At 36.7% G+C, this 287,563-nt stretch overlaps 16 protein-coding genes, 4 long non-coding RNA genes and 1 other non-coding gene across 41 annotated transcripts in view; 9 read left to right on the forward strand and 12 right to left on the reverse strand.

Annotated features, from left to right (window-relative positions):
* Positions 1 to 20,458: 20,458 nt before the first annotated feature.
* On the reverse strand, positions 20,459 to 21,759 carry ora2 (olfactory receptor class A related 2). Its single transcript, XM_028003923.1, has one exon. The coding sequence runs from the start codon at positions 21,693 to 21,695 to the stop codon at positions 20,688 to 20,690; it is 1,008 nt and encodes a 335-aa protein (XP_027859724.1). The 5' UTR covers positions 21,696 to 21,759; the 3' UTR covers positions 20,459 to 20,687.
* Positions 21,760 to 25,596: 3,837 nt separating this feature from the next.
* ora1 (olfactory receptor class A related 1) lies at positions 25,597 to 26,745 on the forward strand. Its single transcript, XM_028003702.1, has one exon. The coding sequence runs from the start codon at positions 25,597 to 25,599 to the stop codon at positions 26,536 to 26,538; it is 942 nt and encodes a 313-aa protein (XP_027859503.1). The 3' UTR covers positions 26,539 to 26,745.
* Positions 26,746 to 27,456: 711 nt separating this feature from the next.
* phtf1 (putative homeodomain transcription factor 1) lies at positions 27,457 to 38,100 on the forward strand. Of its 3 annotated transcripts, none has more exons than XM_028003820.1 (17): positions 27,457 to 27,738; positions 27,840 to 27,991; positions 29,655 to 29,711; positions 29,805 to 29,874; positions 29,999 to 30,157; positions 31,498 to 31,678; positions 31,980 to 32,100; positions 32,530 to 32,718; positions 33,514 to 33,759; positions 33,951 to 34,079; positions 34,560 to 34,829; positions 35,908 to 36,039; positions 36,124 to 36,210; positions 36,357 to 36,512; positions 36,603 to 36,698; positions 37,057 to 37,182; positions 37,390 to 38,100. In XM_028003820.1, the coding sequence occupies exons 2-17, from the start codon at positions 27,956 to 27,958 to the stop codon at positions 37,408 to 37,410; spliced, it is 2,076 nt and encodes a 691-aa protein (XP_027859621.1). In that variant the 5' UTR covers positions 27,457 to 27,738; positions 27,840 to 27,955; the 3' UTR covers positions 37,411 to 38,100. The 3 variants fall into 3 exon arrangements, with proteins under 3 accessions (XP_027859621.1, XP_027859620.1, XP_027859623.1); XM_028003819.1 differs by having other exon boundaries at positions 27,898 to 27,991; XM_028003822.1 differs by having other exon boundaries at positions 27,898 to 27,991; positions 31,612 to 31,678.
* Positions 38,101 to 38,812: 712 nt separating this feature from the next.
* On the forward strand, positions 38,813 to 51,945 carry pfkfb2b (6-phosphofructo-2-kinase/fructose-2,6-biphosphatase 2b). 4 transcript variants are annotated; one of them, XM_028003301.1, is made up of 17 exons: positions 38,813 to 39,013; positions 39,340 to 39,507; positions 40,017 to 40,142; positions 41,058 to 41,154; positions 43,062 to 43,128; positions 43,244 to 43,318; positions 45,341 to 45,397; positions 45,529 to 45,653; positions 45,804 to 46,011; positions 46,447 to 46,593; positions 46,933 to 47,037; positions 47,147 to 47,276; positions 47,366 to 47,428; positions 47,514 to 47,578; positions 48,567 to 48,734; positions 49,448 to 49,470; positions 51,312 to 51,945. In XM_028003301.1, exons 2-17 carry the CDS (start codon positions 39,420 to 39,422, stop codon positions 51,379 to 51,381), a joined length of 1,614 nt encoding a protein of 537 aa, XP_027859102.1. In that variant the 5' UTR covers positions 38,813 to 39,013; positions 39,340 to 39,419; the 3' UTR covers positions 51,382 to 51,945. The 4 variants fall into 4 exon arrangements, with proteins under 4 accessions (XP_027859102.1, XP_027859104.1, XP_027859103.1 ...); XM_028003303.1 differs by lacking the exon at positions 48,567 to 48,734; XM_028003302.1 differs by lacking the exon at positions 49,448 to 49,470 and having other exon boundaries at positions 38,814 to 39,013.
* A 1,715-nt stretch (positions 51,946 to 53,660) lies between these two features.
* yod1 (YOD1 deubiquitinase) lies at positions 53,661 to 58,303 on the forward strand. Its single transcript, XM_028002720.1, has 3 exons — positions 53,661 to 53,745; positions 54,924 to 55,136; positions 55,709 to 58,303. The coding sequence occupies exons 2-3, from the start codon at positions 54,929 to 54,931 to the stop codon at positions 56,401 to 56,403; spliced, it is 903 nt and encodes a 300-aa protein (XP_027858521.1). The 5' UTR covers positions 53,661 to 53,745; positions 54,924 to 54,928; the 3' UTR covers positions 56,404 to 58,303.
* Positions 58,304 to 59,614: 1,311 nt separating this feature from the next.
* Positions 59,615 to 64,982, forward strand: LOC114135426 (specifically androgen-regulated gene protein). Its single transcript, XM_028002717.1, has 4 exons — positions 59,615 to 59,731; positions 62,198 to 62,333; positions 62,526 to 62,721; positions 62,832 to 64,982. Exons 2-4 carry the CDS (start codon positions 62,229 to 62,231, stop codon positions 63,926 to 63,928), a joined length of 1,398 nt encoding a protein of 465 aa, XP_027858518.1. The 5' UTR covers positions 59,615 to 59,731; positions 62,198 to 62,228; the 3' UTR covers positions 63,929 to 64,982.
* Positions 64,983 to 65,212: 230 nt separating this feature from the next.
* kif17 (kinesin family member 17) lies at positions 65,213 to 73,731 on the reverse strand. 4 transcript variants are annotated; one of them, XM_028002712.1, is made up of 15 exons: positions 73,018 to 73,731; positions 72,566 to 72,810; positions 72,280 to 72,426; positions 71,988 to 72,089; positions 70,782 to 70,971; positions 70,140 to 70,574; positions 69,431 to 69,510; positions 69,166 to 69,331; positions 68,951 to 69,042; positions 68,700 to 68,815; positions 67,905 to 68,133; positions 67,459 to 67,717; positions 67,281 to 67,342; positions 67,075 to 67,195; positions 65,213 to 66,103 (listed from the first exon to the last, which is right to left on the reverse strand). In XM_028002712.1, the coding sequence occupies exons 2-15, from the start codon at positions 72,794 to 72,796 to the stop codon at positions 65,943 to 65,945; spliced, it is 2,391 nt and encodes a 796-aa protein (XP_027858513.1). In that variant the 5' UTR covers positions 72,797 to 72,810; positions 73,018 to 73,731; the 3' UTR covers positions 65,213 to 65,942. The 4 variants fall into 4 exon arrangements, with proteins under 4 accessions (XP_027858513.1, XP_027858512.1, XP_027858514.1 ...); XM_028002711.1 differs by having other exon boundaries at positions 73,010 to 73,731; XM_028002713.1 differs by having other exon boundaries at positions 65,213 to 66,100; positions 72,566 to 73,731.
* Positions 73,732 to 73,968: 237 nt separating this feature from the next.
* sh2d5 (SH2 domain containing 5) lies at positions 73,969 to 81,459 on the reverse strand. Of its 2 annotated transcripts, none has more exons than XM_028002719.1 (10): positions 81,100 to 81,459; positions 80,660 to 80,715; positions 80,510 to 80,590; positions 80,367 to 80,441; positions 80,018 to 80,164; positions 77,110 to 77,310; positions 76,646 to 76,829; positions 76,239 to 76,344; positions 75,991 to 76,150; positions 73,969 to 74,848 (listed from the first exon to the last, which is right to left on the reverse strand). In XM_028002719.1, exons 2-10 carry the CDS (start codon positions 80,708 to 80,710, stop codon positions 74,657 to 74,659), a joined length of 1,197 nt encoding a protein of 398 aa, XP_027858520.1. In that variant the 5' UTR covers positions 80,711 to 80,715; positions 81,100 to 81,459; the 3' UTR covers positions 73,969 to 74,656. The 2 variants fall into 2 exon arrangements, with proteins under 2 accessions (XP_027858520.1, XP_027858519.1); XM_028002718.1 differs by having other exon boundaries at positions 80,660 to 80,738; positions 81,100 to 81,453.
* A 1,667-nt stretch (positions 81,460 to 83,126) lies between these two features.
* On the reverse strand, positions 83,127 to 91,928 carry hp1bp3 (heterochromatin protein 1, binding protein 3). 2 transcript variants are annotated; one of them, XM_028002714.1, is made up of 13 exons: positions 91,796 to 91,928; positions 91,302 to 91,382; positions 90,807 to 90,966; positions 89,565 to 89,633; positions 89,294 to 89,450; positions 89,065 to 89,208; positions 88,292 to 88,351; positions 87,390 to 87,529; positions 86,549 to 86,639; positions 86,208 to 86,367; positions 84,894 to 85,005; positions 84,659 to 84,808; positions 83,127 to 84,577 (listed from the first exon to the last, which is right to left on the reverse strand). In XM_028002714.1, exons 2-13 carry the CDS (start codon positions 91,366 to 91,368, stop codon positions 83,992 to 83,994), a joined length of 1,896 nt encoding a protein of 631 aa, XP_027858515.1. In that variant the 5' UTR covers positions 91,369 to 91,382; positions 91,796 to 91,928; the 3' UTR covers positions 83,127 to 83,991. The 2 variants fall into 2 exon arrangements, with proteins under 2 accessions (XP_027858515.1, XP_027858516.1); XM_028002715.1 differs by lacking the exon at positions 89,565 to 89,633.
* A 1,820-nt stretch (positions 91,929 to 93,748) lies between these two features.
* Positions 93,749 to 150,371, reverse strand: eif4g3a (eukaryotic translation initiation factor 4 gamma, 3a). Of its 7 annotated transcripts, none has more exons than XM_028002703.1 (35): positions 149,776 to 150,371; positions 137,174 to 137,243; positions 133,231 to 133,398; positions 129,572 to 129,664; positions 125,637 to 125,669; positions 120,187 to 120,207; positions 118,100 to 118,279; positions 117,470 to 117,581; positions 117,165 to 117,325; positions 116,046 to 116,171; positions 114,917 to 115,070; positions 113,323 to 114,054; positions 112,524 to 112,612; positions 110,480 to 110,762; positions 110,237 to 110,361; positions 108,365 to 108,484; positions 107,589 to 107,744; positions 107,282 to 107,479; positions 107,018 to 107,164; positions 106,708 to 106,944; positions 105,231 to 105,335; positions 103,551 to 103,689; positions 103,132 to 103,238; positions 101,103 to 101,193; positions 99,935 to 100,052; positions 99,621 to 99,853; positions 99,328 to 99,440; positions 98,940 to 99,112; positions 97,782 to 97,907; positions 97,583 to 97,664; positions 97,233 to 97,331; positions 96,910 to 97,056; positions 96,354 to 96,435; positions 96,095 to 96,241; positions 93,749 to 94,752 (listed from the first exon to the last, which is right to left on the reverse strand). In XM_028002703.1, the coding sequence occupies exons 1-35, from the start codon at positions 149,928 to 149,930 to the stop codon at positions 94,571 to 94,573; spliced, it is 5,304 nt and encodes a 1,767-aa protein (XP_027858504.1). In that variant the 5' UTR covers positions 149,931 to 150,371; the 3' UTR covers positions 93,749 to 94,570. The 7 variants fall into 7 exon arrangements, with proteins under 7 accessions (XP_027858504.1, XP_027858503.1, XP_027858510.1 ...); XM_028002702.1 differs by having other exon boundaries at positions 116,046 to 116,180; XM_028002709.1 differs by having other exon boundaries at positions 99,633 to 99,853; positions 149,776 to 150,370.
* Positions 150,372 to 151,753: 1,382 nt separating this feature from the next.
* ece1 (endothelin converting enzyme 1) lies at positions 151,754 to 172,915 on the reverse strand. 3 transcript variants are annotated; one of them, XM_028003094.1, is made up of 19 exons: positions 172,780 to 172,915; positions 164,169 to 164,255; positions 162,634 to 162,772; positions 161,339 to 161,551; positions 160,368 to 160,492; positions 160,107 to 160,253; positions 159,670 to 159,735; positions 159,265 to 159,453; positions 159,002 to 159,144; positions 158,744 to 158,858; positions 156,882 to 156,992; positions 156,693 to 156,791; positions 156,468 to 156,545; positions 156,252 to 156,355; positions 155,830 to 155,940; positions 155,370 to 155,437; positions 155,065 to 155,255; positions 154,438 to 154,533; positions 151,754 to 152,625 (listed from the first exon to the last, which is right to left on the reverse strand). In XM_028003094.1, the coding sequence occupies exons 2-19, from the start codon at positions 164,253 to 164,255 to the stop codon at positions 152,449 to 152,451; spliced, it is 2,259 nt and encodes a 752-aa protein (XP_027858895.1). In that variant the 5' UTR covers positions 172,780 to 172,915; the 3' UTR covers positions 151,754 to 152,448. The 3 variants fall into 3 exon arrangements, with proteins under 3 accessions (XP_027858895.1, XP_027858894.1, XP_027858893.1); XM_028003093.1 differs by lacking the exon at positions 172,780 to 172,915 and adding an exon at positions 169,325 to 169,451 and having other exon boundaries at positions 161,339 to 161,527; XM_028003092.1 differs by lacking the exon at positions 172,780 to 172,915 and adding an exon at positions 169,325 to 169,450.
* A 3,473-nt stretch (positions 172,916 to 176,388) lies between these two features.
* Positions 176,389 to 194,730, forward strand: alpl (alkaline phosphatase, biomineralization associated). 2 transcript variants are annotated; one of them, XM_028003288.1, is made up of 12 exons: positions 176,389 to 176,552; positions 182,031 to 182,196; positions 185,637 to 185,753; positions 186,819 to 186,934; positions 187,800 to 187,974; positions 188,781 to 188,956; positions 189,163 to 189,303; positions 189,420 to 189,489; positions 189,620 to 189,754; positions 190,448 to 190,639; positions 190,741 to 190,860; positions 192,639 to 194,730. In XM_028003288.1, the coding sequence occupies exons 2-12, from the start codon at positions 182,124 to 182,126 to the stop codon at positions 192,902 to 192,904; spliced, it is 1,581 nt and encodes a 526-aa protein (XP_027859089.1). In that variant the 5' UTR covers positions 176,389 to 176,552; positions 182,031 to 182,123; the 3' UTR covers positions 192,905 to 194,730. The 2 variants fall into 2 exon arrangements, with proteins under 2 accessions (XP_027859089.1, XP_027859088.1); XM_028003287.1 differs by lacking the exon at positions 176,389 to 176,552 and adding an exon at positions 177,310 to 177,400 and having other exon boundaries at positions 192,639 to 192,904.
* Positions 182,616 to 186,928, reverse strand: LOC114135743 (uncharacterized). Its single transcript, XR_003593645.1, has 2 exons — positions 186,806 to 186,928; positions 182,616 to 182,811 (listed from the first exon to the last, which is right to left on the reverse strand). It is a non-coding gene; the product is annotated as an uncharacterized LOC114135743 (long non-coding RNA).
* Positions 194,731 to 199,352: 4,622 nt separating the features above from the next.
* LOC114135057 (uncharacterized) lies at positions 199,353 to 201,887 on the forward strand. Of its 2 annotated transcripts, XR_003593531.1 has the most exons (3): positions 199,353 to 201,367; positions 201,470 to 201,717; positions 201,787 to 201,887. It is a non-coding gene; the product is annotated as an uncharacterized LOC114135057 (long non-coding RNA). The 2 variants fall into 2 exon arrangements; XR_003593530.1 differs by having other exon boundaries at positions 201,470 to 201,887.
* A 10,295-nt stretch (positions 201,888 to 212,182) lies between these two features.
* On the reverse strand, positions 212,183 to 212,254 carry trnap-agg (transfer RNA proline (anticodon AGG)). The gene has a single exon. It is a non-coding gene; the product is annotated as a tRNA-Pro (tRNA).
* A 974-nt stretch (positions 212,255 to 213,228) lies between these two features.
* Positions 213,229 to 215,688, reverse strand: LOC114134988 (guanylin-like). The gene is made up of 3 exons (XM_028001891.1): positions 215,546 to 215,688; positions 215,096 to 215,282; positions 213,229 to 213,917 (listed from the first exon to the last, which is right to left on the reverse strand). The coding sequence occupies exons 1-3, from the start codon at positions 215,627 to 215,629 to the stop codon at positions 213,847 to 213,849; spliced, it is 342 nt and encodes a 113-aa protein (XP_027857692.1). The 5' UTR covers positions 215,630 to 215,688; the 3' UTR covers positions 213,229 to 213,846.
* Positions 215,689 to 223,409: 7,721 nt separating this feature from the next.
* LOC114135033 (guanylin) lies at positions 223,410 to 224,545 on the reverse strand. Its single transcript, XM_028001941.1, has 3 exons — positions 224,373 to 224,545; positions 224,000 to 224,192; positions 223,410 to 223,874 (listed from the first exon to the last, which is right to left on the reverse strand). The coding sequence occupies exons 1-3, from the start codon at positions 224,445 to 224,447 to the stop codon at positions 223,816 to 223,818; spliced, it is 327 nt and encodes a 108-aa protein (XP_027857742.1). The 5' UTR covers positions 224,448 to 224,545; the 3' UTR covers positions 223,410 to 223,815.
* Positions 224,546 to 238,042: 13,497 nt separating this feature from the next.
* LOC114136031 (uncharacterized) lies at positions 238,043 to 245,819 on the reverse strand. The gene is made up of 3 exons (XR_003593724.1): positions 245,473 to 245,819; positions 242,988 to 242,994; positions 238,043 to 238,081 (listed from the first exon to the last, which is right to left on the reverse strand). It is a non-coding gene; the product is annotated as an uncharacterized LOC114136031 (long non-coding RNA).
* Positions 245,820 to 247,815: 1,996 nt separating this feature from the next.
* Positions 247,816 to 259,066, forward strand: nmur3 (neuromedin U receptor 3). The gene is made up of 3 exons (XM_028001869.1): positions 247,816 to 247,980; positions 249,079 to 250,000; positions 254,887 to 259,066. The coding sequence occupies exons 2-3, from the start codon at positions 249,160 to 249,162 to the stop codon at positions 255,315 to 255,317; spliced, it is 1,272 nt and encodes a 423-aa protein (XP_027857670.1). The 5' UTR covers positions 247,816 to 247,980; positions 249,079 to 249,159; the 3' UTR covers positions 255,318 to 259,066.
* Positions 259,067 to 259,637: 571 nt separating this feature from the next.
* On the reverse strand, positions 259,638 to 273,978 carry lactbl1b (lactamase, beta-like 1b). Its single transcript, XM_028001886.1, has 6 exons — positions 272,838 to 273,978; positions 270,280 to 270,386; positions 268,475 to 268,632; positions 263,490 to 263,737; positions 262,809 to 262,914; positions 259,638 to 262,425 (listed from the first exon to the last, which is right to left on the reverse strand). The coding sequence occupies exons 1-6, from the start codon at positions 272,941 to 272,943 to the stop codon at positions 261,447 to 261,449; spliced, it is 1,704 nt and encodes a 567-aa protein (XP_027857687.1). The 5' UTR covers positions 272,944 to 273,978; the 3' UTR covers positions 259,638 to 261,446.
* Positions 273,979 to 276,838: 2,860 nt separating this feature from the next.
* The window catches only part of LOC114135058 (uncharacterized), a 21,623-nt gene continuing 10,898 nt past the window's right edge, over positions 276,839 to 287,563 (forward strand). Inside the window, exons 1-2 of the long non-coding RNA XR_003593532.1 lie at positions 276,839 to 277,002; positions 278,059 to 278,139. This is a non-coding gene — a long non-coding RNA (uncharacterized LOC114135058). The remainder of the gene's footprint in view (positions 277,003 to 278,058; positions 278,140 to 287,563) is intronic.

The raw sequence follows: 287,563 nt of genomic DNA on the forward strand, positions 1-287,563 counted from the left end.
GTGATGAGTATGTGGAAATTTCCCTCTTGTCTACTGTTAAGAGCAATCTGTGATGCAAGGCATGGAAAACTTTGAAATAGCAAAACACTTCAAATAAAAACTCTCTTGGGAAACTAAAAATGGGGCCTTTCACCAATGTAATTACACAAAACATATGGCAGAAATCAACCCAAAAATTGTTCATCAGAAGTAAAATCAGAGAAGTCCAAGGACTCTGGAAGATCTACAGAGACTGTGCAAAGAGTAGTGTGCAAATATTTCTATCTCAGTATGCTCTTAATTGTGAAATGTTTTACAAGACTAAGTGCTGTCATACTGAGAAAAGGGGATTGTACAAAATATATTACCTTCAGGGGTGCCAAAAACTGTCACACACGATTTTCTTTCTTTCAAAACAATTGCTTCTTAATATAGAATTTATTCCCAAATGATTCATTCAGATTAAAAATTAACTTTTCTAAGGTTTATTAAAATATGATGAATGTGTTTTAAGACTTTTTGCAAATCTTTCCCCAAGGATGCCCATATACAGTATGTGATAGTGTTGCATAAAATGAGCCCAGTAGTTTTCATATGTCCTTTTCAGCAACGTGGACAGTTTCATTCATCTTCCCTCACTCTGCTTCTAAAATTGCCAGTCCAACGAAATCCCAAAAGTTTTGATGAGCATATACAGTATATATACAGACATACAATATCTATCTCCACAGAGTTCTGATGTGACACATTTACTCACAGACTTTCTGTGGATGTAGGAAGGCACACACCTGAGGCCAAATCTATATTTCCTCTTTGTTGAAAATAATTACCCCTCTGACAGATCTGTCCGGCCCTCATATCTCACCGTCATTCCTGCAGTTTCTTATGTGGTTGGACGTTTGAATTATGTGGTGCAATGTGTGTATTTTGAGCGGTGAGACCAGCTTGTGTTTGCTGTCACACAGAGTCACTCCCGGGGAGATGATGACCGATGTACCAATCTCCGCTGAAGGTCCTAATAAACGCAGGGCTGCATCTGCCCCGAGGACGCTCTGCAATATCAACCATGTGATCAGCAGGTCAGCTGGGATTTGTATCCGAGACTTTTGTCTGATGAATGAATCATTTCCTCTCATCTGTCTCTCAAAACACATTGTATCCAAAGGCTGGATTGCGCAGCACATCAAACACAGACAGGAATATGCAGAGAGGGGAAAAACATAGACACAGCACTGTCATGAATAAATGAAAATCTTCTTGAGGGAGGAAAATGCTGAGGGGAAGAAAATGGATTTATGTGGATGTCTGGATTTTGTTTTTTTCTTTTTGTATATATTATTATTTTCTGGAACTGAGCCCAAGCCTGCAGATATTGTTGCAAGTAGAATGACAATTTAACTTCGTAACTTTATTTCCTCTTTGTCTCTCCCTCTGTGCTTCTGTTACTGTCTCACTTTTCACCAAATCTATTTTGATCGGGACCTTGAAGAAATTGCTTCCCTTTCTTTTCAAGCTGAGTGACTTTATGTTTGCCTGTGTGACAAAAGCTTCAGGGAAACCATTGTTTGTATTTGGATACATTTAAAGCATTTCTGTTTGTCTGCAACTTCTTCAGAGGCAACTTTATATTAGAAAAGTTCCCCTTGGATGCTTTCCACTCTATGTGATATAATTCCAATGTCTTACTTGTCCTCTTTTCAACAAAGCCAGCGCACCGTGATGTGGATGCATGACACTGTTGATTTATTAAATTAAATACTCATATCAAAATAGAAGGAACTTGACAAAACCATTAGCATGCACGCTGCTTTCAAAAGTTAATCTATTATTATTTAATTATTAATAGTGACGTTTTACAGATGGTTTGCACATAAACAGGGTTAGTAAACACAGAGCATTGCAAAAGTATTCAAACAACTTCAACTTTTCTTAGTTCTATTCAGGGTTGATACAAGGGTGAACCATTTAGGTTGAAGAATATTCATGTGTTTGAGCGGCTCAGTCAAAGTCTAGACCTAAGTCTAATTGAGAAGCTGTTTCAATAAAATTGTTATTAATTGCAGACAATGTAATTGAGCTATTTTGGACTCTTCAGGCTCTACATTTGCTAAAAGGCTTGCAGCTGTAATTGTTGTAACAGGTGGTTGTAAAATGTTTTATTGGGTGTGGTTGACCATAAATAAGTGAAACACTTCAACTTTCTATATTTAAAAACAAAATTCAAATCCTTGCATCTTTATTTACTCACTTCACACTGTGTATAAAATTGTAATAAAATGCATTAAAGTTTGTGCATTAATACAGCACTGTGACAGACATTAAAATTCTGTAGTTAATATAACTGTAGAACATTTTTTTTATTTAAGTGTAGCATCTTCTGTCAGCCTTGAATGTTGTAGGGATGAAGGAGTGAAAAATAGAAACTGAACAGAGTTCTGGCATTAAATGTTTCCTAGGAATTGTGAAAATGGAAATTGCAAATGCATCCTTTGAAGCAAATCTGGTTCAAAATAGCAGGAATGTTGCAGTGAGTCATGAACGTACGCATCAACCCCATAAATTAACATAGGATTACATGTATTAATCACAGGATTTCAAGCTTTGACTGCCTGTATGAATCCCCATTTATATTCCGCCACCTGAATGATGATCAACCCCTAATGCTGTGTTTTATCCACAATAAGTTCCAGGAGTTGAATAATCTCTGGTTTTCTCTGCAAAGTCTCACAAGCATATCATCAAAGACTGAGCCGCAGAGCAGTCTGCAGAATTCAAATTTCTGATGAAGTTGTGTCAGAGGCTAAAGAGAGTTTTGAGATTGTCAAAATTATTGGCCTTGATGAGGAAAATGGTTACAGAAGCTCCAGACTGTCTCGGTGACAAGCAGACACAGCTCTGGGTCATGCACAGTTGTAATTCCCAGAAAGGTCAGCCAAAATGACTCCTGACTGCATCAAGCCTGGCCCTGCTCTTTCTACTCCGTCGCCAGAGCTATAATCTGTCTGATATGTCTTTCTAGCGCCGCTTGTGTCATCACTCACACTGCTTTCAGGCTCACTAATGCCACCTCTGACAACAGGGGAGCAAAAAGGGCAATCAGTCCGCATTCCTCACATGTGGTGTTTCTCTGGCTGCGCTGTCTCCATCTTAAAGCTAGAATCTTGTGTTCTCTTGTAGCGGCAGGGAAATCAATGAAAATGGATCTCAGGTGAAATCTGTGTCGCCTTCTTTTTTTTTTTTTGTCTTTTATCACCAGGATTTATTACGGCTTTAACCTCACAATGCTGAAGCAACTCGACCAACCCAAGTCGTAAATTGGCTTGTCAAATGGGATAGCATTACAGAGATGAATGGAAAATGCCAGGGAGCACATTAAATTAAGAATGATGGGAATTATATTACCATTTAAATGAGACAGTCATGGTCCAGGGGGATTACAACTTTTGAGTGTTTATGGTGTGGAATGATGCACTATGAGGAAATCAGAAATGAATTTGAATGTGTTTTTACAGTGGTTCTTCACACAACAGCAGTTTACGTCTAAACAGAAGTCTCAAAAAACAGATCACTAATCGTTACTGTACGGCACGCTAATCTATATGAGAAACATGGAGAACAGGAGTCAAACAAATATGTTTCTTTTCTGATTCAGATCAGATTCTCTGCTTCTTTTGTAAAAACAAAATGAAAAAAAATTTTTCTATGAGAGTTTTTCTCTGAAATCATGGCTCCCCATTCCTCTGCTTGCAGCAGCCCACAAGCAATTACAGAAAAACATGTCCGGAGGGGAAAGAGGAGGAAAATGAAAGTGGCAAACATAGGGAATGACCTTTGCAGACTCCAAGCATGATAAATGTCAAAGGTTTGCTGTTTTTAATTTGTCAGAGTTTCCAGAGAAGCCTGACCTATGCCTAGTTTCAGCCATGTCGTTCCCATCTCAACAGTCGCTGAAGCGGCACCTCAAACCCCATTACTAACCGCTTTTTGCTGAGGCTGGTGCTGTCAAAGCTGCAAATTAGCCCATTTGCAACCTTTCATCATGCACGGTAGCAAGGAAAAGTGTGTTTTGCTCTGGGAGGGCCAACATCGAACAATGCAGTGTATTGCGACAGTGACACGTTGCAGACAGACCAGGGAATCAACACAGAAATATGCCAGGTGTCACTTTTGTGCAACTCTGCAGTACATCATGCTTTCTTAGCAGATGTTGACCTATCTGTGGATCATTGTGTGAAGCTGAAAAAGAGAAGAACAACATTCCTATGAAATATTTGCTGCCTTTAGATTTCATTGCACTTTTTCTTCAGTGCGGAATTTAATGTTCCCTGGAAAAATAACATAAAGATGACAAAAAAAGATTTGTCTTCAGTAGAATCTGTATACAACCCACTAGCTCACATCACCTAGACAGAAGACTGAGCTCAGATTACCTGGGGGATTTATGAAAATCTACAAAAAGCTGCAAGGACGGGACACAAAAGGCATGCAAGCTTCTCTGGTCAGATGAGAGCAGTTATGAAAACTGACACACTGTTGAAGTTATTTTATGTTCATGGCCAAACTATGGTAGTTAATGAGTTATTATGGGATAGCTGACCAAACGTCTGTCTTAGGTTTAGCAGGCCACTCTAAAAATATGCAGTTATGATTATGATTTCAAACCCATTTCCTTTTCATGATCAGTAGTAAATACAATGTATGCCACTTACCACAACAACTAATATGTTTAACCTTTTAATTCTACTTGCTAAATACAGGGGGGAAAGGCTTGAATATTGCAAGTAAGGCTTAAAAAGGAATCTGAGTATTAAAGTTAATTCCTCATGACAGTTAATTATGAAGAATTATAGATAGACAACATCATAAAATGTCTTTTTCCTGCTTCAGGGTTCTTGTAAAAATGTTCAGTGTAATAGGTAACACAAACTGCTGCGGATGAACATTTTGCTTTGCATTGCAGTCTTTTCTAAGACTGCTATTCTGTGAGGTATTCGGCTGACAGTGTGAGCCTGCAGAGAGAAATCAAGAGATTTACAATGAATCATCAGATATCCCTTTACCAAGCTTAACGAGATCCACTCAGTCAGTCCATGTGTGGAGAAAAACTGACCCAGCAAGTCACCTGGAGCACAACTCCCTCTGGTGAAGCATGGTGGTGGACACATCATGCTCTGGCAATGTGCTTCTTTAACAGGAATTGAGAAGCTTGTCTGGGTTGATAGGAAGATGGATGAAGTTAAACGCACAGCAATTTAGAAAGAAAAAACAGAAGACTTGAGACTGTAGTGGGGATTTGTTTTTCAACAGGGCAATACTGAATGATTGGGCTCAAAACATATCAATTAGAAGGATTCAGTCAAACAATCAAGAATTCTTAGTGAAACAATCAGCAATTCTTGGTGAAACCAGAGAATAGCTCTTCAAGCTCTCAATCCAATCTGACTGAACTGTTTGGAAAAATTATTGAATAAAAAATTCTGTTTCTACATGTGCAAAGTTAGTAGACATGCTCCGAAACCCATTGCTGAAAGACTTACATACTGACTCGAGGGTTTGCATACCTCTGCATATTTATATTTCCTATAGTGACAGTTTGAAAGCCCTAATAAACTACAAGTGACTAATTTATTTACATGTGCTGATTAGATGAGTTTTGAGCATTCAGAAAGGGGCGTTGATTTTATTCATGGACTTTTTATATTTACTTGTCAGGGCTCCTTGAAAAGAAAGAGATTAAAAAATAATCAAACACTGAAAAACATCTGTAAATGAAATTCCCTCAACACCTTTTCTGCTAGAAAAGCAATTTACAGATAATTTGCTTCGATGACAATTTTTTTCTTATGTATAACTGAAAGTTGTCATCCCAAAACGCTTTTTCAAAAAGTAATTTGAAAGAAGCTGTGCGAAAATCTCTTAACACCTTTAAATAGTAAAATATTCATATGTTCAACGTTTCCCAGTTTTAAACACAGTCCATAACCTATTTTAAATAAGCAGCAAACCTAGTAATACCAACACTGAGTCTTGCTGTTTGTTCATTCTACATCTATCAGCATGGTACTAATTCATCAGTTCCTGGATACCTCAATCAGTATTCAAACTATAGGTACCTTGGTGATACATAAGTCTCCAAAACAAGAGCTTAAAATAAACAGCATTTACATTATAATGACACTTTTACATGGCTCATAAGCTGTTCTAATTTCTGCAGTGAAACAAATGCTTTAAAATAAAGCTGTTTACAAAAAGGGAAGGAGATGATGCAACACTAATTCAAGAGAGTATCTGCCAAGTCTAAGAAGGTAGAGTTACTCAAACTGAAACTTTACAAAAATATATATTGGACAAATAAAATTAGACTGATCAATTTATATCTAGAATAAAAACCAATAACAGACTGAATGTTTGTTCTGCAAATCTACACAGATCTATTCTTACCTATTCAGTTCTTTTCCAAAGCAACAAACCTCATTCTATTTATTTGGATTTCATTTTGTAGCTTACTACAAAGTAGAGTAAGAGGTATTTTATTCATTTGGGGTTTTGCTTTGATTTCAACTGAGGGTTTGTCCATTTTAGCAAAAGGAATATTTTCATTAAGTCTTCAAAGGGATGGTCAGAGGATCAATTTGAATTGTTTATATTGAAACCGAATCTGTGTATGTAATTGGTTTGCACTGACTGTGTATTTCTGGTTATCCGAATCAGGGGTTAAGGACCACAACTGAAAGGTTAAAATCAATTGAAGTAATGTTTTCATGTTTTTACAAAAAATAGAAGCATGAAAACATTAAGAACCCCTCTAAATATGCATAGAAACACATTTTAATAGTTCACACACCAGATAAATGCATGTGCTCTAATATGGCACTCAGTGGAAACTGTCTTGGCACTACTGCAGAAGCTGACATCTACAGCCTGCCATATTTTCACTCTTGGGGTTCAGCCAATCAGTGGAGAGAAAAATAAATGCAGATCCTGAATTGGCTGCTTTGCAGAAGTAGGTCAATAGCGTATGAAGTATTAAACTTTTTCATCTACCCAAGCTGCATTTTCTTCAGAATATTTTAGACATACTCCATGAACAAAATTAGGGAATAGGAGAATTATACACTTATAACTTGGAATCCTGTTCCAAAGAAAAATCCACGAATAGGTAAAACTGGAAACACTGGCGGCAAACTGAGTGACTGAAATAAATGAACTTTTCAATGACTCTATATTTGAATTAAAAAGTGTTTGAATGAGTAAATTATTATTATTTTTTTTTTTTTTTTTGCAAAACCAGTACCTTTTTATTTCTTAAGTTAATCCTTATATAAACCTGAATAAAGTTATATAATTGCAGATCCTTTTAGAAAACTTTTCTTTTCCTGCTAGGATTAAATGACTGCCTATCTGAAAAGAAGCAAAGTACTTGCCCCCTCTTAGTGTCCTTTGTGCTTGCCATAGAGCACTGGATCAATCAAAGGCTGTTAATCATTAAAAGACTCACAAATCGATCCAACATTAGACCTCATTTTCCTCAATAATGCATTTTTCAATTTCTGCCTCTGCCTTTTCTCTTTCAGTAAAGACTTTTATTGTATTTTCAGATAAAACTGCACGGCAGACTTTGTGTATGCTTTGAATACTTCTCAAATACGCTTTTAATAGAGAGAGAGAGCTTAAAAAGTGCAGCCAACTGAGAGGGCATTTGCCATTCAAAGCATGATTGACGAGAGGCAGCAATCACACAAGCTGGACACTGCTTAGGACATCTGAATACAAGAAGTAAAAGCATGAAAACATTGTGACCCAGCAGTTATTTTTAGTGTTGGTGAAAAAGCACAAAGACTTCATGTCTCTGAAGAAGCAGAGCTCCTTAGCATGCAACTTTGCAGTTCATTGACCTTCATCATGTAACTTCTCTCATCTCCTGAGGGGCTTACATGCTGCTGGTTTGGACATTTTCCAAGGTCAGGGAGAGGGTCTCGGTTCTGTTGGGGGCAGTGATGAGGTCGGAAGTCCAATGTCCTCTGCTGTTGATGAGGGTAACTTTAAAAACCACAGGGAAGACGGAAGGTGGAGAAGTTCAGCTGTGAAATGTTCCCACATCATCCATATTAATTGGCTACATGTCAGTGTTTTATATGTGGAGAAAGATGAGAAGATCTTATTTTCATCTTGTTCCTTTGCTGGAGTACTTTGAAAAAGTAGTCACATCTTTTTAGAATCACCAACTTTAAAGGAATTTATTGGGATTTTATGTGACAGACTGACACAAAGTATTGCTTAATTGTGAAGGAAATGTAAGATGATACTTTTTTATCATATTAAAAATGGAAAGTGTGCTGTCCATTTATGTTTAGGCTGCATTTTTTTTCCAAGAACAGTTTTTTCAGTGCAGTTTCAGCCACAAGTTTTCTGATATGTATATTTACTTTGCATATCCAGAGAAAGATTGATTAATCTCATTGTAATTGCATGCAGAATCTTGGTTAACATCACATCTACACCATGTTCCAAATTATTATGCAAGTGATATTTTCTCAGATTTTCTTAAATGGTCAATGCAAATGATGGTCAGTATAATTTTCAAGTCATGAACTATTACAGTATAAATCAAATTTTACTGAACATAGCTCACCATGAGAACAGTATTTTTTCAAAAATAAAAAGCTCAAAATGCACTGTTCCAAATTATTATGCACTGCAGATTTTCTAAACATTTTATGGATTATAAAGAACTGCAAACGGTCGTTCTTTGAATGTGCAGCATCACATGTACTAAAATCAAAAGCTAATTTAATCAAAAGCGTCTTAACAGACCAAGTTACATGTTAACATAGGACCTTCTTTGATGTCACCTGCACAATTCTTGCATCCTTTGAATTTGTGAGTTTGTGGATAGTATTTGTTTGAATTTCTTTACAAGATGTCAGAATACTTTCTCAGAGCTGCTGTTTTGATATGAACTGCAATCCACCCTCAGATCTTCTGCTTGAGGAAACTCCAAAGGTTCTCAATAGGGTTGAGGTCAGAGGTCAGAGGAGGATGGTGACCACACCATGAGTTTCTCCTCTTTCATGCCCATAGCAGCCAATGACACAGTGGTATTCCTTGCAGCATGAGATGGTGCATTGTCATGCATGAAGATGATTTTGCTATGGAAGGTACTGCTATTCTTTTCAGTCAGAAGGTCCATATACTTTGCTGAGGTAATTTTCACACCTTTGGGGACTCTGAGGGGGCCGACCAATGATTCTCTCCCCATGATTTTGGCCCAAAGCATGACTCCACCACCTCCTTGCTGACGTTACAGCCATGTTGGGATGTGGTGGCCGTCCACCGCCAATCCACTACTGCGTCCATCTGGACCATCCAGGGTTGCACAGCAGTCATCAGTGAACAAGTCTGTTTGAAAATTAATCTTCATGTACGGCTGGGCCCACTGCGGCCGTTTCTGCTTGTGCGCTCTGGTTAGGGGCCCAATAGTAGGTTCATGCACCGGAAGCCTCTGGAGGATCCTCCACCTTGAGGTTCCAGAAGCACCAGCAGCTTCAAATAACTGTTTGCTGCTTTGTAAGGGCATTTTAACAGCTGCTCTCTTAATTCGATGAATTTGTCTAACAGAAATCTTCCTCATTATGCCTTTATCTGTACAAACCCATCTTTGTTCTGAATCAGACACAAATCTCTTCACAGTACAATAACGCTTCAGTTTTTGTTAAATATCTAATGTTTTCATATCTTGTCATCCAGCACTACACTATCTGATGATTTTCGTCAGCAGAGATCCTTTCTCTTTCCCATATTGCTTGAAACCTGTGGCCTGCTTAATAATGTGGAACATCCTTCTTAAGGAGATTTCCTTTAATTGAGCTCACCAGACAAACTAATCAACCCAGCTCTCTGAAATTAATTATAGTGATACAAAGGGCCCTGTCACACAATACCATCTATAAATTTAATAGCACAACAAAAAATGTAATCTTTATGACTCTTGAATCCAATTTGCATAATAATTTGGAACACGGTGTAAATGTCTCAATTTTACCTTGCCATTTTTTCAATCAAATTTGGGTGTGGACTTTGACTGGGCCATTTCAACTTGTGTGAATACTTTGATTAAAACCATGCCATCATAGTTCTGTTGTATATTGAGTTTTGCACCAGTTTCAAATCTTTAGCAGTTGTTAACTAAATTACATTTTATTTATCTTATTCCACTTTGCATAATTTCTGAATGAAATCTTTTCCCCCTAAAGAATTCGATTTTAGAATTTGCAACAAATTTGTATGTTTTTGTGTTAAGAGAGAGAAGATAAAGCCTAAACCTTTTTCAGAAAGAAACATTTTAAGCCTAGGTCTTTAGAGAAGACAGATGTTAGCAATTTCCAAACCAATTCAACCATCTACTTTGCACACACACTGATCGGAACAGCAGTTTCCTGAAGACAGAACCTGAGAGTCTCTCCAGATGACCCATCTCCACATCCACGCAATCAAAGCATTCAACTCCTACTTTAATAAACTTCTAAGCTCATTATTGCATGGTCCTTACTAGTGAAATGTGTATTATCAACAGGAACCAGTAACTGCCAACTGCAATACAACCATTTCAGAACTCTATTTGACTAAAACTGGTTTTATGCTTTTATACTCATACTTTATTTGAGAAATAATAGATGGCATGTTTTCTTCCATATGGGTCCTTGCATAAAATATTTTTAAAATTAAAGAGAAATTGAAGTTAAGGTTGAAATACCCTAAAAAATTCAACAGGTGGCACTCTGTCCTAAATGTACAAAAATGTTCAGATGTGCACAGCCCGATTTGTTTTCGGATCAGTTTCACGTCAACAAAAAAGTGAAAATTCAGCTTGCTGAACTTTTTCTGAACCATTACCCCAAACTCTGTGAGACAGCTTTTACTTTCTGAGGAAGTATTTGGAAATTTAAACTTGTTAAACTCTTACTAGTAAAAAATAAAAAATAAAGAAATTCAACACAGATGGTGTTAGTGTTCCATTCATGTCTTCTGTAATTACACTGACGGTAGATGTCTGATCCGTAGAGGATCCATAAGATCTATTATGAAGCTTTATCTGGGAGGAGTGACACTGCTTTTCATGAAAACTCTCAGAGAGACTCAATATTTCATAGAGCATTGGAGTAAAGCTCAATATAACAACATCTTTTATCTCTAAACAATTTGTCATCTTCTATACATCGAATTTACTTTAAGGGGTTTGTTTATTTATTTCCTAAAAGTATACGCCTTAAATTACTGTTTTTGGTGTGTTTTGTTTTCCAAAGAGACATTTTGTTCTTGCCATTTCCTCCACACATTATAATTCACTTTCCGCACCTGCGTAAAGGGTGTTAGTGCAAAGATGTGTGCAGCCGTTTTGTTAGCACATGCCCAATGTTGTATAACTTTACAAGCTCTGTTACTTTGAGGCACAGATTGCAATCTGCAGCAGTTTAATAGAGCAGTCGTAAACGTCTCCCTACAGCTTTAGCTTAAGAGTTATCCCAGTTCACTCCCCTGTTTAGAAGAATGAATAGATTTAATTCTGTTTAAAAATTATCCTGTACTTCAGCCTTAAACGAAGAACTACATTTATGAGTTAGTTGGCAAGACAAACAGAGCTCACTGCAGAGATTACTGATCCCTGAAACAGCCCACTCCAGAATCCCAACAATCGACTAAACAACTACCCACGCTACAGGAGAGAGTTGCTCTTTGAGTAATAGCCTAACAAACCCCCCAAAGGCAGAATTAAGGAGGTGGGCATGACGTTCACAAGCACTTCAGCACACGGTTACTTGCAGAGATGCCGAGCTCTGCAGGGCTTGCTGAATCTTGTCTGAATTCCACAGCAAACTTAAGGAAGGAGTTCATGGAAAATTCCACCTTTGTGGCATTTAGGGGGCAAGATGATCGAGATAAAGGGCAAGATCCTTCCTGTTGCAGGGTAAATGTAACACAAAAAATAGGTTTATTTTTGATTTATGGTTATGTTTGTTTTTACAGTTTCAAAATCTGAGTTACAGAACAACCAAGGGGAAATATATGCTATTATCTGGAAAAATGCATTAATCAAACTGTATTTTTCTGCTGTTCTCATCAAATTGTATGACAAAAATTACATTATGCATGTCTCAACTCTAAATTTGACCCCATCAACTGTAACAACATACTACAGGTTCCTCTAACATGAGAAACGGACAGGGTCTTGTAAAGCGGAAACCTAATCCTACCTGAAGTGTAAAAAATGGTTTTACGATTCATTTAATGAGGCTCCAATATCCCACAGATTTAAAGCAAAAGTCCAGACAAAACAGTCCAGCTGAGAAAAGGGATTATGATGTTTTTTTTACCATTTAGAGTAGAAAAGCAGGCCATAATATTAAACATGTTTAATGTGTCCGAAGTCTTTACATAAACTTGAGAACAACCATTAGCATCAGATTTTGTCAGATGCTAAAAGTTAGTTTGTAAAAGTGTCTTATTTTTTCCTAAAACACATTTACAATTGTACTAATGTAAATTATCTTATTATCCAGTATTATATTTATGAGAAGCATTCTGTAAAATATGGAGTTAGAATTGCTAAAAAATCACAACAAATATAGGAAGATGTTTTTACTAAGGCTATTATAGAGCTGCGTACATGTCTCCTTGAACAAATACCGTACTGTTTCTAGCGAGTGTTGCCATCAGTCTTAAAGATGTAGTTCAGATATAATGAAGGGGTGTTAAAAATAGGTTATGTAAACCTTATCTACAAGGAAAGCTTTGCAAGTCTGATCAGGACTTCTACCACGTCATACCAACACCAGATTCAGAAGTATTTATAAGCCTTTAAACAGACTTAACGTTTGCAGCAGATGCTTATTTTCATTTAAGTCTATATTATTTCATTTTTTGTGAGTTGAAGTCGTTTCTCATACCAATCAGTATGAATTCAATCTTTAAAAGTGCTTAATCACAGTGTGACTCAAAACTCAAATCCAATATGGCTGCCATTTTCTTAAGATGTAGCAAAAGCGACAGAAATAAACTGTTTGTTCATCCTTCCGAGTTTATTTGTCAATCTGTTTATGAAATAAGTTTACAAACCTTTTCCTCTCATGTTTGAAGTAGGAGTGGGCATTTATCTTATTGTATATTATTTACAGTGATAATTTTTTATGGTAATAAAAATTTGATTAATCAACGTCATCATAAACTCCAGTTAATAATGTTTATAAAAAATAGTGCTTGCATTATAGTTTTGAGTTTGGAATATTTTAATATATCAGATATCCAGTGCTTTAGTTCCACACAAACATTTAACTGGAAAACTAATCTCTGTTTCATCAAACTGAAGACGTTTCAAGAGGTGTTGTTGCAGATTAAATGTGAACTGGTGAGAATGTCCTAAAAGAATCCCACTTTCAAACTCAGCTATTCCTTTCTGCAAATCTTTCTGATAAATGGCCCAAATTTCTTTGGAAAGCATTTGTAGTAATGCTTTAATTTTTCCGTTCTGGTGGATTGAAATGAAGCCACTCCTGTTTATTTTCCTGTTGCCATAGTGCATCATTGTTTTAGAGCCCCAGGCTTTATCATCTCACTCTCTCATACACTCTGTAAGGTTAAACTTAATGTTTGTTGAGCCACTGTTCTAGAACACAGCTCCAATCTACAGAATACAATTATGTTTCAGAATTATGACAACAAACATGAAAAAGAAAAATGCAATATACATATGAGTTTTATATGAGTAAAATGTGTTTTGTTTGTTTTTTTTAATTTGTATTTTTCTCATTTACCTGTGGGAATTAGATTGTTTGTGTCAACACTACTTATTTGAAGTTTGAGAGTTTTGTGCTCAAACTCTGGCTCTACGACTGAACATCACAACAGCATCACTTACTTTGCATTACATAAAAACCAAACACATTGCTGAAAAAACTATTCTGTCCTCTAACACATTTCTTCAGCTTTTGCTGTCTTTGTTGTATCATTCCAGTAAAATGAGTAATTATAAAATACAGTTTTCATCTATTAAGGAATCAAATTACGCAAACACACCTAGCTCTACATAGGTAAGAAGTGATGACCTCCTAAACTTGTTAAAGGTTTGTGCCTCTTTCGCAGCAACAATTTCAAACAAGCATTTAAGATAACATATAATCACAGACTTTTGCAATGAAGAATTTTCAATCCAGTCTTTCTTGCGCAATTAAATAATTTAATCCACAGCAGAGAGTTTTTAAGCATAAATTGACTGTTCAAGGTCGCACTATGCTCAAGAGATCTTAAGTATAAGCCATTCAAAAATCTTCATTTTTTTTCTTCATTTACTTCCCAAAAGGATCATCAAGAATGTTTTTTAGCAAATGTGAGACAAGCCTTTGTGTTTACTTTTTTTTTTTGTCAGCAGTGTTGAAGCTATTTCTGTCTGCTCTCATCCTAACTGTTGAATATCAACCAAAGTGATGCCTCCAGTGGTTTAAATGGTTTTCTGGATGCCTTAATGACCTCCTGGATGAATCTTTGATGCATAGTTGAGGTAATTTTTGTTGACAGGCTACACCTGGGAAGGTTAATTTCCATATTTTCCCCATTTGTGGATAATGGCTCTCACTGTTATTCTCTGGGGACCCAAAACCAAAGAAATGGCTTTGTAATTCTTTCCAGACTGACAGATGCAATTGCTTTGTTTCTAATCTGCTTTTGAATTTCTTTAGATTGGGACATTTTGAATTGATTTTTGAGATCTTGCAGCCTATTCTTCATGTTGTCAGGCAGATTCTTTGTAAGTGATTTATTGATTACAGCAGAAATCAGGTCTTGATATGGGTAGTGAAAGTAGACTCAAATTTTCAAAAAGATGTGGGCAATCATGGTTAATTCAAACTATTTCTTTACAATGGTTGGTTCAACTTTCCCTTAATTTAAAAAAATCCTAATTTTAAAACAGCTTTTGTTTTTTGCCTCATATTGTAATGTGGTTGACTATACAAAATGTAAAATGTATCAAAAAGCAAAAGTAAGACATCCGTAGGATGGCAAATATTTTTCAGAGCACTGCAGTCGATGTATGTAGAGGCACAAATGGTACATTGTTGACAAAGATTAGAGTTCTGTATGTCTCATTTACTGTGTTTGTGTAAAGTAATACTGCCGCATTTCCTGAATGACTCAACAAAATGTTCAAAATTTCAAACTGTGATTGTTTCACAATCCTTCATTGAGTTTGGTTCACCTTAAAAAAAAAAAAGTGCTCTGAGCAATCATTTTGTCTCCCGCCTTTAAAAAACAATAATTTAAATAGATTCAAATCTGGATTTATGCCTTCTCATAGCTTTTAACATGACTCAGAGTCCCCCAGGGACCCAGGACTGGCTTATCAACATATTAATCCCCTCAAACTGATGTTTGGTTGAAGCCTGTTTTTGGTCTGACACACACTTTTTTCTCTCTTTTGCTTTCAAATATTGCCTTGATCTCAGAGAGATTACCTGTGTGAAGATGAAACAAAAATACTTGGAAAAAAATCACGTGCACATTTTGAGAGAATATTGACGTAGCAACCACTGATGCTTTAGTTCAAGTCGGGGCTTGTCTTTGCTTTCATTTCCGCCACTTCAAGCTGTCTCCCTCCACATTGCTGGTGAAAGAGTTTAAATATTCAGTTATTCTTCAGAAGTTCCAAACATCTCTGTGCTTGTTTTCCCTGTTTTTACTCAACATTTTCTTGCTATTATCTTTTCTTTATAAGAAGCAGTTTTAGGGAAGCAGAGCATGTGTTCTCTGAGTGGGGGGCCAGTCACCATCATTCCACTCTCACCAAGTCTTGCGAATACTGTATGACTATACTGATAGTTTCCTGATAGTTTTATTGCTTCACTCTTCCTGCTTCCATGGAAAATTCAAGAGTTTTACATTATCATTTTTACATGCATGGAATAAATGGTTTACTTTTTACATTTTTTGCTAAATAGAATTAGATTTTGTCATGTCACAACCACAAACTTCAAAGTATTTTATATTTCAAGAATGTATGTATTTGAACAACACAAAATAGTTCATAATTGTGATGTGGAAATAAAATAATACATGGTTTACACTTTTTTACAAAGAAAAATCAATAAGGTGCAACATGTATTTGTATTAGGACCTCTTTATTTGGTTACTCCGAAATAAAATCTAACTCCATGCTTCCAAAAGTCACTCTTTTTTAAATCACACATCCACTAGCTATGTGTGATTTAATCTTCTCTTTCTTGAAACTCGGAAAGGTTTGTTAAAGAACATTATTGAAAAAACAGCATCTTAAAGACATTATGAATACAAAGCAGACGGATTAAAAATAAAACTGTGAAAACGTTTAATGCAGGTTTAGATTATAAAACAGTATCCCAAGCTTTGAATATCCCACTGAACTCAGTTTGATCCATTACCTGAAATTTTAAATAGTATTACACATCAGCAAACCTACTAAGACATAGTCATTATACTAAAGTAATTTGTTATGATGATATGCACTGACGCAGAGACTGTGGCTAATTGCTCCCTTGGACTAATTTCACTTCTCACCTTTACAGTTTTACTTAAAAAATGAATTAAAAATTAAGATGCTGCACTTTTAGCTTCAGCTGATCACAGTTTTTATCTGTTAGATTAGAGTTCTACAAGTGGCTCTTTGGCTCATTTAATGTATTCAATAACAAAAATACCACCCTGTTTTTGTTTGTTTCAGTCTGTTGTTTTGTACCCACATAAAAAAAAAACACCCCCACTTTGGTAAATTTGTACCAGAACTGCCAGGTAGTAAAATCTGCAGACGGAACAAAAGTGGTTTTTTGGACTCCACAAATGTGGTTTTCATGAGGGGTTTCAAGTAAATGTCATATGAGGGACAAAGCAAATGCATGGAAAACAGTTAAGATGAAACCAAAATGTAACTTTTTAGTCAACATACAAAATTCTGTTGTTGGTGAAAAAGTAAAACTTCACATAATTTTGAACACTGTGAAACATGGTGGTGGCAGCATCAAGCTGTGTGGATGCCTGGCTTAAGAAGAGGTGAGAAAGCTAGTCAGAATTGAGGGTGAAATGGATGAAGCTAAATACAGTGTGATCCTGGAAAATGAGGCACCAAAAGAAGTTTAAAGGATATGAATACCATACTGTAATCTAACATAGTCAATTTTGAGCTCTAAAAAATCAGGATTTAGAAAGTGTGTTTAATTTTGATACAGATCTACAGTTCAAAATTTTAATTAATGACTTTAGGGTTGACTGTGACAGACAGATTTTATTTCTGAAAATACCAAGGCAAGCTGTTTCTCACTGTCCTTTATGCTTAATTAATAGTCTGCTGACTCTTGCTACTTTACTGTAGGTAATGCTTAAAGATGAGAGCACTATCAATCATCTGCTTAATCCTACAAGCTGGCCATATTTCATTGATTTAATACAAATTTGACTTACTTCTTACCATACTGTATTGCTGAAGTTAGAACTAGTCAATGCCTTAATGTGCAGATTCAAGTATCTTATTATTGTTTTCTTTTAAATAGTTCTTTGGCTTTGTATTTTGCTCCAGAACAGGCGTCCTTGCTTGCATGCAGAGTAACATTCCTGGCAAGTTGTAACATGACTGTGAGTCTGAGGAAATCAGTTAAACCAGGTGGATGCAAGAGAAAAACTCACAGATAGTCATCTCTGGATCATATATATTTTTCAAAAAAGGAATCGAAATTGTAAATATTTGCTGGCAGCTATTGGGTCAGACTTTAGAGCACATTACTCTGAGGTATTTTAGCTGTTGTTTGCATATTTAAAGAACAGATGCGAGTTCTACTTTGTAATTCTTCATTTCTCTATCAGTTCTGCAGTCAAAGATCATTTCATTGTGTTGATTTATATACCAGTACAAAGTACTTTCTGTCTGTGGCTTCTCTTTGACAAATAAATCCTGTAAACAACAAGCCTAAAGAAAAATCCCATAAATGGAAACAACAGAGACATTATCAGTGAACTCAAAAAAAACTTATTACAGCAAGTCTCTCATTTGCACCAAACCAAATGTAGCTTAGGATGTGTTAATTAGTGAAACAGGAATAAGCTTCAACTGTTTTAGTTATTTAAACATCATCAGAGGCATATATTAGATTTTTACTTTTTTTGAGATCCAATTAACTAAAACTTGACATAGAAATAAAGGAATAGAAATTACTCTGCTTATTCTAAAAACATTGATTTCTGAATGTTTTTGTTTCGTCTTGCTTGTTTGGTGCTATTGCAGTGTTTTGCTCCTGTTTGCACCTTGTAAATTAATTTATCATCAACTTTGTCAAACTGGTAAAGAAAGTTTTTTCTGCGGGGGAGGAGATGTTTCTGAGTTAACATTCAATTGCAGCAGGGTGTGGATTTGCTCCCAGGCAAAAAAAAAGGGGGGGTTGGTTCAACCCTTCTTCTGCTTTGCTATTGGTGGACAGAGGGACAAAAAGATTTGTATCTGGTGCAGGTAAACAGATTCACGTCAGGCGCGGCACATCAGCAGTCCTGGGGTATCAGCTGGCAGGATTTTGAGATTTTTGTGTAACAAGACACTCCGGACAGTTCTGACAGCTTTTTTGCACAGGTTTGTATCTGTATATTTTGCAAATAGGATGCACCTGTAGGTTTTCAGTTTTGCTAAAATCCATTCATTTTCTAATTTTTCTGTATGCAGGAGGTTTTGCTTGGAAGGTAGCAAATTCTGTTTTCTATCCAACATTAAGATAGAATGGAAAAAAATAGACAATCTACAGTGAGAAATGGAAGGCTAGTAGGAGGTTGCATTTGTGCTTGTGTGATCATGTTAAACTGCCTTCAGCATTCTCCAGGCTCAAAAGACTTCAGAAAAACAGAAAGCCGTGACAACAGGTCTTGTCTTGTGCGGGGAGAGGCCTTCCTGACGCGCCCTTCACACACAGACTGAGACACTTGAACATACACCCTGATGGAACCTGTTCTTGTGTCTTTGTTCTCTGTTTTAATGATTTGACTTTTTTTTCTCCTTACAGGAAAGCCCTGAAAGGACAGATCGGCATCCAGTAATCCAACTGCAGGGTCCCGAATCTATCCATGTATTCTATCCTTCATTCCACCGGAGTCTGTCTTAAAGTGCCAATCAGATTTCAGTGGTTTGAAGAGTAAAACACATGAGATTTCTCATCTGGAGAAAGAGCTTTGAGAGCAAATATGATAGGTTTTAACATTTGAAACTTTTAAATTAAAAGTAAATGTTACTCTTTGATGTGACCTTTAAATGTTCTTCATTGCTGATGTCATCTTGTTGGTAAATGCAACAGTTCTGCACAAGCACTGCAAGAGTTTCTCCTCTCTCTCCTCACCTGCAGATTAAAAGTGTTACACCGATTTCACTTTAGAGTTACTTCAGGATAACAGAGAGCAGGCAGAACCATTGAATGTCTCTGGGCTGTCAGTGACGGAGGTTGTTATGTCCTTTATTCTCTTATCTCGCAGTATTATGACTCCAAATTTCTTTCACTGCCACATCAACTGGGAACTCTCCATACCTTATAACAAAATGAATAATAAAATGAAATAAAATTTTGTGACTCTTCTTCATCTTTTGCAACATTTTACAGCTTACATATGATTCAGACAGACATTTTCAGGAATAAATGGAATAATTCATTATTGTGAAATGAACATTTTGGAATGTATTGTTCCAGCACTCCTTTCTGCCAGACAGGACACATAATAAAAAGAAAAAAAAAAAAAAAGAATGAACATTTTATTTTATGACTGAGCTACGAAGAATGTACTTTTGGAGTCAGGTTTTCAACCAAATCTGAGTGTGGCAATTAACCTGCCTGATTATCACGGAACATTTCCCACATTCTATTCAAATGCTTAATAATGGCTAAATGGGGACTTGGAAGTCATTTGACAGCAACATGAAATATAATTTGTACTGCTGGTACATGAGAAATAAACCAGGAAAATTAACACACTTTTAGATCAGGGGAGATGTAGCTGCCACTATTTTCTTTCATATAGAGGGACACATAATGTCAAATACAGTGCTAGAAAATTTGTAAAAATTATAGGAAAAAGTTCCAATTATCTGCTCTTATTTTTTATAGGTATGTGCTTGAATAAAATTAACATTTTTGTTTAATTATATAAACAATCGATAAATTTTCCCCATATTTTAAATAAAAATTATTTCACTGACAATATATTGGCTCCAATAAAACAAAAAGTAGATATTCATATTTTTTTTTGACAACACCATTCTAATGGTTGTTTTAAAGTTGAGAAATCAGTGTCTGGATTTTGCATTATAGTTTTCATGCATGCTGGCATTAGTCTTTCACTTTACTGCTGGGGTAGGGTGATGATCTAATCAGTATCAAATGATGGTTGTCAAACATTTAAAAATCATAATTTTGGATAAAAAAGATTGCTGTGATCATTTTTTTTTTTTGTTATTTTACAGAGATGCAACTTGCTTAATAACTCCTTAAAAAAAACTCCAAAAATTCAACTCTAGAATGTTCTAACAGAGATAAAGTAATTCTTGTCAGAAAGTGTGATTTCAACAGAATAACCTACACATGACCCAGATATTAGAAAAGCTCAGTTTCATCTCAGCTTCGGTTTCACCTCCAGCCATGTGTGCAATCGACCGTCCCAGATTGCCCTCATATAGAATGAAGGTGAGCTGTTTTTCCCAGCAAAGGCTTTTCCTGTGCTATACACCTCAGCCTGCTGTTCACCTTCCTGTTAGACACGATGATAACCAGAGGGCTCAGCGCTGCGTACAGCGAGGCGAAGAACACACGCAGGTCAGAGATCAGCGAGGAGCTCATCGTGTGCCTCAGAGTGAGTGTGTACACCCAAAGACAGTTATCGACCCCATAAAGGACAACATAAATTGTCACGAGCACGACTACGACTTTAGCAGCCCGCTGCTTGGAACCGCAGGTACCTGAACCAGCATGGCCAGCGCCACGGAGCCCCTTAAGGTGTTGGCTGTGTTTGTAGAGGAGAACAAGAATGATAAGGCTGGTTAGAGTCATGAGGGCCATAGGCACCACATCTCTACTCACTTGTATTGCCCCATAAACCTTTTTGAGGATATCTGATGGGAAATTCACATAACAGAATTCCACATTGACAGCGCTTGTTGCCACAGCAGTCACATTCTTGGAGCTCACAGAGAACAATATGGCCCCTGCACTCAGGCTAGCATGGAGGACCCAGAGGAAGACGAACACAATGGGTAAACTTTGGGCCACTAAGATGCGGAGAGAGGCCCATTTTGATCCAGGAGGGGCAATACTCAAACATTGATACGCACTAAGGAGAAAGGTAAGCCAGATAGAGAGGGCCCTGGAAGTTCGGTAGATGAAGATCACACCTTTGCAGCCAATGTCTCCAAAGACATTGGCCAGGTGGAAGGACGCCAGTGTCTCCATCAGACAGCGTACAAGCACCACCACCAGGTTAGTGCAGGACAGATGCAGGACAATGGCGTCTGCTGCATGGAGACAGCTCTCTTGAAGGATAAGAAGGAGGAAGGCAACAATGACCGCCATGTTCCCAGGAACTCCAACAACGGTGAGCGACAGAAAGAGCATCCCGCGGATATCCTCATTAGATGGCATTCCTGCAGAGAGAAAAAACAATAAATAAAGATAGAAAATCATTCAATGATATTTGACAAAATGTTGAATGTTTAAAGTTATTCAAGCTGGTCTCAAAAAAAAACCTTTGGTGGAAGTTAAAATCCCACCTGATGGCAGGTAAGGAAGGCTGAGAGCTCTGAAGCTGAACTTGTGCCTGACAGACGGTGATCCCGTCATGAAGTCAGTAGACTTTTTCTTTCTTTATACCTGGAGACAGGTAGCAGCTGTTGGTTCTGCTTTGCATGGTCCATTGACTTCTCTTCCCTCAGCCTCCAATTACTTGAGATCAATCCACATGACTGATTCTGTCCTCTCACTGGGTTTAGACAGACCAGATTAACATGAAGAAGCCACTGATTGTTCTCATTTATATGGTACAAAACACTTAGAGCTGACAGCAAGATGGTAGCAAGAGGAAGAACATATTAGAGCAATGTTTTAGTGTAAAAAATGATCAGATAATTTATCAATGTCTATGTTTCACCAAGTGGAAATGATTTTGTTACATATTATTATGTCTTATTTTTCATTTTTCCAATTAGTTTCTAAATACTTTTTTATAAACACGATCTGCTTTAATAATTCATTAGTTTAGATTCCTTCAATCATTTTTAAATGAATTACAGGTTACATTAAAGGTTCAGTTACCTTTGAATACCACAGTGCCCCCCAGTGGAGAGATATAAAACATGTCACATCCAGCATTGTCTTAACTTAATGTTAAGACGATGCTTAACATTAAATTATTTGTTTTTGTTTTTTGTTGTTTTTTTGTTGTTTTTTTACCATAACAACATATCTTAAAATCCAACTTATTGCTGTGGTATATATCCAAAGGCAATAAATCTTTACAATTGTGGATGGACACGTCAATGCAAGTAGGTGACATAATTTACCTGCAGGTCCCTCTGCAGGGAATTGGAAATTAGTCTTTAGGTGATTTCTCTTGGTTGTGGCCAAAACAGAAATAAAAAGGGACTTCCTTGAAAATGCCTCAAAATACCCCTGTTGAATGTTAAATGTTTTCTATTGGACTTCCCCTTTTAAATTTATATTCTGACATAAATAAAGTGGCACAAGTAAAAAAAAGAGTAGCCTTTTTATAGCACCCTTTTTACAACCTTACTTGAGTAAGAATAATGTTGAAGTTGTGCTACTACTACATGAATGCTATCTTTGGATTAACTTGCTCACTTCTTTGGTGTTCAGATTAGCTTTTAGTGGGTTGAAATGCTACATTGGTTTTGCTAATAATCATCTATTTTGGCAAAATAAAGAAATCTATTTAGACATTTTATGTTTGTGAAATTTAACACATTTGAATATGACTGAATCCCACTCATTTATTTTGCTAGTGTTTTAAAAAATAAAACACACTAGAAAACACTAATTTAAATGAGTGTCTAAGAGGTTCTATGGAACATATTCTTACATAAACAAGATGAAATAATGTGCCATTGTCCCCTTCAACTCAAACTAAGTATAAGAGCAAAAGATTCCTTTTCACAAGATGTTGCACTGATATAGAAAATCGATCACAAGTGTAGCAAATTTATATCCCATTGCACATTTATAATCACCAGCTGTTTTATTCTAGATATGACTTTTATAATTAATATAAAAATGTTACATTGTTATAGATTTAATTATTATTAAATGTATTTTTGATATAATAATTATGATGGCAACTAGAGAATAATTACTTGCCAGGAGGAAAGGGCCTCAATAACATCCCTCAGGGAAATTCAACAGGACGTGTTGTATTCCCCTGAGGAGAACAAGCTTCAACATGCCTTTCTAATTAACTCACTGAACATGTAAACATGTGAAAAAGAACACTAAGGAAAAGACTTTCTCTAATGATGATTTTTTCCATAGAAGACTCCCGTGAGAAAAACAACTGTCCTAAAAAACAGTTAGCATTCAAAGCGACGGTTCCAGCTGATGGACCCTGAACTCTCTGTGCATTTAGAGGAAAATATGCGGCTCACATGCTATTCTCCACTTTCACTGAAAGAATCCCTTAGGTACATTTCAAACTGTGGAGGCTTGCATTTTAAATTAATACTGACCAGATTTGCTTCTGCCCCTAATTACTGCAAACAGGTATTGTTACATACCTGCAGTTAATTGTCCTGCTCCTCTGTGTCTCTTTAATATGCTCTCTAGACATAAAGTCAGAAAAGACCACACAACAAAGCACCATATGTCCTTTTGTAAAAACTAATGGTTGTACACAAAAATTACACACTGTTTCGTTCCCTTGTTGGTTAACTGTGTTTTCCTTCTCTCTCTGGTTTTATGGAAAGTGAAAAGCAAATTTCGTAGAACCAAAACAAAACTGGAGGCATGAAAAACAGTTGAACTTGTCATATGGTTACATAAAGCAGCACAGCTAAGTTGTTATAATGAAAAAGAAGCATTTCTTTTAGCAAGGATGAATCTTAAGGTGATTCAAATATTTTACACATAATTTTATTTTACATAAATACATTATTATGAAAATGTATTTATTTATAAAGGAACTCTTTATTAAAACACACACACATCTCTATATGTACTATTTATAACTATTTACTTATTGTTCTGATTTGTTGTGTCCACTACAAGATGATTTTGTTCAATGTAATGTCAGACAAAGTTTATGACAGTCACAGAATACCCTAAATGTTGAACATATTGAGTGATGATTAGCACTCAATATATTCAATATATTTTTACTCAAGTAAAAGTAAAAAAGTAGCTATTTAGTAAAAATGCTACTTAAGTACTGAGTACCAGATCATAACAACTGATTTAATGTTTTACAATAATGCCATCAGACAGGAAAAATAAACAACTACATGAAGTTATGTGCAAATTCTGGTCATTTAAAACTGAAACTAAAAGAAGAAAAATAAAATAAATGACATAATTACAAAATAACAAATATTAAAGCAGAAAAAACATGTTTCCAAATCAATTTCTCCATATGAAACTGAGGAAGCTATTGCTTACAGTAGTGTACACATTAACAATGTGTAGTGTTTAGTGTATCTAATTAATCTCCAAATGTCTTAACAGGCTCAGCAAATGGAAAATAACATTTAAACAGCCAAGCTTATATTAAAACAAGACGTCTCCCTTTAACATAAACTATTGGTTTGTATCTGTCTCATGTATTTTTGGTTAAAATATTCTTGTTCATTATTCAGCAAAGTTACTGGCACTGGGTGGAGAAATTTATGAGGATTATCATAACAATAATATTCACTAGCAAAAATACTCAAGTAAAAGTATAAAATATGGGCAGGTTAAAACTACTCAGAAAAGTACAACTTTTCCAGATAAGTTGCTCAAATAAATGTAACTGAGTAAAGGTAAGTACCACCCACCTTTTCTCATACCGAGGGTGAGATAAAATACCAACGCTTTAACTTATTTGATGGCTACCTCTAAAAATAAATCTTATTTATTTTATTCCTGACACATAAAATAGTTTTAACAATATCCTCCTCAGAAATGTGTTCATTAAGAAATCATAGTAACAGGGAGATCAGGGAAATCACTCTGTAAGCATCCCAGTTTATACTAGCCGCTACTGTATTATAATAAGTCAAGTGTTTTGTTTGTGACTCTATTCCTCTGAGACAATGTGAGTCTAAGTTAGCTTATTGCATTAAATTGCCAAACTGTGAGCTCAATCTTGGCCAGCAGTCTTGAGGGACCTTGAGGATTATAAATTGTCTCTCACAGGCTATTTGGCAGCCTGTTTACTAAAATACTTTTGCTTTTTATCCGTAGCTTCAAGCGAGAGTAAGGTCTATCAGATTTGGATTATTAAGGTTTGTTTCACATGATTTAACTAAGATTTATGTGGTTTGCATCAGATGTTTTTGTCATGCCTACTGTTTAAACCTTGTCTCATGCAGGTATTGGTGGTATGGATCTCTGTGTGACTATCAAAGGGGTCTCCTTCCTCTTGCAAACAGGCCTGGGCATATTGGGGAACGCTGTTGTGCTTCTGGCGTACGCCAGCATAATCTGTACTGAACCAAAGCTCCTTCCTGTGGACATGATCCTTTGCCACCTTGCCTTTGCCAACCTGATGCTACTGCTGACTCGTTGTGTGCCACAGACCATGACTGTGTTTGGGTTGAAGGATCTTCTGAATGACCCTGGTTGTAAGGTGGTGATCTATGCCTATCGCATTGGACGGGCCTTGTCTGTGTGCATCACCTGCATGCTCAGCGTATTTCAGGCCATGACAATAGCCCCTGCAGGGCCCAAATTGTCCAAGTTGAAACCTATGCTTCCCTCTCTAGTCCTTCCGACCTTTGCAGCATTGTGGCTCCTTAATATGGCCATTTGCATTGCAGCTCCATTTTTCTCCATGGCTCCACGTAACGGCACCATCCCTGCATTCACCCTCAACCTCGGCTTCTGTCATGTGGACTTCAGAGACAATATGTCCTATGTTATTAACGGAGTGGCTGTCTCTGGGAGGGATTTTGCATTTGTAGCCCTGATGTTGGGCTCCAGCGGGTACATCCTCCTGCTTCTGCACCGCCACAGCGAACAGGTGAAAGGGATCCGTCGCTCTCATGGCAGCAGGTCAGAAACTAGAGCGGCTAAAATTGTGGTGACCCTGGTGGTTCTCTACGTTGTGTTCTTTGGCATTGATAATGTGATCTGGATCTACATGTTGACGGTATCAAAGGTTTCACCAGTAGTGGCTGACATGAGGGTGTTCTTCTCCTCCTGCTATGCCTCCCTCAGCCCCTACTTTATCATTTCATCCAACAAGAAGGTCAAGAGGAAGATTGTGTGTGTAGCAGAGCACGACCAACCGTTAGTGGACACTCAGGAGTCGAATGAGAAATGACTCTGTCTCTGCCTTGACAGCCTGCCATCTAGGATGCATTGCAGCAAACCTATAAAACCTGTTTATCTTTTAGCATTTTTACCAAGATAATTATTTAGTACTTCACTGGTCCTTCAGATTTCTAAAATACTGTAATGGATTAGGTTAGTTTGAGTAGAAGAATACAGCATTTTTACAACAACAAAATCAAGATGAGATTGTAATTTTAAATGTAAAAATTGTTTGTACATGCATGTAACGTATTGTGGACTAACTTGTTAATTATAAAGTTCTAATAATTAAAAGAATCTCTCCCCAAAGGATTTGCTGCACATTGTCTTTGGTTTTTAAATTTTTGGTTACCAAAAGCAATTATGTCTTAATTTAGAATAGTAGTAAAAGTAATAGTAATTAATAGAAGTTGTAGTAGTAATCCACATGCTACTTAAATTTGCTTCGCGCGTTTTTGTGAGCCACAGTCATCATCGTTAGTTTCTTAACTGAAATATCAGCAGATTTATTATTCCTACAAAAACGTTAAATATGGAATATTGTCCTGCTAATATGTTACATTAAATGTATTAATGACAGCAAATATTCAATATACCTATAACAATACGTTTTCTTATCTAACGGTTCACTGAATAACACTAAACACTTTTTTTTTCGTCACGCTCTAATTGGCTGAAATTTTGAGCGCCGCTTCGTTACTTTTATCCCGTGTTTGTCTTCTCAGGCAGCAGTTTACGATGATCCGTTTGGAAAAAATTAAAAGCAATGCTTTCATGCTTGCTTGAAAATGTCGCATTTTTTGTAAAACGAAGAATTACTAGTGTTTTGGGGGTTTTTTTTGGATTTGCATATCTGCTTTTAGATTTTAAAATCCCAAACAGGATGTCAGGTTCCTCCTGACAGACAATACTGAGGGGAAAATAACTATTCAAGTATCAACACAATAAACCCCGGAAAAGGGAAGAGGAAGAATTATCTGAAAGTACAGAATAGTTGAAATAATGTCGAGGAAAATGCTTTTAAACAGTGTGAGGATTTAAAGCGAACATTAATGAGTCGTTATTAGTATTGACATGTTTCAGCTGAAGTAAATCACACAGTATGGGCGGCAAAGTCTGACAACAAAATGCTGGAACGATCCTAAAATCCGTTTGTTATGGTTTCTGAAGATTTCTTTCCAGTTTGTTCATCAACCAACTTTAATTTTAGGTAAGTTTCATTAAAAAAAAAAACAATTCTACTGCTTACTGAATGAATAAAACATATACGAGCTTTTTAACAAAGCGATTCTCTTTCACTTGCTTTTATAGTTCTGCAGTTTGTCAGCCTGTTTGACTTTGTTTAAATCTAATCTGAACCTCTGCCCAGTCTCTCCTCCTCGGTCCAGTAAAATGACATGATCTGAGGGTACTGTTTCCAGTCTCTGATGACAATGGCCAGAATAGCCTGGTATCAAGAGAAGGTAAGAACGTCATCTATCTTTAAACAATGTTAAGATTTTATACTGAGATGGACAGTATTTTTAGTACCTGAAAATAACGTTTTGTTAGTGATTGTGTTTGTAAATTAATCCAGAAGTTGTTTGATTTCCTGCTTTTGACAAAGTAATAAAAAGCATCACTCTTAAATGTTTCATATCATTAAATACATTTAATCATCAGACAAAGATAACTTGTTTAAATGCATAACGCAGTTTTTAAATGATGGTTGCATGTATGAAGGGGAAAAGCTAACCAAACCAATCTGGCCTTATGAGAAAAAATAATCACTCCCTAATCTAATAACCAGTTCCACCAGGTTTCCAAGTCTGAACTTTGTCTAGGCCACTCTAAACCTTTATTTTATTTTATTTTATTCTTTTTGGAGACAAACTGGTTTGTTCTGAATCAAGTGCTTGATCCTAAGATTACAGACTGTTGAATTGTCTTTTTTCTTCAGGATTTGCTCAGTAAAAGCAGAGAAGCAGCTTTAATTCCATTAACAAAATGTTTGTAAACTGCTAAAAAAAATTTTTTTTGAAAATTTGTATTTGTTTTACTACTTTTGTCTTGTATATCCACAGAATATTTCCCTAAATGTCTTGGCAATAATAATGTTTTTAGCTAATGTCAGACAGGCTTTTATGTTCTTTTTCATCACCATTTTTTCATTTTCGCTGTGTATTTGTCTCACAGATTCCATATTACCCAGTCTATTTTTTTTATCCCTTAATTATAAACACCGAACTTAACTGAGATAAGTGAGTTCTGCAGTGATTTAAATGATGTTCTTTGTTTTGCTGTGACCTCTTTGTAATTTATAAATGGGCTCTTGGACAAATTTTGGTTGGCTGGCCATTCCTTGGAAGATTCAGTCAGTTCCATATTTTGTCGATATATTATAACGATTCTCACTAGTTGGAATTTGTTTTTTGTATTAAATTTAATACTCATTTGAGAAATACATTTTGTATTTAATCAGGTTTTCTGGGTCTGATATTGTACAGCTATTGTTTCATTTTTGCTTCAGTTTATGTATTGAAATAACAAAATCTATTACTATTCCCAACACCATAGTTGATTAATATTGCAAATTTATAACTAGCTGTTTGTTTTTTGTTTTTAAATTTTCAGAAAGGTTAGTGTTTGTGATATAGCTAGTTGTGGTGGTATTCTGTTTTACATTGCCACCTGTCAATCATGTACAAAAACAACTGCAAACATGCATAGAAAGTTGCAATGCCTGTATGGAGAAAGGAGAGGCAGGCAGCTCCTTTTGAATTTATGAAAGTCTGGAAAGAGAATGAATTAGCTTCTGCTTAATGTGGCTTGTTTTAACATGTTGTGGAAACAAACAAGAACACAGAAGGGTGTTTAATGTTGCCAGACTTGAACTTTTAATCTGTCGGAGTTTAACTCATACCTTCAAATGCCCATGTATATTATTTAGACTAAGAGATTTATATATTTTAAAGATGTTCTAAGCCCAACAATAAGCACAGTAGTAACAGTAAATAAGAGATTTTTTGCTTTAACTGATCAAACATTTTGCTTTTCTTTAACATCTGTTAGTGTAAATTAAATAAACAGGTCTTATGTGTTGTGTTGAAAACAAAATAATGAAAACAGTGCTATTTCTGGTTACAGATCGGGGCCTATGACCAGCAAGTCTGGGAAAAATCCCTGGAGAAAGCAGATTTAGGCGTAAGATGTTTTTTTTTATTGTTGTTTTAAAGTTGTAGGTGTTTTCATGTCTTGTTTCCACTAAAATAATTACTCTGGTTCTATTTACTGAAGGGTTTAGAGAGAAAACCAAAGAAGACCGGTTACATCAAATCTGACCTCATTGATGTTGACTTAGTAAGAGGTGAGAGGAATCATTACTTAACATATTTTATGTAAAGTAGCGTGTGATTCTAAATGACACATTAACTACCTGATGTGAATAGCATGTACTTTCAATAATGTTGCTGGTTATTTTGTCGCCACAGGATCAACTTTCAGTAAAGCCAAACCGGAGAATCAATGGACGGCGCTGACTCGAAAAGGTCTGGTCAGAGTTCTGCTGTTCCCTTTCTTCTTCCAATGGTGGATCCAGGTGACCTCCAGGTCCATCTCCTCATGCATCCTCGTGTTATATTTTCTGCAAGGTAATCTTCCTCTTAATGTATAGGTCTGGCTGCAACTAAAAATTATTTTAACAATTGATTATTCCGATGATTAACTGATCAATCAGATTTAAAAATCAGCTAATTTTTTACCACTTAAGCCTTTTTTTTTTTTTTTTTTTACCCCTCCAGGGGTTGTTTTTTTTTGTGGGCTCTAGTGTCCCTTATATCACAGTGGGCTGACAGGAAACGGGGAAGGAGAGGGGGAAGACATGCGGCAAATGTCGTCGGGTCCGGGAGTCGAACCCGCGACGGCCGCGTCGAGGACTCAAGGCCTCCAAATGCGGGTCGCGCTAACCCCTACGCCACCACGGCACACCCCCCACTTAAGCCTTTTTATACAAAAAATGCAAATATTCCAGTTCTTTTTTTCAAATAAGAAAATAAATATAACATTTCTTAAAATGCAATAACAGACCATTCCTTCATTTCTCTGAATGTTTTTGACATTTCATGCTTCACATGATTTCAATTGATGGCTGATTGACAGGCTTTTACTGAACTGCAATCATCTGAATCAGGTGTGTTAAAGCAGAGAAACATCTAAAACATGCGGGGCAGTCTGCCTTGAGGAGCAGTGTTGGGCAACATTGTTTTAGTGTACACTTGATCATTTATAGCAAAGAATGCACCTGCAGTTTAAAAGATATATATTTCAAACATCAGCATGTGAAAAGCAGTTTTTTCTACTTGACTTAACATCATTTTTTTGGATATACTGATTAATGATTGGCTAGCGAAAGGGTGATAACAGATTTTCTTTTTCAGACACATAAATTATTATCAACAAAACAGCAGGACAGTTATCAGAATAAATTGACATACAGAATGTATGAGGTTACGTACTCCAGTTAATCAATTATTAAATTAGTTGATGATCATTCCAGTAATCAATTAATCCGATTAATTGTTTCAGCCCTATACATGTCACTGTAATTCTACTAAGCATGTGCCCCTGGACAAAGGTAACATCATCTCCACTGTAAAAGACTTTAGCCTTTGTAGTCCTGCTATGTGTAATTTTAATGGGCTATTTAGACTTTTTTGGAACCAATTATGTTGGGATTGATGTGAAAACATTGTGTTTAGGTGGCTCCATTCTGTTGAAATTTCTATTTGTTGTGCAGTGACACTACATTTTAATCAAGCCTTCACTTACTGGATTCATGTTTGTTTAAATTCATTTATGCACTACTGTGCCCTGTTTCCCTCCACAGTTGAGCGGCACAGATGAGAGCTCATTAGCACACATGAATTCTGTTATAATGCCTCCCCTAAGAGAGCGCTTTGTTTGTTGTTGCCAAACGTTTTGCTCCCCTCAGTGGCAGCGGTGCTGCTGTACCTGGAGGTCCCCCGGGCCAGTGCCAGCGAGGTGTTCGGGCCCATGTGTCTCATGCTGCTGCTGGGCACCGTTCACTGCCAGATTGTTTCAACAGAGTCCAGCCGGTGGCCCTCAGGCAGTCCAGCTGCTAGCAGCAGCACCAGCCCTACACGCAGGAGGAGGTGGTTTATCTTTGCTCTTTATATCCTAACAGACTCACAGCACTTGGCTCATATGTAAACTCTCACATAAAGTACACAAAGCCAGAGGGCTTTTGTTGTTTCCTAAGTGTGCTACACAATATTTGAATTTTATTGTTCATTTTGCTAACTGCTCACATACTTGTTTTGTCTTAATTAGATAAAAAAAAGAAAAAACTATATATTGTTGTTTTCTTTGTTGTGTTTAACGGTTTAAGAAATATTTAATATCCCTCCTTCTTTTTCTTCCAAAAGACTTATTATTAAATTCTGTCTCCTTCAGGCCAAGGAAGGGCAAAGGGTTGAAAAAATCAGAAGAAAAGACTGACAGCGAGAACGCAGAGCAGCAGGGGCCCTGGCAGTTTGAAGATAGCCAGCGATTATACAAGACCATGGAGAGCCGGGTACAGTCACTCATCTCTGTCAGTATTTTTAGAGTCAGGGTGAACAGTGGTAAATGGAAGAGTAAAAGCCCTATTCTGAGCATCACGGGCAATTTGAAAACCTCTTCAAAATGCTTTCTGTGGAAATGTTCTTATACTTTCCTTAAATTTGGCCTGTATAGTAGAGCTATCAAAATGCTAATAAAAATCTACATCCTATCGCAGATAAAATATCACCCTTTAATTTTATTATAAAATTATACTGAGAACAATTATGTCAGTGGCAATGAAGTAAATAAAGCTGCAATACCCTTCTTGTGTACCTGTGTACATCCGTTAAAGTTGCATTTGTAACTATTATAACACAATGTTCTTTTATGAAAACATTAACATTACATCAAACACAAGCACATATAAATCTTTTATACCTGTCTTTATGTTCTCTTTCAGTGCAAAAGTCAATCAGGATTTGGAGCATCTGATGAGCTCTCTAGTGACGAAGGGGAAAGCGAGCAACCAGTGGAGGTAATTCGATCGTTACATCATCGCAAGGCACACCCAAAATCGTCATCTCCGTCAGTGTCTCCTGTTAGGAAGAGGAACATAAAGTTCAGCCCCAAGCCCACAGCCGATCCTCAGGTAAAACTCGTTGTTTGAATGAATTTAAATGGAAATGTAAAGCGGACCTATTATGCAAAATTCACATTTTGCTTCTTTATATATTTTTGTTTGAGTCTCAACTACTTCTAAAAATAGGCCAAATGCATATAAAAATCCTAAAGTGTTTTTTTTAATCAATGTTAATGTGTTTTTTTGGTGTCTGGAAAATGAGCTGTTTCAAAAAAATCTCCTACTTGTCCTACGGTACAATTCCATAAGCATTTTACCGTCTAGCAACTCCATCCATGCCCAACCTTCGTTACCTAGCAACCCAAGCAGAGCTTCAGCACTTTTAGTCAAGGAGTTTTACCGCCGTATGCGCTGAACAATGGTTGCTTAACATGCAGGTATTTTGTTGTTGATTTACCATAATGAAATGACCTGCTGCGTTTTTGTTGATTGTGCAGCAGACTCTTTATCTGCTTTTTAAAATTGTACGTTGTATAATTGCACATCTGTTTGCAGTGTAAACGTTGCGTTGGGGGGCATGGCCATCAGCAGCTTATTTGGATTTAAAGTGACGAGAACCTAAAAAAGCTCATTCTGAAAGGAGCTCAAAATGGGCAGAGCTGACCAGACTAAAATATATTTATCTATGAATGATTTTGTTTAAAAATGTAACAAGCATGTTTTGTGTAGCCCATTGACCCATCCTAACCTGTTCATGGTAGCATAATGAGTCATTTTTAAATTTCTCACTCTCTGTTTTAACTTATTTCATGAAATATTGCAGTTTTGTTTGTTAATCAATGCAACTTGCACTGTTTTGTCTAGGATCAGGAGGAGAGTGAGGGACCCACCGAAATAAAGCCTCATAAGATCGATCGACTCAGGCTGGGCTCTCGTCCCGCTTCTGACACGGACGACACGATGTGGGAGGAGTTTCTGCAAGGCCCTGACTCCGCCTCCACGGGGAGCAGCGACTGTGAGGGGAACGGGAGGTTCCAGGCTGGGATGAACCGTCCACAAAGCACAACATCAGGCAGTGATGATGAAGGTTTACAGCAAGGATTGACCAGTGTAAATATAAATCTGTCTTACAATATTTATCTTTTTGTCTTTTTTATATCTCATTATGTTGCAGCTACTCTTAGCTGTCTTGCTATTTATTCTATTTTGTTACAACAAACTGTATACTTATTTTTTAAAATCTCATTGCAACTTTAATCACTGTGTTTTCACACGTTTCATCTCTTGGTATTGTTCATCAGAGCCAGCTAAACTGGCTTCAAGCATGCCACCCATCCAAAGACCGTGTTAGCGCCATAATATGGGAGCAGGGTGAGTGCAAGAAAGCAGACATGTCGGTCCTGGAGATCAGCGGGATCATTCTCACACGGGTAAGTGTGTCCTGTCTCGAACATTTATTACTTTCCTTTTTGATTAAGGAAAGTAATAGTTTAAATTAAAATCAATTGATAATTTGTAAGTTTAACAAAAGTGAGTAGAACACAGCAATATTTAAGTCAAAAATTTAAATTCATGCTAAATTGAAATATGACTCTAAATAAAAGTGAATGATTCCATAAAAAAAAGTAGCCGGACGAAGAAGAAATGGTTATAATTTGTTGTTCTCATATTACAGTTTTTTGTCATTTACAAACTAAATGAATGTGCGGGACATTTTACAACTGTCATAAATATTTAAATTAAGTATTTCAGGTCCCAGTACTAAACCTTATGGTACTCCACATTCAAAGTCCTTGCGCTCCAATTAAACTTTACAAACTATCTTTTGTTTATCAAATAACTGCTCTGCTCAAACATTTATGAAGAATGCTTATTCTGTATTTGGTGTGTAACTTTGTGTTTGTCACCAGGTAAAGATGGTGGAACAGGGCATGGGCTACCTTGTGCTCAGTGGTCTCATGACGGCCACTCTGGCGCTGCTGCCCTTCGCCTTCCGCCTGGCTCAGCGTTTGGACATGTCCGGCCTCAGCTCACTGTCCCTAAAGCAACTAGTCGAAATCGCATTGGGCATGTGGGATTACCGAGCTTACGCCTTTTTCTTCATCACAACAGTTCTCAGAGTCTGCCTCATAGGGCTCTTCTTCTTCATGATGTGTGTGGCTGAGAGAACCTACAAACAGGTGAGTGATCAATTCAACCTGTTTGCAGAAATATGTACATGACCTTACAAACTGTTTCTCAATGGGACATTATGATATTATGTCACAAAGAGAAATTATTCCTCCTTACAAAAGCCTTTTATTACCACTATTGTATACAAAGCATCAGTTAATAATACTTTATTAATTTCTTTGTTACTATATGATTTATAACTCCATTTTTTTTCTTATTCTGTATATTTGTCCTTACTATGTAGAACCTATAGATCCATTCAGTAAATCAGAATATTAGGAAAAATGTCTATTTCAGTAACAGTTAACTAAGTGAAGCACATTATACAGATAAATTATCCCTTTAACACTACTGTGTTAAAGGCTTTATTTCTGTTAATTATGATGAAATTATGCTTACAGTGAAGGAAGACATAACAATTAAGATTAAAATGTTACATCAAACTAACAAAAAGGTTTTAATAAAGAAATGTGGGCTTAACAAAAAGGACATTTATTAAAGGTTGTTTTCTTCAAAAGGCACTTTTAATCTGACAAACGAGTATTGTCAGACCTCATATTCAAATTTATTGAATATATCTTTTCCCCAAATAAGGAACAATAAAGAATTTTCTATTTTAAAAACTGATCATCATATGTTCTGCCAGTGACAAACTGTAATTAAGGTGAGCTTGAGTGATCTTTCTGAAATCTGGACAGCAGCTTTTGAAAAAAAAAACAATGCATTTTTTGATTAAGGGAATTTTAAATCATTTTGGATACAGTTGTTAAGTGTTAAACTTTCTCTCATTTATTTGTATTTGCTGAATGTGAGTGAAGTGGCTGAAAATGTCCAAATAAAGGCCCGTAGAAGTCCTACACAGTCAGTCAATAACATTTATTTTATCTGTAGATGAATTCCTTTTTGTTGCATAAGTGGTAAACTTGAGAATTTTGCAAAATACTGTGGATACAAATACTTATAACTTTCACAAATGAGAAATAATTGTAAGTCTTGAATTAAACAGTTAGTCATTTTTTCACATCTACATTATTATTTGTGATTATTAATGACTTTTTATGGTGTATCTCAACATTTCCCCAACAGAGACTCTTATTTGCCAAGTACTTCAGCCATCTCACCTCAGCTCGAAAGGCCAAGAAGTCCGAGATCCCTCACTTCAGGCTGAAGAAAGTGCAAAACATCAAGATGTGGCTGGCGCTGCGCTCTTTCCTCAGGGTAAGTGTCCTCCTTTATCACCCAGCTAAAACATTGCCTTGCACTTTGTAAACAAACTGTCTCTGATCCGCTTGTTGGTTGCAGAGACGAGGACCGCAGCGCTCTGTAGATGTCATTGTCTCCACAATCTTCCTCTTAGCACTTTCCATTTCATTCATCATTTGTGCTCAGGTCAGTGTGAGAGACCCGAGAAGACCCGGCGTGTTTGGATAACATTGATTTTATTCCAATGTCTTTGCATATTGTCTGATTTATGTTAAACAAATGAGCTCAAATGTTTTATTGGAAATTCCAACATTATCTCTTCTCCTCTTCAGCTTCTAAACAGTCACAAAACGTTCCTGGAGTCTTTAATTAATTGGGAGCTGGTGGTGTGGTGCTTCTCCCTCATCCCCTTCCTGCTGCGGCTCGCCACGCTGGGCTCAGAGACCAACTCCAAATACAGCAACTCCTCAGTGCTGCTCACTGAGCAGGTGGCGCCCTCTGGCTGCAGAATCCTTTATACCACCAGTTAAATCATATGTAGAATCAAATGATAAATTATGCTTCTTTTTTGATTGCAGATTAATTTGTATTTGAAGATGGAGAAAAAGCCTAATAAGAAAGAACAGCTCAGTATAGTGAACAACGTCTTAAAACTGGCCACAAAGCTGATGAAGGTAAGAACTGAATTTTTATTTACAGTAGCTAAAGTTTGCTTTGTGCCCTTGTTTGAGCAAAAGCTCCTGTCCAGATTAAAGTTTATACTTGTTAACCTTTGCACGTTTTATTCTTTTTTTCAACCAAAAATTTGAATGTCTTTAACCAGGATTTCTCTGTGATAGAAAAATATACAGATGAAATGGTGAACTGGATGGACAAGGATTTATGGTGTTCAGTTTTTCATATATATAAAAAAAATCTTAAGTGTGTTGTGCATTTGTTTTTAGTCCTCTTTAATTTAACATATCTAAAGGAAATCATCTAATTGCCATAAATTGCTAAATAAGTTCTTGTAATTCTTCATTCCTTCTTTAGGAGCTGGACACCCCCTTCAGGCTGCTGGGTCTGACCATGAACCCTCTGATCTACAACATCACAAAGGTCATCATATTGTCTGCTGTTTCTGCAGTCGTCAGTGATCTGCTGGGCTTCAATATCAGAGTAAGTTGAGTTACAATGAGGAATTAAGAATCCTCAATATCTTCTTGGAACAATAAACTACAAACAAGAAATTTAACTTTTAGCAAAGTGTTTTTTATCAGAGGAGTTCTTTACATGCAAATATTCCAGTTTTTATTCTGTCCCAAGAGCTACTTTTGTTACAATAATTTTTCTTGAATGAATCTTTGTTTTTTTCTTTTCCTCCAGCTGTGGAAAATCAAGCCCTAATGTGAAGAGGACAAGCCACTAACAGTCAGACACTGGAGTCCAGAAACACTCTCCGTCTCCTGCAGACGCCTTCTCTAATGCAAAACGTGCTCAAACCTACTGACAGCGTTCAGTGCTGACTGTGCCTTCCACATGAACCGTCGGCCATTCAGAAGCCAGAGATGCTCCGACAATCACTCATGCAACATTTACTAGCTGCTCAGCTGAGGTGGCTTTAAAACTTTCCATCAGCTCTGCCATTATGGAAGCACCTAACCTTTGACCTTCAAATGTCCCTCTGGAAGTGGTTTAATGTAGCAGCAAGCTGACGTTTGAGATCATTTCCGGCTTCTGAGGCACTCAAATTTATATCTTAGTCTTTTACAGATGTGTAGTCTAACATGGTGTGTAAATGCAGATATTATCATGTAAATAGTTGTTTGTTTGTTTGTTTTTTATTAATCTTTTCTTAGGACAAGGAAAATCAAATACTTCTGCTGTCTCAAGCCAAGATATCACATATGAACTGACTTTTCATAGTGTATTTAACAGCTCTTTACCATAGCTGTGCTTTATTTATTTGGGTTTCTGTTTTAAGCTCTTGGACTTCTTATCTGTAAATCTCTGACCCCTGTTTTCCACTTTTTATCAAGAACCACTGTAAAAAATAAATAAATAAAAAAGCAATAAATAAAATCACATAGTCTTTGATAATGGAGAATAAATTGTTTTCCACCGAGCCATGTTTCTATCAGTTATGAATAGTGCAAATTGTTAAACAATCACAAGGGAAATTAATGTAGCATAAAATATTAAATCAAGTGATTTATTTCAAGTGTTTTTGTTTATTGCAAATATTATGGATTGCTGCCTAACTCGAAATTTAATGTAGGAGAAAAAATTTAAATTTTACATATGAACAAATAAAATATATATACTTTAATAGATATTTTACAGTTCTTCCTTCCACTAAACTTCCCATTAAGCTCTGTACAGCCAGCTTCTTTATCTATGGCTTTCTTTCAGCTTATACTCCTTGTGAAAGGTTAAAGGCTTAATTGGGACTTTTTATCTGTAAATAGCAGATAAATGTCATGTAAATTTCATGTTTTTTCAACGGGAGAAAAAGATCATTTCACAAAGAAATTAAGCAAATTTTAAAAGTTGGTATTCACTTTTATTTTAAAAAAAATATTACTATAAGTAATATTTTGTATAAATATTTGAAGTTAGCCTTCTCATTTGTCTTATCTTTTTAGATCCCTTTTAGTTTGCTTTTGTTCGTTTGTTTTTTTAATGATTTTCAAATGGTGAAATGCTGCTGTACAGTGTAGAGTGTATGGCGCTGCCATAGAACTGCTTCTATTCTCAGCTTTACGGTAGAGTGAGAGAGAAAAAAAAAATCTGAATCTGACGTGGAGACGCACCTCCAGCTCGGACAGACGCCAGCGCGCTGTGGACGCGCCTCAACAGGAAGGACGGGCCAACCGACCAGACTGGCTCCTCCGACCGCAGTGTCCGGTTCGGACTGTCGGTCCTGCTGATCCGGGGATTTATTCGCATTTAAATCCTGCAGAGGCGGTGCTATAGTTTAAAAGGATCCTCGGATTTGCAAAGCGATCAGGTAAATGTATCCATGCATTGTATGTTATGCTGAAGGAAATGCGACTTGTGCAGATAATGTCAAACAAATGTCCACATTTTTGGTCATTAGAGGTCGCGTCGCATGATTTTGATAAAATATTTTTGTAATCGAATAGATGATGTAGCGGCAGTGTGTCCGGTCCTCTACATCCAAATGAGCAATCGATGTTGCCAGGGATACATAAAGTCATAACCTTCAGATACTGATAGATATGTTTAATTTTGGCGCAGGTTTTTTTCTGGAATTTGCATGGAAACAATTCTTTAAATGTTGCCTGTTCTATCTTTTTTCATTCCCTCATATAGAGATCAGTTTGGACAACGTCCCCCTGAGAATGTGCAGATATATTTTTTTTCATTTAGATAAAAACTGATTAAATTTCGACATGTCCTGCACCCAAAGAGACAATGGAGCTTCCACAAACTCCACAGAAGACAAAAGAACAGACCCGAGATGCAAGGAGAAGAAATGTTGTAAGTGAACTCCCTGTTGGTTTTCTACAATTAGATTTGAGTAAGGTTCATTTGTAACATGAGCTCCTGCCTTGTCCACTCCACTCCGGTTCCAATTTACAAATGCTTTTTTTAATCACATCTTTTGTACTGAAGGTTATTTGTTTAAGGTTCCAAATTACACATAGGTTAGTAAGCGACTGTTGGCCAAGATGACCAAAAGGTCAATTCTGACTGGCAATTTAAAAAAAACTTTGTGTGACACTTTCTTTCCATTATTCTTAAGAAAATTGCTTTTCATTCCCAGGATGTTTCCACTGCTCATTTCGTCTTTGAACTGAGACCACAAAGGATATTTGTGTCCAAAGAGACAATTATTTTTGTCCAGTCTACAGATGATGGCCTAGTTATTATGTTTGCAACAAAATACCCAATTTGATATATTCTATAACATGTTGGGTATCAGGAGGCAGTCATATGACTTGATCTCATCTATGCTGGTCATTGATTTTTTGGGATCTGTCTTACAGCATGGGCTTCTTATATGACAAACTCTCCAACAGTGATCGTGATGATCGGCCTGCCTGCAAGAGGAAAGACCTACATGTCAAAGAAACTCACACGTTATCTCAACTGGATTGGAGTTCCAACCAAAGGTGAAGCTTGAGGAGCGACATTTTATTCTTAGGAAGTCCAGCATATTGACTTGCATATTAGACATCAATGAAACATTTCTATGCACTATTCTCTATTTTAAAATAAATAAAATACATATCTTACATCCTGAGTTTGCCTACAATGTAACACAGTTATAATAAACCCTTAGAAAAACGTACAGGATGAAAAGGATAATAAAAAAATATTACCATAAGTAATATTTTGTATAAATGTTTTGCTTCTAAGAAGACAGACTTTCTTAAAGCTTTTAAAATGATCTGGTGCATTTTAGGCTTTTTTGAAGATTCTTTCAAACATTTCCTGTAGATGTTGGCTGCTCTTTTATGCATTTTCTATACCATGCCATTCAAATTATTGAAACACACTAAACAACATCACGTCCTACTCACATTTTAGAAGCCAAAGTCCAAAGGAAAGATTTTTTTAGCGCTTTAAAACTTTGTTAGACTTAACACTCAACACAGCTTAAAAGACTTGAAGAACTACTGGATTTTTTCAAAACGAAACATTAAGAAATCATGGAAGATTCTGGACATTTCATAGAAATGCATTAAAATGTTATACTTGAAATGAACAAACATGGATCAACAAATAGTTGGCAATATCTTCATCTGGATTCAATTTTGAATATTTATTTCAGATTCTTAATAGTATTTAAATTCAAAACAAGATAGGAATAAGATGATAAATGCATTTAAAACAAAGCATGAAATATATTTGTTTTAACTATTTCATCCACATAATGTATGTGTATTGACAATTCAAGATACTGCTATATATGCTAGAACATTGAGTAGGGACTAACATTTTGGATAAAATCAGTGGGTATTTGTTTATTTTTTTCTAGAATGACAGTGTGTGTATTATATTGATGAAGTGTTTTTATTTCACAGTGTTTAACTTGGGTGTGTATCGCAGAGAGGCAGTCAGAGCCTATAAATCTTATGATTTCTTCCGCCACGACAACGAGGAGGCCATGAAAATAAGAAAGTAAGTTTCATTTTGTGACCAAATAGGAGTTATCTTCGGGTGTCTTTACGAAGAGTGTTCATTTTCTGTGTGATATCAAGAGAAGCTGTAGTATCACTGTTATCTGCGTGTTTCATTTCCTCCATTCTGCACCCTTCAGCTGCATCAGTGACTAAGCTGTTTTGTTGGCCAGCAGTCAAAGTTCGGCCACAGTCAGCCAAATTTTTTGTGCTAATCTAAACTGATACTCACACACATCTACAAAGAGGCATAAAACACACTATGACCACCAGAATTTTGTATGAGTCAACACTGTCAACTCCAAATCTGCTCTGAGTTCCCCAAAAGGCTTAACCAGAAGCAAGAAGGCTCTTCTTCTCTCATGATTTTGTCCTGTTAAAGTAATTGAAATGGAATTTGTAATGCATGGCTACCATGAAAAAGTGTCCCAGTGCTGAATTGTGACCTAGATGTCAAACAAGCTGCTGCTGTCACTCTGCGACACAAGCTCTCCATTGTGCTGCACAGCAATCCGGTTATCAATATTACTCAGGTTGAGTCATTTTGTTGTCAGAGGAGACGACTGAAAGGGATTCTAGTTGTAGTTTTTACATTTTGTAACAATAGTCTGTTATTTGGATTTAGAGAAGTGGAGAGAGGATGCATGGGCATTTTAAGAATCCTTTGTAGAAACTACTGAGTGAAGTCTGGACCTGAAGGCGGGTGAGGAATGAATTCATTTCTTTGTGCATTTTTGCCAGATGAATCTTTCTGCCTTCAGTTTTGTTTGATGTGCTGCAGCTAGTCTGTTTCACAGGCTGAGTACTGGAAATCAGCATACCCCTTTACATTCCAGAAAAATATACAGAGGTACTATTTGAAATCATAAGTATAAAAAGCAGTATGAGACTTTTTTCATCAGTTTGGCTATCTGCGTTTTCCAGATTATTGTTGGTGTTTTTGATTGTGTGACTCTTTTCCTTTGCATCATTCTGCTGCAGATTGATTTTTTTTTTCAGAACGTATCTTGTCTCAGAAAAGTCTTCTTATTGTTTTTTTTTTTATCTAGTCTAGCCATTCTGTTTTTGAGGCTTGCCATAGAGTTGGAAATTGACATGTTTATCTTCTGGAAAACACTTCTCATTTGGCAGACAGAGACATCACTTTACCATGAGAAATATCTTCTCACCATTGAGCTCCACTGTCTTCTGTAGATGTTCGAGCCTCTCCAGTGCATTCTTTCGTCTTTACCACAAAATATAACGAACTGCTGATTTGGCTGCTCTTAATGTTCCCACCATTTCCCTGAAGCAGTTGTTTTGTTTTGCAGCCTAAGATTGGCCAGTTTTCCTTGTAGAGATAAGAGCTTTAGCCACATTCAGATTCAAGTCACAAGTTTCCAAATGCAAATTCCACATGTGGGATCAACAGGCTACCTTATGCTTGCTTTACTCATACAGCTGAGGATGCTTTTGTCCTCAAAACATAGTTTGAAATAGCTCTACATATCACAAAACGGTAATTCTTAAACCCTCCCACCAACAAGAATGTGACTGTGCCTGAGATAAAGTTGAGAGTTTGCAGCCTGTGCATACATTCCCTAAATACCTTTAACTTCAGTTATCAAAAAGAAATAATTCTCCATTGAAAATATACAGAGTTTTTTTTTTTGTATGCCTGAATTTAATTGGGGTAGTGTATTCTTTAGCAGACAACTTTTAGCAATCCATCTAAATTCTGTCCCATAAAAATGTATTGATTGAATCTAACTGAATGTAGCTGAATATAACTGGAGTTAATTTTGATTTTAAACATTATACTCCACACAGAATTATAGCATTTAATCTTTTTTTTTACTGTCATACTTTTATAATGTAATTTTTATGATCGTTTTTGGAATTGTGATTGCATTCTCCTCCTGTCCACAGGCAGTGTGCTCTGGTGGCTCTGCAGGACGTGAGGGTCTACCTAACAGAGGAGGGGGGTCAGATTGCAGTAAGTTTCCATCTATTTTCAATGTCTTTTAATTGCAAAACATTAACCTATCTGGCAAAGTTGTGATGCTACAGTGTCCTCCAAATGTTTATCTCTGTTTTCTGCCTGTTGCCAGGTTTTTGATGCAACAAACACAACGAGGGATCGGCGAGATCTTATTCAGGCTTTCGTGAAAGAGAATGGCTTCAAGGTGAAACTGTATTTTATTTTATTTATTCATGCCGGTTGAATGTGCAGCCTGAAGCTTTTACAAATGAAAGCTATCCTTGAATTTCTGTGGTTGAACAGCTATAACAGGATGCATACTGTGAACTGGCCTTCTATTCCTAAGATTCGTAGAGGATGAGTGCATGTTATTGGATAATACATAGGTTCTAACAAGCAGAGAAGGGGGATCAGAGAAAAATGCTTAGAACTAGATGTTGTGACTCTAATTTTTGTAATTTTACAAAGACTATAGCAGGTTTCACTAAGGATTTTTTCAATCTGCATTTAAAACTGATCTGAGCTGGGTTTTGCGGGTGCTGAAGCTCAGTAAAATACAGCATGCTCCATATCATAAATGTATTAATAATCCTTTATTCATATGGGGAAATTCTCCTGAGACTCATTGAATCATTTTCAAGAGAAACCCATTACATACGTCACAAAAAATAACATGGAAACAATAATACAATCTACATCTTTAAAATGATTAAAACCATAAAGATAGCTTATATTTGGTTGCGTGTCTGAGTATTTAATGTCTAATTTAATAGAAACTTTCAAACTGTTTCTAATTTCTGTTTTAACATATTACAGTAATACATCTTAGCATGTTTCATCACAACTTTTTACTTGATGTAAAATGATAAGCAACAGGACAGCAACAGATATTGGAAATTATTATTATTCATCACCAGTTTTAATTAGGTTTTAACTTGTCTGTGTTTTTGTTTTGTTTTCCTTTTGAGTGGAAATGTGTTTTGTTGCACAAAATTATTTTTTTGACACGTTGTTTATTCAGTGCAGCACATTTAGTACATTTTCAATTTGTATTTTTATTGAAAGCATTAAAATCCATCAATGATTGGAACTTTAGGTGTTTCTAGTTTTCGACGAGTGAACATTTTGGTATTTTTCCTCATGTCTTAGGTGCCACCATGTTACGTGTTGTTGTGGCATTGAGAGACCAAGGGATTATTCTTGTCCCAAACGTCTTAAATCGTAACATAAAACTGATGGGGTGACCATCCAACATGACCTCCCTTTCTGCAAACCTTTTTGCTTCATAGCTGTTTAATTTCTCTCTCATCCCTTAAAGCTTTCTCCATTCTGTGCTGATTTGATGAAGTCCTTTCCCAAGTTAGCTAAATGAACTGAAAGTACTCAGGTGTCTAAGGGTAGTATTCCTCGAAGATCTATCTCCTCCGATTCTGCTGACATTCTGTTTGACTGCGCCTGTTTTCCACAAACTGCGGTACAGAACTAGGTCAGCTCTGCTAGAGGCAGCAGTAAGACAGTACTCACTGGCAGCAAGTGAAAGAAATCAGAGTGAAGATGTACTGAAAAAACAACATATCTTAATCAGGATATCCCCATTAATTTCAGAAGTGTCTGATGTATATGTCTCTGTAGACGGCAAGAGAAACTGTTCAGCACTTAGGATTCAAGAAAGAGAACATTTTTTTAAGCATCTTTAGAATCACTTACATGTGAAATACATCTGAACAGAAATAAAAACCGAGTTTATTTCTCTTGTCTCTCTGAGCATAACAGGGCAACCAAATGTAAGGCGTACACAAATCTAATAAAACTTTAAGTTTTTATGCACCTGGCCAACAATAATCAATGCTTAGAAATAACTTCTTATTTTAATTGCTTTTAATGCAACTCATGCATTTTCTGTCATCCCAAAGTTGATTTGGGATACTGAATAAAGTTGAATACAAAACACAATTCTTCAAGCAGCATTGCTCTGACTTGTTTAGTAAAAACTGTATCGTATGTATCTCTATTTTCAAAGTGAAGTATCAAATTATCTCAATTTGATCCAGTTCCTATTAAGGATCTATCAATCATTCTCTCAGAAATAGCACAAATTGACAATTGAATAAAACATTTCAACATATCTATAACATTTTCCTTAAGGAAAACTGTATGACGTAGTCAAATGTGAATTTCACAAATGATCAGTGTAAACTGACCAAGCAGTCGGCTCTTTTTCCAACAGGTGTTCTTTGTGGAGTCAGTGTGTGATGACCCAGATGTCATTGCTGCTAATATTCTGGTATGAACTTATGTCACCCGTCTGTAAAGGTTTGACTTCTGATCTTTATCACGGCCTTGATCTGGTAATGTTCATAGTAATAGATGCACTGCTTGTTAAAGATATTTAAACAGGTCCCATGTCTTTTGCAGGAAGTTAAAGTCTCCAGTCCAGATTACCCTGAGAAGCACAGAGAGAGGGTAATGGAGGATTTCCTGAAACGGATTGAGTGCTACAAGGTCACCTATCAACCGTTAGATCCTGATGACTATGACAAGTAAGAATTTGTCAAATACTTTATACAGTAAACAATCTCTTCACTGTATCTGTAAGAAAAAAGTAATGTTGACGTTGTAGGAAGCTGTGATTCAGAAATTAAACACCAGATGGCGGTGTTTACCAGACATTTCCTCCAATGCCCCTGCAGGGACCTCTCTTTTATCAAGGTTATAAATGTGGGCCAGCGTTTTCTGGTGAACCGAGTGCAGGATTACATCCAAAGCAAGATAGTCTATTACCTCATGAACATCCATGTCCACTCACACTCCATTTACCTGTGTCGACACGGAGAGAGCAACCACAATGTGGAAGGACGGATCGGAGGAGACGCTGAGCTTTCTCCAAGAGGAAAAAAGGTATAGCAGCCTGTTGTTTCCTTCACCACTTCTTATACGCTGCAAAGCCAGTCTTAAGATGAGAAAAGTCTATACCTTACTGTTGTAGGACATGCACAAACACATATTACATCTTTCTATCTTCACATGAACTATGCGTTCTTTCCATTCATTTTTCATTTATTTCTATGGCCTAACCTAATCCTTACCCTGCACCTAATCATTGCTAGTACATGTCTAACTCAAAAACCTAACCTAAACTCAATTCACACCTTAGTCCTTAGCCTAACAAATAACACAAAAACAGCATTTATTCTTATTGGACCTAAGAACTGCTAAAATACACACAACTCTTTTTTTATTATTTAATTCTTCTAATTTTCTGTTTTCCCATGACAAAAGAGCATTACCAAGTAAAATAATCAAACTCAACTACACCTGTTCCTCATTTCCCAGTTTGCCCACGCCCTGAGAGATTTTATTGAAGAATATGAGCTCTCGGATTTGAAGGTGTGGACGAGCCAGCTGAGGAGGACCATCCAGACAGCAGAGGAACTCAGTGTGCCATATGAGCAGTGGAAAATCCTCAATGAGATTGATGCTGTCAGTACCAAAGAACCCAATTCACCTCATTATGCGCTTAGTAAACTTGTTAGCTTCATGAAGCCTTATGGTTTAGAAGGACATAATATCTCACACAAGCCAAAATCAAAGAAGCGTCTTATTGAGTGCATCAGAACCATATGTGATTGATATAAACATCACCCATATGTTTGATTCTCAGCCCTGTTTAGGGATAAAAATGGCTTGCTGGGATAGTCTTTATATAGATGGAATTCCATTTCTTTATTTCTGTTTTTTTTTTTTTTTCAGAATTGTTTGATACATTTTACTGCCAAATATATCAACTGCATCAACATTTATTTTATTATTGTTCCCAAGGGTGTGTGTGAGGAGATGACTTATCAAATGATCCAGGAGACCTTTCCAGAGGAGTTTGCTCTGAGAGACCAGGATAAATACCATTACCGCTACCCAGGAGGAGAGGTGACCATCAGGACCACTTTTTATTCCTGGAAATAATTAACTTTCTTATAGTTAGCTGTATTGTTGGTGTAGCAACTGTTATATCCTCTTGTCTCTTCCTCTCCATCAGTCCTACCAAGATCTTGTACAGCGCCTTGAGCCAGTTATCATGGAGTTAGAGAGACAGGGAAATGTCCTGGTTATCTGCCACCAGGCGGTGATGCGCTGTCTCTTGGCTTACTTCCTGGACAAGAGTGCAGGTCAAACAAACACATAGACACACTAAAATGTGTAGCCAATCTCACAAGAAGATGCTGATATATGATATACTTTGTTCTATATTCCACAGATGATCTCCCTTACATGAAATGTCCACTCCACACAGTGCTTAAGCTAACTCCAGTTGCATATGGTAAGTTATACCAGTAACTATGACTGTCTAATTAAAAAGCAGCATTCACAAGCATCCAGTGCATTCAAACTTTTCTTTCTTGTAGGTTGTAAAGTGGAGATGTTTTATCTGAATGTGGAGGCGGTAAACACACACCGAGACCGGCCACTTGTAAGTCTGAGTTTCAAAAACTACAATTGATATCCATTTGCTAATTTTAGTGCTACTGTGTTGAGTTAATGCATTAAATGTGACATATTTTTATCGATTTGATTGATTGAAATTGTCAGCATCTGATTTAAATGCTACCAAAGTGTTGTTTGTTGTGTCTGTTAGTTCAACACATTGGCGCCGCAGCTGCACTGGATCCCTTCATGTGAGGCTTTGCTGATGCCTTTCTGTACAGCCCAGTTTTGTTCTGCCTCTTCTATCTTTAACTTTAATTAATCAGCTTGGCTTGAGCTCTGAACCTAACACTTTTAAATAAGGTTTACTTTTACTCATATTTTAGCTCCCTGGAAGCTGTGGCTGATAATGCAAACTGCTTGGCTGACTTCATTATTACCATTAAATATGACTGCATCTTGATTCAATTATTGTGTGTATCTGAAAAAAGAGTGTGAGGCACAATTAGGCCAGAATTTCCAACTTTAAATGCAGTGCCATACAAAAGTATTCATAGCATTGACCTTCTTGAGATTTTATCAATATTCTTTAATTTGGTAGAGAACAAAAGGCAGCGCATTATGTAAAATTGAAAGAAAATAATGTCTTTTTTATTGAAAGTATGATGTGCACACTATATTTTTCAGCTTTTAGACTTATTTTATTGTCGTTGCACAAAGACACGACAGTGAAATTGGCAACAAAATGTAATTGTTTTTATTTGTAATAAATGTATTCTCCTCATCCTTCCACTTCAGACATGTATATTTCAGATGTGACAAAATGTGACACTTCTGCAAGAGACTCTAGTTTTTCTATTATGATACATACTTTCCGATGCAGGTTTTTTTCTTGTCAGTCAGAGCTCCACTGTATCTGTCCATTAATGTGGGCAGGTATTTAGAATGGCTGTGTCCATTCAGGTGGTTCCCCCGTCTCATCTGTCCCCCGATCTTTTTTCTTTAACACTTGCGGTATTTCATCTTCTGACCAGGGTAAGGTTCCGAGGGACTCTGCTCTCATACATCGCCGGAATAGTTACACTCCCTTGTCCAGTTACGACCAGGTGAAGCGCCCCAGGCTCTACAGCGCCGGAAATCAGCCGTGGCTACCGCTCGCCCCTACCCCTTCGGCTCTGATGCCAGAGAGACTGCAAAGCCAAGTTAGTGGCAGAGTTACAGGCTCACCCTCTAAGTCTGTCACTGTCACCTGTAATCAGTCACGTTCCACCACAGTTATAACCCTGTGTTAAGCATTCTCTTGACTCAATTCTGGGCTTTCTTGATGATGATTCAGTGTGTGTAAGCTGCAAATGACTTACATAAATTTCACCACTGCGTTTGTATTTCTTTCTCCGGGCATGTTTTGCATCTAGAAAAATCTGCTTTCTCCTTTTACTGATCATCCCGCATGATCCGTACCTCAACAAAACATTGTCCCCAGCTTGAATATGCAGAATAGCATGTCACTTCTTTGCTTTGTTGTTAAGTTTTTCTGTTAACAAATGACACACAAACATTAGGAGTATTTTGTACAATCACTACCTTCAAATAATCGAATATGACATAAATGTTTTGCAAAAGTTAGGAGAAAAAAATTATTCAATTATTTATTTTTTTATTGTCATACCACCTTGCTTGTTTGTGGTACAAAATTTGGACTCAGGTCCCAGATTAAGAAATATACTACACAAAAATAAATAAATAAATAAATAAATAATGAAGTAATTTGTGTGATATTCCTAACATTTCAAGCATATTCATACATGGAAGTGTTGTTCATTCACTGGCCTTGCATTATGGTACAGAGCTTCTGCCCTTCTCCCCATTTCTATCTGTGTTCTCTCTCTCCGCTTTTTCCAAACTTGTGTTACAGACTCGGACAGGAAGCAGTTGTTTGTGAGTATTTGAGACTTAATATCAGTAGCCAACCGTTTACTTTCTTTACCACCCTTCAATTCATTGTCTAATGACCCATATGTGTAAATATGTGTAATAATTAAGATTACTTATGGTCTCGTTTTATTTTGATGGTTTTCTGTTGATCTGGTTTCTGTTATTTTCCATTACTGTTGCACAGTGAAAGTTACTGTCAGGTTTTTTATTGCCTCAGCAACATTATCTAAAGTACACTATCATATATTGATTAATTGATACTCTTACATAAGGCTAATTCACAAATTATTATCTGTGAGACTTAATGTTGGTTCTTGAGATTTCTTAATGTAGTAAAATATTGACAAAAAATATTTACTGACTGGATGCATACTGTGTATCATAGAAATCAATAGCTGCTTCGGTAAAGTTCAAGAAGTTCACATGGACATCAGTGGTTTTATGTTTAGAATTTAAAAGCTGGTTAGAACAATGTTTTTTTGCCAACGTAGAATGATTATATGGCTATGACATCATTTATTTTAAGAGACTAGAATTGGAAGCATAAGAAAACTTTCTGTTTTGCCATCAGTAAGCTTGTGGGTTTATTCTGACTGCATTATGATCTTTCTTCTTTACACCAGTGGTGACCAAAATTGGTTTGTTCCTGGTATAGACTCTGGCATAATTCACAAATTTTCAACAGATAGGGTTGGGGATTGTCTTATTTATTGTAAAATCAGTTTTGATGACTGTAATCATTACCATGTTTGAGAAACTCTTTGTTCAAGTTTTAACCACCTTACTCAACCTGCCCGTCTCAGATGAATGGAACTGGTTGATGATGTTGAAGAAAAACCTAGAAACTGTCGAAGTCAAACCTGTCATTATCTGCCAGCACCAGATTTTTTTTCAGGGGTTTTAAGAAGGTGCCAAGCAAGAAAAAATGAGCTGGCCACATGACAAGCCAAATGCCTTCTGGAGAAAAGTTTTATAATTAGATGAGACAGCAATCAATAAAAGTTATGCTTTCAAACCTAGAACTCTGTTCCAAATGTCAAGCATGATGGCAGTAGAATCATAAAAGTTTGTTTTGACCTTATATTGCAAATTATTGTAATAATTAAAAAAAGGGATTATCAACTAATTAACTTCACCTCAAATCAACAGATGGATGGTTGAAAGTTGGACTCAACTGGGTGTTTCAGTTGGACACATCAAAAATGGGTTTGGAATGGAACAAGCAAGTTAATATCAAACTTATGAACCCTACAGAGAGTTTGTGAACTATGTTTAGAAATCTGTGCCAGGGATCCAACCACTTCAAATTAGTTCTATCAATATTGACAAGAACAATGCTCAAATAGCCAGACAGAATGATTCCACCAGCTGGTTTATGGCCATGAAAAAAACACGGTTTCCCTTCAGACATTAGTGGGGGCATAAATGTATGTGCCTTTTTGACCACATATGGATTTGAAAAAGTTTGTAGTGGATATAAGCTTGTTCATTAATTTCTTTAAAATCTTTAACGTTATTAATTTAGCAATATTTCCGTTCTGGAAAAAAGAAAGATTCAGGATATTCATTAAAATCTCAGCCTAACATGAGTGTGTGTAAACAGCTGCCCAGAACTGTCTTAATGTTGTACAAGACTATAGGATTACAGAGACCATAATTACATTAATTATTAATTCATTCATTTATGTTGTATTTGTTAAAGAAACATTGTTACTTTCTAAATAATTATCAGCATTTCCAATTCTACTGGGACTCTGGAGAGATTGTCAGTTATTTCAAACTACATTTTATATTCTAAGAAAATTATTTATAAATATTGGTTACATCTCTTTTTTTTTGCCAAGGACTCCCTGTGTGAAGGAATCGACTTTGACAGCAGCGAAGAAACTAGTGGCTGTGTCCGCTTCTGAGTGAAGGTTGGATCCGCATCCTCTTTTCTTCACAGCTTCTCTGGTCTTTATGAGTCAAAACAGTGGAGGGCTTTGTTCCTTTTAATTTTTTACCACATTCTAGATAATATCAAGATTACAGGGAACAGAAAGATTCCCGCTTGAGATATGAACACGTGAGCGCAAAATAACACGTTGCTGTTTATCTCAAGCACTCTGTCTTTATGCATGTTAAGACTGAAAACCCTTATCACTAATATACAGTAGTGTATGTGCACCAAATGAAAATAGTCAACCAAAACATGCTGTACTTGACAGCTTTGGTGCCATTTTCTGTGTAAATACTGCAATGCCTTAGTAAATGTCAACTATATTGCTAGAAATAAGTGTCTCCATATAACACCGAATGTTATAAATAAGTTGTTTTCACAACAGGACAATGTAGGTGGCATAGAAATATTTTTGCAATGAAACCCTATGTATATGCTGCACAAGCATTCTGTAGTAGGGATTCTTATTGAATGGACATCATCAATTACATCTGTCCTGGAGAGAATGTAGTCAAATAAATAAAGGAATTTTTATGTGTTTCTGTCTTTTTTAGCTTTTTAATTTTTCTCAAATGTTCGAAAAAAATTAATACTGATCCGGTGATCAGTATGATCAGCATGCAGCCCAATACACATCAAATTGTGATACATCGTTCTCTGACACATTTCTAACAGAACTAGTATTCATTTTGTAAACAGTTTGAGCGAGAGTAGCTTGTCGCATCACCGAGCCATACTTGCCAATGATCTTGTTGCCAACTTTGAGGACAAAATGTTTCCTTCCTGCTTAATATTTTCCACCCACAAACAGCTGCAATGATTAAGAAGGAATCAATACCATTTTCACCACTTATTTGTCTTAATGCCTGAATACTGTATTTATCTGTCAGAAATCAAATTTGAGACCCATATCTGTGATGCCATTGGGAATTGTAGCAGATAAAAAAATTGAGCCTAAAAATTGACATGTTTGCCATTTGTGTTCATGATATATTGCTGATTCATATTTTAAAAAACAGAAAAACATTTAGAATTTTACAAGAGACTGTTTTTATTATTACCTTTATAATCAAAGGTAGAATACCTAAAAATTGTACGCAAGTAACCACTAAAGGTAAACTTAACTTGACTTAAGTACTGCGTAACTCATGACATCTGATTTAATATTTTACAATATGTCATCAGACACATTATAAAATGTGTCCAATGACATCTGGTATTGTAAAGATTAAAATGAAAAACAAACCATAAAATAAAATTATACAAATAACACAATTACAAAATAATTAATTAAGGCAAAAGAAGCATTTCCAAATGATTATTTTTCAATAAAAAAAAGTTATTGTAATTCTGACAGTAGGTAATGCATATATATGTAAGACATTATGTAGTGCTTGGAATATCTTTTTGACCTACAGATGTCTCAACAAGCTCTGTAGATAGAAAATAACATTAGAACAGCAAAGCTTTTGTACAGGCAAGCAGTCTCTGTGTCTCATGTATTTTTGGTAAAAATAAATAAATATATATATATATATACTTTTATTCTTCATTCCATAAAGTTATTTGCACTGGATATTCAGAAATTTTATTCAAGTAAGATTGGTGATACCTTATAAATATAATTAGAATTTTTCCAAAACATTATTCAAACAAATTTTCCTCCAATTTGCAATAACCAGAAATGTGTTCTATGTTGAGCTCCGTGCTCAGTCAAGTCTTTTTATAAGGGATAAACATAGTGGTTTTCTGAAATGAAATCCCCACTCAGGGAGTGTATTTTTAAATATGTGCACATAATTTTTTTTAACTAGTCATAAATTGTTGTTTTTTAAATAAAAACAATTCCAAATATTTTGAATTTAGTTCCCAAACTCAAAAAACACGACATTTTGCATATCTAGTGTTAATATCAAGTCGAAAATATGTAAATAAATAAATATATATATTCTGGATACCCTTAAAGCGTGAAAGAAACCTATAAAAAATTGTCTGTATTTTTTCCTCACAGTATGACATGAAGTTAGACTAAACATGTCCTATTTTAAGAACCAGAAATTGTAATGTCAAAATTACTTAATTTTGAGAATTGTTTTTCTTTTACTACAAATTTTGAGGTTCCCGTAGACAAGACTACTAATCTTTAAACAATATAGCACATAAACATGAATACAAACTTTGAAAGCAATAACACCCAAAAATAAAAAGCAAAAACTGTATAGTTGTGAAGAAAAAAGAAAAGTGCTGGTTTAATTGTTTTCACTTAGAGCGCAGCTGACGTCACTTCCTTTCGCTTTACGTGTTTTGTCTAAGGCAGGCAGGGTAGAAGTCAACGTCAGGTAAGAAAACAACAACAGACTTTGCTGTTTCTGAAAGTTTAACGTACCGTGTAACATTTCAGAGTTGCCAAATGGTTGGTGTATTAGTCAGGTAAACGATATGGAAAGCTTACACTCGAATTGTTTTGTGAGCGTAGATAGGTTGACGGCTAACTTAGCCTGCTAATGTTAGCAACACAATTAACGTCATGGTTAGCCAGGGTAAACATCTCTCAGACGGGTGTTTCTTTCATTTATCTCCTCAAACTGTGTGAACACATTGTCGTTAAAATCTGTATTTTACAAGTTTATGGTATAAAAATCTAACTTTGGCGGTTTGGTGCTGTATTATTAGATTAGCCTGCTGTATTTAGGATCGTGATAATGAATGAAGTCGTTAACTGGAACAAAGAAGCCAAAACAAAGCAGTGGAGCAGTCGCGTGTTTACTCTCCTACTGGTCAGCAGTTCTGTTGTCATTCTAGACCTATGCTGCTTTGTTTAAAAAGTTAAATCACGGGTTACAGTGGGTTAGCCGTGTCCTGGTTATGATTGCTTCCTGCTGAGTACACGTTATATCATGGCTGAATTATAACAGGATCCATTGGAGGTAATTCAGAGAATAAAGGCTCAGGATTTCTCCTATCAGTTAAATCTAAAAAATCCCTGTTAATAATTATAAAATGGACTTTAGTTCAACACAATCAGCATGACTTCACTGGAAGGGAGGGACTCCCAGAGCTTTGCCCGGACTGTTCTAAATGTTAGTAATAAACTCAGAAATAAAATGTTAATTGTGTTAAATGTCAAGACATCTGTATTTCTTTTTACAAGCATTTTATTTTGGGTTAAAATGAATGATCTATCTCACACTGTTTCAGTATTATGCAATAATAAAGACAGAAGAAGTAGAAAAAAAACTTACTTGGAAAAAAACTTGGATTTGTTAAACAAACTGTAACAAATCCACCAGATTAGATGCTGGACCTGAATAAATAGAAAAAATCTCTCAAAGACAACTATAATAGCCCAACATGTTGATCACACTAGTCTTGTGGATATTCAGTTTAATTGTAAAATTAATTAAATTCATGCTTTTCTTCTTATTTGTGGCTGTGGATGAGTATATCCATAGGTTTTGAGAGATATTTAACACAAAGATTTGTGTTAAATATCTTTGACATTGCATACTTTTTGCAGGCGAGATGTTGCGGCTTCGCTGTAAGACCAAAAACGGGAGCCACATAATGCAAGGTTTGACTCACCAGTCCTGCGTCCAGGAGCTGAAGAGCAAAGTGGAGGAGTTAACAGGGATCCCATGCAATGTGCAGAAAATAATGGTTGGTTACCCGCCATCCAGCCTTGATCTCCGAAATTTAGATGCCCATTTAAAAGATTATCCCATCAAATCAGGTATGTTTCACGCGGGAAAAATATACGGATGACATGCTGTCATTAAATCAAATATTTTAATGCTTTTAAAATACTAACACTGATTCAAAGAGGGTAATTTATAAGAATCAGGAATATGCAGCAATGTAATGACATCTATATCTATATATATGTGTCTTTTATACTCTAAACGTATTAGATAGAATTAGTTTGACAAGCGTGTTTTCCAGCTTCTTTTCCTTCTTTTAATTACGAGAATAAAGTAATACTACTACCAAAAGATAGTTGTAGTAGTATGAGAATAAAGAAATACAAGCCGCTTTTTGAAAAATATTGTCTGAGATTTGTAATTTTTTATTCATTTTTTTAGAAAAGAAAGCGAGAAAAAAAATCAGTTAAAATCAGAAATAGAATCTTGAATGAAAAATATGAGATTTTAATTTTTAGGACTAGATCTAATAGAATAGCAATATTACTTTATTACGAGCTAATGTTGGATACCTTTATCCAATATAATCTTTCTTTGTTCCTTTTCAATCAGTTTGGTAAAAAAAAAAAAATCAAGCGTTGGGTTATTGTATCATTCTATACAGGAGACACACTCATTGTTGAGGAGGAGAAGAACAAGTTGAAACCTCAGGATCATCCCATAGTGAAAGCGCCCCACTTGGAACTCTCTCCTGTGCTGGCACGTCGAGTCGTCCCAGCAGACAACTCCTGCCTCTTTACTAGTGTGAATTATGTAGTCGAAGGAGGTGTGTATGACCCCGCTTGTGCCCCCGAAATGCGCAGCCTTATAGCTCAGATAGTGTCAAGTGACCCTACAGCTTACTGTGAGGCAGTCCTGGGAAAAACCAACGAGGAGTACTGCGCATGGATAAAACGTGACGACACCTGGGGGGGAGCCATTGAGGTGTCCATCCTGTCCAAGTTTTACCAGTGTGAGATCTGCGTGGTGGACACCCAGACAGTTCGGGTAGATAGATTCGGAGAGGATGCTGGATACCACAAACGCGTGCTGCTTATCTACGACGGCATCCACTATGACCCTCTGCAAAAAGAGGTTCCCCATTCCGAGACCCCACCTCAGACTATCTTCTCTACCACTGATGACATCATTTTGGCCCAAGCCCTTGAACTGGCGGACGAGGCCCGCCGCAAGCGTCAATTCACTGATGTTAACCACTTTGCATTGCGCTGCATGGTGTGCCAGACGGGCCTGGTGGGACAAAAGGAGGCCCGTGAGCATGCCAAGGAGACAGGCCACACCAATTTTGGTGAAGTGTGAAAGCTGTATTATCTTCTCTTCCTTTCACAGATACGACCACCTCCAACTCCTGTGCCCTCATGTCTGGCAAAGTCTGTTGGCCTGCTTGTGTTATCCTCTACCTCACATTATCCTTTGACATATTTGGAGAATCCTCAGACACTGTGTTAAGCCTCTAATTGGTTCAGTATTACCTTCTAACTGCTGAAAGCTCTTAAGGTCAAAAATGCTACTGTAGTACTCTGTTACTAATCCATCTTGTGGGTCGGTAATGGGTCGTTTCAGATATTTTCAGTGGAGTGAAGTTATATATGCAAACAATTCTTAGGATTTGTTTTGGTCTGCTGAGATCACTCATCTCATTGATGGAACCAATGTGGCTTATGCTTCAAGTTGAAAATGCACCAAATTGCCGCTACTTAAACCGCAACTGACCAAACTTACTTTGTACATGTCTCTGCAAAGGGTTGAGAACAACGACAAAGAATTATTTGTACAGAGACGTGATCTGATTCACTGTTGTCTTAAACACAGCACAGCAAGTATGACTGTTATCCATGTTGGTTCTATAGTATTGTTTTTCTGTTTGCAGACAGATGTCAGAATTTAATTGGTCAGATTATTTGTCTAGCTTCAGATATCTAGATGTTGAGCACAAGTAATGTGTTTTATTGCTAAGATAGAGTCATACATCTGCAAATGTGCTGTTTATGACATCTGTCTGAATTTATGGAGCAGTTGACATTAAGATTTAATAAACACGTTTTAAATGAAAATATTATACAGCAAAGTGTGTCCAAATTAGCTCAAGTACGTCCTTTTTGTTATTGGCGTGAAGATTGCCATTGACCAGTGATCTTGTTTTGTTTAAAATAACAAAGGTGCTGTAAACTCATTTTACAAAATGTGTAGCTCATGATTTATTTGATTGGTTTAACAGGTTCACAGGAGTTTGTAATTCTGGCTTAAATATCATGCTGTGAAAGTTTTTTGTATTTTTGAACTGCTGCACATTTAAGAGGAAAAAAAAAACAAATGTATTAAAAGTGTGTAGTTTAACAGTGTGAGAGGTGTGGTCTAGAAATCTTAACTATAAGGTGTGTATGAGATCAGCTTTACTCAGTAATGTTTTCTTCTTTTTTGCTAATTAACCTTAACTGTTTACTTTCTGATCTAATATTTAAGGGATTTTTGTTGTTCCAATTATGATTTCATTCACTATTAGGTTTAACCCTTTAACTTCTAACGCAACATAAAACTGTACCTGCTTCTGTGTTGATGAGACACTTAAGGTCTTAGTATTTGGTGCATGTTGACTTACGTTTGCCGCTCTTCTACTGTACATTTTGCACAACTGGAGCATGTTCTCACATTTTATGATTAAGTCAGGCATCATTGCTTTGCATGAAATTACACTAATTTAATAACCAGGTCAGAGAAAGTTTATTTGGAGGTAATTTAGTTTTTTGTTTCTTCAGACAGTTCTCTTGTTGCCCAACATTGCGTTCAACCAGTATTTCTTTTTTACACTTTTGTTATGACAATATTGGTACTGAGTTGTTGCCAAAATGGTAAGTTTGACTGTGGAAGGATTGATTTAATTTAATTTAACTTTTTAAACATCAGTGTGGTGGTGGTGATGAGTTGGGTATGATGAAATATAACACAAACTAGAGTTGTATTTTTTATGTGTGTTGTGCATCATTTACATTTTGTAGTTTGTTTAGCAATGATTCTGGGTTAATGAGCATGCATAAGGTAATTAACTTTATGCAAGCTCATTAATGTCTTGTTTGTATTCACCAGGTTTTCATGACTAACAACAACAATGAATGTGGCACACAAAGCACTATGGAATAACTGGGTTTACTTGATTTATTTTTTTTTCCAGTGTTGTCACAAATAAAAGTTATAGCCAAGAGCGTTGTCTTGAGTTTTATTGTATAAACAAACAATTCACGGTCACAGTTGTGGTTTAGGATGCATTAGTCTTGCAGTAGGGCTCCACAGTGACGCCGTTGGTATCATTGTAGCAGTAAGAAGGTCCAGGATTCAACTCCCAGTCTCTGACCTTTTTTCATTAAGGCTGCATGTACTTCCTGTGCATGTGTGTGTGTTCTCTCTGGGTACGCCGGTTCCTTCCACAAAAATGACTGTTAGGTTAATTCTCCAAATTGCCATAAGGAGTGTGTGTCTCAGTCAAGAAGAGATTTCTAGTAAAGATTTTCGGTGAGATTTACAAGGCATAGATTGCAGCTAGTGTCAATTTCTTTAAGAGCCATAATACAGATGTATCCAGGTCATGACTTGCAGCTATTTTATCAAGCCACTCCTCAATCAGCCAGTATCTGTTTTAATAACCATTGCATCATTGTATTTGATTGGCCATAAAATTTGGCTGGGTGAATCCTCATGGAGAAATATTGGGTGACTCAGCAGAGTCACAAATTGATCTGTATTAAAACTTTTCTGTTGGTCAAAGGAGAAACGCTATTAATTGCTTTAGCTGCATGGTCACCCATATTACCAGAAATAAAAATAAGGAATATTTCACTTACTGTAATGAATCTACACATATGTTGTTTTGGTTTTAATGTTTTAATTAAGCTATTTTGGAAGAAAAAAAATTAAAACCTTTTAATATTGTGTTCTCTGATAGCTGTATATTTTTAAAAAAAATATAACCCATATTTTCTCACAATAAGGAAGGTGTTTGTCACTGCCTGTTTTAAGTCATAGTGAGATTACACCACGTTATTTTAAGCTACCCTCACTTAATAGGATTCAGGTTTTATTCAATCGCTGTTTGACCAACTGCAGCAGTTACCACTGCTAGAGATTAAGATCAAGAGGTGCAATCACTTTTTCAACCCAAACAAATTGATCTGTTTTCTATCCCACATATAATAAAGGAATAATAGTTATTTTTCTTAAACTTTAAATGATTTTTGCAAATTATTGATTTGCAAATCTTTTTGAGAACGTCGTATAACATTTTAGTACCTCTACAAACCGATGACAGGGGAAAAATCGACTCATGGGAGGGAAGAGCGGCTGACATTAAATCACACTATTTAAAGCACTTTAATATAATTAGTTTATTGTCAAATAAACTCTATAAAAACCTAGACTCGAACCTGCTGACCCTGAAACAAAACAGACAATTGTTTATAAAATGACGCCGACAGCCTTGCGTGCCTCGAGGATAGTGCTGCCATCTGATTGGCTGAGAGCTTAGAGCTCAAAGTCCATGCAGGTGTTTTCAGATCCTCGCGCTTACCTCGCGCACAATTGAATGCGGGCCGGAGGATGACTGTCCTACTTGTGGGCTGCGCGAGGACTCAGACAGGTAGGCATCATTATCACTTAATGCTAAACATCACTGTATTAGCTGGCTATTGTCATACATCCATGTGTATAGGTAAATAATTCAGTTCATTAATATATTTAATTATCTTCATGAAATAAACTACATGTTTCAAACCACTTTCAGCGACTTCTACTTAGAATATTTTACTCTGTTGACAGTTCAAGTGACAATCAGGTCACTACCTCGGTTTTAGCTATATCAAAGTTTTACATTGTTGGGTTCTTAATGATCAGTGGATGTTCTAATGAATATTGTAGCACACATTATGAAAGAGTGCAAAAATGGACTTAGGCCCTAATTAAAACTTAGATGCAGATTTATTGCTGTCCTGGGAAAACCAAAAAGGTTGATGTTGCTTATTACATAACTCCCTTGAGGCAGTTAAATTTATTGCTGTATATAGAACATTATGGTGGTAGCCATATTCTTGTTCTGTGAGTAATAAAAGTATCTGTGTTGAGATAAAGGCTTGGTGAATTACATTTTTACAATGCAGATGAATTAAACAAACAGAAAAGTTATAACTCTATGGTAATAATTTAGAAAAAAATGTGACTTCCCAAAATGAAATTTAGTAAGTTGTTTTGGGGTATTTGCCACAGGTTATGTCAAACTAAACCTTATCAACATATCAACAACTATGTATTGTTCAGAATTATACATTGAACTATTTCTACAGTACTACAGATAAGCCCCAGTACCTACTTATGTGGCAATAGGGCCTCGGAAGTTTTACAGACTTGGATTGACATACCAAAACTTGCACAGTGAACACAAGTGCTTTTGTGCCTTCGATGTTTTTGTGGGTCTGTCCTGCTGCCCTTGCCTCAGGTGCTGAAATGCATCCCAAGGTTTGTTGGTGAGTGTTGCCAGGTTCATACTGAAGGGTCTTTTACACTAAATCTGCAGCACTATCTGGGAAATAGCAACATTAACGCACATCTTTAGCTTAAAATGGCATTGCTCTCGTAAAAATGTAACACATCTTAGCAGTAGTAATGCCTACCATTTACACTAAAAAGGATTAAGATAATAACATGTGTAAACTGAATATAGAATAGCTCTCTGTAGTCCATTACTGTCACCCTCCACTTCCTCTGAAACTGATCCAGTAAAGTAAGATTAGGAGTGCCATGTGTGCTGTAATCCAAGTCACATGCGCTGGGCAGGACAGGAGCTATCTATCAAACACTAAGGTATGATAGCCTGGTATTCTTTGAAATTGGGGTTTTATAGCTGGAAAATTTCTGTGCATGTGAGTCACTCCAGTGTTGCAGAAAATATTTCCTCTTGAGGAAATAGAGACAACTTTCAGTGAAACTGGTAAAGGAAATACATTTAAACAGTCTAAGACTAAACGAGTTGTGGGCAGACTGACAATATGTAATGTTAAAGCATAAACCCAAGATTATATTTTGGATACAACTTTAGTTAATCTTGCAGATTATGGTTATTATCATAAAGAGTCAGAGTCCTTTACAAGTTAAAGTAAGTTATCAGACAATAATAAAATAACACCAACTACAAGAGTAATTTAAAATGGGTCACATGCATCACTTTACTTTATGATCTCCCTGATGTGTCATTTTACATTTTAAAACTTTTATGTAATCAAAAAATAAGACTATGCCTAACCTTTAGTTATTCAACTCTAAAAGTCAGTCCAGCATAATCAAGCTGATTTTAAGATCCAAGATTGCTGCTCTGCACGTACTGTTTAAAAAATAATTCACATGATTGTCATATTTATTACCAGGTTTAGTTCAGTCACTCATAAAGACTTTCTGTTTATGAGTCAATTATTCACAGTTTCAGGATATGATATTGATTTGTTTTATGCTATTATTATTTTTAGAGCAAAGCAGATGATGAATCAATGATGAATTAAGGCAAACCAATATTTACAATGAGTGCATATTTCCCTTTGTTTTCTTGAAAAGATTTTTAAATTAATCATTAATATAGCAGCGGTTGTGCAACTAAACAATGCTTACACAATTTTTCAGGTCAGCAGATAAGAAAGGGTAGATCGGTCTTAGAGGAAGACAAGAATAAGAAGTCTGCAGTAATGAACATGAGTAACATCTTATAAATGGCCCCACAGTGGTTTTATGTCGACCACACAGTAGGGTTCAATTTCAGATACGCACAGCAGCAAACCTGAATTATTTTCCACACAACATCTATATCTTACAAGGATGAAAGCTGTAAACAGTATGCAGTTTTAATGTACAGTTTTAATTTGTTGACTATTACAGAAGAAAAAAAATCTATGTCACAGATATTTACATTAGATATGACTTGGACTGTTATTGCATGTCTTTAACAAACAATGACAGATTACAAGCAATTTTAAGTAGCTGTCTCTCTGATAGTAAATCTTATTTGCATGAATACATTTTGTCGTTGCCTTGTTCACTTTCTTGATTTAAACTCTTTCTACAGATGAAAACAACATTGTGTGCCACTGACTAAAATGCCCAAAAGCGATACCTGGCCTGGCGGCACTGAATCAGCAACAATGAATGGCATGGAAAGTGCTGGTAGCTGCGACAGCGTTGTCAGCGCAAACTCTGGCTTTGTACGTTTTGCCTCCAAAACCTAAAAATCTTTGTGCTCATTTTTCAAAGCAGCTAGAAATATTAAGACCATAATGCTACATAATGTCTTTGGGTTTTTTTAGTGTTTGTTGTTTTGTATTTGAGGTTTATTATCTTTAGGTCATCATTCATGTTTATATTATGTTTGCTTCATGAGTTCATTTGTGTTTCAGAGTGAAGATAGTCTAGAGCATCTTTCTGCAGAAGAGAAGGCCTGTTTAATGTTTTTGGAGGAGACTATTGAGTCTTTGGATAATGAAGACGATAGTGGACTCTCTCATGATGAACCTGAACAACTTCCCGCCTCTGGAAACATTTCAGCCAAACTGGCTGACCTGTCTCTTTCTCTGGCCAAAAGCAATGTCAACAGTGAGTTCATTTTTTAGAGCATGTCAGATTATGATTCAGTTTTGACTGAGTCCTCTAACAAAGGAAAGCTTGTATTTTGGGTGTAAAACCTGCACTTGTTTGCGTTTCAGGCTCACATAAACCAAGTAACCAACCCATCAAGAAAAATGTTGACACCAAACACATGCAGAGCTACCTTGTTCCAACACCTCTTGTTGTGGCGAGCGGTTCTCAGTGTTCTGTTCCCAGTACCAAATCACTCACTCCTGTAGACAAATCAGCATCTCCTAAGTCTCAGTTCAGATCCAAGCACAACAAACCAGCCCCCAGTCACAACGAGAAACGTACTGCTCCCCCAGTACCTTCAGAGGTTAATGTGATACCGTCTTCCACAAAACCCAGAGAAAACTCAGCCAAGCCAACTGAAGGCCCTTTAACAAGAGGACCTCTATCTTATGATGCACTAGTTCATTTGCGGAGAAATGCCTCCCAGAGGAAGACACCTTTATGTCCAACAGTTGATCACACTATAGACTTGGACAGACAGTGTCCAACACCACTGGAAGGTTCAAAATTGGGAAATGTCACAAAACCTGATAAATCCCTCTCAGACATGAACAAGCCCAAGGCATTACCTCCTGTTGTGCCCCCAAAACCTAAAAAAATACCTGCCAACATATATCCAAAAATTCAAAATGAATCCATGACAGCAGAACTTTCAGAAAGTGTCAAACAAGCAACAAATCCTGAGGTAGTGAGACTGGAAGCTTTGCAGAAGCTCGGCCTCCTGAAAGGACACAAGCATGAGGATGGAGCAAAACCTCTCTCTAAAAAACCTGCAAGAGATCCATCAGACCCAACAAGAAACCCATCGTTCTGTTCCTCTCAAGAGAAAACAGAACCCAAGAACAGGCCTCTGAAGAACAGTGCTAGCGTCCATCAGCCATCCAAGGAAGAACAACAGCCTGTTTTATTATTACATGTTCAGTCTCAATCCAGTGGGTTGAAGACAGAAGGTTTAGAGCACTCCGCTAAACAAGACAACTACAAAAACAAGGGAAAGTACCCACAGCACAAATTGTATGGCAAGTCAATGAAAACCACCACCACATCTCAGTCTTCATCCGACACCCCTGTAGACTCAGTGGGTTACACTGCGATGATGGTGCCTGGAGTGGGATCAGATCGAAAAGAGGCTCTCCGAAAACTTGGTCTGCTAAAGAGTTAAACCTTGCATATAGCTTAAGTGTGTCTAACTGAAAGGATTTATGAGTGTTTGAGTATTACATGGGAACTTTGAGCATTCCAACTCTTTACAACGTAAGACTCATTTGTAAAGAGAACACTTCTTTAAGTTCCAAAAATCATTCAAAATATGCCTTGCACATTTCAAACCCATTCTTTTCTGTATATTTTTCTCAAGATAATGTTATCTAAATCAAAAATAAGTATGTATTGTAATATTCAGCTTGATACAGCAAAAAATGAGGCAACCAAAAACTAAATCAGCCTAATTGTGAATAAGGAGCATTGCCCTAACTGACAATTGTTGATTGTTCACTTTTCACAGATGTGCCTGAAGAAGAGTTGTTGCAGCTTTTATTTGTTTTTGGGATTTTGTGAAGTATGATTTTGCAGTTGTTCATTAATTAACTGCAAAATGAATCCCAAATACTTGATTACCAAGCTATGTTTTTCCGCATGTTTGAGTTACATCGTCTAAGAGAAAGCTGAATTGTTCATGTTTGAATTGGACTGTTAAAAACCAATAAATATATGTAAATGTTTTAATCCTCTGTGTTTTCCACAAATGCTTATGAAAATAAAAATTTGCACAGAATGTACCGCATCTTGAAAGCCTTGTTTATTGTGCTCATTTCAGAATTACATGTTACATCCAACCAGACCACAGAAACAGCAGAGCACATTTTGAGTTTTGCAGTGCAGCTGCAGAGCTGTTAACAAGGAGACTGTTTGGCCTTGTAATTTGATCAACTTACAATAACCTGCAGGCTTTTTGACCTATTTTTCTTTTTTTTTCTGAAACTGAAGAATTCTGTTCTGTACTTTCATTACAGAACATCAGCTAAACTACTCATCTTACAGGCCACTCAGCCACTCACACAGCCTGCTCAGCTGTTCTTCTGTTATCCGATTATCTTGTGGACAACCCCCATGTGCTGCTGAAGATAATCTGTTTTCTCTGTTTTCCTGATACCCCTCACATGGAACTCTTCTGACTCAACAGCTTATGTATTAGCATTGAATAAAGTTGTAATAGTGGCTTGGTGTCTCCGTCTTTTATGTCTGAACAAAAGTTAGGCATCAAATTTTAAAACCGACACAGCTTTAGAGATATGAAGCAATAGATTAAAAAAAAACTAGGACTTTCCTTTTAAAAAAAGCCAAATCTGAGCTCAACACATTTCAGGAAAGACTAAGTTTATCAGTATGGAAAAAGAAGTGGGAATAAAGTGCATCTGCTGCAATGTTAACGCAAGTGATAACAAAATACCCTGACTGGCCACTTTATTAGGTATGAATATGGAAATCCATCAATACCACACTGACAACTCAATGTATTTAGACAAACAGAGCACCAGAATGAGAAAAGAAGAGGATTACAGTGACCAAGAGTTGTGTGGACAAAAATGTCTAGTAGCCTTCCTATCAGCTTGAACCAGTCTGCCCATTTCTCCTCCGACCTCTGATAGGAATAGGAATTCAAATATAACAATTATTATAATCAAAGTATGCTGAATAATATCTCTGAACATTTAACCCTGAAGGAGATGAGCAGACACTGGTGGTGTGTGTCAAAATGGACTAAGCATGCTATAAAAATACAGTAAATCACTATGTAGCATAAATCCAGTTTAATCACAGTAATTCTGAGTGTGCATTTGCTGAGAGAAAGCAAAGGAGAGATATCTATATCAATGTATCTATACTACGGCTCAAAGCTATTTCTTAATAGTTTTTGTCTGAACTAAATGGCACAAGTTACACTGTTAAACAAAAATACAGCCAATTAAATACTAAAGCAACTTAAGTGAGCAAATCAAACTTTTAAGTAATGGGAGGGGGGAATCTGGGATTGTAGTCTTACAATTCCAGATAAAAGATGCAAAAAAGTAGGTTGCTAGCAATAAATATTTTATTTTATCCCAGTATACAAACTCTTTCGAGTCAAAATCAAATGTTTATGAGGTCAGCTACCTGTTTGAAACGCCAAAGTCCCTTTATGTCTCTTCACTATGAATGTGAGACTTGCTTTTTCTGCGCTTCGCCTTCCCATTGGGCACCGAAACTTCCAGAGACTCTAGGCGAAAGGGCCGTGGCAGGACAGGGTCTGACCTGGGAGAGGGGTTCATGTTGGAACCGTTCACAGAATGGTAGCCTGCTGCACCAGTGGAAGAGAATAAGTGAAAGAAAAGGAGAAAAATGGAAGGAAAAAACAAAAGGAAGTAAAATGGGTAATAGTTATCTCTTGCCCCTTTTTCACATTACAATGTACTGTATGTGTTCACTGTAAAGGTAACAATAAATGTAATTTATACTTGATTTTCTAAATAAGCTGACATGGTTTAAGTAATGTTGTAGCTTCATTACAATGTTCCAAAAAAAATTAACACTGAGCTGTTAAATCATGGACAAACAAAACAAAGTAGCACTCTGCTTAAAAGTGACCTATTATGCTTCCTTGAACTAGTTAGGATCATACAAAATATGTTCAAAAAAGTTTTTTTACATAAAATCATTTTTAGATAATGAGATTTTGTTCTGCTCCATTCTGCCAATTTGGAGCTCTATTCAGAAAGAGACGGCCTTACAGCCTCTTGTCACTTTAAATCCAAATAAGTGCCACGCCTCCCAACTCAAGTTTACACTCACACAAAAATGGCTGCAAACAGAAGCACGATTGTAATAATAATAATTACAAATGTTTGTTCTATTTGATGCCTATTGTTCTTTCTATTGAAGTGTTTTTATTATTTTATTGTTGTACCTTTTATTTGAGTTTTGAGAAAGGCTCCTATAAATAAAATGTATCGTTATTATTAAAACCAGCTGACCAAAAATGCTGGTGCTCAGCTTGGGTTGCTAGATAACAGGGCTGAGATTGTCTGGGGTTGCTAGGTAACTGCACAATGTCCATGGAATGTGACTCAACAATCAGGAACTTTTTTGATTTTCCAGATGCCACAAAACATTAACTTGTAGCCAAAAAATGGCTGAGTAGATTTTTTAAGCATGTGGGCTGTTTTTGGTAGCAGTTGAGACCCAACTAGAAGTATAAAACCATGCTAAATATGGATTTAGCATAATCGGTTCCTTTTGCATTATTAATGTCTGAACTGATGATTGACTCACCATGTCCTTTAACAGCATCACCGCTCAGCAGCTGACTGGCTCTTTTTGACTTAAAGTAGTTGCTGGCAATACTCTCACTGCCTTTGCGATCCAGCAATTCCTTGTACCGGTCTTCTTCAACCTGTAAATATAAACATATGCTTGTGTTTTAAAGTTTAATTAACAGTGTGTATTTGATGTCAAAGACGATCTATAAATTCACACACCATAAGTGACTCGGCATGATCAGAACCTGAATCTCTGCGGGATGAAGGATTTGGAGTCACTGCTACAAAAAGCAGAACAAGCAGAAAAAGAAATCTTCAAAAAACGATGGCGTTCCACCTGGGATTTAGTTTAAAAGTGTTTAAAAGTTTCACCATGCCACTGCATCATATTCCTTACCTGAAGGCAGAGTTGTTTTCTGCACCATCACATCTGGCAACTTCCAGGTGGAACTGTCATCATCCCAAACAGCTTCTTTCCTCATGCGGTCCAGGTTGCTGTAGTTGCAGTCTCGGCGTACCAGTGGCACCATGCGCTCCAGCAGGCTGTTCAGCAGCTGGCCTTCCCTCTCAAGCCGGCGAATGTTTGCCAGATAATCGTTCCTCTCCAGTTCAAACTCCGCCTGGAGGTCACGGATCTCCAGTTTGGCTGCTTTCAACTGTTACAACAAAATAATTTAATCTTGGCTTAGTTATCCAGTATAAATAACATGTAAACTGTGGTATGTATAATTTAATTTTGGACACAATAATAAAACATTAAAAGCTCAATCAGCTCCAGGCTTGATTCCTTTTAAATTTCACAGAAGTTCTTCAAGTTCTGCCCCTGAAGCCACTGCCACCCACCTTGCCCTGGACTCTGGACAGTATTTGGCTTTTGGCATGAACTTCTTCCTGGATTGAATTGTACACATTCAATAACACACTGTCACTCTCCTCACTGTCTTCTGACAGTGCGCTGATGAGCTGGGCCTTTCTCTGATCTGCGAACTTCTTCCTCTGCCGATGTCTCTGCTGTAACTCATTGTTCCTGGCCTGCTCCCCTCCTATTACTTCCTGTTCTAGTATCTGTAGTCTTGAGAGATAAAGGAAGAAATAAATCATCAGAACAACAGTATATTTAGTACCTAGCAAAAGTATTAACACCCTTAACCCCATTATTAATATAAGAACCGCAACAATCAAAGTATTAATTTGGAATGCTATGTAATGAATCAACACATGCATATTAGTGAAGTGAAAAAAGGATACGTGGTTTTAAAGATTTTTAGTTTTTGAACACACACACACCTTTTTGAGTGTAGTTAACGACTAAACTGAGCATTCCCCCCACATATCTGCTCTGTCTTTTCGTGTTACAAACTGCAAATGGGATGTCTTCTTGTTTCAAAAATTATCTTTTTCTTAACTTTTCTTCAATAAAGCCCAGATTTTTCTATTGATGTTCTCTAACAAACTTCCAATACCTTCACATAACAGCTCTATTCATATTACACACAGCTGAAATTTGCAGCACTAATTTACATAGCAAGTGGAGGTCTCCTAAAGGCAAGTAGTTGAACCAGATTAATTATCAATATAGAACACACAAAATTTTGTAAATAAAGTACACAATATAAAATTTGAGATAAGCCCTCGTACCTTTCCAGTACATGTTTCTGGTCCAGAGGCTCATTTGATTTGGTATCATCTGAGTACGTGAGCTCATTTCCAGCTGGATCTTTTTGAGTGCTGACTGCAGCACAAGACGCATCAGGCTGCCTCAGCAACATGATGACACACAGAAAAGAAACTGGATTTATTGTTATGTGGGGAGGGGGAGGGGGTCTTTATCCCTTTCGGAATTACATCTGGGCTTTTTATCATTCACAGTCACATTAGAATGACCATACCTTTCCCAGTGAAGTGGTTGTAGAGAGACTGATTTGATCAGTGTTGGGTGTGCTCTCTTTCTCTTCATCTTGAGCTTTACAGCTGGAGCTCACTTATGTTGAAAAAGATTTAAATTTAAATGTAGCAGAGGCTTAGTAAGTCACAAAAGAGGAACATCATCATCCTCCTGTACAGATATATTGTAAAAGGAAAGTGTAAGAAATGTTCCCTTTACCTTTCATAGGGTCAGAGCTCCCCCTGCTGGTTTTGGCATTCTCCAGATTAGACAGCTTTGATTCATATGAGCGCTGCAGAGCAATAATGTTTGCCTGCAGCTTTGCTTTGGACTCCTTCTCTGCATTGTACTCGGCCTGCAATTTTGCCAGCTTTTCTTCGTACTCCTGTGGAGACAGTAGAAGAAGAACCATCAATCAACTGGTTGTTGTGTAACAGCTGCTTTAATGTGCAATGATATATCTGTGTGGGAATCGTCTGTTTGCCTCTTTAATCTTTTCCTTTGCTTCATCAGCATTGGGTGGCAACTGTGAAAGAGCATCTGCAGGCTGATCAGACAGAAGAGCTGTAGAAAAATTTAAAGGAAAAAGGTAATTAAAAACAGACTTTCTCCTACAATTTTCCTTTGTATTACTTTTTATTATTATTCAATTTTAAAAACATGCATACAAAGTATTGAAAAACTGTATAACTTCTTACAGATATATATATTTTTTTGTTCTCTTTTACACATAAACGTTTCAGGTCCTTAAACACATTTTGATAGCAAACAAAAACAAATCGTTTTTTTCTGTCACCGTATGGTGGTGGTAGTGTGATGTATGGAGTGGTATAGTCAAAGTCTGGATTAAATCCAGACTATCTTATCTTAAAGACAAGATATAATTGTCTTTAAGCAAGACAATTATATTCAAAAACCCTTCTAGTGGGCTGAAATAAAACAATTTTGCAAGGAAGAGTGAGCCAAATTTCCCCAAAATTTCGTCAAGTTACAACAAATAATTGACAGCAGTGATTTGAAGTTGTCAACTGCTTTTTTCTGTAAGAGGTTAACTTGTCATTTATATATTTAGGTTAATTTTGCTTGATATAAAAATGTAACGATCTGAAACATTTAATTGTAAAAGAAGACAAAAAAACTTTACAAGGCACGGCAGCTCTGTAATCAGGTTTTATACTAAAGGTCAGAGATACCTAGCTGGCCTGAGACGAGGGTCCGCAACTTCTTGATCTCCTCCTGATACTCTCGCAGCAGAGCATCCTTGGGGTCTTCGTTGATTCGAGGTCTGTTCTGGATGCTCTTGGCCCGGTTTGCATAGCGCAGAGTACTCAGACTCTCCTCATAGTTGTTATCAGCAGGTGAGAGGCAGGCGATCATCAATGTCCGTGTGTTTCCTCCCAGAGAGTCCTGCAGCAGTCTGGTCAACTTGGAGTCCCGGTAGGGGATGTACTTGGAGCGGCCGACCACCAGGGCAGAGATGACATTGCCCAGAGCCGAGAGGGAGAGATTGATCTTTGTGGCCTCACGGAGTCGCTCTCCAGTGGCACCAGTTTTAGACTGACGCTCACTTCCTGCCAGGTCTACAAGGTTAAGTTTGCCTGCTCGTATATGATCTTGACCGGCTGGATCTGAATATTTGGTTAATAAAAAAAAAGAAAGAAAAATCCAGAAAAAATTATCTGTCTTCAAACAAAATAAAATCAACTAGTGAAGCAACTTTAAAATCATGCCACAGCATAGAAATATAAATGTTTAAGAACAGCAAAGTAAGATCAAAATAACACAAATGAGATAGGGCTTAGTCAAAGTCTTTGTATAAATGATTGCATATTTACCAGTGTTACAGATCTCCAAACGGATGGTGAAAATAGAGTGGGAACGGGAGGAGTCTTTATTCATCAGCGTGCAAGCCACTGCCCGGTTCTTCCAGCCTTGCTCCATGATTCTTTCACATTCCCCTACGCTGTGCACCGTGAGCATGGTGAGGTCCGGCACATACACCCCACGCTCCGGGTGCTCTTTCAGCTAGCCATTCAAACAGCGTAATAAAAACACACACTTAATACAACTCCATTATCCTCTTAAAACACCTTGACCTCTCCAAAATACTTCAGTTCATGTTACTATGGCAACATGAGCAGTAAGTGTTGTGCATAGATATCAAGACACAAATAAGCAAATTGGTTATAATTATAAGTACATATAAGTGAATTACAATATCACCAGAATTTTATTTCAGGGATTGTTTTAAAAATTAGATGATTATGGCTTAATAATATGTCAGATTATGGCTTACAAATCCAGTAAAAAATAAAAATATATTTTAATAAAGAAATTTGGGCCTATTGAAAAGTATCCTTATATATTTGGTCCAGGGGATTTTTTTTAATGAATTGTTACGTAGGTGTTTTTCATAGCATGGCGGTCATCAACAAATGAAATGGAATAAGAAATAAATCTAATTTTAAAAAATATTAAATTGACTTTACTTTATAAAGAGCACTTTGCACCACTACACAACAGTTCAATCCCTAGTTAGCTGCAGGTAAGATGTTTTTATAATATTGCAATTGGTTCAGGAAATGCTAATATGAGGAACAGATGATGTGTGTAAGATTTAACTTTAACTAGCTTTGCTTCACAATCACATACATTGTATCCATACAATGCATACATTGTGCAAAAATGCACAATGAATGCATTTTAAGCGCATTTTTTCCTTCCACTCAACTTTCCAATAACATATGTGAATATCGATCTTTTAAAACAACCAGCTTCTACAGCAATGGCATTTTTACCCTGGTGTAATTGACAGTCTGCTGGACAATGTCAAGTCAGCAATCTTCCCCATGACAGTATAGCCATAATAACATGATCACAATTTAGATCACACTTTAGTTGTAGAAATGTCTCTTTTCTTCTTATTGATCTGATACAACATTTTTTGAGAAACTCGATTTTTATTGTGTGTAAACAATAACCATCACAACAGGAATAAATGTTTGAAATATATGCACAAATTTGTTACAACAAAGACTAACCTCATGTTTCTGTTTGGTGTTACTTCCCAAAAGGTCTCTTACTTCCTCATTGTAAATCTCCAGGTACGAGGCCCTCACAAGGAATTTTGTGTTTTCAGCACACTGTCTTGCACACAAATAGTAAGCACAGTTACTCTTCCTAAGCAAACACAGCTTAGGCAAGTCTGGACAATAACTATAACTAAGTGTGCTCGATACATGCCCAATGCCCCTGTTTGTTGTTTTAGGAAAGACTAAAAAAAATAATTAAATCTGAGACATAGCTACAAAAAAAAGGAGTTCTCAGCCATACCTGAATGCTCTCAAAAATGTGCTCAAAAGCTCGTGGTATTACACCTTTCTGAGTTGCAGGTTCAGACACCCCCTGCATGGTGAAAGATTTTCCACTTCCAGTTTGCCCGTAGGCAAAAATTGTGCCATTGTATCCCTCAGTAACACCCTGCATAAATACATCTGTGTTAAAGGATCACACCACAGTTGCGACTTTGATGCAATCATGAGGTAAGGTGACTGAGAGTATCAAGTAACAAGCATGTGACCTACTGTTATTCATTATTCATTTATTTATAGCTGCTTACCTCAATCAAAGGATAGGCAATCTCGTTGTACAGCTGCTCAGTAGTTTGATTAATGTAGTAGGTCCCGTCAAAAGTGAACTGTTTGGGTGGCTCATCCTGTGCCCCTGGCTTTTCAATGAAGCACTGGCACCGGTGGACATCCATGGACAGAACCATCTTACAGCAGAGAGTCTTCTCCCTGTCATCCAGCGGCCTGCACCTCGCCACCACCTTAACTGACTCTGAACCCATAGCTTAACATCCACCTCACAGCAGGTGACAATGGGGTTAGAAACGGTTATTGCTAACCGAAGAGAGGAAAAGCTTAGGTCTTATGAAAACCTAGATACTTAATAAAAGTCAGAAGCAACAAGACTCAACGACTGACTGCTAGAAGAATTATATTAACAATTTTCTTCCCGACATAGAGGTTAGCAAATACAGAAGACAGAAATATTTATGCACCTGCTGACCTCGTCAGAAACAGCGTTGGATCCCCTGCTTCTACGTCTCGGGTCTTCCTCTCTTGGTAGCGTTCTAACGTTACCAAGCAACCTTAAAGGCCCAATCCGAGTCAAAACGGCCGAAACGGGCGGCCATCTTGGAAAGGAAGAAAAAGATAGGATACTGTTGCATCCTAAAAGTATTTTATTTAAATTATTACTATTTTTTTTCATTTATGAATAAAACACTCTATTCATTTATTTAATATATATTTATTTGCCCAGTTGTTTTTGTTCAGCCGCAGAAGCATTACAGAATCTGAGCTGCGTGCTACGTCACTGATTGGTTGGGTAGCGGAAGTACTGTCAGTTGGTCAGTTGTAACATTGTAGCTCTGAAAAAGAAGAAGCTTTGTAACGGTTTTCTGTCAGTCTGTGCCCGGCTTCTGAGGAGAACAATATCAAAAGAAAATGCACACAGCGTGGGGCAAATAAAGTTGCCGAAACTGAAGAAGGACTCCTGTCTGTTTCGTGAGTGCAACAATACAAACTTGTAAGTTCCGAGTATTTTTTTAACTTCAATAAGCCTAACAATACTTTAAAATTCATTTTATAACTTTTATATATATATATATATATATATATAAATATAAGAAATCTTAGACTTTAAATCTTAGCTCACAAATGAGCATTAGTGAAAAACTTAGATCTTTTGAAACTTTAGCTTAATCTGAAGTATTTATACACACTGAAACAAGAAATCAAAATGACTATTCTTTTGTAATTTGCTTCTCTGAGAAAAAAAAACAACTTCTTTATGGCATCAAAAAATTAAGCTGTCTTGTGTTACTGTTGTAAATGTAACCTGGTGCTTTTTTGTCAAACATTAAAAAAGAAAATGCAAGGTTGAATTATAATCCAATGTTGAGTAAAATGTTGCATTTAATTCATGTAATTCAAGGCATAAATCATAGGACACATATTTTACTGAGATGTGGACTAAAACGAGAGTCCATTATTTATTGTAAAATGGAGATAAAAAAATGTATTCTGACTGGTCATAAAAATAACTAATCAGAAATTATGGACTAGAAATCTTCCACCATCACAGACAATCTTGATGTGCGCTAAACTTTGTTACATTAAACTGCACATAATATGATGGACTGAAAATAAAGTGCAACATCATATACAATCTCTTAAACACAGAGTAATATGTAGACAAGATAAGGACAATCGGAGTAAAACATGGTTATTTACTTAGGTAACATCTTTAGAAGATTTTAGGGGAAGAGAGGGGAGTGCGGGGGGTAAGGAAAAAGTAAGACCCAGCAATAAAATCCACACTTAAAGGGGGTATATTTAAAACATTTAAACGTCAAATGCCTTACAGGCTTGTAAAAATACTTTAAAATTTTACTTTACATAAAAGCTGCAAGCACTCAACATTATCTCTGACAAATAAGCTGCCCTGATGGAATCTGGCGCATACAAAAGCATAGACATGTACCAACACTGATAATAGGAGCACTGTGTTTTAGAGAGTGAAACATACCCAATATACCATGTGAAAATGCTAAAAATAAAAAATGTGCAAAAGAAAGAGATTCTCATATTTTGACTCATCTCATCTTGGCAGCTAATTTCTCAGGGTTTATTGCCTTTCACTTTTAGTGTGAACTTTTAACTCTGGCTTTGGTTGAGTTTTTGTATGGTTTTGCAGCTTGTTGTGTGTTGGTATTTTCTTCCCACTCATAACAGTGGTTCACACGTGCACAGCACAGTTGACAAGGCAGCTCATCCGGGGTCACAGAGTAGTATTCAATGAGTTCACCAAGGGAATGAAATTCTCTCCTGCATTTCTGCCACAAGAAAAATCACAATTAAAATTAGACAGTATAGTTTTTAATATTTATTTTAAACATTTGACAACTTTTTGCATGAAAAGGGAAATTCATATTTTCCTTTTTATGCTAAAAGCTTGCAACATTGCACACAGGGAACCAAATTTCTAGTGTGTGTGTTTGTGTGTGAATATATATATATACATATATATATATATGTATATATATATAAATTGCAGTTCTCAGATGAAGAACTACACATTAAATTTTAGAGGTTATTCTTTTAAAAGTTGAGGCCTACATATAGCAAACAAACTTTAAGACTTCTGGATTTTTAAAACTGAAATATTTGGGAAATAATGGATGGCATCGTGGTTAATGAACACTAAACAGCATTACAACATAAACTTTTAAGCACAGTGGGTGGGTCATGGAGTTGGTGTTTTTTTGCTAACATTACTGGGCGCCTTGCAGTGATTTATTGACCATAGTCTCTGTATCCTAGAGTAATCTAAAGTCAAATTTGTGGCCAGCTGCTTGGCAGCTAAAACTGGGTCATGCAACAAGACAGTGATATGAAGCACAGCGGCAAATGTACAACTAAAGTTTTTAAAAAAGGAACGAAATCAAGAAGTTGCTATGGGTTATTGTTGAGACTCGGCAGAACTGAAATCCTGTTCCAGAACTGTAAGGAAATTGTGCCAAAACATACCAGTAAACCCCCAATAACAATTAAAATTTAACTACAACAGAAAATCCAAAGGGATAATGGGATAATGTCTTCTTCAAAGAGTTATTATAGGTGTGAGCAGGCAGGCAGGATCCTTTAGCACTCTACAGAGCAGCAGATCTGAAGATGCCTCTCAGCGTTGCTGAATTACAGTCTCCAAATACAAAGTTGCTCATACTTGTAGACTGTCTTCTTCATTTTATGAGCCATCTTTCAATGCTCCAGAGCAGTGCCATAACAGAACTACCTTTTTTTTATCAGCTTGTGCAGCTTTTTTCAATCAATAGCAAAACTCTATAAGGCATAAAATCCTTTTTCATGGCACTGTACCTATTATGGAATTGTATAAATTTATCAATAGTTTAGCACTGCATAACTGTGTACTTTTTACTGGCAAACAAGTGTAGTGACCATGTGTTATGATGATTACCTCCAACATGAACTTCCCTTTACGAGTGTTTTCTATAAGGTGGGTTTTCAGGCCGGAGGGGAAGCGAACGATAAGGGAACCACTTTTAGGTTTTTTGGGATGAGGGCACAGAAGGTATGATCCCATGACATCATCTGCCAGGAGGGAGTAGCTGCTGTCGCTGCAGAGAAGAAAAGAAAACACTGATGCATTACCAACATAAAGGAATCTGGGAAAGCAAGATACTTAAAGAACTTTGATATACTTACTTTGCAAGACCAGCCCAACTCCACACAGCCTGAGCCAATGCTTCCTCTGTTTCGGCTAAACTTGGAGCCCGGGATCTCCTCACTGGCACATTGTCTTGACCCTTTTCTGTTTCAAATTTAAGAAAATGTGTAATCAATTTAAATTTTCCTTTTATCCCAAGGGAGGGAAAAGAAAGACACTCCATGGTAATTGTTAGTGTTGGAAGGCAGTCAGTGTGTGTCTATTCTTAACAGTAACATTTGTGAACGTAAACCAAACCGTGACAAACTCTGAAGAAATGTTTAACCATGTGTGAGCTCATCATCCACACCAAAACAGTGAGCAACAGCCCTGCACATAACACCAAACAGTCTGCTTTACCTAATTTCTTTGACTCTTGATAGCGCGCTGTGAACTCTTGGCCCACCTTGTGACACACTTAGTTGCTCGTGAACGCTGCGCTGTTTGAGTGGTGTGAAAGTGAAGGAGCGGTAAGCTCCAGAATGTAGTCCTTTGGCGCGGATTACTTTCTTCCGCGTCAGTGAGGGAGAGGAAGAGGAAAAAACATCATCTTGGCTGTCAGGAAGGTCATTGGACGACTTCTTAGATTTCTAAATTAAAAACAAACAAACAAAAGTAATCTAGTGCATGTGGATAAAATTGGAGACACCTAAACCAGGATGTAATTTGTTGTTTTAACCTTGTGGGTTGTATAAAACCAAGCTTTATTTAATTAAAAGTAAATAGAATTTCAAGCAAATTTAGATCTTTTTAAATAATGTGTCAAACAATGCACAAATCTATCAAAAGATATCAAATTCTCAAACAATCGTTTCAGAAATTAATTAAATGTTTAGTAGATGGGAAGATGAAAGAGTTGAGGTTCCAAACCTTTGTGCTTAACCGCAGTCCTCGAAAAGGAGCTCTTCTAAAGGAAACTAGGGCACTGACGCTAAGAGGGAAGCCGTGGTTGAGCAGCGAGGGATTACGCTGCGGCAATGACCCACTGGAGCTTTCTTGCGCCTCTTCTGGATGTTTCTCCAAATAAAACAATTGGAAACATCGGCAGAGTAGCAAATTCAAGAACTGAGCCTGTGAGAAATAAGGGAGAGAGAAAATTTTTTTAAAAATTGGTTCTCCAGCTCATAACTTGTAAATAGATTTCAACATTATTTTGCAGAATTTCTAAACTCCTGAAATTAACCTGGAGGGAGGATGGGGAGAAAGTAGTTTTATGTAAAGCTATGAACAGGACTTTTGATGCATCTGAAGAAAGTGCAAGAAGCTAATTCTAGTTAGCAGACAGTGCATGAGTTTAATTTGCACTCCAATTTTGTTCTGTCAGCAATATCATTGAAGGTAATGATAAACTCATGAGTTGGTCTGATACAGTTTCAGGAGCCAAATGTAGCAATGTGATTTCATATAATGAAATGTGATTTCATATAATGCAGAAAGCAACTGCACAGCACAAAATTATATTAATCACCTGGTTCTTCGATAAATCACTTTATATTACCACAATAAAGCTATTAACATATCTTGATATACTGCCATGCTAATATCTAAACAATTTCTGATCGTTTTTCTGAGGTTAACAGAATACTTTTTCAGTGTTTTGATGCTAAACCGATCTTAAAAAGATATTTATTTTAGTCAAACCAATTTATGTACACATTTTTGCAAGAGGAGTGCACGATCTTTCATATAAACTGGAAGAAACTAACAGACTACAAAATAATACAGCAACTTTTTCCATAATGCCCAGTGCTGCTGGGTTTTTTTTTTTGGTTTCAAACTGAAGCAAAGCTTCCAAAGACAGGCAGAAATGGTCTTGGAACTTTATTTTTAAGATTCTTGTCTTAGTATGTAGAAGATGCTTGTTTTCACTCTGGAATAAAAGTACTGATTGTAATTCTAATATATTGACTTTCCCATCCTTAAACCAATTTGTTACTAATATGGCAGAACATTCAGGGTCATTAACCATTTAGATCAGTGGTCCCCAAACTACGGCCCGCGGGCCAGATGCGGCCCGCCTCCACATTTGGTCCGGCCCCCTGAACAATACCAGAGTATTTTCATATATGTGCATTTTTATTTGATAAGTTGGACTTTTGCAATAAAATAAATGTTCCTTAGTAATGAACTTTATTTATTATTAACTACTAGTTAGTAACTATTTTATACATGCATATAATTGACCCTAACCCTTTTTTTATGTGGAGAACCCAGTGTTATTTGGTTATTATTTATTTCATAAATAGTGTTATTTCCTGACTTTTGTTCTCTGAAGAATCCAGAAAAGGTTATTTGATTGTGCTTTCTGAAAAACAATACATTTTTATGTTTAGCACTCTTACAATCGTCACACTTTTTCTGTTACAAACTGACCCCGGGTCCCCATCAGAGAAGGGACAAGTTATGTGGCCCTCACAGGAGAAAGTTTGGGGACCCCTGATTTAGATGATGTCTTGAGATGTTATTTTTTTCATGATTTCATTCATTTTGTGAAGTGCACATGATGCCGACACTCAGGTGCATCACATTTGGCATGGTTCAACTCAGTCTTTCAAACTTTCCTCTTTTTCAAATACTTAAATTTTAGATTCATTATACCACAGGAAATGTCTTCAAATTTGTAAACTCTTACCTGGCTCTTTATAAAAAAAATTTTATTACTGGCTTCTTCCTCTGATTGATGTTTTAGTCAGTGTTGCTACCCAACTTATGTGACTGCGGCACTTTCACTAAAACGCAGACATTTCTATAATAGAGAACCCATCTCCTCTCTAAATGATATGATGGTTAGACATCATACCATTGGATAAAACCATTGTTTATACTTCAATAAAACTGAACGGATTAACGTAAATCATCTGGAATTTGCACAAAAGGATGAACCAGACTTTGTGGAGATCCACAGTTGTCTTCCTGATATATTGTCTAATTTCTCTATGATCTCACACCAGGACAAATTGTGTCTTAAGATACATCCAAAGGTGTTGCTCCAATTTACTCAAAATGGAGCAAAGCTTCTGAATTCCAGAAGCTTACAAAGCCATAATCAAGCACAAGGCTTTCCCAGAATGTTTTGCAGCATAGTAAGCTAACTGTATATAAACTCTCAAATAGTTTTGGTAATTCTAGCTGACCTAAAATGCTATAATTAAGGCTAGTTATGTTAAAAAAGGAAGGAAAAAAGGCTGTGTATGTTTTCATACAGTGTGTATAAATATCTTGTTTGAACTGTTGTCCATTTTTTCTAAATGTCAAATTTTGCACGTTTTTTAAGATCCTTCTCATTTTGAAATAAAATCTTTTCTTTTTTCATAAACAAACGTCTTTCAGATGTAGCCTTTTTAGTTAAAATAACTCATCCTCAGATGTTTCGCCTTCAGAGTAACATAATGTTCTTTCCAAAATTACAGGTTATGCCTCTGCGTAATCATTCTCTATGTAAAAGAACATTATCATAGGTTATCATATGACATGCACATTGTTAGTCTACATGCTCCGTCTCATGTTAGTCACAGAACCTGATTTTTCCCCCCCAAATTACTTGAGTGTCCTGTTGGGATCAAATACATTTGTTTGCGATTTCTAGTTTTCTTTGTTTGTTATTCAAAATGCTAGTGTATGCAGTAAAGTAGTTTAAATTTCTATATTATGTATAATGTTCTAGACAAATGGAGTTTAAATGTGATCATTTCTGTTATAAAAGCACATTTACACAGTTTTTTAGTCAGAAAATTAACAGAGCAACATTTTATTATCCCACTTTGAAGAGATTCCTTACCGCTCGGGCATGTCTTGCCTTAAAGACATGGCAGTAAAGTTGGCCGTAGGTGCTGCCTGGGTTATGGGAGACGAAGGCAAACTGGCCATCAATTGGGCGGGCAGTGGACAGAGAGACTCTTCGCAAAGCATGAGCCATTAGGAGGGTCTTTGGACCAGGAAGACATCAAAGAGTCAGACAAACAGAAACATAAACGCCATTTGTTTGAAATCACGTTTGAAACAATGCAGGTTGTGATAGTTATGCAATAAAATCAAGTCAAGACTTATTTAAAAAATGAGATGTGATTGAAAGAAGTTGAAGCAGGTTGTTATACTGGATGTTTTTAACAACAAAAAAATACACTTACCATTTCATCCTCATCATAGATTTTCACCCCTTTGAGTGAGAACTTCAAGGTTACCGGCCTGATTTTCTTGCAAGCCTGGTTGTCAACAAACTGCGTTAGATTTCTTTTTACAACTATGATTGAAATATCAGCAACGGACTCACCTTTAAGTACTTCAGCTGTGTGTGCAGCTGCTTTATTTGATCATCTAAGCAGCAGTCATCCACAAGAAACGACCCAACATACTTTCCCAGACAAAAGACAAGTTTAAGAAAACCTATATACTTCAATATACAGGTGATGAGTGTTCATACCTCTGCTGATCGTGTCACTGTGCCATCGTCTGTAGTTTGTGTCTCTCCCATGCTGCCTGTTTTATCCAGCAACAAAAACCTCACATAGAAAAACAGTTCAAAAGGATGTTAAATGCTTATCACGTTACAATCCGGATTTTGTCCCGTTTGGAGGTTCGTTTGAATTAGAGCGAAGGATTACTGCGCTCACTTCGCTTTCTTTTGCACAATTTTAATCACTGCAGAATGTTGTTGTTTTTTTCCTCTTTCATTTATGTTTTGTTTGTTATTACTGTACAAGTCCATCTCAAAATGTCCAGGAAAAACACAAGAATGCGGCGTGTAAACTTGAGCAATTTCCGTTCAGTTTACTGAAAGGTCTCGACTTGAATTTCAGCCCGCTGGGTCTCGAAAAAAAAAAAAGAAAAGAAAAGAAACAACTTAAAATCACAGATACTTACCTTTCTGAGTCGGAACCTCAATGCCAATCTTCGTCTTCTATGTACCTGGTTGTGACAGCAGACACACCGAGGTCCGCTTCACCTTTACCTGCTGCTCCGCGGCTCAGGTGCGCAGTCAGTCCGAGGCGTGTCTGTGTGAAGGGAGGTGAAAATGAACCTTTTTTTTCTCTCTCAAGATGTGGAAGACGGCGGAAGACAACAGCCCGAGTCAAACCCCCCGCCCTCCAGCTGTTTCTTCCCAGAAATTCTTTCCCAGGCAGCTCCTCACACATTCCTGCTTCTTGCTCAATACGAAACTCAGGAGTTCAATGAAAACATTCAAGCAAGTCCTCCTCAAAAGTTTTGCCCTGATGGGTTTTGGCTAAATTACCTAAAGCTCAAAACAAACCAAACACCGAATACTACCAGCAAAGCAAATGAACAATGAACAAAGATCTTCATGTTGTTGTAGTATGAGACTTATATTGTTTTTTTGTTTTTTACGTTGACATTAGCCTGAATTCTAAAGAACAGGAGCGCACCCAAGTGGCAACAGTCGCCTCTTGATATAGAGTCATAATGTTCTGGTTTCTGTATATTTGTGGCATTTCAGGTGCATCTCTAAAAAATTAAATTATCATCGAAACGATAACCATTTCTGCAGTTATTTTAAGAAGCATAATCATAGACAGACATATTTCAAGTATTTATTTTAGTATAATACATTATTATGACTCACAGTCAGGATCTCAGCTTCTGAGATACATGCCTCTGTCTTCAATCACCTCATTTACACATGCTGTTAAATACAGACAATGCCGACTGGAAATATTTTTTACGCCATTGATTTGGTGTAGTGTCACTCATCTTCCTCTTTGCTTTTTAAAACTTCGCGGCAGACAGATACTCTGGTTTTGGACTTAATGAAACGCAGTGGACCACAGCCAGGACTTTGCTGCCCAATAATCATTAACTGTGGAAACCTGGACCCCGCCTCTCCAGTTTTCCTCGTTTTAATAATGAAATGCAAATTTGACCCTTATCTGAAAATAGGACTTTGAACCACTGTTTAACAGTTGAGTCATTGTCTCCTTAGTCTAGGTAAGATGCTTTTGACAATGGTTCAGGAGTGGCTTGACAAGAAACTGCGACAGATGTAGCAGATGTAACTATTAAATGGGTTTGTCCCCAATCATCTTAATAGTCATCTGTTACATCATTTTCTTCAGCAGTTTTCCTTCCATGAATATGTTTGGGTGCAGCTAAGAGGTTCCTTTAGCTGATGAATGAATATATCTATATAAATGAGCTTTCTTTTTCAAATTAAAGATAATCTGAAAATGGTACACCAAGATCCAATTTCTGATACAAACCAATTTATTTTATAATTACTTCAGAACAAGAATGATGCCAGAATGGGTTCCTCAATTTTTTTCTCTTGACTTTTCCCTTCAGGGTTCACTACTCCATGTTTGTGGTTTGCATATTTGATTTGGCTTAGGTTTTTATTGTCAGATTCCCTTCCTGACACAATCCTCTACATTTATTCAAACCTGAAGTGATTCCAGGCACAAGGAATTGCTTGAACTGCTAGTTTGCCTGTGAAAACGGTTTTGATTATGTGCAAGTCAATCAATACACAGTACTTAAGTCAGAAAACCTTAGACTGTTTTACTCATTTAAAATGATTAATAAAAAAACTAGTTCGCCTTGAACTAAATTTGGATACTGGAGATTTTGAAATAGTTTATGATTGAATGAATAATGACATTTCTTTCTACTGCTAAAAGAAAGAAATGTCTTTAGAATAATGTGCTAAAGTTACATTATTCAAATGTGGCTTATTGCACTTAAGGGCAATATTACATTGAATGCAAGGTTCGAGTAAAAAAAAAAAATAGAAAGGGAAAAAAGAGATTCAGCAAAACTCATGGAAAATAACAGTTAAAATCTGAAAATGTGGGTGACAAATATGGAGACAGATTGTCTTTTCTGCTCAAAGATACCCAGAGAGCAAATCAGATCAGCTTACAAAAAACCCAAACAGATTACAAATATAGCCATTTTATTAATGACTTGGAAAAAAAAAGCATAACACAGGGAATACATGCATGCAGGGTATGTGTGAGCTGGTATCCTCCATTTCTTACAATGCAAATTTATTATAATTTGGAACTAAATAACAGCTGTGAAGCTATTAAAACCACTGTATATGCTTGATTACATACAGACATGTTATTTCATTTGTGATTTCAATATTAAGTGTTTTTTCCCCTCATTTAAAATCAACAGGGCAGCTGGTTGAACATGAAACGTTCCCAAAAGTATAAAGATTACGAATATGGATAAGATTTCAGACTCCAATCCTGTACTGGCCACACTGTACAGGATTGGAGTTTTAAGACACTGGACAACAGTCTAAATTTCTCTCTTTTATAGAGCAGCAACACTGACAGTCTAAGGTCTTTAACCTCTTAATAACAATAATAATAAAAATAAATCTGACACTTCCGCCTTAGAAAGAACACTGAACTCTCTTTTGTTGGGATTAGGAATGTGAGCCACCAGCACTGAGTGGATGAACACATACAAACAGAAGTCAAGACATGGTACTAGTTACAGTATGGTGAATTTTGCTATGCTTTCCCAAACTGGCAGCTTTAACGGCAAGACTAACCAAGCTGTTCTACACATCATGAAAAAAAATGAAAAAAGTACTTCAACACACCCTCAATGCACAGCTAACGCAACTGTTAAGATAATGTTCTTACTCTACAGTAAAAAACAAAACAAAATGAACGTTAAAACTACAGCCCTCTAAAACAGAGAAAACAATGGTAAAAATAGAGAGAGCATTGAAACAAAGATGCAGACTGTTCAGCACAGCCCAGTTTCTGGAAGGCGCTCATGGGTTCAGTATCTTCCTCTCTTGGACTTTCGAGCTGACTGTTTGCTGCTTTTCGGGTTTTTTTGGAGGTCCGCTTTCTTGGGAGGCGGAGGTTGTGCCTTTTTTTTGGGCCCACCTCTGGCTGCCTGCTTTTTGGGCGTGGGCTCCTTGGGCGTGGGGGGGGACGACTCTTGAACTTTGGGTCGCTTTGATCCGCTTTTCGTCGTCTCCTTTAGAACTTTCGGCTCCTCAGGGAAGGACTCCTCGGTTTTTATCCGCCTGGAACCACTTTTTGTCGTCGCCTTTTCAACTTTGGGCTCGTCCGGGGACGACTCTCTGGATGGGGGTTTCCTGGAGCCTTTTTTGCTTAGCTTTTTAACAGCTGGTGTTTTAGACTTTCTTGAAGGAGCCCCTTTCTTCACAGGTGTTGCTTTAGGTGTTGATACAGTTTCCTTTTTCGGTGGGTTCCTTCCCGATCTCACAGCTTTCTTGACAGGCGACTTCTTTGCAAGTGCTCGACCTTTACCTCCAGCCTTCGACTTACTGACGCTGCGGGGTTTCTTGGCTGGCGGAGGGCGCCGAGCCTTAGGTGGAGGCCTCTTGTTAGGTTTCCTAAGAGTGATTTCAAGAGTTAGATGCTGCAACAAAAAAGTGTAAGCTTACTATGAAAAAATAAAAAAAGTTTATAGTTACCTCTTACGAACTGGAGCCTCATCTTCTGACTCTTCTTCCTCAGATTCCTCTTCCTCCTCATCTTCTTCATCTGAAGAATCTGTAAACCGCTTCCGCTTGACTGTTTTTGTTGGAACATCTTTAAACTTGTCTGGATACAGGGTTGTAGGGCTATGACAATAACAAAAAGAAAAATCTATGCCTCAGTACATGTTAATATATTTAATTATTTTATATTTTTTAAATTGTGGTTTACCTTGGATAAAACGGAAACGAGAGCTGATAAGTCCCTGTGAAACCGTGACCAGTTATCTGCTCCATCCAGCCCAGAACTTTACACTTGGTCAGAGTCCTTCTCAAATTGGCCACTGAAGAAGAGAGTTCCCATTTTAATAACATATGTCTGTTTAGGTTGTTTAAAAATGTATTTTAAAGGTGACTTATAATTATACTTCCAAGAACAAGTTTTGTATAGCCCATAGAACGAGCCAGACATGTTTATAAATTTTTTTTTGTACAAAATAATTCTTAGATAATTAGATTTTAGTGTCGTCAGTTTTGCCTATTTTGAGCTCCTTTCAGAATGAGCCGTTTCAGGGCCTCTTGTCACTTTATGTCTAAATAAGCTGCTGCTGGCCACACCACTATACTCACTGTTTACACTTGCATGCAAAAATGGCTGCAAACAGTCGTGCAATTATACAACCATACATCTTTGATAAGCAGAAGTAGAGTCTTCTGCTCAACCAACAAAATTGCAGCAAGTGATTTCGGAATGGCAAGTCAACAAACAAAGCACTCGACTTTTTTAGCGCATACAGAAATAAAACCAGCTGACCGAACGTTGCTAAGTAATGGGCAGTGCTTTGCTCAGGTTGCTTGGCAACAGGCTGTACATTGCCTGTTAATTAGTAATATTGCATTCCAAAGGTTTCTGAAACCGCTAATTTTTCAGACACCATAAAACAAAAAACAGCTGGGTGTTTTTTTTTTTAAACACTTTGTTTTCAGAAGCAGTCGAAACCCAAATGGAAGTACAAAATTGTGCAAAATGTGAATTTTACATAATAGGTTGCCTTTAAGTTCCAAGCAAAACTGGAATTAAGTTTATTGTCCACTAAAGCAAGAGTTTGTGTGACACAATGTAATTATATAAAAAAAGAAAACGAAAACAAGTGAAGACTTATAAGTCTCACAATGCTCACTTTAAAATGGATTTCTTCAGATTAAAACTGGCTCTGCATGTTTTGAGGCTGATCAGTCATCCAGCACCTGTACACATGCCTGATCATGCTGAGACTTTATGAAAGGTTTAAGTAATAAGGTTTCTGAAGCAGTGGTCTTCCTGGAATGCACGAGGAAATCTCTTTGGTTGGTGTAATGCGTTTGACTGATGTTGAACCTTTATTGGAGATGCATGTTTGGTTTAAGTTCACCCTCATTTTGCAGGGATATACTCTAAGAAGCCTTTAGGTTTAGTATCCACACTAACAGTGAAAATATTTAAGCATATAATCCTTTTTAAGTTAGGCCAGCTGAGGACTGTGAACATGGACAGATAGGAACTTACCCAACAAGTTCTCCTTGACGTCCTTGTTGGAGTCTACGAGATATTTGCGCAGGGATGTAGTGCTGCAGGTTTTGGGCTCATTCATAGCTGTGATCGCAACCGTGATAGCATCTTCCAACGTGCTGCCTTTCAGCTGAGACTCTTTGGCAGCTCGCTTCAGCTGGGAAGGAAACAATACAGGAGACATGAACAAATGTAACTTTGACAACATTTGCATAATAGAACAGCAACAGTAAAAAAAGAAGTATATGAAAAATAATCAGTCAATCATGTTCTTTAATAAATGGCTTCATTTGGAAAATGCTAACATGGTGAGATTAGAGGAGTATTTGAAGATTTACCTGAAAGGTTCCTCTCGCTCCTGTCCCTGTGATTTGCTCCAGGTGTCCTTTCTCTACCGCCCTTACCAGGGCTGTCTTCAGTACATCAGGCCTTAGATAAAAACAAGGCTATCAACTCAACTCATCTAATCAAAGGACAATTCTTATAGTAGATTCTCATCTCCCCAATTATTCCTTTAGCTGCAATGGTGTGATTCATGAGGATTTGGTTCATCGAGAGTTCGATATATTGAATCAATTATAGGAACAGCCTGATTTACGCAATGCGCGACAATATTTAGGTCTTTTGTGGGCAAAGACGGAAAAATAGCAGAGTAATAATGTTACCCTACAACAAGTAAGACATGTTTATGTTTCAAAGATATTCAGGAGTTTTGGAGCTATGATGCACTGATGTTGACAGCCAAAATGAATATTGATGTTATGGCCATTAACCGATATTTCCAAATATTGCCTAAATTTCAACACATTGGGAAAAAAACAAACTCCAGACTAACATGACTAATCTAGGACCCTCCAAAAACAAGTCAAAAAGATGGAAATAAATATAACTTGTTAATTTTGGTACAGTTTTATTTAATTGGACAAATTAAATAAATTTAAAAAAAGACCAACATCTGCTGATACCGATGTTGATGTCAATATAGTGTGTATCCCTAAACTAAAGTTTGCAGGACAGTGTCTGCACGATCAGAGTTGGAGATCCCTGTAAGAACCATTTACCAATCTTAATTTTCTTTTAAAAGGAGATTTGTAATAATTATAACATGTGGCTTATACTGGACAATGTAGAAAACAAAGGTTAGGGAGAGCTGAGCACCCCGAGGGATCCCTGTCACACCTGTTTTCAATGTTGAGGCTGGGGAAGTGCTGCTCCAGATACTTCTTGATAAGATTGTAAGAGGCCTCTTTGGGCTCACAGAGCCGAGTGATGATGAGAGGAAGGGCGTCTCCCAGAGGCTCCTGCTTCGGAACGCCTTTCTAGAAATGTTGTGAGATGGAGCAGAATTAGATCTGAGCGCAGGTCAGTGCAAGACGAGACCATACACTATGTGCTGACAATCAATCGATTTTGAGTAACTAAGATACACTAATATTTTCTTCCCTCTTGACAAATTAAAAATGTTTCACAAATCGTGTTTTAAAAACTCTGCAATCAATACCCAGCTATGACCAGCCAACATTTTGTTGACTAATTAATATTACATGTGATCAGCATAACTACAGGATGTAAGGCTTAAAGAAATTATTGGTAAACCACAACTGTATAACAGTAACTGGATAATACTATACAAAAGACATATCACATTGTGGGACAATATGTCAACAGTTTTAATATTATGAGATCTCATGCCATAAAATTGAGATGTGACCGTTGATGCAAAACAAACAAAAAAACAGCCATTTTCAGTAACTGGCCCTTTAATCTTTAAATGTATTTTTTCAAATCAGGAAAGCACCACAAGAGTTACTAAGTCAAACCAACATTCTGCTGTAATACTTAAAGCTTCTTGTTATCTGCTGCCACATTGAAGTTCTAAGGTTAGCTAGAGGCTTTACTTGGACCAGAGTGTGGGTACTTTTCATTCTCCAACAGCTAAATATAAACATGAGCAAACCTGACTTTAATGTGGACCCAATATAGGCAAAAAAATTGTTTGAGAACTTGTGAGACAGCACACAGTTATTCCAGGAAACAGTCCAGCTTAAAAAGGTTGTAAGGACGTTTCTACGGCAACACACCTTAGATTGGGGAAGCGCTTTTCCAATGGCGAAGGTTCCTGAAAGGCCTTTACCCTTCAGCTGGGAGACGGGAAAAACACAAATGAGGATTTATTTATAATCCTGTGACAGTTAGCCCAAGGTCGACCACAATAAAATTAAAAATGAACATTTGCAACAAATTAGAGGCTTAATCTTCTAGATAAGTGAAGACTGTAAGGATGGACAGAAAGTGTACATATAATTGTACTGAACATCAACAAAAGAGAAAGCCAAAGATAAAAGAGAAAGTCTAAAAAACAAACATCTCACGCCACTCCATTTTTGTTTACATTTCATAAAGTTGAGATCAGCATCTTCTTCAAATGTTTTTATTTTGTTTTCTTTAATAGTTCTTGGTGCAGTGTAAAAAACATCTATAGCATAAGCTTTTCCAGACTTTATTTTTATGCTACTTTTTGAGATCTTTTAACCCATTTCCTCATAAAATCTATTGCAGTGCTTTGATTTTACAGATCTGGCAGATATTAAGACTGAAATGTGACAAGTGAAACTAAAGGTTTACTCATGATTTGCTATAGAGGGTACTTGGGGGAGTTACCTTTTTCACACAGGGACAGGTAGGTTTGGATAGCTCTGTCCCTTAGCAAATTAAATAATATAAAAATAAATTTTTTTACTGAAGTTATTTTTGTCCGACATCAAATTAGTTTGATAAAAAAAAATTACACCAATCTACGAAAGGGCACAACCCTTTTCAAAAGTGTTGTAGGAGAAGTTTAAAAACGTTTTACCTGTTTGATGGTGCCCTTTTCCAAGTGTTTCTTCATTGATTTCTTGATTAGAGTCTTCTTCTTGTGAAACTCCATACCTGGGTATTTTTTCAACATATATTTCATGACGGACTGGAAGGACATCCCAGACCTCTCATTGGAGGACTGCAAGGGAAACAAAAAGTATTCAAAGAAACAAATGTTGCCAAAAGACGACCAAGACCAAGATGAGCTCAGAGTTGGTACACACCCCTATTGCTTCGACAAGGACGTTTTCCACTTTGTTCTGCGTGCCTGCAAAGTTGGACACGGGGATTTTTTTGTGTGTGGTGACGCTAGCCCATGCAGGAATTGTCCGTTTCACCTTCTTGGATTTGGATTTCTTATGCTTGACGCCATCTTTCATCCTGCCACCAGAAGGAGCAACACAAGTTCAGTGAAGGGGGATGGGTCAGTGCGGTTCAAGCGATATTTCACTGTGATCGTTACCACCCTTATCCTTATCTTTATCACATCCTCACCTTAGAAGGAGAACATAGCAGTGTGTTGAGCACTGTCCAGCCGCGCAGTCCTGGCATTTCACATTATGTCTGTTTGTCACCGGCAAGAGAGACAAAATTAAGTTTCAGAACATCGGTCTCAATGACCACAACGGTAATTTGAGCTGAAATGCCACCAATCCAAGAGCTGACAGATGCAAAATTACTTATTGAAGTCTGGGAGAAGAGGAGGAGGAAGAGGGTAAAGTTTACAAAAAGAGTTAATCAAATATTACCCAAGTGCCTTCATCTAAGAGTTTATGAACAAAACATAATTGCAGCTAATATTTCCAAGAGTTAATTGTTGTCAAGTTTCCATAAAATTTGGGCTTTACTTTTTTAAATGGCTAGTGTGGGTGTAAAGAGTTAAAGATTAATATGTTTGAAATATTACCACTGAATAGTACAGTTGCAAGTAATTACTGCAAAATCTTATTGTAAAGCTAACACTATCCTCTGTGCACTAAAGTTAAGTTCATTGTAACCGTTTTATCATTTTATAACCCTTTCTTTGTTTTTAGTGAGACAATTTGCCCAGAGACAATGGATGGAAAACAGCCAGTTGGCTAATTCTGATGCATTTACAGCAAAGTTAATGGATATTGTCCCTGCCAAATAAATAAATATCTTTAAAAACAGGAATGCCCTAATTGATAATAAGGCTTAGTTTCAGCACATCAGCTTGTTTTTCAAAGTTCCCCTTAGTGGTTTTTGTTGTTCCAATTAAAAATAATTTAAACTTTACAATAATGCAGACAGTCAAGCATATGGGCTGAGACCGCAGACCTGCCAACTTGTAAAACGCAGAATAATCTGTTCTGCATGAAAAAATAAAATAAAAAAAACCAAGAGAGAAAAATCACAAGGACGCAGATTGATGCTGCTCCAAAAATAAACTTTTGTTGCATTGAACTGTGCAGTGACAAACCCTAGTGGGCAGACACTTCCTGTCCAAAGAAAACAAACCAAAGACAGAGGACATTGTCTTCTCCTCCTGGACTCCTCCAAGACTGTGAGCACATCCGTCAGTTTGACTAATCTAGTGCAGGGAAATGGTTGTGGATGTGACAGGACTTCACATCTTTTACGAAGGGGACACTGCAACCACGTGAGCAGTCAGCTGTCATCCAGCAGAGGTAAGGATAATTTAAAAAGATAAAAGTGCTATCAAAGTGAAATATCGCAGGGTTTTCACTTGCAACCCGGGTCTAGGTCGTAACTCACTCTTTCCCGTCTCCAGGTTCCTCCTTTGTCTCCAGGGGTCCGTCTTCTGCCTTCTCCTCGGTCTCTCCATCGCCAGATGCCTCCCCCTCTGCTGGGGCAGCTGAAGATGCAGCCTGCTCTTTATCAGCAGGGGGCGACTCTCCAGATGACGCCTCTTGTTCTTTGAAGTCAAAAAACAAACAGAACGATGAAGTGACAGCGAATATATATTTTTTTGCAGTAATATAAATGAACTGAAATGTATATATCCAGATGTTGAACTAAAACTTAAAAAAAAAGGAGTTATTCTATCTGATGAAATACTGTTAATGTGAATGTTATAAACTGTAAAGAAAAGTGTAAATAGTGAATAATAGCACCATGTTGAAGTTAAGATCAATCCTAAAACAGAGTAGTGTGGGCCGAGCTCTTAGTGAGATATTCGTGGGTGGTGCTGCTCAGGGGTCCACGGATAGGGGAGGGGAGGAGACGAGGGATGTCCGACCCCGGCCTCACCTTTCTCTGCAGCCGCAGAGGGAGCCTTCTCCTGGGTTGGAGTTGCGGCTGCTCGGCGAATCGGCATCACAGACGATTATTCTGAACGAAAAGGAGAAGCCATATGCATGAGCATGAACATTTGTTTATGTGCGTGCTTCCAACGAGCCAAACCCACTTCATTCATTTCCTCCACCTGAAACTGGAGGTGCAATTCGCCTCTCGCGAAAAGCACGACCCCCTTCAAAACCCGCGTCAACAACCCCTCACACCCGCCAGCTTTACACAAACCCATCCCGTCCGCTCCAAACAATGAGCTGCAAAAATTTTTTTTTTCGCCACATTCGCCATTTTGTCCGTGGGGTTGGGAGCACAGTAATGGCGTCGCACAAGGCACATAAAATTCATTTCAGTTGCACGGAGCAAAAACTCCACAAGCAGCGGCTTTTCCGAGCATGAAATCGATGCAAATTAATGTTCAGCAAAAAATGTATTGCAACACAAAGCAAGCTTACCTTTCACTGCGCTGCTGACAAGTGAAATAGCTTCAGGTGAGATTTCTGCAGGATCCTTTATTTCGAATTCTCCGTTAACGAGCCCCGCCCCACTCGGACCGCTGATGACGTGCGGTGTCACGCTGCACGTCAGAAGATTCAAATCATAACAACAAAAAAAGTGCTTTTATGGCTGAAATAAAAAAATTAAACTACCGTTTTTTCCCCAATAATCAAGTACAGCCGGAAATATGGTTTTAATATGACAGTTTAGCTGCAGAACAAAAAACATAATCAGAGTATTTCCCCCACATTTTAAGTGTTTTGATGTGGTTTTTGTCTTGGCTTTTGTCAAGGTCTTTGAACGTGTCTTATCTGGTGACTAGACCACTTGTTCAGAAGATTGGTGCCCAACACAAGCAATATACTAGCGATGCTTGAGATTTTTACAGCAACAGTTTTTGGCAATCATTTTTTATTTCCCTTTGGGGGTGAATATAGTGCTTTTTGAATTTGAATTGAAGATGACAAATATGGATTATTCCATCCCTTATTCAGTTGGAGTCATTAATAGGTCAGCGTCAAATGACCTAAAACAAATAAAGTCCACTGAAATTTTTTACAAGTTCCAGACTGAAAGCAGTCGTTATCAAAAAAACAAACATGTTTTTAAAATCCAAACACCCAGTCATCTCGGTGTGAATAGAGCCCCCTAGTGGTCTGTCACAACATCAAATTTTTTTTGGACAATAAAATTAAGAAGTCATTCTTTTCTAACTTATTTCCCAGGAAGACTCTCTTGGTAACCATCTTTATCATTATCATATCAGATTTGTTTGTAGAGCTAAAAGTGAAAGAAAAATGCCTTGAATAAAATATCCAAGGTAGTATAATAGATCTCATTTCTGTCGCTTGTATCTGGAATCTCGCATGATCCTTATTTCACCATACTCACACGTAATAATTGCAACATAGGACCATTAAACTGAGAGCTTTCATGTAAAAACATGTAGAACAAGACATAATTTTCTGTTGGAGACCAAGTGAAACCGAGCGTTCTCAAAATGTCAAAATGTTTGATTGTCAACCTAAAAACACTAAAAGGTGCAGTAGGTAATTTTTATTAAAAAATATGTTTTTTTCACATATTTGTTAGAACTCTCCCTATGTCCTCCAGTAGAAAACAACACAGATAATCTGTGGAAAATAATTGAACTCCCCTGCCGCCTCATTGTGGTCCTACTGCCATTTGTAGCAATTCACTGCTCCCGGTATGAAACGACCAATCAGAGCCAAAAGGAGGGTCATATTCTACTGTCAGGACATAGTGACAGTTTTAAAAATGAGTATCTGTATTTTCAATTCTGAAGCTTTCAACTGATTCTTTCCGTAACGAAACATGAAAGTAAATATGTACATAAAGGCATATTTCTGAAGAAAAACCTGATGGTCAAGTGAGACAAGCATAAACCTATTAAATCTTTAAAATATCATGATTTTATAGACACAGCTCCTGATAATTATCCATATTATCTTATTAAATTAAAATGTGTTAGGACTTCCCTAAACCCAAAGTTGCTACTTTAACTGATGGTATTGAAGTAGGAGGTTGAAAACAAGAACATGCTCATTGTTAATATTCTGGATTCAGTGTGAACTTGCACTTAAAAATTGTCGCTTAAAATTTGCTAATAAGCTGTCAAGAACCTCCTTAGCTGTTCTGTTGTTTAATGGTGTACAGTAAATATGTATATAGCAGCATATTTATGAAATTAAAGCCCATTTTGTGACGTAAAAGCCACTATCTCAAAAAATGTAATAATTGCAAAACATCTGACTGAGTGGAGATCAAATTAGGATTTTCACTGCTGCTCTGTTCTCCATCCAAACCTGAACGCACCACACACCCCGCAGTCATCAGAAGCGACCTCTGTAAGCCACACCTCCCACAACAATGAGTCACAAGAATCAAAACCTTTTAAATACATTTTTTGTCTTTAATGTATTTACAAGCTTTACTCTGCTCTGTAGGTCGGAAGAAGTATTACAAGCATCTTGTTTTCAGCGACCCTGGCCTTTAGCTTTTGAATGCTGAACTTTTGTTCTTTATCACTTTGTTCATCTGCGTAACTTGATAAGTTCTGATTTGCATCAGTTCCTAGACGCATATTTTCCCTCTCTTGAGGTGTTCATAACGCAGAGTGAGCCAAGGCAGAAGAAAATAACTCCCTGGTAATGACAAGATGACCTTTGACCAACAGAGTTATGAGTTCTTGTCTATTCACTCCTTTCTTTCATTTCTGCTTCCCCTTCATCCTAAAATAAAGATGCTTTTTACCCTGTTCTCAAGCAGAGTGAAATCCAGGGAGGATATTTATCTCACAATTATTTTGTTATTATAAGTAATTATATTGTTATTTCTGTTGTCGCGTTCTTGTTGTGAGCATCTGCAAATGTTAAATAATTTTTGTATTTGCAGTCCTTAAAAAAATAATAAATTAAGGAGTCCAGAACCTATTTATCTTTAAGTCTCTTCTTAAAAAGTAACAAAAAAGTAAGTTAAAATTTAAAACAAAAATATTTTCTATGTATGATACAGTATTTAGTGCTTCCATCGTTGGAATCCAAACTGAAGATGGCGGTAGGCTTCAGGACTGTACCGCAGGGGGAGGGAAAACAAAACAAAAACAAAGTTCCAGCCGTAAACACGTCGCCCTGTCCGTGCAGCCACTTGAAAAATTTGTTCTGCTGTTAAGGATGCCGTTCCACTACGCCGTGTCCCGGGAGTCGCCCTTGTCAATTATCCTCCGACTCCTCCTCGGCTTCCCGCAGCCAGGTGAAGAACGCCGTGACGGACTTGAGGGCCACGCCCTTCCCGTCCTGCTCAGCAGGGTCTTTGCTCGACTCCCACTTGTAGAAAGCGTCCTCTGAGATGACGTCCTCATCATACAGACAGTCGAAGAACATCCGGAGAAGGTCTGCAAGAGAGCAGAAACGCTGAACCTCAATTCCCTCCCACATCTTCCCTCCATATCTATGATCAACACATGCTTTACAAAAACATTTTAGGCAAAAGATTTTTTGTCTTTACGTGAAAGCTGCAGTATGAAACTTTTATAAACAATATGCTTTTGACATATTAGCTAAAACTGTCACTATGTTGTGACAGTATAATTTGATTCAATCAAAAAAATAATAATAATAATTGAGCTCCTCTGCATCCGTCCTGTTGTCCTACTGCCATCTGCAAAAATACATCTGCAGTCAGAAACAACCAATCAAAGAAGGAGTAGGTCAGTAATCCTCGTGTTCACGTTGCTTACACTTCCTTCTTGCTCTCTGCTAATCTACAGCTAGTTCCCGACATCAGAGTTCATCATGAATGCTCAGGGTAGTTACCATGGCTACCGATTATGGTGGATAAACACCTTCCCTTTAACAGTAAATTGTTTCTCTGTTATTGACACAGCTACGGTGCATACACAAGTGATTGAGACCCTCCCCTCCTGGATCTGATTGATTGTTTCTGACATTGTGGTGTATTTCTGCGGGTGGCTGTAGGACCACAAGGAAAAGGTAGAGCTCAATTTCTTCAATTTGCGATAGTTTTAACAAATATGTAAAAATAAATGCGCATAAAAGTTACATACTGCAGCTTGCTACAGAAACATATCAACCAGGTTGAGCCTGCTTTCCTTTCATTAAAGACTATAACACTGAGGATGTTTTGTTTGCGTTCCTGCTATTCTAAATATTAAGGGATATCACGCATTTTTCATGCCCAAATTTAATACTTTTCACACACAATGTCAAAGATTTTTGTGGTTTTCATAAAATTCTGGATAACAAAACATTTGCCTATTTTGGGTTTGTGAGTTGCATGTTTGAAACCTCAACCAACAACACACACTTAATCTGAATTAATTACTAACTGATTAAATTCTCTGTGAGTAGCTAAAAAAAAAATCTAAACAATCAATAAAATGAGCAAAAACCAAAGCTGTGAAAAGATGTCAGTTAGAGATAAATCTGTCAATGCATTAAACCCTATTTATCTGTCTAAAAAAGATGTTGATATTTTACGAGGTGGTATTTTAAACATAAACAAATTTTTATACTTTCAAGTCTGTACGAACCCTATTTTGTGCTTTTTGATTTGATAAGGTAAAAGGTAAATAATTGTAAAGCCTAATACTGAAAACTTTGTAGTTAACAGCATTTTTTTTTATAATATCTATAACACCTCTGTTCAGTACTAATCACCCTCTTATGTTTTAAGGATTAAAACCATGGCAATATTTGCTTTGTTTGAGCACTTACTTGGAGGCTGATCGAGGGAAACGATCAGCGCCTGAAGTGCATAAAGTGCTTGCAGCTGTCGCTCAGTGTCTGAGTTAAGGTACTTGAGTAAAACAGGCAACCTCTTCTGGATGATGGCCGTGTCCACACGACAGTTAGGGTTCTCATCTGTGGGCGAAGTGCAAGAGGCAGGGTTGGTGCATGGAAGGCTGCTCTGCTTGGATTTTGCCGCTGCGTACATGCAGACATTAACGAAGCGTCTCTTCGTTAAAGTGCTTACCTTTCACTGCTGCTTTACACACGGCCGTCATCAAAGCCCTCAGGAAGGGAGATGAGCTCGCCTGGGACTCATCCAGGTTTGCCTGGAGAGAAAAACTAAATCAGCTCAGATAGCTCATGCCACCAACGAAAAAAAATCTAGTTGGAAAGAAAGTTTTTTTAAAAGCACACACGTGTGGACATTCGGCTGGCTGACTACGCTGCCAACTCCATGTTAAACTTTAATGGAAGCATTAGCGTTAGCAGTGCTCTTCAGACTACAAAAAAAGCACTTAAAGGGGATTAAATAACTGAAGTGCATGAGACAGAGTACGGCTGATAGAATACCACAGCTCTTCTTTAAGTACTTCATAGAAATACAAAGGCAATATTGACTTGGCTCCTCCTCCTTTTAACCAACTGACATCATAAACTGATTTTTGGTCAATATGATTTTGATATATTGGAAATAGTTCAATATAAACGGTAATCAGTCAAGTATGAGATTGTATATGTTGTGAATTGGTGTGATATAAATAAACCCAACTGGTCTTCTGGGTGATTTTAAAGTGGCGTACCTCTACCCAGTCGAAGATCTGCTCGTCGCTCGCCATGTCCTCCAGGAGGAGCTTCTCTAGCTGCCGACGCAGCTCCTCAGGAGACAAGATCCTTTTGGTCTGCACCTCCTCAGGACTCGAACCTTCAGACTGAAGGAACTGGAGTTTCTGTTTGGAACAAAGTAAAAATAAAAAGGAGAGGAGAGGGGAGTGACAAGGATGAGACGGATAGAAGAACATCTGAGTGAATGGAAACGGTAAAAGACTTAAACCGGTAAAATAATAATAATAAAAAATGTTTTTTCAGATGAGGGATCTACAGCTCCTTTTTTTCCCTTCCAAACCTGTTGTGAGATGAAAGCCTGGACATCCTCGCCTTCTGGTAGCAGGTCGGTCCAGTTCAGGCCCGATTCCCTCCATAATGATCCCACATTCCTATGGCTCTGTCAAAACAAAACACAACAACATCCATTTTTTCTGTCTGGACTGTCTTGTTTACCTCACTTAGCCAAAAATGGATAGTAATTCAATATAGTAGAATTGTAGTAAATCAAACTAAATGCTATGAATAAAAGTTCATACAAGGTAAAAACTTGATGGTTTATTGTAGAAAATTGTTCACTATTTTGTTATAACTAAACATGCTACAAAAATGAGTGTCAGGTGACATAAAAAAAAACCTTGTGCTGCGTACCATTTGTTTGCATAGTATGTGCAGTATTTCAGATATTAAGATCCCAGCTCTTCCAACAGGAAGCAAAGGTTTGCTTAATTCACTGTAAACAAACAGAAAGGAGTCATGAAGGTTATGTAAAAAGGTGGAACACAGAAAAAATACGCACTTTCTTTCTGGATAAACATGTGAAACATTCATGCAGGATCGGCTGGACCACCTGAAGAGCTCTCTCATAGAGAAGCATCCGTCCTTCAGCAAAGGGCTGAGCAGCTCAGCCAGGTACAGCCATATGTGGGGAATGTCGATGGCCATGTCGTCGGCCAGCTCCAACGTGTCTGCAAACCTGAGGAACCACAAACAGCAGCAAAGCTTAGAAATAGAAGGTTCAAAATGAAGTTAAGATGGTGAAATACACGCTTTACAGAGAACATCTGAAGGTCTGAAGTTTTTCTTTTAATTATTTGTGTAACTACTTGCGGAGAAGACAAGTAGTTACACTTGTCTTCACCGACAAGCCATTTCGATTAGTTTGGTAATTGCCATTACTAAACTAATCTCCATTAGTTTCTACCAAAAATGGTTACTAATCTTCTTGGGGTTTAATTTATAAAATATTGAAATGGTCATAAAAAATATGGGATAATTTTAACATAAACTCAATGTGTACAAAATTAGTGAAACCTTTTTTCAAAAAGCATATGAATCTGAATTAAAAGAAAAATCAGGATATCAGTGCTCTTAAAAGGAAGTGTGGAATTTAAATCTCTGATGTTTTTATGCATCTTATTTCATTCATGAACTTTTTTGTAGACAACAGATTTTAGTGCATGCCACAAGTTTAAAAAAATTAACCATTCTTTTTCTTAATCTTTTCACAATCATGTATAACTTTATACATGAGTTGATGAAGAAAAATATATTCAGTGCAATAATTAAGCTAAAACTGTACAAAACATAGATACATTTTGCACTTAATATGAAAACACCTTTGTCTATAAATACATTCTACTCAAAACTCAAATGGCTTCACTCAGCTCAAATTCACTAATGGGATGCCATTGTTGTTGCATTTAAGAAAATAAGATGTTAATTTTTTTATTTAAAAAGGAATAAAACAATTTTTTGTTTATGTGCATCTTTTAATGTATTTCTAATACCCTTTAAAAAGGCTTAAGTTGTTAAATAACATTTTTTTTGAATGTGACTTTTTTTTTTTTACCCGATTAATCATCATAATAATCAATTACTAAAATAATCATTAGTTGCAGCCCTAATATGTACAAAAATATATTTTTCCTAATTTACAGAAACAGTTCTGGTGCAAACTTCTGCTGGCTTCCCTCTAAAGCCTGAGGCCGGCAGCAGGTGGACTGACCCTCGGTATAGCTGTGCTTTGGGCAGCATTCCCTGCTGCACCAGCTGGAAGAGGAGCTGGCCCATGTGGTCCCGTGTGATCTTACTGCGCTCCAGGGTCGACTCCACCCCGACGCGCACAAAGATGTGCAACTGAGAGCCCAAGTCCAGCTCGTCCACACACTGGACAGCCTCCTGCAGGAAAACGAGATATCATCATCAAAACAAAATCAGCAGGACAAACAGGACAACTGGAACTGGAGCAGATTACACTGGAATGAACTCTGAGAGTCACAAAACTGTTCTAATGATTGCTGGTCAGGACTGACCCTGAAGGCATACTGGGCTTTGAAGGAAACGTTGCAGGAAAACACTCCATTTAACTAGCAGTGTGTTGAATTCAGAGCTACCTTGTAATCGTTTATGTGCAGAAACTCGTCAATAATGGACTTTGACTTTCGTTCGATCTCCTCCTCTGACCGGGCAGGTCTGTCTGGCTTCTGAACCACTGGCTCAGGTTTCACTGGAATAAGAGCGACATATAGATCAATGCTGGGTCAGAGCTGATAAAAGCCACATAGAAACGCACCGGCCACATCTTATTCTAGCAAAACAGAGTCTGTTAGTGAGTCATCTTGTTCAATCTGTAACTACACAACGACAAAACAACAATCTGTCGATTTTAATCATGTTAGAAACACACCAGTGTTCTCACCAGGTTCCCTGACTTTGCTGCGCTCCGGCTCAGTTTTGTCCTCAGCGACGCTCGGCCTCCGGGGTTCTGCTCCCTCCCGCTCTCTTTGCAGCTCCTCCGGGTTTTGAGTCTCCAGCAGCTCTTTGGAGCTACCGCCCCTGACGAACGGGCCAGGCCGCGACGACGACGGGGCCGAGATCAGCGGCTTTTCGCTGCGTTCTCTGGCTGCATTGTTCCGACTGCTGCGAGGTGGAGAAGAAAAGGTCAACAAAGCGGAGGAAAACCAGTAGCTATAACCAGTAGCTCTGGGAAGGTAACCCTACCTTCCCAGAGTTCTTCTGGATTCATAGTCGGGGTTCTGTGGAGGCGTGGTGGAGGGCTGAGGTAAAGGTGTGGACTGCAGTGCAGAGAAACGGTTCAGGCCGGCGGTCCGAGATAGTTCTGATGGTTTAGGAATGAAAGAGAACAATGACAAAGAACACAATAAAATTGTTTTTTTCATCTATTTGTCAAGAAAGGCAGGATTTGTAATCATTTTTCCATAGTAAAATTCAAGCAATTTTCAAACATGTTCCAGAAAAGTTTTCAAACTTTTCCAGCACCACATTTGGGAGATTAAAACAACATAAATGAACAGTTTTAATTCACTATTATATAATATAATTTATTACTGTTAATAATGTTTAGTGAAAGTGTTCTACATTATAAAACTGAGACAAAGTAACTAAAACATAACAAAATGTTATGTTTTGTAATCTCTCTCACACACACCTTATACACCCGACTGGTCAAATAAAACACATATTTAACAGAAAAAGTCCCCTAATTTCAATCATGTTGTTTACCATACAAAGCATAAAACAATCATTGACCCATTAGGAATAATAAATAATTACATTGAAAAAATCCAAACAAATTGTGTTTCTGCTCAAATTAAATGCTCAAACACAATATACAAAGAAAGTTATAAAAAACCTGATTGTATCTAACCTAAAACAAGAACTGTTTAGCCTGGTTTAACTTCACGCAGTGAGAAAAATGTGTCTTTTGATTGAATGAATGAAAATATCTGCTTTCAACTATAATAAGATTTTCCAAATTTAGTCTTTTAATAAACTTTTAATATAAAACTGTGCAGTTTAGAAATCAAGCACTTTCGAGAACTTTATACAGAAATCAAGCATTTCCCAAACAACAAACAAACACCTAATTCTAATTCTAGCATTTTTAAGGATTTCTAGCATTTGTACAATCCCTGTAAATTGAAAATGCATTTAAATTTTTCTTAAAATATTAAAACTGATTTTTAAAACGTTGAGGAAAAGGTTAGATATTAAGAATTTTTCTAGTTCCAGCTAATGTGAAAATAATCATGTTAACCTTGACCACTGGGTCTTATTTGAACTTCATTTCACAATTGAATCAACTTATGATTCATGTTTAGGTCAATGTTTTAAATCTTGTTCGTTCGTAAGTTGGTTCCCCTCTTACCAGAGTCGCTGGCTTTGGCCCCTCCACTGCTGCCCTTCACCCACGTGACTTGAGCCCGAGGGCCCAGCTGGATCTTCTCATCCATCTGAGGCTGCAAATGCAGTTTTTGTTACATTAAACTGGGAAAACCTCAACAGATTAAAAAAAAAAAAACAACGCAATGAGAATGTTCAGCCAGTGATCTAATGGTTTATAAATGAAAATAGCTGAAAACTAACCAAAAGTCCCCAGAGACAGCATTTAAAAGCAGAAGTAAAAATAATAATTAAATGTCCCCATAAACCTATGGAAAACTTGGGAGGTCAAGAGAGGTGTTAATTAGTCCATAAATCCTGGAAATGAAATCAAGAAGTAGTTACAGTCTATGGTAAAAAAAAATTTTTTGTTTTTTGCTTTTGGTCAATCAGTACCCAATCCATCCAGCAGGGGAGGCAACTAAATGCACTGCAGAAGCTAAACCACAATAATGCAGACCAGATGAGGGCAGGCAGCCTTTAAAGAACAGTTCTGTTCCACAAGACCCATCCTGTCGGTATGGAAACGGTAAATAACATTCTACCAAAAAAAAATAAATCCAGCCGTGAGTGGCCGTGGAGGACAAACGCTTAATGAAGGTGAGAGACGTGTCGCGACATGACAAACTAAAGTACAGTGCTGAAACAGTTCATCACACTGCAACAAAACATTGGCTTGTTACCGAGCAGTTGCATACTTTCTTTGTGAATTAGTTTCTCATTTCATAACATTGAATTTAAAAATTAACTTATGCAGAGTTAAGGCATTACAAGAAAATCTTCTATTGACTCTAGTGTCTAATTTGCAACAACTTTGCAAAGTTTTCCTTTTACTTCAATTTAAGAGTAAAAAAAAAAAATAAAAATCACTCAAAAAATAATGAAGCATTATCGCTTCTATTACAGAGAGAGGATATAAGCTGGAAAGATGATTCTGTGGCTGCATAAATTATTCCAGTTTTATGTTTTTATATTATAAAAATCTTGCATGGATTATTCAGGTATAACATTATTGCATCTTCTTGTCAGAACCAGAATCAACATCTTCAATAATCTGAACTGCCGTAGCTTTTTGTGGAAGCACACACCTCAGCTTCACTTCCTCTACTGTCACCTTCCTAAAAAAATGGCTAAAGTCATTTTTTACCAAAAGTGATTTATGCAAACCTCTTTATTGCCAAAAGATGAGTCGACTCTTGTCAAACTTGCTCAAAGTCTTTTGCTCGTCCATTTTCCCTGCTTGTAACACAGCAACTTTGAGGACAAAAAAACAAATCGCCACCTGGATTTAACTTAGCGGGCCTCCGATTGGATAATTACTGCAGGGCAATTATCTTTTAGCTGGCAACAAGTTATTTAACTCCAACTGATCCAATGAGTCACTTCATGTTTTTTCATGGTCATGGAAAGATGTTGGTCTGTTTAGGGCCAAATGAGGAGATTGAACACTTTGGGTAAAGAACTGTCCAATGCACTAGATTCGGTCTGAACAGCTGTAATTGACAAGTTGTCCCAAAAGATATTTTGATAAACGGCAATAATGTCATTTTGACAAATAATACATTGATAAAGGCATAATAGTGCAAGTTTCACCTTTAAAAGACCAAGTAACTTTAATTTTGTAAAGAGCACTTAACACTGGAACCAAAAACAATAAATAAAGTAGGAAATATTCCATTATAAATACAAAATATCAGAATGGAAACATTAATGATCAGAATGGAAATTATTAAGCTTATTTAAGTTTATCATTCGATTAATTGATTAACTGTTTATTAAAACAGATTGCTTTGACTGCAGATTGCTTTGAAAACAATCAGATGAGTGTCCAAATTAGTACCAGATATGGAAATGGCACAGATTGGATTTTTTGGGGGGTGAAAAGATCAGAATCTGGCCATTCAGATTGCCATGTAAAAGCTGAATATGGGTAGCATTTGGGCACAAAAAGAGGATTTAGGTCGAATTCACCGGCTGTGTGAACGCAGCCTATGAGCATCAGGCGAATGGCTCACCTTGGAGATCTTTGGGATCTTATTGGGGTCGATGGTCCTGCTGTTCTTTGTCATGGGCACAGTGCTCCAGGTTTCCTCTTTGCGGGATTCCCTCTGCTCTCGTGGATCTACGTCACCAAATAAACGCGCCACCAACAAGAAGAGAAAATAGAATTTTATCATGAATTCAATGATGCTGTGAAATTGTACCTTTTATACAAAGGACATTTGAGACGTTTTCCACAATGTCTGTCGCATATGATGAAATATTATAAGTCAGGTGACAGATGGAAGGCAGTGAGGGGGGCTTCCTGTCTGCTGCTGGGCACAATGGGATTTCTGCAGGCTGTACGGACAGGAAGTGTGCCTGTATGCCCGCAGAGTTCCCGAGCCGATGTGCGACTCTAAGCTTTAAAGAGGATTCTGACTACAGGACTGACCCGGCCGTCTCTTGCTGTCTTTGGAGAGCAGCTGCTGGTGAACCTTTCGCTGCTCTTCCTGCTCTTCAATCTTGGCCTCCTTGTGGATCTGCTCGATGGTCTTTGGGCCCGAGTCGGCTCTCCTCGACACCCAGTTGTGCTGTAGAGGAAACAGCACGACATTTGACAACACATGATAAACAGCAGCTCAACATCAATGCCATGATTTAATACTCTAGAGCTGAAACAATTAATCGGATTAATCGTGACAAATCGACTACTGAAATAATCTTCAACTAATTTAGTAATCGATTAAATGTTAACTGGCGTATGCTCACAAAAAAAGGCAATTTTGCGTCTAAGCATATTCTAGCCAGAAGTCAAGTTTCATGATTTTAGCTTCACCTGGTTCAAATTCCATGAAAAAAAAAAAAAATCCCATTAGGAACCTTTTGCATCAAATTATTCATCAGTTAATTGAAAAGATAAAATAAAATCAACATTTGAATCCTATGCTGTATTGATGTAAAGTCAAGGAGAAAGGACTGAGCTTTTCACATCATAATATTAGTATTTCTTTAGCTGCAGATGCCTCCTTTGCTATAACTGATCTAGCAAACACTAATGGAATTCTTTGTTATTGCATGTTAGGCAAGAAAAAATGTATTTTCGTATTAAATTAATTGTTTATTTGCGTCTTCTAGTGCATTTCTAATATTGTATAAAAAACGTTAAGTGCTTAAATGACAAATCTAATGATTCATCAATTACTTGTCAGAATAATCAGTAGATTAATCGATTAGTAAAATAATCATTAGTTGCATCCCTGATTAAAACCTGTTCAATGGCTGCCCAAAGTAGTAATCTTACTTTCTTAAATCATTCAACTGTTCATTGTCCACAAATCAATCTAAAAAGTTGAAGAGTTGTTAGTAAAAGGCTCAAGAGCCATATATTTAAAAACAAATTAAAATCCATGTGTTAAAACAAGCAGCAGTCGCTGACTAACCAACCTGTTATTGTTGTTGAATTGATAGGTATGAAAAAGTAAGTGTTAAAGCCCCTTAAAATAAGAGGATACAAATATATATCCTCTTTAATTTTTTATAAATCAATTCTGGCTGATAAAGCCATTTTTCTAGTTATTCTTAATTAATGAAAATATTTCTTATTTTAATCAGTCAAAAATTTTGAATAGAAAACTGCCTAAATTAGCTCTGAGGACATAAACTGAAGAGTTGATAGGTTTTCCTCCTTAAGGTTTTCCTCCTTGTTCCTTCACATAAATTAGTTCATTACAGTCCATTTGCTTGCTTGTTTAATTTAACTGGGCCATGATTTAAGGTTTCTTCTCCTGATTTTTTAAAAACAGTTACTCCATTAAACCACATAACTGGTTTAATCATCCCGATGTTGTTCATCTTAAACATGACAGTAGACTGGATAAAAACCCATCATTATTTTTAGAATACGATTGGGAGACTAATCAGTCTTTCTCGTAAAAGAGTTGAAATTTGACTCCAAGGCTGATGGCATACAATAGGTTCAGCACAACACGACCTGAACAGCCAAGTTTGACATTCCAATAAGTGAGAAAAAAATAAAAACAGATACAATGAAACAAACCTCTGTGGAAAAGAGCGCACAATGAAATCTTAAACGTATGAAACTAAAAATAAAGTACCAGAATGACACACTTACCAATCTTAGGTCTATAACATCCTGGAGCATAAACCGTATCCTAGATGATGTCTTTCGCTCCTTGACAATTTTTTCCATTTGGTTGAAATACTGATCCATGCGAGGCTGCAGAGGAAAAAACAGTGTTTGGATGGTTTGAAATGAGCTTCTGTTTCATTAGGAAGACGATAAAATCTTCTATGGATGCAATCCCAGGTACTGGATCTGGGTACCGACTGGGAGATTTCTGAAGAATCAGGATTATGAATTCCTGATACCCGCTCTTCTCCAGTGAGAGAGATAGACGCATTTTGCACTGCCCTTTTTTTTATAAACCCTTGATTATTTTTGCCATGGATCCCAAAACTGATTTACATTGGTGACTGAGTGGTAAAACATATGTATGACATTTATTTCATTAAATTTTACAAAGGACCTGAACAGGACTCACTACCTCCTACCAGTATCTGAACAGAAAGTTCTGAACAGATCATCGTCAGCTCCTCCAAGAGCCATTAGCAAACACCTGGTGGAGCTTATCATACAAACTACTTCTCAGTTCTACACTCCAAAGTACAGATGCAAATAAAATAATGTAGGAGCATTGTTGTGGTGACGTGTTGAAGAGGGCGTGTCAGAAAGAGTAGGAGCTTCTTAAAGAGACAGAAGAAGACAGAGGCCCAATTTCAAAGCATCTAATGGTGAAGTCACATTTCTTATAAGTTATCGGTGGTATGTAAATAAATATATAACATTTTTATAACAGCTGAAGTTAACAGTTACTTGATTGTGCTATAAACTGGCACTAAGTGCCTAGAAAATACATAATACTACCCTTTAAAGTACTGACTAGTGTTTAAAAAACCCTCATCACTCCAAGATACAGAAGAATAGCTGTATAAATTCAACAGGCATGACAGAAAAATATTGGCACCATTTAATGACATTTGTCTAATTCATTTTTCTGTAAACTCGAAACACTTTTCAGAAGGAACACTGATGCAGCAAAGCAGATCTAAGTCACATTTAGTTTCCATGCTGTTGAGAAGATAAACCACATCCCAATGTAAATGGCACCCAAGCACTGCTAGATCAAATCCTACCACAGACCTCACTTTTACGTCTTTAGAACCTTAGGAGTCTAACATTCAAACTGCAATAAAAACACCAATGGCACATCACGTCAAAAAGATTATAGGTGGCAAAATGCAGTCTAGCTGTTAAAGAGTAAACTAATCCCAAATAAAAAGCTAACCTGACACAGAGAACAGTGTGTATTTTTGCTCTGTGTCCAACAGAGACGCCAGGCACGTTTATGGGAACACGAGGTGCTTTTTTCCAGTTGCCTTAGAACATTTTGGGGCAATTAAGTCTGTTAAACTGAGCTACTAACCTCCACACTAACTTTATAGTATTGCACCGACAAGTGGTATCAGTTGAACGGTTTGCTCAAAGCTAGAGCAATCAAGTATATTTCTTTAAACCTCCTGCTGCTCACCTTGGCCTTTTCAAAGTCCAGGTCCTTCCCAATGGTGGTAAGCAGCCTGCACAGGCACTCTAAAGACTCCTCGTCATGGTTCTTCAGTAGCTTGACCACGCAGTCATGCATGATTGCTTCGGTCAGCATCTTGAGCTTGAAGAGCTCGCCGATGAACTTGATGTTGCCAATGGAGCGCCGCCTGGCCTTGTCTTTGGCTTCCTCCAGCTCCTCCTGAAGCCGCTCGCGCTCTGTCGCCTGACGCCAAGAAGGACAAACATCAGCTCCAGTAGCTGGAAGCAGAATAGAAAATGCTAATGAGAAGACAAACCGATGCAGCAGAGTCCAGCTCTTTCTGCTTCCTCTCGAACACCACGTCGTCTGCCTTGTCTTTCTCAAACTCCTTCTGGCAGCGATTTAGCAGCAGTTTGCGAAAGTTTACAGTGGAGTTGGGTTTGTCCGTCATCTGCACTTTGAGCTGCATAGAAACAACAGATAAAAGTCGGATAAGGGAAACCATTTGACTAAGATGCAGTACTCTCTATTCTATTTTTTTGTTGTCCACCTATGCTAGTTGATTAAACGCATTGCTTACCGTAGCTAAGCACCGACACATTTGTCCATAAGCCACAGAGAAGCTGGGCTCATCAATGGCCTTCTCAAAAACCAGGTCGATGACCCCTTTGAGCCTCTCCTCGGTATCGATGGTCAGATCGGTGACCTGCTTCATCAGCTGGTTGAATTTTTGTGGCGTCAGCTTGTTCAGGATGCTTCGTACCTTCCTGAAGAGCTCCTGCAGCAAAAAGAAAACAAAAATACCCGTAAGGGAAGATTGAGTTCAGACATTAATGTAGCTTAGTGTTGAGCATTTCCTTTGTGTTTGAGTTGTTTTGTTTTCCTGCCTGTGTTTTCTGCATCTCTGGATCCTCTGGAAGGCCCTCCCTCTTCATGCCGGGCTTCCAGGCGTTCTCCGACTTCTTCAGCTGAACATCATCGTTGACGGGCACGTTGACGATAATCTTCCTGGGTGGAGGCCGGCGTGTGCCCATGTTCATCAGCTGTGGTTGCAGAAAACACAGGGGCAGGACATTTATTGTACCGTTTATCGAGAAAGATTTGTTCTAAGAATTGTGATTTATTGTAATCTATTGTTACGATAGATTACAGTTACTATTCAAAAAATTGACTAAAATTTTGTTTCTTATTTTCTCCCGTTTTTTTTCCACAAGAGCAACAATAAATATCAATAAATTCAAAAATATGATTAAATGAAGCCTGTAAGTGAAGTTTAGTGATTTAAATCACACTTCTTTAAGTAAAGAAGCTTGAACATTTTTCAAGAACAACATTTATCCAGTCATCTAAAAAATTTGCAATAAATAGCTTTTTTATGGTCACTTTTATCATTATTACAATAGTACTACAAAATACTGTAATAAAATTCTATTTCTACAAAGGCGGTCAGTTTTCCTCTTGGTTTGTAGGTGAAAATTCTTTGTATAAAAGTAGAAATCCACATTTTTCTTAAGATTTTATTACCTTTATTTTTTCTTCATAGCAAATTTATATCACTCAAATATATTTACCTTCTATAGTTGCTGAAAGAACATGTTTTTCTCACCCGGAGTGTGTGTGATTTTATGAATGGCTATCGTCTGGATTTGTGTGTGTGACTCACAGCCGCTCCTCGTCCTCCGGTCATCTGCCTCCCAAAATCGGCAAAAGCAGGTGTGAAATCGGGACCCCTGGAAATCACCCTGGAGTCCACTGCCCGAGATGGCAACTTGTTTTGGTTCATCTGCGTGACACAAAGCATACACACCGTTACGCATGTGTGCACACGCCAGGCTGAGATAAACAGCAGGGGGCACAGTGATCTTCTAACAAATCTGGCAACAGGGCAGAAGGGGCTCAGCATGCCCTGTAAGAGAGAGAGTGTGTGTGAATTTCCTCCTCAGTAATCCTCTATAGTTGACCTGCTATTAATGATGGGAAGACCAAAGCATCAGGGTTTGATTTATGATCAGCATTTTCTAAACTGATATTAAAATATGCTTGGCGTGTTCGGAGAGACAATCAGTACTTTGGAACCAGATGTGGTGGAAGTGAAGAGGAGGAAAAAAAAAAAGAAGAGTGGAGTGTGTGGGGGAAAACAAATCAGACTTTTTGTCGTTCAGCTGTCCATGACTTCCTCTCTGAGCTTTTCCAGAAAAACTCGTCTCTCTCTCCCTGTGAGAAAAACGAAACTTTGGGACAGCACCAATCAACTGTTCACCGTTCTGTTTGAACAAAGTGGGGGAGGGGCAAGTAATCCTAACGCTGCCAAGAGTGACATAATAGCAATGTGATTTTAATCAAAACAGCATTTCAGCGGGCCATATGCTCCACCCATACAAAGACGTGGATCTGAGCAGCAAACCAAGCTACTTCAACTTTGATCAAGACGTTCTGACAAACTAAAACCACGTCCATGTTGTTGTACTGAATAGATTAGATTAATTTAATACATCACCCAAAGTGGAATCCGCACCACAGATTATGCTCATAATTAATTTGTTTATTCTTTATTGCTTCATCTTTAGACACATTTACGGCAAAGTCCCAGCACAAGCCTTCATAAGTGATCTTTTCTCCAACTAATAACCTATAATTCAGATTAAACAATCATTTTAGACACATTAAAATGGATGAAGCTTCATAATAAAAGACTTGATTACTTTATTATTAATGTAGCTGATGGATAATAATTATCTACAGGAGATCCAGCTACATCATGAATTTCTCACGAACATGAACAATTTTACTTAGCAAAGAGCTTCATACAAAACGGAAAACTGCAGCAGAAATTACTGATTATGTCAAACCCATTGGAAATCAAGCTGCAGGAAGTCTGACAGTTCTTTGTGTAAATAATGCGAGTGAAAATTTGTGGATGTTTCAACAGAATATGTTAAGTTTCATTTCAATAGCACCAAAATAACCTCATACGCAACTGAAACTAATGGTGATGTATTGGTTTCTCTTCCATATGAATGAATCAGAATCAATAAAAAGAGAAACTTGTTATCAAAATAAATTACAGACTGATATATCTGAAGTATTTATTTCTGTTATGTTTGACAAATTAGGGCTTACAATAATGTAAACCAACATTTTAATTTCTCAGAGAAATTGAGAAACCACCAACAAAAAACATATTTATTAAAACATTTGCTTGGCCTTCGAGGCCTTTATTCAACGGCAATTTGAACAAATTTGGAAAGATGGAGGAGCGAGAAACAATTACTAACTAATCCACATGGCATCAAAAGAAAAAGGGATTTTCAATACAAATACTACGAGTTACCAGTTATTGACACCTTCTGTTAACAATTAGCCAAAGTGGATGATTGCCAAAGAAGCTGGCTGTATCCAGCAATAGTAATGGAAAGTTGAGTGGAGGAAAAGCTCAATAGGGAACATGCATGACCTCTTAAGAGGACTGTTTAGTAAGATGTGTCGAACTAAATATGTTCTTTTTAAAAGAATGATCATATCTGCGTCACCTTACCTTGTCTAGCACCACATCGCTGATTGGTGGGAGCCCCTCGGGTTTCTGTATGCACTGAGGCATGAACTGGAAGCCCAACAGGAAGTCTCTACCATACTGTCGCTTCCCACTCGGATCAGCGAGGTCTGGAAGCGGGATTGAAACAGAAAAAAACTCAACAGGCAAGTCAAACAGTGTCTTTGCTGAATACTGTCGCATAAAAATAAGAATTTGTAGAAAATCTTGTCTGCTGAGACTTCTTACCTTCCACATCTTGAGGAGTCCCCGTGGAGTTCTCCTTGTCTCCAGGGGTGGCGCCACCATCGCTGCTCTCTGTCTCGGAGGTGTGGCCTGCTCCGTTTCTCAAGGGTTCAGACTCCGCCTCGCCGTTCTCCTCAGAAACGCTGGACTTTTCGTCAGCATCGGGGCTGCTAGTGGGAGCGACGGCTGAGGGGAAGACTGATGGCAGGGGCCCAGGGCTGCAGCTGAGGGGGGCCAATTGAAGGGCCTGGTCTCCAGCAGGCGAGCCGACAAATTTGGGCTCCTCCTGAGTGGACACCAGATTCAGTCTTCAGATGCAGGTTTTCTCGAACTGCAGAAAAGATGCTGCTTTTCTGCAGTTTCCTTAACATCTTATAAGAGCATAAAATGTGAAAAACTAAACACTAAATTAGGGCTGGGTGATAAATCTATCTTATTGATTAATCAAATTTTTGGTTTTTGGAGATTTAATTTTTGGAAAACCTGGACAATGCTCTACTTCATAGTGATGTCTGCTTTCTCAAGGCCGCCATCTTGTTTGACAAGCATGTTTTACCGCTTCTATCTATTTGGACTTTGGATTCAGATCAAATCTAAGGCCAGATATAAGGGTCAGGTTGAGATTTTTTATTACAAGAATACAGTCAAAATAGTCTAAATAATGCGACCATAAAGATGTAATATTAAAAGAACAAAAGTAGTAATTCTATGAGAAGAAAATGAGAACTGTTGAGTATTTTGTGAAGTGGTACTTTGCTCTAAGTTTTACAAGTAATACTTAGAAAAATTTAATCTTTTAACACATTAATAGCATGAAATTATCATCAGTAGCAGGACATTGAAACGATTCTGTTTGCAGGACAATCCATTTTGCAAAAAAAGAACCACATGAACTGAGTTAGCCACATCTGATCTATCAAAGCATTTTTTCCTCTTTTCTAATTTTATGATGTTTTTTCTGGTAGATTTCCATTTTTTCCTGCCAATACTATGTCTATGTTCTTGACAGTCAAGTAAAAGATTCAGCCTGACCCCGAAACTCTGTTGTACAACTCACAGAGGGAAATATTGAAATAAAAGCCACTTTTAGAGGGATTTTTAAAAAAAATCATTTGTGAATTTTGTTTTTTAGGAAAAAAATAGAAAAATTGGAAATCTGCACTTTCATGACAATTTTTTTTTCCAATTCATATCGCCCAGCCCCATGTTAAATCTGTTTCACATGAATGAAAAAATAATGACTTTTCAACAAAACAGCTGGATGATAACCACCCACATAAAAATCCAAGCAAAATAGACAGAAACCTGTAGAGCCAATTTGGGTTTTTTGTTATGCCAAAACTAGTTTGACGTATTTATTTGTTAATTTTAAGTTGTCAAAAAAATGAATGATAACCGCATGCTGTATGCCTTCTGCTAAGATTTGCTGTCACACTGAGGAGGAAAGACCTTTGTCGGCTAACAAAACACTCCTCAAGTCTCAAGGATTTTCTAACTTCTAAAAAAACTTCAATCAACCTCCAAATGAACCAGAATCGCCTCCACATGCTTCTTTTTGCGTAGTCATTTGTATCACTTAGACAAAACTCTGAAACAGGCGGTAAACTGAACCAACTTATAATCTAAGCCAGTGAGATGTCTTTCAATTTGGAGCTTTTTGACTTGAAATAAACTCTTTACAGAACTTCTCCTAAAGCCTGAAATAAGCATCTTGAGGCTATTTGTTTCTGTTTGATGATGTGACAACAAGACTTTGGGGCAACACCCTTAAAAAAAGCACAAATAGCTTAGAGAGGCTAACAAGATGGTTAAAGATGGCTGAAGTCGCCTTGCCGTATTTCTTTTGGACTATAACGACCGAATGTCGTTTCTGTCTGCCTCCCTTCTCCACATGTGGAAATATTTTTCTCTTGAGTTTTTGCCCACATTGTTTCTTTTCTTTCCCCCTTACCCACTCTGTCCCACTACATTGACACTTTCAACTACAAGAAAACCAAATACCAACATTTTGTTTAGTCACCAATTGTTTTGTTTCCAACAAACAGACCTCATCGTCCTTGTGAGGTGCATCTCCAGCACAGAACATTTCATTTGGTTTTCTCCAGGTCTTTGGTATAGCAGAAGAAGTCTGATTAACTGCAAGAAAACAGACAAGTGTTAATGTGCAATCAGAAAACGGATGTAAAGTAAATGCAAACATTTCATAGTGTGTAACAATGGTTTGGTCACATTTATTTCTGGTGAAAAGTTTCAATATCAGACAAAGATAACCCATGTTAACTTAAAAAGACATTTAAATTACCTAATTTATTAAGAAAAAAAGGTAATCAGAAACAACTTCCACATATATGAAAAATTTACTTCAACCACCTCGAGTCACAAAATGCAATTAAGATGTCAGCCTGTGACTCAAACTTTGCCTGACAGAAAAGTCTTGTGAGAAAAAAACTAAAATAAAAAACTAAATAGAACATACAACATTAAATAGTTCTTGCAGGACAAAATTTAAGAACTATGATTAATGTATTTAAGGCCAACTGATTTTGTAAAAAAAAATATTTTAAGACATTTTCAAGCCTTCATTTTAGATACATTCATTTAAACCATTCTAAGGTGGCGGAGAAACCTTATATTTGTTTGTTGTTCGTTTGAAAAGCAATATAAATAAAGTGTCCAAAAAACAAACAAAAATCTATCTGATTATTTAAAACGTCAAAAATAGAACAAAATAGCAACAACACAATAAATCTATGTACTTGAAGTGTGCCCAACTTATACAAACCAAAACCTCCAAAGTTGAACAAAAGAACATTAGAGTCTTGCTAGTTGAAAGTGAATCCTGTCACCTGTTGTAGGGCTCCTCCTGATCAGCGCCTGTTGCTGGGAATCCATTTTGCTCTCGCTTTGCGCCTCCATTCCTGTTCTGGAGATGAGGTCCTTTACGTCGAGGGTTTTGCTCGGCTCATCTGCCTCTGCTGTGGCCTGCACAAGAGGCGGGAGGCCGGGGGGGAGCATGACTGGCAGGGCTGGGAGGGGGCTGGAGGTAAGGGTGACAGGCACCACGGCGACAGGTGATAGAGGGGAGAGCGCAGCAGCAATTGGCACCTCTGGCCTCATGTCAGTGGGCGCGCTTACAGAGGAGGAGGCATCTCTGTAAGCGGGAGCAGAAGCCGGTGGGACAAGGGGGACTTCGAGAGCCACAGCGTCGAGCTCACTCCCTGAGTCGGCGAGGCCATTCAAAGCCTTGGGGGCAGCTGACGGAGAAGCATCAAAAGTCTGCGGCAGTTCTGGAAGAGTTTTGTCCATGTTGGGCATGTGAGGTGCTACCATGGGTGATTTGCTCTCTCCACCAGAGGAGGCAGCTGAAGCAGCAGGCTCCCTGGCTGAGGGACCAGCGCTGGCTGCTGTAGGTGGCGGAGTGGCTGTGGCTGCGGCGTGGAAGGGAAGCTCTGGCTCAACGGAGGCAGAGGGCTCAGACACAGAAACATCGGCCTCCAGTCTCTCTATAGGGGCTTCAGGCTGCAGGAGTGCAGGAGAGGAAGACGTCTGGACGACTGGCTCCAGTTTTGGCAAATCCACTGATAAGAAGAAGAGAAAGAAATAAATGATACAGAAGGATACTAAACAGTGATAATATTAAAGTAAATGTTGAACATGTTTTGTACACATTTCCCACAGTAAACTTCAAGCATTTTTCAAGCATTTTCAAGGTAAGTTTTCAAAAATTTTCCAGCACCACACTTTGGAGATAAAACAATACAAATGACAACACTTTCAATTTACTACTGTGATCATTTAATCAATTAATGATGTTTTGTGACTAATAAAATATTACTGAATATTATTTTATTTGAAAATTTTCTCTCACACACCCTATAGAACAAAATACTAATTTAGCAAAATAAAAAAAAAATCCCTCCATTTCAATAACTAATGTATAACATTTAAGACAACCTTCATTTCAATTAATAAGTCATTGAGTCATTAGAAATAATAAACATGCATTACATCAGACAAATTGGTTTGTGTAAAGGTACCTGAACTTCCTGTACAAATTAAATGCTTAAATCACTTGACTTCCTACATGGAGTTTTTTCTCCTAAAGATTTATTACAAAACTGTGCAGATGGATTAGCAAGCAATTTCAAAAACTATGTACAGAAATCAAGCACTTTCCAAACCCTGAAAACATATTTTGAAATTTAAGTATTTTCAAGAATTTCAAGCACTGATCAAACCCTGCTTGAGAAAACAAGAGGAGATGTTTTTAAAATGTCTCCAGTTAAGGTGTTCCAGCTGAAACAAGAAGAAATATTTTGTACATGTCTGAATGTTCATTGTTCGGACCAAAAGTATCATTTTTGTGTTTGAAGTAAAAATTGAAAGAACATTTGAACTTATTAAAGCCTGGGATGTAGGAAGGAGGTTTTTTGGGCAGACCTGGCCCTGGTTTGGTGTCTGAAGCCCCGGTCGTTAGCGGCGGCTGCTGCATCTGCTGCGGCTCAAGCGCCAGGCCTCCGGGATGAGTCTGTTGCTGCTGAGGGGGCGGGGGCTGTGACTGCTGCTGCTCCGGAGTCTGGCTGCTGCTCGGGTGCTGTGATTTGAGGGAGAAAATGCGAAGATAATGAGGGTGCAGCCATAAAGTCCATCAACACAGAAAACCAGAAAATACAGGCATTGAAATGTAGGCAAGTAAACGTACAAATACACAAGACCACAAGTGGGAAAAAAGGAGACAGCGGTAGAAGAGAAACATGATGGGGAGGATGATTGTGGGAGGACTGTAAAGAGAAGGATGAAAGCTCAGGACAATGAAAATATGGAGAACAGGAAAGACACTGTTAAGATCCCCAGGAACACACAAAGAGAAAAAAGTCACTAACATTCCTCTTCAGAATCTAGACGAGAAATTCAATTTGAAATCAGTTTGTCTCATTTGTCTGAGGATTGTTCGCACAATCCAAGTTACTCTAAGCAGCAAGTCAAACTAATTACAGTTTCTTTCTGCAAGGATAGAAACATGCTGACTCAGGAAAGACAGGGCTATATGAGAGGATTCTGCAGGAGTTTACAGACTGATGCAATCGCCTGTAGAAGGCAGGAAAAACAACCAGCAATGGAAAGAAAGCAGGTGGAAAACAGAGAGAGATGTTTTAAACATAACAAGGCCTTGATCCTCTTACTACACGTCTTAATGTTCTAAAGTGCCTTGTGAAATTATTCTATTTGGGGATCAATACACATACGCACCTCCTTTTTCAGATTATTTGTTGGGAAAATTGTTAAATATTATTAATTTTCCTTCCTGTTTGCAATGATGCATCTCTTAGTGTTGCTCCATCACATAAGACGACATTGAAAACATTCAGATTTGTATTTACTACCCAACATATCTGCAAAATTTAAGGTGTAATAAACCACTGAGTTTTTACTAATAAAGTAACGATTCTTGGAATTATTGTAATAAATTACTAAGAAAGAACATTCGTTTGTTCCTAAAAATTAACTCATGGCTCTTCTCATAATGCGGATGTATCGTAGGTCTCCCAGAGTCTTAAAAGAGCCATACCTGTGGTGGTGTTGGGGTGGAGGGTGGGGGACCGACAGGGGGCGTTGAGTTCCTGCTCCCTGAGCCCCCTGCCAAGATCTCTGCTGTGATATCCTTACCGCCCTGATTCGGGTCGCGGATACAGATCTGTGAGGACAATGGCAGAAAAAAAGAAACAGGGACCTCACTAAAGTCTTAAAGTCTGAGGCCAAGCAGAAGGCAGACACAGTGAATGAGCCTCACCTAACAACCTTAATCGATTATTAAAATAACTGATGAATCATGATTAATTGATTTTACCAATCCATTAATCAATGAATCATGATTAATCAACTATAAAAATAATTAACAACTACATTAGCAATCAATTAACCATTAACTGGATTATACAGACTCAAAAAAAATGACAATTTTCGGAAAGAGTAACACACTCAATGTAGTAATTAAACAAAAAAAATACATTTGCATTTAAGATTAAAATCTTCCTTATCTGTGGATTTGTTCTACCAAAAACTCCTTTCACGGGTTTAGCTTCACCTGGTTCAACTTCTGTCCTAATAAGTACCTTTTGCTATCCAGTTGATCAAAAAAATAATCACCAGATCAGCCCTACACTGTACTGATGTTAAGTCAAGCAGAAAAGGCTGAGCTTTTCACATATTAAAGTTAGCTACCAATGACCGAGTGTTCAGTAAAGGAATGCTGGATATTGCATGTTAAGTTTGAAAATGTTTTTATTTGAAAAAGGAACTGTATTAGCTGTTTGCATTTTTTGTGTATTTCTAGCTTTGCATAAAAAAAGAATAAAACATTTCCAGAATGTGCCAATGTTTCTTTATCCAATTAATCATCAGAATAATTGATTATTAGAATAAATGTTAGTTGCAGCACTAAGGCTGTGTTCACACTGCAGCCTGAAGTGACCCAATTCAGATTTTTTGTCAAATCGGATTTTTTACCGTGGCCATTCACACTTCCAAAAAATATGCAACCTGAATGTATTTTCCATGGTCACGGGCAAACATCCTGAAAACTGCTGATATTTCTGTTACCAAGTGAATTGGTGACTTAATGTGTACAAATGTCAAATACAAGAACTAGCAAAGAACATAAATCAGAAAAAACTACTAAGATGCTTACTGTTTTCTTCTCACGCCTGGCTGGTTGAGGTTGCTGTTGTGTAGGCACTATGATCGAGGGTGAGTGGGGGAACAGAGTCTGGCCAGGGTAGAAGGTTGGGCCCGCTGTAGGAACTGGAGCAGGGACAGAGGGTGAAACCGGAGGGTGGTACCTGAGGGGATCTGAACCAGATTACAAGAAAAGAAAAGAACATTTTTTAGTAAAAGCAGGGTTCTGGTTCCAGACTAAAGAGATGATGTGGATTTATGCTAATGAGTGTTTTTGATTTGAGATTGCATGTGCTTAATGACAGATGAAAGACTCACGATATGGGTTGGAGTACTCCCCTGGTCCTGGACCGGGGTAGAAGGTGCCAGAACCAGGCGGCTGCACTGAATACTGCTGTGGCGGTCCCACATATTGTGTACTGGGCCGATACTGGAGGGAGACAAGAGAAAGTGAGTGAAAATAACACACACACAAAATGTTTTCTTAATATTTTTAAATTAGGTTAAAAAAAACCCCAACAAAAAACATGACAGATACTGACATTAATAAGCTTGCGACTATGTTTGTGTTCAGCTTACACATCAAAAGATATGTAGTTTATATCTTAATGATTTTTATTGATCATTAAAATTGATCAATAAATTTAATGCACTGATAAAATTTATGATTTTGCATGGTTTAATTTTCATTTATGTAGATATTAACATTGGGCTTTCACATTCAGTAAATATGATTAAAACTGAAAGATGTAAAATTAATTTCAGCTGCACAAAGTATTAATGAATCAATCTGAATAAAAATTTTAATTACTTTCGTTAAGTTTACAAAAGTAAAAGCAACATAAATAATGCTGAGCAGCCTAGCAAGAACTGTTGAAAACAATCTCCCTGATTCACTTTTAAGCCAAACTAAACAGGAAAACTAGTTTTTGAAGGTTTGCATTTCACCTGTGGGATGTAGTACTGTGGAGCCTGTGGGGAAGGAAAAGGCATTGGGGCCATCGTCATCATGATGGGCTGATTGGTGGGGTAGACAGCCGCCGTGGGAGCCTGCGAACCCGGACGAATGGAGGGTGAGTTTGTCGGCATCGAGGCCCTCGCAGTCTGCATCTGAGTCCTTTGAAAAAACTGAGGGTAATATAAGAAAGACAGAAAAAAACAAGACATGTCAGTTACTGACTTTTTTTTTTTAAGGTGTCCAGATGTTTTCTCCAATGGGAGCCTTTGTTTTAGTCAGCTTAAAAATGTCTCTTGGATTTTCAGCATTAAAATCAGTTATTATGTTGAATGAAATGCAGAATAATACTTAGAAACATGCATGCTGGCATTAATCTTTGAGCTCCTAAATAAAAATACTGAATATGTCTTATTGGTAAATAATTGTTTTCAGAAACTTGAGATCAAAAAATATTCTATAAAGCAAGAGACCCAAAAACAACCAATAAAAATTTTAAACCAAAGATAAGAAAAGAAAATCCACATATTGTTACTGAAAAGTTGAAGTGCCCATGGTAACAGTTTTATCAGCACAATCAAATAAATGAAAAGTACATAGTTTCAAAATGGCTACCAGTCAAAAAGGGTAGGACAAATACAGATATTTCATTCCAATGGAACGTTTTTTTTTACTCAAACCAAATCAAACATACAATGCGCACTTTTGACAACATGCACCTGGTGACCCTGGCGGGCCACCAGGCTTTACTTGCGCCCCCACCAGGCTAAGCATTGTTTATTTATTTAGGGTTTTTTATGTAGCCTTTTTTAAAGACGTCATAATTGGTGTTTAGGTATTGTTAATGTCTTCCAGTAACACATAATTACCTAGTGATATTTTCAAATTTCCTGTCAACTTTAAACATTTTTATCTCAAAAACATGTTGAGCCATTAGATGACTGCTCTAGCATCCCTACCACTGGGGTTAGCGAGTTTTCTGAAGGTAACTCTGTGCACTAATTATGTAATTGGTTAAATATATTCTGAATTTCAGTTATAAATATATGTATGTATATATATTTTAATCAATAAATCAACATCTATGCCAAAAATGATATTTTCTATGCAAACCACAAGTACCCATTTCTGTGCACAGGCATTGCCACCAAAATTACATTTTTAGAAATCTTCAAAACTTTCTTTGCCATATATCAGTTTGCCTCAGACGTGCTAAAACAGAAATGACTGCAAATGCAGTAACAGTGACTTCTGTAAAGCATGTCACAATGAAGTGCTTAAAATCAGGTAATTCTGTGAGAAAACAACAAAGAAAAAAAAAATACAAAGAAGGCCGCTAGGCCAAACCTGGAATATTCGACCGCAGTCACAATATCCCACAAGTGTAGGACACAGGGATAAAACAAGGCTGTAAAACTGTCTAAAAATACACAAGAGTGAAATCACCTTTCACATAATATATTAGCCTGAGTGGTTCTATTGTAAATAGTTGTGGGGGAAATGTGGAAAATGAACAGGAAACTGTTCATTAACAGTCACCTAAAGACATTCTCAGTGAAATTCTCTGGAAAACTTTTGGTTAGGCAACAAATAGTGAAAAGACAAAAACAACTTTATAACACTGGCTGAAAACAAAAAGGGAAACTAAAATAGATCTTTATGCAACACAGAAACCACTTAAACTTGCTCAATACAACACAATTCAGAAACGTCACTGAAAATATTTTGACAGGAAGAAACAAAAACAAATAAAACGCTTACAAAGGGAATATGCCGCATCTCTCATATTAGGCATGCAATTTATTTCACTGTGCAAGCTCATTAAAGATGAGTAATGAATGGAGCCAATTTGACAAACTTAAAAGTGTCAAAAGAGTCCTCTAGTGGCACTCTAAAGGACATTAGAGAATAAAACGATAATTACAAGCCTCCACACTCTGTGTTTACTGCGGTAAAGATGGAGGAGGGGTAGGGGAGGTGCACAGGATTAAACGTTAGGAGGGACAGGATCATTTCAGGATGATCCTCTTCATGCCATGCATCTCTGCAGAGACTCGACACAGAGGGATGTTAGTGTTACCTGGATGGGCCTGAATCCTCCCTTGGGGTTTGAAAGCAGTAAAGAAAGAGAAGCCAGTGGGAGGATAAACTGGTGAGATTTAAACATCCACACACAAACAGAAAGCTGAGCATCTTCTTCCACTTGACACACAAATTCATCATCATTCATTAGCCATTTTAACTAGCATTCAATGACAGAGAAAATCTGAGGTTTAGCTACCCTACGGCACAACAGTGCCGGTTTGACAACCCTAACTTTCTCACAAAATCATATTAAACCATGGAGATTGTCACAGGTGAGAAATTCTCCTTACTCAACATATAAAGATTCAACAGTGGTGACTCACCTTTGGCCTAGTATAGACTAAAAAACTTCTGCACCGCCAGACTACCTCATCTATACATATTGCCTCACTTTCATCGTATTCATGCAGCATCAATTCACAACAAGTCATCTTAAAAACGCAACATCCGGTTTGATTCAACAGTCTTTACCCGTAAGCTGTTTTATAGATGGAAAGTGTTTGTTTCAACCAAACTGTTGAGTCTGTTTTTTTTTATTTCCCAGACTGCCATAAAAATTAATTTGTCCTGATTTGATCATTAAAGGAGTGTGGTACTCATTAATCTTTGAGCAAAAGTCTTAACTCTGAACTTGTAACTTGATAGACATTGATGTTGAGCTTGCAGTGTTTCAATATCTTCTATAAAAGCAGGAAACTTTGTCCTTTTAGCATTCCTCTTTAATTTATTTCCAATTGACATGGAAGCATTAGTGGACTTCAATTTCCCCATTTTAAATTAAAAACAAATTAAATATAACAGATTTAAGCAACCACCCGTTAGGTCAGCCTCTTAAAAAAAGACAATGAAAAAGAGCAAAAAAGATTTGATTCTAAGGTTCTACTCTTACAGCTAGCTAAATTCTCAGAGTGCTTGCTGTGAACTCTTTCATGATGTAACCTGTTCAGAACATGTTTACTGCTGAACCACAGACCCATTTAGGACTCAACCCCACCTTGCCGCCAAAAAACGCTTTTCCCAGTTTGTGCATGACTTATTTATTTGGGGCATGCACAAGTGTAAACCTGTTCAAGTTCATTTCTGGTTCACGATTGCAAATAGAATGACAAAGTTAAAATTTAACAACCTGTTGGTGTAGTTTGTGCTTAAGCTTGGTGTTAGAGGTCAAAGTTAGAGGTGAGGGTAGCATTCAGGGCATGAAAGTCAATCTATGAACAATTATGGGAAAGTGTTGGGGCTTGAGAATAGCAGAGCCTAAGAATGCCAACCGCAGATGAATACATCTCCACAAATGAATAAATCTTCATGTATTTACACAAGAGATGCACCGATGAGCACATTGTGGGTAAATATCAATATCCAATATATTGTCATTAAGGGCGGCAACCATTACACACATCTCTAATAATTCATCAGCATCGGCTGATGTCAGTCATTTTTTAACACTTAGGTCCAATAAGTAAAACTGGGCCAATCAACAGCAGATATTTATTTCCATCCTGTTGCCATTTGTGTTATGGGACTGATACCAATATGTTAAATAAAAAACATATCGGTTTTTATTTTGTTTTTGCCCCCTCTCTTTGAAAAGCCACTTAGCGTTTCAGAGGTACTTTTCTTTTTTGAAATCACATTCTCATCTTTTCTTAAACTGACATTTTTTAACCCTAGCCAGCTGCAAACTTTACTCCAACAATGACTTATAGCCAGTCTGCAGCACATTTGCTGACTCAACTAAACTTCTTCTGTTGATATCAACTCTCAAAGGCTTACATGCGCCTCCACAAGTCTAACACTTTAATAGTTGAGACAGAGTGCAAAACTCCATATCATTATTTATTCCTCACCTATTGCTAAAAACATCCACCTGATAATGTCTACTCGACTCTGCAAAGCTTCATTTAGACAGACATTGGTCTGGTGTCTAATGGCATGTTCCAGCACAGGAAGGTTGCAGCTGAGTTGAGCAAAGATGTTGTTTAAATAAAACTGTGTGCTGCATGTCAATAAGGTGCAAGTCTGTTAGTGCATGTGAGCAACAAAATGTTTTAGCCAGCCTTAGTGGTATATCAGCCATCTCTTGAGTAACATGTTTCCTAAGTGATTGGAAATCATAGCAAACACTTGCTATTATGGCCTGTGGTGTTGCTAGTTCAAATAAAGATACTGAAAGCAAAACCAACAAAGAAGAACCTTTTATAGAAGAAATACTAATAATAAAACGACTTACTGAAAACAGAAGTTGTTTGTTTTTGTGGTGAAATAACGTCTGACTTAGATCTTCTTCCTCAAAGAAACCGACACAGACGTCATGCTTCAAATCCATAAAAGTTCAAACAGAGTATTTTGGCCAAATCAATTTTCTCATATTAAAGCTTCCTTTTCTGTGCATCGAGAGTGTTTCAGGAGAACAATAGCTGTTTTCTCTGTGAGTATAAAGAGCGACTGTTCGGCTTCATCTGCTTTCCAATTCCACTTCCGTGGTGGCACAAGAAATCTCAGAGCCAGTTTGTGACAGCCAGAGCATGCACTCCAGTGTGTGTACACACACACACTATCGCCAACGAACACACCCGTTACGCTTTGACACCATACTATTAATAGTCTACTTAAAATGTGTCCAAAGGGAAACATCCAGAAGGTGAGGATGTTACAGAGTGAGTTATACGGCGGCCGTTCGTTCAGAGCACAATGAATGAACGCATCAGTCTCATGGCAAGCTGCTGTGTGAATCAACACACACAAAGCCAACTCAAAGCCACATGAAATAAATGTCAACACCAAGACAGGTTTAAGACTCTTTCCATCCTCTAGGTAACACACAAACATCGTAAACACTGACCTGTCAGACACAAACATCAATTTGCCCTTCAAAATCCACAGATGTTTGTTCTGCATGCGCCAGCTGTCCAGTTTCTGACTTCCTAAAGTGTCGGTCAGGAAAACAGACCTGCACTCTATCATTCATAAATATACTCCAAAATACTTCCTACCTGACCAGCAGTGACTTCATATTATCACAAATAAAAAATAATTGTCAATATTTTTTATTTGTGTTTATTTGTGTTTTTATGTATTTTTTTTTTTTTTTAATTCTTCTAAAAGTAGTGAGATGTGATTATGTAATTTGCCATTGTTTGTCTAATTTTTTTTTCTTATTTGTAGCTTTAAAGAAATCAAATGGCCAAAAGACCAATAAACAGCAGTCTTAATGTTTACATACTGATAAAATCAAAGTCTCATGAAGATTGCACCAGATTTTCTCAATGCAAGCACTGAACTAACATAGTTCTCATGTCTATGTTCATGTGTGGTGTCAGATTATTGTTAAAACAGATTTAACAGAATCTTACAGCATTATGTCTGAATTTTATTAAAGTTAAGAACATTTTACAGGTTCACACTTTAAATTAATCTGCTTCTGAATTTAGTGAACTGACAAAATTACGCTTGAGAGAACAGAGTGAGTCAGCTGTTCACTGTATGTAAAGTCGCCAAACATGGAGAAACAGCATTCAGCTTCCAGATTTCTATGCACCACAAATCTGGACCAAACTTCCAGAAAACTGCAAAACAGCTGAAACACTGAGTTCCTTTAAATCTAGAATAAAAACTCAGCTGTTTAGAGTTGCTTTTGAAACCTAATCATGAAACATTAATCAATAATCTGATGTGCAAAGTGTAATGTTGTTGACTGTGTGTTCTATGACTTTGTATTTATGTGTTTTTATGATGTAAAGAACTTTGAAATGCTTTATTGCTGAAAGGCGCTATATAAATAAAATTTAATTGATTGATAAATTCATAATTGCCAGAAATGTTATTTTAGGTCTTTTGAAGATTTATTTGAACAATAAATTTTTAAGAGTAGAATACTTATACAATATATTTCATTAAAAAGGTGCATATATAATGAAAATTAACTATACACAAACTCCCACACTAGTATTTGGTTCCTGTATCCATCAATGACTGGTGCGATTCTATCTGGCTGTTTGACTAGATAGGCTAATGTGGTTTCCTTTGCTGGAACAGACCGTTAACTAGATGCCATGCATTCTTAGTGGTTTGGGTTGAGGTTGAAGCGCTACAACAACCACACATCATGATTCTACCACCACTGTGCTTAACAGTTGGTAACATTTTCTTTGGCTTGAAAGTCTGTACTTGAATTTTCCAAACATCCATCTCATCTTCACAAATTTGAGGTCAAGACAGTCTCAATTCATGACAACATTAATCTGTGACACTGGGGTTCTAAAAGATCTAGTTAAAGTCAGGCTTAAGCTTTTTTAGGTTATTGGGTTGTTCCTAAACATCCTGAGAAATTTTCTCTCACCTTAACGTGACCATTTGGTTCTTTTATATCTTTGCAATGTAGAGACTTTTCTCATAAGTACTACTTAATTTATACTAGTGTAAGACTCGTGGGTGTCATAACTCCAATTTTCACTCTTACACTAGGGCTTTAATGAATCAATTTCAAATTTTGTATAAAAAGGCTCAACTAAAAAAAATTTGCAGAATGTGCCAATGTTTTTATCCGATTAATCATCAGAATAATCGACAGAGCAATCAATAACTAGAAACCATTAGTAGCTCCCTAGTTTATTCTGCTAATTCTGGAATTCACAGCTGTTAAAGTTTTCACACCGTCAAACATTCCAACAAGGGAGCACACATTTCAGGCATCTGCATGAAATAATATAATTTTAAATCAGGTGTAATCTCTGCCAAGATATTCCTCTAATGAGGTCGACCGCAGACATAACTAGAACAGCTACTGCACAGAAATCAGGCATCAGAATTTGCACATAACTTTGGATATTAAAGTTGAAATCAGCAGTTTTTACATAACCCATAAAAGTCTTTTTAGTACCAAACACCTGAGCATGTATAGAAACAAAATTTTGAGTATAAATCAGTCCAGTAATTTGGCAACAGGCTTCTGGAAAACAATTACATCTAAAATTGATCACCATCTTGAATAATTCCTTAAGGGATCCAAGCAGAACACTACACTGAAATCCCAAAATGGTAACTCATTGCAGTACTACTTAGTCCTAAGAGCACAAAACCCAAATCAATATAAAGTTAATGTAATGAGGAGCATAAATATAAAAATGAAAAGCAATTAATTTCAACAAGTGTACAGCAACTTATTTAAGGGAGTTCAAGCCAGATACAGATTGACATGATTATATGCAGAGAACTAAAGTCAGTCTAGATGTCAAAAAAAAACACACCACCACCCAAACAGTCATAGGTCACTGGAACACCCTTTTATAGTGTTCCAAGGTACTTAAAATGTTTTAAATCTGTATTTTTTAAGCACAAGCAGACCCTCCACAAAAAGCTCTTTTGCCATCAGGGACCAACACACTGCTTTGATGATGATGATGCAAAAGAGGGATGCAGGAGGGGCGTCCAGCAGGGGTAAATTACCTGATGGTGGGTTGGTCGAGGGCCCGTAGCAAACTGGTGGGGGAGGGAGGAGAGGTCCAGCAAGGAGAGTGAAGCAGTGATGGCAAAGCGGGGAGAATAGAGAGCAGAAGAGAGACACAGATACAGTTTAGGATGAGCGATGGAGGCAGAGGCTTGAAAATACAATAAAAATACCACAGAGCAAAGCTTTAAAGACACATGGCACAAAATATATGACACGACTTCAGTAATACAAAGTCTACTGAATGCATTGGTATAGGTTCAGGAGATATAATAATATGTAAACAAAACATCAAGGTTTTAAATTGTAATGATGCTTACAGAAAATTTCAATCAGACAATTAAAAACACGTATGCCTTGATCATTTTAATTTAATGATCATTGTATAGTCCAATAATAATAATACATGTAAAGTTATTTAAAATTTTGATGAGAAGATCTGTAGAAGAAGAGTGAATAAAAAACAAAAATCAGTGAGCGTGTTTCATGTATGCAGGAGGAAGATTTTAAAATCAGTTTGTTTTAAATATTTAACAACAGTTCTGATCCCACATAATTTTGGACACGGATGTATTTCAAGACTCAACTCAAAATTACATCTTAAATATTGAGAGAAAATATTAATTTAATATTGATATTTGAAATGAAAAGTGAAAAAACAATTTTCTTAAACACTACAAAGGGGTGTAAAGAAAAAGTTTTTTTTTTAAGTAGACTTGGGTTATTTATGTAGCTGTACTACCTGTTTTGTTTGTAACTTTGTAACACCAACAGACATGCTAATCTCATGCGTCATGTGTCAGAAAGTGCGACATCAAATTGTTATATAAAGGAGTGGTGGGTAGCGCCAGGGATACAGAATAATATAGCATAATTCAACCGTCACCTTGTTGTCCAATACAACAATAACAGCATTAATTACAACATTCATATACGTCTCATTTGCTCACGCTTCACTATCTCATCGGTTGTTGTGATGCTTTCAACATCTACTGCTATGATGATTTCATAGCAGTAGATGTTCACATCTGACACAGAAGATGAAGTCCAAGTTGCTAAAGTTTTCAGACTTGAAATATCACAGCCAACAAAAGTCACATTCCAAATAGTCCTTCTGCATTGCTGATATTGTTCACATTGATAAAAGATATATTTGGAATATACAGTGAACCCTCGTTTTTCGCGGGGGTTGCGTTCCGGAAAGAACCTGTGATAGGCGAAATCAGTTACCTTTATTTTTTACAATTATTATACAGCATAATTAAATACTCTACATTGAAACCAAAGAACAAAACCTGTTTTCAGGCCTAAGCATTTTTTTAACAACTAGAACGCTTTCTTACAAATAATCATTGTAATCATCAATACGAAGTACAGTAGGAGAAATTGTGACTCGCGTATTTCACTGTTCCTCTGACTGTGACGCTGCGGCCTGACTCCGCTCTCTAGTGGCTTTTTCTTCTGAAGCCTGTGGTGCAGGTGTGGTTTGTCGAGAGAAGAACATAGTTATCGGTAGTTGTTGTTGTCGCTCTTTTTTCTTCTGGGCAAAAATATTTGCCAAAATTTGCCAAGCTGTATATTTAAATACCGTAACGTTATTGGCACACAGGTAGAGAAGAAGCGCGGAGACTGTTTAGCCAATCAGAATGCAGAACACAATGCACTGTGAAAAAAAAACTGCACAAAAAACTCCCCGAAGCAGCGAGGCTGTGAAAGGTGAACCACGTTATAGCGAGGGTTCACTGTATTGTGCAGCGCTAGGTGAGGCTCCTCTGGGGCCAAGTCTGGACTCTCAGCATTTTTAAACATACTGTTTTTGTTTAAACAAGGAAAAGCGTTTGGAGGAATTCTCCTCCTTTGGTGCTGCCATTCAGCTGGCAGCAGCAGGTCAGGTATGATGTTCACTCTGCAACTAGTGACACCAGATAAAACCCAGCACTGCCTCTGGGATTTCATTTAAAGGAGCTTAAACGAAGGACGGTGCATGAAACACATATCTAGCACTTTTGAGAAAGTCCATCCATCCATCCATCTTCTTCCGCTTATCCGAGGTCGGGTCGCGGGGGTAGCAGCTTCAGAAGGGAGGCCCAGACTTCCCTCTCCCCAGCCACTTCTTCCAGCTCCTCCGGGGGAATCCCGAGGCGTTCCCAGGCCAGCCGAGAGACATAGTCCCTCCAGCGTGTCCTGGGTCTTCCCCGGGGCCTCCTCCCGGTGGGACGTGCCCGGAACACCTCACCAGGGAGGCGTCCAGGAGGCATCCTGACCAGATGCCCAAGCCACCTCAACTGGCTCCTCTCGATGTGAAGGAGCAGCGGCTCTACTCTGAGTCCCTCCCGGATGACTGAGCTTCTCACCCTATCTCTAAGGGAGAGCCCAGCCACCCTACGGAGAAAACCCATTTCGGCCGCTTGTATCCGCGATCTCGTTCTTTCGGTCATGACCCAAAGCTCATGACCATAGATGAGGGTGGGAACGTAGATCGACCGGTAAATCGAGAGCTTCGCTTTTTGGCTCAGCTCTCTCTTCACCACGACGGACCGGTACAGCGCCCGCTTGACAGCAGACGCTGCGCCAATCCGCCTGTCGATCTCCCGCTCCCTTCTTCCCCCATTCGTGAACAAGATCCCGAGATACTTAAACTCCTCCACTTGGGGCAGGACACCCCCCCTGACCCGGAGAAGGCACTCTACCCTTTTCCGGCTCAAGACCATGGCCTCGGATTTGGAGGCACTGATCCCCATCCCGGCCGCTTCACACTCGGCTGCGAACCGATCCAGCGAGAGCTGCAGATCACGATCTGATGAAGCCAAAAGGACCACATCGTCTGCGAAAAGCAGAGATGAGATCCTGAGGCCACCAAATCGGATCCCCTCAACACCTTGGCTGCGCCTAGAAATTCTGTCCATGAAAGTGATGAACAGAATCGGTGACAAAGGGCAGCCCTGGCGGAGTCCAACTCTCACCGGAAACGAGCCCGACTTACTGCCGGCAATGCGGACCAGACTCTGACACCGGTCATACAGGGACCTGACAGCCCGTATCAAAGGGCCCGGTACCCCATACTCCCGGAGAACCCCCCACAGGGCTCCCCGAGGGACACGGTCGAACGCCTTCTCCAAGTCCACAAAACACATGTAGACTGGTTGGGCGAACTCCCATGCACCCTCCAGGACCCTGCTGAGGGTGTAGAGCTGGTCCAGTGTTCCACGACCAGGACGAAAACCACACTGCTCTTCCTGAATCCGAGGTTCGACTATCCGACGGACCCTCCTCTCCAGTGCCTGTCTAAAGTTGGTATACAGTGAAATTGGCCCATTCCTAGCTTACATTACATTACACACTAGAAACGCTCATGAAAAAAAGAGAAAAAACAAAATGGCCTTGGAAAATGACAGTGGCCAAAAACTAAATCTGAGGGAAATGTGTCTCGTAGTAGAAATGTATCTTAAGTACACTGATCCTAATTTAAATCAAGCTGTCAAAAATGAATCTAAAAAAAACAAAAACTGCCATAATCCAAACACTGACAGTACACAAATAGTTTAATCCATTTAATTTAGAATTGATGTTTTAATATGCACAGCAGAGACTGCTGTGTGTGCTACAGAAAGGAGTTATATAGTGGTTAACATGAAAGATAAAAAATGACACCAGCATAAACTCATTTCCTGTGTGTCATCAGCGATAAGAACACCCACAGGGAGCTCATTAGGAAACAATACAGTCTCATTGAATTATTATAACTGTGTTAAGTACCTTGGCAGTTCGATCAGACAACAAAGAATCTCCTAGTGGCTTCTAGACTCAAGTTGTTTTTTTTTCTCCCCCCCCCATTCCCTCCATTCACAGATGCCCGACTTCAAATAGAATCATAATAGAGCTTAAAGTGTCTGAGGTGAGTCAGCTGGAAGTGTGGAAGCAGAGAGAAACTCACCGGGCGACTCTGTGGCTGTGCATTCATTGGCTGTGTTTGGGGAGAATACACTAAAGGAGTGGAGCCGGCGTTTTGCCCAGTGTTGTATGGTGACTGTCAAAAGAAGAAAGCAGGCGCAAACAGGTGAGAATTCGATACAGACTAGAAAACGTAGAGCAAATCAATCATGACATTTCACACCATACAGGAAGTAAATACTAGAATAATACAACCACTGGCAGTGGAGGTTTGTGGGGAAAAGTGGTTTTCAGTTGAAGCTTAAGTACTCGGCGAAGATAATTGGTACCCTGAAGGACTCCCAATCCTGTGTTGCTTTATACTCAATCTAATGCGGCACAGGATGGCTTAGGCAGATCTGCCATCCTTTAAGCTGCTGTCGCTGTGCTTATGATAATTGTAGTTTGTTCTGGCTGACTCGACTATTTATAGAACGCTGGTGAGAGACATCAGCTGCTTTGGGGTGAGGCAGTGGGTCAGTAGACTATGACAGTAAAGAGGAACAACTGGATTCCTCATAAGTCGAGTCACTCGCTTCCAGAGACGCTGAGTCACGGTGTCCGGATTTATGCAAAGCAGGAGCTGCAGAGTTAACGCAGGTGCCAGCAGTGCAACAACGTCACTGTCTGACAGTGTTTATGTCTTTGGGATTCATGAACTGACCTTTTATGTTGGTAGTTTTACCCCAGCGGAGGTAATGCATGTCTCACTAGAGGGAAGAGCAGTGAGTATTTTATCTAATAACCCACACATTCATGCTCTGTCACTCTTAATTTAGTTAAGGCTCTGTCACTCTTAATTTAGTTACGGCCCAATCTTGTCTCTGTTATGCATCCACTGATCTCGCCACAGCTACACAGAAAGAAACTCCAGGCAAATTCATACAAAAAACAACATTCAAAAGGAAAATTAGTCAGAAAAAACACAGGGGTTTTGACAATAACTATGAAACCAATACTGTACACACACGCGCACACACACACACACATACAAGAGCATCTCAACAAATAAGATTATCAAAAAGTAATTTACTCTCAATACTTCTGTCTAAAAAGTGAAACTCATACCATACACAGAGATATAAGTATAAATGTATATGCCGTTTGAATATGTCAAACAACTCTTCTGTCAACTGTAACATGCAGCAACATAAGACATATCTCAAGTTTTTTTAAAAATATTGAATAACTGTTTGCTTTGTGGTGGATGTGTTTGACTTTTTCACTTGATTTATTTTATTTCTTATTTTTAAATTATATGGATTACCGTTTGTCAGGAAATAAAGATTTCTAATAGAGCACAAACGTTTGTTAATTCAAATGATTATGCCTTACAGATAATGACAAATCTAAACATGGAGAATTTTAAAACAGAAATGTTGACCTACTCAAAAGCAATATATCCTCTTGTCTTACTTTATATAATGTTAAGCATGTCACAGAAGCAATCAACTCTGTGGAGTGTTAAAGAAGCCCAGATGTGGCTTAATGGCTGATTCAGCTATCTGCATTGTTGGCTCTGGTTCGCCATCTTCCTCTTGATAACACCCTGAAGAGTCTTTATGGTGTTTGGGTTGGCCAGGTCCAGCACAGGGATCATTAAACCAAGTAATGCAACATTCGGCTTCGTCAGCAGGTGCCAAGTACTGCTGGAAACAAAACCAGCATCTTTATAGAGCTTGTCAGCAGAAGTAAAGGAAATGCTCTGAAACTTCTTGGTAGACGACTGTGCAGACTTTGGATTTGATAAAAACACAGAAGGCTAACAGCAGCAGATGGCACGGCTCCCTAAATCATCACAGACTGTGGAAATGGCACACTGGACCTCAAGCAACTTAGATCTTTTTCCAAGTTGGACTGAGTGATATGGTTGGGAAAAATATCACAATATAAGGGTTTTAAATTGGTTGATATTGATAATTAGTGATTAATTTTTGTTTTAAATAAATGAAATACTGTCAAACTGGTGATGCGATATTTTCCATTTTATCCTTGGTTTCCTCTCGAGACATTATACTAATTTTCTCCCTTCACTCTACGCCCCTGTTATTGACTTTTAAGCAGCTATGAGGCACGGTGGAAAAACCTGAAACAGCTGCTGTGTAAGTTACTCAGGTTGTTAGTCGATGCCACCAACTTTGTTTAGCTTGTTGAGAGAAGTTGAGCATCTAAAGCTAGTTGTCCAGCCCTATTGGGTACAGACCACTGAACAATCGGGTTCTATAGAAATAATCTTTTGTGCCTTACCTTCCTTATGAAGGGTCTCAATGACTGTCAACTGTCAATTCAGCACTTTTCCCCATGGTAGCATAAACCATAACATGGTATGAAATCTTTATATAAAACTAATCTTTATTGGTCTTATGTAATAATCTAATTTTCTTACACTGAATTTGGTCTATCATTTTGTATAAGCCATAGTTAGCAAAAATAAACACTTGTAATATATCAGAGTTTGTGTAGTTAATCTTGATTTTATGACGTTGAGATTTTCAGAATTGCAGTTCTCTCCAACATTGTTAGTTATTGTGTGCGAACATAAAAGTGTTTCTAACTAGCTTCAGAGTTCACTTATTAAATGTGATTTAAGCTTGCTTATTACAAAGAAATCTGACTAGATTGTGGCTCAGCTTTTCCGATTTAAGATAAACATTAAATTTTACTTCCACTGGAAATATTGGTATTTAAAATATATAACTTTCTTTTGAAATGCTATTTTCTGAATCATTTAGAATCTTGAAAGTCCTGTTGGGTGATGTCAAATTTGGGTGACGATATCACACAAATTTAAGCCAATAGTAACAGTTGTGCTTCTCTCTCAATCAGATTTCTCAGTTCAGGCATGTGCCAAAATATTTGCAATATGTGAAAGTCATTAGAGTTGAGAAGGCTGAACATGCAGTCATGTTCAGCACAGCAGAGCATGTCTGAGTGGGGCTTTATGATTTTATACTACGACATTAAATCAGTGCACTCATGCACATGATTCTAAACTGGAAAAGAAAAACAGTGAGAAAGACAAAAGAACAGAAAAACAAATGTGAAAAAAATATTTAAGGCAAAAAAATTTATTATTCACATATTCCCTGAAATATCTAAGTAGCATTTAAAATATTTAAATTTTTTTCATCTTGCAATTTGAAATTTTCTGAGCCAGAATACAATACAACCTAAGAGTTTTCAGGATTCCAGCACATTTGTTCTCCAGACTCAAATCTTGCAAATGGAAACAATCAAGCTTGTTTTAGTGTACGATTAATTGCTTTATTGCTTATTGCAACAAACTTATCCTTGGTTTGTTATTAAGGATTTCTAAAAATATTTTTTTTTCTACAAGTTTATGAAATAATTCCAGTGATCAAAACTCAAATATGCAATATCCAAAGTTCACATATTAGGATTTGATATTCGCTATATTGCAAAATGACTTTGGCAGTAGGAATTAGGAATACATTTTTCCATACTAATCTTTTTAGCTATACCTATCCTTAAATGACAAATTCAATCTTTTCCAGACAACTGGGAACCCTATGTTAAATAACAATGCTAACAACTGATCCTCCAACCCCTAACATCCAAAGTCACAGACAGACAAAAAGGACGAATGAAGAGACTGACAGAAAGATGGAGAGAGGATGACGGCGGCCGCAGTAACAAACTCACCCCTCCGCCTGTCTCCCAGCCCTTAGGGTAGCGATATGGGGAAGCTGTGGGTACTGATACCTGAGAGAGCGCTGGGGAGTGGGCATGACCAGGCGGGGTTCCCGCCAAGTTAGGGTGTCCCTTTGTGATGTCGTGAGCTGCGTAAGCGGGGCCAGCGTGCCTGGGTACCTGTGCGGCATAAAAGCAGAGTGGTTAGCCGCCTTCGCAAAATGAGATGTGACGGAGGTATGCAGAGCAGGAACAGCAGTGGCGGGACTCGACAGGTGATTAGTCCTCCCCTCCTGCTGAGGAGTGTAAATTAAGCACTCAAGGTGAAGTATTGCTCCTAGTGTGTGTGCGGAGGTGAAGACCTGCAGTCGATGAAGCTGCTGTGGTCTGACGAAAGACTGGCACAGTGGGCTGCACAAGACCACAGCCCAGACTGTGCAGTGAGAGGACACAGACCTCAGATGGTTGAATAATTACATTACAACCCTACTCATCTGTAACAGATTGATAACACCTGGTGCAATAAATGCACTGTAGTCATGCAAAGTAAGCCCAGTAATAGTAATAGAGTTGCACAGAGTGTAAACGTAGCATGAGAAACTGACTGAACAGAGTAAGTAGTGATCTGAATACTGTTTCAAGAATAATAAACATGACATTTTTTTCTTTAGGACTTAAAGAAAATTTTTAGGGTTTGATAGTAGTGAAGAATGCTCAAAGTAAAATAACTCAAATTAACTACCTTTTCCCTTGTAACTATTATATCAAAAAAGCACCAGACACTACATCTTTAACAATCAAGTTTGTCTGCTCAGTGATCAAGTCTTTAAATACTTCTGAAAGTTAATTTGAAACATGGCTCCTTGTGTTTGATCGCTTATCCCACTCAGAAAAAAGCGGAAAGTGAGTAATGAGGTTAAAAAGGAAGTTATTTTAAACAGTTTATGTCAGCAGCTCACTTGTCTGTCTATGAGAGGGAAATATAAAATGATTCAATTTTATATTTCATTTTTAAGTTTAAAATGAAACAGCACTGCTTCAAACAATGCCAGAGATCAAAATTTGTTATGAACAGATGTGTTACTATTATGAAAACAAAATTAGACAATATAGAACAGATTCATCAAAAATGTGACTTACTATCTGAATCTTTGAAAATATAGCATAAACTATCGCCTTATTTCATATCCATGCTCTCCATTTGTCTGATTTGTGGCTGATTTCTAGGTACAGCAGTTGAAGTGACATAATGCATCTACAGTAGAGATCCCTGCAGCATCTCTACAGCATGGCCCACTTCCCTCAAATGACCTAGGATAAAAACACTCGCTGCTGTTGCCAGGGGAGGGGCCTGCTCTACTTCAGGCCAGAAGCTGATTCTAAGGACATACAGTTGAGAGTGATCGGATGGGGGAGGGGCAGTAAGCAGCTATATGGTGGTTGTACATGAAAAGAGAGAGAGAAAGGGGGAGCAACAACAGTGACCAAGTAATCCCCACCTCCACCCTGCACAACTACCATCCCATGTCATCAGCACTGGTTATTTCAACCAGTGTCATCATTCTAACACTTTGCAACAACAGGGAAAGAAAAAGCTATTCTTCAGAAGTAGAACATCTTGTAAAACCTTATCTTTTATACTACTGTTGTGTTATAAGAGATAAATCTGAATGATGAATAGGCTTTCTTTCTGGCAAACAGAGGCGTTCCTGTACGGTTTGCTTAATGTTCCTCCCACATCTCAGAAATGTCCTAAGGACAGCTTTTCATGTCAGAAAGTGCTTCTACATTACATCATTTAGCTCATAACTACTGCATTTAAATACATGAGAAGCATCAAGTGGTAACAATTTAGTAGTCTTTCTTACAACTTTCATTTTTATGCTTAGCGAAAAAACACCAGTCAGTTTCGTTTCATGAGCAAAAGCAAATATAAGGAAAGTGAAACTAACATTCCCATCACCTTAGATTGCAGTCGAGGCCTATCTAAAACAAGATACATAATATATAATCATTTTCTTTCAAAGAGATTAAAGCAAATATTTTGATTTCAGGATATACCACCATGTTCTTAAAAAAGAACAAATTATCAGAGTGTGAGTAATGCGAGACGTTATTCTAAAGCGTCAGAATTATCTCTACACAGTGTGCTTACAGCATGTAAGACGGCTTGAACATCCAGTGTGTGCTTGACATACCAGGTTACTGAACATTACTATTCAGCAGTATGAATGCTCACATTGTTACCGTCGTGCCTCTTGATGTGAATGACCTTTTAGTTTCCAACTGACAGACATATATCAAAGTCTATGTAGCTTTCAACCAAATTTAATCGCTGCCCTCCAGATGAAACATGTGAGGACTAATAAAAGCATTAGCTACAGGGTAGATGGTCTTTCCTTCTTGGAATTCTTTTGTGCGTCGTACTTTTCTAAATGTTTCCATACACCAAGTTTTAGTGTGAAAACTGCACACTCTTATGCATGAGACCCCTGATCACCAAAAAATAAATTTTGTGGAAAAATTTGGCGTGCAGCTTGGTGATTCAAAGTGGGTCAAAAAAGAAAAAAATAAATTATATATATATGTATATATATATACATATATACATCTCAGTCCAGAAATGTGCAGTCCTTGGCATAGCCAAGATACTGTGCAGGACCCTCAAGCTCCCAGGCCTCTGGTAGAGGACCCGAGCTCCGAGGATAAGAACCACCCGCGGTGGGTGAGAAGGGAATTCTTTTATATAAAAGAAAGACTTATGATATAAAGAATAAGTTCTTGCAGAATACATTTATTACTCATTATTTATCTGAATATTTTTCAGATGTTTCAGTTAATTCTTGGAATTGGGGTTTACAGCTGATAAAAAATGTTTCTGTAAAAATAGGAATATTGCATAAGACTAATAAAAACAATGTCTTTCACAAAAGGGTTATATTATGGCCAACACAATCATGGGGAAGAATGCTGACTTGGCAGATATCCAGAAGACAGTGCCAAGTCTTCTGTCCTCCACGTTGAAGGCAAGCCACATCACCAGATAAATTGGTGGATCACAGAATTTCATATCAATGGCATGTTGAGGAAGAGGAAAAAGTGAGGTGGTAGAAAAAAAAAGATACAAAACCAACTGGATTAACGGCAGCCTTGAGAAGTTTGCGAAGCAAGGGCCACAAGAGTTTGAGGGAGAATCACAAGACAAAGACAGTGGCTCAAGAGACACAGAGCAATCAAAGCTAGGATTTAAAAGCTTTGTTCTTGTAAAAAAATTCTCACTTTCCCTATTTGACTCGCTGGACAGTTTGCTGTCCTGCTGTCAGTGAACGTCACCAGATTTTAGCTTTCAGTTGAACCAAGACCTATCTATTTCCACAATTGGAATGAACTCTCACACGTATCTGTAGAAAGATTTTCACAGGAAACAAACTCTGGATTTGCATAATTCCCATTTTGAAAATCCCTTTATTGAAGACCCAATTTTCAAAATGAAAAGAAATGAATGTTTGTACATTATTAAAAACTGTGTGCAATAATACCCAAGTGTTTTTTTTATTGAACTTCTGAAATGAATCACTTTTGCACTGAAATTCTCATCAATTGTGAAGCACCTGTAAACTTAGTTACCGTAAATGGACGTCCTTACTTAGAAAAAAAATCTTCATGTCTGCTTTTATTTTATATATGTTTTAAGAATATATGTTGTACAAACATACTTAGTCATTTTAAACAAATATCCATCAATTTCAATAAATATAAGGGGTAAGTATGATTGATGTCTTATCTGTTCTATGCCGTCACTGAATGAATTTATCCCCGACACATTTGCCGCTCACTGAACCAGGAAAGGCCTGGCAGAGTTATTGTACCACAATGGGGCATTCCTGGTTAGATAAAGGAAAATCAAAACAAAAAAAAACAAAACAAAAACAAAACCCAGAGTAAAGAGACTCACGCTGTAGACAGCGACTCCAGGCTGTGTGGAGAAGAGCCGTTCGTCCAGTGAAGACTGAACACGAGGAATTCTGGGGAGTGTGCGTTAAAGAAAATTCAAGAAATCTGAGAACTGAAACATGTGTTCCATTAGAAAAAATTTGGACAGCTTTGCAGATAAAAGCCAAAAAAAACACTGTTAACTGTACATGCAGCAAACTGAACCACATGGGTGGAATTTAACTAGTCTATAAAGTGATGCACAGGAGATCTAAGGACTTCAGATAAGTTCAGCTTTTATCAAACAGTGACAGAACTCTGCAAAAAAAAAGAGAATTTGATTTGACTGCATTTGCTTCAACCTTTAGAGGAATTCACAGTGAAGGCCTTTCCCTAAACCCCAGTGGCTTGCGTAGTTAATGTGATGGATCCCCAGAGCACCCCACCCAAAATGCCCAATCTCCCAGAGTACACTATGTACCTTCATCATTTTTTGAAAGAGTTAAAAGGAAAATCTGACATGGATTTCTGGGCTACTTCACACTGGGTGACTGCCAAAGCAGAGGATTAGACAACACAGGAAGAGCACAATCTGTATGCATTCTCCTCTCCCACTGCTTGTAGAATAATAATGATTGCTTATTGATTCCTCAACCACTCATCAAAAAACACACATCTATAATGCTTTTGGCTTTATTAAGGCCCAAGGAACTTTCTTTACAGCTTCTGGAACATGTAATAACGAGACTCTAAGGGGAGACATCAAATGTTAGGACGGACGGACAAAAGAGGGGAATGTGTAATATTCAAACAGCAGAGGGAAGCCCTCCGATTAGTAACCTGCTCAGGCAGCCGTCTGTGACAGGCCGCCTCACACACCACTGATCACATGGTTTAAGGGAAACAGAACGTCTGGCTCTCTTCCTTTCACCCAAAACACGCCTCCTTCTGCTCCAAGCTCCCTTTCTTCACTCCCCTCCTGCCTGGAGGGGCCCGTCATCTTTGCTGGACCCCTGCCAGCACCCCTACCCACAGCCCAGCGATACAACAGGGATGGAGGAAGATAAAGAAAGTGAAGAATCAGTCTTAGAAAAAAAAAAACATTGCCGGTTCAAAACGCGGAGGCACAGCAGGAAACAAGATCTTTTTCCACTGCTGGGGAAAATTTTGAAAAACAATACGTGCCCCTGCTGCCTCCACTTTACACATGCATATAGACACACGGATATTTGTAGCAATTAGCGGCTGACGTTCTCCATCATACGACAGTTTAGGTGGGAGGAAGCACAACATGTTGTGTAAAGACACAATATTCTCCCTGAACTGAACTCTAGAGGGGGAAATATAATCCTGAAAGCCTGATTCCTTAATGATTCATACAGCCTGCATCATCCAAGAAATGCAGCACTGCAAGTAATGAAAAATGACTATTTATGACTCAGTTAGAAAAATAAGTCATGATAAAGGAAACACTGTCAAACATTGCAGTTTCAGCACCCTCAACATGTGGGTTTTATTTGTATTTGACAGCGTAAACATATGACAGAGCTTTAAACTACTGTCTGAAAAATCAATCAATAAAAAGTTTCTTAACTGTTCCATTAATAAAAAATGTAAATCAGAAAAGGAATAACATGAACAATCGGCTTTATTAGGGAAGGGCATTTATTGTATGGTTTATCATTTATCATGATACATTTCTTATAATAATTGTGATTTAACATCATGATAATTTCAATTAATGATTTTAAGCCCCTTTCTCTCCCCCCCAAAAAAACCTATCTGCAGCAATGTTTGTTTTGCTGTTTTCTCAAGAGTTTTTTTTAAATATTTTTATTGAGAGCATCCCTAAATTATTACAGTAACTGCAATTACTATGTGTAGATAGTGATACAAATCACTCTTCTTTATGTGACTGGTGCCCTAAAGCAGCACAGTACAGTATTAATATTTGTGGAGCTGGGATTGCTGTCCCATGCGGTCACAGTCATTGTCACAATAGTACCAGAAGATATCACGATAGAACCATGTCTAAGTCTCCCATTCTTAAGCACTATACTACCACTGGTTGGCAGCAAAAGCTGTGACAACTGGCCATAAACCGTAGAGCTGAAGGTGAACCCAGGTTAAACCTGTCCTGAACAGGTGCACCTCCACCTGCGAACCAGGCGCTGACACAGGCAGGAAAAGCAGATGCAAAAACTATCAGAGGAGGTGAAGAAATCCAGGAGAAAAAAAAAACAAAAAAATAAAAACAGGACTTTCTTCCAGTAGCAGCCAAATGGCTGGAAGCCAGCATGCAGATTTCTATTTTCTCCGAAGGAAAAACCACCTGCAGTCATGCAAAATGCAACACGTTTTCATACACTGAGCTCTAAATCTCCAACATATGACATTCTGGGGAAATTGTATTCTGCAGAAGAGTATCTAAGAAGAAAGAGGCAGATTTTACTAAAAAAAAATAGTTGTTTTTTTTTGCACCCATTCAGAGAACTGCACAGCTTTCTCATCTGTAGCAGAGTTCTTTCATTAAAAACAACTCTGGATTCCTATTTCCTACAGTTTCAGAACAAACAGACCAAAACTAAGATAAAATCCCCCTTCACCACCACAGAACGAAGACTTTTTGCCATCAGTATAAATATTTATTGTGCAATATGTGCAATTATGGGCTCTTGAAGGATAAAGCGGTATCATAACACAAGATCAAATGTCTTGCGGTGAAACATCATCTCAATCAGGCCCTTCTTGAGGCTGGCCGAGTAACCAGAAAGATGCAGATGCTTCATAGATAAATGCAGCACATGTAAGTCAAAACCAATCTGAATGAGAGATAAATAACTGGGTTTGAGTCTGTTTAGGTTCTGCAGGGAGTAAAAAGACAAGCATAATGTTAAAATGCTCTAGTGCTGCTAAAACAATCTGCAACTGATCAAAATTACAAAAAAGATTACTGACTGACATTTTGAGACATGGATGTCAAAAATAAATTAACTTTTGTGGTTATAAGGTATTGAGGAAACAATACCTCATCACCTTTCAGAGCATTAAAACTCACATTAAGAATTGCCTTACTGGTACACTGACTGGCCAAAAGGAAAACAAAACTATATTTAGTTACGATGCATCCCAGAGATTTTTAATCCAAATAGAACCAAGTCTTATAGGTAGTTGTACTTTGGCTTTTGAACAGGCACATGGAAATGTGTTTTTTTCCCCACAACTTTCAGATAGGAGAGCCCTGCAGCTGCTGCTAGAGGCCAACGGTGACTCAATCAAATTTAGCCGGACACCTGCACACATGGTCTGGTTTGTCTCTTAATTGGTTACCAGCAGGTCAGATTTAATGAACTACTAGCAGGACTTGATTACATTCCAAAAAGACATAAAAAAAAATAAGAAGAAGTTTATGCTTCCATCGATAGCATAAATGTAGCAAAACTTCACAATAAAAGCCTTATCCAAGTGCAAAAATCTTAGAAATTTAAATAGCTTGAGGCCAATGAAAACCAGCCAGAATATGTTTGTGAGAAAGTGGTAAAAATTACTACCACTTACAACTGTTACTAATTGTAATACTGATGTTATTGAAGAACCTTAATAATTTGTTATTCACAATAAACATGATAAAAATAAAACTTTCACACTGTTACATAAGCATTAGGAAGACATGTTAAATTTTACAAGTGTTATTGTTCTGTTTGAAATTAACATGAAATTGTTTTCATGTTAAGACACAGAAGTGAAACATAATTCTAAAATGTTGACTGTGGTAAATATAAGTTGGAAAAAGCTCTTTGCTCCAAATCAGGGTGCCTGTGCAACTTCAAAATGTCTTAAAATCATTATGTAAAAATAAGGCCTTAAAATGTCTTAGATTAATCTTAAAAATCAGTTGGCCTTCAATCACAGGTCTTAAATTTTGTCTTGACAAGGCTATTTAATCTAGTACATTCTATCTTTTTTTCTCGCGTGATTTTTTTTTCAGGCAAAATTTGAGTCACAGGAAGACATATTCATTGTATCCTGTCACTCAAGACAGTTGAGGCTACCAGTAACTCACTGCTAACATACCCTTGCTAACTAGTTTTTTTTCATCTATCATGGGTAACTGCCAATTCATCACCAGTAGGCTGGGCGACGTTTGTACATTTCTGTAAGAACATAGGCCTTATATTCCATTCATAATGGATCTTGGAAAATATTTTAAAAGTCTTTTGAATTTGTGAAACCTGCAGAAACTCTGAAAGTGCTACATTAGGTTTTTCTTTTCTTTAAAAGCTATGCTTTTGTGTAGAAAAATTGTGAAAGTCAACTGACCATCAGGGAATAATATTTTAATGCTTCGTGAGAGCCCAAAGTGGTGAGATAATTATTAACATAATTAGTTTCACTTTTAGTTTCAAGCTTGCAGCATCATGAGGTGAGTGAATATTCAAAACTGCAGGCAAAATATCGAAGCATTGTTGTGATACTTGAGGAACAACTACACACGTGTATACATCGTGTATAGGCAAAAAAATAAATAAAAAGATCCAGTGGCTGCCTGGTGTGTCTTGGGAAAAAGTTATGTCAACTGCATAATAAGGTGATGCTTGAGAATTACAATGTCATTATGTCTTTCTATGCCACTGAACAAAAAGTGAATATGAAGTATTGTGACGAATGTAGGGCTGAAAGGATTCCTCGAATGATTCGAGTACCTCGAATACGGTTTTGGAGCGAACCGTAAGAAAGAAAGAAAGAAAGAGAAAGAGAGAGAAGGAAATCTGATTCCTCGAATAATCGTAAAAATATTCTATAGAGTACTCGATTACTAAGATATTCTTTTACAACAGCCCTAGATGAATGTATAAAACATTCTGCAACCGAGGGCTTCGAGTGATGAAACTCAAAGTTTTACTATCTGTGACTCCAAAGATCCCATAATCATGCTAACAAATAGCCTGAGGATAACTTTTACATAGTTTACACACCAAATTTGAGGGTTGACAAACTAATGTGCATTCATTTTTCCTTTTAAAAATCATAAAGTAGCTTCAACCACTCCTCCATGTCCCCTTGCCTCACAGTGACACATAAGCCTTGGTTAGGAGAGTAAAGCTGCTGTAGCTCATGCTTCATCATTAGCTTACTGTAAAGCCACTTAAGTGCTGAGTATGTGGGAGAGGGAGAAAGGCAAAGAGATGAGGAAATATAGCCTTACAGACAGCAGGGGTGTGATCAGGAGGATGATACTGCGTGATAAACTGTAATCTGCCATTGCTGAATAAATAAATAATTTAGGGGTGTAAAGTTAACAGCCTAGTAACTAAATAAATCATACATGGGGACCAGGAAAATAAAGCAAAAAAGGTTCAGAGTAAGAGGTGAGATATGTCTGCCAACTTGGCTTATCCATCCATACATCACATAAATTAAGGGGTGCTATCTACACTGTCATAACTTATCAACACATATGCAGCTTCTTATTTAGAGAGGGGGCTGAAAGAATTGTTACGTCTCATAACTATGGTCCAAGTATCGCACAAAACCTTTCGGAAAATAGAGTATTATGTTGAATGAGCAGATGTACCTGGAACTTCAAGTGCTGCAAGGAGCTTTAAGTGGAGGTACAGGAAGTGAGTGGAGACAGCCCAGATGGTGCAGATACAAACATTTCTTTTCCCTGCAGGCTCACTGGCCACTTACAGTAACACACACACACACACACACACACAGTGTGTATTTGTGTGAAGCAAAACTCACAAAGCTCTCACTGCCTGTCTGCTGTTGCTGAGACTGCTCTTTCACTACAGTATGAACAATGGATGGATGAACGGTGGCTCAACACAAGCAGACCAGATCTTAATGGTTCTAGATGGCTGCAACACAAACTATAAGCAATCTTTTAGAAAAGTTAGGGGAAAAGTTAAGCAGAAATTCAGTACAAAACAAATACATGCTTCCTCAAAGACTTATGAGAACTACAGTATATGAATTCAAACCATGATGAACTCAAGAAAGTCAAAAAACATTAAAAGGAAATGCAACAACAAATTAACAAATGGTTAGTACATCAGAAGAGGGCTGAATCAATTAATCATATTAATATGATTAATTGATTATCTAAATAATTGTCAACTAATTTAATAATCATTTAATTGTTAATTGATGTATTCAAGCTCGAAAAAAGACAATTTAATGAAAACAAGATATATTCAGAACAGCTATTAAGATAAAACTGTGCAAAAATATATACATTTAGCTGTGAATATGTTTTAGCCAAAACTTCTCAAGTGACATAGCTTTAGTTCCACTTGGTTCAGATTTACTAAAGGAATGCTGTGGTATTGAATTTTAAATGTTTATTTTCTTAATTTTAAAATAAGGAACTGAAACATTTGTTTATTTGCATCTTTTAATGTATTTTTAATATTGCATTAAAAATGGTTAAATGAAGATTCTGTAGAATATGCCATTTTTTATTCAAATAGTCACAATAATCAATTAATTGATAACTGACACAATCATACTTTCGTTTATTACATGAATGTTTGTTTATTTTGGTGGAGAAACAATAGGTAAAGCTTTGGTAATGGATTTAGCACTACATGGGAAAATACATTCCAACTTTTAATTGGATTATAAAAGAATAATAGTAATAAATAGCTAAGTGTTATTTCCCTGTGAGTATAAAACTGTTGACGATGTGGTATGTAAGAATTATTAGCTCATTGCTTTCTGAGGAAAAGTGAACTATACAACTACTGATGAGACAAGCAGGGCAAACACAAAAGAAGGAGCAACTTCCCTCTTTTGGGCAACAGTAACAGCAGCATGATGCGGAGGTTCGATTTCTTCTACTCTTCGGATAAAGTGACATCCTTTGTCCATAAAACCTGAATATCTCACTGAGTGACATACATGACCAAACTGGGAGAGCAAGAAGCTGGAGCCTCTAAGCTGGGCCAGGAAACGTCTGAAAAGAGATTTTTCAAAGATTTTATGGATGAAATGTGTGCGACTCTTGATGGATGGGCTTGCAGCTGGATCAGTCACAGGCACAGAACTCCACTTCAAGTCATATGCGAGCAAAGTGGAGGTGTGGTACAGTACTGCTGTGAGCTGGTATTATTAAAGATGAGCTAATTGGACCTTTTTTGGGTTGAAGATGGGCTCAGAATCAAATCCCAAACCTACTGCCAGTTTGTAGAAGCCACTTTCTTCACGCAGTTGGTTAGGAAGAAGTCTGCATCTTTCAAAAAGACAATGATTTTTATGCAGGATCAATGCTCCGTCACATGTATCCAAGTACTCCTCCACTAGCCAGTAAAACCATTACATATTAAAAAGGTATGACATGTCCACCTTCCTCACCGGGCCTGAATCCAATTGAGAACTGGTGAAAAAAACAACCCACCTCTCTGAACCATGTCTGGGAAACTGTCGTTGCTGCTGCTTAAAGAGTCAACTGTCAACAAATCAAGAAACTGGTCATTGGAATGCTAATTACTGTTAATGGAAAGATGGGTGGCTATACTGGTTAATGATTATTTTTAATGTCAAAAATGCTTATTTGAACATTTTGGAGTTGTTTATAGTTCTCATTTAAACAGATGAAAATATGAAAAGTCAGAGTGGAAAATGTGTTTTTCATTTAGTTGCATAATAATTCTGCACAATAGCGGCTCAATAATTGTGCACATAAAAACATTCTCGTATGAAAGCCAAAACCTCACTTTTACCTTCTTAAACATTTGTGTTTGAGATTTATTAACATTTTGGATTAACTGGGTGAATTGTAGCAGGTGATTACTAAAAATAATCCTCCAACATAAGACTTGCCTAATAGTTGTACACACAGTGTTATTATGGTGTATAAAGGAAGTTTATACTTCCTTTATAGTTTATTACACCCAAGTCAACGCTTTGTAAGCCACTTTCCTTCAAGCTTGTTGGAGGATGTTTCTACCAATTTTGCACATCTAAAACGGACATTTTTGGACGTCTTCTTCACTTGGATTGGGTGGAGACAATCAGTGAATAACAACCACTGATTCACGTGAATTTATTTCTTGAACATATTTCAACTTTGGTCCAAGCTCATAATTTTCACTACTTTGTTTTTTCTCTTCCCCTCTGTCACAATAAACCACGTTTAGTTCTATTCTTGATTTTCTTGAGGACCAGATTTAGGAAACACTCCTCTAGGCTACATCACTGCTTTAATAGTATAATTTTTTTTTCAGATTTTCATTTCAGGATCAGTATTCTTCTACACAGATTGAAAATTGTGGTGGTAATACAGCAATAAATAAACAAATTGATGGGGTGTGACTACATTAGCAAGGCACTGCACATCCTGTTCTGGTCAGCAGGGGTGTACAACAAATCTCTACTGACTATTCTTGACAGGAAAGGTTCAGAATGAAGACGTCAAGAGTTATTGTTCTATCACATTCACAAACCTGAATTTACTCAAGTTGTATATCTTTGTACTACAGGAAGAAATCTCCCTGATAAAAAGATGCACATTCAACAGAGAGACGCTCTCTTGCAGTGTCTTAAGAATATGGGAAAAGATTTCACAGTAGAACTAGGGAGATTCTAACCTAGCTGCCTTAATTTAAAAATCACAATCTAACCTTGTCTAACTTCTTTAAGGATATTTACTACAAAGCTTTCTGCAACAACAACAAAAAAATAATTATTCTAAATATTGTGTAAAAGAAAGAGCTGTCGGTATGCAGGTTGTCTTCATCAGCCCACTCCCTCCCTGGAAAGAACAGCCCTGCATGCTGGCTCATCTCAACTCAGCAGTTCATTTATAACAGCCCACAGTGAGTATGCTCATGAGAATATTTTGTTGTGCAGACTGCATACACCTGTCCCGAAATGCAGGAATACACCGCTGTACGAGCAACCAGCTGGTTATAAACACAGCAAAGCTGCACAACTGCAATGGTAGGATTACAGTTCACTGATTGTTACTGGAAAAGGTCCATTTGTGCAAACACCTGGTCTATGCTCCAACCATAAATATAAGGAACTTTGCAAACTTGCAAAGCAGAAAGTGACAAAAAGGCAGAAACCATTTTGAAGACAGATGAACCCACTGGACCACGAATGTAAAAACTGAGGAGATGCCAGAGGAAAAGACCAGGGGCAATTGGGGGGAAAAGCCTGCAGTTTTCTCAGCTGGGACAGCAGAGGGGTGAGGTAAACTATGGGGGGTTGGAAAAAAATGAGGGGGGGGCCTCGACAAGCTGGGTGACCTGGGCTTTTGTTGGCAGATGGTGGGAAGCACCACCTTGGCCTCTCACTTCGAATGCTAAGCAGCAGCGCTTTTGTCTGGCAGGCGCAGCAGCAGACGCATGCGCCGGGTGTTTCTCGGACAACCAGGAACAGGCAAGAGCTGTGTGTCCACACACACATGCCACGCAGCACTGCCGTGCCTCTGTAAATCTCCACGCATCTCAGGACTCCACAAACACACACATTCTCCAAGCAGCAATTCCCATATGCCAAGAGCCCCCCTGACCAGATGCAGAGCAGCACGCTCCCACACTCCTGACCTCAGAGCCCGAGGCGGAGCAAGAGGTCAGACGAGCAGCAACTCTCCGAGGGACACGTTCCTCGAAATGCAAAACTTTTATTTGGTCCAGTACTGAGACAAGGCTAATAACACAGAGAACACACACCTATAAAACTTCTCAGCAGAAATGTATTCATTTTAATAGCAATTATATTCATTTGCTGTTCATTCAATCACTTTTTATGATTTATGGTGTCATGCAGTATTACAACTCAAAACTAAGAACCAATCAATAGTATCAAATGCATAGCCTAAAACTACCACCTATACCAATTTCTAAATCTGCAATGCTGACAATGCTATAAATTTTTTTAATAATGTATTTACTGATTGTTTGGCTTTTGTCCATGACCCTTAAAAGTTGCATGTAGTCAAGTACAATTTAGGGGTGTCCCGATCTGATACCGATTTCAGAAATCAAATAGTTTAAATGACTTAAGATCATTATTTTAGGTAGGTACGGGCAAATGGATCAGGTGTTCTGATAGCTAATGTTGTTGACTATTGTTCTATGTTTGAATAATATCATCTGACCAAGCCTTCTCTAACAATCCACATTACAAAATAAGTAACAAAACTATATATGATTCGTGCTGATATCGTATCATTATTGGTAAGTGAACAAGTTGTATGGGGACATTCAAAGTACAAAAACCCCGCCGGGTCGGGCCAAACTGCCGAAATCAGTTCTCATTGCCGCAGTTGCACGATGAAAATTGCATAATTTTCTTCTCAGCCTCGTGTCGTCTGCCCCTTTCTGTCACAACCATTTTGGTGAATGTTTTTCCCCTCCTTTGCATGCGAAACTAACACGTGCCTGGTCAGGTTTTCGGGGGTGTGTTTGCTTATGTGGAAAACAGCACCAACAACTCAACTTCAAGAAGCCTTAGTTTCAGCCACAGAGCTGGATGGATAGTTTTAAGGAACAACTGTATTAGGCTGAGGAAGGACGTACTGATGGACCAAAACACTACATTTTAAGAACCTCCCTGGTTCTCGTCTGATGCTGTGGGAGTGAATGTCCCAACAATGTCTTCTTTTCTTTTTTTGGGCTTACAGTAAAATGGGAAATAAAATGAGATGGTGCAATTCATCAATTATTTCCTCCTCTGAAGGAACTTGTGAACTCGTAATGGTTGTTACTGTCAGTCTTGACTGATGTGTTGACTATACTCTTGTAAGTCTCAAATATGGAAAAACACCATAGGAACTCGGCTCGGTGTGTCTTGTGGACTTTGAAGGTGTGTTTGAAAACAAATGTCCCGAAAGCACGTGAAATCAGATTTATGGTTCAACTTCGGTCTGACTATGCAAGGCCCCTAAATAAGGGGTGTCCAGCCGTTGTACTGCTCCAATACAGCTGATTCAAGTGGTCCAACTTCCTCAGCATGTACTCCAGAGGCCTGCTAATGAACCATCATTTGATTCAGAAGTGATAAACTAAAACATGCAGGATACCAGTCCTTGAGAACTGACTTTTGATGGCACAGCCCTAAATAATTTCACTTACACATAATACACAATGAGAATCTGCTTATCAAATTGATTAAATATGCATTACACTTCTAGAAATTTGGAGTCCTATTTACATTTATTAAATGGTCCTAAACACCATGATTCCAACTCTGCTCTTTACAGCTAGATTAGTGGCTATAAAACCCATGTCGACCTAAAGCTAGAGGTGAAGCAATCAGGCTTTTAATAAAACAGTTATATTCATAGCATACTCAGCAGCTCTGCCTTGATATCTTTAACGCACAACTGAAAGTAGGTTAGGACAATTTAACAGTCATTTCAAACACCTTGAGTGAAAACAAAGACAAGATACAGCAGTTTTGTTCACTCGGATAACCTTCAGGCAGCTCCAAAACATTACATAATTGTATATTGAACTATCAGCACCTGTGGGCTTTGCCCTGGGACCTGCTATACCCTGCTACTCACTGCCCTTGGAGAAATAAGAAACTGGGTGGCTGTGATTGTGGGTGGCAGGGAATCAGGTCGAGATATCACAAGCTGTTAGATCACAAATACACATGGTTTTGCCAGTAGCAAGCAGAAATACACATATACCTAATCCTCTCTTACTCACAGAAACACTACTGATACCACGCTATGAATAAAACAGGAGGTGACGACAACGGTGACTTCACTCAACCAAAAGCAGGCTTAGGTAATGTTAGGCCACCACTGAGCTAACTGAAAGGTAACTGTAGTAGGAAGACAATTTTATACCAATAAAAGCTAAGCACCCAAGAACATACCGCAAGTGTTTTTTCTCTCAAGTTCTCAACTGGTAGTCCTTAACAATCAGTTCAGAGTGACGAGAAGTAGATCTGTGGTTTTGTATGACCGCTTTCAAGAGCCACTTCATCACCCATTCAAGAGCTCCTCTGGATTTAACATATCTAAACAATTCCTAAAGTGCAGGCCTAGTGCTAGCCGGTATTAGCTCAATTACACACACACACACGCACACACACACAAAAAAAAAACTCAAGTCAAGGCGCTCAAATGGATGGAGCCCGTCGACTATGCGATGTAGCATCCTCTGACCTGGGAACTGGCCAAACACAGGGTCTGCCAATGCTTCATCTTTGGCCGCATTGGCGCTTTAATGCGGCTGAAACATATTGCTAGTTTATGATGAGCATTAAACAAAGCCGGTAACCGGTGCGAGCAACCTGTGCTGGAGCTTTACTATATTCCATTATGCGCATTACTAAAAAATAAAATAAAAACCGAGGTTACAACTCGGAGATTGACATATCTAGACACATAAATAAGAAAATACACAAAACAGCGTCAACTACTTAAAATCAACTTGATATTTGTTAGCTAGAACTACCGGCTTGATTAGCTAACATTAGCACACTTAGCAGGCTAATTGTACCCTCCCCTCCCAGCTGCCTCCAACTGAAACCATCATCCCACATCCAACCACTACAATCTTCCAATAATCAAATCCCCTTGTCAGATGTTGTCAGAGAATAGAGTAAGATATATACATATATGATCCAGTTTGTGTTACCCATGTGAAAGGATACGAAGATGGTGGTACAGCGCCCGGCTGAGGAGCTGTTTGGGCTCCCGATAGAGCGGAGGTCAGGGTAGTCCGCAGTTGGCTCGACGGAGAGGGGCCACTTCCAGGTCCGCTAACTGCGACAGCGGTCTTATTGACCACTTTCGGTGGCAAACTCATCGCAAAAAAAGGAAAAAAAAAATCAAAAACAATACACTAATAAATACTGATGCAAACAAAGCTTAGCTTGCATTCATAAAGCAAGCGCAGCTGATCTTGAAGCAGGCCCCAAATCCCTTTAACGAACTGGGATAACGAAGCTCGAATAGCAACACAAACGTCTTTTTTCATGGAAAGTCGCTGTTCGGATCAGCGGTGCTATTCATGGGGACGGTTGGGAGGTTTAGCCTCCCTCGTCCGTCCGGAACCGCTGCGGATCCGGCTCGGTTCGTTTCTTAAAAATGAAACAATCGCCGCGGTCTTCTTCCTCCCTCGGCGATTTACCTTTTCTTCTCGGCAATTATGTTTTCTATCATTTTTTTTCTCACAGAGATGGGAGACTTCGCCAACATGGCGTTGCGGCCGCTTTCAGCAGTCCGGGCAGGACAGATGATTCGGCAATTCTCGGCCAGTTACGGAGTCGCTCGGCTAATCAACTAACCTTCAATCAAACACATCGCCTCATGTTCGCCTCACATCGCCTCAAAACCTGCTTGTTTTATATTAATGCTGTTATTGCCCATTGTTTGTAATTAGCATATTAAATACTTCATATAATTAGATTTTAATGTAGGATTTAAAAGCGTCAGTAAAACAAAAATTACAATATCGTGTGACCACAATTATATGCACCATGTTATATACTTCTTGTAATTTCTAAGTTTATATGAATCATAAATACATAAACAATATATAAATAGATAGATGAATAAATAAATAGCCACAAGCTACTGAAATAATATGCCGTTTGTCAGTTACAATTTAACATGAACGTGTTGACAGCGCCATCTACCGTTCAAATTCAAGACTTGCGTATACAAAATAAGAATAGTTCCTACTGAAGATAAACTATAGGTTTATCTCGGTAAATTAAAATGTCATCTAAATGATTTGGGAAATTTGAATTTAAACACAAAACCTGTTTATATTTGAAAAATAATTACCGTTTTTATTTCATTTAGTGTAGTTTATTATGGTTTCAAGTCAATGAAACCCAAGTTCAGTTACACAGATAATTATATTGCATAAAGTGAAAAGGAGAATTTTTAATACAAAAATGTTGACCGAGGTCAAGTTTTTTGTGTGAATTACTCCATCAGTTTAGCAGTTTGCTAAGTCTGCTAACTAGCCCAGGTTGCATTAACTGCAGTCTTTGTCTCATCTTCGTCTTGACAGAAACTCATAGATATAGATAATGTATGTGGTGTGGTTAAGAATTTGCTGGTCAACCAAATCCAGAGAGATTTTGGTCATTGCCTCTTCTTCACTCACTTGAATCTTCACTCAGGTTCAACCTGGATTTTCTTCACAGTTTTTGGGCTCTGGTTATTTTATACTTATACATCTTTTTTCTACCAAACCTTTTCCTTCCCACAATTTCTATTAGCATGCTTGCTTTGGTACAGCACAGTGAACAGTCAGCTTCCTTAGGAATTATATCTTACCCAACTTGTGGAGGATGTCATTGGCCTATCTACCAAATCAGAAGTCTCTCCCATAGTTATGTTGGCTATACCACAATATTCCTACTGAAAAGCCTATTAAAATCAAATTATCAGTCTTATAAATATCTTTATTTTCTGGTCATTTTGAAATGACCAGTGTTTGAAATAATAGATTTCAAATACTTGAAATCTATTATTTCTTGTAATGAATCAATGTTATGAATGAATGAATGAATGTTGCTGTTTGAATTAAAATACTGAAGTGAATTAACTTTTCAATGATATTCTCATTTGCTGAGGAGAAGCTGTAGGTAAATGACACATGAAATTAGAGACAGGTTATTTTGGCACAAATATTTTTTTCAAGATTGATTTTACTATACAAAATAATTTGTGACAAACCTTTACAAAAAAGACAATGCATGTTACATCATAGCTTAAAAATTGCTCATGTTCTAAAAAACAGTTTTATAATGTTTTTTGAAATATTGCAACGGCTCAATGACAAAGCAGTAGAATAAAAACAATCATACAACTTTTAAGTAAATTATATTGTTATAAATCTTGCATGTTGTTGCTTTTAAAAAAATAATATATAAAAACTATAAATAAACCAGAGCAGATCCTAGCATAGTTTAAGATAGTATACACACGAAAAGAAAGAAACATCACTTTGTTTCTTTGTCACTTGTGGAACAAGCAGTTTGCATAATCTGAACAATCCCTACTGTTTTTTATAACTATGTAATGGGATTCTTGTGTAGAAAAGAGATTTATAGCTACATTTAAGCTGAGGAAAGCTGTGTTCTACACTAATAGTTCTTGTGGTGAAGCAGCAAACATTGCTGTCTTCCACATGAAGCAGGCACATGTTGTCCAGATAAGGATCCTGACAAGCATTAAGTGGGACGGCGTTAAGGGTTTTAGTGGTTCTTGTATTTTCATCCAAAGGGACTTCAGTATTGTTGGTATTGTGGAATTTTCTCTGTACCCACTTCACCATTTGTTGAAAGACAGTGCTAGGCAGCGAGGTGTCACCAAAGCTCACACTTATGTTTTGGGTTCATTGGAGCATCTGCTTTGCAGCCAAAGTGCTTTGAGAATTCCCGTGAGTTGGAGATGGTACCGATGACTCGAAATCTTGATGGGCTGTGGGGATCGGTGATAACACCCTCATGTGAGCTCTCAGGTGTCCTAACAGCACACCATACCTAAAAGCCAAAAAAGAAAGAAATATTTTTTTGTTGTTTTTCTCATCTTTCCAATTCATGGCAAGCCTCTGGGATCACAGCTGTTTTCTATATCTTTAATGGATTTTTTAAAATATCTCTAAGATAAACACCTTATTTGAGGCATTTTTGGGGTAAGTGATTAAAATTTTATTACCAAGATACTTGTATGTTTATTTTGTAGTGTCTTAACTACAAATCTCTTCCATGTGTTCCTTTAGTTCTTTGCCAGCAATGTGAATCTATGAGCTCCAACCAGTGAAAGGAGAACCATTTTATACAAAATGTTTATGTCTGAGTGCCTGTGTTTATACATCATTGGGCTAAAGAAATACTAGTTGGTAGCATAACAAGTTAAAATGAGCCAATGAAGCTGGAGCTTAAAGTTAGCTTAAAAGTGTTGATCTCCACCACACATATCCTTAAATCAGAATCATCCTCTTAGAAAGGTGTGTGTTGGAGTCTGCTTGACCACTTTTAAATTTATTTCTAAACTAACTTAGCTCTATGTGAAAAAGTAATTTCCCTCTAAACCTAACAACTTCCAATGTTGCCTTTGGCAACAATAATTGCCAGTAAGTGTTTGCAATAACTGACATCACAGAAGAAATTCTGTCCCACTCATTTCAGCTTAATTGTTTTGGGGTCTTCTTGATCTTTTTGGAGTGGCCAAGTCTAGACTTTAACTTATTTTTTTTTGTTGTTGTTGGAGGACTTGATGCCCAGACATTCTCATTCAAGTTTTTCAGCAAGAGAGGAGAATTCATAGTTTGATCAATTACACCAAGTTGTATGGGTCCTTAAAAAGCAACCACAGACTATCACACAACCATCAAAATATGTGACTGCTAGTATGTTTTCTGAAATGTGTAAATTTTATGTTCAACACTGGCATTAAGTGATTAAATAATGCAGAGCTTTAAGTGTTGGTTTTGTGCTTTTGTGACCTTCTGAATGAGTTGCTGATGTGTACTTTAAGTAATTTTAGCAAGCAGCCACTCCTGGGAAGGTTCACCACTGTGGATAATGTTTCTCACTGTAGTTTCTGGAGTGCCAGACTTTCCCGACTAAAAAGTCTGGCACTCCAGACTGGCACTCTAGCTTTCTCAGTTGTGGGCTAACTTTGTTAGCTAACAAAGTAGCTAACAAAGTTAGCAAACAAACTTTGTTAGCTAACAAAGTTAACTAACTTTGTTAGCTAACAAAGTTAGTTAACTTTGTTTTGAATATACTCTTTAATTTCTTTAAATTGGGACAGGGTGTGCTGGTGAGATCTTTCGGTCAGGTGAATTATTGTAAGTGAATCCTTGATTCAACAGTCAAAAATCAGACCTGAGTGTGACAACAGAAACTGAACTTAATTTTCCAAAAATGTGGCTGAACACTGTTAAGCCATGACTTAAGAGGAGTAAATGTTACAAAAGGCTTAATAATCTTCACAATGAAATCCTAATTTGAAAACTGATTGCTGTATTTACTTAGGTTACCTCTGTCTAATATTTTTTGATTATCTAAAACATTAAGGCGTGATGAAAACAAAACAAATCAAAACCAGCAAAAAGAAGAAATCTGTCAGGCAGCAAATACTTTTGCACAATACTATAGTTACATATTTTCAACTTGAAATAAACACTAAAGCCTGCTGTGGATATTTATTGTTATTAGGATTAACAGCATACAACTTGTCACTCTATGCTCATTATTTTGGCTTTTAAAAGTAGAATGAAGCTGAACCTTAAAACATAATGCCAGTACAATCAGCAGAGGGAGGAATATCTAGTGAAATATACAAACCTGTGCAAATCCAACAAAAAACAGCTGATGATTCGTCATTCCCAGAGCCGGCAGCCTTGCTTCCTCGCCATTCTTTTTGATCCAGTTCACATAGGCCTTCAAAGCAACAAATTTTCATGTTACACATATGGAGTCAGTTTTCCCTCCTCATAGAAAAGTACAATGTTTAGACTAGCTTTAAGTTAGACTGATGTTGCAGAGGAAATGTTTTTGCTTCCTGCTCAGTCATTGCTTCAGTTCCCTGTTACCTTCTCATCTGCTTCATAGCATATGACCTTTGATTACATGGAAAGAATGTGTTCATGTGAGGAAGTAACCAGAAGCTGACAAGGCCATTCATAACCACCTGTTGCTTTTCCAGACCTCACTGTAGATGGAACTGCGTACATTTTCCAATGCAAAAAATCCAGATGACTATCAACAACCTTGATACCACAGTAACACGGCAGGGAGGATCACTGTCTGACTTTATACATGGTAAAATCTTACAAAATTTCTACAGTTCCCATGTGAATAAGGGTTTATAACAATTATGATAATGAAAAACATTTATCAGCTCATATGGTAACAGTTTCTTTTAATTTCTTTGAAAAATATCAACAAAATATCTTTAAAATCAAATCCCACCTTATAAGCAGCTTTTAATCCCCCGTTGTCGGCAATGTTCTCTCCCAGTGTGTGTTTTCCATTCAGAGGCTCTTTGTTGATGCTATAGTTGCTGTATTGCTCCACCATGCACTGGGTCTGTCTCTTGAAGGCCTCCACAGAAGAATTCTTCCACCAGGGGCGCAAATTTCCATCTTTGTCATATTCTCTGCCTTTTAAATAAATCATGAAGCATGTCAGAATCTTAAAAAAAAAGCCTGTTTTACAATTATTATTTTAATAAAAAATAAAATATTTTTATGGTTATCTTCCTTTTATTTACAAACCTTGGTCATCAAAAGCATGAGTCAGTTCATGACCCATGACAACTCCAATTCCACCAAAGTTGAGAGCTCTGTAAAAAAAAATTGCACCCAGAGTTTAAAAAACACAATGCTTTTTTATGAGTAGAAAGAGTTGTTTTATTTTGGGAAAGAAATCATGCTTGCAAAATAAGAAGCAAAGGTTTATTTTTAAAAAGTTGGACTGTTTTGAAATGAATAAATACTCAAATTAAAGGTTACAATCTTCCAATTAAACAGGTGTTATATTCATCAGTTGCTCTAACAATTGTAGAATAAGATGAAAATTAATTGCTTAAAAATCCTACAGTGTAGTTCTCTGAATTTTTGATTTAGATTCCATCACTGACAGTTGGAGAGTACCAAAATGAAAGACTTCTCCATTATTCATAAGTGGGAAAAGTACGGACAACGTGATGGACTTGACATAAAGAGAGTGACATACTTGGGCCACGATCGACTATAGAACGGAGCCTGAAGGATTCCAGCTGGTAGAACCATCTCATTCTTTGTCGGGTTGTAATAAGCATTTACAGTCGGAGGGGTCATGCTCCACCTGCAAAATAAGAGCCGTAAAGCTGAAATAAGTTTCTCACTTCAAGGTCACAACAAATTGAGAATAATGATTCGCTCAACCTCCATGCCAGGTGGACTACAGATCAGTTCAGAGGGCATGAGAACAGTAAACTAACCTCCCGCCCAACAAAGCCTAATTAAATACAAGGATCGGTTCAGTGGAGAGAAGCTGGTTGCCTGGGAACATTTGTGGATGGCAGCAGTATTTTGCTGAGTCAGTACAATGGGAAGGTGTTCCCATCAAATCATGCTCTTTCTCTAAATGAAGATGGGCGACAATGAACAACTCACTGGTTTCTGTTGGGTGCTTTCCTCAGCTGGTCTGCAGTCACTCTGGCTGAGAAGTTGTAGTACTGCATGACATTCTGGAAGTAAAGATCTGACACCACCATAAACTAAAAAAGAGCAATGACAGGGAACGGAAAATGGATTTATCTGTTTTAAATCAATCAAATGGGATTAGGTGGTACATAGAAATAGCATGTGCTGTTAGAGAAGAGTACCTACATCATTGAACACTTTGTCCAGCTTTGTAGCGTTCATAATAAATTCCGGATATCCAACCATGTTGTAAATAGCATCTGCCTACAAAGGGAAAGAGGAAAAACTGTAAAAGTCACATATTTACACCAGGTGGCAGCATTGTATTTCACTGCCACTTAACTGTTTTGCAACAACAGTCCCCTAGTGATAGGGTTCATTGACCGAAAATAATCAGTCTCCTCCTTTTACCTTCTCTTTTGCAGCTTTTTTTGTATCTGAATCCATCCAGCTCACATCTCTCAAGCTATCCTCAAATGCCCCTTTAATTTCGGCAACCATTTCTTCAGCCTGAAGTGCAGACAAAACAGAGATAAGTAAAATAAATATAGAACCCCATCATGTCACACAGCAGCAAAACGTTTTGAAAGAGACGCTTACAATGGTTTTGCTGTCCTCTGCAAAAGTGTCCTTGACGAAGAGGGCACCGAGAGCAAAGCCCAAGGCACTGTCTGTGTCGCTTACACACAGCTTCCAACGTGGAGTACAGCTCTACAAAAACAACAACAAAACATGTCAAGGACTGAAACTGTTCTACATCACTACACATGTTTTACATGTTCTCACAAAATGAAAATGTTCAATTATGGTGTATTCTTTGCTTGTAAATCCGGTTTGAAAGCTTATAAGTAATATATTTTAAAAAAAATTTAGAATGAGTGAGAAGAAATATATGATTAATGTTACTTGGTGGATTTGGTTTCAGGTGTAGGTTACATGTTTGTACAAGAAGAATAATGGTGAAACTGCAGCAAAGTGCAATGTTTCAAGAAGGTGGGCTATCGCCAGTAAAACTGCAACACTTAGATATAATATCAATGTAAACAACAACTGAAGCCCACACATGTCCATTTGGTGGCCACTTATATCTGACACAAAAAAATCTAAATGAAAAAAAGAACAGAAACTTCAGCAATCTAGAAAAAGCATTTTTGTTTAGCCAATTAAAATTTAAATGTGTAAGCGCATTTAAAATAAGGATTCTACAACTGATTTTTGTTTCACCAGATTGCTTGTAACCAGGTGATATACAGTCCCTGTTTGATAAAGACATGATTGGGTTAAAGGAAGGACAAGGATACCGCATGTTCAAGTAGGAAAAAATGAACAAGGTCACAGTGAGGAAGTGAGGAGAACTCTGAGCAAGCAAAGCAGTAAAAATCTACTTAAGCACACAGATCAGGATGGAAAAAGTGACACAGCTGCCCTCTCACGCAAAGCAAAAACACAAAGACACACACAGAGAGATAGAGTCGGTTTGTTTTTACAGCTTGAACTCTACAAGAAGCACAGCAGAAGGAAAAGGATCTGGCTAAGATAAGGGCTGGGGTCAGTGGAGCTTTTGACAGTCAAACCGTTACACACAGACAAGATTTCACTGAAGGGTTACTCAATGCATGGACCTATGTTTGAATAGTATAGTTAGATTAATAGTGAATATTATGCTTTAAATTTATACATGGTACTTGCCAGATTTAATCATACACTTTGTAAATTTTCACCTTTTGTCACATTGCAACCACAAACTTCATTGTACTTTATCGGGATGTTAAGTGACAAACTGAATTGTAAAATTGGGCAGTGGAAAGGATTTATTACAATTTTGGACAAATAAAAAAACATCTTTAAAATGAGTTTTACACATAATCTTGCACTTGGTCTTTAATTATGGTACAGATCTTGGGATATTTAGAGCATCACTAATCAATTTGTGAAGCACGTCTGTTCACAGAACAAAAACAAAAAAACAGGAGATTTTAAGGAAAACCAAAGAAAATGAGTTTCAGAAATTATAGTCAGTGATGTGACACACCGTCTATCAGTGTTTGATTTTAATATTGGGTAAATTCTGCTTCTCTGTTGGCAGCTGCACCCAATTATCTGTGCTACGTAAAAACAAAATATGGGAAAAAATGAATAAGGAAAATGAATAAGGTCAAGAGGACAGTGTCAAGAGTGATGTCCTTGTGGACCAACTTCACCAACACTGTACGCTGAACTATAAAGGGAAAATAACCAACAGCCAATCGGGTATCTTAACAACTCTTCCCAGCTTCTCTTTTTCCGATAAACATGTGACAATATGGCTACAAATTTATAAAGATAAAAATCAGCTGCCAAATCAAATGTCCATAATATCACTATTTCTTATTTTATATGAACAAGTTTGCCCCTGAGTTTGTGTTAAAAAAATGATCTTGAAGGCCTAAATGTCTGGGGGTCTTTTTTTTTTTTTTTTTTACCTTTTTAGTCCCATACATGACTTCAAGGAAGCGCTGTTCTGCATCCTGGAATCTTTGGTCTAAAACGGAAACCATTTTTCTCACCACCTTCATTATCATGTAGTTATTGAGTAGGCTGCAAAAAAGAAAACGTCACATCATTGCTTTTGCTCATCCTTAAACACTATGGCACTTGTGGGAGTCTTTTGCCTTTGCATATATGATTTAAAAAGCAAAGCATGCAGTCAGAGTTACTAATAAAGTGACCTATAATTTTACCTTTTATTTGTGTTTGATATGAGCTCAGAAACTTTCTGGAGGTATTCTTTGGCATAGACAACAACAGGCTCTGACTCATTAAGTGTCACAGGTGCGAACACTTCTGTCAGATAAGGCATCCAGTCAATCGCAGGAGCCAGATCCTGAAACAGGACATGGATGAAGGTTTAGAGAGTTCTGAACACAATGCCCGCCATTTCCCTGCAGACCCACATGAAAAAGACCTGTGTTTCATGCTTCTTTTAGCCAATGCCATCACTCACTTTCAGGTCCTTCACCTGTACTTTATGGTAAATAAGCTCCTCGTCTCGCCTCTCCTCCAGAGGCACTGTGATGTTAGCCAGGGAAGTTTCAAAGTCCACAATTTCTTTCATGAGCGTCTTTGACGTCTCTTCCGAGCCACCCAGGAGAACTCCTAACTCCACCAGGAAGTTGAGGTATGCTGTGAGATACTGCAAAATCCACATGAGAAGCACAATAAAAGAGCAGTAGTAGAGGGGAACAATATGTGTGTGTAATTCAAAACAACTACAAGAGCCATTTTAGGTATTCACGTGCATGCTAATATTAGGACACACTTTATGATGCACTTTAAGAAAATTGAAATATTTATTATTCATAAAACTGCAAACACCGGCATTCTACCGTGTGTAATTACCCTATATTACCTTTTCATTGGCTGTTTTGTTGAGGTAGTAGTCCCTTGAAGGTAGTCCCAGGCTAGACTGATCCACCTACAGTTAAAAGACACATCCCATGAATCTCTGCCCTTCTTCTATTTTAACACTCAGAGAGAACATATTGTTTTCATTCCTCAGCTATAAGCATGACTGTTTAAGAGCAAAGGCTCGCAACAGATCATCTCTTTAGAACTGGTTAATCTCATCTTTCAGGATAAACAGATATACACACGTCCAAGGAACAGAGTGAGGATTATCACGAGAATGTCATACATAAAATCGTACGCTTTAGGGAAGCCAACAAAAGCTGATTTTATTTGGATGTGGAACAGATGGGATATCATTTAAAATGTTGCTAAAAAGGCATTCCTCACATATCAATATAGAGCTTTGACAAATAAATGCATTAAGTAAAAAATGTATACCTGGATGACATTGCTGTTAGAGTTTTTGGAGTCTGTGCTAACAAACACAGTGAAGAAAGGGGAGGTCCTCAAGCTGGCAGAGACAGTTCGGAGAACTTCTTGGAAATTGTCCTTGTCCCAGGGTTCAGTCAGAGCCCACCCTCCTATCTGAAACGGACAGGCATTAATCAGACACACGGTGACGCAAAGATCTGGAAGCAATAATCAACAACAGGAACTGTACATTTGTTTGATGTGTAAGTACTCGTAAAAGAAGCATACCTGGCTGATTAGCTGCTGCAGAGGCTTTGCTCCTAATTCTTCGATCTTTGACTCATTCATGCAGGCCTGAAAGTATCGCTGGGCTTTTTCCTCAGCCTTACTCAGTCCTCTCATGGTTTTGTTTTCTGCCCAAGTATACAACAAGATAAATGAGGCCAGTAAAAACAGAAAATGGCTTTATCTTACTTTGGGTAAAGACAGTTTAATTATCATTTGGAAGAATTTCTGTTGAAAAACCGAACTTTAAAACATCTTTGGTTACTCTGTAGCATGGAGTTCCACGTGGCTCTACTCTCATTTTTATTTTACGTCAATGCTTTTTTATGTCTTTTACAATTGCTTACTCATATGACCTATCACTTCTATGCTGATGACATTAAACTTTTGATAACCTTTAAACCTCAGTGAGTTGAGGAAGTTTTGATGCTACAGAATGTTTGAAAAATGATTCAAACATTGCTTGGTTGTTGGATAATTTATTCCAACTGAATTTGTCCTCGTGATAGTTTGCTCTCACAGACTCTGACCACCATGTCTGAAAGGTTGACCGGTCAGGACTTGTTTTCGATTCCTAAATCAAGAGTAAAAGTCAAAGGCAGCAGAGTATTTGCAGAATGTCTTCAGTTGATTTTAAATCATTATTATGCAAAACAAAGGAATCTCATTTCAACAGTCTGAAAAAAGCAGTCCCCTTATGTTTTATACCAGGTCCTTGAGAATACAAGTAGATTTTGGTATGAGGGTTAATGTTGTGGTGTGTGGCTTTAACAATTAAGTAATATAGAAAGAAGTTTGACCATGAAGGACCCTTAAAGTCAGTACTTTACAATTAATTCTAAAATGGACAAGAAATCAATGAAAAGACATTAAAACAGGAATGATGTAAGCCATCATGTTTGTTTAAAAAATCTTGCTCCAAAGTTTTGGTCCAACAGAAAGTGAACACAGGCTTTTTAAGTGAAGACACTTACCTAACAAACGTTTCATCACAAGCATGTTGTGCTCCCACAAGTTGCTAAAAGGACCCCAGCGGGACTTCCCCTCTGGAAGAGGGTTGTTCTTCACCCAGCCCCCACAAGCAAAGTTGTAGAAGTCATGGCAGGGGTCCACAGATCTGTCCAGTGCTCCCAGGACAGAGCTGGTGACAGTAATGCATGGCTCTGAAAGGCACAGGCCTGGATGAGCTGCAACAGAAAGATATTTGCAAAAAAATATATAAGATTAACATTTTGGATATTTCACTTTCTGCTTGTGGGAAACAGTAGAGAATTTGAAAATATTTCATGGTAAAACAAATATGCATGAGGGTTTTTAGAGCATCTGGAAGCTATCATTTTTTAAGCCAAAGAATACAACCTGGAGGGAATACTTGTCCCAAGAAAAGTCTCTTATAAACAGTCAGCTGAGAACTGACTAGGGAAATTATCATCTAAACTATCATTAACTCTTTATTGTCTAATTGAAGAGAAAGAAAATGATGAACAGATTCATTTAAAAAAGATCAGTGTTAAAGTGTGTTAATTTCTTTCGTGTACCCACAAAAACTTTTAAGTAAGAAAATGCTCAGTGTTTAGAGAAGTGAAAGTATGCATTATTACTCAGTAATAACAGTTGGCCTAGACTGAAACATTAACCATCAACCAGCCATATAAGGAACGAGACAGAGACTGATGCAAAATTATGAGCAATGATGAAGTTAGGCTTTCCCAGAAGACATTTCATCCTTGTTCCTTTTATTATTTCAAAGTGTGATCCAACATACGATCCTGAATAGGAGGAAATGGCATTCTGTTTCCCATGGTAAAATTGAGGAAACAAACACTGATGTGAAGCAGCCAGTCGAAAAGATCTTTTCCATTATAAACAGGCTCAAGGGAAAGATTTCAAGCAGCTCAGTGCTAAGGTGTGGCCCCAGCAAAAGGAAAAATGAATGAGAAAGTACTGTGCAAATTATGCACATGATGTGCATAACCCAAAAATAAAAATACTTTTTCTGGAACAAATCAACCTGCAAGCAAAATTCTAAGTTATTTTGCCACAAATATGATTCTTTAAATTATGATTCTTATCCTTTCTGGTATTTATGCTAAACTAATCAGCTTCTTGGGCTGTTAAATAACAGACATTAGAAAAACTATTTACCCATGACTGTATGTGCACTATTTTAAGAAGATTAATTTGCATTAATTGAGCAAAAACAAAAAAAATTCCAATGAAACTTGACGTGTGTTTGCAGTTAATGCATACAAAAAAGCCTTAAGCTCACCTTGATTATAAAAGACTCCAGCAGAGATGAATGATATGAACAGGGCGACTGACAGGAGACACACTAAAAACAGCAACCTCTTCTCTTTTTGTGTCTTGTCCACCCAACACATGCTGCTCCGGCCTGGCAAAAAGTTCACCTGTGCATAGAAATACACACATAAAGTACGTAACTGAACTATTTGAGTCATAGATACCTGGTAGAAAGGTATTTGCAGGGTTGAATCACAAAGACTTAAAGCTTTAAAATACAAACTGGTTATTTTTACCTTGATGAATTAACCTATCATAGAACAAAACTGCAAAAGATTTCTGAGAGATTGGATGGTTTGATTTCAGAACACAATGCTTTCTCTATGAAGCCTTCTCAAAGTTGGTAAAAGAAAAGGTTACACATCCTTTTAATTGTTTCTATTGACATTTAACATTGGCACAGATGTTAAACATGTGCAGACATACACAGACACACATTGTTTGAAAAATATTATTGTATTTATTTTATTGTCTATATCATTCAACTTGGTTTTTACACTTCTAATCATATATTCTCTTAATCATGTTTAAAGTCTCGCTGTGGAAGCATGTTCAATCTGCAGCTTTTCACAGCCAGTAAAAATTTAAGCTAATTAACCTAAAACAACACGGAAGAATTGGATTTGAATCAAAACAATAACTAAGCTCCCCAGATACATTTCTGGTTGATTCTAAAACAATCAAGAGACTAGGGAAACAACAAAATTATTTTGTACAAAACTTTAAATTTAGGAATTCAATTATTTACTAGACCAAAATGTACAATAAAAAGAAATGAGTAAAGCAAAAATGATTAGGTGCATTTTATGGTATGTAATTAAACTGTTAAATTGTTATTTAACAGTTAATTATTTACACCCCTGGCAAATTTGGGTGTAGAAGAAGAATCCGTATCAGATACACAAAAAAAAAATACTGTCATTTTATTTAAAAAAAGACACGATAAAAAATATTTATGACCTTCTCAATAATTATGTGAGAAAATCTTTATTGTCATTACATGAATCAAACCTTTCCTAAAATGGCTGACTTGGTTTTTGCATGTTTCCACTGGCATTCAGACAATTTATCTTTGGTGATGAGCTACAAGTCTATAAAGTTGGAACACATCCTTGTCATCACCCTAATCTTTCTCTCCCTCCACAGATTCTCTGTCAGAATGAAGTAGGGACTCTGGCTGGGCCAATGCAATTTAAACTTTTTAATTCTTTATTATTTATTCACAACTTCTGTTCACATCAACAAATATGTTTCTTGACACACATTGTTGGAAAAATTCAGATAGAAGTTAGAGATGTGCTTTTGATGTTTATGTAGTAATAATAGTGTTTCATTTGATTCATGCAAAGCAATGTAGTTAATTATGTTCATTTTGTAAGCCTTTTGTTAAAGTATTTACTTGAAAATATACCGTTTTCTGGAGTATGAAGGGTTAAACGGGACTGATAATACAGCAGTGAAAATAATTACTGATTTTGATCTAAAGCAGTTTGGGGCTTTTACCTGCATGGGTGATGATCCGTAGACATCATCACTGGTAGAGTCCACCAGTTCCTCCTCATCTAACGTTGCTCTCTTATAGGTTGACATCTGAAAAGTCAAATGAAGAAATGATTCTCTCAGTGCTTCCATGTTCCATTCAAGCTCCTATCTTTCCCAGGTGAGAGATGTGAAAGAGAGGGTTTTTCATTTCTAATGTCTATTGTTCCTCAGCTCTTGAGGTTTCAGACCAGGCTTGTCCTTTAAAATCCATCAGGAAAAACTCTGTTTTTCAGGTTGAAACTATTTAATCCAAAAGCCAAACCCTCTTTTAAGAAAATAAAAAATTGTCAGTCCACTTCTTTGAAAGCACTTTCCCTATCGACACCTCTCGCAGCCCCCATTGCTTTAGGCACAAAGACAGACGTAACACCTAAAGTCTGTCTGAAAGTCCTACTAAAAGCTCCTTCTCTTTCTCCCTCTCTTTCTCTCTTCTTGAACTTCCTCCTCAGCCCATTCTTTGCAAACACGGAACTAGTGAAAAACAGGAAAGAGGTCTGACTTGAGCGATTTACATGACTGAGACAGAGTGTGCGCAAGTGATTGTGTGACGATGTGTGTCTTTGTGTGAGCACATTCCTCAATGTGGTTTCACTTAGGTTTAGGGAGGGAATCTCACCGCTACAGCACACCCAGTGCTGTTTCTATAGGACGAAATACACGCAGGGGTGGTGCATCGAAACAAAAGATCCTCCTCCAACTGCATGTTGCTGCTCTCTGTTGTGTTACCTGATACACAACAGCATGCTCCTTAAAATACCAAATACTAACCAAAAGGTTCTAATAGTTTACACGTGATTAAACAATTAGTGGAGAGAATACTTTTTGAAACTTGTCTGAATGTAAATCAATCAGGCCTATTGACTGTATGACTATCATCCTCTTTCACCCCATAAAATCTCAGTCTCTTTCAGATTTAAGAGGCACAATTAACTCAATTATCATACTGCAGAGAAAGTCCTTCTTGGAGCTTGTTCAAGTTTAGTTTCGTGTAAAAAATATATTTTTGTTCCTGTTTAGTTTGTCTCTAGATGCAAACAGACACAGAAACACTCTTTGTGAACTAGAACTTCCGACATATGAAATATCACTTGCGCAATTGGAATTATAGTTTTATCTGATTAGGCTGACAAGTTTGTGCTTGTAAGTAAATTATTAGTGTTCCTTAAGAGGAACTTTGATAATGGAGCAAAAACGAACAAAAGTTTTTACAGCAATATTTAGTCAAAGAGTCTGAAAGTGTTTGACTATATGTAAAGATTGACTCTTCGGATTAATTTGCATTTCATGTTTAAAAGGGGCTTCCACGTTGATTAAAAAGAGGCATCCTGCCACTAACCTCTTTCTGCTGTATTGTGTCATTTACAAGTAGGATTCAGTAGTTGCTTACACCAACTGAGTTGATTAGAATTTACAGCCAAAATTCAGTTTCTGGGAAAATTTGTATATGACATAAGACTGCTAAAAACGATTTTCAACACTGTGATGTAATTTCACAGCAAACACAATCACAGAGATTGACAACTACACAGTTGTCCAACACATAGTCATTAAAACTTCTTCAAAATGACAGAAGGCTACAAAAAGTTATTACTTAAAAAAGCTGCTTGCTCTCAGAATGCTGGAGTTAAGGGAAGAGAAAAAGCTTGGTAGAAAAGAGGAACACAGGCAGAAAGAATAGCCACACTTAGAAGTTTTTGATTAACTTAACAAAGAATGCAGCTGATTAAGAAGTCACCACACACAAACATATCTAAGACATGAGCTATGACTGTTGCAGTTTCTGTGTAAACCCACTCATGAACCAGAGTTAATGTCAGAAGTCACCTGACAGCGACAGAACTGTTTCTCAGTGGTCCAAAGTTCTCTTTTCAGATGAAAGTTAACAATGAATTTAATTTGGAAATCAACATTTCAGAATCTGAAGAAACAGTGGAGAGGCACAGAAACCAAGTTAATTGAAGTCTAGTGTGACTTTCACAAGTTAGTTAAAACCTATGAAGCCATTTCATCTGCTGCTGTTGGTCCAAAGTCCATGCAGCCGTCCAAATCATTTCAGTGGACTTCATGCTCTAATCTGCTGACAAGCATTTTGGACATGTTCATTTAATTTTCTAGCTAGTACCATCCAGCTAATGGCTGGCCAGAAAATGGCCAGCTAGTGCCATTTTCCTTGGCACTAGCACACACAGCAAAAATATCAATACTTGCTTAATGTTCATGGCTTCACTGTGATTTCTTGTGCAGGAAATGTACCTTAAATAAATCCCTCAGAGAAAGCAAGGAGTACTGTGAAGAGTAAGTTAAAGGAAATCAGGCCCACTGATCCCAAAGAGCAGAAGGTCGCTGTTAAAGCAACTGGTGCCTCGTAACACCTCAGCAGAGCCAAACGCTTACTGGCTTCATGCCATGCTGAATTGATACAGTAAATAATGCAAAAAAGGTCCCACACATTAAGAGGAAATACAGTACAGAATACAGACATATTTTTAGTAGGTCCACATTTTCTGTGAAAAAATATTTCTGTTATTGAACTTAGGTAATAATAAAATGTTCTGAGAAACATTGGAAATCAAGTTTTCATTAAATGAAAGCTAGCTTGGCCATTGCCTTCCTATGCAATTCTGCTTAATTCTCATGTACCCTCAGTCTGGGATTTCTCCCATTGAGATGGATTTCTCTGGTAGAATTTCAACCTAGCCAATCAGGGACGTTTGGAATAGAAAGAGACGTAATCAACAAAAGCTTTGATTTTCTGCGCTGTTTCAAAATTGCAGTCTGAATATAGTTTTTCAATGGCAGCAGAGGACGTGAGTGAAGCCATTCATGTTGTCCACAAATCCAAATATTAAGCAATTAAAGTTGGAGCAAGAGGAATGTTTTAAGACATTTTATTGCTGGCAAAGATGTCATCCAGCTCAGCACTTCTCTTTTCACAGTGGGGGGCTTCAACAAAGTTCACGCATCCAGCAAGAAGTAATTTCTCAATAGCCGAGGGTCCAGATCCTCTGTACGAGACAAAGGGCTAATGTTTACCAGGCTAGATGTAAACCAAAAACAGACAAAAAAAACAACTCATATACACCATTATGCAACATGGGTCTAGCTTTGAGTGTTCCTTTATGAAATTACTGATATCAATTACATTTTCAGCAATTAATTTCACTAAAATGTGTCTGTTTATACAACTTATGTGAGACAATGAAGAGACTTCAGTATGTTTAATAGTGTTGTCTAAATGGTGACTAATCTCCAGGCAGCGTCACAGAAAAACAACTCATTCCATGGCAGACGGGAAAACAAAACAGAACATAGATGGGCCTGAGAAATTTGTCTGAATGTGAACCTGCTCGACATCAGATGTGTAGCCCTGCATGAACCCTCAGGCTCTGGTTTTTATCTGCTCATGTTAATCCATTAAATACAAAACAAACCAACTACACACCATGAATTCTTAAGTAAAATGGTTTAGATCTTTTTTTTATAAACACAACTGAACTGTAATCTATTCTTGAATGCATATAAACATGCCATTGAAGAAGAATTGTATTCCCACATCTTAAACAATTGCAGTCAAACAAGGAGCACAGATTCCAGCTAAAGCTTATTTCTGTTACACAAGGTGTTCCCAAGTAACCCCAGTAGTACAGACAGTAAAAGATTACTGTTTGCCTCCTATAAATACTTACGGAGTAATAAGAAAATTCCTTTCATATTCAAACTCTCCCTGTACTGGTGAGTTTATTATGTCTTTTAAAAGCCCCAGAGCTGATCAGCAAAGTAAAACAGTGAAGTTGTGAAAGGGCAGAGGACTGAAATGTGTTGAGAGATGGAGCAAGATAAGGATGGATGGGGGCTGGTGAAAAGAAAGGGAGCTACTATAACTGTCTGACATTTTTCAATTGTACAAGGGTTCTATGTTACCACTCAAGTGCATGGAAAGGTGTAATGGCAACACAATTATCTGATTTCTTTCTTTTGTCTCGCATTCCTCCTTTGCTCCATCAATGTTTACCCTATAATTTACTGAGGGTTTACAGAGGTTCCTCTGAAACTAAATAAAGAGTGCTTGGTGAACAGTCAGAACTATTGCTTTTTTGTTTTTTTTTGGCTGAAAAAGTATGACATTCCCCTAAAACATCTGTGACTTAATCATCCGTTCTGTGCTAGATCTGTGTGCTGATCAACGCAGAAAACTGGCATCAACCCTGCTGTTGTCACAAACACACATTCCTAAGCCCACATTCACTGTTTTTGAACACTTTCCTGGAATTGAAGTCTGCTGAAGTGCAGGAACATGTTACCACACAAACTGAAAGCCCTAGGCTGAATCAGTTCTTAGTGAAAACACAACTTCCCTTCCTCTGTTCATGTTATTTGGTGACTAATATTAGCCCCTTTTGAGGAAACATGTCATTATCAGTTAAAACAAGAAGCATTACATCAGTTTCTACAAATGTACAACACTGGAGACATTCAATGGCACCCAGCAGAAAGATGCTTATGATAAATGCATTGTTTATTTTAGTAGCATAATCTCACACTGAAAAACCCAACCTTTGATTGAGAACACTTATTCAGTGGAGAAAATCTGTTGGTGCAATCCCCTTTTGCTAATAGGACAGCCCTCACTCTTCTAATGACAGTTAAAAAGTTGGAGCATACAGTCATGTACCTTTGCATCTTTTATAATCTATACTTCCTCCAGAATCTTGTGTCTTCTCTTATACACTCATCTTTCCAGATCAGTCTCCAGCTTTTCTGTATGACTTTAATCTCAGGATTGTGATTACCAATGGGGAAAGTATTATTTTTTTCAAATCTGACAAAGAATTTTGATGTTGTTTCGACCAAATATTTCAGAACATTTTACTGAAAAGCGACAAACTATTTTCTAATGTGGAATTATTTATGTTAAATGTGCTCATATGAAAGATTGACTTTGTTCTAATGCTAATGAGGTCAAATATATTTTTCACACATCTTCACCAATAACTGCAACCAATGCTGTATGCATTTCTAAATCACCTAAAATCAGGTGATACACATGAAAACCTAAAACCTACGCTCTTCCTAATGTGGTTGGGGTGTTGTATCATAAAATGTTTCTCAACACCTACCTTGTAATTACCATGAAAAAGAACTAAGAAGTAGGTCCAAGACATTTAGGTCCCAAAGCACAAATTTTGTGGTTATAGTCACTTCTAGAAGGTTTGTAGCAAATCCCCCAAAGTGTCCCACGATGTCTTCCCATAGAAAAAGCTGCTAATACACAAGGCCACAACCCTTTAGTGAGGCAGTAAACCTCAAACATGCGTCAGTAATTCGTCACTGATCCTGCGAACCAGACTATTATATGCAGCGTTAGAGCATTCCTCCAAGAATAACTTTTGTGTGTTTGAGACGGCGTGCTGCATGTGCTGCGGTGGATACCCTTTCACAGCTAATTTCTGAGGAAAACAAGAACAAAAAAAAAGCACAAAACAAGTAAGAATGTGATGATTTCTGGTTGTACATGCCATGGACTACAAACTCTGCAGCTCATTTTACCATCTTGTGTCACTGGATTTAAGATCTAGATATAGTTTCAGACCGCATATGATAAGTAATCACTAAATGCCACAAACAAGTGCAAACCTGGGCCCTACATTATGTGGCAATCTACTTGACAACAGTAAAAGAACAGACTTCTGTTGAAACTTCTGCAATCACCTCTGACCAACACAGTCATAACCTCAGTGAGACACATAAAGAAACCACAGCTACATTAGAAAAGCTCACACTTCCTGTTCTATGTAAAACTTAAGGATAAACCGGCTTCAGGAAGAACAAATATCTTAGAAAAAGTATCAGTAATATATCCAATGTAATATGCCCTGTAAAATAAAACAATATGTAGGCTGTTAAGAAAAATAAAATATTGAAATATGTGAAGTGAAAGGAAAGAGATTTTTTTCCTCCTTTAAAAAAAAATAAAACTCAAAAGTGTGGGGTGCACTTGTATTTTGCCTACTTTTTCACATACCGCTAATTAAAATTCAGATCAACTAAATTTAGTATGTAGTAAATAGAGTCTACATGTATGTCATTTAATCTCAGTACAAAGCAGTATTATGTAAGGAAATATTCAGAGTTTTGCACATTTCACTGAGGGCCGTTCCATCCATTATCCAAAGATTGAAAGATTAATGAGGAGCAACAAACTTACAAAGACATGATGTTCCTCAAAAAGAGGCAGACCAAGGAAGAAGAAGAAAGGAAAAAGAAAAAATATATTTACAAAACACTACATGAGGAGCAAATGGTTAAATGTTTCAACAAAATACTGACTTAAGGATAATATTAGTATAAAATGTTCTTTATGTTTCTAATTCACAGTTATGTCTTATTTTGTGTTGGTCTACGAAATAAAATCCCAAACAAATATATTTGACTTTGAGGTTAAAACAACATGTGCAGAAGTTCAAAGAGCATCAATAGTTTTGCAGGAAATTATGACCTTGTCGACCCTTATGTTTGCTCCAATTCTGCATCCTGCCATCTGGGAGTAAAAGTATTATGTAAGTTTGCATAAAAGACTGTCTGGTTCCCTGGGCTCCCATGTATGCAAAATCTGACCCTGTTCCATTTCCAGGGTGTGCTAGTTGACCTTCATAAATGCAAACCCTCTTAGCTTTAACATTATCATTGGTGTTCCCTGCGTTTCAGCCTGAAGGACACAGATAAGACAAAACTGTCACAGAGCTGAGATGTTTCCTTTGGAAAACAAAAAAAAAGCCCCCATCCTGATAGTACAGCGTTAAATGAAAAATAAAATCCACTTTCCCAGGAAATCGGCTTTGTACTGCTTTACAGTGGGATTGTTAGACTAAGCTGAAAGACTTTAATAGAATCATAACACTTTGGATTTTATTTTTAGTGATTCATTAGCATGGCCGCATTGAGAAAATAAAGAGCTTGCATTTTCTCTCAACTGGTTTATAATATCTAGGTGGCAGCGTTAAAATTCTTCAGATTCCTGGCCATCAGAAGACTCTGAGTCACAATTCTGTATACATTTCAGGTGCTCTGACGTATGTACAGGGATCAAATATCAGCCAGCCGTGTCTCATTTCACCATCATGCCATGTGTCAACTTTAAGCAGTCGGAGCTTTATGCTGAACGAATGTGAAAACTTTGAATTTGCATAGTACACACACTAATACTATTAAAAGCTGTTGCCTAAATATAATTAACTACCCTGCTGGCAAGATTTTTATCAACATAAGGTGAGGATTAAAGGAAAGGCACAGGGAAGCTTCCACAGGCACAGCCAGATAACAGGAGATTACTTGTTCTAGCAGTTGTTGTGGCAGGCTGCAGCACACTCCCAATCACACCTAGGTAATGAATAACCAAAGAGTAAATCAAGATCCCTTGAGAAAAGCAGAGCCAAGGTTGTGTAATGTTAATAAACTAGTAAATCACCCAAGCAGGGGTCCATGCAAATACTGATCAAATACCTTCTGTGCATACATCCTTTCAGGTCGTACATCTGGACAATGGTTTATAGCTTTAACCTTCAGGTTTGACATACTGGAGCAATAAATTAGGCAAGAAGATTGCAAAGCAGAACTAGCAGTGACACAATGTGGAAGGACATGTCTCCTCCCACATTGGGTGCAACTGAACTAAACTAAAATATAGATTGCAGCTGCAATCTATATTTTCTCAAGAAACTGTCTCACTGGATCTTTGAAGACTGAGTTTTAAGTAGCTGTTTGCATATTTGTTCCTTTTTGTGTTTAGTTTTCCAGGAAAACATTGTATATTCTGTGGTGGTTTGTTTATAGAATATAAATATACTGTTACTTAAAATACTAAACCTTCTACTGACAGTTTATATGGAAAATTAGAGTATCTTTACTACATTTATGATTTGTGATATCTTTTCTGTTGCCACATTAGATCATGTTGGCTGTTATCTATTCAGCTTGGCCACAATAAGATAGAATAAAACAAACACGTGCAGCTGTGTTGTGGCTACACACATATTTTGGCTGAAATGATGTTTTGGTTGCAGCTGGTGGACTGGAGATAAAGTGTCACTAAATGGGTCACTGGCAATGACTGAGGCCACTAAGTGGTCGATGTGTAAATATGATGCTGGCTGTATGAGTCACTTAACATACCTCTGGGAATATGTGACCACATGGCCCTTAAGGCTTAAAGCTGACAAATGGGAGCCATTATCGTAGGAGAATTGAAAATCCATATAAAATCATCGCAAATGTTAGAAGTAAGATCAATATAGAAACAAGATAATATTTATAAATTCATTAGATTATTTAGGAGAAATTAAAATATATATATTGATCATAATAGCAACAATCTGCATGCAATTTTCCGTACACCATATATGTCACAAACTCCCAGAACTTTCTTTAAAAACAATGTCAACATCTTCTTCACAGCACGTAGTACAGTTCTGTGGCCAAATCACATCATGCACAAGTCATAAAACCCCCATCAGTTTAAAATCAAGAGTTGATTACGCCCATAAAGATTAACTACAACCAGAGGACACGGTCTTACCCTGCTGTGACTCCGTCCGCCGCCACAGCCGTGACTTCGTAGTACTCTGACCAGGGGGACAGTGAGGGAGTTTCAGCTGCAACGACCAAAGACACCGTGCTACTCTGTCAAGATGGTTCCCACCCCGCTGAGAACTCGCTTCGCTGAAACCGCTATTTCCAGGAAATCATGACGCAGTGGACGTCACTACCTAACCAGGCGGCGAAATAGCGACGTCATGCTGAACTCTAAGTTAGCGTGCATATGGCAAGCCGAATGTAAGGGCGGTACAACAGAATTTATGTAAAAACGGCTTGCCACAGTGTGCAGGCATGTAGTGCAGCTAGTCTTTAAACACTTTAAAACGAGTAATTTGCAGGAAGCTCAAGTTTTTGATTAACAGCTTTCTTTTCGACGCATAGTTAAGCAAGCAGCTTGAGGAATCTTTTATTAATTTATTTATGAATTATATAAATTTCAAATAATTATATACATTCATTTAATTTATATAGGAATTATACAAATTCATATATAAATGTATTTATGACTTTATTAACTCATATATATTATGAATTAATAAAGTCATAATATATATGACTTCATTAATTCATATAAAGTCATATATATGACTTTATATATATGACTTTAAACATATTCTGACTATGTTTACAGAATAGTCAGAACAGTTTTGTTTGACTGTTCGGTAAACTCTGGATGCTGCTCCCAGTCTTAGCCAGGATTTTCTTGCAAAATTATTTTTAACCTCAATGGTATTTTCCTGGCAAAATAATTGTTAATATTAATGCAAATAATAAAAATTATAAATATTTCAAGCTGACACCTGGGGATGCAACCTGTACTTCAACCTTGAAAGTAAACAATCAAACAAACAAAGGCAGACAGACAAAACAACACCAATAAAAATTCTAAAACCCCAAACTTTATTAATCATAAGAAGGCAGAAATCTTATGACATGAAATTTTTATTGTAAAATTAATACACCAAAATTATTATTATTAGAGAATGTAGAAATTTGTGAAATACAAGAGAAGAGAGTCACTTTCTTCCACATGAGGTCAATGAGGACATTTCTATATTTATCCATCCATCCATCCATCCATTTTCTGTTCACCCTTGTCCCTAATGGGGTCGGGAGGGTTGCTGGTGCCTATCTCCAGCTACGTTCCAGGCGGGAGGCGGGGTACACCCTGGACAGGTCATTTCTATATTTATAGAAAATAAAATATAATAAGTTCATGATGAAGTAATACACCCCTGCAGAAGTTTAAGAAAAGGAAGGAAAGGTTAGATCATAAATAATTTTGGAATGTAATTGAACAGCCATATTGGAATAAAACATTTGCGTGTGTAAATACTGAATATTATTGGAAAAATAAAGCACCCTTTATGACAAAAGGAACAAAACAAACAAACAAAAATAAATTGCAATGTTATGGTGAAATATTGCAATATTAGCTGTGATTAACTATCCTTTTCCTTGTAATATTCTTCTTTTTCTTTAGAATGTTTCCAGCAGTCTCCCTGAGCTCTATATTAAAAGATAAATTACACAAAAAATCAGTCCAACTGTACTGTAACATGTATGTGACAGTAGCAACAATTACTGCAGCATGCAGTTGTATGCTGTACATAGCAATAAACTACATTTCTTTAGTAGTGAGAAGCAAAAATAGGGTTAACTAAAAATAACACCGGGCTAAATTCTCAGAAGAGGAAACTAATGAGGTTGGTAGAAAAACACAAGCTGTGATGAAAGCTCTTGATTGGCCTCTCAGGGTATGCTTTTACTCTGAAAATATCGATATGCCGGCTCAACAGTCCATTAAATGCACTGAGTAAACATCAGATAAGTGGGGTTTAACACTAATTGAAATGCACTGACAGGCTACAGTAGAAAAAAAATCACTTTATCATGCTGGATTTACAAAGACACGAGTGGGCTAATTACACAACAGCTTGACAGGAGGTTGTTCAAAAAGATATTGCGTTAAATTATTTTAAAATGGGAATTGATAGGTTTAAAAACACATATGTAAATAGCTATGCATTTTGCATCCTATGTGAAGCCAAGATCTAGGTAAACCTTAGGTAATCTGACAGTAGTGACAGAAAAACGTTCTACAGCGACATCTAAAGGACGGAATGTTAAACTGACCAAAGAGTTTTTACTGAATATCAACAGTGGCGGAAGTCCTATTGTGCAGCAAAATATGAGACAGACATGTAGAAAGGCCCAGATACACATATTATTTGAATACGGAAATGTTTAGAAGTCTGGGAGACCATTTGTAAATTTGGACAGGAGGGTGAAAAGTAGGCCTCAAACAGAAGAGGTTATAATCAATTTTAATAGCAATTTGAAAATATCCCAAATAAACAAGAAAATATACATGAAAAAAATGACAGGAAGAAAGGAAAGTTTAAACTGGAACATGTATACATAAAACATAGCAGTTCTAAATGTTTCATAGGATATTTAGAGAACAAACCAACAAATATAAAGATGTTCAATGCAGAGATGGGCTACAATAAATAATCCAAGCTTTAAACATCGTAGTGAGCTCTGATCAATCTGCCACCCGAAAATGAAAAGAGTATGCCAAAATGTAAATCTATTGACAGGGTGGGCAACTAGAACATTAAAAGATAGCAGATGCAGAGTAATTGTAGGAACTTTGAATCCATCTATGTTAAACATGAAAAGCCAACACCAAATAAAAGAAGTAACCTCAGATTTCATCTTTCTAACAACAACAATGAAGTCTTGACTTGTCTCCTTAGGCTATTTTACATCAGTTCACAGCTTGAGACACTAGATTAACAACTCACATTTCATCTTTAGGGACATTTTTGCCAAGAAACAACAATCCAGTTGAACAGAGGGTATGGTAGTGACTCATGTCCTAATTGCCCTATTTGTGACCCTAAGGGCCCTGTTAATGCAATTTTTCAGACTACAACATAAAACTTTGTTACTTCCGATTATGTTAAGAAGAGAAGAAGCCATTTGGATGAGACATGAAACATCTCTTGAACTTCAACAGAAGTTCAATTGCCTTCTATTTATGCAGATAAAATTATCTTGTCTGACCTCAAGAGGCCTTCATCTTTAATTACAGAATAAGTGCTGAATGAAAGACAGTTTAAACTATTATAAATGATGGCCAGAATTAAAATTACAAATGCAGTTCATAACAAACCCAGCTTTTTCAGCACAAGTAAAAATGAAAATCAATCAGACATTTTCCACTTCTAAGGACTGTTGATCCGATTTTTTTTTCTGACTGCATTGTAAGTCGTCAGTAGATGATGTAAACTTAGTAGAAAGTACAGCTCTAAGAATATGGTAGTTTTAGTGTAACAAAACATAACACTTTAGTGCTTCTTGTAAAAAAAACGGTTTACGGTAGAATGAATACAGAAAGTCTGCAACAAAAAGGATTTGCTGTACTATTATTATTATTATTGGAGCGTTTTTACTCAAGTGTGGCCATTCGTTGTAATGACAGTCTTTCGTGAAGTAGTGCGTGGATCCACAGGCAGGTGGCGCTCTTGCTCCGTATTCCCACAACAGCAGTAAATCGTTATTTCTAAAGGGCTTTTTCTCTCTCTCCTTCCTCGTGGGTTACAGACCGCTATTCTGGGATCCGGACAAGTCCGGCCTTATAAAAAGCAGCGTGAATGCAGCACAAAGAACATAGATTTCAAGGTGAAGGGAGCTGAATGGACCGCGGACACATTTGGATGTAGATTTGTGCCAAAGTCCACCGTAGTAAGTAAAACTGGGATAAACTTTTTGTTTTGCAACACACTGCCGGCTTCTTTGGGAGACACCACGCTGTCGGTGAGATGAAATGAATAAATGCGTTGCGATCGTCTTTTTCTGCGCGCTTTTCTTGCTACAGTTTATTACGGGATTGTTAAAACAATCAGTTCTGGGTGTGTTTTAGAGGGTTTTAGTAACCTGCTGCACAGACGCTTTTGCAAAGTGCGCATCCTTTTGTACCTTTCTTGTGTAGGATTTCTTTCTATTTTTTTTCCCTAAATCCTTTAAAACGTATGCAGAAAATTGGGTTGAGCCCCAGCTTGTGTGGTAAATCCAGACATATTTTTAGTCATTCTGAGCATGCAAGAGGCTGGATGTGAGAAGCAAACAAGTTGCCCATTTAAAAGTGGGGCCAGGATTCTGTGTCCTGCCAGCCTTGGTGGTTAGAACTAGAAATCCTGGCAGGATGGGGTAAAGGACACACTCATTCCTTCATTTTGATTAAGCTGTATGAAGGTAAGCCCTCATCTGTTCCACTTACATCATAATAAAAAGCCTAATCCATGCCTTGCTACAACAACCTGCTGGCAGTTTGAGCCTGAGGTGATCTGCATCTACACGGAAGAACTGGAAACCCTATTTGGCACCAGTTTGGCAGCATCGAAGTCATGTCTGAAGCGGGGTTTCATTTGTTGCTCACCACGCTGCTGTCTGGAGCTCTGATGGTGGCAGTTTTAGCTCTTCTTTGTTACTTCACCTGCAGACTGGCAGGATCACTGCCTCTGGGTGGACCTGGACGCTTCTGAGGACTTGTGCTGCTGCAGAAACAACTGGCAAAGTGCAACTGAGGAATGGTAAAGGAAACAACCTGGCATCAGTGTTCGGACCTGTTTATTTCCAACTTGCCTGTTTCTCATTAAACCTACTAGAGTCTGGTCCTGTTCCCAATATAGGTTAGGTTTTGGAAGGTGCTGACAAGATTTTCTCTCCCGGTGTTTTGAAGTTTTATTAGAGGCAGCCATAAAGTGGGGAGGTTTGGTACTGTACCTAACGGAGCAGAGACTGGTGAGAAATACAGTAATTTCTGAGTAATCTAACCACTTAATGAAGAACTTGACTGTTAGTTACAAAGAGTCTGGCATCAAAGAGGATTGCGTGCAGCTCAACAGGAACAGGAAGCTATAAACAGAATCAAGAGGTTCAAGAGGTTTACCCAGGTCTGATGGGACCTGGGTAAAATATTTTTGTCTTGAAATAATTCATATCTAGAATCTTTTATTTTATTTTCCTGACATAGACGTGACCAGTCAATCATTTGCTGTTAATCGGCTTTGTTATGGTCCTTAAACCTCTCAATGCTCTGGAGCTCAATCCCATTAAAATGACCTTGACCATAAGCACAAGGAAGAAAGGAGGAGGGTGTGGATAATTATAGTTGAAAGGCTGGCAGGCCAGGACCCCAAAAGGGCCCCTGTTGTGGTCATAACTGCATGCAGAGAGGCCTCAAGCTCAACTTTAGCTGTTCTGTTATTTCTCCCTAAGACCTTTTGGGGCTTTTAGGATCTACTTTTTGATTGATTTTTTTTGTTGTGCTTTTATGACTAAAAAACAGATAGTAATATTCAGCTTGAGCATGTTGCTTCTCTGTATTCCCTTAGAGTTAAAATGAAAATTTCACATACTCTATTTTTCATTTAACCTGTATTTAACCTGGTTAGTAATTAAGAACAGGTCCTTGTGTTTACTTGTGTTATTTACAAGAATCTTGGAGGTGGGGAGGGCAGGACACATAGGCAGATCAATCAGCAGACATTTACAATAAACAAACATTAACAACACTCTTGAGGTAATACAAAAAGTAGATACTTTGACATATAAATGGAATAAAGTTCAACATGAAATATTTAAGCTGAAACGTACAAGTTTCAGACAACACATTCATTGACATATTATTTTAAAATTCTACTGATAAAATGGTCCCCAGCTTTAAGCTTTTTATAGTTTTTTGCTGCAGCATAATGGAAAGAAAGTTCTTCATATTTTGATTTAATTGAGCATGATGTGTTGGCTTGAGTGTGTGCCATAGGGAGTCATAGAAGCTTGTAACAAACTGTAAAAACAAAGCTAATAGAGATTTAAGAACAAACACATATTGATAGATCTTCCTTTAGTTTTGAAAGGATAGTCAGTTAAGAACAGATTAAAGACACTAGTTATAAAACACATTGATTGATTTAAACGGTTTTATCTTTTTAACTGATGGTAAATGTACAACTTTAATAAAGCAAAAAAAATGGGTGCTCAAGTTTGAGTTTAGTTCGGATTTTTGTTTTGTGCACATAGTCAAAATATTATTCATATAAACTCAAATGTATGCACAAACGCTGATAACACAAAAACACTTTTTGTTGCCACCATTAAACCAGTCACTTTCAAGCAAAGTCCTCAAACAGCAGTGTTAATGTTGGGGCAATTTCAGAAGTTTACTGTAAGCCTGCTTTATTCAGTCCAAAACCAGTTTTGATTTGTATTTGGACTACTGTCAATCTTTGTCCTGCTTTAACACATTTACCTGTTGATTTGAGGTGAAGACAAGGAATTTGAAAATAGTTTTCCATTTATTGTTTTGTCTTGGTTGTTTCAGTAGCCTGCAGTGGTTCCTGAGTTATTTCTGAACATCCTAGACAATTTCCCTTTAATTTGAGGTAGACAATTTCAAACAGATGGTTGGAAACCTGGAGACAATTTGCTGCTCCAATGGGACAGTGATTCCAAATACATTACCAACCTAGTTTTAAAATGGATAAAGCATTGTGACATTAACATCAGAATCCTCTTCCTATATGCCAAAATTAGACTAGTTGAACATTTAAGAGTAAAGTTTAAAGACAAATATTTGACAGGAAAGTAACCAACTTAATTGAAAATTCTTCCAAAAAGAATGGACAGAATTGCTAAGATTGAATCGAACATTAATTATTTGAAGCTCAGTAAATCAGACTATCATAAAATTGTCAGCAATTCAATTTAAAAACGCAAATTTGTAATATGTTTTTTCTTACAGTTTTGTTTTTTTTCCTTAAAAAAAAATCCAGTTTAAAATCTATCTTATACAATATTCTACATCTGTAAACTAAATATTAATTAGCTGTGAGCAAAAAGTATCAATATGAACTTCAAATTTAGCTTTATTGGCTAAGTTTGTACACACAAACAAGAAATGTGACTTTGGTTCAACTTCACTCTGATTATACAGATATTAAAAATCTAATTAAACATAAATAAATGCATGTTAATTGATCTCTAAATTGTGCATAGAGTGTGTGTGTGCATGGTTGTTTGCTCTGTGTTGTGTTAAGAACTGGTGACATGTTGAGGGTGTGTCACCCAATGGACCTTACCAAGCTCCGCCCACAACCGACCCACGTGACCGCAAGTCTCACAAACAAAGTCTCGCGGCGCCTTGTTTCTATGTAAACGTGACTCGATTAGTGCATCATTTCTACTGGATTTTCACAATATATCAGCTTCTACAATGGACAGAGGAACTAACAAGTTCATGTCATCATCTGGGAGGAGGTTACTGGTTTCTCAGTCACGAGCTGGTTGCAAACCTGAGGTCAGCAGGTGTCAATCAGTTATTTTTTATTTATTTTTTTTATAAACTTTATTTATTATAATAAACAACAATACAATTGTACTGTGAACAAAAGTGTCAGTCAGTTATGGTAGATCTGAAATTTGGTTTGATGACGTCATATGAGAAGCTACAAACTGATAGGAGGAACCAAAGAGCTCTGTAAAGGTAAAGGCAAATCTTCCGAAGTTGGGATATGATTAATTTAATTTCACATAATTACCCACGGTAGAAGCCATTTGTTTGTTAAAATTTTATTAAATATACTTGTTCTATTTGATGTTTGTTGTGAATGACCTAAACTCACAAACAAACGAGGTAATTAGTCCAACGTTTAGAAACTACAGCGGCTGTAATGCGCCACAGCAAAGGTAAACAAAGGTAAAATAACCCGAACAGGTGATCAACTCAAAACCACTCCTACCTTTTTACTCTCTCTCTCTTTGTAGTTTAAGCACACCTGTTACCGTGGCAACCGCCTGACGAGCAAAGACGTTAAAAACATAACATTCAGTCCGTTACGATATCAAGTTTCCAGGCTTCATATTTATTTCTCGATTATTAATCAGCGCTTCCCTGAACACAGCGATGGTTGATTGACTAGCTGTACTTGGTGCTAACGTGGCTAACACGAGTAACAGTTTAGTCCAAAGCCTTTTCTGCTAAAATAAAATCTTTAGTGTATGTCAGATACAGACACATTGATATTGATCTGTTTAGCTAACATAAGACTGTGTAGCAGACAGGCTTCAAGGTGTAGAAGTTGTATCAGTTCTGCTATTATGCTGTTCTTAGCTAACGGGAAGCTAAGTGTGTTTGTGAGACGGCCGCGCAGGTGACCACGTAGAATGGGCATCAGCCAATGAAAAGCGGTCCATGATAGCTTTACTGCAATCATGCAAGGATAAGGCGATATAGGCAACAGATGGATGGATAGATACAATGTTTGAAATACATCTCTGTGTGTGTAAGACATCAGAGACAAATGCCTTTAGGTTGAGCTACAGAAATAAATGTACTTTTCAATGATAATCTAATTTATTCCTATGAGCATGTTGTACATATTTGAGTCTGTATTTGTCATTTCGAAAAAATGCAGAGAAAATAATCCAAGATAAATTTAAACATCTGCAATAAATTATTGTTTTTTTTTTTTTTTTTTCAAAATCATTGAAATTGTATACTATATGTACTATGATTTGTGAGTTTTTACTTATTCTGCCATGGAAAAGATCAACTCAGTGTATTAGTATAAGATAAGTGTATCCAAACTTCTGACCTACACTGTGTTGATTTTATACATTAATATTAGAGACTTAGACTTAGACTGACTTTATTGTCATTTTGCATGCACAGGGTGTATACAGAACGAAATTTCGTTGCATACGGCTCAGGACAATGTTTTGAGCTTTCAATGTTGTGAGGTTACTCCAGAATAAAATAAAATACAGTATAAAATATGAATATAAATATAAATATAGAATATAAAGTGCAGGGATGACAGTAAATATAACAAGTATATACAAAGAATTGTCTCTAAGGGAATAAGAAGAGTGTTGTTTGCAAAATACGGCTTTATGTCTCAAAGCTCTGAAGCTTGTTGTCAGTTGTAAACTAACTGTTACAACATAAACATACCAATTTCACTCCACTTCTACTAAATCTAAAATCACCCAGAGAGAGTGAATTATATCCTACTTGCCAAATTGAGCAGTGCTATTTGCTTGATACAGGTATCTTTAGTCAAATCATCTTGGAGTAAATAAATATTAACCCAGTGTGTCAGAGTCGGTTATAGAAAAATGACACATATTTAATTACTGGCCTCTGATCTTATTCTTTTGCAGCTGTGACATCGCTGCAGGCAGCCTTCCACAGCTTCCTAAAGTGGCATCTTATGTCTGTCTAGAGTTACGCATCAGCCACAATCAGACCACAATATGAAGACGTCAGGCCTGCTCATCGCTTGCTCTTTTCTGATCTCTGGATGCATGGGGATGCCACAATTCCCTGGTGAGTTACTCTGCAACCGAACAATACAAAGACTTAGTAGTTAAATAGATATCGTTCTTGAAGGACATATTCTCAGGACTGGAGGAGTATGTTTTGACTTTTCAAGGAAGTTGATTTTTGTTTACATGGACATCCTGTTCAAAGCACTGGATATTTCACCCGCTGAAGCCAGTTTGCTGGCGCCACAGTACATAACAGGAATTCATTGTGTTAATGCTATTACAAATACTGGGCATCCTGTTGTCCCGAGGTTTGGGTTTTTTAGGGTAACAGCTGTCACTGTTTAATGACAGGAAAATCCAAACAGTCCAGTTTTAGAATTTGTTATTCCGTTTTGAGCTTCAGTGTTTTATCCATTGTTGTGTGGCTATGACTTGGTTATGTTCAAGCTCCCTAAACTCTGGTTGGGATTTAAAAAAAAAACAAGTTTATCAACATCAGAATCAGGTGAATATTTCACAATTTTTAGCTGGGTTTCTCTAAGACTATCTTATCTCTTGATGCAAAGGCAGGTCACTGTCTTGAAGTTGGTGAACTGTTACTGACTGAATTCAAGACTTTTTAAACTAAGAAAAGCAGTTCAGGTTTCTGAAAAGTGAATTTGATGCCTACCACCTGTAATAAGAACAAATATGTCAGTTCTGCTGCATTACATTCATTCTTGAAATGTCTTGTTTCTTCTGAACAAATGTTTCATATTGGGGTTTCTATTATATTAGATTAAGAATCTATTAATTATTTCCTATACAGTTTTTTTAACGGTTAAAGTAAATATGAGGCCATATGACATGTGGTCATTCCAGACTAAATTTACCAGGGGGCCAGGGTGAGGCCAATGTCTTTTTTGTGGGCACAGAACAAAAGAATGAAAGAAAAACAGTAGTGCAAAAAGTTGTCATTTAATATATTAAGTGAGCCATAGAGACTGTAATGACAAAATAGAAACTTTGGCTTATTTACTGGGAAGAATTAACTATTGTGATCTGTGTTTTTCTGTGTGTTTATTTTGAGTTTCTGTATCTTCTGAGTCTCCGTGTTGTTCTGGCTTCCCCTTGATTGTTCCCAGGTGTGTCTCTTTCCCTGATTACCTCATGTGTATTTAATGTCACCTGCGTCTCTGTCGGGTCCGTATGTGTGTGTACCAGTTTGTTTGCGCTTTCCATTCGTTGACCAGAGTTACCAGTGTTGAGCCCTTGTCTTCCGCTCAGCTGTGCTGCCTGGGTTTTGGACTTTTGATGTTTTTTGTGCCATATTTCTCATCATTAAACTACCATCATTCATCTCATCTGGGTCTACAGCGTTCTGCCTCACCACCTCACACTGCAGCTTATGACAGTAGGGCCCGACCAAGAGTAAGTAAGGTGAGGTTGCTGCATTTTGGCCCAGATGGACTGAGAGGAATGGATCCAGCAGCAGTTGGAGTTGGCACAGAGGAATCTCTACCAAGATGTGGAGATCCTGTCTTCTCCACTGCTGCTGGAGGAAATGCAACTGGAGTCAGACTATGATCATTTGAAGTATCAGACTCACACCCCAACAGCCACCGCCAACGCTTCCCTGTCACTCCCGCCTAACATTTTTCAAATAGATTTCGAGGAAGATTTTTGTTACCTGTTTGAGTAATTCAAAAGAGACTCATTTTTATTAGAAATAGTTTTCGAGCTTTACGACTCATTCATTCAAAGAAATACCTTCATATCAGCTCCATCATCTTTGGGACCAGTACCACCTCCAGCTCCCAACTCTTGCGTCTCCTGGGCTGGCGCCGCCTCCTGCCCCAGCTCCTTTGGGTCCAGCTCCTGCGCCCTCCACACCTTCAGTCTCCGCGCCTCCTGCCCCTGTTAGTGGGTGCTTCCCCTGTGTCCCTCCAGAGCCCTCTTCCTGTGTTCCCTTATCGCCCCCTAGTGCTCCTTTGTTGCCCCCTAGTGCCTCCTCCTCGTTGTCCCCCAGTGGTCTCAGTGCTCCCTTGTCGCCCCCCAGTGGTCTCAGTGCTCCCTCGTCGCCCCCCAGTGCTTCCTCCGAGTCTCCGCCTCCCGAGCTCCACCGTCGCGTCCCAGTGGCCCCAGAGCTCCACCGTCGCGTCGCAGTGGCCCCAGAACTCCACCGTCACCTCCCAGTGGCCCCAGAGCTCCACAGTCGCCTCCCAGTGGCCCCAGAGCTCCACCATCGCCTCCTGTGTCACTCCCCACCCCAGTTGGGTTGTTTTTTTGTTGTTTTGGACTCTGTCCCCCCGTCCAGTGCCCCTTCGCCCACCCTTGTTGTGTTTTGATTTTGGACTGATTTTTTTTGGGGGGGGGGGACGTCTTGGAGCCGCCCTTGAGGGGGGGTACTGTTGTGATCTGTGTTTTTCTGTGTGTTTATTTTGAGTTTCTGTATCTTCTGAGTCTCCGTGTTGTTCTGGCTTCCCGTTGATTGTTCCCAGGTGTGTCTCATTCCCTTATTACCTCATGTGTATTTAATGTCACCTGCGTCTCTGTCGGGTCCGTATGTGTGTGTACCAGTTTGTTTGCGCTTTCCATTCGTTGACCAGAGCTACCAGTGTTGAGCCCTTGTCTTCCGCTCAGCTGTGCTGCCTGGGTTTTGGACTTTTGATGTTTTTTGTGCCATATTTCTCATCATTAAACTACCATCATTCATCTCATCTGGGTCTACAGCGTTCTGCCTCACCACCTCACACCGAAGTTTATGACAGCTTCGGTAAGCTTATGATAGAGATTTCAGAAGTTTTTCTTCACCTTTCCACCGAAACTCTTCTGAGTATCGGTGGAAGCTCTTTTGAGATTTGGTGGAAACTCAAAGGAGGGTTTGATTTAGGGACGGAAGTACCAATTAACCAGAGATGGAAAAACTGAGAGAAACTCCCTACAGGATGGAGCAGGATGGGAGGTGCTGTAAGGGAGACTGTAAAAAATATTAAAGAGAATTCTATGTGTTAAGTTTAACTTCTTTATCTTCTTTCTTCTCTACTTCTCTCTCTAGTCTTATCTCTGAGAATAAATGATTTTGCTATTACTCTGATCTTCTAAATAAATAAAAGACAAATTTGCATTTCTCTGATTGACTCAGTGTTTCACTAATTATCAAAATAATTTATTACAAGACAGAGTCACTGGCATCTCTGAAGCTTCAAGTTGCAGACCCCTAATGAGATCTGGGGAAGCTAAAAGTGCAACCTTATAATTTTAAACTCACTATTAAAGTAAAATTGTAAAAGCAAAAAATGAATTTGTTCTAATGGTTTCTGTGCCAGAGCAATACAGGATCCATAGCAGCAGCCATTGCCACTTCTACAGGGACATTGGCCCCTGGTGTCCCTTATCTAGATGGGACACCATGTCACTTTTCAGGGACCTGCACATTTATAGTTTTACAAAATCTTATCTGTTTTTGTGACTTAGTTTGGTATGAATCTAACCAGAGTTCTTCACTTAATTACCCAGAACAAGAGAAAAATCCCAAGTTCTGGAATGACTGGGCTCAGCAGACCTTGAAGGATTCATTGGAACAGGATTTCAGTAATAAGAAAGCAAAGAATCTTATCCTCTTCCTTGGAGATGGTAAGCCTCTGATTGTACATTTTGTGTGTTGCAAAAAGTTACAATAGTTTCCTTGAAAAAGTTGAATGGAATTTGAAATTGGTGGATCTGAATTTTAGAAAAATAACTACCAAGCTTCCAGGGTTTTGGGTGTTTTCTTTTTTTTCGCATCTCTAAAGACTCAAAAATGCTCAGATGTTTTAAATAAGTGGTGGAAAGATTCAAGGATTCAGCTTTGAAGGACGAGGGAGATGTTTTCTACCGGGGTGAAGTGAATCAATAGCAGTGAGCAAAGCTGCTGAGCTTCCATCAAACTGCTGGGCTTCTGTTTATGTAGGGATGCTCTCTGGTTCTACAACAACATTCATCCTTCATTGGGCCTCTGATGTCTCTCCCCCCTGCATTCACAGCATGGCATTCTTGCTTATTGCTACATTCATAATCACATTAGCCCAGTCTTTGAATACCATAGAAAATGTGCATACTTGTTTAACTGGAATATGTCTGTTTGCTTTACACAGGTCAACAGATAATCTGTTCTTCGTGCTGACATTTAACTGAAAGTTTCTTTGTAGACCACAGGATTTGTAAAACACACACAACTTCAAATATACAAAAAAGACTCTCAGGTCAAGCTGGAGTTTATAGCTACACTTTAGGAAATAGCCATTTGCTTTCTACCATCATCATTTTTAGCATGCTGTAGACAGTTATTCAGGCTAAAAAAATGAACAACAAAGTCTTGAAAATGCCCACTTCTTCCAAGCTTAAACACATAGTATGTAAATGAAATATTGTTGGGATTTTATCTGTTTTCTTTGTTAGAGACATCTGAACAGACTCCTGCAGATTCCACAGTCTCTAATTCTTTTGCAATACTTTGAGGCAATCCGAAGCAAAGAAAATATTTTGCCTGACAGCAGTCAACATGCTCTAAAATGTCAGTAAAAACAAGATGATGTGTTGCTAACTAAGAATGATGAAACAAGGAGTGGATAGTATGAATGTTTAGGAATCTGTGTTCAGATGCTCCATGTTCCTTAGGCAAAAATCAATCCTAAAAGTCAACCTACTTTTGGTGTTCAGGAATGGGCGTCCCCACGGTGACGGCAGCTCGGATACTGAAGGGTCAGTTGAGTGGAAAAAACGGCGAAGAGACGCAGCTGGAGATGGACAAGTTCCCTTTTGTCTCTTTGGCCAAGGTCAGATTATCATATAATATTGAACAATCAGAGTCAAAACATACCAGCCATTATACCTAGAAAAGGTTTGGTAAGTGAATAGTTTATTAATAAGGGCAAAATGTCCTGCAACCTTTCATAAAAAGAGAAAAATTCCAGAACTTTAAACTTAAGAAAACCCTTATGCTTTAAAAACTTCAATCAGAATGCTACATGCATTGCCAGTTAGGCCTCATTTAATTCTTGTTTTTAAGTGAGTTTTTTCCAAACTTCCATTTACATAACAAAACATAAAATACATGAACAAATTGAAGGGTGGTTTACACATATCAAATGTAAATAATTCAAATTACTATACAAGTAATATAGGGGATTCCATTTCAAAGCATCAAAGTTGAAATTATATACAGTATGTTGTAATGCAGTGCAATGCTAGGAAACACTGTAAGCACTATATCCCCTTAGGGACAACAACAATAAGGGAATTGACAATAAGCAAAATGTGTCTTAGGATAAACATACTGTTACTTTCAAGATAATTAATGTGAAATATGTTTAAAAATTGTGAGTTTGAGAACTCTTAGAATTAACTTTTTATATATCATTTCACCAACTTTGGCAGCACAAACATCATTTGATTAAATGTGTGTTTTTATGTGAAACATTTACCCCCTGTCTGAAGCTAATGTACTTTGTCTTTGCAATGATACCACTACGGGGAAACTATGACACATTTCACTCTGCACATTTATATGAGATGTGACCTGAAACTACATCTTGTTATTCTATGTTGACTAGGTGCAACTTATTTGCAATCCTATCACAACCTGATGAGGTTAACAAAAAAATAATACAACTAAATTATTGACTTGTGTTTTTTTTGCAGACATACAACACTGATGCTCAGGTTCCAGACAGTGCGGGCACAGCCACAGCTTACCTCTGCGGGGTTAAGGCTAATGAGGGCACTGTTGGTGTGAGTGCAGGAGCTGTTCGCTCCCAGTGTAACACCACAAAGGGCAACGAGGTCACCTCCATTCTCAGATGGGCGAAGGATGCAAGTTAGGAGGCTTTAAATTTATTATAACCCTGGCATATTTTTGTTTTACCATTTTTTGTTTTAAATTTTTATGTTGTTGAAATAAGAGAATTCAAATTGCAAGAATGAATCATTGCTGTATATATTATGTTATGTGTGAGCTGAATACTCACACATAAGTATGAGTATTCATACATAAGTATGAATACTTATGTTACCGAATTGAGTTACCGAATTGCTTCAGTTACCGAATTGCTTCAGGCGCTAACTTCAAAGTCTTTGAAGAAAAGCCCTGTGGTCATGCTTTTCAGTTGATGCATTTTCATATTCAGCATTTGAACTTTTGACCTAGATGAGTGAAATCCATTTGACTGAAATAACTGTTTTATGGCCTGCTAATTTAGAAAAAGTTGTCAAACTTTTGTTTGTCATTCCTCACCTTTACGTACCTATATTAAAAGTATAAATGACATAGTGCTTTATTAGGACACTCAAAGATATTTTACAGAGTCACCTAGCACTCTCAATGAAGCCCAGCCCGTTAACTAGCAACCCAAGCTGAGTTCTAGCATGTTTGGCCATCTGATGTTGCCACTGTATTTGCTGTACAATGGCTGCCGGAAATACATCTAATGTGGCTGTAGGTGTCCTCAACTGTATTAAAACCTTTTCACTTCATTCATCCTAGTTGAATCACAACCTATTGCAAATTATTAGGTTCAAAGAGATAAAGTTGAGTTATAAAATAATGTAAGTCACCAGTGTCACTGTTCTTCATTCAAAAATTAAACCCTGATTCAGACAGCTCTTTCTGTGTCGACATTGCAGAAAAGTCAGTGGGAATCGTGACAACAACACGCGTGAACCACGCGACGCCGAGTGCCGCCTACGCCCACTGCGTGGACAGAGACTGGTACTCTGACAACGAGATGCCAGCTGAAGCACTGCAGTCCGGCTGCAAGGATATCGCCAGGCAGCTGTTTGAAAACATTCCCTACATTAATGTGAGTCAGAGTTCCAGCAACAACTTTTAATACTTATGAAATACCATTTTTAATTGCAATGCAAACAGTTCTTTATAATAAAGTCAAAATACTTTTCTTTGTATTCTTATAAAAAGCATTATTATTTTAAATTTTAGCTTTACTAATTGTGTTTCAAATACAAAAAGCTATTTAAAGACTATTAAATCTAATTTTCCACTTTTTAGGTGATTATGGGTGGAGGAAGGAAATATATGTACCCCATAAACATGTCGGATGTAGAATATCCAGATATAACAAAGCATAGTGGCACACGGAAGGACAAAAGAAACCTGGTGGAGGAATGGAAAAGCAAAATGAAGGATGAAGTAATTTTTTTATTTGTTCTGCTCTTGTTTTCTCACTTCCCCAGTTACATTTTCATATTTTCATTTTTAAAATGACTGCAATGTTAAAAGTATTTTTAATTTCAATCTTTGAACAGAAGGCCCATTATGTATGGAACAAGGAGCAGCTCAAATCCCTAAATCCAAAAAATGTGGATTACCTGCTGGGTAGGTTTCACTTTCATTATGAGACTCTCACTGAAGTGTAAAGGACAAGTTATTACTCTTTGCATTCGCTGTATGCCTATTATGTGTGTAATAACTTGCTTCTCTTTGTCTGCTGCGACTATTTTTTCAGCTCTTTTTGAACCGTCAGACATGTCTTATGACTTGGACAGGAACAACAATACTGATCCTTCACTGACAGAAATGGTGGAGGTAGCCATCAAGATCCTACAGAATAACCCCAATGGATTTTACCTTCTTGTAGAGGGTATGCACTTGACTCTGTTTGGAGGATCACCTAATCTTTCCTTCTATAAAATCTCAGAACTTTTTCCCTTGTAGGAAGTATTTGTTTTTCAGATGATATGATACTGGTTTTAGAAAAATAAATAAACCTGATAAAGAGATAGCCAAACTTGAAAAACGCAGGTTGCTGAAGATGCATTGCGGTCCAGAGGCAAACAAAACTGCCAAATTGTTTCCTGCAATTTGGAAAGGAAGGAAGAGTACAATTAGCAATGCATTGGAATGAGAGAGTTGTAAGGCGGTGCTTTACAATAAGCATTTTCCAAAGCTTTATTTGTGTTTTAAAAATAAATAAATTAAAAATGTCTGTTACATACAAGCATTTACTCTAGAGGTCTGGTTTTGTTTTCAGTTTGCTCTAAGCACATACAAACTAGTGGTGGGACTCTGTTAACATGTTAATAGAATTAATTGCAATTTGTTGCCTTCTTCTTAAAAATCATATATTGCTAAAATAAGCAACATTCTCAATTCAAAGGCCATTTTTGCTGCTAACTTATTAGCAGCAAAAATCCCTTTGAATGATTAACATAATTATTCAAAGGGATTGGGGAATTAAGAATGAACTCTCAGAGTACTACAATACAATGTAACATTTGATTTAATTAAATACCTGCAACCTGCTTTCCTTGTAAAATGTAAATCTATTTGACAGGAGGACGCATTGACCACGGACACCACGAGGGCAAGGCCAAGCAGGCCTTGTATGAAGCTGTAGAAATGGACAGAGCCATCGGGCTTGCAGGTCGCTTGACCAGCATTCATGATACCCTGAGTGTCGTTACTGCAGACCATTCTCACGTTTTCAGCTTTGGAGGCTACACACGGAGAGGAAACACAATATTTGGTATGTAATGGAAAACGTAATACATAAAATGTAGCTGTGAGGTTGTATTTTCTTTGTAATGGTGGTCAAGCTTTGTCTCATCCATAATGCTGTCTCCACAGGTCTGGCCCCCAAGACAAGTGATGTCGATCACAAGTCTTATACCTCCATTTTGTATGGAAATGGACCTGGTTACAAACTTGTCAAAGGTGAAAGAGAGAATGCTTCTGTTGCTAAATATGGTAAGTAGAATTTTTGATTTTGCTCAAGTTTGGGATGTATTTACGTCAGCTACATTACATCATACCAATTACATTACATTACATTACATCAAACCAAACCATGATAACGCTGTATATCCCGGCTCTACACTGAAGAGATGGTTACATTTGTTGAGCTTGCAGTTGGATGACAATAATTGTGCAGAACTCTGTTTGATTCTTTTTCTTCAAAGAAAGTAATTTGAACATGTCTGAACAAATTAAAGCTGTTCTCTTTTAAATAAATGTATATTACTGCTGACAAAATTCAAAACTATTCTGATTTTGGACTGCAAGGTTTTAAGCAGGAAAAGGCATTCATTCATATCAATAATGGATCCTCACACAGTAGGAGCAAAACATTTGTTTACAGCAGCTATGGTGAAGAAATCAGACTAATGAACTGCTTGAAACATTTTTCTTTTTTACCTTTAACATCTGTGCTTTAATATATTTTTTTATGCAACACTTGTATGCCTATGGATTATTTTTTTTCTTTCTCTCTTTCATTTGATTGTGTTGTGTATGAATTGTGCTATTTAAATTATCTCCCCCAGGCTTGCCTATTGCAAAATGCAGACCGCAAATGTCCAAATCCTACCCATCAGGGATGGTATCATGAATATTGCCTGCTAGAAACAGTTAATGTTTACTGTAGCAATCCACTAATGTTTAGAGAAGGTGTTCAGCAAGGGTCACTATGCTCAGAGAATCAGTTAAAAAAATAACCGTTAGTGGCTAAAAGTATATAGAAAATAGCATCTTGCACTACCTTCGATCTCAAAAGTATTCACATTCTTTTAAAAGGAAATGAGACAATGGTGAAATATTTTAAGACTTCTAGGGCATAGAATGTGTCATAAATCCTATAGAATTGAAGATTTAAACAAATTTATCACAGGACAAAAAATTAAAAATAGTTTATTATATCAAAAATGATTAACTAAAAGGTGCAAGAACCCGATTGCAAAAAAAAAAAGCCTGTGTGGTTCTTCTTTAGTTCATATCTATCTGTAAGCAATTATTGTGAATCAGATTAACCTGAGGTAGAGTTGAGCTGTTCATTTGCGTCCTTTGACTGTTCTTTAAATACATCCATAGTTTGAAGAAATGTTACAAAAGACCTAAAGAGGACAAACAAATCCAAAGCATATGCTGTACACAATGGCATAGTTAAGGCAGTCACTGATAATGGGAGAAAAGGTAGCATAATAGGAATGTTTCAAAGACTGGACATTTCTTCAAAACTGAGAAAAAGTAGAAACTGAAGGAGATGCAGGAATTCTGACAACTACTTTTTTCTCCACTAAGGAGAAGCATTGAAAGACAAAAGCATCCAAAGAACATGGGGCCAAAAGAACAAAATGTTCTAAAAGCATTTTGTCAGAACGTGCTATGACAGTGAAATCAAACCTGAACCTTTGGGCCGTCATGCCAAATGGCATGTTTGGCACAAAAATAAAAGAACACAAGACACCGAAAGAACACCATATAATGAGTTAAATGTGGTGGTGGCAGCATCAGGCTCTGGAGTTAATATTATTCAGATTATTCTTTGTAACAGATTAACTAAAATCTGTTATTTGCGAGGAGAAATTATAATTATAGATGATGACTACACTGTTAACATCAGAAAAAGTTGACATTTTATCCAATTACATTTTATCAGCCCGTGTTTTTTGGGGCGGCACTTTTGATTGCCACTGTATTATTACACATAATACAGTACTTCACCTTCTCATTGTGTATCTGTCTTGCAGATGAAAAGAACTACCAGGCCCAGGCAGCTGTGCCTCTGAGCTCGGAGACTCATGGAGGAGAAGACGTGGCTGTCTTTGCCAAGGGTCCCATGGCTCACCTGCTGCATGGGGTCCAAGAGCAGAACTACATCCCCCATGTGATGGCGTATGCGGCTTGTATCGGCCAGAACAAGAATCACTGTATGTTGAAGGACGGAGCAGTGGGCTTAATGCCAATGTTCTCCAGCATTGCAACCATTCTCACAATCACTCTGCTCCTGTGCTGACCCTCCTCAGACACCTGTTAATATTGTTCTTAATCAGTTTCACATTTAAGATTTTAGCAATTGTGTTTTTTATTTTGCAATGTCTCTATGTTTTTGTAATGCGACTGTTTTTACATAATTAACCAGCAAAATCACAAACTATTGTCCAGCGATTTAAAAAAGCACCTGCCCCCCATTATTTTGTAATTTTTCAAATTATTATTTTTTTTAACCAAGACGGCGTTCAGCAACACTGGTACAGTGTCTTCAGTTCAGTGAAGAAGGCATGTAGATGAGAAAGATTGCTGAACCACATACTTTTAGGAAGCAGTGAGAGGGATTTGAGGGATTTGTCAACCCACTTTCTGGAAAAGAAAACGTGAAGTCAGAGGGAAAACTACCACCCTATTTCTCACCTTCCTGCCACACAACAAGAAAAAATACATACATTCTATTGAAAATCTTAAAGGGGATGTATAATGCAAAATTCATATTTTGCACATTTTTGTACTTCCATTTGGGTCTCTACTACTTCCAAAAACAGAACAAGAAAACCATTTTCTGGCAATAAGTTAATGTTTTTTGGTGTTTGTAAAATGAGCAGTTTCAAAAATCTCCAGAATGTAACGTCACAAATCATCTGGCACTGCTCCTCACCTAGCAACCCCAGAGAAATCCAGTCCGTCACCTAGAAACCCCAGCAAAGCCCAGCCCATCACCTTGCAACCCATTCTGGTTTTACAGCTGAATGCGCTGTACAGAGGCGGCTCAAAAAAACAAGCGTTTTGTTGTGGACTTGATTGTAAAATTGCACGTCTGTTTGCAGTTATTTTCATGTGCAATTGCAAATGTTGAATTGAAGGTGGCGTGACCAGCGGCAGCTTATCTTTATTTAAAGTGACACCAGGCCCTACAGCAGCTCATTCTCAAAAGAGCATAAAAAAGGCAAAATTGAGTGAATTGAAATTTCATAATCTAAGAATGATTTTGTGGAAAAAAATTACCAAACATGTTTTGTACAGCCATACTTGTCCTATCTTGTTCAAGGAAGTATAACGTATCACCTTCGGAAAAGCTTTTATTTCTATTAATTCTAATTATTTTACATTTAGCAACTACTTAAAACTCGACAACTTTAATTCAAAAATATTCAGACCAATAAAAAAACATTTTTATTACAGAAATGTGGGTATGATAAAAAATATGTTTATTATCTGCTTCAATGTGTTTTTTTAAAGTTACTTTTAATCTTAAATAAGCCTCGTGGACTTCATTTTCAAATTTACTGAATTTGACTGTACTGTTCTGTTCAACCAGTTATGCAAAATATCCTAAAGCAATGTTAGGAAGAGCTCACAATAATATCAGAAACAGCACTGCAGCTTCAGTTTTGGACTCTCTGTAACGGGTATAGAGCTACAGTAGTTCAGCCATGTATAAACATGTCGGGTTTGCGTTAGAAACTTTCAGGGCTAAATGTCTGAACTTGTTTTATATTGTATGACAGAATGAATAGAAACTACCTCGCATTCTTCCAAATAATTCCCACAGGTTGTCATCTTATTCATTGGAACATTTTGGTTTCAGGAGACAACGTTTTCCTGTCTGAACATGATAGAATCACTTTGTTAAACTGACTACAAGGATATATTTTTTGAAGTTGAACACTTTCCATTCTCATGAACACAAGATCGCTCACCCATTATTTTCGTCAGTCATAATCTTTACCATGTAACCAATAAATTTTGATTTTCGATAAATATTTGGCTTTGATCTATTTATAAGTTCATAAATGTTTGTTTTTTGACATATTTTTAGAACTTCAACAATAAAATCAATATACCTGACACAACAGCTCAGCTTAAAAACTTTTTTTTAACTTCAGATAAAACATGAGAAGTTTCTTCACATGGTTGGTGACTCATCTCACTTGATTAGCACATGAAATTTGTCATTTTTCTCATTCCTGTGTATCAGGAGGAATGTCAAAGGGCCTAAGTTAGCAGGAGCACAGAAAATGAGGTGTATATACAAGTGGATATGAAATTATCATGTTGTCACAATACATTTTTAATGTCAAAAATACTAGTTTATAAAACAGACTGCCTGTGCTATTGATGTTCTGAAAGTTTATCGTCTCTTTAGCAAATGTGATTATTTTAGTTTCATACAAAAAATACATATACAGTATTGATATGAAAGCAGTACATGTTTTATATTTGAATAGTCATTGTAATTGTGACTGATTGGTAAGTACTCATATTCAGTTTTGTTATAATAGTGTCAAAAGAATGTTTGAAGTATTCCAAAGGTACAGATCCTGATTTACTTCTGTTAGAAACATTTGTTTGTTAAAAAGAACAACAAAGACAGAAGTCTTTGCTTGCATGTCAGCAAGGAACAAATGCAATGAGTTAGTCAGGTCAGAGCATTCTCTAACAAAGAAATGATCTTGCTTATATATACTTTCTACGTACTTTGCACAGATGTAAGATGGTGTTTTTGCAACCCCACAAAAACACCTAGAAACGATGGTTCCTCATTTCGCAAACAGGAATTTAACTTAGAAACTTAGTCTTTCTAAATACTTTAAAAGCTGCTTTGTGTAAGCTTCACTTCAACCGTCAATATGTCGTGTTATTCTGAACCCAGACTGTGTCTAGAAACAAAAAGGTCAACAAATAAGTAAATGATAAATCAATTAAATGCAACCAATAACTGCAACAGACTCTTGGATACCATAAAAATAATAATATTGAACAAACATTTGTCCAAGAACTTTGATTTAATTCAAATAATCTCCAAAGAACATGAGGTATGGCCTATGAATAAAGAACACCCTCCTGCATTCAGGTAGCTGAAACAAGCTTCTTCTGTAGGGTAACCAGGCTTTGTTCACCTGCCCCGTGGAGGCCATTTTGAAACTGTTGCTTCTCTGTAGCCAGTAAGGTCATTAAAATGCTCCAGGGTCAGATAAATCTCCCTTAAAGAGCTTATGAGTATCACTGAGAAAAATAATGTTAGGATCTTCTTGCTGGACCAGTTGCTTTAAATGACTGGAGGACCATGCAAATGAATGGATGGATGTTTAGACTCTTATGTTTGTTAAACAGATTTATGAAGGTTTTCGTTATCAAAAATAAGCATATAACATGAAGTTTTCTACACTGAGGAGAAAAACATTCTGAATAACAACACAAGCCGATAGTGTATTATCCAAATATAAAAGGCAACATGCAACAAAATAAAAGTTGGACATTCTAATAGCTATTTGTGTGGTTAGTATATAGAGATGCAATTTCAAACAAGCAAACAAAAACATCCATTTCTAAACAGACTTTCCATTGGATGCAGCTAAGAGTAAAATTGATACCTCTTGGTCACATCTAATTGTTAAATATAACAGGTTTGCTCCTAAAGATCGATTTCCATTTAAAAATGTGGAACTTAATTTATGCAAAATCACTGAATCTAAGCAGTGATGGATGTGTGGGTTACGGAATGCAGCTGCAGGATTATGTTTTCATTCTCAATATTCTCTACCTTAACTTCCTCATGGTTGCAGAGAGTACTGAATCCTTGTTTATTTTAATATCTTAATTGTATACCCTTTAAACACTTTTTTGAGGCGCCTCAGAGACTGCTTCAAACACAGTAATAATCAGGAAGTTTCTTTTGTTCTTCTGGGTTACCACAAATGGGTGAACTACAATCCTGTCTTATTTCATCTCTTTTGTTTTCAGAGATCAACGGTGGATGTTAGGCTATAATCTGAGTGTGTCACAGTGTGTGAACTTTGGCTTATTCACACATTTTGCATTTGAGTCTCAGTGCTTCACCTAGTTCCAGAATAATTAAACAGGTTAGTTCCTAAAATGATGAAATGTATGATGAAACCTGGGAAATTGGTGTTTTGTGGTTATTGTTCTTTGAACTTTTCATCCTTGTGAAAAATTCAATGGTGAAGGAGAAGAATAGTTACTTTTCCTTGCAGATAAGGAGTACTGTAAAGAGGAAACAAAATGTGGTCTTATTAGATACGTTAAGAGAGAATTACAGAACGTCAAAATAATATAACATAAGAGTGAATCTGAACTCAGAAACAGAACAGATGCAAGAAACATAAATATATTTTTCTATATTTAGAAACGTAAATACACAAAAAATAAAAAACCTATTTGTTATTCATTTCAAATATTCAAGAGTATTGTATCTTTTAGAAAAGCTGGGGGAATTCACAATGAAGCCAGTTTTTACAAACGTGCTGCAGAACCATAAATAGGTCAAAACTAAAAAGCTTTATGTTCACATCTGCCTAAAGTTCAGAAATGTAACAAATAGGTCAGCCATAAATTTTGCAGAAATAAATATAAAACTTCAAAGACCCAAAGCTGACTGAACATAATCACAGAGCTCATAATTTAAAGATCAGCTTCACATGATTCAAATATCACGAACCGTACTTTTACCTCATTATTTATGCAAGAGAAAATAATATTTTGGATTTCTGCCTTTCTTAACACTGAACTCAATCTAGATATAAAAATTTCTTGCCTACACAGGGATTTTAAAATGACACTGCATGTCATGGTAAAATTGAAATGATATATATCTTGGATCATCTTAAAAAGTTTCCAGAGTGCCATCCAAGAGTAAAATGCCTTAAAGCAACATAAATGAAATTGCTCTTTGAAACATCTCAGTTACTGCTCAGGGTTCAACTGCCCAGGGTTGAGATTCAGTCATTTGATTCTTCATCCGTCTCAGACCATTTGATTCAGTCACTTTTACTTCTAGCTAGGATGTTTTCTTTATCAAAGAACCTCATTTTTTTCCAAAAAAATCCAAGAAATCAACCTTAGAAAGCACGAGGCTTCATAAAATAAGCAAAGACTTGCCAGTGTGTGGGACTCTAAAGAACTCAACCTTGCTTTTAGCTCTATTGTTTTTGAGGTCTCAAGTTTTCAAGTGCTCAAATATTTTTTGTGAACAATTACACATGAATAAGGTTGTTTACATGAAAGGTCATTCAAAAACATGTCTACCATCATCCTCTTACCACTTCCAGTTGTCTTCATTGTCTCTTCCATCAAACGTGCTGGTGTGTTGATCACATGACTTACAGTATGTGATGCAAATAAAATTTTCTGTTGCAGTTTTGCAGAATACACTAATTTCGGTGCAGTAAAAGAACAAAAAACTCATTCCAGCGCAAAAACTTTTTATTGAAAAAAGTGAGTTTTTTTTATTTTATTTGCTTGTTTCCATTAAGTGAATGAACTTTCATAATTGTAATTTGCTCAATTTTATGGTCAATTGAAATGCATCTACTGTCTTTTGAAAAGGCCACAGAGGAAGAGCATCAGTGGAGCTACTGTCAACAACATGTTTAGGAACCAAACTTTTTTTTTTTACTTTTTTCACCTGTCTGTGCTGTGCTACCATGAATAAAATGGCAAACAAGTTTATCAAAAAAGTAACCTTTAAACATATTCATATTGGAAGAAAAATGTGCAAGCTTAAACACAGTCTTCGCAAAAAGGTCAAACATTCCCAGTTCTGGTTTTTGAGTGCTCCATATGAAAATATGACAAGAAAGAAAAGCAGTGAAAAAAGCAAGCAGTCATTGTGGAACTGGAAGTCTTATAAAGTTCAACTTGAAGTCTGAACCTCAACAAGCCCACAGAGGCCCATGAAGTCTGGAATGTAACTCCTGGATGTTTCCATTTGTTTGCCAGGTTCTTTGAGAGTTAAGAAATAGCAAAAACATCCAAGTGTTACATGTTCTTTAGACATGTTGATTTTCATAACAGCACAACTAGATAACCACTAAACAAGTACAGTTTCTTGGGAAGGGCACCGAGGAGAAAGCATCTTGTCTTTGAAAAGAACATGGCAGCATGGTTGACAGCATGTTAACAAAGTGTCTTTTAAACTAACTAAAGTAAGCTACTTCCCAGAAAATAAAACCTGAGATTTTGTAGATTATCGAGTTTGTAAGTCAAATGAGAATAAAGCTGCTGTAATGTCCTCTGCAAAGCACACATCTCACCTCAGCCTGACTGAAATGTTGCAATGAAACATTATGAGAGACAGGCAAAAAACTCCCCACAAGGTCTATATTTTACAACATTTGAAAAAGTAGTTCAGCATTTTCTCACACAAGCCCATAATCAAAAATTACTGCTGGTGATTTCAACAATGGAGGAAAGGAGCTTTGATTTTTATTACCCATGTTGGCTCATTCTTGTTAAATAAATAATGACATTGTGTAAAATAGGTCTGTGTGAGTTTATGTTTATATATCGTCAAATTTCTAGTATAATGGCCTAACTCCTTTTTTTTTTTTTTTTGCCAAAAGAGATTATTATTATTTTTTTGCCCAAATCCCTTTTGGCAAAAAATGACTTAAACAACTTAGGCCATTATTTTAGGAAAAAGATATGTAAAAACATTAAATCACTGTGGATCTATTTAATTTAACGAGTAATGTAAAAGCAACATTTGTATATCTCAGAAAAACAATAAAACTGCAATTATTAACAATTAATGCAAATAGACTAAAAGACTTGCAGGCCAGTCCGAGTTTGAGCTCTTTTCCGGTCCACATTTCCTTTTTTGCAAGCTTAATGTAAGCCATAAATCATGACGACTATCTCATTAATTGCTGCTTTGCTGATACTGACGTCTCCGAACAAGATTCCTGATTTATTTGTGTTTTGTGTGTGTCAGGCAAAAATCATTTCACTAGTTGCATTCACCAACTGTTGACCACTGATAAGGTAACTGCTTCTACCCTGGTGTGTCTTATCATACTGCCACAGGGAATGTTGTTAAAAATTCAGCCAGATGCCGTCTTCTGCATAAACAACTCCTCAACCATTTAAAAATCATCCAGAGCCCTAAATCCGGAGTGATACAGAGCATGGAAGTCATGTCATACAGTCGATTTTTCACTCTTTGCTGTGTTTATTTTTTATTCATGCTTATGGATGGTCACTTAATCTATGTAGCTTCTTTGTCAAACAGTCTATAACCACTAAAATTCTGTCAATCCTAATACAATTTGCACATTATTTAGTTAATTTTGTCTGAGATAAAATATTTAGATTAAACATTGTTATTGTAGATTTTGTATCACTGTTTGTGTTGAACTTTCACCTCAAGTTCAACTTTTTGCCTTGAGTCTAAGCTTTGATCTGAGTACAACCACAGCTGCACTTTATAGTCAGGAAGTGTTTTTTTAGCCTGCACACACGCTCACAGCTGCAGCTTACATACACACATAACTGCTGAACATCACAGAGGCTTAAGGTTTTAGAGTGACATCCCATAGAGGGGATGTAGCGCAGAGAATAAAAACTGTGGATTGGATCCTGATTTCAGCTTCTCTTGGTTTATCCTTTAGGTAGACCAAGCTGAAAGCGCCAGCGCTGGATGGTGAACTGTTGCAATGATGTTTTGTGATGAGTATAACATTTTTGCTTTGTATTTGATTGCGATTTGCTTCCATTATATATTTGAACTTATGCAAAAATCTCTTTATTATTTATCTAGAGTCCTTGTTCACCTGAGATAAAGTACCCGGTGTTGCACTGCCAGGCATAAAGCTGCAACAATACTGGGATTTGTCATATCAAATACAATATCAATACATATCAAATACAACTAAAATATTTATTTTGCTTACCCCCCCCCCCCCCCCAACAATAATAAAATAAACAAAAAAACATTTCAGGGACTGCAGAGACAATTATAGTGCAAACTATGGCAATATATGGAGATAAACATTGCAGAGGAGTTTCTGTTAAGGTTTGATGTCAGATCAATTTAGTGACAATCTCTCATGGTTTTACAGTTGACCTATTCATAGAGGTTACTGCCCCAGTTAATGGCAAATAGCTAAAAATTGCAAAAAACCTGAGACCCCCTCTAAAAACTCTTATAACTGCTTATTTTAATAGTTCAAACACCAAATATATAGAAATGGAAACTGTTTTAGATAAGAGTGTTCCTTATCTCAACTCCATAGGGTACAGGCAATCAGTGCCAAGGAAAATAATGGCCCCCATGGATCAGTTGCTTTATAAATGCCAGCAAATAGCAGGTCAAATAGCATTGTACCTAGGCATTTTGGGCTCCAAAGTGGCATTTTCTTTCAAATATTTTAGAAAAAAAATTGTGAACAGGCAACTTTGAATATTTTGCAAATAATTTGAAGTTACATTCCACAGAAAAATATGCTGAGAAACTGAGAATGGGCTACCAGTGTGCTATCCTTATATAAACCACAGGGTCTTGCATCATACCTGTCAGGGTTCCTGTGTGCGTGTGTGCGAGTGCAAGTAACACATCTCTTCCAGCGAGGATCTTGTTGGAGAGCCTGGGCAGCGTTCACAGGTGGAGCTCATCAGCCTCATCAGAGTGCTGGGGATAAAGGAGCAGCAGAGCCTTCACTCAGTGCTGGATGATTAACGTCTACTGGTAGTCACTCTGGCCACCTCCTGTTGTTTGCTATTTTTAGCTTTTGATCAGTCTCTTAAGAACCTACCTGAAGTTCATAGTTCTTGTTTTCACTTCCTTTAGGTTTTTGTCACTGGATCTCTCTAGAGGAATCGGTTCAACCGTTTTCTCCTCCTGTGAAACTCCCAGCAAGTACCTACTTGCCTGCCTGCTCCACCATTCCCCCCCCCCCCCCATCTCCTCTCCGCTCAGTCAGACCCCTGGCTCTCGGTCATCGCCTACCTTGCACTCGCCTCCAGAAGCTCCATCTCCATTCTCCACACAGGACCCCTGGGCACCTTTCTCCGATGCTTCACCAAGTCCATTCGAAAGTAAGCCTTTTTTCATACTGCATCTGATCAACTCATTACAGGCCACCAATAACCCAACTCTCATTCCAGACGCCACGGATTGCATGACACTGCCACTCCCTGATACATCAAGGAAACCTGTAAATTGTTGCTTGTTGTTTGAAAGAAATAAAACCTATACCTTAATTGAACTTGTTGATTCTGCATGTGGGTCAGAAGATTAAGTCCGAACATGTCAATACTTCCCTAAAGTTTAAATATTTTGTTATATTATAACAAATATATATTTCAAACTTAATTATTTCAATTAAGTTTGAAATACAATTTCAAACTTAATTGTATTTTAATGAGATTTTACATTATGCACAAAGACTGAGCCTAACACAAAGGAACACACCAGAAAAGTCAAAGTCAAACTGTGATGGTTGATTAACCTTATGCTAAATGAACAGATATATATATATATATTTGAAGTCGGAGCACTATGTAATTGGTTATTTACCTTCTATTTGCAGAAGTTGGTGGATCTGTCAATAACAGTCTTTGTCTAGTTAGTCATATATTTGCTTTTTTTATGCATATCTTTCATTAAAAAGACACTTTGATGTTTCATTTCTGAAGGTTACGTTAGCAGAAGAATTTCACATAGTATTTATGTGTTAACTGCTGTTGCTGTAACAGCAGCTCGATTTTCCAACACCGTTCTTACTGTGAAAACAGAGGAAGCTTGAGGCAAAGAGAGGCTGCCCCACTGTGCTGGTAGTGAGAGGAAAGAGAGGGTAGCACATACATGCAGATTAGGTGTTAACAGACGGTCGTCCACATTGCTGTGTAAAAACTTAGCAACAGGCCTCTGCGCAGTTTGATTCAAAAGTCATTCTTTTTTCAGAAGGAAAAGTTCCTTGCAATAGTTCTCAAACTTGTTCAACCGTTACACATTCAATCACAATTGGAACAATAAACTTTGATGTATTTTAATGAGATTATATGTGATTTATGTGACCATCATAATGAAGAACATGTTTTTCAAACGTATAAATTTATATTTAAAAGCATGACCTGCATTTATGTTCCTGAGCCAGAAATTTGCACAACCACATTTTGCTGCAGTTAAAGCTGCACGTCTATTGCAGTATGTTTCCTTGACCTTTGCTCATGTAGAAACCAAAATCTTTGATCATCCTTATTTGCAAAATACTGACACTTAAGCTGAGGCACAATTGTTCAAGAGCAACTTTTGACAGCAAGTCTTGCCACAGATTCTCAACTGAATTGAAGTCATTATGATTTTAATCTAAACCATTAATTTTTATATTTGCATATTTAGGGTTTGCTAGCAGACAAATCTCTGTCCCAGTGAACAGTTCTGTAGAGCTTCTAACAAATTATCTTTCAAAGTTGTGCTGTATTCATCTCCATCCCTTTTCCTATTAACAGAGACTTTGATAGTCTCTGTTAATAGTTAATCTGTTAATCTCTGTCATTATGTTTCAAAGTTGAGATTATGCATTAAGAGCGACATGATTTGTCAGTTTTCAGGAAAGATTTGCTGACACATTTTATTTTTTATGTCTGCAAAATAAAATGCTGGCATCTTATTTTATTGACATACAATGGGACAAAAGGGTCAGTTTAGTGTCCCATCTGACCACAATATGCTCTATTTTGGAATGAACACAGAGGCATTGAAATGTTAGGATATTAGTTTATTACCAAACCTGTCTCTAAGGGTCTTCATGATGCTATTAACTTTTTTTCTTTCAAAAAAAGTTGGCAACACATTTGAATTTATACTGAGAATATAATATACAGTAGAGTATCTATTTAGTAACTATTTAACTTTTCATCTTTGGTTTTACTCAGGAGTACAGATGACTGAGTAGAAATGTAGGCCATGCTTTTGAATGTTTTGAAAACTATTCATAAAATATCCATAAAGTAATGTGGAAGCAAGAATATAAACGTTTGTGACTATAATGTGACAGAAGGTGGGAAAGTGACACTTTGTTTTTTTTATCAAAGAAATCAGAATCAGCTTTATTGGCCAATTAAACAGCATGTACATGCATTGCTGCTTTGATTTACTAAGAAAAAAGGGGATGTTGTGACAGAATTCAAAGGAAACCTTTTCTGAAACGTGATGACACCTGTTGCAAGTTAACGGTCTAATGGATGAAGGGGCTGTTTTTTAACTTGTAAGATGACAGCTGCTTTCTTCCCACATGTAAAATTTAAAGAGCAAGAATGGCATGTATAGAAAAAGCATGAAGCTCCAGATGATTTCAGTGTACCTCTGCAGTTTGTTATCTATACTGCTCTTCCCCCCGGTTACACTCACCTCATTAGTCTACAGTCGATATGCTCTTAAGCTTATATTATTCATTTGTTGGATTGTCTCAGGGCTGAAAGTTTTTGTTTATTCTGTGGTGCCGCTGATTGTTTCTTGCTGTTTCATTTTCAACTCTTGTGCAATCATCAGATTTCAGCTACAGCTTGTGCTTTGTATCCCATTTGTTTATTTTTAGAACTTTGACCTTAATGTTTACAGAACCTCCATCAAATCCTGTGACCATGAAAGTGTCTTATGAAATGTTTGTGCAAACTGCCCTGTGACAAACTGGTGACCTGTCCAAGGTGTATCCCTCTTCCCACCCAATGACCACTAGCGATAGACCCCACCCCTGCTAGAGATCCTCCAAGAATGAGCAGATATAGACATAGCATAGATTAATAGCAGCTCTTTTCAATAAGTGTAGATGTTGACAGGACATAAGATGTTGGGGTTTGTCTCCAAAAAGTTCTTTTTTCTTTTTTTTTCTTCTGTGTTAGTTTTGCTTTGGAAACATAGTGGCCTAAATTTTTAGCTCAAAATCATAAGACTGTTTCCTTCATTGACCACCATCTCGCCTTGCGTACACTCAATTTCTGACTCCGAAACCCAATTTGTTTGTGCAACAGCAAACAAAACAAAAAAGTAAAATAAAAAATGCAATGTAACCCCCCCAAAAAAAATTCAGTGTAAACAGAATTTGTAGATAACAGTCATGATTTGACTAGAATGCTAACACTGTGGTTTTGTGTTTTACGTAAGCTAAACATTTCACAGAAATGTTGAATATTCAGGGGGTTTCCACCAATCTTCAGTCAAAGTTTGGAAAGGCTTTCAGCAAAGCATTCGCAGGTTTTGTGCTTGACTAACTGCATTGTGTTTTGTGTTCAGAGCATTTAAGCTAAGAGGATGCCTCCTTTAACTTCTCTCGGGGCACCATATTTTCCCTTTGCCCTCTCTTTTCAATCATTATTCAGTTTCCCAACAGCCACACACACAGACTGATAATTTAAGAAATTAAGACAGGTGGCAGTCAGACTACTGAGAATCAGATATCCAGGAATCTGCGAAAAAAAAAAAAAAAAGTAGGCTTAACCCTATCAGTTAAAGTAATTATGTAATAATAATAATAATAATAATAATAAACCAAAATTAAACAGAGCTCAATTATTTACCCTAATTTCTAAACCAACATTTAAAACTATGTGAAAAGAAATGTAAATTTAACTCCTAAGACATTGATTAAAATCTTCATGTATTTTTTCCCAAAAACTGTCTGCGTCACAAAAATTGCTATAAAAATCATATATTACCATTCTTACTTACTTTAAACAAGTATGCTTTTTAAACATACTCTGAACTAAAATATCCATATTGAATATTAATTATATTTTGTATCACCTGCAGTAAAACTTTTGCAGTTTTACTGAAAAAAATTAACTGGCAAAACAACAAGAAAAAAACAAACAATCTAAACTATTTCAATAAAATTGTTTTCCATAATTATTTCTTTGTTTTTCATTATTCATTATTCATTATTAGGCTTTAGATGACCCAGGTTCCTACATCTTGCTCTAGCACTATTATATGTAGATTTTTTTAAAACCTTAACTTCAATAAAAATAAATAGAACATAAACTCTCAGCTCTTCTTCTGAAGTTAGGCTTAAATTACACAAAACAGATTGGGGCTTTTATTTTGTTCTATTTAGAAATGATATACTGTAATTTATATTTCAGTCTTCATCCAGTTTAAGGGGTTTAATGTAGGGGATCGGCTAAAAAAAGGTCAGAGCCTCTTTAATCTTGACTGTGAGATTTTCTGGACATTTTTCAAATGGACACCACTGGATATGGCTTTATGAGACCAAAGACTCCAGCTGAGTGGTCAGACCACTCAGCTGTGGTCTGACCACTCAGACCAGTTCTTCAGAACTGCACCCTATGGTGCAGTTCTGAAGGGCTGTTCAGCATGAATCCACACAAATCTGCTCTAGGAGTTGAGAAACTCCTAACAGATTAACCAAAGAAAATCAATAATCCACTGCCCCCTAGACACTTGTTTTCTTTTTGTGCTGGACAAAAACATGGAATGCGAAGGTTAGCCATCATCTTCCAGAAAGCTGGATCAAGGCACTCGTCATATTGACTGATCTTCAAAACTGCTGAATTCATTTGTTGGATAAAGTAGGAAATTAAAAGCAAAGTACTTTGGATTTTTAATTATTCTGATTATTAAAGCCACAGTTTCTTTTTATTGTTTATAATTGCTCAAATACAACAAAATATTTGAAGAATTTGCCTTGTTGCATGAAATGAACTGAATGTCCAGTTATTGTTTATTTAAACGGATCGCTTCTGGCTGCTAATTTAGTATGACGGCACATGAAAGGCTGTATAAAAATTGGCAGAAACAAAGGAGTCTTTGATGGATGTTAATGAGCCTCAGTTGAGATTTACTTATACCCTAGCAACTTTCTGGGTTAATCATCATTTGCTTTCTTCTATTCAATCAACTGAGGCCATTAGTTGTAGTAAACATATATTTATATGCAGTGGAAAACCCCTTAAGCTCATGCAAAAAATTAGCTACAACCTCAGTATCCATCAACAGTTGCCTTATTCGGGAAACCCAAAGTTTCTCGTTCGTGATCAAGCACAAGAGCATTAAAAAGTAACAAGTTGTTAATCACAGCATCATCTCACTGCTGAAATCAACGCCTATCTGTCCATCTGCTCATGCAGCGAGATAAGTCGGATTATTTGCAAACTACAGCAGAATGAAAGCAAGAGTTAAAAGATTAAGTAAACTTGCAGACTAGAATCAATCAGATTTACTTTTTTGTGTTATTTGTTTCTTTCAATGATACAACACAAATGATTTGGCAATGAAGTATTATAGTGGAAATTTGAGTTTAGTAGAGTTAGCCCCTATAGTAGAAACAAAATATTTTTATTGAAACGCGATATACAAAATTGCTTACACACCTCCTTTCAATTTTTTCAAATTTTGCAATGTCATAACCTCTAACCTCAATGTACTTTATTGCAATTTTAGCTAAGAGAGCAAGAGAAAGTAGTAAACAATACAATATGCTGTGAGAATGCTTCTTTTCATCAGAAACAATGGAAATTTAAATTAAACTAAATGGAATGGTTGAATTTAAACCTGTTAGAACACCAGAGACTGGGGCAGAGGTTCAGCTTCCTGCAAGGGAACAAAACTCAACATCCAGGCAGAGTTACAGGTGGCGTAGTAAGGTGTTCTTACTTTAGAAGGTCCAAGTCAAAATTCAGATTTAATCTAACTGAAAATCTACAGAATAATTCTGATGGAGTTATTTTACACAGAAGAGGGTACGAATTCCAGTCCATGCATGTGCAAAACAGGTAGAGACAAACCACAAAAGTCTTTCAGCTGTGCCTACAGAGAAAATGCGGTTAGGCAAATTTTCTTCCTACAGGCTGAATACAAATACATGTGACAGATTTTTGTTTGTTGAATACTTTGGAAAGCAAGAACCCCTTTCTTCCGAGCACACAGTTATGCTCCCCTGGTATTGGTGTAGCACTTACATTCTCAGCAAAAATGCACTGAAGTTTGTAAAGTGACCAAATTTGGAACTTACATATATTCCCCCACTGTTCTGGAGAGTTTCTACCATTGAAATGGCAGATAATACAGGGAGTAACTTTAAAATATTCTGCATGTGTTAAATATGAGGCAAAACATGAAACGATCTATTTGAAGCATAACAACGAATATAACCAAACATCAAGTAAAACAGAGCAACTGGTGTCATTATTTTTACTCAAATGACACCTTAAAGTCCTCACAGTATGCCTGCTTAAACACTGTATGTGTTGTGACTTTCAGTAAAGTTTGCTTTTGGAGCCTCTTCTTGTGCCAATGTTGGACAATCTCTGGGACACAAAATAAAATAAAGATGAAAACAACAGAAACTGTGAAATTTATATGCCAAAAACAAGAAAAATACACATTTTATAAAGTGTACAATACATTAAATGCATTTGAAATATTAATAATTAGATAAAATTACCTAGCACTTATGTGCATAGAAATCACATGGCCACATTTGAGGGCGACACCTACGTTATCGTAGGTTTCAGTGTTGCACAAGGAAGCTTTGACTTATGCAGGAAGTAAGAATCAAGTTTTGCACTTGCTGGCTAACATGATTTCCAATTTAATAATGTTCCTTTATTTAATCAGGTAAACCCCGTTGAGATCTAGATCTCATTTTCAAGAGGGACCTGAAACAAACTTCACTCCCCGGGGAATCGAACCCCGGTCTCCCACGTGACAGGCGGGGATACTCACCACTGTACTAATGAGGAGATACATATTATTAAGTCCACATTTATTATTGAATTAACATTTTTACATAGATATGTTAGAAACATTTATTTGTACTTTTTAACCTCCTTTGGTTATCACTAAGCCAAAACACACAGGATTTGGAGAAGATGTAGAAGTTTTCAGTGTTAACTGCATAGCACACTCCTGCATCCCCAAATGGGCTACCTTATTAAACATCTTTCCTCACACTGAGTGTTGAAACTGCTTTAGAGAAATGTTGATTGACACATATTTGCTTCTGGACATCAAAAATAGTCCCTGACGTCCCGTTAATTTAAGGTGTGACTGCATGAAACATTCTGATGGTGTTGCGAAAAAGAGGATTTTGACAGGATTTAAATATTGGTCAATGTTTCCAATAAATGACAAAGACAGCAACTCAGTACACTGCACTCCTTGTGACAATCCTATGAACATATACTGGGCCATCCAATGTTGTAATAATAATCTGCACAGTGTTGCATTGTGAGATACATTTGGCTTAAATGAGTGATACACCCCACCTCCATTTCTCCACTCCTAAACTGACATGTAAACTAAAGAAGCGAAAGATGATTTGTGCAATTTATTACAGAAATTTTATTTAGCAGAAGACAAAATCAATCCAAGTCTTTACGTGAAATACAATCGTCTCCTAAACATAATAACTTGTTCTACCACTTTTGCTGGCAGCAACTCCGTTAGGCATTTTTAGTCCACTCTTCTTTCCAGAATTATCTCAATTCAGACATTTTGTAAGGTTTTCAAGCATTGTTTTTTATGATCACAATGCAACATCTCCAAAGGATTTAAGATTAAACTTTGACTTGGCTACTTCAAACCTTTATTTTTGTTTTTTATTTATTTTTTTCTAGTGTGCTTTGGATTATTTTCCTGCTGCATAACCTAAGTGCTCTTGAACTTTACAAAGTGATGCAAAGCTCAAAATGGTGGAGTAGAATGTTTTGATTTGATTTGACTGAGAACAGCATGTTGAACAACAACTCTCATCTTTACATCTCTGGGGCTTGGTTTTAGTTTGAAATTCAAATTAGAGAAAAACAGCAGAGACTAAAAACAGAATCCTTACATTTATACTTTGTAGAAAGGGTTGAAAGTCTGGTGGAATCTCATTTTCTCCAAACTGCGCAGTGTTATAGTTCACAAACCACAGTATTTGGATTAGAATCTGTCCCACCAGGGTGCACATTGCTGTTTTTTTCTTTTGCAAGAACTAGTTCAAAGACATAGAGAACAAAAGTCATTTGGACTCCGAATGTGTCCAAACAAATTGACGGTATTTTCCCTCTTTATGTTTGTTTGCCATGCTGCAGACACATAGCATGGGCCTCTCTTTCCATGTAAACTGGGATAAGCTCCATAAACGTGACCCTAAACAGGATAAGAGACGTCTCTTTCCATATAAATCAGGCTGTGAAAATGAAAGAACTCTTTTCTCAAAGATATCAAATGTCCTACAAACATCACCGAGTAATCTCACTCCATGAGACAGGAAACAAGGCTGAGGTTATTGTGAACTTTGCAAGGACACCCCGACTAGGAGTACTGCTCCCAACAGTGTGTGCGTTTGAAGCCACAACAGCTGAATAACAGAAGCTTGTATGAAAGAAAAGTGTAATTTCAATGATCACTGTACTAAAACACACACACACACACACACACCCCATCCCTTTTCAGGACTGTGGGTTAAGTGACATGTCTTGGTCATTTCCAATAAAGACTGGTAATTGTCTGAAACTTAATTATTTTGTCTCAGACTAAGTAAGATCCCAGAAGGAGGAAATAGTATTAAAAAAAACCATGAAAATTATTTGTCAAAACGTTGACAAATATTTTTCATGCCTCTTTTTACTCCTTGCAATGTTTTTGGTGGGTGTAACTAAAGTTGGTTCACTGTTCAGAAAGATGTTATGACTTTATTGCTTTCCATGACTTTTATTGGACAGACAGCTGGGTTTACTGTACAATTACAGTAAAAGATTTATCTCTCACATTTAATATTTTGCTTTATTCAGACATTTACATTTTGTTCAGTTATGTCGAGCAATACTAGTATGACAAAATGGATTACATTGCTAACTTTGTAATTTCTACCCCCAAATTTAATCTGCTTTTAAGCTGCAGTATGTAACTTTTATAAAAAATATATGTTTCTTAAGTATTTGTTAAAACTACACTGGCACTATATTCTGACAGTATAACACAAGACAGATAAGATGTGAAAAAAATCAAGCTACTTTACCTCTTCCCTGAGCTACTATTGCAATTTGCAGAAATGCACCTCTGGTTAAAAACAGCCAATCAGAGCAAGTCTTAATCTTGACAATCATTCTTGTGGACACGCTGCTCAATGTACTTGTGGTGGAGAAACAACGTGCCATCAGAGGAAAACTGTTTGTCCGCCATCATCAATGGCCATGCTAACTAGCCTGCACATTTACATTCATGTGGTGAACTGTAGCAGAGAGCAAGAGGGAGGGTGTGAGCAGCTTGTACACAAGCAGGATTTACAGTACTGATACCATTTTCCTGGTATCAGTACTGTATATTTACAGTTATTTCTAACTAAGTGGTGTATTTTTGCAGTTAGTACTGGGAGCGCAAGGAGAAGGCAGTGGAGATAGATTTTTTCTACAGATAATCTGTGTTACGCAATATAATTTTAAAAACATCCAATTTTATTAATAACACTCTATTGCCAAGTTATTACTCATGAGGGATTGTTTCAAAATTAACCAACTCATTTATAATAATTGCTGCAAAATCTGTGACTTGATGCAATCATCTGGGCTTTCTTGCTTATAAACTTATTTACCAGCTGAATAAACTGAACTTGGTTGCATAGTATTATAGCTAAGACTATATTGGTATGTGTGCAAGTGAATTTCAATCAGTTACACCATAATATGAATGGATTAGGGTGATTATTTACAATCTATGATGGTCTGCCGACCTGTCTAGGGTCACAGGCCTCTCATCCAGTGACCGTTGGAGTAAATCATCAGCCCCGTTCGTGACCCTACGTGTATAAGCGGGTAGAGACAATGGATAAATGGATTTACATTTTGTATTTAAATTGGATCTGTTGGTTCTCTAAAGTTCCCCAAGATCACATTTGTTTTGTGTATTGGCTTTATGTAAATAATCTAAATTGAATTCAAACTAAGCTAAATGAACAAAATCTAGATGATAAAAGGTAAGGATAAAAAAGAAATCAACAAAGAGGGACATAGTAAAGAAATCTCATGCTGCTTTTGCTGTGGATTTTACAGTTTTATAAATGGTATGCACAAAAGATATTTTAGTGTAGGGCGCCCTCTGGTGGGAATAACCTAGAAAAACCCCCACCAAAGCTGAAGAAAGAAATTACATTTATTATATTCTTTTGCAAATTTTCTGACAGTTAAAAAGCAACTTCACAATTTATTAAGAAAAAGGTCTGCATGTAAACCACATAACATAAATAAAGTTAACTTATTGGGTTATTCACTAAAAGCTTGAGATGAAAACTAACACTGTTTTGATACCATCAAAACAAACGTCTTTTGACATATATTTCATGTTTGATTTAACATCAAAAAACATGTTCGATGTTAATAAAACATCAAAACTCAAGATAGTAGTTATAATACTGTCACAACAGTATGATTACACAAGAACTAAAATTAACTTTGACATACTACTTTCAATACATTTCTATAATATTGATACTAAATGAATGGGTTGTGTCTACAATATGTGTCAATCTCCTCGGTCAGAAGGCTGAACATTAAAAGAGGGCTCGTCCGGGATTTGAACCCGGGACCTCTCGCACCCTAAGCGAGAATCATACCCCTAGACCAACGAGCCGCGGTAGAAGGAATAAGATCCCAAGTCCGTGTCTGACGTAATACGTTTTATTTATTTTTTTGCAGTTTTGTGATGTTGATATGCTACTGTAGGTGCCCCCTAGGGCGTTACCTCGCAGTTTTGCGAGGTAACGCAAAAGAAAAAAATTTCCCATGTCCCGTAGGGGGCTCCGTACTACTGTGCTATTTTGCAGCGAGTGTTCTTCGGCGCTTTCACTCGGCTCCAAAATTGCTTTAACACGCTAGAGATTTTCACTGAACAAGAACGACTGTTGTAGCTACTACTCATTGTAACTGACGTGCGTAAAAAGAGTTTTACGTTTCATTTGTTTACTTACTTAGTCATCAAAGGATTGCGCATTAAGTTCGGATACCTGTCGGTTAAAACTTTGATATCCTTTACTTGGTTGTAATGTCAGTGAATTAACGCGAGAGGGCGACAGTTGTCCAGCAGTGACAAAAATCAAAGGCCGAACTAATTCAAGAGGTCTCCCTCTTTTCTATTTTTGTGCTAGTTCATAAAAAACAGTCTGCTCAGGGTTTAAATTCTCCTAAATCCTGAGATGTATGAAGTGGTTGAGGGATGTGATCAAAATGCCTCTCAGACTGCTCCCTTTGGAGGTTTTTGTCACATCCTATTTGACCCTGGAAGCATTGGAGGGACTATAACTGTCTTCCACAGCAACACTCTCCAGAATGAACTTTAGAGTGGAAAAAGAGACGTGTGGATTTCTGGTTTCTCCCACGACTGGAATAAGTAGATGGATGGATGAATAGATGGATGCTTGCATTTTCTTTTACAAAGGTATAAACATTTTGTTGATGTCCCAATTACAATATTTGTTGGAATTATAATTAAAAGAACAACATTAACCAAAGCAATAAATCACATTTTTATTTGAAAACATTTTAATGCAAATTTTGTAGGAACAAACTGGTACAAACATGCATAACTCACCACTGTTTTTTTTGTTGTTTTTTTTTACAGTAATTGTTATGGTTCACCTCTTTCATTTGATCTATCCATTAACTGATCCATTAGTCTCATTTGGTTGTGCAGTTTATAGATGAGCAGCTGCAATTTAGAGGCGACGTAGGCAGGAGAGCAGCTTTAAATAAAACTAAATGAAGCTTGTCTAAAGGGTAGATGAGTGACTCCTGTGGAAGCTGTGATTAAAGGCGTCATCATGAGTGTCCAAACATAAGCCTAATAATAGACATGCAAAAACAAAAATCTATGTTACATGTAGTTGCTACTTCATTGGCTTTCTACCAAATTGAATGTCTTATTCAAGTGATGTGGTAAATCTCTGAAACAAACTTTGAAGCAATAATAGATAATTACCAACATCTGGAATGTGCATGTATAAAAAAATACCACATCTAATAATTTTTAAATGTAACCGCTATCCAAAATTCATTCTGTTGACTGCTGAGCCATGGGGCCTTAAGGGCTTATTGCTGGGTGACAAGCTGGGTTTTGTTATTTCCATGGAAGCCTTAAACATAGAGACGTGGAAAATGAAGCTATTGAAGACGAGTCCCCCTTGAGGCTCTCAATCGATGTGTTTGAGCATCTAACAGTTGGGACTTTTAGTCCAGACATCCAAAGCAGGAAGGGTTGGCACATATCTCACAAGGATCAGGTGACATGATGATGTGCACTGGAAAAACAAGAAACAAAGGGTAAATTCGTATTCATTCTACCTTGTACTATCATTCACAAACTTTTCAGCTTAATTAAATGCTGCCTATAATTATAATGGGGTTCCATTTCCCTTTCAGAACAGTTGCAATTACGCTGCTTGATGAGGTTCAAAGGGCCCCAGAGACTATTTGCTCAGTTTTCACAAGCCACTTCTCTGGCATTATAATTCTAGAGGTACTTTATGGTGTAGGGGTTGCAGAATGTGGATAATACATTGTGTAAACTTTGAACTCTAGGAATGTATTTGAGTAAACTAACCAAAGCGTGTGTATAGTGTCAGTATCCAAGCAAAAACTCTTAAGGAGAGTGTGTGAGTGATAAACCTAAAGGTTAAGCTGGAATAGGAAGGAGGCCTTTCCTGTATTATTGTTTCAAAAGTCAGAAATAAACTTCTGTGTTAAAGGAAAAATAAGAGCGCAGGTGTTCGAGAGGCAAAGTTGATATTAAACAATCTGACATTTTAAGAAGCACATTTATTGATTTCAATCTAGAACAGAAGATTGGTTATAAAGTAATTTTGTTTCTTACAACCGTTCCCCCAATCTACCACATTCAACACAATAAAACTATAAAAGTTGACGTAAAAGAGTGCAACCTCTTTGAAGGTTTTATACAAATAAAACAAATGATTTTGTTTTTAACAGATTTGTTATTGTGTAAATCTTCGCTCAGTGTATAAAATGAACATAAGAGATTCTAAAATGACAAAAACAACATAAGTACAACCTTTGAAAATTATTACTTTGAAACATTGCTACAACCAGATAAATCAGAGTGTTTTTAAGAGTCTCAAATCCTTGTGGAAGAATTTGGTGAATCTTCTTTTTATATCATATTGTTTCAGTTTTTTGAGGTTTATTGGAATTCATTTATGCAGAACATAATACTAATAAATGACTGAACCAGTACAATAACTCTACTGCGTTCTTATTTCACTATTCTGTTTTACGTCCACTGCAAAACAGTGGACGTAAAACACTGTTTTGTGTGTTTTACGTCCACTTGTTGTTTGACAAGTTGTTTGCATTTTTATGACGGTCAAAAAGTGGATTAAGTGCAAGTTTGGGAAAAGAGCATTTTATGATAAAACCCATAATTATGTTGCCTAAAGAATCCCCAACATCCTGTCCTTACCAAGTCGTGAGAAAATAATTCCCGCGCCCTTCCCTTGGCACACTGGGCGAAAGACTTGAGGCAGGAGAGGGTGGGCGCAAACGGCAGCGGTACTTGTCTCTGTGAGGTGAGAGTTAAGGTTGTCTTCCAAGTCCATCAGCTCCTTCAGCTGCTTCACTGCCTCCAGGGGAAAACTCCTGTCCCCAACCTGCAGAGGAAAGTTCGAGAACAGGCTGTCGGTATAATAATTGTGTTGCTCAACCCAAATCTTTGACATACAGAGAGTTAGAAAAATACTTCTTTACAAGTTTTCTTTGACCAGTACATTCCTATTTTTTAAATACAACAAAATTGGAAGGGCTACTTGGAAAGATTTGCACCATGATGAATTAAAAGAACACATGCAAGTGTGAACCAGAAAGAAAATAATTCAGAAAATAAAAATAAAGTAAAACTATATATTTTACATACCATGACTTGTACACTCAAAGTTCCCCTCCACACACAAAGCACCAAAACAAGGACAACAGCGAGTACCCTCATTTTCAGATTCATAATACCTTTCAGTTTCAAGCAGTGTTTCTTCTGTGATCTCTGGATTCCTTCACAACCTCTTTATAAAGTGGTAGCACAGATTGTTAAGTAATTTATTAACACGGACACCTGACAGTGAGAAAGACAGGGGGAGTAAAAGAACGGAGACTTCAGAAAGATAATCAAAGGCGGTTCCAATGTACAGTGAGTGATTTAGATCCTCTTTTTTTGTTTATGGTGTCTCTTCTGTCATGTGTTTAAAGCACTTATCTTGGGTCTCTGTGCCATCATCATAAACCAGTGTTGACTTTGGATTTAAAACCAACTCTCAACATCCCGCAGTGCCACCTAATAAATCTCATCTCTTGACTTTTCTCACAGGTAGAAGCTGCAGAGCTGTTGGACGATAAACAAACTGTATGCATAAGGAGCGGAATCATGTAGGTCATTTGTTGAAGTGTTTATAATATTTGCAAGTGTCTGGAATTCCCACCTGCAACACCGAAGTGTTTTTACTCATTAAGAACAGATTGTTTTTGTGAATTAAATGCAATTCAAATAAAAATGGTAAATTCAAGTAAATGTGCATTTTGTCAGATGTTTATTTGTCCATGTGCAATACACTTAATCCCATATTGCCTATCAGTTGGTGTGTTGTTTTGTGAATGTGTGGTTTAGTTGGGTGAATATGTCTTGGAGCATGAAGTGCTTTGAGTGATAAGACCAGCGTAACGCCAGGCAGTAGGATAAAATATTTAAAACTTAATAGAATCCATACAATCCCAATCTCTTAACACAAATTAGAATAAGTTAGAATTCAGCTTCTTATTTCAAGCACAGATAAACAAAAACTTCCGTTTAATTATACTTTTGCTAAAAGAGGCAAAAAATATTGAACAAGTTGTACATGAACTTTGTTGTCAGGTAAAGCAAATAGAAGAAATTCATGTCTCTAATAATTTCACTACGACAACAAACTGTTTAAGAACAGGACAATGATTAAAGGTTCACTATGTGTTTTTCTAGGCACACAGTGCCATTTTATAGCACAATCAAGCAACTATGTCACCTTCAGTTGTCATATAAATCTTTAATTGTGCAACAATTCTTTCACTACATTCTGCCAGCTGAATGAGACAACTTGATGCAGTTGAGCCAGGCAGTCCAGACAAGAACTAAGTGCACAATTTAGGAGCAAAACAAAAAACCTTTATAAGAGTAGGTGAGAATGCTTTCATACCTAAAGATACACAGCAAGAATCAGAGTGTGTTTTAAAAATAATAATTTCAGCAGATGTTTTTTTTGACTGAAATAGTCGACTGCTAGACCTTTAAATTGTGGTTTGATTGAACTAAAAATACCATCTTAATAACCAAGCAAAGCGTTTAAACATTTAAATATTCAGCGTTTATGTAAGGATTTCTTTTGTCCTGTGTATTCGTTTAGGTTTCTGTGTCTATGAGTCTCCCTGTTGTCCTGTCTACCACTTGATTGTTCACAGCTGTGTCTCGTTTCCTTGATTACCTTCTGTGTTCACCTGTGGTCCTTGTTCCTTGTCTAATCTGTCTAGTCATCTTGTCGTGTCAAATCTGCTGTCAGATGTGTCTTGTTTTACTAATTGCTACCAGTATTGAGCTATTAGCCTTCAGCTCATTCTGTCCTGCCTGGACTTAGTATTTCTGACTTCATCATCATTAAAATAGTCATTTTTTCATTTCAACCTTGGTCCACAGCATCTTCCTCACCACCTGCTACCACAAAACATGACAGTTTAAGTTCTTCACTGTTGGTTCTCTACTCTTTTCCCTACAGTCACAGAGCAGTTCATTGACAAATCAAAGGAATGGATGGTAGAAAAACAGCCTCGTAGTACAAATTTTATTACTGTTTGGACATTTTTGTTATCCAAAAAAGTTTTCCAAGAATAAATAAACCCAAATTCCCCCAAAATTAGAAAAAGGAAAAAGTGGATGTATTATCTTGTACTTTTGAACAGAGAATGTTGTTCTCCTAGAGGAGAAGTTTCTATCTTCCTGCGTCTGCATCTGTGATGTAATGGTGAGTCAGAGTCTGGATTTATTTGATCAGCAATGAAAAGCCAGTTCATGGTTGAAGTGTGGGAGTGATCTAATTTGAGACCTTGTTGCGCTCAAGGCTGTGTTGCAATACAATTTATGTCAGCTGCACCACAGCTCTCCACACATTTGTCAGTTTCCTGTTCTCAGTTTTGTCTATAAATTTCCCTTTAAAAGTTTCTCCTCAAAATAAGTGTTATATTTGGCTGAATTTTATATGGGAGACTGCTCAGTGCATATGCATGCTTTCATTAGCATTAGAACAAGCACAGGTGTCCAATCCATCATGGGACCATGACAGAGTCAGAGGACCATGCACTTTCACGTCTCAAATCGTGAGCCAATTTTGAAATTGGACCTAATAGGCATACCACTGCATGGTGAGATGAAGCTTTGAGCAGATGGAGACCAGAAAATGAAGGTTCAAAGGGAGGATTATTTCAGATATATTTCATATTTGAAGTTACAATAGAACAAAAATAGTACAAGGCAAGGAATGTTTGTTAATACTGCACCATCCAATACATTATCTGATTTAAACCGCTTTTCACAAAACACAGGATAAACATCAAAATAAAAAAACCCTCGAAGATTTTAAAACTACTGCACTATAAAAACAAACAAAAAAACTAATGTTAATATGCTAGTATAATCTTCAGTCCATTTCTTTATCATTCATGAGAAACTGAGAAAACAGATACAGAATTTATTGCATTATGGACCAATTGCCAAATTTTAAATCTATCTAATCCTAAGTGCAGTGGCTTAAGAATCATAATAGAATCAATTTTCCTTGTGTTGCTCAGGGCTCTCGAAGCAGCATTTTGAATGAGCTGCAGCTGCCTGATTGATTTTTCTACCAGTAAACACATCAGAGTAGTAAACTAACCTACTGGACATAAATTCATGCACCAATTTTTCTGTGTCATGTTATGACAAGAGTGATGGGCTGAGAGGAAATCGAGTCACAGGAATCATTAGAAAAATAGTTTTTGTAAATATATTTACAAAAAATGAATGTTGTGCTCATAAATAATGTCAAAGAAGGAAAACTGAGCAAACTAGGTGACTGTACAAACAAAACATAACTGATTTAACAAAGAAATGACACAAAGGGTGTATATATACTGGCTGATAACACCATTGCGACAAAATAGGGGTAACAAAACTCACTACAACCAGTAACTACAATTACCAACACAGTACAGCTAAGCTTGTTAATAAACTAAGCATCAAACATGGAAATCTGAAATATTACACTTTATAATATAAATATTTAGGTAAGTACAAATTAAAAAAAAAAAAGAAAATAAAAGTCCCCCCTCTCTAGTAGGACCTGGTAGTGCAGTCCAATCAAATCCATGTATTTAGGTGTGCTTAGCCCTAGGCACCATCTTTTGTCTGGCAACTGTCAGGGGCCATGGCTGGTAACCGGTAAAAGAAACAAGTATTAGTCATAAGCACAAATAAAGATGAACAATGAATACACGAGGAGCTAAATGTTCATGGTTACAAATAGAATAACTGTATTTAAACCAACCAATGAAAATTTCGTTCCAAATTCAAGTGTGAATGTGTTTGGATGAATAAAAGGTGCAAAGGTGCACTCAACTTTAGTGGAGTGTAACTATAGATTTGGCCATCACAAAAAGAAACCTTTAATTCTAGCAACATTTTTACAACGATAGTAAACTGAGTTACACTATATATATGTGGTTGTAAAAGTTAACATATCTGTCCAAAACAACATAACAGTTTTTTCCATGATCTGTGCTTTCTGGCCCCAATAAATCAGTCCATAAATTATGATTTACGTAATTTATCATAGAAATGTGCTATGTTGAATTCATCTTCTTGTGGAAAACATCCCAGTTGAATGCATTTTAGAAATTAAACGTTTATTTTCTCTCTTTGTGTGTGATCATGATGCAATATATATAAACACCAGCTGTTCTGTCATGACTTAAAAAGAAACGTGACAAACACACACACATGCAATAGTTGTAGGCAAAACAATGAGTGAAAAAGTTGCTTGGAAAAATCAATAAGGGCTGCAATAAATTTTCACTGACATTGATTTAGGATTATGTAACTCGTAAGTAGCCGCTGCATTCATGGGGCAATTAGCTGCTGTGGAAAAAAAGGAACAGAAGGTAATAGAAGAATGTAGTCAGCTGTAAAAGTCATGCATATGTTTTTATTACACTCAAACGTTTTTACCATAGTTTACCTTTATATTTTTATCTCAGCACTTAAACATGGCTAATTATTTTTAGCCATGTTTTGACTGAAACATACTTTTGAATTAGTTATCCTAGAATAACTACACTCTGCTTTTAATTCTTACCTTTAATTAAATACACTTCTAGGGTAGAACAACAAACACTTGACAACCTATTACAATGTTCATTCCTAATTTTTCAGTGTAGCAATCTGAGTCTGAATTTCTCCATATAGCTCCACTTTTTTAATTAAGTTAGCTGTTAGCCAATTAAATTAACAGGTTTGAGGATTTGCTGATATGCCGAGAACCACTGGGGCTCTGAGCTGTGTGATAACATAATTTAGCTGCACAAAATGAATTATTTACGTTGCTGAATTTTGATGTAATGCAAATTTCAGTGTATAGGTGTTACATGTGATGCAGATGCAAGATATGGTATTTTCTAGGGCTGTTGTAAACACATATTTTAGTAACTGAGTAATCTGTAGATTATTTTGATGATTAATTGAGTAATCAATTAAAAAAATCATAAAATAAAATATTAGTAATTATATCAGTATCAGTGCCAATTTTCACATTTGTGCATCACTAACATTTACGTAGTTTAGAAAATTAACCTGTGGCAATAATAGCTCACTTTTTAAGTTAACCTGAGCAAAAATTATTCAAAAATCAGAAATTATATCCAATTTAATAAGCAGCAGGATCAAAAAAACACTTCTAAAAAAGTGTCTATGCCTCAGATTGTAGTTTATGTGTTCATCTTCAGTCAATTTAATAGACGAACTCTCACTTTGCCCAGCCACCTAAAGCTTTTGTGTTAATGTGCGAGACGGGATCTTTGGCTCCTTTGTCACACACAGAAACTGACGCCAGCTCTATACTGTCACGGTGCTCTCTGCCACCCATATAGTCAGGGAAGGTAGAAAATTTATTTTCCTGCTTGTTCAAAAAGCTACACTTACCGAAGCATCAGCTTACCGCAGCCCGTTGTGTTACATCTACAGTATGTATGAATCAGTCTTCACTCCACCTGTATCCTTACACCCGGCATGAACTTGGCCGCCATTCGCTCCAAATCAGCCACTAGGCAGCAGCAACTCCAGGAAGAGAATGATTGTTGCATTCCATGCGTCGCGGCAATCATTTTAAGGAGGCCTATCACTTCCTGAAAAACAGTAAGGCCAGGACATTATCGTAAATCAATTAAATAACTCCATATTACTTGCCGGACTCATCTTGCAAAATTGGACGTTATGCTGCTAGCACTTAGCATTAATCAACAAGTCATAGGCAGAAGCATAGACATTAATACGACGGTAGTAAGAATGTTGCACAACATAAATAATCACCGGGTTGGAACACGGTGCGCTAAATAGTAAAACATAATTTATGTCTTGAGGAATTTTAGTAATAATGGCACTCAAATCATTCAAGGAAACTTTACAATCTTAGATTTTCTTCCTCGACAGGTACGCTTTTTATATGCATCGATACATGCTCAAATAACCTCAGATGAGCTGGGGGTAATTTAATAAATGTGACTTTTAGACTTTTTGGTTGCTTGTTCGAGTTTTGCTAACAATGAAATCCAAGGGTGTAACTTTGTGTTGCAAGTTGGTGGGGACAAGGAGGAGTCGGGGGATGCTGGTGCACCCACAGTTACTGGAAGGCCTTTTCTTTTTTAGTGCTAAGAATAAAGCCAAAATTTGCATGTGAATGCCAGACAGTCTTATTCAATAAATTAGGATATACATCCTGATCAGGCTTGGCAGATCGATAGGACCTTTCGGAAATAACCTTTTAGCAGGTATTAAGCATACTATGAAATATAAATATCTTAAAACGGAAGTAATCTAATAAATCTATAGTCTATGATCTATATAATGTCTTTCACTTGGTGATGGAACTGCTGACAAAGGAACTTTTCCGTCATATTCTAATTTATGGAATAAGTCTGTTATTTGCTCAATGCTTGCCTACAGTTGAAAACAGTTTCATAATTCAGTAATATTTTTTGTGAAGAATTATCACATAGTTGCCTTTTATTGTCTGATTTTATCAAGTGCTAATAACAAACAACATGAGGTTCTGTAACAATCAAAATATTATTAAACATTTCAAAAGCAGAATAAATAACTTCTGTGTAAACCAAATAAGTCCTTGTTGGTGCAAACTTTGTATTTTTCAATTATAAGATTCTGATTCCACAGCTGTTCCTCAGTTGGTTGGCAAAACTTTTGTCCTGCTGACTCACACATAGCAGATGAGATATGATGTGTCTTTAATGTAGCAAATATTAAAGATGCAAAAATTTTTGAGTCTGGTTGGAGCAGTTGGTGAGTAGAGTGACCATCGACTTTACTGGATTCTATAAAATGTGGCTTTAAGCTGAGATGCTGATGTTTGGATGTAAAAATATATATTCTCTCATATAAATCGCATTTAAATATATAAATAGTTTGGTTTCTGTCAGTTATGTAAATATACAAGAGAGAACAAGGCAAATTTCTCTTTTATTTTGACCAATAATTAAATTTTACTTAATTGTCGCTGTAGGAGCCATGGTTTAAAATTTAACAGACTTTGACTCCTATATGCTTTATGAAATATTTCATCCTATTTGATGATTGCTCTGAATCTCGCCACGTTCTACGAACAAATGATACAATTTGCCCAGCGGACAAAATGAAGAAAAAAGGGTGGTTATATTATATTTTTCTCAATCTGTCAGCTTAACGTCACAGGCAGACTCGTTGCCACGGCAACCAAAAAACAACCCCAGGGCAGAGCAAAGATTAAGTTCAAGTGCATCAGGTATTAACATAAAAAAAAACACAAGACTGGCCCTCGAGGAACGACTTTGGGCACCCTTGTGTTAAAGTAATAAAAGTTAACCTAGCATAACTAACCTACTTTTTTAATTGAAGCTTTTTTTAAATGTTTTGTTGGCTCTAGTGGCCTTTATTTGAAAGTAGCTTGACAGGAAAGAAAGGGAAGACATACGGCAAATGTCGCCAGGCCAGGAATCGAACCCCTGACCACCGGCATGAGGACTAAAGCCTCAATACATGGGTTGTGCTTTGCCCCTGCGTCACCACAGCACCCCAATTAAAGCTTTTAATTTAAAAAAAGCTTTCATATTGGTCACATACTGTAGAACAATGGGCAAGCTCTGGGTCTAACTTTGACAGAAATATAGTTACTATTGAGGCATAATAGTAATATTAATATCTCACAGGAAATTTAAGAAGCATGCCAAAAAATCTGGATCTGGAAATGTATTAATTAATACAATTAATTCAAATAAATCTTTGAATTTATTTGAATTAAATTCAAATAAACTTGAATTCATGAATTGCTTTCATTAATTGCTGTTTTTCTAAGTTATATTTTCCAGCTGTAAATAAGAAGAATTTCTCAACATAAAACATCTGAATTTAGACATGTCCCTAAATCAACACACATTTTTTAAGAAAAAGCACAATATGTACAAGGTCATTGAATGAATGCTTTTTATTCAAAATAACAATAATATAATAAGGCGAAAAGAAAACATTTCTTTAAATATATAAAGCAAAGTAAGAGAAATGTAACATCCAATGTAAAATCCAAAATAAATTGTTTAGCAAGAGCTGTCAGTTGAATGATAAAAAAAAAAAGTCAATACGCTATAGTAACAGTTTTCAAAACATTCCTCAGTCTGATTAATATTTTTTGTGGCCATTTTTTGGTCTGATAGATATTTCAAAAATATATCAAGTGCCCACTGGGGCAGAACATCAAGGATAAAGCCTTTGGCTCATCGTTTCAGGGAAAAATAATTATCAGGTTTTAAAGGGGATGGGAGGACAAAAAGATCATTAGCCTAAAGCGAGGCAAGAGGTTTCTGGCTTGCAATGAGAGTTTAGCAACCAGTGCAGGCAGCAAATGCGCAGATCTCACAGACATCCATGGGAACCGCAGCTGAAATTAAGGCAAAAATCAGACAGATGAGAGCTCAGTCACACATTATTCACATAATTTCATATTAATGACTTGCTATTTGTGCTTAAAATTTAAATGAGCAGCTTAGTTTTTAATCATCTTACCTAATCTGACCAGAGATGAAGACCCTCCTGCCTGCTTGCAGAGGGGCAGCAGCTCCTGGGGCAGCATGGGCTCGGCACAGAGTGAAATGGGGCTTGCCCTGAACCTTGGATTCAGTTGGCCGGTCATGGCTCTGCTCTCCGATAGCTCCTGAAGCCTTTTTACGGCCTCCAGAGAGAAAGTCAATCCATTTTCCTAAAGGAAAAAGCAGATTTAGTTTTATTAATGGCTCATTGACAAAATGTGTGCAAAGGATAAGATAGATAGATTTCTGTAGCCCAAGCCACATGGTAGATAGCTACATGATGCTCCCCCATGTGATGGATGAAGTATGTAATCAAGTATGCAATAATCAAAAACCTCATAATCACTTACTTCAACCTCCACGGCCTCAGAGGTCAAGCCAAGAGCCAGAACCAGGAGAGCAACGGCAGCAAAGGTGGTCTTCATGGTGGTAGTTGGCAGCAGGTTGTTTTGCAGCTTCTTTGGTCTCTGGGTTGTTCTCAGCAGATGCTCAGCTAAGTGTGTTTGGTTTTTCTCCTTCCACAGGCTTCCTTTTAAATGCTCGAACCCAGGAGTCAGGCAGTCATGTGACCAGAGTCCCTACAAATGGGAGCCAAGTTTTTCTCATGAGTTAATGAGTACTGATAAGGTTTTACAAGGTCCGAAAGAGGAATTTATAAATCTTCCTTTGACCTCATCATCTGTCTGATTATTTTTATGGATCTGGGGCTCAGTGGTCTGCTGTTGTGGGTTAAACAGTTACCAGGAGATTCATGGATTACGACACAGCCACACCATCTCATTGTTAAAACGTTCAGCTACTCACACCTTTTTATTAAGCTTTGTTTAAAGTTTAAAATGCCTGCTGGGCCTACATTTTAAACAATGGAAAAATAAAGAGTGCTAATCACAGAAAACTGCAGGTTCAGAGCTTTGGACAGACACACAGCAAATAAAAGTCCTAAAGCAGACCAATAAATCGACGCACAAATACCATCCTGGCCTATCAAATACTTGTTAATCTCTCCTCAGTAATTTGAGGAGAAAATATGGCTTATTGAATCTTGAATGAATGGATTGCTGTTGTGCAGTTGTGCATAAGCAGTTGTTTGATTTAATTTGCCTTCCTGCTTGGTCAGATCTGAGTTAATTATCACAAAAAAGCAAACTAGCTATACTCCTCTGAAGGATTTGAGACCTGCTTGACTCAGAGTGTTAACAACTGCAGCTGTGAAAGCTTTTAGGCAATGAAAGTGGCTACATTGAAAAAGAAAGGGGGTTATACATCCATCCATCCATCCATCCATTTTCTAACACCCTTGTCCCTAGTGGGGTCCGGAGGGGTGCTGGTGCCTGTCTGCAGCTAACTTTCTAGGCGAGAGGCGGGGTTCACCCTGGACAGGTCGGGGTTATATATTACAGACCAAATATCTATAAATATGTTTTGCTCTGGGTTGCAGGTTTGCCCTTTTTGTCAGTCATCTAAATTAAACACAGACCTGTGACCTTCCAAAAATGAAACAGTTTTTCAAACATCTGAAAGACAGCAAGGTTTGGACATAGTAAACCCTATATATATATGTACTGATTTTGTTTTGGTGTGGCATGAAACCTACCAGCACTGACACAGCTCTGTGAGCATTTGGCATGCCACCAACACATCTGGGAGGCTTTTTAACGAGCTTATGAAGCTCAATTTTTCACACACACGCCACGAAGGAACCATTAGTCCAACAACTGGGAATTTTTCTGAGCATCTTCAATACACTGTTGCCCTCTATCCCTAATAATTGCTTACTTTTAATGTCTGTGAGTAAGAAATACAGAAAATCTAGTTGTTTTCAAAGTAATTATTCTTTAAGAACTTCCCTTTTACGAAGTCATTATGGTCTGTGTTGGATGAGGGTGTGATTTCGACAGAAGAAAATTCAGTCATATGCTCAGTGTATAAATCTTTGTTGCCTGTTAAAAAATGTTCAAAAGCACTGATACCAAAAATGTGTGATCAACACAGAATCTCTTGTTAACCACTGAAGCTTCAAGAACATTTGTTTTTGTCATAGTAAAAACTATGGAGCTGGGGTTCCTCCACTTAGAGTGAAAAAAACGATAATTGTCACTTCACCCTTAAGACACTGGAGAAAGTTTGTGTGACAAATGTTATTAACTTGCATAGTAGGACCTATGCATATTGTTGTTTTTTTTTACTTTAAAATATCAGAAAATTCAGGGTGTAACTGAATAAACATGATTCCCCTTTTGCTGCAGGACATAGGTATCATTGTCATGCTTGTATATTGTCCAGAACACATTTAGTAATAGGGTCAAGATTGTCTGACTGATCTAAATCTTTAACCCTACACTTTAAAACCTGTTGTTTATGTTTTCAGGTTCCTTTTTACTTCTCTTTTCTTCTTATGTCAGTCATTATTTTGCAATGGCTTGGCTTACGCTCAATAGTGATTTTATCAGAAACACCTTGCAAGTCAAACCCTTTTTGGCCTTGACAGCTGCCTTTATTATTTTTGGCACAGATCAAACGATATGTCAGACAAATTCCTGAGATTTTGGTTCATATTGATTTTAAAGCATCACAGAGTTGCAGAAGATGCGTAATCTGTGCATCTTTAAGATGTGAATCTTGGGTTTCATACCATCTTAAAGATGTTATGATAGAACTGAATCAATAGAACTGAAATCCATGGAGAGCAGTGTACTTACTGTCATTTGAGATCATTTGAGCTTTGTATGGTGATACATTATCTTGCTGCAGGCAGCCATCAAAATATCTTTATTGTGGGCATGAAGGGATGAAGATGGTCATCTTTGTGGGAACCTATGTTTTATCTTGGAATTTTCCATATTATTTAGACTTTTTAACTGTTGGATAATAATTACAGAGAATATGAACATTGTTTTATTTCTTCCTTCAAATTAAAACGTTTACATACTCTAAGATTACTCAATTTGGGAAACCCAGTTTATGAAGTCACCTGGGTGACTTGGGTTTATAAGCTTCTGAGAGGTTATTCTGACTGGTAATTCTCAGCATCTGAATAAAGTGGAGCAACACAAGTGGGTGTGTTTTAGGGCAATACCTCAAACTTTCTGTCTCAAGAGAAAATGAAAATAAATCCCACAAGATATCAAGAAGATAATTGTGGGAATACATATGTCTAGTTCTTTTCTAGGAACAATTTACAGATGCATGGAGGAACTGTGCTCATTTTCAAAAATAATGTTCACAAATATAAACTAGATGGGAATGCCCAACCATTGGACCAATCAGGAAAGAAACAGACATGTTTTAGTGGATAATGTGTGCATCAAAGCAAAAGACTTTGTAATGATGCTGGGTAAAGCTAGAAAGAGGGTCACTATCCGCTCTGCACTGACATTAACTGAAAGGCCAGTCAGTGAGGAAAAAGGATTCACCCCTAAAAACAACATAACACTTCACAATATGGAAAGTATCTTCTGGGAATAACATTATGTAGAAATATTGAAGCAACCTCTCAAAACATTAGGAAGTTCAAGTTTGGGCAAAAATGGGTCTTCCAAATGGACAAACTGATTAATTGGTTAATTGCTGAGGCCTCCTAAATCCTACTATTAGGTTAACCAGTTATGTTTCATAATTAATATTTAAAAGAAAGTTAAGAGCTTTATAAACTTTCAAACACCTCATATACACTCCATCTACATTTATGACTGTGTTGACTTTAACAACCCCTTTGGTGTAAACACTGTGTATGACATCTCATCTTTTTAAATTTACAACCACACTCATCAAGATTGCTGTACATCTGCCTCATAACTTTATCGGAGGTTCGGTTTTGACTCCTCTGGATTTACGCATTTTGATATCATTCATTCAAATTTATTGCCCTGTTTGATGTGTAAATATGTTCAAGGGAACCCACTTCTCATTATGTCACATAGTGGGTGATACATAGTGGGATTCCCACCCACTATGTATGGTGTACTGTGTTTGACAACTGTAAACACTAAAGGCACTTTTTTTTTTTTACTTTACAAGCCGGTTTCATATTACTAATAACTGAAAGATTATCTTCATTAATAAGTCATGAATGAAAATAAAGTTACAGTTTCTGGCCAGTTTTCCAACATTTCCTTCCTTCTTCTGGTATTGTCTTAATTTTTGAAAAAAATCTGTATCATCATCATTTCTACATGATGCTTCCAACAAAATATGAATAGTTTTTATTACCAACCATGGTAAACTCAGCAAAACAACTAATCAGTCCTAAGCACATGATTTGCAGAGAGTGGGCTTGTCTGATGGGATTAGCTCGGATAAGTGAGGATAAGGAACTCATTACTAATGAAAACATACAGGTTCCCCTTTAAGGCTTCAGTTAATCATCACAGTTGCAATTTGTGTTTCATTTTGCAGATGGAGGTGGGAGGATGTGGAATGTGTGGCTGGGATTGCTATGTTAATCAATAATATCCATGTTAGACAATCAGGCCACCAGCCTGCCAAGAAATTGAGAGGTCGGTCTGCAGGAAACGTGTGGGCAGTGTAGACGTGACCCACAGCACAGCCAAGTCTATCAGGATGACAGTTAATAATTTAGATTAGCTGAATAATTGAAGACATTTTTAGGAGGCGATGTGAGGTGAAGTATCAGGGATGGGGTTAAAAGTTATGAACATGACATGATGTGGCATTTTGATACCTTCAGTCTGTTGGTTAATTCTCACATTGACCTGTTTTCCAAAATCTTTGCCACACACCCAAAGTTAATTAATCTCATGGTACTCTTTGTTTACTTGTCAAAATCCATTGACGGAACAAACACATTTGTTTTGCTCCAAGGAGCAGAAAACCTGCTTGTAAGTCACAGGACAAGGCCTTTTCCAGAGGCAACGGGTAAGACTAATTGACACCGAAGGAAAGAAAATTCTGAGCTTAAGTCTGAATGTCTTTGAATATTCTCCACATTCATCATTTTTACGTTGTTGTGAAGTGGTTCAGTAAGCAACATATTTTGTATTAAGACATTAAACATTAAATTTAAATCCTCCTATTCCCAAATCATACCATTTCCTAAACTTAGCTAATAAGATATTGTGTCCAAATTTCACCAAGTATATATTTCAATCCTTAAATGTTTCTTTAATACTAGAAAGATATTTAAGCTTTATTTTCTGTGCTGGAAGACAGCATCTTAAAAACATTAAAAGATTCAGATGTGAGCTGCAGGAGAAAGCTATTAATAATAATGTAATTATCTATATATTTAGCATAAGAATAATGTCTGAAGCACATTGTAAGATAAAGATCTTTAATTTAAAAGTTTTGCTAGCCTCATCCTTAGATTGCATTTTGAAAGGAGCTATTTATCACAGCTCTTTCATTTGAAATGGTATCAAAGTCTGCTCTCTGTGATGTTTATGACCAAAGGAAATACCTGCTATAAACATCTGCTATCCACCATTAAGTACTAATGTGTGTGATCTTAATCATTAAGAACTTATTTTCAAAAGCAATAAAAAGACACATTGGTATCACTTTTCCTAGTGCGACTTTGTGGTCGCACCCGGTGCATCTCATATATTCCACCATTGAGTGAGAATTTTCATTTATATTACAAAGTATTTTTAGAAAGTGTACAGATCATATCGCTTTCATGCACTTTTTGCTGTGGGGCGTTTACCTTAAAAGATAAGTATATCTTTCTGGTGGTGGATTGTTTCATATTGTTTTATGTAGAGGGGTGAAAAACAAGTTAGTAAACAAAACCAAGAAGTAAGAAAATAGGCACCCCAACATAATTTTTCATTTTGTATCTTTAATTTCTCATCGTTCTTTAGTGTTATTTCAGTTAGTCCGTGCAATTCTACACATGGCCGCTAGGGGCGCTGACGCGTTAGTGACCAAGAAAAGATTGAGCACACCAGAAGAATAAATCTTCCTGTTGAAGTTAAAAGGAGCTCAACGTGTGTGTCTCGTCTTTTCTATGTCGCAGGTCAGTAAAAATGTATGTTGATGCATAAATGTGGTGTCCTTCAAGAGTTAAGAGGTTATAGACTCGAGAGTCAACTGGTGGGTCACTTTGTACAGCTTTGGATGGACATTGTGTAGAAAACGGGACGTATTTCGGGAGGCTAACTAATGCTAATGCGAGCGAACGAATATTGTACATGTGTTGAGCTGAGAAACAGTTGAAGGACTAGAGATTGAATTCATTTTGAACTTATTGTATTTTTCACTTTTGAAACGGTAAAAGGCATTTTTCTGGTGTCTTTTCTTTATGGGTTATTTCAATAACACATAAACAATGTTGTTGTCAAACTCAATGAGTATATGTTGTGCAGAATAAAAATTGTAAAAGCTATTAAAATAGTTAAAAGCAAATCCATATATTTTTATTTTGAGAGTTAAAAATACAAAAGGTCTGAGGAAAAGGGACAAGATATTTGAGTTAAAACAAAACTAATTGGTTTGGAGAATTAAAAGCTATCTAAAGTATTTTGTCATTCAATAAAATTCATGATGGAGCAAGTTAAAATAATTCTTGTTCGGTTTAAAGGGATATTGCAGTCATTTGTAATGTACTGAGTCGAAGGGTCATTTGTTGAAGTTATACAGTGATACCTGAAGTATTTGATATGAAGTATTGCATATGTAGTGTTGTATATGGAGTACGGTCATCATAAATCTTCCTGTTGAAGGTAAAAGGAGCTCAACGTGTGTGTCTCGTCTTTTCTGTATCGCAGCATCACACGTTGAGGGAAGATCATCTACTACATTACCCTCAGCCATCCGAGGTTGCAGGGTAACATTTACATAAAGCAGAATTAACCTTCTGTTTGCTGTTCTCTCATATAGATATGAGACCATTTAAAATGTGTATTAGATTAATGAAATCACTGAATATTAAGCAAGTAAGCAGTCAAGCTTCTAGTAAGTGATAATCAAAACATTAATGAGGCTTCATGAATCTATCCTCTGTGGCCCATCCTTATCTGAGCTGTTGGGTTTGTAAATCAGTTACTGATAGATCTAAAGCTGTGAAGCCTTTAAATTATATGTTACATCACAGCACGACCAATAAAAAGACAAAAAACTACACAGTGAAAGGCCAACACACTTGGGAAACAAAACACACTCACTGTCTCTGTTACCTAACACCTTATTGTCTTAAAGAACAACCCATGAAAACTGCTCACTCAGTTGTTTTTTGTTGTAGAAAACCATTTGATGATTATTTATTGAACAGTTCAGCATTCTGACTTCAGGAAACAAACCTCAGAATATCAAATTGTACTATTGTAACTAAAAGGTACATATTTAAAGTAGAGGGAGATCCATGAAATTCTTCAAAAGAGAAACATTTAAATCCTAAGCCAAGTATATTAGCTTCTAGGCAATCTAAAAGTTTCTTGACATGAAAAAAATCAATATACAAAACGATACCACTTGTTGTATGCCATATCATAATTGGTTCCATTATTATAGACATTGTTTAGTTGAATTCAATTGTCTACCACAGGAAAAAAGTTGTATTAAAAAACATATGTACTTTCAAATTTTCAAATATTTTAATTTATGCACTAGTTTGTTTTATATGAATTATGTGGGTTGTTGCCAACCTCTTGGAAAATGTTCATGTTAATACATATACTAGAAGTGTATTTACTGAGAAATTGTTAATAATTTCAATATCTGTTTTATGCACTGTAAATAAATAAATAAATAAATGTAATCAAATGTGTTTTTTTTAAGTTTGCCCTCAAAAGTTAATAGAATGTCAGTAATCAGACATTTGTCCTGGTCCTTTACCTTGCATTTAGTTCCATGCCTTCAAAGCATGGAACTAAACTATGGACTAAACTAAACATGGAACTATGTAAAATTTCTTGTGTTTTATGCAGCTCTTTCCATATTTTAGGATAGTACCAAACACACATTTCAGTATCATACCTACTTGCTACTTTCATCCAGTTGCCCACAAACCATCAATTTTCCACTTTAGCCCACTACAAAGTAATTTACTTTGATTAGGTCATGATTGCTTCTGTTAAATCTTTCTGATAATAAATGTTCACTTTGCAACAGTTGATTTTTACAGTCCTTCCATTACATATTTGTACCATCTCTTTAGTTGTAGATTCTTAATTTTAAAAACATATTTTCTTTAACCTTTTATGCGGTTTTTTTTTTTTTCACGACCTTCCCCTCATGTTTGTTGTTGCAGTTAATTTAGAGGCATCTGACTGGGAACAACAAAACCTTCCACCAAATACTATGCTGAGAAACTTATTTGAAGGAATGTTATAAGCTCTTCCACTATGTCAACTGAAAACTTTCTTGTTGTGACCATATTTTGCATCAGCCACCTAAGATTTACAACATGTTAATGTCTGCAAACATTTGGAATAAACTGCAGACTAATTTGCAAAATGTAATCTGTGTATGTATTTGTTTTAGAAGAGTAAAAAGTAAAAAAAAGATTCCTGAGTGTGTAAAAAGATTTGCCATATCACAGCTATGCTAACTAGATGTTAATCTGTTAATCTTTTTTGTATTTATTTGTAAAGTAAATAAACTTCCTCTAGTACCTGTTATATATATTTTTAAGGGTTTTTATTTTCTTTTATAGCCACTAGAATGAAAGTGCAATTTATGCTTTGTGCTGTACATGCTGATCCACTTGATATCTTTAGCAGAGCATAACAAAAATAATATGAATGTTGGATTTACACAAATGGCTAAAGTGAAGCACACACAATCTGCACGTATGACGTGAAGTGTATACAAACACTGCTCTTACTATTTTACAACTTCTCCTCTGTTGTAGACCTCTCACACAATCTATCATCCATATCACCGATACTTTAAAGGTTACTGGAGATCAGATTCATTGCTAATGACGGCTTTCACATTTAAGTTTATTAGACTGGAAGACAAACATTGGCGTCTTTACAGAGAAGCCATAAAGTGACTTGGAAGGCTGAATGGTTCACTGCAGAGTAGATTTATAATAGAGTAAGGTTTACTTTACGCTGACCTATTCCTTCCCAATAAATCTTCTGCATTTGTTTTATCCACTGCCTCGACGTCATATGTGTTGATGTTTTATCTTTTCAATACTTTTCTCATCACTTTGGCGTGCCTTTATTACACCTTACGCAGGAGAAAATACAGCAGCAGAAAACTGTGCTTGTCAGATTGTATTTAGTTTTAATCCTGAATCAAATTTCACAAGTTACAAACTGAAGTGTAAAAATATTTGCTTTAGGAAAAATTAGAATTCAACTTTATTGTCATTGCAGTGTCACAAGTACTGTACAAGCGACGAGATGTAGTTTGCATCTATCCAGAAGTGCTCTACGAGATATAAATATTTATTTACAGATGTACAAGACTATGTATGTATGGACTATAAGGGGACTATGGACTATAAATAATGAGACTTTCAGAAATGTGTAGTTATTCTAGTTTATATTAATTGGAAGATTTATAATAAAAGGTTAAAAATCATAATAATGATTTTAACTGGAGAAAAACCCTGGATCTTGATTATTTTCTGACTGATTGTTGCTGTTATTTTCTGACATTCTGTTTCATTTCAGCAGGGTGATGAAATGTTTTCACATGCTTTAGGAATTTAATAATAAAAAGATCTAGCAGTACATACTTAGCAACAAATAATCTGAGAAACCTTTATCTGACCAGGTAACTTATTATCTAGCTGCACTGATCCATGTGCATCTGCACGTGGATCACGATCCAAGTGATTCACAGACTGCGTTGTTTTTCTGTTACGGGATTTATTTACGTCTGCGTGACCTACATGTGTTACTGTGATCTGGGTTAGCTATTCGATATTATGATAATAAGATCCAGATATAGCTCTGCTGGGATTCCCAGAAAGAATACATCAATATAACATAATAATTCAGTCAAATGTGCCATGCTGCCCTTAGTTATAATTAACTAAAATATAATAAAATAAAAACACATAGTCACCTGTAAAGGAGTGGTAAATTTAATAAATTAGTGGATTTATTTACCACAACTGGAGACGTAAGTGTTGGAAAAAGGTTTGCAATCTTTGTTGCCTTTTCAGTTACATATTGATTTTTTTCATGAATTTATTGCCCCCAATTATCAAAAGGTGCAAAAGTCAGTCTATTAGACAGCAACTGTTTAATTTCAGCCACTCAAGTAAAATATTAATAGAAACAATTCTGGACAACAACATAACAGAGATTAGTTACAATAGGAAAACAATATGTTCTGGTTAATAGTGGAGTTAGAACCTCCACTTATTAGGATCTATAAATCTGCAGATCCTGGTAAAAGTAGGTCACATTTATAAACAAAGTGGCAGTACTTTAGATAGTTTTGTGGGAAAATGTGATATTTACTCTTCCTAAATCTAAAAAGTTTTATACTTCTTGTGTAACCCATTGCTTGTGATCAGGTGAAACATTCACTCTTTGACTTCTTTTATATGACAGATTTATTCACGATTGGATTTTAGGTGTTTAGAGAACAAATCCCATATTATGAAAGAGAGACCCAACCATGCACACACACTCAAACAGAATAAGTGTGGAATCAGTTCGGTTTATATAATAAAAATGTCTTGACGGATTGAAACTCCAGTTCCGTAGCTTGACCCCTCTTTATTTCTAAAGCGTAATAGTTTTTTAAACTACTAAGTCTTGAAAAATAAAACACACAAAAAAGTAACACTAGTTCTTTTTTAATTTTTTTCCAGTAGTATTGCCTTTAGTGTTGGGGTCAACGGTAAATGACACCAGGCTGAACACAAGCTAAAGGCTGCACAAAGCTTGCCCTGATACAATCCTTAAAAGGCCTTTTAAGGGAGCAATCCAGGCTTTGTGTAATACTAATCTGTGTAAACAATAGTTTCAAGGGAGACAGTGTTGCTGGCTTTTCTGTGAGTCATCACCTCAGAACAATAAGTTCAGTCCTTTAGTAATCGTAAAAAACTGAACACATTGCCCCTGGTTTGCTTCAGACAATTGACAAGGACAACTGTTGAAACTGGAGCTGCATGCCAAATGTGTCCATTTAGAAACATAAAAGAAGGTCTCTTGAGCTGATGAATAGCATGTTTATCTGTTCAGTGCTTTGCGTCAAATGTGGCACTATAGTTTGCTCTTATTGTACTTTAAACTTAATCTAAGCACACATGATCATATTTCTGTCCCTGATCCAGTTTGCGCATAGAGAGGATCAATATGTATATATGTATTTTTAATTATGTTACGAATGAAATTAAAATAAAACAGGTTTTTCTTTCATTTGTTTTATTGCTTATTTGTACAACTTAGCCTTTTTTGTGTTGTTAAATTAAAATTAAATATCTATGTCCAAGTATGTTAGAAAAACATAAAGGTTTATTTTAGATCTTTTTTTGCATCACTGCAAAAACGATGCAAAAAAGGCCAATTACTGTATAATAATTAACCTTCACATTGTGCTGGGGGGCCACATAGTCACAATTTGCATCTGCAACAGAATATTCGAGGAAAAACAGACAAAGTAAGGTTTTAGGAATGATTAGCGCCATGCGTCATACCATTATTAGTGGAGGTAATGTTTTTGTACTCACTCCCACACTCTAGGAACTGGTCTGATGTTTCTTGTGAATAGACCTTGTTTAGGAAAAATCTTTTTTGTTTTGGGAGAGAGCGATACACTGAATCAATCAGAGACATGTGGATTTGTCTTTAGATATTTTATTTAGAAAATCAGAGTAAATATCAGCATCTGAGAAAACAAAAGCAAGAGAGAAGAAGGAAGAAGAAGAAGTGAAACTTAACACATACAATTCTCCTTTTATATCTTATCTGTCACGTACACGGTGCCTTCCACCCATCTCTCTCCTGTAGGGAGTTTCTCGAAGCTTTTCCCGTCTCTGGTTAATGGGTACCTTTGTCCCTAAATCAAACCTTGTTCAGAGGAGTTTTGGTTGGAAAAAGAAGACAAAATATTTTCCCTGAAAACTTTATCAGTTTCATAAGTATAGCACTTGCTCAGAAACCTTCATTATCAGTTCATTCTTCCCAGTAAATAAGCAAAAGATTTATTTTCCAAGATAACCCTTTCATAACAGTTTATCAATCTGACATCACTATGTAAAAATGCACTTTTAAATTCTTTGTGCTTATAAACAGAACTTCCAATTAAAATTTCTGACCAAATCAAAACTACACTAGGAAGACAGGGAATGTGCTCTTTTTTGCAACCACCTTTGCTGACTAATTAGGTTTAATTTTTTTTGCAACTGAAATTTGATGCATGAATAACCCACACCTCCTCCTATCAGTGTGAAGCTAATTTTGCCTCAAGCTCCTTTGAGAGCTGTCCCGTATTTCATCAGCTTTGTAGAAAGAAACGCTGTGTAGGAATTTTTGAGGAACCATTTTTCTTTTCTCGGCTGTTTTTCTATCAGCAGAAATAGTGATGTACAAATCGGTTCAAATCATTCTACAGACTAGTCAAACATTTGTTTATTTCACTCGTTTACTCTTTAAAATGAACATGTCACATGTTGACATAAGCAAAGGTTTTGAATGAAAAGGAGTAATTTCCAGAAAAATAGTCTTGTGTTGTCTACCACTTCTCTCAAAAGTTAATTCTTTACACCATAAGCAACCATAAGCAACTATCTACATTGATGCATCTTTAAACACAAAACAGGCAATGTGTATATATGAAAATAATAACAAAGTTAAATCATATTTATAATGATACAGCACTCTACTGAATCACTATACTTTATTAAACCTTGGTAGAATGGCATATATTTGTTTTCTTAATAGTAAAAACTGATTGGATTCTCCACAGATTGTTTTGTACCATAAACAGAAATACAGTGTTGCTTTTGTTTAGTTCTGTCCTTGTTTTTAATTTTTTTTTTATTTCTGCACTTGTCAAAGTATAAATGCTGTAATATAAATTTAAAGCCTTTATTGCCATTACACTATTGCATGATGAAAGAACAGTTGCCACTAAATAGTGCTTGTAAATATACATATATAAAACCAATAGCAAGGAACAATCATGATGATAAATAACAGAATGAAATACACTGTGCAAGTTGGAGCAAAGTCACATGGTCACAAGTGTCAGTGTTAAAAAGGGTGAGGTGTTTTTTTTTGTTTTTTTTATAGCAGCAAGCGCTGAATTCAGTGTTCCGATGAAAACAGTTCTTTAGACAGTCAGTCCTGTTTCTCAGGAACTGAAACTTCTTCCCTAATGGTTGTAGAAAAAGCAGGTGGCCAGGGCTGGACATATCTGTGCAGATGTGCCAAGCTCCAGAATGCCCAAAGGTCAGCCGATTAGTTTTTATGCAGACCCTGTGAGCTACAGAGCCTTCCTGTCAGCTGCTGAACATGCAGTAAACCACACAGTGACATGGTAGATCAGCACAGACTCAATAGTGGCTTGGTAGAAGGACGGCAACCATTGCTGATGACAATCAGTGAGAGATGTGAAGTCATGTTGTCTGCAGGATTTGAGATGTATGTTGTAATTTACTGGAATTTTAATCAATTACCTGAATAAAAACATGAGCATAGAATATATAGGAAATTCATCATTAATTACTTACATTTCTCTGCTGTCATTTGGACTCCTTCTGTTATGATTTAACCCTCCTGTTGAGTTGCGGGTCAAATTGACCCGTTTTAAAGTTTAAAATAATTTTTAAAATAGTTGGAAGTATTTTTTTGCACAAAACTTTTTCTATTTTTCTCACAGGTCTGTCCAACAAATCAATTAAACAGCTGCAGTTGATCCAGAACGCTGCTGCTCACGTTCTCACTAAAACCAGGAAGATAGAGCGCATAACACCAGTTTTAAAGTCCCTACACTGGCTCCCTGTAGCTCAAAGAATAGACTTTAAAATACTGTTGTTAGTTTATAAATCACTGAACGGCTTAGCACCACAATACATTAAAGATCTGCTTTTATTGTATCAACCTTCCAGACCTCTCAGGTCTTCCGGTGCTGGTCTGCTCTGCATCCCCAGAACCAGAACCAAACGAGGAGAAGCAGCTTTCAGCATCTATGCACCACAAATTTGGAACAAACTTCCAGAAAACTGTAAAACAGCTGAAACACTGACTTCTTTTAAATCTCAACTGAAAACCCACCTGTTTAGAATTGTATTTGAAATGTAATCCATTACAAATTTATTGATGGAACTTGACTTAATGCTTTGTTTTTGATTCTATGTTGCATTGTGTTTCTGTGTTTGTAATGATGTAAAGCACTTTGAAATGTCTTGCTGCTGAAATGTGATACAAATAAAATTTGATTGATTGATTGATTGATTAATAGGTGCACTCTACATATAAATTGAAAATGTATTCATTTTACACATTTGTAACCCCCCCCTGCGTTTACTTTTTACATAGATACTGTTTGGGTCAATTTGACCCAGCAGTCAAGTTGAAGTGCAAAAAAAGATTAAAAAATGTCCAATTCTATATGTCTCCTTGTAGCTATGACCCATATTTCAACCCCTACACACAAACACACACCACCACATGCATACATGCACATCCCCACACACACACAAGTCCACCCCCTCACTACTCTTTTTATTTCACTAGGAAACTGTGAGAAAGCAGGTGTTCATACAACTTTTGATGGGAATCTTTTCTGTTTCCGTGGACAAACTCCACCCACACTGAGTGGCACTCAGCAGAAGTGGAGGAAAACATAAATACTCTCTGCATGATTCATCTGTCTTGATTTTAATCAGCAGGTCAATTTGACCCTGAACAGAATATTTGTCTCAAGTTCAATTATAAAGCAAAAAAAAAGTGTAATATAAAAAATTTACCAAAGATCAATTTCAAGGAAATTGTTTTTTTGTGTCTATGTTTTTATCAGTGGACATAAAAAAAATTAAATTCCATTTTTTATGTCCAAATGAGTAAATGAATAAGTTGTCGTCATTGATCCTTAATTTCTGAGAAATAAAAAAAACATCATTGCACAAATATTGATTGAAATGGTTAGTATTGGAGTTAATCAGATACAAAAATGTTTTGGAGGGATTTTTTGATGTCTGACACTATTGCATGATTAAACAGTCCCAGGGTCAAATTGACCCACAAACATTATTGCTATACCTCAGAAACGAACATAACATGAGGGTTAAGTGCTTAATTTTTCCCAGTAGGAAGATTTAGCAGAAAAAGATCAATCTTTAACATGGGAACGGGAGCTGGCAATGTTCTCCAGAAGGGGCAGATCATTTTCTCTGCAGTCCCTGTTATCCTTTGTAGAGACTTCCTGTCAGCTGTGAACACATTTTTTTTAAAAACTTTCCTGCCTGGCAGTGTGGGACTCATAAATATTGTCTCAGTGTCAAGGTGAGGCCCAACAGATTTACCTTGGCAAGATCATGCCCCACGTGATACAGTATATAAAACTTTATTAGAAATGGCTTTGTGTTTATTTCAAATATAACTGACAGGAAAATGTAAAAGTGGTAACAAAGGGAAAAAGGTGAGAAAAGGGCTGCAAAGGGAAAGAACGAGAAAAGAGTAGGAGAGGGAAATAAGCCCAAAATACAGTCAACACAAAAATGACTTTGTTGTGTTACTACTTTTAATGTTCCTTTCTTTCACCTAAAGGAAGATGGTCAAAATGTGGTTGCCTTTGCTTTTTGCCGTTGAGTAAGTCTTTACCTCACTCTGCCAATGTGGGGAAGCTCTGCACAGGTGGCAACATGATTCTAAAGTTCACCCCTCAGTTATCCTAATTCAACCTTTTTCCTCAAATTTAAGGCATAAACTATTATTCTGGGCTTTGCATGTTCATCTAATTTCCCCACAATTGAAGCTGTCAAGCATTTAAATAAACAATAGTCACGTGGTTTTATTTAAAGGCAACCCATGATAAGGCAAAAACAGTATTTTGAAGCATGTACTTTTTTATCTGCAAACATTTCATGAGTTACTTTAGTAGGATGATTTCACCTGTGCTCATGTATTAACTGTTAGGAAATTAGCTCATGTTTTTTCAAGTTAAAATGCAATAGAAATATGTATTCTTGTTTTAAAATGTAAGTAAAGATATTTATCACTATTTAGAAAAATCTATAACCAGGAGTGAACTGTCATCACTAAAACTCTGGCTTGATAGTTTGCAAAACTTTATGGTATTGCAGTGCTTGCTTCCTGTAATTTTTGAAGGTTTTCTTGACAATTGTTTCTCAGTTTGAAAAAGAATTTATAAAGTAACTATCTTACGTGCCATACTCCCACACTTTTTACAGATAAACTCGATGTAAAGTAATATTCTTAGGCCACACAGGGAATGAGTCAGTCTTGTTTTGAGTACTGAAGTACCCCAGGAGTGAAAGAAATGGATTTTTATTACTTGCTGCAGTTGGAAGCAAAGTGATGGGAGCCATGCGAGTAAAATTTAAAGATGGGAAAAGAAAAGAATGTCTCTGTGGGAATCTCTTCAGGATTCTTAAAAATGCTTTTTCCTGCAAACCCCATGGTTTTCGATACACTTATCATCCTTTGTCAAAGCTACCAGCTCTTTTAGAGCTTCTCTGAAATGTTACATTGCTGATGACACAAAATTGACATGTTGCTGTAGAAATATTAACTTTTTCCAACTTTTTTTCTCTAAGAAAATCACAAATAATTTGATCGTCTGCGAAACACAAAGGTAATGCAGATTACCATTATGATCTAACTGTGCCCTCTGTTGGCAATGCAAGGTGTCAAAGTGTCAGGGGAAAAATGTGTGCTTAATAGTTTTTTTATTTCACTATTTCTGATGGCATCAAAAAGGCAAAATCATTTATTTTCTTTGAATTTGTTATGTGGGACATAGGAAAGCACATATTTGTTTCTTGCGTTGTCAACATGCTTTGCAAAATGCATCGCAGCCTGAAACAACACAACGTTTGGCTGACTTGTCAGAGGCAGTTTGCCACTCATGTATTGGTTCTCCGTATTGTGGCAAATTTTATTTTTGTCTACTATCTTTTGTCCTTGTTCATCTGATGGTTGTCATGGTATGTTATTGTTTTAATGTTTATAGACATTCCCAGAGGGAACTTGTCTGGGCCAGGTTTTTCCCTGCAGAAATAACATTCAGTCAAGCAAAGAGCCAGAGAGTCTCACACTCTCTTCAATGTTTATGATTTTTTTCCCCGTTTACTATTTCTGTGAAATTGATGTGCTGCCTGCCTTCTGTCAGAGCTTCTCACTTTGACCTGTTCAACAGTGTATCATTTGTAAGCTCTAGCATTCTGTGCAGGATATTAATAAACCTACCTGAGGGATGGATTTTTCACCTCAACAGTACTTGACAGTGGCTTTTTTCACATTTATCACAATGGCACATTATGCAAAAATAATGCTTACGGCTACAATAAATGTAATTTATGCAGTAATTATAGTGTGTTGAAAACAACATCAGTTTTGTCAATTTTCTTTCAAAGAATTCTATATGGTTGATAGAAAAGTATAAATTTATAGTCATGTAGTACCAAAAAAAGCAAAAACTTGAAATGAATAAAAATAATCTGTTAGACATCATGATTGTTCTACATTCTTTCAGTGACATGGTTTGATTGATTTCATCCATTGTACAAATGTCCATTGTATTTTTTTTTTGTTATACTTTTAGACTTTGGTTCAGCCTGTAATGGACTCACTCCCAACAAAAAAACATTTTTGTGACCGTTGATGTGCAACCTCCTGAGAGCTCTTCAGCTTCACACAGCAAATAGTTTGCTTTTACTGCTCAACATCATTGTTTTGCTCAGTTTTACAGTGCACATGTTGTTAGTACAGCAGCACCTGTTAGTCATGCTAAAGTAAAACTTTGAAAGCTTTCTGTAAGTATTCAGAGTAAAACAGTAGAAGGTGATGGAGATTAAGATTTTGGACTTACATTAAGAGACGGACTTTCCATTATCATCACAGTTGCATGTGCAGCTAAGCACAAAATTATTCATATTCCTTTCATATTTAGATTAATAATTGTTTTCATTCAACCAAGAAGTTCATTTCTGATAGTAAATGAGAAAGGAACATCTCTAACCATAACAAAAAAGAATCATCAGTTTTGAAAAAAAGGCTTATTTAAAATATTCATCTATTTTCAACAGTCAGTGAAAATATCTTTTTGGCATTACAACAGTCAAAGACTTCTTTTAACTAATGAGCACATTTTTGTCAGTTTTCAATATTTGCCAATTTACCTTTGATGTGGAGATCCAAGTTTTTGAGAGTAGGCCTCTTTAATTCCAGTCACAATTCACTAGTTTAGCCGTCTCAAATAAAAACTCCAGCCCACTGAAAGCATTGATATTCCTGACAGTCTGATGAAACATGTAGGTGAAATTAAAGATTATTCTTAAATGTATAAGTCTAAAGAATCACTTTAGTCTTAACTGCAGCTATGTGTTGGTTTTCAAGTGAAATATTGCTCCAACTCTCCATCTGAGACTTTTTTCTTGTCCAGAATCAATCTGGTAAAATATAATGATAGAATGTGTATTAGGTAACATTTTATTAACATTTACAAGATGAGGATTTATGGATTTTATTGTTTGATGTTTCATCTCATTTGCTATCAATAAGTGCTGCAAACTATTTGTGCTTCCAATTAGCCTAAAAGTCAAGCATCAACAACAAGAGTTCAATATGTTATTCTGATGAAAAGTAAATGTCTCATACCTGATTTTTCTATTAATTTGCTGGAAGAATTACTGGCGGTGGAACAGTAAATATGAAACTCTGAACAGCCTGTGGGAAGAGTTATCTTTTTACATTATAAGATACTGAAACGTCTTCCTGCAGGCTCAACTTGTCATAATAACTACTTGTTAAGTTAAATTTAAATGTAACAGGTCACCATCATTACAAGGTCTGGTCCTTCAGACATGAGGCAGTTGTCTGCTTTATCTTAAAATTTCTCCTTGCTCTTACTGTTTCTCTGTCTTTCTACTTCATGCTAGTAAAGGCTTGAAACTAAATCACCTAAATTTGAATGTAGATACAGCTCCATTTCCCAAAATGCAAAAACGGTCATGACCACAATGATATCTATTAAGTATAGATTGACTGTTCTTTTGACATTGAGTGTTGAAGGAGATTAGAGCAATGGCAAAAAGTCTTTGAAAATGTGTTTTCTATTCTTCAGAAATGATTAAATTGTCTTGCACTTTCAGAGAATACACTGCAGGTGTGAAAGAGCTCAATTAGTTATCTCAGAAATGGGCTCAGTGGTCTTTACCTCACTTAAAACTGATCTAGTTTGCAAGTGTACAGTGTAGATCAAAATAAAACTGCAAATCCTGAAAAATTGAAACTGTAGGAAAAAAAACAAGATACATTCAGTGAATTAAACATATGGAAATAAATTATCAATAAAATAACGTTATATTTAAGCAAAATACACCTATTTAGTTTCTGCAGACAGAACTGAGCCACAATAGCTAAAGTTCTATTTTTTCAGACATTTTTAAATGAAAAAGGAAATTTTAAAAAGCCTCAATTTTAAGTTAGGATGAGTAGAGTGCCTGAACTGCCTCAGTGTGAGCTCACTTCATGTCAAGTTACGTCAAACTTCATTACAATCATTAGAGACAGAGCAGCCTAATGTTTATGTATGAAGTAATGCTTTTCAATTCATTGTATTTGTGTAACCTTTGCTGCCAGAGGAAGAGCGCAACAAATTTAATAATGCTGATAAAAACTGAGGGCTCAATAAAGTCCATCAGACAGATGGTGGAACATAGCAGAGTTTTTTCAACAATTCCATACAGACATTATAATACATATATATGTTATAATTTGATGTTTTTGGGTGAGTACAGCAGGAACTATAGCAGTCTGTGGACAACAGAGAATCTGACATTTAATAACTGAATCAAAGAGGCATCAACAACCAATCATAGCAGGTACTGCATATTAATGGATGAACATGAATATAATTAATTTGACAAAATAAACAGCAATAGTACCGGGTTTATACTGTATATTCATGTACTTGAGAAAAAAAAATCTATTGCTTATTTAAATTGATAAGCAGTAAAAATAAGGAGTAAATTCTGAGCTTTTAGCAGAGATCCTCTTCAGGTTTTTAGATCTTTTCAGATTTTACTTGAAATAAGATTTTTTAACTTGTTGAGAGATTTTACCTGTGAATAAATGATGGTTATTTAAAATAAAAATAAATCTTACCTTAAGTTGCAAAAACACACATCACCAAATATATTTTTAAATATATTTCCACTTAAACAAGCTCAACTGACAGGACTGCCAAATCTCTCCATGTTATGGTCAATAAATGAAAGTAGTTCCTGCAACACTTAGCACATGAAGTCCAAAACATTGGTAATGCCTGAATTGAGTTTAAATAAATATTTTAGGAGATTATTTAGGAGAAGGAAGTCCCACTTAACAAGACAGTACAAAATGTGTTCAAAGAGCAACTCAGTGCAGTTGTAAGAATGAGGAAGCAGGGTTTAAATAATTCTTTAAGGTTTTTCTTAATGACCTGCCAATCAGCTTTGAAAGGACAAATATGACTAAGGAAAGCTCATTCATGAAACAGGCCCTTGATGTGCTCTATAGTCAACCTTTAAAAAGAATTATAGATGCAGTTTTTGCCCAGACATGGCCTGGTCCCTGTGCAGGGAGCTTCAGAGGGGAAGATTGAAATTAAGCTTGAGATGCTTTTAACAGCTTTGTGTGACTCTAACTCAGAGGACAGTCAACCAAATGTCCACTGATGTATTCCTCAATGTCTTGACGTAAAGTGTCTCTGACAGCCTGAATCAAACTTTCTTTCACAGTTTTTAGAATTTAATTATTTATTCCTTATGTTTATTTTTACGTTTTGGAGCCATATGAAGGTTTGACAGAACATAATATCTTATGCTGCTAACTGTTTTTATGGCCTATGTTTTTGCTTAAAATATCAACATTTATTTACCAAGGATAAGCAAGAAATCCAGTTGCCTCAAATGAACTTCAGATTGAAAAATTATATTTGATCTTTTGGCTTAGGACACGTATTTACAAAATATAAGTCAGATGATGCCTTTTTTTTTATCATTTATCTGTTTTTCTTTTCAACCATAAATCTGGTGCTGCATATGACCTTTAAATCCAGTGATATTTAATTAAGCACATCACAATTGTAAATCAGGAGCATAAACAACCAACAAAAGCTGCAATGGTAAAAGCAGAATCAGCCAGAACCCAAAATGCAGCCACAACAAGAGGATGGTTAATCAAAAAGTTTTATTACTAAAGTAAATGGTGTAGTGTGGTCACACTAGTGGGTCAGGGACAAGGAATCCACAGGGGTCAGGAGTCCAGCCGGGGGAGGGGCGGGTGAATGGACAAGGGGAGATCTGTGGGGGCCTCAGGGGACAAACAGATGACAGGGACAAAATCCACCAACCAGAGGCTGAGTCGTGAAACGGTCCAGGGTCATGCATGGGAGGGTCTCAGGCAGTGAAAATCCAGAATCCAGAAGGCAGGAGGCAGGGTCAGAAACAGGCAGGGTTCAGCAACAGGACTTTCAACAGCAGAAGGATTAGGCACAAATCTGTGGTCAAAACCAGGCAGGATCAGAAACCAGAAAACACTTTGAAACATGAGACAAGGCTTGAAAGCTGTGACAGTGGCAACAGACGATCTCGCACTGAGCTGGTGACGAGCAGCTGTTTAAATAGGAACCAGCTCAGTGCAGGTGAGGGCAATAAGCAATCAGCACAGCCAAGGCAGCGCTGAAGGGCTGGAATCATGACAAAAGCAAGGAAGCACTCCAGTCAGTTTGAATTTAATTAAAGGTCAGAAGTTTAAAAAAAAACTGCTATTGTCTGTTATTTTGTTAACTTGTGTCAAGAAGTCTATTATAGCATGTTTCAGAAGAAATCCAAGAGACACTGTATTGGTAGTGATGTTTTTTATATATGTGTTTGGAGAAAAACGTCCTCAAAAATGTAAACAAACCCAAAGAGCATCACAATATATATTAATAGCTTCCAACATTTCAACAGCTCTCATAGTAATAAAACTATCTAAAAAGCTCCATTTTATTGCAGCATCCCCTACACACCTTGGGATTTTATATCACTCAATTAATTCACTCAGGTGAAGCGTTTTGAACTCCTAAGTCTAATATATCAATCATTTCACTCCTCTTCTTCTTATCGTGATCTTGTTAGGAAATCCTCTTAAGTGCAGTGACAGTTTTACCACTGGTATTCCTGATAAAAATGTGCACTCTTCTCTTCAGCTCGCTTTACAGATTACAGTTGGGTTTTTTTTATATAGAATAGGGTCTGATAGCCACATGACAGCTTAGTTTTGTGACTGGAGAGCTTTGTTGTGTTTATTTGGCTGTGTTTTCTCCCCCCTAATTTCAGAGGTTTTTTTGCACAAGCAACATTAGAAGAAGATGATGCCATGGACTCTAATAAAGTTTCAAATTCTTTTGGAAGATGAACAAGTCCACAAAACTATAGATCCTGCACCAGGTTTATCTTTGGGAAAATTTGTGTTTTTCAAACATTTATCATATGTATTATGCCAAACCCACCCAAAGTGTTTGTTGCTAAAGTCCGATGTTGGTCTCTTCTGTGGCAAAGGCACATTCTGCCAAAGACAGTTCCAGTTTGCATGTTGGTACGTCGTAATATATGTTTTACACATAGTTTCAATGGAAAACTTTTCTTTTTTTTTTGTATGTGGGGATTATTTGGGTTGTTGCTGACATCTAGTGTAAAGTTAAGGTCAATTTGAATAGCTGTATATTAATAATTCCACAAATGTCATCTTATGCTCAGTCAATCAGGTAATGCTACTAATTAGACTTGATGCCACATTAGTATGGAAATCAAAATCCACAAAATCAAATTTCACACATTAAAATTTATTTCTTTAATATTTGTGTGAAACAGACCGTTGAGAACAACCAACCATGTGTTTGGTGAAAATGGCTTGTTGATTTCTCCCACCTGAACTCTCTTCTGTGGAGTGATTTTAAGTATTCAGTAAGTTAGCTCCAGTAGACACATAAAGTAGTAGCTGACAGCCAAGTTCATGTGATGTTGATGAAATGCAATGAAAAGGGCTGCAACAACTTTTTTTATTTTTGTATTGAGGGACAGGCTACAAAAAGAATAAAGGAAAACACAAAATTATATATATATAAATCTTAATATTATTATTGCTACTATATTTGGTCTTGCATACATCTGTCATACACTGTTGGATTATTATATTCATCCAACTATTTATTTATTTATTTAATTAAGTTTCTTCATTATCACACAGTATTACGTAATTATAACTTAGTTATGTTTCATAATTATGAGACCCTTTCTCATAATTATGAGATAACGTGCTATAATTAGGACTTAGCAGTCTAATAATTACGAGAAAGCTATAATTTTCTTTTCATCACAGCGGCGGAAATTATTGAGCCCCGCTCATAGGTTAGGGTTTCTACACTTAAAAGTATACAGATCAAGTTTTTTATTAAAAGTTTGTTCGGGAGGCATTACATTTTTTTTTATGTAAATTTTAAACGTCATTAAAACATTTCGCTGTATTCGAGTTCAGAATGTGCGGGGATTATCGATATTTTTGTTGATAGTTTTTACTACAGTCCCGTGATTATATTTTCACTCTGGACTTCATCACTTTCTCTCCCCGGCTCCTTCCAGCTCCCCCTCTGCTTCACCAGGTAATTTCTCTCTCTAAAGGGGAGCACAGCTGCAGAGCAGATCCAGTCCTCTCCCTGTGTGGACCCTCGGTCTGCCTTTTCCTGTCTCTACGGAACCGAACCGTTCGAAGCAACTTTTCTTTTCCATCCATGCACTATTTGCTGCGTCTGCCGCTCCATTTACAAGCATGACACAACGTGTTCACAGCAAAAAGCGACCTGCAGATCAACATCAAGGTGAGGATTCATTTCAACATTTTCTGCTCTGTGTGCCTTGTAGATAAACATTCGTAACCTTTACGTGATTAGATAAAAGTGGGCATGTTTATTTATTTATTTATTTTTTATTTTTATTGATATGCTCACTGCATTAATTACCCAGACATTTCAAATGCTTTTAGGCTATACCCTTTTATTTCACTTTATTCAAGATTTTACACATAAATAGAGAGTTATTTTAGAACCGGTTTTTAAATGCTACATACTCCATCACATTGTATCAGACAATTTTAGATTTGCTCTATGTAGGCAATATAATTAACCTTTCAGAAGAAGTCATTAGCATATATCATTGTAGCATTTGTAATGGCATTTATTTTGAGCCGCAAATGGTTGATGAGAATGATCTCAACCCCATTAAAAGCTACATTTTCCAAAACATGAAGAAATCTGCTAGTTCACTGTCTGCTGTTTTTTTTTTTGCAACATGCTTAATCATGTTGCTTAATAATGCATATTGCATATTTAATATTATTAAGCATTATTAAGTAAATCACAACCAAAACTTGAAATGCAAGTATAATTTAAGTGTGAGTTATTCTAATGGAGTCAACTGCCTTTATTATTACTTTTATGCAAATAGTCAGACTCAGATGTTTTCTTTTAGACATAGCCGATCCTATGTTGCCATCCAGCACATAGGTTGGCAACATGTGGTTATATTATTTATAATAATATAAGCTTCTGATAAGCTTATATTATCAGAAATAAGCTTAAAAATAATGAATGTATAGACTAATAGGAAAAGTTAATAACTCTACACTTTTTTAAATGCAGAATAATATCAGAAGCTTGTATACCTAAACACTGGTAGCATTTTTTTTGTTTGTCATCTTTGGATCACAAATAGTTTTAATCAGTGCATTGTTTGGTTGAATTATTACCTCTTCCAGGATGATTTATGATGATGGTTTTCCCTGACAAAAAAATGGGGCATGAAAACATTACCATGAAAGTAGAAATATATGTATATATTTGACCACAGTAAACATTGTCTCAGGGTTGTTTATCATCAGAAAAATGTTTGATTTTTTTTTATTTTTCTTTTCAACTCAGGTCCCAGTAGTTGAACTAAACCAGACGCAAGAGAAGGGATTTTTGTCACCTCCCATTATTTATCCGGCCCTCCTGGTTAAAATGGAGCTTTCATTGCAGGGTTCCACTTCGTCTGCACCACTCTACAACACTAGCATGCCATTCAATGGCTCAGGGAACAACACTGCTGAGCAGTTTACAGAAATCAACCTTTTTGAAGTCCTCGGTCCCAAGCGATCCCCCTTTTTTTTCCCTGTAACAACAGTTTACCTTTTAATCTTCCTCACCGGGTTGTCTGGAAATCTCCTGACATGTGCAGTGATTGCAAAGCACAAGAAGATGCGTAACCCCACAAACTTTTATCTTGTGAGCCTGGCTATGTCGGACCTCCTCGTGCTGATGTTTGCGATGCCATTGGAGATTTACGACCTGTGGGAGAACTATCCATTCCCCTTTGGTGAGGGCGGCTGCTACTTCAAGACCTTCCTCTTCGAGACAGTTTGCTTCGCATCAATCCTCAATGTCACAGCACTCAGCGTGGAGAGGTACATCGCTGTTGTGCATCCACTGAAAACACGATACCTCTCAACCAATCAGCATGCCAAACGCGTCATCACCGTTGTGTGGGGGGTGTCGATGGTCTGTGCTGTTCCTAACACTTCGCTTCATGGCCTTTTTTACTTGCCTGAGAGAATGGAGGAGTCCGCTATATGTGCTGTGGTCAAGCCCATTTGGATCTATAACTTGCTGATGCAAATCACAACTGTGTGTTTCTACTTCATTCCTATGATGATTATTAGCATGCTGTATCTTGTGATGGGCATACATCTGGGTAGAGAAAGGCGGTATGCCAGGAAGAACCTGGGGAATAATGGCTGCAGCAACACCAGGAGAAGGATCAGTGGAGAGAATGGGCGCAGAGGACAGGTCGTCAAGATGCTCTGTGAGTATAATTTATATGAACCAGTTGTTCTGGATCCTCAACAGTCCTTAAACTGGTGTGAAAGATTATTCTGTAACGGGCAGTATTATGTATTTTCCAGGCACACAGTACAATCAAACAATTGTAACACTCAGTTGGTATAAAAATAAAATCAAATATGACTTAAAAGAAAATTGACTTCGTAATTTAACTCCTTGAAATTGGGCATCTGTCTCTTTAATCACTTGTGCCCTTTCTGAAACTAAGTCTTCAGGAAGTCATCACAGCATTGCTCTATTATTCATTCTTTTTTGCCATAGTTTCTACCAGTGTTGGACTGAGAAGCAATATGCAGTTCCACCAGATTTTTGCTAATTGCTGCTGGCTAGTCTGAAGGATCTGAAGGGGGGGCTGCTCTCCGAGATGGAATAAACTTGGAAGCTGCAGCTCCAAAGAGGAGTTGCGCCTCAAAGGCTGCAGTCATTTTGCACAACTGAATGGCTGCCATGATATAAAAAGATTTCTCAAACATGGATTCTTTCATGCATGTTGTTTCTCAAACATGCATGAAATAACCCTTTGATTTCTCAAATATGTCTGAAGTGTTGGAGGCAACAGGCATGTTTTTTTGTGAGGGAATAACATAAACATCGATTTCACATCATACTGTCCCTTTGATGTCCTGTCTAAATTTTTTGGAAACATTTTAAATAGATTTTTATTTGTCATCTTGTCTTTCAACATAATGTGAATAATAGCTGCCACGAATTCCAGAAGTACTTAATCTCAATGTCTGTTATCTGAAGAACTTCTTTCATCTGAAGCCACAGATTCCAATATGACCTCAAGCACAAGTGTAAAACATCACTGGGAGTTTTACAACACATCTCTGTATCCGTGCTCCTGTCGGAGTTTTTCTCATAAGCAAGCGAGGGTTTTTTCTACAGAAGGTCTGTAGAAAAAACAAACAAAAAAAAACACTTGTCAAGTATTTCTAGAAATGTGTTACTTTATTGATTACCCTCCCAGAGAAATGAAACTGTGAATCATGTCTGATAGAAAAAAACAACTCTAAAAGAGACAAAGATGTATAAAATTGACATCATTTTTTCTATCTTACATGTTGGTCATAAATGTTTATTACTATAGAAAAAAGCTGCAAAATGCTGGTCAGATCTTTTATTTGAATATGTTTCTTCATATTAGAGCTTTGTAGTTAGTGAAAAACAGATAAAAAGTATTTCCATATCACTATAACATTAAGAAAAATAATTGCTGTAATTCTTGGTTTAAAGTATATTTTTGTATGTTTTAGCACAATCTTGGGAATTCAGACATACAAACAGCTATCAATGCAGTATCACAACTTTTAAGAAAACTATCTTACAAAAAAGTGTTATCAAATAAAAACAAAACAGTGACAATTTAAATTGTGTTTAAAAATTAACACACAAACAATATTTCATTCATTCTACAACCAAAAAAAAAGTTAGGATGCAGAAAAACAAAAAGTGATTTAAGAAATATAATTTCAATTTCTTGAAAGTCTGAAAGCAATCTGGTTGCCTTCTAAGCTTAATCTTTATTTACTACACTAAAACAGTAAATATAGTAATTCTCTCTTTGAGCTACAGTTGCTGTTGTTTTGTCTTAGCTTATTAGAAATAAAATATGCAGGAAGAGACACATCCTCCACACACACAAATAATAAATGTATTAAAAGATTGAATCTTCCTTTAAGCTCCTATCCATTACAAGCTAAAATTGGATTTCAGTTTAAAGATCATCATTTTGCCCTTTTGGCAGTGCAACCTACGGTGGGTATTACCATCACTTCATGGGAAGAAACTCTTGCACAGATAAATCACAACATTCAAATATAACATCCCATTACAAACATCTAATGGAATCTTTCATTTGTAAAATGATCAAACAACCTCCAGGTCTGAAATGATCAGACCTCTCTTCAACTTATTTCACTTATCTCCAATCATTTAAATTTATGTTTAAGTGCAAGTAATGACTGAGAAAACTGGCAGAAATGATCACAAACACATAACCGTGCAGGACATGGAAGAAGCATTGCCGAAAGCAACAAAATTCTCCTCTGTTCGGTTGCCAAGGTGATGAAAACTGGTACCGGTAATAATAATTCAGTCACTTCCTAATGCGAAATGGTTGCAAGTCGTACAGGGATTTCATTTCAATGGAGGAGAAATGTCACCACCTGTTGTGGTTTTTATGGAGAAGTTTATATTTCAAATCGACATATCCTGTTTTCTTTTTACTATCCAAGTAGTATGTTGGCCAAAAACAGTGACTTACCTAAAGAAAATACTAAAAGCTATGCCAATATCTGTAATATGCAGATGTTTATGCATGAATCATACACTTTATTCCATAAATGTTGAAACAGGTAGATCTTTATGGGTTTTCATTAAAAACATGGATATACACAGGACCATTAACAACACTAAAGGTTTTGTATGTGTTTGTGACTTTTTTGTTTTTTAAATTTTATGCACTTCTAAATGGTGTCCTGACAATCAAAGCCAGTTGAAAGGGACTTTATTATCTTTATTCAGGTAAAAATTGAGTATAAAAAGAAGAAGTTAAGTTAAATGATCTTCTTCATTGTCCACAAGAAGGACCTTAAAGTTGCTAATGCATTTGACCATAAGCAAAATAATATCAAATACATTTCTGCTGAAACATATTTTAGTTTTTCTAATAGATATATTTTTTATTTCAGTTATGAAATTCAACACTAATAAGTTTAGAACAATAAAACATTTATTTGTGAACATGTACTCAGTGGGGGAAAGAAACTTAAATTATTTTTGACCAAATCTCACACTCATTGACACACATGCTGTTTTAATATTTCTTCATTGAGCAAATGTTTACAAAACCAATAACAAAAGCATATGACGAGCCAATATACAGCGTAGATTGTTAATCACCTGCTCTGCCAATTTGTTCTTGATTTTTCTGTGGCGTCTCACATATTTTTCAGGAACTACAGCCCATTTCTTTGGATACAACTTGTGTATCATGAGTCAAGTTTGTAAACTGGCTTCCCTGCACACACCTTTTCAGCCATGCCCCAAAATTATGGAACAAATATTAGGCCCTGATGACCACACCAAAACAGGCTTTGGTGACCTTAAGTCCTTTTGTTACAAATTTGGCAGTTTTCTTAGCGTCATTGTCCATGTAAAGAACCCATTTGTTCATAACTTTGTGGAAAATGTTTTAAGATAATCCTCATTATCCTAACTATTTTGTGAAGCCAATCAGTCCCCTCTGCAACAAAACACTACACAACATAATACTTCTACCCTGTGCTTTACAGGTGGGATGGTGTGTTCTCCCATTTTCCTCCAAATGTAACAATCCTGCCGAATTTTATCCAGAAATTAAGGTCTTGTGAGCATTTCCAAATTGTAGTCTGTTTTTTTTTATGTTAATTTTGGAGTAATGGCTTCTTCCTCTCTTTGCTGCATTTCTTTCTAGAATGTTGCAGTTTGTTTCACTATGGATAATAATACTCTCTTAGTAGCCTCAGCTAGCATCTTCACAAGGTCTTTTGCTTTTGTTCTGATGTGTTTACACCAAAAGATGTTTATCTCTGGGGCACAAAGGGGCACATTTGGGCATTTGGAAACTGTTGGACCAGTCTTATTGTGACCCACAATTTGATTCATGACATCTTGCATGATTTTTTTTTTTATTTCCATCTAAGACAGAGTGTTTGAGGTGTTTTGACTTTAAAAAATAAATCCCAGGTTTACCTATTTTACATAAAATTTTACTAATTACCATGTCATAAGCTTTGGAATGTTTAATCAACTTTTGTGTTTTCCAAAATTGTTAAAATGTTACCTTATTTATATTCAGATGCAAAAACATCTGAATATAAATAAAGGAATAGAAGATTTTTAAATATATCTTTCACATTGCTCTGGCATTTAGTGAATAGAAATTATTTTGATATTAATCTAATTTAATGTCAGATAGTGAGAAAAAATTATTTAAGATATGGACTTTCAACTGTATATTTAGATGCCACCTATGACAAGTTATTCCGATTGCATATCCACACAATAAATAGCTACATTTATTCTGTATCTGCTAAGCCTCTTTTAGAGAGAGACCTATAAGAGATTAACAAATAGGGAACAAGATGAGGAATGTAAGGGAGCATCAAGTACGACAAGACTGTGTAAGAGAAATATTCAGAACTGGCAATAAATAGATTGTCAAATCATGTAGGTGTTAAGAACATTTTGCATGTGTGTATTTTTGTTTTCTGCCTCAAGCTAAATTGCTGTAAAGGTAAAGAGAAAACAGTATCCCCTCTTTATTAAACACATGCAATAAAACCTTCCACATTTGATAAGTAACAGCCTTTTATTTTTCAGTAAAATGGTTCTCGAATATCCAAATTGTTCTTTTATGTTTGGTAGGTGGTGGCTCAAATGTTCACTCAGCAAGAGCTGCAATTTAGGGATAATGGCTTTCTGAATTGTCTTTTTTGTTGTTGATTTTTTTTTCACATTTGCTTTTCAGACAACAGGAAGCACGTTTATCACTTTAGACACAGCTGTATTTATTATTATTATTATAAAAGCTTTCAGGTTACACATTAGACAATCTAATAGATTGGTTCATGTGGGAGTTTTAATGTATAATAATTATTTCTTTCTGCCATGATTTATAATATAAATGCATTTGTCTTTAGGTTGCCAATGACTCATATTTAAATATGTTGAAAAAGACTCAGATAAACATTTTTCTCATGTCCCACAAGCCCAACCGTTTAAAAAAAATGCTAATACCTTGAAATGCAATGCATTCTTTAAGGATAACCACAACCTTTCTCTCTGTCTGGCTTGATCCTGCAGCAATTGTTGTGGCTGTATTTGGAGTTTGCTGGGCTCCCTTCCACATTGAGCGGCTTCTGTGGAGCTCAGTCAGCCAGTGGACCGACGTGATGCACAATGTTTATCAGTACGTCCACATCCTGTCTGGCATCTTCTTCTACCTAAGCTCTGCAGTAAACCCTATCATCTATAGTCTGCTGTCCACAAGATTTAGAGAGTGCTTCCGGGAACTGGTGTGCTCCCGTTCAGAGGGCAACAGCTCTGTAAGAAACTCCCCACCATTCCCGGAGATTTTAATGGACACCTCCATGTCATGTTCAAGAACTCAGTATGAGATTAAGGACTCAAATTCTTCCATCCCTTTGCTATCTCCTAGTGTGACTTTGACTATGAAAACTGCTGTCCTCCCATGTGTGGTTAAAGAAGCTGACTGCAAGACCTCTGTTTTCTGAGATTTGTTTGAAATCTGGAAATTAGCATGAACATTGTAAACTTATAGGTAAACATTTGGGGAAATGGATTTATTTTCTTTCTTACAAACAGACTGAGATGCCAGTTTGCTAATTATCAAACTGTCCTCAAGATACAGTAAAGACAGTCTTCAACCATTATTTAAAAATACGCTTTAAGTAATGATTGTGAAACTGATGGACAGACACTGGATTTAAATTAGAATAAAGTTACATTAATTTAGTAAAGTTGATGTCAATGAAACCCTGTCTCAACACAAATCGTAAAAGATTTGTTTCGATATCTGGACAATGTAACAGTCCAAGGTAAGAAAATTACTGTTTACATTGTATTCATAAGCTGCTGTGTGTTGAGCAGCTTTTATGTGGTAAGAATCAAGGGTTGAGCAACCTCAGTCTGTCTAATTGGTCAATCTTTTTCCAAACATGTTTTGATTTTGACTCAAATCTTGAACATTCATTCTTTTGTGCAATTGTTGGGCACTTATTGTGAAGCTATATAAAAATACGTATATGCACATATGTTTTGAACTTTGGAGGGATAGAGATACAAAAAGTCCAGTCATGAAATTGGCTTGTTTGAAATAAACATATACAATTGTGCTTCAGTACAATCTTCATCCTTGAGTCTCTCAAGCTATTCACACAAGTATTCATCTCATGTGCAGGACTGTTTTAGGAAGCAACGACAACAACAATCTGTGGTAGCTTCTTGCGGTCAAACACTTATGACCTTGGGCAACACACTGAACAAAGTGAACGCAGGATATTGAGTACAAGTGGTATAATACCCACCTTTCTACTCTAAAGAAACAGTTGGCAGTTAAAGTTGCCATTAACAGAGCTGGCTCGAAGCTTTTTAGTCAGAGGAAACAAACTGTTCAAATAAATGAGATATTGCAGGATCAAGCAGAACTGTCAGGTTAATTCTGCTTCGCCTGCCCCTCTTATTGTCTTTGCCAGACAGAGGCTGAACTAGATGGAGAGATAGAAAATAGGAGCTGTGGATGTGCTGATGAATTCAGAGAAGGGGTCACGTTGAGCTGTGAATTATTTCAGCTGGCCTTGTCACTTCCTCTGATATTGTAATCTGGAATAATGAAAATACATCAGCACAACTAACAAGGCTTAATATGATAGGGAATGAATTACATACAAAGCAGCCATACTACTAAGGAAAAGTTTGAACAAATGCCTCCCTTTTCTGATTTGCAGGTTGCAGTTAAGGGTTAGGTGTAATAATAAATGCTGTGTAACTCATTCTCATCTTATTACATTTTACACTGACATGAGATCATGATGTGAACTGATCCTTCCCTTTTCTGTTGGTATATTAAAAAACATTTCTTATTTGTATAAGTTTTCCTTGTCAGTTGTTTTCAAGCCTGTACCTCACTGTGCCTATATTCATTTCCATGACAATAACCAAGAAACATGTGAAATACATCAAGTGAGAGCAAAGCTACCAAGAATGTAGCGAACATTTGCCAGAGTTTCAAGCATAAGCATAATTGCATAACACAATTTCCACCCCCAAAAAAGTGACTTTATGAACTCCAGCTTAAGTTCATAAACTCAATGTTTCTTTGACAATTTATCCAGGAAGACGTCAGGAGAAATTCTGTCTGAAAGCAAAAGTTTGAAAACTTAACAAACTGGCACCCTATGGAGGGATTTAAAAGGGCAGTTGCGAGGGTTGTTGGCTCTGTAATTCACCACAGTGGCAAATAACCACTTGGAACAAAAACAGTAATTTGAAATACAGATTCTGGTATTTACCGCAATGATCTGCATAGCCATGCAAAATCATATTTCTGCATTGATATTGTTTTTCTTCATAAGTTCTTAATTTACTTGAGTATTTCACCACACTATAGTGTTGGAACATTAAAATGTTTGCCAATTATTGTCATAGAAATAAATGTAGCTATAGAGAAGTACATTCTAAATGTAAAAACGCATGAAAGGTAAAAATCAAGAACTTTTACTTAAAAACTTTATGCTCACAAACAATTATTGCTTCAGGGATGCCACTGATCAAACTACTTGTAGTAGCTGCAACTTAAACTGCATTCTGTTCCTCTTCTTAAGTTTGTGTTTTACATTACTTTGATTCAAACATTACTTTTATTTCAAAATCCTTGGGCAATAGTACTTCCAATGGAGAAACGTCTTCTCGACCTTTTTGCTTCCTGAGAATACATTTATATAGATGATGAAGTCCTCCCTCCATCCTTTTTCTGCTACCAATAAGCGGCCACACATCATTTCACACGTTTCATCTTAAAGATGTTCTTTGTCATGAAAATGGTCCATTCAGTGGTTATAGTAGGACATTTTCAGATGATACTGTTAAAGACAAGATATTATCATCCATATCTGGTTGTGCTTTCCTGCTTTAGTTAGTATTACACAAACACTCATTTTGTTTCAGGTTTGTTTGAAAAATACCTATGTGCTTTCAAAGACAATACAATGTTTTGTACTTTCGATACTTTTTGTTTTTCTGGCTCTAATCGTGATTATATTTATCCCTTTAAGATTAAAATATCTGAAGCCATATGTAACTGGCATTGTGCTTTTCACCTTACTTTTTGTTTTCATTAGTTTTAAGTGTTTTTTTCTCCATTGTCTTTTTATGGCTCTTCAGGCATACCATTTGGAAAAACTGATTGCCTACATGTGCCAGGGAAGCGTAAAACAAAAGAAAATGTCTCTGGAGATTGTTTTCTTATTGTTTGATTGCTTATAAAGTTTAAATCAGGATTCCACCTAAAAGTAAACCCAATGCATTAAGAAATTATGAACCTGTGTCTGTATGTTTTTTTTTAAAAAAGACAGTAACTGAAGTACTACTAGGCAAGCATGCTTTAGAGCTGTTTTTGTTTGCGCCCCAAGCTACTGTGGAAACATGGTTATGCTAAGAAAGTAGAAAGAAGGATATATGGATACATTACATGGTAATAGGAACATACGGTATTTTGTTTTCTGAGAATTGGACTTTCCTGACATAAAGCATAAACAAGTAGTGAGCAGAATCATTTCAGCCTGGATCTTTTGTCAAAATTGGATCTTACTTCCGACACATTATTATTACTTAAATACACAATTAGTCAAAAGCTAAGCTTTAAATCTTTATTTTTCCGAGGTGCAGCTGTCCCCTGCTGTTTAGTTTTTAAACTAAGCTTCTACCTACCTTGTGTGTGTCAGTTAAAAAACACTAACCTCAGTATCCTTATTTAATAAATTAGGTGTATTTCCTTTAGCAAAATTGTTGTTTGAAATGTAAAAAAAGTTATTTAAATGTATGCTTTTAAAATATTTTTATTGGATTGTCATCAGTAATATTGCGCAACAGTGCCTGATTTCTCTACCTGTTATCTTCATTTTGTTAAATGCTGTACGCCTTCAGAAAAAAATCCCAGAGGGAAAGTGTAAAAATCCGTTGTAATCGGACTGACAACATGCTGAACTTGATTATTTTTGTTCTCATTTGAAAATCAACGTGTTGCAGAGCAGAAAAAAAATCCTTTGTGTTTCAGCAGAAAATATAAACTAAGAATGTAATGCTGTACTGTGTGCTTCCCTTAATCTTGTTATGTCTCTTGTTGCTTGGCAGGAAATCATCTACGTGATTTGAATGACTGGTAAGCTGTTTGCCACTGATTGTGGCTATGTGCAATGCCTCTTTCTGAAAGGTACACAAATAAATGTCTGTCTGCTTCGATTTAGCTTTTGTACATTCTCCACTGTATGCCAAAGACGTTTTAAATAGATAATTTTTACTTTCATTATTGACAGATGATTATATGACAATAATAAGAGGCATGATTCAGCTTCCTGAATGTGCTATGTGGCTATTTATTTTCTAAAGGCAGAGTGAACCTCTTTTGAACCTCCAATTTGTTCAAACTAACAAGTGAGAGCAATAGCAGGGAATCAGTGCTGTAATTAGCATATTACTTTCTCCGTGTCAAAACAGCACATCACTGTATATGAGCCAAGACATTCTGAATTTGTTTCAGAAAATCACATCGATTTTGATCCAGGTTACCAAGAAAAAGACTTTTATAGGGTTGTGAGCAAATTCAGATGCAAAATGATCTGCAAAAGAATGACAATCACAAAACATTTTCAGTGACTAGGATTCCTAAGTGTAACATTAATAGCTTTAATTTGTAATTGCCCTGTTGTTCTGTGAACTCTTTCACTCTGATTATCTTCTTATTTTAAACTGCTAATCATCAACATTAAAGCAAAATTATCCATAACAAACACATAGATTTCTACAAAGGTGACTGGCCACTTGGTTGGCAAATGACAAAAAAGACTGACTGTATGGAAGAAGTATATGTAGTCCAAGTAGAAACAGACATTTTTTATACATTTAATTTATAACACTTGACTTTTATCATGTGCACTTACATTTAATTTTTTTCTTTAAATTCACTTGCAAAAATGTCTCTCCACCACTCCTATCCAATTTCTGCAGTCAATGAAAACTGTGTGCAATACTTTCCAAAAAGTAGAGTTCTTTTAAATTTTAAACTAAAACGATTTCTGGGTATTTAGAAATCTAATACAGTGACCATATGCATCATTTTAATTTAAATATTTTTCTATCATTTAAAAGATCCTTAAATATCTCCTTTGCTCATCAGTTGGCTGCTTACAGTTTTATTGGATCATCAATGTAGCATTGATTGATTGGCTAAAATCTGCTTGACTTGATCTAGTGTTGATTGCCTTGGCTTGGGTCACCAGAAATCCATCACATTTGCAGGCAAATTTTTGAAGGTGAATTTTTGCTGTTGAATATCTGCAGCTGAACGTTTGCAGGAAAATTTACAAAGGCAGTCATAAATTCAATGTTTTAAAAAATATGTTTCTAATGAGACTAAGCATATTTCTTACATAGAATGCATCAAAAATAATACCACAACTTCAAAGCAACAACTTACATATTATTTTTTAGCACTTGTTTAATATCCTGTAGAAGCTAATGGTGGCTTGTGCAGGAACAATATTTTGACACCTCTTTTTTTAAATTTTTATATACAGTATTTTATTTCATTCCTCTATAACACTGTTATTGACTTCACATTACACACAATGTTTTTTTTTCTGCTGCTTGTGCATCAACTGGCATTATGGCAATATTTATCTTCAAGAAGAGAGTATAAAAAATGCATAATATATACTGAGGTTTGATAAAACTAAATATGGTAATATTATGACCCAAATTTAAACCAGCATCACAGGAAAACAAAGGTGCATTCTCAGCAACAACAAAGTGGAAAATACTCACTACAATAATGACTGGCCAAATCATTTGTTGTATAACAAAGCTTATGGAGTTCATCACAAATAATAATATGATTTTCTGATCAATTACTGGATGGGGTTTTAAACAGCCACTTTGCTGTGTTGCAGTGTCAACCGCAGTCTTTTTAGAAACTATGGAATAACAACCAATTGTAGTTATTTTTATCCTCTTTTATCCACATGAAAAAGTGTTATTTTCTATTGTTTGTGTAAAGTTATTGAATTAAGTTGCTATGTGTTGCAGTATGATAACAGGAAGCTGCAGCCTGTGCACGTCTATGCACTTTCTGTATGTACTGTATGTTAAATCAGACTGCATTGTTTCTAGCTGTAAATCAGTTGTTTTAAAACTTTGGAAATGTTTACCAGTTCCAATAAGACAGTTTGAAAATGGATGAGATAAATATCTTATTTACTAATAATCCTGGTTGAAGAAGTGAGCATATGTAAAATTGTTATATGACTGACCACAAAAAGTGTTGTTCTGCTGTTTTCTCTAGCAAGACATTAACAGAAGAAGGCAAGATGAGCAAATGCACTTAACTGCCACAGAGTGAATATTTAGCTCAGAGGTGTGATAAAGGGCCTTTGTGAGGATGACATTCATGTACATCACTCAGCAGAAAAAAACAATATGTGCCAAGTATTTGTCTTTCTTATCTGTTCTCATTCAAGAGTTCTTTTCAAAATGATACTACTGGCATCCCCTCTGATTTCAGGTGAGTCTTTCACTGTCACATGCCTTTCTTTACGTCATCTGTAGCGCACAAAATCACTTGCTGCTCCTCAGCTGGTGAAGGTTGGCCTGCGGGCTATTCGCACCACATTGTATGTGTTTAGACCTGGTGCATCAAAGCCAGGGGACAAGCCTTGCTTATTGAAGACGTAGAAGTTAAAAAGTTGGCCATCTTGGGCTTCCAACGAGACTGAAGCCTTGCCCACTCTCAAAACACAAGGGTACTCTTTATCAAACACAACTCTGAAAACCCGCTCAACTAAGTAGTTAAGCTTTATTGTCCTGTACTTCTCTGGGATCAGCTCTTCGATCTGAGGACCAAACTGCTGCATGATCAGAACTCCATCGGATCCCACTTTGATCTCATAGAAAGTGATGTTGCTGTATGTGAAAAACCCAATGTAAGGCTCTGGATTTGGGGAAGCAACAAGAATCTTTTTGGCTTCCCTAAAGGCCTTCTCTATTGCTGGAACAATGTAGCTGTAGGCCTTTGTGACCACATCCTGCTTCTGAGGCCTGCTGCCCGCCATTAGGATTACCAGGCCTAGCTTCAGCCTGGGAACCAGGGAGAACGTGGCAGAGTAGCCATCCAGATCACCATCTTTCCTCAACATCTCGTAACCCATGAGGTCATTCACCTCCCAAGGGGTCCCAGTACGGTTTGCAAAGTAATCCTTATCACACCTAAAGAGTGGGTTCAACATGATCTTCAGAGAATCTGGCTCCAGCAGCTTTCGGTGGTAGGCTCCCAGTAGCACCATGGCGAGTTTGGCCATGTCTGCAGGGGTGGAGAACATCTGACCGGAAGGCCGGTACCAGCCGAGATCATAGAGAGGAGCAGGTTTTCCGTTTGAGTAAACTCCCACAGCAAACTGGCTCTGTAATCCAGGAGTCAGTTCAAAACTGGTGTCTTCCATTCCTAATCGGTCCAGGATGTTTTCTGTGACCCATCGTTGGTATTCAACTCCGACCACTCTTTCAGACATCACATGAGCGAGAAGAGAGAATGCGAGGTTACTATAGTGACACCTAGCAAAGGAAGCAAACCAAGTAAATTTAGAAGTGTGTTGAAAAGAACAGAAGCAGTTAAACACTTTCTGTAAAAGAAAAAGAAAATCCACAGAATAGGTTGTGTTATGCATTATTAGACATGGTATGTCAAAACAAATTTGTTGTGGTTTCAGATATGTTTCCCAGTTGGAGATTTAATCACGACCAGCTGAGATACAGTTTTTCTGTTGACAATAACTGAAGAATTTCTTTACACACGTATCTCTGCACTTATCCACTGTGAAGCAAATTAAAGAATGAACATTTTAAGAATTAATTTGTGTTAGTATGTGAATTAGAACCGCATGTCAGAGACATAAGAGTTAGCAATGTTTCACTTTGAACAATGAAACAAGCCTTACTTGGTTCCTGGATCTGCAACAAGAACATCATCTTGTAACAGATTGATTGCTGATTGCGTTTTGCCTTTCCATAGTAAATTTGTAGCCCTCAGCCTCCTGGGCAGACCTGAAGCAGAACAAACAAAGCAGCATAGGACTAAAGAAAACAACCAAACTACTGGTTGATAGTAGCAAAGAAAAACATGTATTTCCAGGCACCAGGCACGGTTTCCATCTTCTTGCAGTGATTTTCAGAAGTCACTGTTATTGCAGCGCAGTGTTTGTTTCACTCGTCTTGAAACAGCACTTCAGTGTTATGAGACAACCATATAGATCTCTGAACATGATTATTATGTTCACCCCTGATTCCTTGATGGCAAACTGAAGCACGTAACGATACTCAGAGACATGCGTTACTTCTGAGTTTGTTTTTTATTTCTGATTTTTTTTTTTTCAGATTAACTCAATTACCTGAAGTATCACAAGCTGAAAAGACCTGAAAAAAGCAAAATGTGACTCTTCATGCATAACCAGGGCAAAAAACATCTTATGATCTGCTTTTCTAAGAACAAGAAGCTGCATGATTGCTGAAAAATGGCAAAGTGGTATTTGGAAAATACACAAGCGGCAGTTTTGTTTCACACAGAAGCAGTTTTCTTGTTGTCATGTTTTTATTTTTTATAATCTGCTGAATCCACAAACCTGAGAGCTGGCTTGCCATCCTACGCAGGGTGACAGAGGATGAGCGAATTTGTACCTCTCCACTGTCTAGAAATATTAGGCCATCTGTCACATATTTTAACTCAGAGTCTCTTGTTTTCCCCAGAGGGTTTTTTATAGTGAAATTTTCTACATATTTTTCCAGTGGATCATCTAAGGAGGCGATCTTTCCATCCTCCCACAGTTTGTAGAGCATCAGCGTTGGGAATATCTTCGATAAGCTGGCAATTCTGAAAGACAGACAAGGCAATGTAGTGATTGGTTTTAAATCTAATGTAGAAGAGCCCCTTTTATCACTAATCCATAGATTGTATTTACTCTAATTTTTTTCCATTGTTTTTGAATTGAGGCCACATGTACTTGAATGACCTGACTGCGTTGATGTGAGAAACATCTAAACGTAATGTGCAAAATCTAAACATTGAACTGATACAGTGTCTCCTAAGAGTAATATACTGAAACTCAGAACACTTTTTATTAGAGAAATACATTTTTAAAAAACATGTTCAATAATTAATGTGGTCTTATATGTCATATTTAAAAAATGGTTAACACGTTTTGTGGTGAGTGCTTCTATTGGTCTACTTTACTTAGTATGTTTCAGTAAATCAAATTTTTTTTATTTTCTGTCTAAAATCTTTTCTGTTGAGATTATTACCTCCATATATTAGCTTACAACCCTGAGTTTTTACATATTTCTACAAGAAAAAAGGTAAAATAACTTAAATAAGATTTCTTATCAGCAATGAAAATATAAGTGAACAGGGCACATATCCAGCTAAATGTTTTGTTCTTTGCATTGACTGCAGGAAGAGTGAGTGAAAGTGACGGTTGGAAATAAAGAGCTACACTCATTCAGCTTTTTTCCTCTTTCTGGATGTTTTGCACTTGTACTGCAAAATGTTTCTCATACTTATCTCGGTCTTTCTCAGTGGACATGCTTCATTGGTACTGAATCAAAAGAAAGTTACAGTAATATTGTGTGAACCTGTCTGAAGATTAATGTAATAAATAAAGAACAGAAACTTAACTGTTGATGATATTTGGGTTTTCACAACCACACACAGACTAAATATTGCAATTTTCGCAAATGTTTATTCAAAACTCAAATAAAAAAAAACTTTAAAATGTTTAACAGCTCTTTCCTCGCAGTCTTTTCTGCTTTTCTTTACTTCTATAGCTGCAACTTCACAGAAAAACATTGCCTAGGCAACCATGTATAGAGCAAAAACCCCAGCTGTGACAAAGAGCACAGCTGGTGTTTAGTGGAAAACTCTTTAAACTGATCACCAGTCCTTTTGGGAAAGCGTGTGAATGAGTGAGAACTTCTATACATTTAGTCAGAAGGTGTACTGATAAATCCTTTTCTACTTTTAAATGTTACGTGTTTTTTAAAGGGTTAATTGGCTCCCATATCACACACTGGGATGTGCTTTGGTTTGAATCAATCTGTGCAAAGCACCAGTGTGCAGTGAAGGTCAATTTAAATTTAAATTGTCTTTAAATTTAAGTTTAAAGACAATTTAAATTCTCTTTAATTTAAATTAAAGAGAATTTAATTCTCTTTAAATTGTCCTCCAATTTAGTCTGTGTAGTGCGAGGGGTCAATAGTCTCTTTAGCATTCTTCTACTCCTATTTCTAAACAGAAACAGCAACATTTTGTACAGTATAAAAGTAACTTCTTGTAGAATGTTCTTGTTTTATGTAAATTCTATTAAATAAACTATTATCATGTTTGTGGGTTTTTTAGATTCTAACTGTGTTTTTTTTTTTTAAACAGACAGTCGTTGGAAATATAGCTGAGGAGTTTGAGCTATTGAATTGATCTGGCAAGGAGTGAGGGATTAAACTATCACGTTGTCATGCTGAAGAATGGTCTCAGCATGGGGATTTTCTGTCAGGATAACTCAACTTCATCTGAATTGATTTTAAAAGTTTTCTTTCTGAAGTTGTTTGATGTTGTACTTCATTTGCTCCCTAAGAGGTTTAAACACATTTTTCACACATCTTCAGTTGTGTTTGTGTTCTTTTGCAGTTGTAAAAGAGATTTTGTATGAAACCTTTTTCATCACATAGCCAATGCTACACAATAAATAAAGTATACAGAACCAATCAGGTCTCCAGGGAAACATCTGTATCATTCTGACAGCTTGTGTAAGAGCTTATTCTAGGCATGTAAACAGCATAATCTTAGATTTTAGCTCAAAGCACCACTCTCATGCTTAAAAAGATGTTCTCAACTTCTTGTGTCCAAACTGGTGCCAAAGTCAGGAGCACACAAAAAGCACTATTAGCATTTGATGATATGAGGATATGTAAACATGTATAGCAGTTTATTTTTTAAAAATGATTCTGTTGAACCACATTTCAAAGGCAATGTCTGATTTCCATTGTGTTAATTTTCAGTCATTTTGTTTTGCTATTACTTTTGTGCAGTTTTAAGTTATTGAACAGTCATTTCAGTCATCAACAGAGAGGCACCAACAATTTTGTCATGCCTGTAAATACATTGAAAGCAAAAATGTGTTTCGTGCTGTACAAAAATTTATAATCATGATAACTGTTTTCATCCTCGCATATCCAAGCAAGCACCTTGTCCACATTTAAGGCACGAAGCTTGTTGATAGTAAAAGTTTGACTCCTTCAGGTCTGTTCCTTGTCTCTGTTACTGTTTGTGGAATTGAAGTACTGGATCTCAAGTCAAGGAGAGGAGGAGTGTCTGGTATGAGGACATCAGGCTTTCATCTTTGATTTGTAGATGCTCTTCTTCTGTTAGCATCTTCAAAGCATGACCTTCAGCATCCATTGGAGGATTTTGCAGTCAGGCCTAAAGCAAGCTTTATACCAAGCTTTCATTTTGTAAAGCTGTTGTACATATTTCATGAACTTTTTTTTAGCTTTCTTTTTATTTCAGGTTCTTTCTTTTTTATGTTCTTATATTTAGATGAGGGTTTTCCCTGCACTAAGAGTGCAGAGTGTTCTGATATTTTGGTTTCTTGTTCACAAGCTGTGGCAGTATGGAGTGGGAGAGGAGAAGAGAAAATTGGGGCCTCTATCTTCTATTGTAATCTGATTTTAGAGACAGAAAACTACAACGCATCTGCAAGAGGGTGTAAAGTGCAAGCTGTAATGGCTTGAAAGAGAAGTAATATCTTTGGAGAACGGGACTTGTCTCCGTTTTATTAAAGGATCTTCTTCACAACCAAATCAACACAACCCAGTCGAGGCAACAGATACCCTGGAAATGCTGCACGTTTCAAAACAAGAACACATGAACATAACTTAACTCCCCCGCTTACAAGGCAAAGCAAGGCCTATTGTGCCCACACAACTCCTGTCATTCTGAAACTGGGGAAACAAATTCCTTTAGGGATAACTACCTTGGTACCACAATTGGCAAACATAAATAAATAAATAAATAAATAAATAAATAAATACATGTTCATTAACAAAATAAGCTCCCCATCATTTATTTTGCTTTTATTTCATGTGTAGTTTTATTTATCTGATGGAGCATTTACTAATCAGTTCTTAATAACAGTATTTATTTATTTATTTCGTTTTGAATGAAACGTCTCTTCACATGTCTGCGCCTCAACATGATGTGTTCAGATATTTTGGTTTCTTATTCATGGGGTTTGGCAGTAAGGAGAGGGAGATGAAAAGACAAATTGGAGCCTCTTCTGCTGCAATCTGAGCATTACTCTGAGCTGTCATGGTGACGAAAGAATAGAGCAAAAAAGAAAAGCACTTGATTTTTGACCCATTTTGTCATCCATTTTGAGATGTGGATGATTACCAGACGAACAAGAACTCGTTCTTTTAGTTACTGATAATTAACTTCTTCCATGTGATGGCCATACTTAACCCTAGAGATAGAGTTTACTCATCTCAGGGAAGCACAAAATATAAATAATAGAATTTGTTCTGTCAATTTACAGACAGAACAGGAGCGATGTGTTGATAGTGGTTCTGATTTAAGTTTCAACTCTTAAACGTTCTAATCAAAGAAATTTTGAAATAGTATCAACATATTATTATGTTGCCATGATACACAATTTGACTGACAGTTTGCAGGAACACAGAACAATTAGATAGAGCACTGCTCTATTCTACATACTCTAGTTACTCAATGCAATGTCAGTGAAGACATCTATGTCTTTATAAGGAAGACATGTTAATAAGGATGCTGTTGGAAGAGAAACACAACACCTATACAATCATCACAAGTCATGGCCCTTTGTCAGGACAGTGTTGTGTAAGACCTGCTCAGGAATGACCTTAGCCACTGACTCAGCCTCCAAAGTATCCAAAATTACAGTTCTTATCAAGCATTGTGCCAGTCAGAGTTTTGTTAACACAATAGAAACCAATATGGTTGCACTACAAAGAGACCTGAATGCACATGCTAAATTGCTGTTTGGGGCAGCTGTGGGTGGATCACTTCTTTGCTGCTTGAATAATAGGCATTGATTGCTCTAGAGAGGGAACATCTGGGGCATCTGGGGCAAACACAAGAGAACATTTTCCTGTGTATTTTAAAGAGATCACTGTGGTGCAGATCATAACAAAAAAAAAGATTTACTTTTCCTTTTCTATTATGTGAGATTTAAACTTATTTTTTTAATTAGGCAGGACATATCATGTTTTGTTATTTTATTGACTAGACAGCACCCTCAGGCACCTTTTAATTGAACTGCAAATTGAATCAATCGTTTGTTCTACTTTTATAAGCACATTTTACTTTAATTCCTTCTTAAAATGTGGTTAATTTATATTTAGGTTTTGGACTTAATGCTCTTTAATTAGTCCTATTGGCCCTTAAAATAGGAAGGATTACTGACCAGTGAAATGTCAGTATTTAGAGCAATCATCACAATACAAGTATACACGATATACATTTAACAAACAAATAAGGTTCTTAAAAGTAAAACTATTGTAAGTTGTGTTTCCATGCAGAACCAACCTGTAGATTGTGTATTCACTGGGTGGGCCTGACAGAGGATCACTGGCATTCCTCTTTCCAAAGTTGCCAGTCCACAAAACTGTATCGTTTAAGATCACAATGGCAGACAGAGCAGGAAGGCTGATGGGGTTGATGCTTTGGCGAAACAAAACATCCACCTGTAACGAAGAAAATCAGTTTTTAAATATTTTATAATATGATTGAATATACTGTACATCTGGACTGAAAATCAATTTGCCTGTTTCCTTTGGTTATAGAATTCATGTCAATTAAATGTCTCTCACTTTATAGTAAGCATAGCAACACACCAGATTAAGACCCTCCTTTATCTTGTGACAAGGTCAAGGACATTTACTAAAACAGAAATTATATGTGTCTTATGTACAGAGGTTGGCAATAGAAATCATGAGATCTTGTATCTTCTACCTGTTCCTTTTTGAAAAAATGTAGTATATTATCTAGTGAACAGAAAATTGTTATAATTTATTTAGTTTAGCAGCATCAATATTGCCTTGACAGTGAAGGAGGTTTTCCAGATTTCCTCCAATCAAAACATGTCTAAGTTAGTTAAGGAGCTTGTGGAGATGGAAGAAGATTCTTAAATGTGTGGTATTGTTGTATTTTGTGGTCAGAATGAAAATCCTTGCAAATAAATTCCACAACTCGCTTGCAGCCATGTGCACAAAAACATCACTATCACTACACAAGATCCTCACTCTCAGAAACCGTTCTCCACTCTGTGAATCATCTTGACTCTAAAACCATCGGTGCATGTTAAAGATTTAATTATCCTCATTTGGTTGGTTGTTAGCAAATCAATCATGCCCATATGACGTTTAAGCATTGAAAACTGGAAGAAGAAGATGGAGTCTACTGGCTGTGCTACACGATGCATCACTTAATAAAATGAATGCTCCACCTAAATTAAATAATGCCCAAATTTTTGTTCATTAAAAACTCCTAATCCAATAACCCCCAATTCCAACAAGAGCTAATTTAATTGTCTGACCTCAGGCTAGGTTTCCCATCATTCCAAAAGGATTTTTATATGCAGTTGCAAAATGTAAGTGCATATAAACTTTACAATTGTTGACTGTGTTTTGTCTTCTATGACTGTATTTTTGTGTTTTTATGATGTAAAGCACTTTGAAGGGTCTTGTTCCTGAATTGTGCTATACAAATAAACTTGATTGATTGATTGATTGATTTAAACTTGATTATGTTCAATGCTCTAAATAGATCTAATGTGGAGAGGAAGGTTGATCCAAACAATGTTTTGCTTTATTTTGTAAAGCAAAACATATTTATTAATATTACTTACTTTTTGCTTTAGGATGCATGTTAGGTAGTAAAACAAAAAAACTTGTAAATCATAAAATGTTTTATGTCAGGCTCTAACTATGTCAGTGGAAAAATAAACAAATTAAAATTAAGACTTCTTACAGATTAAAAAGGTAGAATTCAAATTCAAATATTAAATGGCTGCTGAGATTTAATACACAAGGACAAATGTGATGATAATGTTTGTCTGCTCCTTTACTTAATGCAGTTAAGCCCTTACTACTAATGTGCATGTACTTTATTCTGTCATCAGATGTTAAAGTGCTTCTTTCTGCAGCCCACAACGCAACCTTTTGCTCCAATGAACTGATATTTTTTCCATTTGCTGTTTCTATAATCTCCTTCTGTGGAATAAAACATTTGGTGTGAAGGATTATCTATTCAGCCTCTCAGTTTACTCATTTTTGATTGAGCATGATGGTGAAGCAACTACACACTGTCCTTGCATGGTTAACTTTTCTGACCTTTTCCAGGGCTTCTTTGAGACTGGGGATAGGATGCTCCAAAGGGAGAGGCTCAGGAAAGCGGGGACACATCATCTCTGAATTGGCATTACGACCCATCTCTTCATCTGATTGATGGATGAGCAAGGAGAAAAGAGGGAAAAATAAATGTCAGATAAAGCCCACTGGGAGACGTTTTTTTATACGTAAATCCCACTTGATATTTGATAGAATACAGTATCCAGGGCGCAATGATGGGAAAGATGGGGTTTAATTGGCTGACTGAGCGTTTCATTTAATTATCTCTGCTTTCTGACGAATCCTCTTGATCTTATAAGGTACATTTAGACATGACGTGCTCTATGCAACTCCCTGATGAAAGAAGATGTGACCTGCTTTTGCTCTTAACACTGATGATTCAGCATATATCACTGTAGCCTTAGGCCACCTATCTACCTGATATTGTAAACTCACATCACAAAAAATAATAAAATAAAGTTTTTGAAAAAAAAAAGTCATCTTCCAGTGTAAGCAGGTGCTTTCTCTTAGTGAGATTTCTAATCTTATACATACAAGTGACAATACGTTAAAAAATAGGGTATTCTTGTGTTTTTATAGTTTTGTTGAAGAGACTTATCAGGCTTAAAGCCTGATAAGGTGACATAATATCAAAAATGAAGTGCAACAGTTTTAGTATTTACATATTTAGATGCTGTGTAGATTAAAATACATTCTTGATGATGAATTATTTACTGCATATCCCAATTTTGAACCTTTTATTTGGTCTTCACAAAATGTACAACTTTGATAAAGTCAGTATTCAAAGTGATTTAAAACCTTTATGTGAAATATTAGTCATATTAATAATATGTATTTATTGTTATTTTCACTTGAAATAAAAAGTTAATTTGTTATAATTATTTTTTTATACATTAGAAAACTAATTCTTATCAACTACTCTTAGACCTATTAGAAATAAAGACAAAAAAGCAATGCTGTATAAACTAAAGTTTTCATGTTTACTTAAACTTTCAACATAAAATGAAAAATGAAAATCAGAAATGTTAAATCTTGTCCATCTTTGACTTAGAAATCTAGCCTTTTTACACAGTTTTCCAGATTTTTTAATAGACTTGTTTCTATTAATTATCAACTGATACATCAACAGACATATTTAGATGAACAACAAATTTATAGATGGAACTGCAAATAAAAGAAACAACTTGAGAATGTTTGTTTAATTTATTGAGTTAAGTGGATGACCTTTGTCAGTTCTGCTTTGAAGCTCTGTTACTAAGCCAGTTTCACATAAATTTTTGAGAATAATTTTAAAAAAGAACTGATAATAAGTAAAATGCTTGCATGTCAGCTGTTGATAAGAGAAATAAAAAGTCTCATCTTTTATCATTCCAACTAAAGAAAAGCAAATGTATTAAAATTATAGACTTACTCCATCAAGTGTTTGTGCATTTAGAACCAAATAATAAGTAAACTTTACAATGTTTTCTGACTTTATGTCTTTATAGATAAACCTTTACCTTTTTTTTATCTTGTTGTCTGCAAGTTGTTTAGATGTTTCAGTTTCTGCCTTTGTTTAAAAAGCTGCCATCCACTTTTCTACTTTTAAAGAATGTAGAGATCCTGACATTTAACTCCAGTTTCACATCCTGCTGTCTGTTATCTTTCAATCAAGGACTCACAAAAAATAGACGATAAAAAGCAAAAAATATTGTATGTTTCAGACCTTGTGGCATAGCACAGGTCTGCAAATAACATATTTTCAAAAGAATATAAAAGGGGTGGCCTTTCAAGGTCAAGAATGAAAATTGGCTTCATGACTTCTGAGGAATGTCACATTATCAAAATGTTCCTTAGCAAAATTTCAAACACATAATTACAGGACATTCTTTAAATTTCAGTTTGAGCCTGGAAACTAAAACAAAAGTAAAAGAAAAAGAAAAATGAAGCCTGACCTTCATGCTCTAAGTACACCCAATTTTAAGAATGCTTGTGTGGATTCGAGTGGCAAAAAACTTTTGCTGAGAAACCAGGTGACCTGAAAACTCATGAGTAGTTTAGAGGTTTAACCTTACAAAAGTAAGTGTATCACTAAACCATGTGAGGTAAATGTATGCTTTATTTCAGTTTAAATACAGAGTAACTTAATAATAAGCTACTAATTGTTATTAACAAGTCAAACAATAATTAGTCAAGCTGTATGGTTATTTTATTGCTTTACGAAACATCATAAATTAACATCAGTTAATAATTTAGCAAGTAACTGAAACAAAAAGTGAAGGACATTGCAGGAAACTAATATCCTCCAACACTCTTTTAATAACAAATACTACTATATGCATGTAATCTACAGTAGTAATGTAAATCTTAAACTTGTGAAGTCCCATTTACCTTGTTAAAACCTTTTAAAGTATCATAAAAAGTGGCAAAAATCCTAACGATCCATTTAGAATACATTCAATATGAAGCTGATCCACTTTAAAACATTAATGACAAATATTTGAGTGAACAAAGCTTCACATTAAATACCCATTACCTAACACCATGACTGTAGTTCTCACCTGGCTTAAGTTTTGGCAGCTGATATTGCCAAAGGAAACAGCCTGTCATCACCAGAGACAGAAGGAGGAAGAAGACCAAACCCAAATGGGCCAACTTCACTTTCATCTTCTTGGTTTTTGAGAGTCCTTCGAATGTAACACTGGGAGCTGCTGAGGGAGCGGGAGGAGCAGCCACAACTGGAGTTGTCTTACAGAACAGAAAGGAAAAGCAGATAAAGAATAACACGTTAGCTCTAAATGTGACATTTTTTTATCTTCAGCCATTAACAGAACTTTATCTATCTGCAGTGTTAGCCTTCAACAAGATGCTCCCTGAGGATTCAGGTGTAAAAATTGTCAGATATTCTTGTCAGACTGTTAAATGAAAGTAGTTCCTGTTGGACTTAGTAGTACTCACCACCTGATGCTTCAAAGGCCAGACCAGAGCAGGATTACCACAGAGAGAAATCTTAACCCTCAAATAACATCAGAAATATTCACTCAGTCATCCCTGTCACAATTTCTACTGTCCAAAGGCAGTAAATGGTTTCCCATGGAGGTTTTGCTGAACAGGAGAAAGGCACAGACATGGACTCTCATCTCTGATTTTTACTAACTACGCTGTAATCCTGCACCATAGCCGCTGCCGTTCCTCACAATTCAATTTCCTCTCTAGCGTCCATAGGCTGTTGACATCATAATCCCCAGATTTACTCCACCAAAGCGGCCAGGGAAGTCTTAATCTCTAATCCCCATGAATCAATTCACTCTAGTCAAGCTTTGCCTTGTGGAACCCAGCAGTAACTTCATCTGAGATGGCAACCACTCAGGCCAGCGTGAGTTTTGATGGGGTGTCAGGATGAGCCTGTTTGCTGAAGCATATTCTGAAAAGTACAATCACTTGGGTTCAATAAATTGAGGTCAGAAGGATTATGCAATTTGGGAACCCAGAGGGAATTCAGATAATGACTAAAGAAAACATGTGCTTCAATTCTTAAAGGCTGTCACTGACAGCTGTAACTACCATGCAGACTCTACCACTGCTACAACATCCTAATAGCATATTATGATTTGATTAGCCATTGTAATATTATGATATACTGTATCTGTGATGGGTTTTAACTGAATATGATTCATTACTTAATTTAATTGTTTTTTGTTTTGTTTTGTTTTATGTCATCTGTGGGAGAACACTTTCAGGAAAAAAATTGAGTAGCCTATAAATAATTTTATTTACTGTTTACTTTTTATTTGCAACCTTAATAAGACTAAGACATGCACTAATGTGTATACACCTTATTTTTAGTAAGATGTTTTTTTCATATTCATAAATGCACTTTGGATTATGTGCAACAATTTATTTGTGCACTAAAAATTTTAAATAATACCAATGTTTTCAGAAAGAGCTAATTATAAATACTTCCTTGTTTAGGTATTTTCAAATAAAATGGTATTCCAAGATCTATCCTGCTCTCACTAAATGATTATAGTTTACTTGCTTTACTTGCTTTGTGCTGAGAAACTCAATGTAACTAAATTTTCTCCAACTTTATTTGGGTAAGAGAAGTATGATTAATTGCACTGTGGGGATTTAAGAACTGATAGTTCAAGAACCTTAATGTAACAACAGTCTGTTTGGTGCTCTTCACCTAAGCTGCAACAAAAAAATCATTCAGACTGCTGTTATGCTTGTAATACTGTTCATACTTTGACTTCTTTTGGAATGAACTATTGCCATTAAATACTTGTAAATCATTTATGACATTGGTGCCCTTGTTTGATGACCTTGTTTTGGTTTCAGTCCAGTTCCAGAGACCAGTCTTTCATCAGTCACACTATCTGATTTACCCGAAGAAAGTCGACTTCCCGAAACACCACAGCAATAAATATTGACTGGGAAGTCAGCATGGAGAATTCATTTACCTAATGCTACCTCAATGAAAATTGATGGGTCACCATAAAACTGTGTTTGTATTTCACATGCTGTGCCCTGTAAATGTATCCATACCTGAAACTTTTTTTTCTCCATATGACAACTAAAACTATTTATGTGTTTTATTTATAATTAATGTTTAAGTCCAGCAAAAAATAGAGTGTTGCTGTATGGTGAAAGGGAATGTATACGAAGGTTGTTTTTTGTTGTTACTTTTTTTTTGTTGTTGTAATTTTTACAAAGAAAACTTACAAATGGGGAATGCATGTACAACCAACCCAAATACTTTTTACACCTCCAGCTGTAAGTTCTTTAGGGAATCTTTAACAGCTTTGCACATCTAGAGACTCGTTTGTTCATTCTTCTTTGCAAAATTACTCAAACTTAGACACATTTGGATAGTTTGGAAACTATATTCAAAACTTGCTGTAGATTCTCAGTTAGATTTAGGTTTGGACTTTGACAAGACCATTCTAACCCCAAAAAATGCTTGGGGAAGGTAAAACTCTGCTCCAGTCTCATATTTTATGCAGCATCTAGCAGGCTTTCTTCCACAATTTTCTTATGTATAGCTCAATCTTTCCATCAATACCATGTATCGCTATCAGGATGTTTTTTTGGGGGTGGGGGGGTCGATTTGTTGTGGAGTTTTTCTCTGTTCAAAAAATTTTTCATCAAAGTGTCAACTAAACTGCAACAAGACTGTGTAGCTGCAGATATTTATTTTTTGTCTGAACTAATCAAAGCATCCTATTCCACAATATGTATTGCAAAATTTAAACTAGAGTTTGTAAGCTTCTTTTTAAAAGACTTTCCTCTTGACCCCCTTCAATGAAGGTCATGTTTAAAGTGTCCACAACAAGCAGATTATTTCAACTGAAATAACTGTGATTCCAGTTATCTTGGCTACTTCTTTGTTGATTGTTCTGTTTGCCAGAACTGTAGGTTTATGCAGATGGGAGTTGGATTTGGAGTTGTGTGATACTCTGATAGACTGAACATTGCCCCTCAAGATGCTTAAAGTGTGGGATTCTGTTTTATTAACTTTCTGTAAAAGAGTTAAAACTTTACTTAATGAAATAATTGTGATTGTAACTTTTTCATTGTTACATATTTTATTAGCATTTCTAATAATACTCTGTGGATGTGTTTTTATGAGGGGGTTTTTCTATGTGACAGTATTTCCAATGAAGGATTGTATTTTTGGACTATGTTATATTTTCTATACTATTCCATTGGACGTCTCCCTTCTCCTGCATCATTATTATGTCTTCTTAATATTTTTAATTTGTATTTTAATTGTGCAAAATAAAATAAACTAAGGTCAACTAAACCCAGCCTTGCTTTAAATTTCTCCACACCTTTATCCCTAACCTGTCTGTTGTATTCAATCAGTATGAGGGGTTTTCACTATAGTTCTATAATAAACCTTTTGGTCTTTTACTAAAAAGAATTGATGTTAAAATCACATCTGATTTGATTTATATTTGACTTTTTAAGGTAATCGGTTACACTTTAATTTAGGGCAATCAATGCGAAATGGTGAGTACATTGTGTTAATGGCACACAAAAAGATTTGTCAAAAAAAGGCATAATTTTCCAAACCCTGCACAGTTATGTGGTACTTTTTCTTGTTATATCACATAAAATCTGAAAAAAATAAAATAAAATTTCAGTTTGTATTTGTAATGTGGCAAAATATGAAAAAAAACCCACTGTTACAATGCAATTATTAAAAGGCATGCCCTTGTAATCTATGGGTTTGATAAAATAAATGAGGACTTGATAACTTCTGTAACAGTACTACGGACCTTGGTACCTTATTTTTTATATATATGATTATATTAACAGAAACAGTTAGATTATAAAGATGTGATTTTTTTACAACAATATATATTTGATCATGTAGAAAAAAATCCATTAAAACGCAAAAAGAAAAAAGAAACTGGTATTAATAGAATTTAAGGTAGTGTTGTTACACATTCATGTACAGTAGGTGGCGAAATGCACTTTAAGTTCCTTGCAATCCGCCATAATACAAAAAAAGAAAAGAAGAAGAAGAAGAAGAAATTGGTCTTGGGGGCCCTCTTGTGGTCGCAGTAGGTCACGCTTCACCAGTAATATGAGCTACTGTGCAAAGCACCGGTGAAAGATAAGTAGGCAAAATGATGTCTCAAAAAAGGACTATATCCTTCAGGGACAGAGAAAAGATGGAGGAAGAGGAAGAAGATAAAAAAGCCTAGATAAAGATATGTATGTATGTCTCTTGGTAATCTAATGTTTATCAAAAATGCTTGTGAGCTGCTAATAGAAAATTAGCTTGACGGCCAACATTTATGCTAGCGTGATTGTATTTATGTGAAACTGAGTTTTAACTTTAAATGAATTGATGCTCATAGTTGACCCCAAATATTTCTGGGGGGTTTTAGGTTTCAAAACAGCGTTTTTATGTTTGATAACAATAATTTCACAATGTTTGACATTTGCTAGCAAATGTTTTTACATAAGGCCACATAATAAATAGACGAGTTAGCTGTGCTCTATTTGGAGTTATGTTGTTTGCCCCTGAATATGAGAATTTATGTGGCTAAAACAAACATTATTTTACATCAACTTATAAGTTATATGTGATATATAATTTTTGGCGGCTCAGAATTAGCCCAGTGCCTGACAGGTGTTACACCATATTCTGTGACCACCGTATATTGTGGAGGCGCTGTTGCAGTTTTACACCATGCCTTGCCATGCCTCGGGCAAACGCAAAATGAAAAATAAAGAAAAGGCAGAACAAAGAACAAAAAGTAACATGGTGCCATTAATATTATGAGTATTATGGAAATATAGATGGTCACAGAACATGATAGCGGTTATCACATACCGTGGCCACTGACTCTGTGACTTATAGTAAAAAACTAAATATTTCAACCAGACTGTTTCTGGTAACTCTGTCCTTTGTCCTGAGAATAAAACGTCAAGATTTATTGGTATAAATCTTGGTATAACAACTGTTCCAGAAATGCTGTAATAGTTCTGTAACTTATTTTACTATAAAGTTCTCATCTTTATTATATCTTTGTCACAAGTATGGTATAAAACTGCAACAGCGCCTCCTATTGTCACAATATACGGTGGTCACAGAATATAGTGTTAAACCTGTTCACATTATCAGGCTCAACTGTGGGCAATGCAGCACGTTAAAGAAAGACTTGACCTAGTATACATTTAATTTTTAGCTATAAGAATTACAACTAATACAAAATAATTTAAACAAAGCATATCATGAATATGTGTGTATGTATTTTGTCTTAGGTCCATTTCCATACTCTGCAGAGTACCCCCATCCTCTGTGCCCACTGTTTCCTCTGTCTGCGACTACTGCTGATCTGCCTGGTAAGTTAACAGAAAATCAGAGGACCACTTGCTTTTCCTTCTCTAAAAGGCATAATGATTGAAGTTTTCACTATCACTATGCCTACCGACAGTTAGTCAATGGGAAAAAAAAGTCAAGTGGGCCTCTGGCTTAAACTTTATTTATAACTTTATAAACTTGGATTGGACCAGCCCTTTGCTTACCACTAAAAGGCTGCTTTTCATTGAAATAATTAATTGCAATTTGTAGCCATTTGCTACCAGAACCTAATACACCTATGTTTAACCAGTGGCCATTTTCTTGGTTTACTAAATAACAGAATCTTTAATGCCTGAAATAGTTGGTCCAGTGCCCACTCACTTGGTTGTTGGTTATTAAGTGACTTGGTGCGATGCAGGATGTGTGAAAATAAGCACTCTGATCCTGGTTGTGTAATCTGCACAGCATCTGGCCCATTTTACCAAAACATGATCTCACTTCCAACTACCAGAGCACTAATCATTGCAGAGGTTTAATGTGTTTTTACCTTAATGCAGAGTTAGTGCATTTACCACTTAAGTTCTACATCTGTTTGTGTGGAGGATTGTATGGATTTGTGTGGACATGAAGTTCATTTAGTGTTGGTTTTTACCTGTGTTTGAACCCCATCCAGCGAGGTTTGCTGTAGAACTTTACTCCCCGCCTTGCCCATCTTGAAAAGGGAGAACCTGTTAGTTGAAAGGCAAAACAGTTTTTCATTCATCAGCACCAGCAGCACAAGCTTGCAAGCTCTTATTCCTATCTGGTATAAATGAGCAAACTGGCCACAATGCTTTTGCATCATTTTGTATTTTGTCTACTCTGTTGCAATATTATTCATTTGATTGCATTAGCTCATCTATTTGCCAAAATAGCAAGCCAACAGTTTACCACACTCAGCATTGAATTGTACACAATGCCTTTGAGATTGCTGCATTTTCTAATACTATAACAAAAAAACCCAAACCAAATCAAAACAACCTTCTTATCTCTTAATTAGGGTGCCTGTTGTTTTTAAATTATGCAGTTGCAGATCGGATGGTTTTGTTGCTGGACACAGTACCACATAACACACCCTGGCTCTTTTTTTGCTCAACAGCTGAATTCACAAAAAAACACTTTGAAGATAATGCGTACCAAACGTCATCCTGTAAGTTTCAACAGTGGGCTTCAAAATATTCTTCTGCACTTCTTTCTTGAGCTAATCTGATGCCCTGCTGAGATTATGTATGTCATCTCTTTGGTTATCAGTTTTTGTTTGTTTTTTTTACCATTTGAGAACCACAGATTTACATAGTTTTAAAAGGTGCTATGTGATTAAAAAAAATGACAAATCTTGGGAAGCACAACAGTAAATATTCCTTCATATCAAGACAATTAGTTTTGAAATGCCTAACGTTCAGACATAAATGTGATAGAAAATTACTGGAGGCACTTCAAAAGGGCGGGGGACGAAATTTTATTCACAAATCTAATCTGTTTGGAGAACTTTTGCAAGACAGAGTGGATAACTAAAGATATGGCATGTACATAGACTAATGCCAAAAAGGCATGAATGCTAGATTTCAATTGAGTTGCAGAATTTCTCTTTTAGTATAAAGACAGTTTTCGCTGAAATGCCACACTAATTGACAAACTATTTATGGTATAAGTTACATGGAATGTGAAGAGATAAACAACACCACTGCATGTTGAGAAAACATTTCGACTGAGATTACCATTTCTGTTATGAAGTTTAAAGGTCAGAAATACATCAAGAAACTGCTGTTTTTTGATGTGTGTGGCATTAATCAGTTCAAATTCCTTTGAACTGATTATTAATCAGTAAGACCAGACATTTCTGTTTTAAAGAAAGGTGATGTGGATGAAGGTTAATTATCCCTAAAGAGGATGACTTCACCTTTACTAACATGCAATTCTGAAAGCATTTAGATTTCATCTGAGACTAGCTGTGCTGGAAAGACACAAAATTTTCAAATCAATCATGAAATAGTCCATTCAATTTAGAGCTTGGTTAGTTCTGAGCCCATTGTTTGTCAAAGTATTGAACTGCAATTCATCTTAAGTCCCTGGTTTAAAAAAAAAAATCAATCATTGTTGACATTTGAATGCCAATGAAATCTGCAAAACGCCATCAAAGTATGAGTAGTTTTGCCTTGAATTAGACCCTCTCCCCTCCCCAGCACAATAATATACATGAATATACATATATAATATGCTTGACACACACATATATATGACACATTGGTCCAGTAATTTGTTTAAAATACAACTTGTTTGAATTGGATTTTGATAAATATGAATCACAGAACACAGAAACAAAAATGGGAGGAAATGAGAACAGGTTCCAGCTAAGCAAAACAGTGATTAAAAGAATTTTACTGTGTAGCTGCTTTTTATTTATTTATTTTTTTACCAAAATAAATGCCAGACAGAAATCCTCCAGTCATAAACCAAGTATTTTCCAAAAATACATAAAACATAATTGCAATTGCAGCTTAAAAAAGTGTTGATTAATCCACATTCAGCTGCATTATAAAGATGTAACTTTGTATAGGTTTTTTTTTAAGGAAATTAATATAGTAATCTGACTAACTGCATGAATGAGTGTTATTCTTAAAATCAAAATGTAGCATTTAGAACTGTGAAAGTTCTAAGTTTTTTATTTCTGTCTTTCCATTTTGAGAGGATTGTTCTTGTTTTTTTTTTTTAAAGTTGACCTAAATAGCAAGTCATCAAATGAAAACTCCCAGTAGATTAACAGGTGGCGATTTTTGAGTGATTCTGGTCCAGAAAACCTTTCAGACACGCCAAGCATACAAGACATGAAACAGCTTCACTGCTTAAAATGCCAAAGTTTGTAAAATCATTTTGTGAAATCTATTGCCTTTGGAAGTTGTTCTTTAATTTTATAATTAATTATTTATAGTTTGGAATGAAGAAAATTAAATATCAGGACTAGATTGACTTTTTACATATCTTTGTTTCTAGATCAAGAATGTATCTTGAAAATGAAGCGTAAACATATTTAATTATGTATAGAAATATATTACCAACAACATCTGATAACAGTTTAAAAATGGGCCTTTTAATAGTCTTAACTGAATATTTTAAAACTCTTATAGTGGGAGCAATTGCTTATTATTTGTGCTAAAAATAAGAATAATCTTTGGGCATTACGTTTTCATACAAGGTTTTATATTTTATATCTTATAAATATTTTAAATCACTTGGTGTGGAAAGTTCTATGTAAAATCTCTAATTAGTGTCAAGGAGATTGTAAAACAAAGTAATGTCCTCTGTTGACATATTTTTATTACACTTGTTCGAAGGCTTGAAGAAACTCAAGGTAATGTGTGTTTTTCATGCTACAGAGATATGGTTTTGGATGTGACTGTCTCTTATTATGTGGGATTGCTCATGTTCTCATTTAATCCTCTGAAACACAAAATACGATTGCTTTTTGCCTCACATTTCTTGAGCTCTAAACCAATTAAATCTCCATTGTTATTCATCACAAAGCCAATACCTGCTCAAACACTTCAGTATGCCAGGAGTATAGAAAAATCTTGCTAATGCTGCTTATGCTGCTTACAAAGCAGGTAAAAGTGCTGACTAGGATGATTTAGCATCCTAGTGTTGCCACAGAGAAAATAACACTTTTGGACAGCTACGTCAGTTATTAAGTGGAGAAAATATATTTTGAGATTCAGCACTAAAATAGCAACACAAAAAGATACAAAAATCCCTGTATTGAGTTAGTTTTTTTCAGACAACATATTATGTTGCTTTTTGTTTTGTTTAAGTCATCTGATTTGATTGTAGAACCAAATTAGGTGCTAAAAATGTAATCTTTTTTTTAACTGGAAACTTTAAGAGTTCGCTTGAGCTTTTAGATCAAATAATGAATAAGCAGGAAAGAAAAACTGATGTATTCATAGTAAAAAAATAAAACATATTTCTTTCAGATCCACATTTCAACCATCCATTGTCTACACACGATTATCCTCGGGTGGCATAGAGACGTCTGGTGACTATCTCTAATTGCACTCCCTTGTAGGCCTGTTACTAATTAATAACTTTACTAATTTTGTGTTATGCAGTATATAATGCAAATGAAACGCCCCATTTGTTATAGTTTTAAATTTACTCCAATCTATTATCATATTACTTTGTCATATTACCTGTTTGTTCAATAGGTAATTTTATGGTGTTGGATTGGAGCTGCTAATATAATTATTTGCCACTCTTTAATTCATTTTTTAATATTATTCACATTTTTGTTTATTTGATAAAAACATCCAATATTTTATTTCTATGACATTTTCTGTATCGAATAATCTAAATGCCTTCTTTACTTCAGAACTGATGTTCTTGATCTTCCCTTGCGCTGCTGCAGTAACCTAGTTTCTTTTGAGGTTCATTAAAATTTTATTTCATCACTCCGTAATAAACATAATGTCCTATGGTATTCACAGTTTTCCTCATTTTATGCTTTTCACGTTGCAACCTGCTGGGGCATTGCGTGCAGAGCATTGCTAAATTTTGTGCACCGTTCCAGAGCATGAGCCAGTACAGAGTACTGCACAACTGTAAATGTAAGACATTTTTCTAGTTTTAAAATACCTTGGTCAGGTTCACGCAATGTGGAACAATGATGACCTTCACATTTGAGGGACAGGAGTGAGAATGCTTAATTCAGTACGGCTGAAAAAAGTCAAAAAAGTTCAGTAAATTCAGGGGTGTTATTTCTTACAGTAAATATTAATAATAGAGTGACAAAAGGATCATATGTTGCCATGCTGAGACAAGAATTAATAAAGTGTTGATTAATTAGATACAAACAAAACAAGGACTCTTATTGCCACTGATACTTTGTTGATTTGAAAAATTTTAACAGACTGTTAAACTTTGTTTCTTGTGTCTTACCGCTTTTTTTGGCTCCTAGTTTCCCCAACGCAGCTACCTTAGCGGCAATTAAAGTAACCAGGCAACAATTTTCTTCCAGCATCATCATTTAATATTTAGTTTGTCTTTCAGCTCAGCTACAACTGTCATCTCAGTTTAAGCCTAATTACTTTAACTTGAGATAATACTTTTAATTGCTGTTATGTATTCAACATACAAACAATGATAAACTGCAGTGGTAAAATTCATAAATTCCAAATTAACAGAAGCACATAAAAAATTAAAGCACACTTGTAAATGAGATGATGCGCCATAAGCACAAAGCGGCTAGAATTTAATCTGTGGGATGTTATGTAAGCTGAACAAAACAGATTTTTTTCTAGGCCATGAATCCTCCTAAACTTGTGAATTCATTGAACACTTACCTCACTTTCAGAATCTGTTCACTGCTCCGGCCTCTTCTTCAAACGACTACAAGCAAAAATATTCTGCCTCTGTCCTATCTGTGTTTGGGAGCTTGAAATGAGATTCTGACAGATGTTAGTATCATGGCTGTGGCTAAATCCTGCTTGTATCAACCCTAGTGTTCTGGATTAACGATCTCAGCCAATGGGCACATCTGTTCATGCTACAAAAATAGGTGCTCTGTAAGTGTGTGCAGACTGGAGATTTATAGAAAACATTTACCAAAACAATAAATAAATGAAAGAGCATATATACACAACATTTTTGTGCACCAAGGATGCATTTTGATCATATCTATGCAGTGGCTTTTTTTTTTTAACCCAGAACTATTTTTATTTTATTTTATAATTTTCTTTTTAACTTGCTGGTAGATTTTAAAAGGCTAAATAATCTTTTCCAGTAAATTATAAGAAATTGTGAGTCAAACAAAAAGAAAAGATACAAAAACTAATTTCTCTGTCTTAGATTTAAGAAGGCAATCAGAGCTGAATTTGCAGGGATTTTCTTTTTTTTTTTTTTTTCAAACTTTCTTTATTGAATTTTACAGCTTGACATACATCAAACATTAGTACAATGAAAACATGGTAGTTATAGATAGAGAGAAGAGGAAGTTCAAGCTGATTTCTCCCAGAACCCAACCCACCCCGTCCAGGTCTAAGCACAAGACAAACAGCCAGCAGAGATCCAATCCCTGCAACCGCTTCTAGCAACACAACATACACACACATCCATCCATACACATTCCAAAGGAGGCAGAAAAAGAAATAAAGAAAAAATAATACTGATACTAAGTAAATAAATGAATATATATTTTTACGTTCGTACTAGTAAATTACACAAATATACAAAGAGAAAAAAAAAAAAAAAAATTATAAGACAAAGAATATATATCGGTTAAAATAAACCAAATAAACCAAAAGTATATAATCAACACATAAACTGTATTGCATATACTTCATTTCACCAAAATAATTATGTATAATTTATGAGGAGGGTGGCAATCAAGAGATTTGATGAAGTCTGAGCCATTATGTTACATAAACATTGTCATAAACATGGCCCCTCTGCAAAAATGATCCAGAGGCTAACATGTTTATTTCTGAACAAAGCATTATGAAGGCTCAATTATTTCACAGTTGCTTCGTCAGCTGTCAAAAAGATCTTTTGTGAAGCATTTCCAGTTCTTTCTCCCTGTAGGATTGTTTTCTTCATTGGTGTAAACATCTACTTCAAACAGTAGCAAGTAGATGTTAGTGAGACAATTCTGCAGGATGGGAAAGACTAGCTTCAGATTTAATTAAATTAAATAGTGATTATAGCTACTTTTTCAGACATCACAAAAACAGTTATAGCTTAATTCAGTACAGTAAGTTTTGGTTTGAAAATTAGGAATTGAATCATGTTGCTAAGGTCAACATGGTTTTTTTTAAGGATATTGTTTTTCTTAGCATATCTTACATGACAGAGTTGTTGTATCACTCCACAAAGTAAATTGGTTTGTTCTTCTAATGCATACAGATAGGCAATTTCAGACAACCATATAAACACTGATATACATGTAAACATAGATTCAACCGCAGTAATCCAGTGCAACTTACTTGTAGGTTATGATGATCTCTTGTGGAAAAGTAGAGCAGTAAAACCTTCCTTCAAGTTAAGATTTTGAATCACCTCCAGAGTTTTAACTCCATTCGTTGCACCCACTTTTGTAATATTTCCAGTGCACTTTGTCAAATGGCAGTATAGGAGTTTTCTTTAATTACTTGTCCTAAAGGGTTTAGAAAAATATATGGGGTGAGAGTGCTTGATGAATCCAGTTGCTGGTGGTAACCTTGATTAAATTCAAAGCAAATGTCAAGCCAAGTGAAAAATTATCTTATTGAAAATTCTTACGCTTTGCACAGCTGATTGATCTTGGCTGTTGCTGTGTGTTGATGTGAACCTTTTATTTCCATAAAGACATTTTGCCAATCATTCAATATGAAGAATATATATATATAAGATATATTGAGGATATAAAACTATTTGAATAAAGTATTGATGTTTATTTTTGATTAAACAAACTCCATCTCATGCAGTATTGTTAAATGACTTTGTCCTGTGTTTACACTTTGAACAAAAGACTAATATTTGGCTTAGTGTCACAAGTGTTTTGCAAGTGCATCTCTAGACTTCTTCTTGCCTGACATTTCAAGTCATCATTAAGTTTTAGGGAAGTAAAAGACCAGTATTTATATAGAGTACCTAAAGGGATAAATGTAATAAAATAACAATTTTACACTTCTTTGCAACAACCTTCAGGTATTCAATTTAGTCACTCTTCAAAATAAAATACTTCTTAGTCTCTGATTTTAATTGGTAATGGGAAAAAGAGGAAGTGCTGTATAATAGACTTGTTGGTAATTACCGCCGTTTCTGAGGTCAAAAAGTAATTCTGAAGTAACAATAACAGAAAATAAATGTGCTTCTAATGAATGCAAAATTACTTATTTTACTTTATTCCTGATTTATTAATTATTTTTGAACAAATATGACAATGGTAAGGCTGAATAAAACTATGTTTTGTGTAGTGTGCATTTGTATTTAGGTCCTACTGAATCAATTCTTAGAACCACCTTTTACTGCAATTGCAACTACAAGTCTTTTGGAGCTTAGCACATCTAAAGACAGTGGCTTTTTATTTTACATGGACAATATACACATTCTGTAAAAGGGACTCATAAGCTGTCAGCACTTTGGACAATATTTCTGTTGCTTTTATGCATGGAATGTTGGCACCCCCTGCATGCTGCAGAGTATAGGGAGACTTTGTACATGTTTTGTATGAGACTGAGGTTTATTTTTGTCCCGTTTTTCTTGCTTTGTGATTTTTTTGGGGGGGTGGTGGTGGTGGTGTTAGGGGGTAATGGGGACGTGTTCATGATCAAAGGGGTGTGAATAGTTTCTTAAATCACTGTATGTAAAGTGGGCTATCATTTCTGCTACCAAAATTTCAGAGAACTGTAAAAGCAGGTCTGAAAGAGTGATGTGTTACTATCAAACTGCCCCTATTTTTTAATCAAACGTTTAAGAAAATTGCCAGCCTTCTTCATCAGTTATTTAGTTTATTTCATTTAGGTCATTGTAGTGACTTTAATTTAAAAAACCAAAACAGAAACCAGCCTCTCAAAAAAATTATTTTCATAAGGTTTCCTGCTTAGCAGAGATTTATGTGTTGCAAAACAGCCATATAGGGCATGACCTAAATTAAATCCCAATTTGTAATGACAAGTCCTTCCCACTAGATGGCAGAGGTTCTCCACCTCGAAGCCAGCAGTTTTCAACCACCCACAAAGGATTCAGTTTTCATATCTATAATTTTTGAGTGCCTACGCCCTAAACTGCATGACATTGTTGTGCTGTTAAGAAAGAGTATTATAATGAGTGCAATAAAGTTAGAAGGAAGGAAACTGAATATTGATAAGTATAATAAAAATAGCTGTCTTTGTACAGCTGTTTGTAGTTAGATTTTTAACACAGAAAATACCTTTGGCTTGTTTAGCATCTGCATCATCAGTTTCTATTTTCTGTTTATTTTTAGTATTCATGTGCCAAGTTTCTGCTGTTAGTTACTAAAAACAAAAAGACCACAAGATTTTCCATCTTTGATACAGAAGTGCAATCAAGTTTGTTCCCTGGGGGAAAAGTCAGGAAGCATTGATTTGGTTTCTGAGTGTGTGTGAAAACAGAGAAAAGAAGATACAGAAAAAAAATGTAGTGGCTGGCAGAATGTCAAGCTAAGAATAATTAGAGTGGCAAAAGTGGAAAATAACTGCTGCCAATTGTCTGAGTGCTCAAAAGCTAAAACACATGGGAGCATTTACCAAGTACTGAGCAGCTTTACGTGAGGAACACGTTCCAGCAAATTCACTTACACGTGAATGCCAATTACATTATCACACAAATCTTCTGTGTATTTCCCTCATTCTTTTTTGGGACACCACAAACCATGCACAGAATCCCCTCACTAGGAAGATAGGATAAAAGAATAAAGTAATACCAGATATGTGTAAG

The sequence above is a fragment of the Xiphophorus couchianus genome, chromosome 20 (assembly GCF_001444195.1).
Source record: "Xiphophorus couchianus chromosome 20, X_couchianus-1.0, whole genome shotgun sequence".
NCBI lineage: Eukaryota > Metazoa > Chordata > Actinopteri > Cyprinodontiformes > Poeciliidae > Xiphophorus > Xiphophorus couchianus.

Coding starts and splice junctions, on each gene's coding strand:
- ora1 (XM_028003702.1), top strand. CDS start 25,597: ATGGATCTCTGTGTGACTATCAAAGGGGTCTCCTTCCTCTTGCAAACA.
- LOC114135033 (XM_028001941.1), bottom strand. CDS start 224,447: ATGAAGACCACCTTTGCTGCCGTTGCTCTCCTGGTTCTGGCTCTTGGC. Junction 224,193..224,372: donor CTGAGGCCGTGGAGGTTGAA/GTAAGTGATTAT, acceptor TTTTTCCTTTAG/GAAAATGGATTGACTTTCTC. Junction 223,875..223,999: donor TTCATCTCTGGTCAGATTAG/GTAAGATGATTA, acceptor CCTTAATTTCAG/CTGCGGTTCCCATGGATGTC.
- sh2d5 (XM_028002719.1), bottom strand. CDS start 80,710: ATGGGAGAGACACAAACTACAGACGATGGCACAGTGACACGATCAGCA. Junction 80,591..80,659: donor CAGTGACACGATCAGCAGAG/GTATGAACACTC, acceptor TGTCTGGGAAAG/TATGTTGGGTCGTTTCTTGT. Junction 80,165..80,366: donor TCTATGATGAGGATGAAATG/GTAAGTGTATTT, acceptor CCTGGTCCAAAG/ACCCTCCTAATGGCTCATGC.
- kif17 (XM_028002712.1), bottom strand. CDS start 72,796: ATGGGTTCAGAGTCAGTTAAGGTGGTGGCGAGGTGCAGGCCGCTGGAT. Junction 69,511..70,139: donor CCTCGTCTCAGGCCAGCTAG/GTATCTCTGACC, acceptor ATTTTTCTACAG/CTCTTCTGTCTGATCAGCCT. Junction 68,816..68,950: donor CAACCACTTCACTGGGAAAG/GTATGGTCATTC, acceptor TTGCTGAGGCAG/CCTGATGCGTCTTGTGCTGC.
- LOC114135426 (XM_028002717.1), top strand. CDS start 62,229: ATGCCCAAAAGCGATACCTGGCCTGGCGGCACTGAATCAGCAACAATG. Junction 62,334..62,525: donor TCAGCGCAAACTCTGGCTTT/GTACGTTTTGCC, acceptor TTTGTGTTTCAG/AGTGAAGATAGTCTAGAGCA. Junction 62,722..62,831: donor GGCCAAAAGCAATGTCAACA/GTGAGTTCATTT, acceptor TTTGCGTTTCAG/GCTCACATAAACCAAGTAAC.
- pfkfb2b (XM_028003301.1), top strand. CDS start 39,420: ATGTCCTGCACCCAAAGAGACAATGGAGCTTCCACAAACTCCACAGAA. Junction 46,594..46,932: donor TCCTCAATGAGATTGATGCT/GTCAGTACCAAA, acceptor ATTGTTCCCAAG/GGTGTGTGTGAGGAGATGAC. Junction 47,038..47,146: donor ACCGCTACCCAGGAGGAGAG/GTGACCATCAGG, acceptor CCTCTCCATCAG/TCCTACCAAGATCTTGTACA.
- LOC114134988 (XM_028001891.1), bottom strand. CDS start 215,629: ATGAATCTGAAAATGAGGGTACTCGCTGTTGTCCTTGTTTTGGTGCTT. Junction 215,283..215,545: donor CTTTGAGTGTACAAGTCATG/GTATGTAAAATA, acceptor TTTCCTCTGCAG/GTTGGGGACAGGAGTTTTCC. Junction 213,918..215,095: donor AATTATTTTCTCACGACTTG/GTAAGGACAGGA, acceptor TTGTTTTTCCAG/TGCACATCATCATGTCACCT.
- nmur3 (XM_028001869.1), top strand. CDS start 249,160: ATGGAGCTTTCATTGCAGGGTTCCACTTCGTCTGCACCACTCTACAAC. Junction 250,001..254,886: donor ACAGGTCGTCAAGATGCTCT/GTGAGTATAATT, acceptor TTGATCCTGCAG/CAATTGTTGTGGCTGTATTT.
- ece1 (XM_028003092.1), bottom strand. CDS start 169,369: ATGTCTTGGACCTACTTCTTAGTTCTTTTTCATGGTAATTACAAG. Junction 162,773..164,168: donor ACGGATCATCACCCATGCAG/GTAAAAGCCCCA, acceptor TTCTATGCACAG/GTGAACTTTTTGCCAGGCCG. Junction 156,546..156,692: donor AAAAAGCTGCAAAAGAGAAG/GTAAAAGGAGGA, acceptor TTCCCTTTGTAG/GCAGATGCTATTTACAACAT.
- hp1bp3 (XM_028002714.1), bottom strand. CDS start 91,368: ATGCCGATTCGCCGAGCAGCCGCAACTCCAACCCAGGAGAAGGCTCCC. Junction 88,352..89,064: donor AAAAGGGCACCATCAAACAG/GTAAAACGTTTT, acceptor CCCGTCTCCCAG/CTGAAGGGTAAAGGCCTTTC. Junction 87,530..88,291: donor AAGCGCTTCCCCAATCTAAG/GTGTGTTGCCGT, acceptor CAACATTTCTAG/AAAGGCGTTCCGAAGCAGGA.
- yod1 (XM_028002720.1), top strand. CDS start 54,929: ATGTTGCGGCTTCGCTGTAAGACCAAAAACGGGAGCCACATAATGCAA. Junction 55,137..55,708: donor AGATTATCCCATCAAATCAG/GTATGTTTCACG, acceptor CATTCTATACAG/GAGACACACTCATTGTTGAG.
- eif4g3a (XM_028002702.1), bottom strand. CDS start 149,930: ATGAGTTTGCCACCGAAAGTGGTCAATAAGACCGCTGTCGCAGTTAGC. Junction 137,244..149,775: donor GGCGCTGTACCACCATCTTC/GTATCCTTTCAC, acceptor CACACTCCCCAG/AATTCCTCGTGTTCAGTCTT. Junction 110,763..112,523: donor CACCTCACAAGGACGATGAG/GTCTGTTTGTTG, acceptor GTGTCCACTCAG/GAGGAGCCCAAATTTGTCGG.
- ora2 (XM_028003923.1), bottom strand. CDS start 21,695: ATGATTTTCTATCTTTATTTATTGTTTTTTCTCTCTGCAGGAATGCCA.
- phtf1 (XM_028003820.1), top strand. CDS start 27,956: ATGACAATGGCCAGAATAGCCTGGTATCAAGAGAAG. Junction 32,101..32,529: donor ACAAGACCATGGAGAGCCGG/GTACAGTCACTC, acceptor GTTCTCTTTCAG/TGCAAAAGTCAATCAGGATT. Junction 36,211..36,356: donor CATTCATCATTTGTGCTCAG/GTCAGTGTGAGA, acceptor TCTCCTCTTCAG/CTTCTAAACAGTCACAAAAC.
- lactbl1b (XM_028001886.1), bottom strand. CDS start 272,943: ATGAAAGTGAAGTTGGCCCATTTGGGTTTGGTCTTCTTCCTCCTTCTG. Junction 270,387..272,837: donor GCTGCCAAAACTTAAGCCAG/GTGAGAACTACA, acceptor TCCATCAATCAG/ATGAAGAGATGGGTCGTAAT. Junction 263,738..268,474: donor AGTGAATACACAATCTACAG/GTTGGTTCTGCA, acceptor TCTGTCTTTCAG/AATTGCCAGCTTATCGAAGA.
- alpl (XM_028003288.1), top strand. CDS start 182,124: ATGAAGACGTCAGGCCTGCTCATCGCTTGCTCTTTTCTGATCTCTGGA. Junction 185,754..186,818: donor TATCCTCTTCCTTGGAGATG/GTAAGCCTCTGA, acceptor TTTGGTGTTCAG/GAATGGGCGTCCCCACGGTG. Junction 190,640..190,740: donor GAGAGGAAACACAATATTTG/GTATGTAATGGA, acceptor CTGTCTCCACAG/GTCTGGCCCCCAAGACAAGT.